This window comes from Pipistrellus kuhlii, unplaced genomic scaffold (assembly GCF_014108245.1).
Source record: "Pipistrellus kuhlii isolate mPipKuh1 unplaced genomic scaffold, mPipKuh1.p scaffold_m20_p_23, whole genome shotgun sequence".
NCBI classification, from domain to species: domain Eukaryota; kingdom Metazoa; phylum Chordata; class Mammalia; order Chiroptera; family Vespertilionidae; genus Pipistrellus; species Pipistrellus kuhlii.
In genome coordinates this window covers 1,234,530-1,479,354 of record NW_023425522.1, presented here as the reverse complement: position 1 = coordinate 1,479,354, position 244,825 = coordinate 1,234,530, and the positions used below count along the sequence as shown (strand labels likewise).

The window sequence follows — 244,825 nt, the reverse complement described above, 5'->3', positions numbered from 1 at the left end:
GCCTGCAACTGAGATAAGTGCCCTTGACTGGAATCGAACCTGGACCCTCAGTCCACAGGCCGACTTTCTGTCCACTGAGGCAAATGGACTAGGTAGGACAAAGCCAAACTTTTGAGAAGAATTTGGGCTGCATCCCTATTTCAAATCATGCACTGATTCCAAAACAGCTGTCCGCCCTGTGCCTCCATTAATAAAGGAATGTGACAGACTCCCGGCCGTGTGGCACTCTTCCCATTCTGAGTGCTCTCTATCACTCTTGATATCGACGCAGCTCTGAATAAATATTTGTTGAAGTCATTCTTAAATGTTAGTTTTATCATCCAGGCCCTCCCAGATATATTTCATGCATAATAGTGAGCCTCTTTCTATTTGTATGCTAAAGGCGCCGCTGCCTTTGATACCAAAGGCAGAATCAGAGGACTTGTCACCACACTGGGACATGCTCTGTCCCTGGTCACTCCTGGCTGCATCACACGTTTCTGTCCGCATCAGCTGGTCACCTTGGGCAAAAAGTCCAAATCGAGGCTGAGATGGCGTCCACTCTCTAGGTGTGTGGTCCCCCCAAGGCCAACGGCATAAAATTGAGACTCAGAAGGCCCCTCCACTCATGAAGCAATTTCACCTTTTTGAAGACCTAAGTTTTCCAACCTGTCATGTATGTTTCTTATTTATTTATTTATATCCTAGTGGCCCGGTGCAGGAATTCATGCATGCGTGTGGTCCCTCAGCCTGGTCGGGGATCAGGGCAATCCAGGTCTGGCCAGCCGGGGGAGGAACCGCAGGAGGTTGGTTGTGGAAGTGCACTGATCACCAGGGGGCAGCTCCTGCATTGAGCGTCTGCCCCATGGTGGTCAGTGCACATCATAGCAACTGATCAACTGGTCATTTGATCACTTAGGCTTTTATATAGAGAGATTTTTAAAATATATACTTTATTGATTTTTCACAGAGAGGAAGAGAGAGGGATAGAGAGTTAGAAACATCGATGAGAGAGAATCATCGATTAGCTGCCTCTTGCACACACCCTACTGGGGATGTGCCTGCAACCAAGGTACATACCCTCAACCGGAATCGAACCTGGGACCTTTCAGTCTGCAGGCCGATGCTCTATCCACTGAGCCAAACCGGTCCTGGCTATATATAGAGATTTTAATCCTCCCAGGAGGATATGTTTATTTATTTTTTTATTGATTTTGAGAGAGAGAGAGAGAGAGAGAGAGAGAGAGAGAGAGAGAGAGAGATATCTATGTGAAAGAGAAACATCAATTGCCTCCCAAGTGGGGATTGAACGATGCTCCCACCGGCCAGGGCCATGTGTGTTTCTTAGCCTGAATACTGTGCGAAGGCGATGGGGGAGGTGCGTGGCTGCCCTGTTGATCTGCCCTTCACTATCCCCTCTGTCTCCGGAGTCCGATCCCTCTCCCTACTCCCCAGAAGCAAAAAGATGGGTGGGCAGCCCGAGCAGAGAGCCTGCAGCCTGGGAATTACAGAGCAGCCTGAGGGGCAGAGACTGCAAAGAAGCTGACATGTTAGTGCCGTGTGCAAAGCCACAGATTCGAGATGATCAAGACCAGGGTGCAAGGTCGCACTTGGCAGCTCCGTGGCCTCAGACACCCCACCCCACCGTCCTGAGCGTCTTCTCTGCTGTGAACTGAACGGGGTAGTGACTCCTGCCCGGTCTACGTCACATGGCGATAGGAGGCCCTGAGGTGAGAGTGTTGTTAGCAGGAGTGCCTGAGCCGCGTGGCTGTGCGGAGCGAGCCAGGCTCCCCACCCCGGTCCGGGCAGGAGCACCCGAGCTCTGAGGCTGGCTGCCCACATGCTCTCACACAGGCTGGAGGCCAGCCCAGTGGCCACTCAGCTCCCAGGTGAACTTCTTCCATCACAGGACACACATACACTAATTCCTAAAATTCCGCAGCATACCAAAAATACGTTACATTTTTTGTTGATCTGACAAAAAAAAAAAAAATAGGTAACATTTTGATTCATTCACACCAGATGGCTATGCTGGCTATTGTCTCTTTTTTATTTGACTACCTAAGGGAATAGAGGCCAGTGCCCTGACTAAACAGTGAGGTATTTCATGTTTTAACAATTCTCGAGGCGCACAGGTTGAAAACTGCTGCCCGTAAGAGAATCCAGGGCTTTTTGGACGGGGGAGAGAAGGAGGATTTCTAATGTGTTGGGAGAAGTGCTTGAATGCCCCAGCCTTTCCATTGGATGCTCTTGCCTTGAGGAAGCCACGCCCATCACCGGGCCCCTCCTGGGGACTCTACCAGGGGCTGGAAATCCAGGTCCTGGGGACAGGAGGCCTGGGTTTGGATCCAGACGTGGCCACTTCTCAGCTGGGGCCTCAGTCTAGTCCCTGCTCTGCTGTGGCCTGGGAAACGAGACCGGGAGGACCGCTTCATGGTCCTGGGACGCAGGGCGGGAAGCACACCTCCCAGGCGGGGGGAGGAGCCCGGGAGGGCCAGCCTGGCTCTGGAAGAGGCCCAGGCCTAGGGTGACGGGATGGAGTATCCGGATCTACCAGTCTATCCAGAGATTGGGAACACACATTCAGACTGGTTCTCCCGCCGCCTTCTCCTCCCACGCCTCTAGCAGCCGTTTAGCCCCGGGGTCCTGAGCATCCGTGCTGCGGGAGACGAGACGCGGGGCCAGGCCAGGCCGAGGGGAGGCTGACACAGATACAGCCGTGAGAGGCCGAGACCTGGGGGTTCCAAAAGGGGACAGAGGCCAGGGACTCTCAGCGGAGAGAAAATGTGAAGGCTGGGCCACTCAGTCTAGAAAAAGGCAAGAAGAACATTTTCCCCAATCTCTCTCTCTCTCTCTCTCTCTCTCTCTCCTCTCTCTCTCTCCTCTCTCCTCTCTCTCTCTCTCTCTCTCTCTCTCTCTCTCTCTCTCTCTCTCTCGCCTCTGTCTCCTCTTCCTTATTTCCCCCTCCCCTCCATTCCTCTCTCATTCTCTTATTTTTCTCTTTCTTTAACCCAAAGGAAATATAAGTTGAGGACATGAAACACATATTGTCATACATTTTGTAAATGTACTTAGATCTGAGAGGCACAGAGAGGAAAGATGAGAACAAATTGCATCTCCATTGCTTTTATCTGGCTGCTGCTTCCAGCCGCCCACACGCTCCAAGGCGGGAGGTGGGAGCGAGCCAACAGAAACCTGCCCTGCTAGCCCGCGCCTGCCCACCCCCCTGCCCGGTCTCATCGCTTCCTGGTGACCACTGAGCTCGGGGGGAGGCACTGCCCTCCTTGGCTCTGCTGCTGGCACTGCTCCCCACCACCCTGCCGCAGCCCCCAATCACCGGGGCCGTGGGCGGCCTGCGCTTGCTCTCCACGGAGCTCCCTGTCCCCGGGCTGCACCTGTGGCCCAGCGCCCTCTCCACCCCCAGGCGGCCGGCTGAATGCTAAAAGGCTCGGAGGACCAGTGTTCCAGATGGGAAGTCATTTGTTCAGCAAACTCTGTCAAACCAAGTGTGCTGAGCACCTGCTGTCCCCTCCCTGTTTAGGCCCTGGGTTTGGGAAGAGGCAGCATAAGTGTGTGCTCTGGTGCGTTTTGCAGGGGGAGTCAGAGGGGAAGACAGAGGGCAGACATCATGTCCCCCACTGGGCTCCGCTCCTGAGGAAGAGCACCTTACGGGGCGGGGTGGGCCGAGGGCCTGTGCTGGGCGGAGGGAGGCGGTCAGCAGAGCTTCCGCCCCGGGAGAGGGCCGCGGCACACGGGTGGAGCTGTCAGAAGCCTCTCTGATGGCCACAAGCCGTGCTCAAGGCCTTCTCTGGCCGCTCAGCATCCTAGCACCCGCCCCCCGGGTGGTGACAGACAGGTGAGCTTATGCCACCGTGTCCGGCAGCTTCTGGACTGAGGGCTGGGACTGGCCCTTAGCCGTGTCTCCTCAGGCCTAAAAGGCCCTGGCTGAAAACTCCATCTTATATAAAAACTGCTGCTTGACATTTTAACCCTGCTATTTGGCTTCTATAAACGCTTGCTTGCTTAAATACTAAGGAAAATAAGGCTACTCCCATTTCAAAAAGGCCGTTAAACCTTCCCCACACGAAGTTATCAGTGCTGGCACCAGGTCAGGCCTTTGGCTGAGGTCTCAAGGCCCCAGCACCTAGGGACTCTTTAAGAACTTGCAAAGGGAGTACCGATTGAAGGAGAAACCAAGATGGCGGCGTAGGTGAGTGGCTGGCCTGCCGCTCCCACAACAATTTAAAAGTTGAAACTGATCTGAGGGACATCTATCATCCAAAACCACGGGAAGGAGGTACTGGGTAGTTAATAGTCAACAATTAACATGACAGTGAGAGCAGTGAGGGACTGATGGGGCTCTTGGGATGTGACCAAACTGGAGAAGTGGAGAAGTTGCAGGCTTGGAGCATCCAGGCCCGGAGCAGTCAGGCCCAGAGCAGCCAGGTCCGGAGTGTTGTGGGGTCGAACCTTGGGTTCAAAATGAAAGGAAAGAAGGAGCAATGCAGCCAATTCGGGTACCAGAGTGTTATGTCATCATCACAATGGACTCAGAGAAGCTCCTGTGTCCCTTCACCCAGAAGGACTGAGAGTTGCCCAGATGACAGCAAAGTGGGAGAAGAAAACTGAAGGCTACGCAGGGGACTGAGGTGCCAACATGGAGTGATCTGAAGAAATTAAAGACTGAAGTGGAAACTGCTTCTTTAATCATGTTCCTGCTCATGCTAGCATCTGTTAGCTTCCAGTCTTCTGCAAAGTCTTGTGCAGCAAGTCCAAGGACTCTGAGTAAATCTACACCAACAACAAAAGAGACTCATTTAGTAGCTAAAAGTATTAATATGTCCATAATTCTGATTTCTCATTTTGTTGTTTTGCATTGGCATTGTTGTTATTATTTAATAGCCAGAGTTTTGCTCTTTTTTTTTTTAATATATTTTATTGATTTTTCACAGAGAGGAAGAGAGAGGGATAGAGAGTTAGAAACATCAATGAGAGAGAATCATCGATCAGCTGCCTCTTGCACACCCTCCACCAGGGATGTGCCCACAACCAAGGTACATGCCCCTGCCCGGAATTGAACCCTGGACCTTTCAGTCCGCAGGCCTACGCTCTATCCACTGAGCCAAACTGGTCCCGGCCAGAGTTTTGTTCTTGACATTCAAGTTTTGAAAATAACATGTATGTGGTTTAGTTTTTGCATTGGCAAAATAAATAAATAAATAAATAAATAAATAAATAAATAAAATCTGAAGACCAAAATAAACTGGTGAATATAATAGAATCAGGGGCAAAGAAAGGGAATGGATTGATAATTATCAGGGGAAAGCGGTGTGGGGGTGCAGAAAGAGACTGGATTAAAGTCATATAACCTATGGATGAGGACAATGGCTGGGGGGGGGGAGGTAAGGGCAGAGGGTGTGGCAGGAACTTGGTGGAAGGGAGCTATGGGGGGGGGGGGAGAAACAATTGTAATAATCTGAGCAATAAAGATTTATTAAAAAAAAAAAAGAACTTGCAAAGGGGGCCGGAAACACCCCATATTGGGAGAGACAAAGAAGGTAAAAACATATAAATAGGAAAGTTCCTCCATGTTGCAGCCCAGAATTTGAGACATTTTCCTCTGGGCCCGCGTGTAATACATGTAACTCCATCCCTCTAAGTGTTGCTTGGTTCTTCTCCGGTTCTCTGTACCATGGCCAGAGTGTAATGTTATGTGTGGAGTGAAGAACTGAGACAAGACATCCCGGGTGGAAGCCACCCGGTCAGCCCAGGTAGGGAGCGGCCAGGCCGAGGCTGCCTCCTCTGTGCAGGGTCAGCGGGCATAGGAGGTGCCCAGGGACGACACGACACACACCTGGCACCGCCTGGCACCACCTGTGTTATCTTCTTTAGCCTTCACCCCAGCCAGTGAAGAGCCATCACGCCCCGGTCCACGGCGAGGGGGCGACGGTGTGAGACGGGGGTCTGAGCCAGCGCCGGCAGTCATGCCTGCAGCCTGGGCGGGAGCCGCTCGGAGGCGGGCTGGATAGTGGAGAGCCTGCCTAGGGGGCGCTGGGGGGCCCAGTCCCGGGGAAGGCTGCCCGAAGCCAGCGAGAACAAGGACTCAGGGCCAGGTGTCTGCTTGCGCACCACCCCCTTTCGGCCTGAGAGAGGCCATCGCTTTCGCAGCCGTCAGTGTGTCGCAGTCTCCAGCCGAGCCCCAGCTCTGGGGACAAGAACACGCCCCCAGAGGGCGCTGGCTGCAGCCGCAGGCGGTGGGCACAGTGCCCAGCAGCGTCACAGGGCCCGGAACCCCATTGCGGCCACCACAGCCTTCACCATCCCCAGCGACTTCCTTCCGCTGCTGCCTCTCCCCGCAGCCCCCCCACCACCCCCGGCTGTGGCCATCAGCACTGCCCCACAGGCTGCGCCCTGAGGGATGGGACGGCAGCAGCGGGAGCTCCACCCGCGTGCCCGTGGGCACGTCCCTCACTGCCTGTTCCCTCAGCGGCACGGGGCTACGTGCACGGCCCGCCTGCTCCGGCTCAGGCAGCCCCAGCCCTCGGCCTCCCGGCTCCGCGGTCCTGCCACGGCCCTCACACCCTCTCCCGGGAGGAGGCTCTGCTGACCGCCTCCCTCCACCCAGCACAGGCCCTCCCCTCCGCCAGCCCCGATGGTGCTCTCCCTCAGGAGCAGAGCCCTGTGGGAGAGGTGATGTCTGCCTCTGCCCTCCCCTCTGACTCCTCCTGCAAAACGCACCAGAGCACGCACTTCTGCTGCCTCTTCCCAGACCCAGGGCCCAGACAGGGCAGGGCCAAGCAGGTGCTCAGCACACTTGGTTTGACTGAGTTTGCTGAACAAATGTCTTCCTGTCTGTAACACTGGTCCTTGGTCACGCCCTGCCCCCTGTCCACACCGGCCGTCCCCTTCGCCAGGCAGCCTCCCCACACGGCTCCCCGATTCCCGTTCTGGTTCCCAGACTGTCCCCTCTTTCTCCACCTCACAGCGGCCTGGCCTCCTGGGAGCAGCAGCCCCGCTACCAGACCCCAGCCCTGCCCCTCAGCTGGTCCCTTCTGGAAAGGGTGTAGCCTTGGAGAAAGGAAAGAGGGGCACAGACACCGGGAAGGTTCGAGGGGGGGGGGGAAGTCTTGAAGGCACCACCCAGGAGACGGGCGCTGCCCTTGGCCTGTGGCAGTGGAGGATTTGGTGAGCAGCGGGGCCGGAGGTGGGGCCTGGGCGGGGGGACCTGTGGGGCCTGGGGCGGGATCCAGTTTTCCCCGAGGCCGAGGCCGGTCCAGACGCCCTGGGGCGGCCCCGGAGCCCGGTATAGGCACCCAGGCCCCTCTCCAATCACTCGTTTACGATTTTAGAGTAGTTTTGTGCACATATCGGCCAACCTACCTATGTTCTCTCTCTGCCCCCTTTCCAACTCACATGTGAGAACACACCACACATTGCTCTGCACGTGGCTTTCCTCTTCCATTTACAGCTTCTGCGTCGGAGGTCACTTCCTGTCAATCCGGATGCCTTCCTCGTCCCTTTCTCCGGCCGGGGCGCCTTATGCCCTCCTTCAGGGAGTGGGACTTCCCATGCCAACCCCAGAGCACCCGTGGGAGAGCCCAAGGCTCTGGCTCCTGACGCCGCTGAGGCTTGGAGGCGGGGCTCACTGCCCACCGTGCTGAACCCAGGAGGCCATTGGAGGACGAGGAGACGGGAGCCCAGGGGGCCATGGCACAGCAGCCGCCAGCGCAATTCCCAAGGCAGGTGCCGTGCTATCCAGCCTCCTGAAGGGGGCGCCAAGGCGCCCGGGCTGGCAGCCCAGAGTGGTACAGTTGGAATTTTAACCCACAGCTGCCACTCTGGTGCCAGCACCCAGGCAGCTGGGCACCATCCCTGCCCCGAGGCGGACACCCTCTCCCCGAGGCGGACACCCTCTCCCCGAGGCGGACACCCTCTCCCCGAGGCGGACACCCTCTCCCCCAGGCGGACAGCCCCGCCCCGAGGCGGACAGCCCCGCCCCGAGGCGGACACCCTCTCCCCGAGGCGGACACCCCCGCCCCGAGGCGGACACCCTCTCCCCGAGGCGGACACCCTCTCCCCGAGGCGGACACCCCCGCCCCGAGGCGGACAGCCCCGCCCCGAGGCGGACACCCTCTCCCCGAGGCGGACACCCTCTCCCCGAGGCGGACACCCTCTCCCCGAGGCGGACACCCTCTCCCCGAGGCGGACACCCTCTCCCGAGGCGGACACGACCCTCTCCCCGAGGCGGACAGCCCCGCCCCGAGGCGGACACCCTCTCCCCGAGGCGGACACCCTCTCCCCGAGGCGGACACCCTCTCCCCGAGGCGGACACCCCCGCCCCGAGGCGGACACCCTCTCCCCGAGGCGGACACCCTCTCCCCGAGGCGGACACCCCCGCCCCGAGGCGGACACCCTCTCCCCGAGGCGGACAGCCTCTCCCCGAGGCGGACAGCCCCGCCCCGAGGCGGACACCCTCTCCCCGAGGCGGACTGCCCACATCCGGCTGCTCCGGGGCTCAGCGGCCGGGCTGACGGGATCGTCTCTGGGCCTCCAGGTCACGCTGCGTCCGGGGAGATGTCGGAGCACGTGGTGTCTGTGCTCGGAGCAGGCTGAAGTTTGGGGTCTTCTTTCCTGGCGGGGCTGGGGCATTCGCCTGGCCTGAGAGACCAGACTGCTCATCCCCTCTCTGGGCCTGCTTCTTCATCAGCAAAAGGGGAGCAACAGCTGCTCATCATGGTACCGTTTAGGGATTAATGGATCTAATAAATTAATCACTTAGGAAGGGTCCTGGAATATAGCAAAATTAAAGAGAACAAAAAGCCACGACCGGTTTGGCTCAGTGGATAGAGCATCGGCTTGCGGACTGAAGGGTCCCAGGTTCGATTCCGGTTAAGGGCATGTACCTTGGTTGCGGGCACATCCTCAGTGGGGGGTGTACAGGAGGCAGCTGATTAACATTTCTAGCTCTCTCTCCCTCTCCCTTTCTCTCTATTAAAAAAATCAATAAGCCGAAGCTGGTTTGGCTCAGTGGTAGAGCGTAGGTCTGAGGACTGAAAGGTCCCAAGTTCGATTCCGGTCAAGGGCATGTACCTTGGTTGCGGGCACATCCCTGGTAGGGGGTGTGCAAGAGGCAGCTGGTCGATGTTTCTCTCTCATCGACGTTTCTAGCTCTCTTTCTCTCTGTTAAAAATCAATAAAATATATTTAAAAAATAAAATAAAATAAAAAATCAATAAAATATATTAGAAAAAGAGCCATTATTATTATTATCACTATTATTACTGACATTGTCCCTGGAATATCTTGCAGCAGGAGCAGGAGGGACAGTTTGCTGGGAGGGGGCCAGTCTTCCTGTTGGCCTTAGGCAGGGGCCTGGAATGTCTTCCCCTGAAACCCATTCTGCAGGGATAGGACTGAGGCCCCGGAGGGGCAGGCTGAGTGCAGGGCGAGGTGTAGTAACCATTCCTGGAGGCTGCTGGCTCTTTGCCGCTCCCACACCGGACCCGGCCCTCCCCAAACTCCCCGCCCCAATTGTTCCGAGACCGTTAGGGTGCCTCTGGGCAGCCTGCCTTCCCCCGCTTCCCTCCCCGGGGTCTTCAAGGGTCCCCGCAGCCCCCCTCTGGCCTGCGTCCCCCAAGCTGGTCCTGCCTCCCCCAGTGACCACCCTCTTCCCTCTCCCTTCGGGGTTCCGCCCACCCGGACCGGCCGGGCCGCGGCCCCTCCCGGGCCCTTCCCCACCCGCCCCGCCCCTCCCGGCCCCGCCCCGCCCCGCCCGCCACTGGCGTGTCCGCAGCGCCCTCTAGCGTAGACGCCAGGCAGGCTCCACCCGTCGGTCCAGTCGGAGGACGCTGGCGAGGTGACCCAGAGGCCCGGGAAGGCTTCAGCGGGGTCTGGCCCTGGGACCACAGATCTTGCCCGAATCCCTCTCCTGCCTTCCCTCTGAGCCTCACTTTCCGTTTCTGCGAAATGCGTTCCCCAGCCCTTTCCCGAGTTCCTGTTGGGTGCTGGCCTGCCCAGGGCTGGGCCTGCGTTGACCGGGCAGCGGGCGCGGAGGGACCGGCCTGGTCAATGCCAAGTGCGAGGCCAGTCCTGCTGCGGAGGTGACGCCTGCGGATGCCGCGGAGGGACAGGGAGCTGCTGCTGCGGCAGGGCCGGGCAGTGCCCACGTGGCCGTCCCGGGATGAAGGTGTGCAGCACACACCCCCTCCTCCCCATCTCCAGAGGCTTCCATGAGGGGTCTCCTCTCTGACCTCAGGGCGCCCTGGGCCCACCCTGGCCTCCTGGTCTTCACTGACTCCCTCCCTGGTGGTCTCCACCTAGAGGCTAAACACCAGCTGCGCCCTGAACTCCGGCTCAGGCTCCCACATGGCCCCATCTGAAAGCTAGCTCCCAGGCTCCCAGACCATCGCACCCCGTCCTCTCCTGCTCCGCACAGCCCTCCGGCCATCTGCTGAGGGCAGGAGACCTCCTCTTCTCACTCCCTGCATCTGGTTTGCCAGCAGATCTCATTGGCTACCTCTGAATGTTCTGGACTTGGACCCACAGCCCTCCCGCATCCTGGCCACGGGCATGCCCACCTGGCTCAGCTCTCTGCCACCTGTGTCCCAGGGTGGTCCCCACCCGAACCCCAATCCCTCCTCTGCTCAGGGCTCTGGCTTTACATCCCTCCATGGCACTTACTGTTCCCTGCAAAGCTCCACACCTGACTTATGTGTTGCCGTCTGTCCGCCCCAGGAGAAGGTCTCCTGTGAGTGCGGGAATCTGTCATCAGAGCAGGCTGTGCAGACAGCAGGTGCCCAATGAGTGCTGCTTTACAGATTTCTGAGCTGGCCACACACCGTGCCAGGCCTGGGCAAGACGGTGCCTCTCACTGAGCAATCCACTCCTCCACCAATATGCCCAAATGTCTGTGTGTTCCTGCCGCATGCCCATCCTCTCGCCAGCACCTGGGGGGACCCCACCCTCCGAGACAGAACCACCCCATGTGCTCAGAGGGGCTGCCTGGGAGCCATGGAGCCCCGAGGAACGGGACCAGGCCGTCTGCAGGGAGCAGTGCACATGGGCCGGGGACTTGCAAAGTGACAGCTGCAGGGAGGAAGGCTGCTCCCGGTGAAGGAACAGCAGTGCGAAGGCACGGACGCTGGGGCTTGCCAAGTGGTTCCAGGTGGATAGAGAAGACAGGCAAGTGACTGGGGTGTGGCTAGGCAGGGGCTTGGGGAGACATTGAAGCCTAGTGGTTAGCTCGTGGGCACTAAACCCCACCTCTGGGGTGGGAATCCTGCTTCTGCTGCTTCCCGGTAGTGAGATGTTGAATAAATAACTTTGCCACCCCATGCCTCAGTTTTCCCACCTGTAAAATGGGCTTACTGACAGAGGGTGCTGGTGAGGAAACACACCTGGAGCATGTATCCAGTGAGTGCTGCAGAAATATTAGCTGGATGGTTCCATTTGGGTCACCGGGGTAGGAATTCGGGGGGGGGGGGGGAGCTGTAACTGCAGTTGTGGTTAGCATTCACTGGCTGCAGCTGTTCAGTTGGGTGCCGATGGCCCTGAGACCAGAGTTCGGGTGCAAGGCGTTTCTTTGGGACTGACTCTCAGGGTGGGTGTGGGGGGTTGTGGATAGGGATAGGAGGAGAGCAAAGAAAGCAGGTCCCCCACTGGGGCCCAGGAGCCAGGAGTGCACCCTCAGAGCTGTCTGTGGGGCTGGGAAGGTGGCCTTTGGCCTAACCCGGACTGAGCATGCTCTTGAAGCCGGGCTCCCCATTGAACTTGAACTCCTGGCTAATGAAGAATAACTTTCAGTGTCCGCATGCCCCAGGCAATATCTGAAAGCGACTCATGGTTTATCTGAAAACCAAGCTCAACTGGGTGTCCTGTGGTTACCTGGCAACCTTTTGCGATGGGAGCCCTGAGCCGGGCACTGGCTGGGCTGGGCTGTTCCTAGCTGCCTCCCTTCCTCCGTGGTCTTTCCTGTGCTCCCTCCCAGCAGGCAGTTCACCCAGGAAGCAGCACCGAGGAGGCGGTGCTGTGGGCAGCAGGATGGCCAGGAGTCTGACCAGCGGGGTCAGACTGGACCTCAGTCAGCAACCTCGGTACTTGGGTTCTGACTAGGAGAGAATTCAGAGCCAAGACCCAAACTGTAAAAGAACACTTACTTACAAAACCACAGGGACAGCAGTAACTCATAGCAGAAATGGGCTTAGAAAACGAATTATAGAGGCGAAGGAAGGGCCCTTGGAGCTTCTAAGTGAGGAAGGTAAAGATGACAGCCTGGGAGAGGGGGAGGGGAGAGGGGGAGGGGAGACAGAGGGAAGAGAGAGGGGAGAGGAGGAGGGAAGAGGGGGAGGGGAAAGGGGGAGGGGAGAGAGAGGGGAGAGGAGGAGGGAGAGGGGGAGGGGAGAGGGGGAGGGGAGACAGAGGGGAGAGAGAGGGGAGAGGAGGAGGGAAGAGGGGGAGGGGGAGGGGGAGGGGAGAGAGAGGGGAGAGGAGGAGGGGAAAGGGGAGGGGAGAGGAGGAGGGGAGACAGAGGGGAGAGGGGAGGGGGAGGGGGAGGGGAGAGAGAGGGGAGAGGAGGAGGGAAGAGGGGAAGGGGAGGGGGAGGGAGACAGAGGGGAGAGGAGGAGGGAAGAGGGGGAGGGGGAGGGGGAGGGGAGACAGAGGGGAGAGGAGGAGGGGAGAGGGAGGGGGCTTGGGCGTGCTCCCTGGAGGGAGAGCCCACTGGGCCCTTCGTCCTAAGGGGTTTAGGGGTGGGGTTTAGGGAGGTCCAGGGGAAGATCTCAGTGAATATCCAGCCGCTTTCTGGGGTGTCCTCGCAGGGTCTAGGTCTATACTGATTGATTGGTGGCCCAAGGCAGGGTCATTAGTCAGGGCAGCTGGTCCTGAGGCAGCCACCGGTCACTGGTCTGGTTTGGCTGCTTTTCTGGGCCTGGAGCTGAGACACACCAAGGCCTGATGTTATCCTGGGAGGAGAGGCCAGGGTCCACACCATGACCAGCTGTATGTATGCCAGGGGGAAGGGCACCCACGGTGAGGTCCCTCCTACAACTGTCCTTTGCCTCCCGCCTGGTGACCCTGCACCGGGCCCTTGTCCTTGGTCTGCTCACGTGTCTTGTTACCCAACACAGGACTCAACTTCCCGTTCTTGCTCAGAATCCCAGAACGTGACGTGCGTCTGTCCCGTTGGCCTGGCGAGCCCTTCTCGCAGGGGGAGTGCCTCACCCTGGCGTGCGGAGGGGGAGGAACTGGTGGAGGGAGAGTCAGCTGCAGTGCGAAGGCCGTTCCTTCTTCGCTGTCCTGCAGCCATCGTGTGTCCGGGAGAAACTGGCAGGGGTCAGGGCAGCTGAAACTTCCCAGCTTCTCCGCTGTGAGGTGCCCCGGGGGAGTTGTAAAGTCTGCGCCGAGTCCACATCAGTGGCTTTTCAAACGTGTTTTCCTTTAATTTGCTATTTCTGAGCACGCAGAAAGAGTGCAAGGCCAGGAAAAAAGAAAAACAAACAAACAAACAACAACAGCAAAGAGTGCAAGGCCAGGGAGCACCACTCTGCCTCAGCCTCCCCAGGGTGTGTTTGGGCTTCTGCTTTAGTTAATCCGAACCTGGGGATGTTTTCCCATTGATTTTTAGAGAAAGTGGAGGGGCATGACAGAGAGAAAGTGACGTGTTGATGGTTGCCTCCCACATGGGCACAGACCAGGGCCTGCAACCCAGGTACCTGCCTTGACCTACCAGAGTCGAACCCGGGACTGTTCAGTCCTCGGGCTGACACTCTATCCACTGAGCCAAACGGGCCCCACACGCAGTTTTCATATTTGTACGTCTACGTGCCTTGGATATCTCACAAAATAATAAAACAAAATAGATGGAATAAAATAGAATAGAAAAAATAAGGGTATTATCTTGTGAAAATTCTGTTTCATTTCTCTGTCTCCTGGGTAGGAACGTAAATGTGTTTGACAGCCCTCTGCTATGGCCCTCCACAGGAGCAGACCTGCCAGCCAGGACAGCACTTACCAACACCTGTTATATATCTATCTATATATCTATATATCTATATATCTATATCTATATCTATATATCTATCTATCTATCCACACACACACACACACACACACACACACTAGTGGCCCAGTGCACAAAATTCATGCAAGAGTTGGCCTTCCTTCCCCCAGCTGTTGGCACCCAGGACCCAGGCTTCCCTTGCAGCTCTGGCTTCATCCGGGAGGTCGTCCGGTCTAATTAGCTTTTTTGATTATAGATGTTTTTATTGATTTCAGAGAGGAAGGGAGAGGGAGAGAGATAGAAACATCAGTGATGAGAGATAATCATCGATTGGCTGCCTCCTGCCCGCCCCACACTGGGGGAAAACCCTGCAGCCTGGGCTTGTTCCCTGACGGGGAATCGAACCGTGACCTCCGGCTCCATAGGTCAGTGCTCAACCACCGAGCCAGGCCGGCGGGGCAACACCGTCCTGTGTTTCTCTTAGCTTCATTGTTGTGTATAAAGTGACAGACTTTCCACTGAAGAGAAGTGATATGCCAGTTCCCTTTTAATACACTTATTGGCATTTTAAAAGACGTCCTTAAAAATGTCACCTGTCTGTAGAACAGTTTTAAGCTTTATTAAGTAGTAACAGTTCAGGGAGCTGAGGGAAGATCCAAGATGGGCAAGAGAAGAAAAAGAGGGAGGGGCTGCGGCCTGGCCTGGCCTGGCCTGGCGGGCTCCGTGGAGTCAGTCTTCCTCCCGTGAGGGCCAGTGGATGGAGACTGTAGTTCCGAGAGATGCCGCGGGGGGGCAGCGGCGGCCGCACCTGAGAGGCCGCGAGGAGCGCTGCGGGGATGTGGAGCCCCAGGGAAGAACCTCACGTCCTGCGCTGCAGCCACGTGGTCCCAACCCGCATCCTCTGAGTCCTGGGCGGCCCCTTAACCCTCCCCGGCAACAACGTGCATCTCACATCCTGGTTTATAAGCTCGTTTTCCCCAACGCCAGGGATGGGGTGTGGACCTCCCACAGGGCTGTGGGCCATGTAATGAGCCAGAGTTAATGAATTTTTATGTAGCAGGTGCGTGATGTGGAAAGCTTGTGAACAGTGAAGTGGTATGATTAAAAATAAGGGGGAAAGAGAAATGCACTTTTAAAAGGGCTACCTATAATCCTATAATCAATAACCATAGTGGGTACTGGTATAGAGCTTTGCAATCTTCCCTGCCCCCCCCCCCCCATATAAAGATGTGAATATTTGCCCACAAACTTGGGGGTGCAAGAAATTACTTCATTAAACTTTTTTTTTACTTTAAATAATGACTATATATATGTAATGCATGCTCAAAAAATCCAAGCAATTTAGAAAATACGAAGAAAATAAGCAATAAGTCATCATAAATAGGATTTTATATTTCATGAACATCATTATAGAATTTTATGTCCACAGCCTCATCTTGTCAGATGTGATTATTAAGACTGGGATCATGATCCATGCTATTTTTTGAAATTGATTTGAGAGAGAAGAGGAGAGGGAGAGAAAGAGAAACATCCATCAGCTGTGCCCACATACATCCTGATGGGGATAGAACCCACAACCCCGGCACGTGCCCTGACAGGGCATCGAACTGGTGATCCTTCGGTGCACTGGACAATGCTCAACCAACGAGACACACCGGCCAGAGCCATGCTATATTTTTTTCTGTGTATAGTTAATGACTTTCATTCTTTTTTTTTTTTTTTTAATATATTTTATTGATTTTGTACAGAGAGGAAGGGAGAGAGATAGAGAGCTAGAAACATTGATGAGAGAGAGAGAGTCATCGATCAGCTGCCTCTTGCACACCCCCTACTGGGGATGTGCCTGCAACCAAGGTACATGCCCTTGACTGGAATTGAACCCGGGTCCCTTCAGTACCCAAGCCGATGCTCTATCCATTGAGCCAAACCGGTTTCGGCGACTTTCATTCTTTCGTCTGTTTTTTCTCAGTCCTTCACTGCCCCCACTCAGGTTCACCCTTGGCTGTGCTGGTGTGGCACAGTCTGATCCCCCTAACTGCCCATCTGCTCTCCCCTCCTGGCCTGATCCCCCTAACTGCCCATCTGCTCTCCCCTCCTGGCCTGATCCCCCTAACTGCTTATCTGCTCTCCCCTCCTGGCCTGATCCCCCTAACTGCCCATCTGCTCTCCTTTCCTCTCCGCGCCTTCAGACCCCAGCACAGGAGTGCTGAGAGCTCTCTGCAGAGGACCCATTCCTGTCCTGATGTCCCCCCCTCACCGCCCCCCGGGCAGTACCGAGGGCTTGCACATGCCTTCAGGGGGAGGAGGGGGGTGCCTCCTGCAGCAGGCTCATGTCCTGTGGTGCAAGTCCCCGCCCCCATCCCCACCCACCAGCTCCTGTGCGCTCTCAGCCTGGTTGGGACTGTGACACAGTTAGTACAGTGTATTACCTCTTTCTTATATAGATGGCCTTTATTATGTTGAGGTACTCTCCTTCTATTCCTATTTTTTTGAGTGTTTTATTCATAAATGGATGTTGCATGTTATCAAATGCTTTTTCTGTATCTTTTGATAAGATCACATGAACTTTATCCTTCCTTTGGTTGATGTGGTGTATCACATTGATTGACTTGTGTGTGTTGAACCATCCTGGTGCCCCTGGAATGAACCCCACTTGATCGTGACGTATGAAATGGTGAATGTACTGTTGTATCAGATTTCCTAGTGTTTGGCTTAGGATTTTTGCATCTGTGTTCATCGGAGATATTGATCTATAGTTTTCTTTTCTTGTCTTATCTTTGCCAGGCTTTGGTGTCAGGGTTATATTAGCCTCATAGAATGTGCTAGGAAGTATTGCTTCCTCTTCAATTTTTTGATGAGTTTGAGAAGGATAGGCTTTAAACCTTCTTTGAACATTTGGTAGAATTGTTGGTAGAACATTTGGTTTCTCGCTCTCTCAAATCAACCAATACTTTTTATAAAAGTCTTTTTCTGATATCTGCCTCTCTCACAGGCAGTCTCGGTTGCCTGATTTCCCCCCTAGCATATGGGTCCTGTTTCCCGTTTATTGTGTGTGTGTTTTGTTTTCTTTAATACATTTTTATTGATTTCAGGGAAGAAGGGAGAGGGAGAGAGAGATAGAAACATCAATGATGACAGGGAATCATCGATCAGTTGCCTCTTGCACACCCCCTGCTGGGGATGGAGAACCCCAGCCCAGGCATGTGCCCTTGACCGGAATCGAACCTGGGACTCTTTAGTCTGCAGGCCGATTCTCTATCCATTGAGCCAGACCAGCTAGGGCTGTGTGTGTGTGTGTGTGTGTGTGTGTGTGTGTGTGTATGTGTGTGTGTTTGCATGTCACAAACATATACTGATTGGTGAGAAATTGGGCATTTCAGATAAAAATTGTAGCGACTAAGGGAGTGAGCTTTTATTTTTGTTTTCTTGTTATTTGTTTAGGGGTGTTTTAGGAAAGCTGCTGCCCACCGCAGGGTGCAGCGTCTGTGTGTTTCTCGGGGAGACCAGCACTAGGTGGGCGCCCAGTCCCTCGGGATGGGCTGGTTTGGGCAGGCTTCTGGCCTTCCCTGGCCACACCCACCGACGCTCCGTTTTCCTGGGAGATCTCTACCGGGTTTTCCAGCAATGCCCTGGGCATGACCTGCTCTACACACTAACCGCCCCCTCCCCGCTGCTTGGAAGGCTGTGTGGGCTCCATGTGATTTCAGTTCTGATCTCAGGGGCTCCACGTCCTTTGCTTTCCTGCCAGCGAGCCAGCCAGCAGCTCAGCCTGACGCTGGGATCTCTGGGTTGCCTGTCTCAGGAAGCTCATTCTCCTTGAGGACACCTCGAGGCTTGAACTCCTTCAGTCTCTGCTTCCAGTGAGGGCAGTTCCTTCGGCAGCGAGCAGGGGCTCTGTTTCATGACTGGTTTTTTTTTGTGTGTGTTTTTTAAAAATATACATTTTGTTGATTTTTTACAGAGAGGAAGAGAGAGGGATAAGGAGTTAGAAACATCGATAAAAGAGAAGCATCAATCAACTGCCTCTTGCACAGCCCCATTGGGGATGTGCCCGCAACCAAGGTACATGCCTTTGACTGGAATCGAACCCGGGACCTTTCAGTCCACAGGCCAACGCTCTACCCACTGAGCCAAACCGGTTTCGGCTCATGGCTAGTTTTTATTGCGGGGGTGGAAAAGCTTCCTTCTGCCTTCAGTGTTCCTTTGGCTGATCTCATAATCAAATAGACGAGGCAGCTAACCAGTAAAAATAAGCGCATTCAGCACATACATATGTTTGGGAACCCTGCAGGCATGCAGGAGAGATTCAGAGACAGACGGGGAACACGGGTATGTGAGTCCTTCTGAACCAGGGATGAGGCAATGCACCTCGGGGCTTCGGAGTCCTTGTGTGGCAGGCGGTTAGACAGACAGAGCAGAGCGAGGACGGCCAGGAACAGAAGGTCACAGGTGGAAGCCCAGCGCCTGGCAAAGGACAGTCAGCTGCAGGGAGGGACCCCGCAGGCGACCTTTCCTCCCTAGAAATGACATCTAGGTCTCAACTGTACTCAGCCCCAGGCCCAGAAAAACAGCAGAACCAGATGAGCAGCCCCGTGCTGACCTCACACCCAGCTGCCCCGGATGACGACCCCCCTGCCATGGTGCCAATCAATCCATCCATCCATCAATCAATCAACCAATCAGTGGAGACCCCTACCCTGCGAGGACACACCTGGGAAGCTGATGAATATTCGATTGTGATCGGTCCCTAAAATCTCCACCCTTAAAATCCTTAGGCCCTAGCTGAGTTGCTCAGTGGTTAGAGTCTCGCCCAGAGGACTGGAGGGTCTCAGGTTTGACACATACCTTGGTTGCCACTCAATCCCCAGCACCGGTTGGTGTGCATGTGAAAGGCAACCAATTAATGTCTCTCTCACATCGATGTTTCTCTCTCTCTCTTCCCCTCTCGTTCACTCTCTAAAAATCAATGGGGAAAATATCCTTGGGTGAGGATTAACAAAACAAACAAAAAACCCTTAGGATGGTGAACCCAGTGCACTCTCCACTCTCTCCCTCCCACCCCCTCAGCCCAGGAGCACCCATGCCTTTCCCTCCCCTCCCCCACCCCCTTCCTCACTTCTAAGCTCCAAGGGCCCTTCCTCTGCCGCTATAACTTGTTTCCTAAGCCCATTTCTTCTATTAATTACTTCTACCTCCATGATTTTATAAATAAATGTTCCTTATAGCTTGAGTCTTGCTCTGAATTCAAGAACCAAAGCTGCTGAATGCAGGTCTGGTGTGAACCACTGGTCTGACGCCTGCTGCCCTTCCTGCTGCCCCCACATTGGCAGGAAAACAAGAAGAGATGAAAATTTAAAAATGTATATTTTTAAATCTTTTAAAATATTTTTATTGATTTCAGAGAGGAAGGGAGAAGGAGAGAGAGAAAAACATCAATGATGAGAATCACTGATCACTGCCTCCTACACGCCCCCTACTGGGGATCTAGCCCACAACACAGGCATGTGCCCTTGACCAGAATTGCCCCGGGGCAACACTCTATCCACTGAGCCAAACCAGCTGGGGAATAAAATATTTTTTAAAAGCATTAAGAAAAAGTAGAGTAGATGCTGAGTAAATAGAAGCTTGCCCTGCCCTGTAGGCAGGTCTAAACAGTAATCTCTGACAGTCTCTTATTATGGGCAAGGCCCCTAATTCAAGTTCTCCTGGGTAGCTGGGGAGTTGGAGGGAGGGGCACAGAGCTTCTGGAGAGCCTGCAGCTAAAGTAGCTCAGAACAGTCTGCACACACAGGAGCACGTCTTGGTTGGCTGGTTCTGAGCCCGCACGCTCTCCCAGGCTCAGGAGTTTGCCTGAGCCTGGGTCTGAGCCGGGGGGAGGACACGGCACACTGCTTACAGGCGAAGTGGAAGAGGAAAGTGAGACAGAGCTGAACGTACTGTCAGCAGGACACAGGACACGGAAGCCGCCTCCCTGGAGATCACAGTGAGGCCTCAGCTGCATGTCAGCTTCAGGCCCGGAAGAGCAGCGAATCCAGGGGCGGCACCAGGGCCTGGCGCCTACCAGTCCGTGGAGACCCCGACCCTGAAGGGACAGCCCTGGAAAGCTGGTGAATACTCTGCTAAGACCCTCCCCTGGGACCTCCCGTAAAACCCCCACCAGCTGGAGAGAGAGAGAAGAGCCTCAGGACAAAGGACCTGGCAAGTGCTGTGCCTCTTCTCCCCCCAAGCACACTTCTCCTGAATTCTACGGCCCAGGAGGCTTGCCACCAGGGAGCAAGGGCAGTGGCCGCTCATCCTGCACTGACCCCAGCCCTGTCCACAGGACCCCCTTTTCTCTAACTTCTCAGAGAGCCCCAGCAGCTCTCCTGCTGCCTCTGCCCGGCCCTTCCTGTCTCACTGCCCAGCTTCAGTCAGCATCCGACAAAGTCACCTGGACTCACGGGTGAAATCTTCCCTGCACCACGGCAGCCACACATGGCGGCCCTGGGCAGACTCGTTCAGGGCCGGTCCCTTTCCCGCTTTTTAAAAATATGTTTTTACCGATTTCAGAGAAGTAGGGACAGGGAGAGACAGAAACATCAACGATGAGAGGAAAGCATTGATTGGCGCCTCCTGCACGCTTTCTACAGGGGATGGAGCCCGAAACCCGTGCATATGCCCTGACTGGGGATCGAACCTGGGACCTCTTGGCTCTTGGGACAACGCTCAGCCTCTGAGCCACCGAGCTGGGCCCAGGTCCCCTCTCTGGGAACATTGTCTGGCCACTGAAATGGCACCTCCTGTGGCAGCCCTGGAGCTTTGCCCCCCCCGCCCCCACCTTGTCCCTGCCTTCCCGCAGGATGCCACCTTCACCGGCTCTGGAGTCTTTTCCAGCCAGAACTCAAGTTTCCAGGCTGCTGAACCAAGGCCCGGTCTGACCCCTGGGCTAAGCTCTGTGCCAGCATGATGGTGTGACGCTTGGACTGCGTCCTCACCGGCCGTGGCCTGAAGGACTGACTGCTTCCTTCCTTCTCGCACCTTCCTGTCGTCCGGGTTTCCCTCTCTGTGGGCTGCCGCTCTCCCCGCAGGATGAGTGTGTAAGAGCCCTGAGGGCGCTCGCCATTGAAGGCTCCGGGCCGGGTAAGTCCGTCATGGACCAGAGAAGTCCGTACCTGGCGCCCACGACTGCAAGACATGCCCATGGACCCAGGAGGACGTGAACCCAGCCAGGCTCTGCCCCCGGCTCTTCTCTGCCAGGCGATAGTGCGAGGAGAGGGAGGGGCCTTGCTTTGTGGCTGGAAAGACGCTCTTTTCTTCCCTTTTCTTTCTGGGTCTGAGGTTGAATTCGGGCTGACTTTCTTTGAGTTGTTTTTTTTTTTAAATCCTCAAGGTGGAGCTAACGGTTAAGGGCTGAGAGACCTAGGCTGTAGGTAAGAGTTGGGATAATTAAGAACAGGAGAAAAGAATGGATGGATGTTTTCTAACTCTGGCTTTTCAATTGGAATTGCTTTCTGAGGGTCTGAACAAAACCTGCTGGAAAATGAGAGCCTAGACTCACTCAGCTCTCACAGTCTTGGACATTCTTAGGCAAATAAGAATCTGTGTGTCAGAGGGAATACCTCACAACATGCAAGAACCCCATAGGGAATTCCAGCGCATCTATAGTTAAGTATTTGGCTCAATTGTAACTAAATATACATTAATGGGTATGTTTCGTGCTCTGAGTCCTCACGGCTGCATTAGACAGCCTGGGAGAGAAACGCAGACTTACAAGAGGATTTGAGACGCCCCTTGGAGCTCAGCCCACAAGTAGTACCCTTCGATTTGTTCAGACTCTACAGATCCCAACATAAATCCGAAATTGGCTTGGGAAATCCTGCCTCCAAGGCTGGAAACACCCAGCCCCAAGCCCGTTCACTCTGGAAGCTATACAATTAATAGGAAGCTTTACTTGCAAGTATTTACAGAAACTGGAAGTGGTATCCACTTCAGATGGCCAAAATGTAGCTCTTTTGATGCCTAAATTAATTTTTGCATGCAAAATTAGAAAAAGCTGGCTCTAAAATTAAACTAAATGAAAGGGAAGATGGTCTTAATTGCCTTAATTGTCTTAATTAGAAGCTCCTAGCAGAAGCACAGGTAAATTACACAGTAGAAAACCAGAGAAACTAACCTCAGGCAGAGGGCAGCTGTTGATTGCATACATTCCTTGTGTTTTGGGGAGGGGGTTGGCTGTGGGGGAGGGGGCGGCACCCAGGGGAGAGGTTTGGATATGGTGGAGGGTTTTAGTAGGCAAGGGGGAGGTGATGTGCCCTTGGAGATGTGGAGGGAGGCGATCGTCTGTTTGTTTTCTTTCTTTCTTTTTAATATATTTTTATTGATTTCAGAGAGGAAGGGAGAGGGAGAGATAGAACATCAATGATGAGAGACAACCATTCATTGGCTGCCTCCTGCACACCCCCTCCTGGGGATGAGTCCACAACCCCGACATGTGCCCTTGACCTAGGGTCCTTCAGTCCGCAGGCCCACGTTCTACCCACTGAACCACACCGGCTAAGACGTCTGTGTGTTTTCTTAATTCTCAGTGGGGAGTGGGCTGCCCTTCAGGCCACTGGCCTGCTTCCTGCTTCCCCTGGGCCCTGGCTGGGCCTGCCCCCCGGGCTGGTCAGAGTTCTGAACCTGCGGGTCCTGCACTGCCTCTCGGGTCTGACTCTTCTCCCAGGTTTTCCCGGGCTGGACCCCACCCTGTCGGGTCATCCTTTGGTTTCAGCCGTGGAAGTGCAGTGAAAGGGTCCCCTCCTTTCCCCCGGGCTCTGTGCCCGCCTCGGTTGTGCGGGAAACGCTTCCTGCCGGCCTGGAGGATTAGGACCGAGGCTGAGGGCACAGCAGCCCGGGGGATGTGAGTAAACATGTATTATAGATGCTGTGGCTGCCTAGTTACATGAATGTTACTAATTTATTAGTTCCTAGGACGAATAATGTTTACTTTTTAGTTTTCTTTATATTTAGGACCAGAAGATTTAAAAATCAGCAATATTTAAACAGTGATCAGAATAATAATTATTTTAAATTCATTTAGCCCCACACTATTTTTGTTTATTCTGATTATTTGCCAGTATCTTTTATGAATTCAATTATTCCTTAAAGTTCTACCTTCAGTCTTCATCCAGTTCACAGATATGACCTGGTTAGCCCTGGCTGGTTTTGCTCAGTGGATAGAGCTTTGGACTGAGGGTCCTGGGTCCATTCTGGTCAAGGGCACATGCCCGGGCTGCAGACTCGATCCCCAGCAGAGGGCATGGAGGAAGCAGCTGGTCAATGATTCGCTCTCATCATTGATGTTTCTATCTCTCTCTTCTTCTCCCTTCCTCTCTGAAATCAATTAAAAAGTAAAAAAGAAAAAAAAAAAAAAAGTAAAAAGGGTATGACCTGCTTAGAAGCCTGCAATTTAGAGTAAGTCAGAGTCCTTTTCATGGATTTTTAAAAGATGTAATGTATCTGCGAATGAAGAGTAAAACAATGACTGACTATGAATGACATAACTTAAAGTGGCATGGTCATAGATTTGATTATAATGCAAAGATAAAAATCTTTGCTTTTTTCTATAAGTTATAACATTCTAAGACAACAATTTCTTGGTAAATAATAATTACTGTAAAATGACAGAGAATAATATAAAGTCTGTATTTATTTAAATTCAATACATAATTTCAGCATACAAAAAACAAATAATATGTAAGATTTTAAAATGTGGCACATGGCTTCTTGGAAGGGTATGCTGAGCATTGAAAGTAATTCATCGCCAAAACCGGTTTGGCTCAATGGATAAAGCTTGGGGACTGAAGGGTCCCGAGTTCGATTCCGGTCAAGGGCATGTACCTTGGTTGCGGGCATATTCCCGGTGGGGGGTGTGCAAGAGGTAGCTGATCGATGACTCTCTCTCATCGATGTTTCTGACTCTCTATCTCTCTACCTTCCTTTCTGTACAAAATCAATAAAAATATATTTAAAAAAATAAAATAGAAACATCGATGAGAGAGAAACATCAATCAGGTGCCTCCTGTACACTCCCTACTGGGGTTGTGCCTGAAACCAAGGTACATGCCCTTGACTGGAACCGAATCAGGGACCCTTGAGTTCGAAGGCCAACGCTCTATCCACTGAGCCAAACAGGGTAGGGCTTGGCTCTGAATCTTTGTAAGTTCCTTTCGGAGTAGACTGAAATTTCTAAAACATCTACTTCAATAAATTATATGTATAAAAAGAACCAAAATGGCTGTGTAGGTAATCCCATGTACTCTCTGTCTCTAACAAGCACATCAAAATTACAACTAAAATACAGACAACCAACATTCAGAACTGCCTGAAAGCTGGCTGAATGGAAGTCCCACAACGAGAGAAGCAAAGAAAAAAGCACACTGAGCCTGGTGGGAGGGGTGGAGGTGTGGAATGGGCTGGTCCGACACCTACATGTACCGTTTTTTAATTGGAAGGAAGACAGAACATCTCTTCAGAGGCCATCCATGAGGAGCAAGGGGTCCAAGACCCCAGCCCAGGGTCCCAAAGCTGTGAAGAGAAGTCCCCACAACAATTGGCTGTAGCCGAAACCAGTTTGGCTCAATGGATAGAGCATCGGCTTGGGGACTGAAGGGTCCTGGGTTCGATTTCGGTCAGGGGCATGCATGTTGGTTGTGGGCATATCCCCAGTAAAGGGTGTGCAGGAGGCAGCTGATCGATGACTCTCTCTCATTGATGTTTCTAACTCTGTATCTCTCTCCCTTCCTCTCTGTACAAAATCAATAAAATATATATTAAAAAACAAAAAAAACAAAACAAAAAAAAACCAATTGGCTGTAAAAGTCAGTGGGGATTGTGGCTGAGTGACATCGAGGCTGCTGGAAACCCAGGTGTTCCACTTAAAGGGCCAGTGCATAAACTTACTCAGACTCCCAGCACTGGGTGGCTTCGGGGGACCCAGAAACATTTGTGGAGAAACTGGATTGTCTGACATTGGGCAGGGGCAGCTTTCTCCCAGACAGGGGTGCTCACCGGGGTCATTGTTCCTGTGCTGGGACGTTCCCTGTCACAGAGCTGACTGGCAGCCATATGTGAATCTCCATCAGCCTGGAGCACACTGTTTGCTCTGCCCTGGGGATTCCCTGAGACCCTACCTCATCCAATTTGTAGCCCCACCCAAGTTGTTTGCAGCAGCTTTTCCATACGAATGTCCTGGCTTAGACTTCACACTGAGCTAAAATCTGTCAAACGAGCTGCAGATGGTGACAGGGTACTTCAAACATATCAATAAGAGGCCCAAGATCTGGCACTAGCACCAGCCTGCCTGGCTTCATAGCTGGCCTTGCCTGGGTATCTTCAAGCCCAATAGAAGTAGCAGCCATCTGCAGATCTCTCTGTAGCTCCTGCTGGGTGGCCCCAGGCAGTGGTTGACTGTACTTTTGTGGAGGCCCTAGAGCCAGTGCACCCAGTAGACAGCTTCAGACCATAGCAAATTACAACTTTACACCTCCACAAGCGACACACTAAAGAGGCAGACTCAGTGAGCACCAAAGACCCACTGAAGCAAGTCCTGCTTCATAGAGGTGTCTCCTGCACACAGCTCTTCCATTGTAATTACAGCTGGTCCTCACAGCCAATTGGCCCAGAGGTTAATTCCTCCCAGTGATGCTAACAGCAATCCAAGGCTCAACTACAAGATTGTGCACATAGTCCACACAGGGGCACAGCTAGGGTGCCCAGCTCAGGTCGCTGGGGAGGCTGAGCCACTGGGCCCTACAGAACACCTGCTACACAAGGTCACTACACAATTCCAAGAGACATAGTAGCTCTACCTCATACATAGAAACAAACACCGAGAAGCAACCAAAATGTGGAGACAAAGAAATGAAAGAAATGGAAGCAATCAAACTACTGATACAGAATTCAAAGCCATGGTTATAAGGCTACTCAGGGGTCTTCATGAGATTTTCAAGGATCTTAGTGAGCATATCAAAGACATGAAAAAGGACCAGTCAGAATTTAAGCTACACTAACTGAAATAAAGAATAATTTACAGGGATTCAACAGTAGATTGGAGGAGTGTGAAAATAAAATCAATCATTTGGAATATGAGGAAGCAATAAATAAATAAATAAACAAAATAAAAAATATGAAGATCGTATAAGGAGCCTCTGGGACAACTTTAAGCACAACAACATTTGGATTATGGGGGAGCCATAAGGAAAAGAGAAAGAGCAAGATATTGAAAACCTTTTAAAAGAAATAATGACAGAAAACTTTCCCTACCTGGTGAAAGAAATAGACTTACAAGTCCAGGAAGCACAAAGAGTACCAAACAAGAGGGACCCAGAGAGGCCCACACCAAGACACATCATACTTAAAATGCCAAGAGTTAAAGACAAAAAGAGAATCTTAGAAGTGGCAAGAGAAAAGCAGTTAGTTACCTACAAGGGAGCACCCATACAACTGCTGATTTCTCAACAGAAACTTTGCAGGCCAGAAGGGAGTGGCAAGAAATATTCAAAATGATAAATAGTAAGGACCTACAACCAAGTTTACCCAGCAAAGCTCTCGTTTAGAATTGATGGTCAGATAAAGAGCTTCACAAACAAGAAAAAGCTAAAGAAGTTCATTACCACCAAACCAGTAAAACATGAAATGAAGAGAAAGAAGAAGAAGAAGAAGAAGAAGAAGAAGAAGAAGAAGAAGAAGAAACATATGAAGAATAAAATGGCAACAAATACATATCTATCAATAATTGACTCTAAAAATAAAATTAAATGACCAAGAAATCTAATAGATAAAATAAACTGGTAGATAAAATAGAATCAGAGGCATGGAAGCATGAAATAGATTGACAAATCTCAGAGGAAAGAGATTAACCAAAGATCTTACTTACGGACACAGGCAGAAGGGTGGTAAAGGCCTGGGATGGGGTGGTACTGGGTGGAGTGGGGCAATGGGGAAAAAAGGGGAACATCTGTAATAGTCTCAACAATAAAGATTTAATATATATATACACAAATAGAGCATAACTATTATTAATTTTTATTTGACAAAGCTTCCATGTAATTTCAAGTATAATAAATAGGCCTAATTTAGTTTAAGGATGTTTCTTTTATGAGAGAGAATAAATCCTTGAGGTATTCCAGGATCCATAGGAATGACTCAAAGTCATCTCTCAGTTAAAAAAGTCTCTTAAAATTTAAATTTTGGGAAGATTATCAAATATACTTATCCAAAGATTATATCACAAACTCTTTATAAATCTAAATAAAAATATATTTTATGGTAATAACTCTACTAGTAAAAGACATTAATAAAGTTAAACCAGTTTTAATATTAAATATTTTGTCTAGACCACAGAATTCTGCTTAATTTATATAAGTATTTCATCTTTTTTTATTAGGCCAATAAAATATTATATCCTAGTAATGCCATCTGGAGGCTGAAGCACCACATATAATACACAAATACATACATATAAAGAGCATAACATCATTTGAAACATTAATTTTTGCAGAGAAAACACATTTTTAATAAAGTTAAAACTTTCACAAATTTTTATAACCTCCACAATTTTATAAAACTTCCTCCAGTTTTCAAACCTTCTTACCCATTCAGAAATAACTGTCCTTAGAACAAGTTACTTTCTTCCTTTTCCTTCAAAAATGAATCTCCATACTTAGGCCCTCTGTTATCACAAACATATAATTCCTCCCAACTTAACTTGAACTTTTAACTCGTAGAAGCCTCAATTTTCAATAATAACCAAAATAAAATAAAATAAAATTGCTAGCATCTCTTAGATTGACATTTACGAACACAATTTAAACACATTGGGAACCTCACTTTCAAGAAACACACCATCAACAAAGCACAAGACATTACGTCAGCAGACTTCCTGCAATCAAGACAAAAGTGGGTGAGCTTAGACTTACCTAGCAATCAGTGTTTCAATATTTCATGTTATTTCAAAGTATCTGTAAATTCAATAACTTTAATGAAAATTCACTCATTTATAAGGGAATAGTTGAAATAAGTTAAAGTGAGATAAAAATTGGTGTTTGCATTTCAGAGGTCCGGGACTTTGGTTTCTGAGAGCCAATCATCTCTAAGCATTCTGAGCTGAATAAGGGCGGTTTGGGGACAGGGAGAAGGACGCAGTGGGCTTTGATATTCTGGAGCCACACATCTCTGACTGTAAAGACTGCACTGTAGCCCTAGCCGGTTTGACTCAGTGAATAGAGCATTGGCCTGCGGACTGAACGATCCTCGGTCCGATTCTGGTCTAGGGCACATGCCCAGGTTGTGGGCTCGATTCCCAGAGTGGGGCAGGAGGCAGCCAACAAAAGATTCTCATCGTTGATGCTTCTAGCTCTCTCTCCCTCCTTCTTCCTCTCTGAAATCAATAAAAATACATTTTTTTAAAAGACTGCATTGTAAAACAAGGACAGTATTTCTTTTTTAATTCCTCAAGGATTTGCAAATGTTGGCAAAGGATTAACGATTCATTCACCCATTTTGGAAATGCTTTTCTGAGTACGTTTTCCTCTGAGGCTCTGTAGCCATTACAGAGAGATCTCGTTCACAGGTAGCACAGAGCGGAGGGCCGTTTCGGAGAGACATAAGGGCTTGCTGCGTGTATGGAAAAGACACACCGGCCTCAGAAGGCCTCATTCTCCGCTCACTTCCTGGGAATGGGAAACAGGGCTAGTTGCAGGGTAGCATTACACTTAATGGTGCCATTCACTGACCAAACCTCTCCACGGTCCACTTAGAAGGGGGCCAGCTTATGCTGCAAAAGATTAACCTTTTTCTTAAGTGACCCTGCATTAAATTTCTCCTGATTGCAGAGTATGTCCCCCAAAAAGGGGACTCCGAGGCCCCGCGGCCTGGTTCCCCATCCACAGAGGCGTGTGCAGCAAGCTGTTAGGCATCTCTGCCCGACTCTGGGCAGTTTGGGCCACTCAGAGAGGGTGGGTCCCTGCTAAGCCTCCTCTCAGGCTCACGTGGAAGTTAATCAGGAAGAAAAGGTGGTTAGCAAACGTTCGGTCAGCCTCATGATAGTTTCCTTCTGGGAGGTTTCATTTTAAAAATCATCATATTTTCCCCTTTTGGTTCAGTATCTGATTCATTTAGTTCTAAATACATATTACCCTTCACACACACACACACACACACACACACACACACATACGCATCACTGATTTAAGAAAAAAAATCTCTCCAGATCAGGAGAATTGGGGCTGATTTGACCAGTGAAATATATGTTGCCCTATTTGAAAAGGGACAAGCTCTGACTTTATAACAGCCATTGGTTGCTTAGATACCCTACCATTTGCACAGAAGCTTTACTCCGAGAGAGGAAAACATAGTTGGTCCAGATAAGAACAGATAAAGTAGTCCCAGTATCTGCAAGGGCCTTCCTAACTTCCCCTTTCATCCTGATTCCAGTTTCTCCTGAAGCATGAGAGAGGAGAGGGGAGACACCCTCTCACAGTCTTCGGAGCATCCCTACGCTCGTTTTCCTCTTAGTAAATCCCATTTCCGCTTTCTACGTACACTCTTTCTTAGGAGGCAAAAACAGACTCTACAGCTTCACAGCAGCCTCACTGAGTAATTCTGCTGCTTGGCTCTCAGAAACGACTAGGTGTGTTAATTGGAATAGGTCAGAATAGCCAGGATTACAGTTCTAACAGTTAAATTTCTTTGTGAACCGATCAGGATCCCGGATAAAATTGGGAACAATTGCTGGTTCCTCTCTATAGCTATTTACCCTCTGGTTGGGGGAAAGTATAAACCATTAACTCTTTTTTTATATTCTTCCAGTTTTTTTTTTATTTCAAGAAAAACAATCTTAAATATAATGATGTTACATACAATAAACATCAATTATCCAATAATAATTACCTTACATGTAATAATATTACATGCAATAAGCATTAATATTTCAAGAATAAAAGGATTTTAGGTATAATTTTAATACCCAAACTGTACCAACATAGTATGATATCACAAAAGTTATAGGAAATATTAAAAATCTGCAAATAACAGAATTACTTCTATTATATTCTAGTATATTCCCCCCCCACACACACACTGGCTCTATTTTTGTTGTTCATTATATTCCACAATTTAGTGAGATTATGTGATATTTATCTTCCTCCGACTGGGTTATTTTGATTAGCATGATTCTTTTAAAGTGTATTTTGTTGGATATGAGTATTGCTACTCCAGCTTTTTTTTCTTTTCTTTTTGCGTGGAAATTTTTTTTTCATCCCTTCACTTTCATCCTGTGTGTATCTTGTCCTGAGGTGGGTCTCCTATAGACAGCATATAATTGGGTCATATTTTTGTATCCATTCAGCTACCTATGCCTTTTGACTGGAGCATTTAATCCATTTACACTTAGGGTTGTTAATGAGAAGTACTTATTTATTAACATTTTAATTCTGTATGAATAGGTTTATCTCTCTGTTTGTTCTCAGCTATTCCTTACAGCAATCCATTTAGCATTTCTTGTAGTGCTGGCTTGGTGGTGATGAACTCCATTAGCCTTTTTTGTTGTTGGGGAAGCTCTTTATTTGAAAGTCTATTTTGAATGATAGCCTTGCTAGATATAGTAATCTTGGTCTCAGATCCTTGCTTTCCATTCCCTTCTGGCCTGAAGAGTTTCTGATGAGAAATCAGGTGTCAGCCTTATGGGAACTCCTTTGTAGGTAACAGTTTTCTTTCCTCTTGCTGCCTTTAAGATTCTTTGTCTTTAGTTTTTGGCATTTTAATTATGATGTGTCGGCATGGGTCTATTTGGGTCCTAATAGTTTGGGGTTCTCTGTGCCTTCTGAACTTGTGTGATTTTTTTCCTTTACCAGGTTAGGGAAGTTTTCTACCATTATTTCTTCTCTATGCTGTTCTCCCTTTCTGCCTCTTCTGGCACACCTGCCTTTTTAATATTGTTGTGTTTTACATTGTTCCATGGCTCCCTTAAGCTTTCCTCCTGTTTTTAATTTTTTTTTTCTTTTTGGTTCTCCAATTGAGTGATAGTTTAACTCTGTCTTCTAATTCACAGATTCCCCTAATCTGCTGTGTATTCTTTCCAATGTGTTCTTTATTTGTGTTATGTCATTCTTTATCTCAGACTGTTCTTTTTTCATAGTCACTATATCTTTTTTCATACTGTTGAACATTTTAAACATTACTCTGAACTTTGTTTCAGATACATTTCTCATTTCTACTTCATTTATTTTTTCTTCTGGAGAATTTGGTAGCCCTCTCATTTGGGAGTTGTTTCCTCATTTTGGTTGTCTGTTTGGGTTTGGGACTATGTATTAGGTAGATTCTCTATACCTTTCAATCAGTATTAAAGGCTTTTTCTGATTAATTGGATCAGGCAAAGACTCAAAGCCTCCAGAGACTGCCTCTGTCTATAGTAGGGGTGTCGAACTCAATCAGAGAAGGGGCCAAAATCTAAAATCCAGCCTAAATCGCAGGCCGAATGGTTTACTGAACAGTCATAAACTGTCATTGTGATGGAAACGCAGCAGAGTGCAGTGATGACAGCGCGGTGCGGGCCACATTGCAAGGCCTGGCGGGACGGATTTGGCCCGCGGGCCTTGTGTTTGACACATGTGGTCTATAGCCTAATACAGCGTTTTTCAACCGCTGTTCCGCGGCACACTAGTGTGCCTCGAGATGTTGCCTGGTGTGCCGTAGGTGCAGACAAGACAAGAATTTTATAATTTTTCACTATTTTGTTTACTTAATATTTCATAATAAAGTAATTATAAAATACTTTCTTTGTGTTTATTTGATTCCTATTCAAGAGAATTACTTTATATATAGTCAATATAGGCACAGAGTTAAATTTTTTAACATTTTCTAATGGTGGTGTGCCTCGTGATTTTTTTCATGAAACAAGTGTGCCTTTGCCCAAAAAAGGTTGAAAAACACTGGCCTAATAGGATTCTGACTTGAATTGCCCCCAGGCAATCATCCTCAGGTGTGACAAGAGTGTTTTTAAACAGCATGGGACAGTTGCTTCTGCCTGGAGGCTAATTGTTACTTTTAATCTCTTTTTAAAAAAAAATTATTTATTTATTTATTTATTTATTTATTTATAATATATTTTATTGATTTTTTTTGCCCTCCTCCCTCCCATATATACCCTCCCTCCCCAGAGTTTTATGTCCATTGGTTGTACTTATATGCATGTATACAAGTCCTTTGGTTGATCTATTATCACCCCCAGATCTTCCTCCCCTCTCCACTGTACTTTTAATCTCTTAAAAGGCCTCAGGACAAGATGTTTTCTAATAGGGTGTGTCAACTGTTTCCCCCAGGCAAGGCAGATGTCTGTGTGGGAAAGATGTGAGGAAATAACTCATCCCAGAAACTTGGTGTATCTGCCATCTGAGCTCTATCCCCAGAGTCCCCCATCCTGGGTTCTGCTGTCACAGCTCCATCCACTTCACCCTCCCTCTTCAGAGCAGAAGGTGGGTGTCTGTGCATTGGCCCTTTAAGAGGGTGCTTGAATTTTCAGCTGCCACTCCCTGGCAGATAGCACCCCACTGCTTTTCATAGCTAGATGTTATGTGGGAATTCTCCTCAGTTTGGTGCTCTCTGCTGGGGAGCCCAGCTTGGGGATTAGATCCCAGAGTTCTCAGTGGCACCCCCCACAGCTGAGATAATCTCTCCCCGACTTCAGCTGCCGTCTGTGGGAGCCCAGCCAGCCCCTTCACCTCCACCCCTCCTACCAGTCTGTATGCGGTCTCCACCTTCAGTCCCTGGGATCAGGGTTGTCTCCTGTGAGTTTTTGTTGATTATTCAGGAAGCCCTTCCACATTTTATTGTAGTTCCAGCTTGTTCCTGGGAGCATGTCCGTGCAGCATCCTCCTACTCTGCCGCCATTTTTCACACCATTCACTCTTAAGTATTCTTGGTTACAAAAGAATTTTGTAATTCACTAGATGGCTGTAAACTACTTGGCTATTTAACTCTCTTTTAGTTTTCCTGTTCTGCTTGACCTAGCTTACTAGCCTGTCACAGGGAGAGGCCCATTTTCTTGGTCTGGGGGAGGGGCCCTGTGCTCTTGGTCTGAGGGAGGGGCCCTGTGCTCTTGGTCTGGGGGAGGGGCTGTGCTCTTGGTCTGGGGGAGGGGCCCTGTGCTCTTGGTCTGGGGGAGGGGCTTGTGCTCTTGGTCTGGGGGAGGAGCCCTGTGCTCTTGGTCTGGGGGAGGGGCTGTGTTCTTGGTTTGGAGGAGGGGCTAGGGGCTGTGTTCTTGGTTTGGAGGAGGGGCTGTGCTCTTGGTCTGGGGGAGGGACCCTGTGCTCTTGGTCTGGGGGTGGAGCTTGTGTTCTTGGTTTGGAGGAGGGGCTGTGCTCTTGGTCTGGGGGTGGAGCTTGTGCTCTTGGTCTGGGGGAGGGGCTGTGCTCTTGGTCTGGGGGAGGGGCTGTGCTCTTGGTCTGGGAGAGGGGCTGTGCTCTTGGTTTGGGGGAGGGACCCTGTGCTCTTGGTCTGGGGGAGGGGCTGTGCTGTTGGTCTGGGGGAGGAACCCTGTGCTCTTGGTCTGGGGGAGGGGCTTGTGTTCTTGGTTTGGGGGAGGGGCCCTGTGCTCTTGGTCTGGGGGTGGAGCTTGTGCTCTTGGTCTGGGGGAGGGGCTGTGCTCTTGGTCTGGGGGAGGGGCCCTGTGCTCTTGGTTTGGGGGAGGGGCTTGTGCTCTTGGTCTGGGGGAGGGGCTTGTGCTCTTGGTCTGGGGGAGGGGCTGTGCTCTTGGTTTGGGGGAGGGGCTGTGCTCTTGGTCTGGGTGGGGGTGAAGCTTGTGTTCTTGGTTTGGAGGAGGGGCTGTGCTCTTGGTCTGGGGGAGGGGCCCTGTGCTCTTGGTTTGGGGGAGGGGCTTGTGCTCTTGGTCTGGGGGAGGGGCTTGTGCTCTTGGTCTGGGGGAGGGGCTGTGCTCTTGGTTTGGGGGAGGGGCTGTGCTCTTGGTCTGGGTGGGGGTGAAGCTTGTGTTCTTGGTTTGGAGGAGGGGCTGTGCTCTTGGTCTGGGGAAGAGGCTATATGTTCTTGGTTGCAGAAATTTGGAATTGAGTCTCTACTTCACTAAGCAAGGAGGAAGGCCAAGGGAGGGAGAAGTCTGGATTTAAATAACATAAACTTGCCTTTCTTACTGAAGTTGATAAATGTTCTTGAATGGATGCTTCTTCATTTTCTGTTCACAATGTAGATGCATTAAATATTTGCTTGAGCCCTGGCTGGAGGCATTGTCAGTTTGATTCTCAGTCTTGGTTGCAGGCTCAATTCCTCTCCCTCCCCCTCTCTAAAATCAATGAAAACATATTTTTTAAAAATATATTTGCTTGTTTTCCAATTTTCACTAGTTTTATGGGAAGTGGATCAGTGTTGCCACTCATGCTCACCACGCTGAAGGTTGATCCAGAGGAAGAGGTTTATTTTCCTGGTTTTATGTGCACAAACCTGTCATGGAGGCAGGCACAGAACAGAGGCTCAGTGCATAGCTCCTGAATGTGTGAGCAGCAGGAAACAGCTTGGTTCTTTCCATTTTTAAAAATCCTCACTTGAGGATATTTTTTTCAAGTGATATCTTTTAGAGAGAGTGGAAGGGAGGGAGGAGAGGAAGAGAGAGAGAAACATCGATGTGAGAGGAACACATGGAAAGGTTGCCTCTCCCAAGCTCCCGACCAGGGCTGAAATCAAACGTGCAACGGAGGTGTGTGCCCCTGACCAGGAATCAAACCCGAGACCCTTCAGTCTGAGGACCGATGCTCCAGCCACTGAGCCATTTACTTATTAAAATGTTCCTGACAAATACTTCCTTCTTTGCCCCAGGACGAAAACTCCAGGATGTTTCAATCAACCTCGGATGACAAGAAGTCTCCCACCAGCCTCTAAGTGTGTAAGGGTGTAGTCCCGTCTGATCATCACAGAACTTCAACCTGACACCTTCCCCCCTTTGCCTCAGTGTAGGGCCTGGACCAGGAGGTCGTGGTCAGCTTCTTCTCTGTCCTCATCTCCTAGCCTCAAGCTGCCATCTTTGACAATCACCCCCTTGAGATCAGCCCCAGAGAGGGGCCTGTTTCCTGTGGTGCGGTAACAAGTCGCCACAAGCTTTAGTGATTTTAACAACAAAATTATTCTCTGTGGTCTCGGAGGCCCGAAGTCCAAAGCATGTCGATGGGCTGCAGGTGAGGCATGGAGTGCGGCCCTCCGGAGCCTCCAGGGAGGCCACCCTGCGTTTCCCCATCTTTGAACCAGCAGTCACATCACCTTCTGTTATCAGAAAGGGGCCCTGGCCCTGAGGGGTCTGCCTAGAGCCGGCCTCAGACTGTGGGTTCTGGACTTCACGCAGGAGAGATTTCCCATCGTGAGTCCAGGGAATGTTAGAGGACGTGTATCAGAGCTGGGACTTCTAACAAGGAAGGGCGGGGAACGAGCCTGGCGGGGCTGCTTGGGCTCACTAAGAAGGCAGAGAAAAGGGCTTTAGGGCAGGGTTCAGGGGGCAGTCTGAGACCAACTGCCCTGCCATTGCTGCCCTGGTCGCAAGCCCCGTGGGGTCCCCTAGAGCTTAGGAAGTGCATGCTTGTGGGGAACAAAGTGGGGATGGGAGTGCTAGGACCTTTGTTTGGAGGGTTTTAAAAGCTGGGAGTTTAGGGGAGGTTTTAGGGGAGAATCAATACAATATTGGTCAGCTTTATACTGATGTACCAAAACGAGAATTCATCTCTTCATTTGTCCTTGGGTGTGGCTGGCAAACGGCACTCCCTGGATTTCTGCTGTCTCTGGAGTAGGGTGATGTAAGCTCTTACCCTCTGAAGAAGTGCAAGCCATTTACTCTTAAGTGCTCTTGGTTTAGGGAAAATGGAATTTACTAAATGGCTGCAAACTGCTCTCACTACTTTCACCTCCTTCTTTCTCTTAAAAAGAATTATTGATTTCAGAAAGGAAAGGAGAGAGAGAGACTGAAACATCAATGATTTGAGAGAATCATTGATCAGCTGCCTCCTGTACACCCCGAAATGTGGTTCAGGCCCACAACCCGGGCTTGTGCCCTGACCGGGAATCGAACCGCGACCTCCTGGTTCGTAGGCTGAGACTATGGCTGGCACTTGGGAGTGGGTGGCTGATTGATGTATCTGGTCCTCACGGCATTGCTTCATTTGGTTTCACAGCTTTTCTGGGCCTGGAGCTGAAACATGGCTGAGGCCTTGGTGTTGTCTCTAATTTGACTGAAACTCTGTCTTTGTGGCTTTGTTCCTAAGATTACTTAATGCTGACCAGAACCTCACTGTCCTTGGTTTTAATGATGAAGGGAATGGATGTGCAAGGAGGAGGCAGGAGAGTCAGGTGCTGAGTGAAGCCAGTTTTATTAAAAAAAAAAAAAAAAAAAAAAAAAAAAAAAAAATATATATATATATATATATATATATATATATATATATATATATATATATATATTGATTTCAGAGAGGAAGGGAGAGGGAGAGGTAGAAACATCAATGATGACAGAGAATCATTGATTGGTTGCCTCCTGGAGATCAAGGATACCAGGGATCAAGCCTGCAACCCAGGCACATTCCCTGACTGGAATTGAACCGTGACCTCCAGTTTCAGAAGTTGAGACTCAACCACTGAGCCATGCTGGCTGGTGAGGCCAGAGTGAATCAAAGGAAAGAGGAGAAAAGTTCATATTGAAGAAATGGGGTTCCTATGTGGCTACCCCCTATGGCTCTTTTGGCTGGTCTGACATTCTCATAGACGTGAACCCCAGAGACATGAGACAGCCGGAGACCCCACATGAACAAGGGAAGAGGGAACTTGGGCGCATAAGATCCTGAGCTAGGGATGAGCTAATGCACTCAGCGCTTCATTGCAGGATGGTAAGAGCAGATATTAGTAAATAGTGGTTACCCTGCCATGTAGGGGGATCAAAAGGAGATTATTCTTGATAATCTCTTATTATGGACAAAGCGCCTATTTCAAGTTCTTCTAGGCAGCTAAAGGAAGGGGCAAAGTTTCTCTTGAACCTGTTGCTAAACCTGCCTTGGGCTCAAAGTAATCTGCATATCACGGAGGCACATCTTAGGGTGAGCCGTTTTGGATCCCCATGTGAGAAATGCTTTCCTGTCCAATTTCAAATAACAGACTCAGAGACAAATATGGGAGAGAGAGAGAGAGAGAGAGAGAGAGAGAGAGAGACTTTTAATATGGTCTTGCTTGCAAGAGTGGTGTCCAACTGAACAGGCACACTCAGAGCAGCGATGACAAGTGAGAGTCTCTCCTCTGATCCCCATTGGCTGAGTACTAAGGGGTTAATAGTTTTCCTCATATGTCACCTGGGTCTGTTGTCTGCTATTGGTTATTGAAAACAATGGGCCAAGGCCTTTTCTAGTTGCCTCCACCGCCCTTTGTCTAGGTGAATCTTCCTTAAATGTGCTGCTGGTCATGGACAGTTCTTTGTTCTTACACCCTCCCCGCCTCCCTGTATTCTGTTTGCCCCGGGAAAGTTCAGCAACCGTTTCCATTAAAAATTGACTTTGCTGAGGATGGATCACAGAGGATTATTTCCTATAAATTCCCTCCTCTTCTTCTTCTTGTATTAATCGATCCTATCTCCATTAGCTGTTCTAAAGCCTGTTGGCTTTCTTAGAGGAAGGGAGAGCGAGAGTCTGCACAGGTTCCTCCACTGCCAGCGTCAGAACAGGTGGAGTGGTGAGAAGCAGGTCTCAGGGTCCCGTCCATTTCTCCTCCGGTTGGCCCATCGTCTTTGCTCTGCTCATGTCTGCCTAACTGCCACCACATCCCCTCAAGGACCTTGACTTTGAATTCTTTCAGGGAAAAGGGCCGTAGTGTCACTTCAGAAACCACGTCATGCTGCGGAGGGACGAAGGTTTTCTTTCAGAGACAGGAGATCCTTGCTCTCTGTCAGTGGGACAATGAGGCCTGGGCTCAGAAGGAGGTGGCTAGAGGTGATATTCCTGAGGTCAAATAGGGCTTCTTACCTGGTGGAGACAAACTGTGTTATAAAATTTCAAAATTAGAACAGCAAGAATTATGACAAATGGTCTGGTGGAAGAAAAAGAACATTTCAGTTCTAATAATTCCCTATCCTATATAATAAAAGGCTAATGTGCAAATAGAACGGTGGAACAACCAGAACAACTGAACAACTGGTCGCTATGATGTGCGCTGACCACTAGGGGCTGTGTGCAGAACATGGCGGTGTTGGCGATAGCGGGATGCTGGGGCAGGTGAGCGGGGTGCCAGACCATAGCGGGGCACTGGTCACTGTCGTTGAGGTGAACCTCTGGTGGTTACTGAAAATTCTTTGCTTCTGTGTGCCACGGTCCTGCACCGTGCTTGTGCTGGCCCCAATCACTGCACCATCAGTGAGTGCAAGTGAGGCCGGGGGCTGTCAGTGTGTGGGAGTAGTGGTGGGGGAGCAGGGCTGCTGGCAGACAGGGGACCTGGGATGGGGGGCCGTGGTGGGAGGAGGCATGGAGGATGGGCGGAGAACCCATCCCTGTGCCTACCGAAGCATCATGGCCCACAGTTCCTTTCAAAGTGCATGAATTTGAAATATAATTTTTCTCCCTAAAATCACCCTCATTTTTATTAAAGAGCCAAATTAAGACAAATTTATTTATTGCATTGTCTAGTTTCAATTTGGCCTGATTGTTTGCATGAAAACTATAAGAATAGTAATTGATTGTATAGGCTCTTTAAAAATCTGCTTTGCTGGAATTTCATGATTGAGCCTTAATCAGCCCCTTAGGGCAGAGAGTCCGAGCTACCTAGCTCCAATTGGGCTTGCCTGCAATGCCTGCAGACTTGGGCGAATTCCTCAAGTTTTTAAGGTTCCCAAAATGTCTTGAGGTTTCTCCTTGCCATCTCTCAGGAAAACAACTTTTGTTCCTTACCTGGAAAGACTGCCATGAGCCATGTGACCAAGCAGGCTCCAGGGTTTCTCCACGGGGCTCTTATTGGCTTCAAGTCTGCCGGTGACACTCAGATCCAGGCATAATTCTCTTAGACACGACCCGCCAGTCAGTCTTGGTTAATAAACCACCGTTGGAAACTGGTCTTATTGAACGCATGCACAGGAATGTAATGCCGATTCACTGATTAAGAATTGCCAAATTCTGGAGGCATAAGAAGGGATAAAAATATGTAATTTGCCAAACTGCTTTAAGAAAACAAAGTTTCCTTATGTCTCAAAAGCAAAAAGATTAAGAATCAGCAATGCTGTGGCCAATGGGAGGTGGCGTTGTTGGCGGCCACTGCGGTGCTGTCCCACGAGCGAGCAAAGCCACACCGCAGCCACGGCCACGGCTGCTGCAGAGCCCAAGTCCATTGGAAAATACTTAAGACATTTACATTATGCCGAAGCCGGTTTGGCTCAGTGGTAGAGCGTCGGTCTGCGGACTGAAAGGTCCCAGGTTCGATTCCGGGCAAGGGCATGTGCGTTGGTTGCAGGCACATCCCCGGTGGGGGGTGTGTAAGAGGCAGTTGGTCGATGTTTCTCTCTCATCGACATTTCTAGCTCTCTCTCTCTCTCCCTTCCTCTCTGTAAAAAATCAATAAAATACATTTAAAAAAAGATATTTACATTATGATTCATAACAGTAGCAAAATTAGAGTTATGAAATAGCAATGAAAATAATGTTATGGTTGGGGGGGTCACCACAACATGAGGAACTGTGTTAAAGGGTCGCGGCATTAGGAAGGTTGAGAACCGCTGCCTAGATTCTTTATATGAGGCAAATTCAAATTAATATTTCAATATCCTGTTATTTCATAATACCTAGATATTTAGTAACTTTTACTATTTAACCCAGCAAACTTCAAAGTTTTGTCACCAAAGAATTTGGAAAAAATGTTTAGGCATATATAACTATCACTGAAAAAGCTTTATCATATACCCTTCAATGTTGTTATATTTATTTTGCCTTAACAACTTTGATATTTTAAAGCCAATTTCTATTACCCAAGGAATTTTCTTGGCAAATTTTGTAACAGGGATAACTCACCAGTTTCCAGTGGCTTTAATGTGAAAGTATGACTTTATTTCATTTTTCTATACAAAATGGGAGTAGCCCTCACTGCTATTTCTGCAGCTGCTGGAGGGCACTTCTGCAGACCTGGTCCTCCTAGGAAAAGACTTGGGGGGGTTTAGAAGGTTTTATTTCCCATACTAGAGGCCCAGTGCATGAAATTCATGCACAGGTAGGTCCCTAGGCCTGGCCAGTGATCAGGGCCAATCAGGTTCCCCTGCCTCCCTGCTGCCTCCTTCTCTTGCTGCCTGTGTGCCACTACCATGCAGTCCCCCCTCTCTTGCCTCCCCTGCCTCCCTGTCTCCCCACCTCCTCCTTCCCTCTCTCCCTCAGTGCCCCACTGCTGCAGCACACCTCATAATGAGCTATGGAACTCCCATCCTCCTGATCAAACTCCCAAGGGACACTTTGCATGTTAGCCTTTTATATATAGAGAGATATTTTTCTTTCTGAGTAGACTAACTATGAAATTTTGCACATAAGAAGAGGTCTCAAAAACAGAAACAATCAACATAATTTGATGAAGAAGAATAGATCCACAGACAAATGGCAGGGAAGGGGGGCAGGTTAAGAGCAACCAAAGGACTTGTATGCATGCATATTAGCATAATCAATGGACACAGACACTGGAGCGGTGGGGGCTTGCCTCGGAAGGGAATGGCTGGGGTGGGGGTCCAATTGGGAAAAAAGAAGGCTTATGTAAAACTTTAGATAGAAAAAAAAAAAAAAACAACACACAAAAAAGCAGAAACAAAAACCCCTACAGTAAATAAATGACTACTTTCAAAAGGATGAACTGGGACATTAGCCTTAGAATCTTATCTCACACTAACCCAGCACAGCAAATGGCCTTTGATTCTGAGTGGCACAAAGCCCAAACAGCAGAGACAGAGGACTCTCTATCTCTATATATAAAAAGGCAGCAACCAGAATGTCATAACAATGCCCACTTGACCAGCGAACCTGCCTGATCGGGGGCGGGGCCAGCCAGCCAACCCCCTGCAGCCCCTCCCCCTAGCTGGCCCCACCCCTGATGGGCCCCCACCACCCCTCTTGGTCCACAGCCCCTCCCCCATCTGGCCCCACCCCTCATTGCACCCTGTATCCCAATAGGGAGTGGGGCCAGCTGGCCAACCTCCTGCAGCCCCTCCCCCTGCCCAGTCCCTCCCCAGATTGGCCCCCCAAAGCCAATCAGGGGTGGGGCCCACCAGCCAATTGCCCGAAGCTCCTCCTCCAGCCAGCCCAATAGAGCCAGGCCAGCTGGACCCCACCCATGCATGAATCCATGCACTGGGCCTCTAGTGTTCATAAACCTGGGAAGAGCAAACTAAGCCCCCCAAAGATAAGAAAGTAATCATAGAACATCAGTAACCAAGTTACATTACAGACACGAACTTCGCTAGCTAAGCGTTTCCAATGGCTGATGCCCTGAGAGGGAGAGCAGGAAGGGTCCCAAGATTAAGAACTCTCGGCAGCTGCTGGGAAGTTTCTGTAATCCCTGCCACGGGCTCAGCTGGGCCCCTCCAAGCGAGCTGTGCCCCATCTTTAAACACGAAACATCAGCAGAGACGCTCCTGTGTACAACACTTACAGGCGCCCACAACCCGTAGACAAAGCTTCACACCGTGTCCTTGTCTGTCCGGCCACAGAACCGCAGAACCACAGGACGCCTGCATAAAACCCACCGCACAGAGCACTGTCTCTCGGCCCAGAGGGTCAGGCTAAGGGCCTGGAGACCAGGCCAAGGACTGCCGGGTGTCTAGCCACCTGGAGCTGACCAGGCTCATCCAGTCTTTGTCTGAATCAAAGTTGGGCCAAAAGGCTGAAGGTCTACAAATTGGGTCTTTAGGCCATTATAAAACAACAATATCCAATCATTTTTTTGTTTCTCTTTGTTTCTGGTTCGGGGACTCCCCCCCAGCCTCCCCCCCCCCTCTCCCCGCCAACCCCAGAATCTTGGTGTTCTCCACAGTGAGAATATCTAAGGGAGCTTCTTGGCTCCACTTTCCTAGGTTCCCCTGGGCCTAGAATTCTTTCTTTTTAAAAATTATTATTATTTAATATATTTTATTGATTTTTTACAGAGAGGAAGGGAGAGAGATAGAAGAGTTAGAAACATTGATGAGAGAGAAACATTGATTGGCTGCCTCCTGCACACTCCCTACTAGGTATGTGCCCTCAACCAAGGAACATGCCCTTGACCGGAATCGAACCTGGGACCCTTGAATCTGCAGGCCAACGCTCTATCCACTGAGTCCAACCGGTTTGGGCAAGGCCTAGAATTCTTGTTTCCCATCCTCAGGAAGTCCCTGTGACTGTTCTACGTGCTCAAAGCCCCCTTTGTTGGAGATGTCTTGCACACCCAAGATCCGCTTTATCCACCTCTGGCCATTTCCCTTGCAGGAGAACGGAACCACAGGTTAGGACTCTGCACTCACTTTGTGTCCAGGACACATCTCAGTCACACACCCACCTCCCAGGACACCCGCTGCCGATGTGGTGCTTACCATAGTCCAGTGTCCTGCCTTGGCCCATGCGTGGGGTTGCTGCTTGCCCCGGTGCCCGTCCTCTGTCCCTTGTGTTGGATTTGCCGTCTTCTGAGAAACAGTCGGGCTCATCTATGGCCTCTGAGAAGAGACGGGGTCTCAGGCAGAGCAGGCCCCCCAAAATCAGGTGAGGTTTCCCCCTCAACTGGGGCCCTGCTCTGCACAGGCACAGAAACCCCGGCTGATTGCCCCCCAACAAAGGTTTGCTGCTCACACCCCCAAATTGTGAGAAATGCTCACCTGACCAAATTCAAATAACAGACTCAGAGACATGAAATATGGCAAAAATGAGATTTTTAATAAGGTCTTACAAGAGTGGTGTCCAGCTGACAGGCACACACGGAGCAGTGATGACAGGCTGTTCATCCATAGGAGGTGAGAGTCCGTCCTCCGGTCCCCATTGGCTGAGTACTATGGGGTTAATAGTTTTCCTCATCTGTCGCCTGGGTCTGTTGTCTGCTATTGGTTATTGAAAACAATGGGCCAAGGCCTTTTCTAGTTGCCTCCACCGCCCTTTGTCTAGGTGAATCTTCCTTAAATGTGCTGCTGGTCATGGACAGTTCTCTGTTCTTACACCCTCCCTGCCTCTCCGTATTCTGTTTGCCCCGGGAAAGTTCAGCAACCGATTCCATTAAAAGTTGACTTTGTGGCCGAAACCGGTTTGGCTCAGTGGATAGAGTGTCGGCCTGCAGACTGAAGGGTCCCCAGTTCGATTCCAGTCAGGGGCATGTGCCTTGGTTGCAGGCACATCCCCAGTGGGGGGTGTGCAGGAGGTGGCTGATTGATGTTTTTCTCTTGTTGATGTTTCTAGCTCTCTATCCCCCTCCCTTCCTCTTCGAAAGAAACCAATAAAGTATATTTTAAAACAAATATAAAAATAATAATAAAAGTAGACTTTGCTGAGGATGGATTGCAGAGGCCTATTTCCTACATACACATCAGCTAAGGGGTATTTTGTGTTCAGGGGGTTAAGCCTCCAATGTCTGGGCTGATAGTGAGCCATCATATAGGCTAGGGTCTAAGTGTTGCTGGAAAGGGACAGGGCCAGAGCACCTGCCTCATGCCAGCCTGTTGCGTGTGTGCTGTTGATTTTTTGCAGGAAAGAGTCACGTTTATTAAAGCTGGGACATGAGACAGGAAGGGCCTGGTTTAAAAGGAGCAGCAGGAGCGCTGAGGCGAGGGGGGCTGCAGGGCTGCAGAGACATTATGGGGAAGAAGTGAGCCAGGAGGAGCTGCTGTGCGCTCACTGGAGAGTCAGAGGAAAGGGGCCTTGGGACCAGCTACTGCTGCCTGTTGTTTCCCTGGTTGCAAGTCTCCCTTAGAGTGTAGCGGGAGGGGAGGGGAAAGGAGGGAGAGGGCGGGATGCCCCTTTGGGTCTTTGTCCGGAGGGTGTTAAAGGCTGTGGGTCTAGGGGAGGATCTCAATTCCAGGTGTGTCTTTGCAGGGCCGGGGTCTCCCCTGATTGGACAGCTCCAGGGCAGGGGGTCGTTAGTCTCCCAGCTGGTCCTGGCATTACCCTCCTGGGTTTGCTGCTTTCCTGGGCCTGGAGCTGAAACACCACCGAGGCCTCCATGTTGTCTCTGGGGAGGACAGGTCAGGGGTCCAGCCCACGTGATCAGCTGTGCTGGGGAGGAGGCCCCGGGGCAAGGTCCACACCAGCTTTGCCCCCCCCATCCCCCGGGGCACTGAGCTTCCTGCCCGGTGACCTGCTGTGTCTGCTGTGGATCGCTGGCCAGTTTGTTCAGCTCTGTCTCAGCCCCCCAGACCACTTGCCAGGGACTTGCCTAGCTTCCTACTGTCCTGCCTCCTCAGGACAGAGCCGGTCTGGGCAGCTGGTTCTGCTGTGCCCAGCGCTGGCTCTCGTGTGGCAGCTCTGGCAGGTCTCCCCGGGATCCCAGCTGCAGCTCCACGCTGAGGCTTGATATGCTCCCAGCTGCCAGCCCTGGTGCCCCCTCATCCTAGGCACCAGCATCCACCCTCAAGGGTCCTCACAGTCAAGTCCTGTTCGCAGGCTCCTGCTCTCTCTCAGAATCAGGCTGATTGCCCCCTAACAAAGGTTTGCTGCTCACACCCCCTCCCCCCATATTTTTTATTATTATTTTATTTTTATTATTTTTATTTTTTTTAAAATATATTTTATTGATTTTGTACAGAGAGGAAGGGAGAGAGATAGAGAGTTAGAAACATCGATGAGAGAGAGTCATAGATCAGCTGCCTCTTGCACACCCCCTACTGGGGATGTGCCCGCAACCAAGGTACATGCCCTTGACCGGAATCGAACCCGGGTCCCTTCAGTCCCCAAGCCGATGCTCTATCCATTGAGCCAAACCGGTCTCGGCTATTATTTTATTTTTAAAAATATATTTTTATTGATTTCAGAGAGGAAGGGAGAGGGAGAGAGAAATAGCAACATCAACGATGAGAGAGAATCATTGACCAGCTGCCTCCTGCACACCCCACACCGGGGATCGAGTCCACATCCAGGCCAAGGGCCCTGCCTGGGAATCAAACTGTGACCTCCTGGTTCATAGGTTGACTCTCTACCACTGAGCCACACCAGCTGGGCTCCATTGATTTTTAGAGAGATTGTAAGGGAGAGAGGGAGGGGAAGGAGAGAGAGAAACATCAATTGATTGCCTCCCACATGGGGTTGGGGATCAAACATGCAACCGAGGTATGTGCCCTGGACTGGGATTTGAACCCAAGGCCCTTCGGTGAGGCCAATGGTCTAACCACTGACCCTCATGGGCCAGGGGCCCCACACAGCTCTCCTGACTCTCTTGGCAAAAAGCAGCCCAGGCAGAGGCCATGTGGCACAGGGACTGTGGCAGAGGCCTGGGCTCAGATGGATGTGGATTTGAATTCCAGTCCTGTCACCTACCAGTCGCAGGCCCTTGGGAGAGCTACTCACCGGTTCGCGCGCGGCTCGGCCCAGAATAAGCGCTTTGACAAGCAGAGCAAACCGGCCGCCTGGCCCACAAGCCCGAGGACAGGTGCTCACCCTCAGAAAGCGAGCCTGCCCCACTCGGCCTCCAGACACCTCAGATTTGGAGTGGAGTGATCCCAACCCCTCCCCCAGCTGTACCATTCTGAGGCTGAAACCTCAGCCGACACCCAGCCGGAAAGAGCCCCGTTATCACATCCTGTCACTCTGGGTCTGGGGCCAGCGGAAGACAGGGAGGGGCTGGGAGGAGGGGTGCAGTGGCTCCAGGCCGGGCCGGGCCGGGCCTGGGCAGCTCCCCGATGCCATCCCAAGTGTTCCATGGGGCCACGGAACTCCCTCCAGCTGCCTCCTGGTCATGTGACAAGTTCCCGTTGTCCCCGGAGCACTTCCTCACTTCCAGCCTCATCCAGGGCTCCCTGCCCGCCCTGGAGCCAGACAGCTCTCCACAGAGACTGAGGATGGTCTTTCTGGAGGAGGGAGCGGGCCTGGGGTGCTTCTTGCTGTGCTTCTTACTGGAGGTGTCATTGCTTCTAGACGCTCTCTGCAGACCCAGCCAGAAGGGGGAAAATGTATATATATATGTGAGTGTGTATGGGACACTCACATATATACATGTGTCCACTCAACACACACATTATATATACAGGTATCCACTCAGTTAATATAAACATACTCATTTTATATATAAACTCATTCTGAATATTATACAGGGCATCCTCCAAAAATGTATACGCACGTTAGCAGCTGGTAGCTCAATAAACTCTGCCTTTATAATTATTCTAAGTGCCTGGTTGGTGTGCTCAGTGCAGGTCACAGTTCAATTCCGGGGCAGGGCAGGACATGTGCCTGGAGTGGCTGGTTTGACCCATCATTGATGTTTCTGTCTTTCCCTCTCCCTTCCTCTCTTTGAAATCGATTAAAAATATATATTTTAAAATAGAGGGAAGGTGAGTAACAAAGTCTGGAGAGGTGTGAAGTGGTCCCGGGGATGTGAGGTGTCTGGGGGTGTGAGGTGTGGGGGGTGTGAGGTGTGGGGGGTGTCAGGTGTGGGGTGTGTGAGGTGTGGGGGGGTGAGGTGTCCGGGGGTGTGGGGTGTCCGGGGGTGTGAGGTGTCGGGGTGTGAGGGGGTGTGAGGTGTCGGGGTGTGAGGGGGTGTGAGGTGTCAGGGTGTGAGGTGTCAGGGTGTGAGGTGTCCGGAGGTGTGGGGTGTCCGAGGGTGTGAGGTGTGGGGGTGTGAGGTGTCCGGGGGTGTGAGGTGTCGGGTGTGGGGTGTCCGGGGGTGTGAGGTGTCGGGGTGTGAGGGGTGTGAGGTCCCGGGGGTGTGGGGTGTCCGGGGGTGTGAGGGGGTTTGAGGTCCCGGGGGTGTGGGGGTGTGAGGTGTCGGGGTGTGAGGGGGTGTGAGGTGTCCGGGGGTGTGGGGTGTCCAGGGGTGTGAGGTGTCCGGGTGTGAGAGGGTGTGAGGTGTCGGGGTGTGAGGGGGTGTGAGGTGTCGGGGTGTGAGGGGGTGTGAGGTCCCGGGGGTGTGGGGTGTCCGGGGGTGTGAGGTGTCGGGGTGTGAGGGGGTGTGAGGTCCCGGGGGTGTGGGGTGTCCGGGGGTGTGAGGTGTCCGGGTGTGAGAGGGTGTGAGGTGTCGGGGTGTGAGGGGGTGTGAGGTGTCGGGGGGGTGTGGGGTGTCCGGGGGGGTGAGGTGTCGGGGTGTCCGGGGGTGTGGGGTGTCCGGGGGTGTGGGGTGTCCGGGAGTGTGGGGTGTGGGGTGTGGGGTGTGGGGTGCGGGGTGTGGGGTGTCCGGGGGTGTGGGGTGTCGGGGGGTGTGAGGTGTCGGGGGTATGGGGTGTCCGGGAGTGTGGGGTGCGGGGTGTGGGGTGCGGGGTGTGGGGTGTGGGGTGCGGGGTGCGGGGTGCGGGGTGCGGGGTGCGGGGTGCGGGGTGTGGGGTGTGGGGTGTGGGGTGCGGGGTCGGAGGGGGTGCGGTGGTGTGTGGAAGGGCCTGGACAGCCAGGAGAACAGCTTGGAGCGGATGGATCCAGCCCCTCCCCCTGGACCTTCCTGAGGCTGTGAAACCTCAGCGGACACTGACCGGACAGAGCCCCTTATCACACGGGCACTGGGAACCACGCAGGCGTGGCGCTCAGGAGACGTGGCAGGCGGATGGCAGAGCGGTGGGTGGGTGGGGCCTGATCGGGCAGGACGGCCGCGCAGCATCCTCCGCCGGGGACCTCAGTGTTGTCCTCCGTAAACGGGTGCAGGAGAGGGACCGTCCCCCGGGGCTGCCCAGAGACTCCCCCAGGTGGCTGAGGCTGTGCCTGTGCCGGGCCCCGCCTCCGGTGACATCCTCTGCTTCCTGTTTCTCCCTGTCGGGGGAGTTTCAGTCTCAGCTTCAAACGCACAAACCGGCCCTCACAGCAGAGGAAGACGGGCCTGCCTGCGAGGAAGCAGGAAGCCGCGGGAGCCGCAGCCGGGCCGGCTCAGGATGGAGTCCGTGGCCCTGTACAGCTTCCAGGCCACCGAGAGCGACGAGCTGGCCTTCAGCAAGGGCGACACGCTCAAGGTAGGGGGTCAGAGTGGCCGCGTGCCCACGTGGGGCGGGAGGCTGAGAACCGGGGTCCCAGGACAGTCCCCCCTTTGGGGGCCGGCCCAGCTTCTCCAGTCTCCGGAGCCATCTGGGGAGTGGGTGGTGGCTGTGACCTCCTGTGGGGCCTGGGGAGGTGTCTGAGGGGTTCCCAGGGAGGAGTTTGAGAAGCCGTTGGAGAGGTGGTGGTGGAGGGCGGGGAGGAGCAGGGGGAGAGGAGGAAGTCCTGGGAGAGGATGGTGCCGCGGACCTGTGGGTGAGGAGCTGTGATTTCGGGGTTGAGAACCAGCTCCCAGCAGCCCGGAGAAAGGGGTAGGCCCCACCACTGCCACTGCGTCTCGTCTGGGCCTTTGTAAGGGACGCCTGCCTGCCAGGGCGGCCGGGCAGAGGGGTCTGTGGGCTCTCTCTGGCTCAGACTGCTCAGGCGCTGGGTTCAGGAGTGGCCGTGCCAGGAGGCAGGTGCCGAGCTGCCATGCCCCTCCGGTCTCGAGTCTCTTCCCCGGCCACCCACCGCCCCGCCCCGCAGCAGTGGGCGTTTGACGAGATGTCCCGCCCTGAGCCCGGGCCCACCTTGGCCCAGCGCTTCCAGCGCGCCCTGTGGCCACCCTGTGGCCGCCAGCCCAGCCCAGCAGCGGGCCCGTGTCCGGCTCCAGCTGCCCGAGCCGAGGCACAGGGTGCGACAGGACTTGTTAGAATGAGGTCCAGTTTGAAGGTGTGTCCTTGACTCTAGGAACCGTCTGTCCCTGAGGCTGAAGGACTGGGGAGGTTGATGCTCCACACAAGGAACCACGTCCCCTGTGCCAGGGTGCGGGCTCCCAGCACACCTGCTGGAGGCGTGCGGCCCGGTGGGGACGGAGGCGGGCCTGGCTTGCCAACCTAAACCTAGGTGTGAGGACGGAGGACGGGGCTCAGGGGAGTGGCCAGCGGTGGAGAGGGTGGGGCAGGGGTTCCCAAGGCCATTGTAAAGGCTGTAACACCCCCACGCCCTGTCACCCCGATTCCTGTGCCCACCTTTCCCACCGCAGCATTAGTCATTTCCCACCGACCTTTGCTAGAGCGTCAGCCGGTTCCTGTCTGCTTCCGTCAGGGGTGCTGGCTGCTGAGCTCACGCTGGAGCCGCAGGGCACAGAACTGCGTGGCACACACAGGCTGTCGCTAAACAAGGGATGTGTCGAAGGAAGGAAGGGAGGGAGGGAGGAAGGACAGGAGGGAGGGGGCAGGGAGGGAGTGGGGAGGAAGGACTAAGTGTTAGCGGACACTGGGGTGCCTCCAGTGGGACCCCCCTCCCCCGTGGCGGAGGCCAAGGAAGAGGCCTGAAGCTCATAAAACGGGTGAGGAGTGAGCAGGGCCACTTTCTCCTTCGCTCTGTGGAGCGACTCTGTCCGGCCTGCTGAGATGTAGCTGGCACATAGGACGGTGCTGGTGGAGCTGTGCAGTGGGACCCGGTACCCGTCTGTATGTGCCACGTCCCGCCGTGAGCCGGGCGGGCAGCTCACCGCCTCCCAGCCACACGCTGCCTCCTGAGGACTTTTAAGACCGACTCCCCTCACTGCTCTCAAACGTGCAGCAGAGTTACTAGCCGTGTCTCCATGCTGCATTCCACATCCCATCACTGATGTATCTTAACCGAGTGTGTGCCTTTGACCCCTTCTCACACACACACACACACGCACACACACGCACACACACGCACACACGCACACCCGCTGCCTCTGGCACCCAGCAGTGGCTCTCTCTGAGCCCCCGAGCACCTGCTCGCTCCGGGCCCTGTCCTGCATGCGGAGGGCACAGCAGAGCCCTGCCTCTCTGGGCCTGACAGTCCGGAGGCCGCTGACCCGAGGCCCAGGGGGCTGAGGAGTCCACATGGGAGGGGGAGCACAGCAATCACGGCCGGGAGCAGCGGTGCCTGTGTGAGACCTGGAGGAGGAGCAGGAAGCGGTGTGCAGGCCGGGCTCTGGCCGGGCAGACCTGGAGGCAGGCCGGGGCAGGACCTGCTCACACGGCGGGAGGACTGAAAGGCCGGCCTGCGGCTGAAGGCAGGGAGCGAGGAGGTCCATGAGGCAGCAGGCAGGGAGGCAGGGGGCAGTAGGCAGGGAGGCAGGAGGCAGGGGGCAGGGGGCAGGAGGCAGGGGGCAGGGGGCAGGAGGCAGGGGGCAGGAGGCAGGAGGCAGGGGGCAGGGGGCAGGGGGCAGGGAGGCAGGGAGGCAGGGGGCAGGGGGCAGGGGGCAGGGGCAGGGGGCAGGGGGCAGGGGGCAGGGAGGCAGGGGGCAGGGGGCAGGGGGCAGGGGCAGGGGGCAGGGGGCAGGAGGCAGGGGGCAGGGGCAGGGGGCAGGAGGCAGGAGGCAGGGGCAGGGGCAGGGGCAGGGGGCAGGAGGCAGGAGGCAGGGGCAGGGGGCAGGGGGCAGGGGGCAGGGGCAGGGGCAGGGGGCAGGGGGCAGGGGCAGGGGCAGGGGGCAGGGGGCAGGGGCAGGGCAGGGGGCAGGGGGCAGGGGGCAGGGGGCAGGGGCAGGGGGCAGGGGGCAGGGGGCAGGGGGCAGGAGGCAGGGGGCAGGAGTGGGGCTGGACTCCTGTGAAGTGAGCTATACTCAGAAAGGCTTCCTCAGCGATGCTTTAGAATAGGGGTGTCGAACTCAATCAGAGAAGGGGCCAAAATCTAAAATCCAGCCTAAATCGCGGGCCAAATGGTTTACTGAACAGTCATAAACTGTCATTGTGATGGAAACGCAGCGGAGTGCAGTGATGACAGCGCGGTGCGGGCCACATTGCAAGGCCTGGCGGGACCGATTTGGCCCGCGGGCCTTGTGTTTGACACATGTGCTTTAGAAGGTAACAAAACCCTGAAGGATCCCGGGTCCCGTCCAGGCAAGGGTAGGTGCGGGGCGCGTGCGGGAGGCACCTGATCGGTGATTCTCTCGCATCCACGCTTCTCTTACTCTGTCTCTGAAAATCCATATTGATGCATTATTATTAACTTAATACGTTATTATTAAGATCATATTCAGAGTCTGTGCATTCATCCTTCTTTTTTAACATGTTTTCTTCAATACTATTTATCTTGACTCCTGAGATGTCTGGAGCTCCACCTCGCACTCGGGGGGTGGCTTCCTGTGACTATAAACATGTGACTGTCCCGCTTCCTCTCCTGGTGGCCCTTTCTGAGCAGCAGCAGCATCTGGGCGGGTGCTGGCCCCAGGGCCTGGCCCTTTCAGCCATCCACCCGCTTTCCGAGCGCAGTGTGGACCAGGCCCTGCACAGCCATGCCCACCGTCCCGTTCCACCTCCTCTGCCCCACTGGCTGCTCCCTCTGTCCCACTAGCTGCTCTCTCTGCCCCACTGGCTACTCCCTCTGCTCTGCTGGCTGCTCCCTCTGTCCCATTGGCTGTTCCCTCTGTCCTGGCTGGCTGCTCCCTCTGCCCTGCACACTGTCACCCATATCTCCCCACTTCCGGTGCCTGTATTCAGGGTCTCGGGAGGTGTTTCTCGGCCACCCCATCTGACCCCTGTTGCAAACCTCCCTGCCCAGCCGGGCGTCTCAGCCGGAGTCTCAGCTATGATATCCTGTTGTTCCCAGGCCACCTACTGCTACATTCTTACCTCGGTGACTTGTTTCCTTCCTTTCTAAACACTTTCCCCCCTTTTTATTGACTTTATTGGGTGGAACTGTTGAACAATACCATGCAGGTCTCAGGTCACAGCTCCGCAGCACATCATCTGCACACTGTTCTGTGCTCACCAGCCCAAGGCAAGCCCTGTCCGCCACCCTTATAGGCCCTCCACCTCCTCCACGCCTTCCTTCCTTCCTTTCTCATTACCTTTACCGCCAGGAGGTGAGCTCCCTTCCCTGCTGTGTTACTGGAGCATCACTCAGTGATGCTCAGGAAACAGCAGGTGAGCAGACAGCAGACTTCCTGTCAGGAAGGGCGAGCAGGCGGGGGGTGCACTGGTGAGAACCAGCCCAGGCAGATGGCCAGTGCCCAGGCACAGGAGGCCCGTGGCGGGGGGAGCGCCCTGCAGGGGGAGGCTCAGGGGGGGGGGGGCCGTCGCAGAGAGGAATGCCATGTCTCTGAGGGTCTAGCAGGCGTCTTCAAACTACGGCCCGCGGGCCACATGCGGCCCGCAGAGGAGTCTGATCCGGCCCGCCAGGTTTTTTGGGCAGTGAGCGCAGCCGAGGTGTTACAGTAGGAATTAGTAGTTCATATAGTCCGGCCCTCCAGCTCTCTGAGGGACCGTGATCTGGCCCCCACTTTAAAAAGTTTGAGGACCCCTGGAGGGCTTCTGAACCACATTAACAGTAAGAACTCAGCTACTGTCCACAATGAGAACGCCTCTGGGTCCTCAGAATGAAGATAACAGAAGGTAGAACAAGATAGCAATTGGATTAAATATTTTACATTCACACGTCTGCGGGACTTGGAGTCCACAAGGCACGGCCACGCTCGGTGCAGGCGCGGCCGCACCCGCTCCCCGGTGACAAACGGGCGGCGTGGCGAGGCGGGCAGACCGTGGGCGAGAGCCCCAGGCTCCAGGCACCTTCCTGGAATCTGTGCTTGAATTTCCTAATAAATTGGAAGACTTGTTTTGTTTTGTTTTCAGCAAAAGTTTTCCTGAGTCAGCCACCTGCTTCCTCTGTCCCTGGGCTGCTGCCCTGCCCCGGCTGCGGGCAGGAAGGAAGGACTCGCAGCGCCCGGGGCAGACGAGGGTGCCAGCTGGCCTGGGTCAGGCTCAGGCTGGGTCCAGGGAGTCCCTCCAGCTCCTCCAGGAAGACCGCCTGTCCGGGCGCTGCTTCAGGCAGCCCGGCCAGGGCCCCTCGGGCCGTGCCCTCCGGGGGAGCTGCTCTCTGCCCCGTATTTCCACTCAGCAATGTCCCCCCGAGGACCCAGCCACGCGGGGCCTGCTGCAGGACTAGCAGGAGAGACGCCCTCCCAGGCTTGGGACCGAGACTAACTGGGAGGGAGAGGGAGAGTAACCTGGTGAGCAGGGTCTCCCTGAAACCAGCTGAGCTGGACCCCAGGCCCGGAGTCCTGCCACTGTGTGGCCCTGCCTGCCCCTCCCATCTCGCCCCTCCTGCCTCCCCCGCTGCAGCCTGGCTCACCCCCTCGGGGGCTGTTTCCCCCATCTGTGAAGTAGCCCTGGGCTCTGTGACCTCAGAGGGTTGTATGGAAATCAGGGCGATTGCCCAGAGAAGGGAGGGCTCTGGGGGCCTGGCCAGCGGGTCCCACAGCCGCTTGACTGCTCACCCGCAGCGACTCCCACCCGACTCGGCTGTTTCGGTTCCTCTGGGCCACCTGTGGGTGCCGGGCCTCGGGCTGTGAGCCAGGAGCCAGTGACCCGAGCCGGCCAGGCATCAGCCTCACCTAGCCCAGCACTCTGCTCTCCCCGCTCCCAGGGCCTGAATGCACCGCCTCCTGCTGAGTGGTCACCCCGAATCAGACTGTGAGGGCGGTGTGAGTGCAGGCAACCTGAGGGGCCCCCAGGCGGAGCCCGGGCAGGGGCACTGGCCTCCCGGGACGCTGGCCTGCCCCGGGCTTAGTGCTGGCGGGACCTGTGGGACCCCGCGCTCCAGGCCAGCCCAGGGCCCAGGCTGCGGGGTCTGGGTGCCTGAGCCCAGCTGCAGCCCCGTCGGGGACAGGGACGCGGTGCCCCTCCTGGGGACAGGCTGGCCTGGGTGGGGGCGCAGGACGGAGGAGCCAGGCCTGACCCCCGTCCCCTGCCTGTGGAGCCCCCCGTGGAATGCCCAGGACTAACGGGGACCCCGCAGGCGCTGAGCAGGGCTTCTCTCCAGTGGCTGATGTCTCTCCTCCTGCAGATCCTGAACATGGAGGACGACCAGAACTGGTACAAGGCTGAGCTCCGGGGCGCCGAGGGCTTCATTCCCAAGAACTACATCCGGGTCAAGCCCCACCCGTGAGTGGCCATTGCCCCAGCCCTGTAGCTTAAGGCACCCCACACCCTGCCCTGTGCAACCGAATGTCCCCACCCGCCCAGCCCTGCGAGGTGAGAGTGAGGGGGCAGGGGAGGGTGGCGGGTGTGCCGTTTGGGGCATAGGAGAGAGAGCAAGGCATTGGCCAAGCAGAACCTGGATCAGCCCAGGGAGGTCCTAGTCAGGCTCCCAGCATGCGCCCCGGCCCTGAGAATGGCGGGAGCAGGTCCCACCCAGAACAGGCCTCAGTGGCCAAGACTCTGGAAAGCCCAGCTGCTCACTCAGCCAGTCGCCAGGTCCTGGCCAACCTGGACCTGCTGAGCTGCTGGGGCGGCCTGCAGGGCCAGGACAGAAAGCACAGGGGGCGGAGGCAGCACTGAGCAGCCCCAGGAGGCATCTGGGGAGAAGTGCAGTGAGTGAGGCTGTGAGGGTGGAGTTAGCTCAGTGGAAAAAGAGAAGGCTGGTCAGGAGGAAGGTGCGAGATACTGAGGGAGAGCCCTGGGGGGGGGGGGGGGGTCTGAGCAGGCGAGGGACTCAGTCAGCCGTGGAGGCCAGGGGCACGGCCAGGCAGGCGGGTCGGAGGGGAGGGCTACAGGGCCGGGTGGGGCCAGAGAGTTCCCTCTTCCTCTGTCTCTGGGTTACTTCCAAAACCGCTACAGCCTCCACTTCATGCGCTGGACCAGGCCCTCCCAGGGCTGCAGCCCCCAGCGGACTCCAGGCCTGGGTCCGGGGCTGCCATCTTCCTGGCAGTAAAGGGAGAGCCTGAGGGAGAGATGGTAAGACCCCGCACAGGGCCAGCGGGTACAGGCAGGGTCCTGGCTGTGGGCTGGGGGGTCTCCAGGTGGCAGTGGGACCAGGCAGACCCGAGCCCGAGCCCGAGACCCATAGCTGCTGAGGAGTCCTGAGTGTGTGTGTGGGGGGGGGGGTTGACAAAGGTGTGGCCGGGGCCAGGCCTGTCGGGCAGGCTGGGGTTGAGGCAAGGATGCACCAGGCTGTGGGGGCGCGGAGTGTTCCAGTCCGCAGTGACCCTGGGCTCAGCTCCGGCTCTTGTCTGGACAGAGTAGGAAAGGGGTTCACCCCACAACCCAGCCAAGGCCATGCCCAATTTTGTCCGTGGCTAACCGCAGCCCTGGCCCCAAAGCGGTGGGGAAACTCCAGCTCTGGGCCTGGCCCAGCCCATCAGGCCTCAGGGTGAGTGGAGGGCGGTGCAGAGGCGGGCAGGTTCCCCTAAAGCCCTGTGCCTCCCCCAGGTCCACTTCCCCCTGAGCACCCAGCACCGCGCACACCTGCCCCGGGTCCCAAGGAGAACTCCCAGAGGAGGAGCATGCCCTGCGGGGCCTCGAAGTTAGAGCAGAAGTTTGCCAGGGAGGACAGCAGGCAGACCTACGCAAGAGATGCTCAGGGGGAGGAGGCGCGGGGTGGGGGGAGGCGCGGGGGGGGCGAGGAGGGAGGCGCGGGGGGGGGGGGAGGCGCGAGGGGGGGAGGCGCTGCGGGGCGGGGGGAGGCGCAGGGGGGGAGGCGCAGGGGGAGGAGGCACAGGGGGATGGCTGGAGCTGGCTCATGACAGCAGCAGCTGCAGGACGCCCGCGTGCACAGCAGCACAGACAGGTGGAGAGGGCCAGTGGCTTGCTCAGGTCACTTGGCTGGCAGGAGGCACAGTGATCTGCAGCAGGCTGTGGGCCTGGGCTGTGGGCCTGGGCTGTGCTCCCAGGAAGGGCGGGGGGAGGAGGAAGCCCTTATGAGTAAGTCTGAGGTCAGGGACTTGCTGACCTCAGGGAGAGTCTGAGGTCAGGGACTTGCTGACCTCAGGGAGAGTCTGAGGTCAGGGACTTGCTGTGATCTTCTCTGGCTGAGGTCAGGGACTTACTGTGATCTTCTCTGGCTGTTTCCATGCCGGTGAGCCTTCCATGCTAGGTGCCGGGTGGAGGAGCTGGCGGGGAGAGAACAGGCTCTGGGCAGTGAGGTGGGCTTGTTCAGCCGCCCCAGGGAGGGGCCTGGGACCAGCCGGCGGTGTGGTGGCCACACCCTTTGGGGGTGACAGCTGCCCACAGGCTGACACCTCCTGTGGGGTTTGTGGTTCTTTGAAGACACCAGGCCCTCAGGACATGCCCATGCAGAGCCCAGTGGGCCTGCACCTGTGTCCTGCTGGGCTTCCCCGGCGCCCTCCATGGCCAGCTCAGCCTCTGGCGGGGGCTGCGTCCAGGACCCCGACTCCAGGGACCCAGGCTGTGCTCCCCAGGAGTGGCCTGGCCATCCACATGCAGCGACCACTTCCCCGCTGCTGCTCCCGGGATGCCCGCTGTCTGGGGCAGCACTTGGTCGGCACCTCGCTTCTGAGGTGTGGGCTGTCGTGGGGGCAGGGCCTGAGACCCGGGGGCGGCCAGGGCGTGGCTGTGGAGTGGGAAGGGGCGGGCAGGAGCCGGCGGGTGCGTTAGTGGGACCAGGGCAGCTGGAGAGTCTCAGGCTTTCAGGCGGGCAGGGCTGGGGCTGGCTGTTTGTCCACCTGCGCCTGGTCACCTGCCATCGCTGAGTGTGCCAGGCTCAGCACCGGGCGGAGCGTGCCAGCCCCAGGGAAGTCCTGGGACAGAACCCCAGTGTTTGTTGCATCTGCCATCGACCTCGGTGGCCATGGTTCCACCAGGAGACTGGCTGCTCCGGCCACCATTCCCACCCCTCCCCAACAACGAGGGGCTGAGACCTGGACTCCGAGGGGGGGAGCCAGGCCGGCAGGGGATGGGGTGGGGACAGGAATGGCCTGGAGCCCTGCAGCAGATGGGCAGCCTGAAAGAGAAGCTGGGTCCCAGCCTTTCACTCCCAGACCCTGAGGGTGGTGGGGACCTTGCAAGATTCTAAGCATTAATCAGGCACCTCCTGTATACCCAGTTCTGTTTGGGTAGCAGGAAAAGGGACTTGTACCAGGGAGAAAAGCCCAGGTGGCCAGTCTGTGCATCTGTGAAATGGGTATAGGGTGAGATCCTTCCTCATCAGATCAGAGCTGCTGTTGTTTTTGTCATTGTTTTAATTTTATTTTTTTCACTTTTAAGAATCTGTTATTCAGCCCTAGCCAGCTTGGTTCAGTGGATAGAGCATTGGCCTGCGGACTGAAGGGTCCCAGGTTTGATTCCCGGTCAGGGCACATGCCCGGGTTTTGGGCTTAATCCCAGTGTGGGGCATGCAGGAGGCAGCCGATCAATGATTCTCTCTCATCACTGATGTTACTATCCATCCCTCTCCCTTCCTCTCTGAAATCAATAAAAAGATATATATATATATATATAAAAAAAAGAGTCTACCATCTAAAATGGAAAAGCTCAGCTGGGCTGGCTGGGTTTGATCTCACCGAGGTCTGATATTTCTGTTTCCCTGATGGGATGTGTCTTCCTGGTCTGGTGGGAAAAGATTGGCCCCGGAGCCAGAAGGCTGGGGTTGGTTCCCAGCTCCTCCTGCCACAGCACGTAACCTTGGGCTCGTTGCTTCATCTCTGTGCCTCAGGTTCCTCATCTTTAAAATGGGTGCAATGGGACCGTGTGCATTTCGGGACTGCTGTGAGGATGAGCGATGCTGAGCACTGGGCACAGAGAAGGCGGCCGCCCGCCCCCACTGCCTCACCTGTCCCCTCTCTGCAGGTGGTACTCGGGCCGGATTTCCCGGCAGCTGGCGGAGGAGATTCTGATGAAGCGGAACTACCTGGGAGCCTTCCTGATCCGGGAGAGCGAGAGCTCCCCAGGGGAGTTCTCCATCTCTGTGAAGTGAGTTGTGGCCTGCGGGAGCCAGGCGGGGGGCAGGGGGGCGGGGAGGCAGCCCTGAGCTGTGCCCAGGCGCTGGTCAGGCTCGCAGACGGAGGAGGCAGGCATGGCGCCCCGGAGAGGAGCAGCCAGCAGATGCTCGGCAGCTGGCCATCGGGGGTGAGGGGAGGACACCCCTCCAGGCGTGGCCGGGGCAGTGAGGATGGGCCTCCAGTGCCAGGCTGGGGGTCTGACATCATTCTACGACCAGGAAGGGCCGAAGATTGGTCCTCAGGGAGGAAGAAGGTGCTGGTGGCTCATGTGATGGGAGCGACTAGGACAGGAGACCCCGGGCAGCAGGGCAGGCCTTCAAAATGTGCTCGGACGGGGGGACCTGACCGGAGCAGGGCCGCTGGGGCGGCCGGCATGTGTGGTTGACGTGGTGCAGGGAAGAACTCACCCGTGAGTCCAGGTGACTTTGCGGGACACTGATTGAAGCTGGGCAGTGAGACAGGAAGGGCCGGGACAGAGGCAGCAGGAGAGCCAGAGGAAGGGGGAGGGGGCAGGGGAGTTCACTAAGGAGTCGGAGAAAAGGGGCCAGGGAGACAGATCACATCGGAGGGTGAGCCGGGACAAGCTGCCGCTGCCCATTGCTCCCTGGTTGCAAGTCTTGTGGGTCCCGTGGAGCGCAGGGGCGCCCACCCGAGGGGAGGGAAGGCGGGGGCGCTCCTGGGAGGGGGAGTGCCGGCTGGGTCCCTCCTGGAGGGTTTATCGCTGGGCATTTAGGGGAGGTCCCAGGGGAGGGTCTTAGCAGAATATTCACCAGCTTTCCAGGGCTGTCCCTTCAGGGTCGGGGTCTCCACGGACTGGTAGGCGCCAGGGCAGGGTCGTTGGTCACGGCCGCTGGTCCTGGTGCCGCCCCTGGATTCGCTGCTCTTCCAGGCCTGGAGCTGACATGCAGCTGAGGCCTCACTGTGATCTCCAGGGAGGCGGCTTCCGTGTCCTGTGACCTGCTGGCAGTGCGCTCAGCTCTGTCTCACTTTCCCCTGTTGGTTCACCAAGGAATTTTCCCAGCTCCTTACCGTCCTGCCTCTCATCTGTATGGGGACATGGCAGAGAGGACGGACTCTGGAACCCGGCTGCTGGGTTCAGATTCCGGCTCTGCACTTCCCGGCTGTGTGACCTTGGACAGGCCACTCACCCTCTCTGTGCTGGTTTCCTCCCACGTACAGTGAGTTATTGCAAGGATGAACTAAGTCGGTGTATCGGGAGCCATTAGAACAGGGCCTGGCATGGAGGCAGATGTCCGGCTCTGAGACCAGGCAGCTCCTAGGGCATGGGGTTAGCCAGGCCCAAGGCCACATGGGTGATGGGGGTCCAGGCTGGAAGGAGTGGGGTGGCGGGGTCAGGCCCTGGTGGTCTCTGTCCTCCCATCTCCAGTGTCTGTGAGAGAGGGAATTTCCCTCCCTCCCCCTCTCAGTGCTTCTGGCTGGTCAAACAGTTAAAATGCATGAGATGGACTAACTGCAGAGAAATGATCAGATTCGTTCACATGTGCACAGGTGGGGGCCCCATAAGGAGAGGCGCCTGGAGTCAGACGGGGTTCAGGCTGAAGAGAAAGGAGGGCAGTGGTTTGGGACCTCACGGGCAGGAGGCGCTCACGTGGAGGTGGAGCGCCAAACTTTGGGCGGGGAGGTACCGGCCGGGCCGTGGCTCCCAGCGGCCCCGGAGGCGGTGCAGGCCTCGCCGGTCCCTCTATCGTCACGCCGCCCGCCCCCCACTCCCTGACCAGTCCCCTGCGAGACGCCATGCCTGGCGCAGGCCTCTCGGTTCTTTAGGAAAAGGGAGCATCCACGGTTCCCCCGAGTCTTCTGTTTCTTAAAAATAACCAGTGGACGTCCCCCAGGGGCCCTCTGAGGGCAGCCTCGCCCTCCCCACCCCCCGGGCCAGAGGGTCTGGATGCAGAAACTCGGGGCTGGGCCCTGCACCCCCACTCACTGCGAAGAGGAGATGGCAGTGCCCATGTGGCCGCCCAGTGGCCTCTGGACACGGCGCCAGGCGGGCCTTTGCATGGCTCCTGGAATTAGCTCCAATCCAAGTCACCAGCAAAGCAGGGTCCAGGGAAGTCACCGGGCGGCTCCCGGAGCCTGGGCAGCAGGAGGTGGGGGCTCTCCCAACCCTCCCCCCTCCCCCTTCCCCCCCTTCCCCCCCACACTCCCTCCTCCCTGACTCACCAGTCAGGCGGCCTCCCCGCAGAGCCTCCCGCACTGCCTCTTACGTCGGTGCATGCCGCGGAGCGGGTGCTGTGGAGGCTCACACCCACCTCTCAGCTCCTGGTGTGCCAGGCATGGAGGCAGGCCAGGGAGGGGTCCAACCCGGGGTGGGGGGGAGGGTTGGCACGCCTGGCCAGGGTGCTCGTGATGAATGAACAGTGAACAGGGGGTGGGGGGAATTCAATGACAAGCACATTCCAGGTGCTTGAGGAGGAGAGCGTGTGCAAAGGCCTGAAGGTGGCCGGGAGGTGTGGGCCGGAGAGCAGGTTGGACCAGGAGACAAGGCAGGGCCTGGAGCCAGCACCGATGGCCGAGAAGGCCTGGGAGCCCCGGGAGAAGTCCTGGCCCCACGGTGAGAGCACAGGACTGCTGCCCTGCTGGCCGGTTTGCGCACCCACCACTCGTGGTGTCCTCCCCCTGGCTTCGTCGCTGGGTCAGGGCTCCGGGGCCTGCTCCCACTCCCGGCCCCTCGTCTCTTACGGAGCCTCTCGGTGGTCCTTGCGGGATCGGGCGGCGATCAGAGGAGGAAACAGACTCAGAGAGCCCGTGTGGCCAGGCCGTGGGCTTCGGGCAGGAACCTGCGGCTGCAGAACCTGGCCCTGTGAGCCTGTTTCCTCACCTAAACCCGAAAGTCTGCGTAGGGTGACGCCGAGCACAGAGTAAAGGTGCTTCATACCTGCCAGTGACAGCATCATCATCACACAGCCCTCCGAGGCCGCACGGGGCCCCGAGCCCTGCCCAGGCCCGGGGCGGCTGGAGAAGGTGGTGGGGAGGTGGGCGCCCCGTGCTCGCCTGGCTCTGCTCAGCCCTGCTGGCACCAGAGTCCCACTCTCCCCTGTGCTGCCCTCATCGCTAACGGAGAGTCAGCGACAAAGGCCTTCCTGAGGTGGCGGCTGCAGGCTCGGCCAGGGCATCCCCTCCCTCGCCGGGCGGCTCCCGGGCCTCTTGCCCCCTTGTGTGCTGCCTGCCGCTTGCTCCTGCGGAGCTGTAAGCTGTCAGAGTGTGTTATGGCCTCGGGAGCCTTTCCGAGTCTGCAGAGGGCTGTGCCCGCCCCTGCAGGAGTGTGCCCACTCTGTGGCTGGGCTGTGGCTGCGCACACTCACTCCGGCCGCCTGGGCTCCTCTCGTCAGTGAGAATCGGTTCCCCAGCGAGGGGTTTGCTTCCTCTTAGGTAGAGGTGCCCGGACTCGGTGCCCAGCCTGCCCGCCCCGGGTCCCTGAGCACCACGGCGCCGCCTGGCCCGGCCCCGGGTTCAGATACGAACAAATAGAGCGAAGCTCCCGTCCTTCGGGCTCTCGTTCCGCTGGGCTAAGGGACGGTAAATGAATGGCGAGTAAATCACAAACTCCCGGGAGGTGATAAAGACCTGGGAAAATGAAGCAGGAACGGTGTGTGTGTGTGTGTGTGTGTGTGTGTGTGTGTGGTTTTATACATGCAAAGACTGGGAGGAATTGACTCCAGAAACAGTTTACAGGTAAAACAAGCCACCAACAACCAAAAGAACCCCTGAAGCTCAGAGAGGAGCAGTGACTTGCCCAGATCACAGAGCAAGGGAAGCAGAGCGAGTGCCCATCGGCCCTGTGCCTGGCAGACTTATCTCCTCTGCCACCCCTTCCCCAGACAGGGCAGGGAAGGCAGCCCCTCCCAGGTCACAGAGGGAAACTGAGGCTGCCGAAGGCCAAGCCTAATGGAGACCACCGGAGGGCAGTCAGCACCCAGCACTCTGCCAGGCTGTGCTGTGAACGGCCCAGCCCGTCTCATCCTCTGGCCCGTCTCATCCCCACCGCCACCCTTGCCGCTGCCGCCGCCGCCACCCAGCCAGAAAAACCCGCCCGGCAGGACTGGCTGCTGCTCGCGTCAGGCCTGACCTGCTCCTTGCGCTTTCCCACCGGCCCAGGTGCCGGCCCAGGAGCCGGCCCAGCCCCTCAGCCCCCGGGGTCACACACGGAGACAAACGCAGCCAGAGCTGCTCAGGGAGGGATGCGCACACCCAGTCACACAGCGGAGACAGCCGCCTGGCACCCACGGCCAGGACACAGGCACGCACGGCCTAGGCACTGCCCGCCATCCTGGACCAGCTCCGCGCTGGGCTCGGAGCCCTCGGCTGCCCTTCCACTGCTGCTCGGACGGCTCGGACGGCAGGCCGCTGTGCTCAGCCCCTCAGCCAGGGCCTGCCTGCCCCCAGAGGCCGTCCTCTGCGTGCCCACCGCTCCCTGGGCGGGGAGAGGGCACCCGGGAATGGCTTCTCAGGCGCCTGGAAGGATGGCTAGGGCCAAGGCCAGGCAGAAAAGGAGGAAACGGGTTCCTGCCGAGAGACAGCGGCGAGGCCCGGACCCCGGGCCTGGGCGGGAGAGACCGCCTGGTGCGCAGTCCGGGGGTCAGCAGAGGGGGGCACGGGCCGAGCCTCAGGGAGGTGTGTCACCGGTCAGGCTGGGCTGGCCCAGCAGCCCCCTGGCTGCAGGCAGGCCCCCTCTGGCCTGCTGTCCTCACAGGGACAGGCTCTGGGAGGGATGGGAGAAGGGACGAGACCTGCCCTTCTCTGAGCACTACGCATTGAGGGCTCTTGAATTCTCAGGTTGGAAGGTTCTAGAATTCCTGGGTCTCTTGCCCTTTTCCCATATCTCATCTCTTGTTCTCCACTCCCTGACCCTCCTATATGCTCAGAGAATGCTTGCTGTTGTTTTTAAAATTTTTTATTGATTTTTTTTTTTTAAGAGAGAGAAAGAGGAAGTGAGAGGAAGAGTCAGAGAGAGAGAGGGAGGTGGGAGGGGGGAAGAGAGAGAGAGAGAGAGAGAGAGAGAGGACATCCATTGGCTGCCTCTTGCACACCCCCTACCTTGGATTGCGCCTGTGTGTGACCTGGCATGTGCCCTGACCCGGAATCTAGCCGCAGCCTTTCTAAGCCGCACTGGCCAGGGAAGGATGCTTTGTTCTGAGTAACTTTCCAGGTAACAAGATAACCTTCAAACACCAAAATGTTCCAAGCTGTGGCCATTGGAGGTTGAGATCTTTTCAGCCCACCACCCCTCGCCTGCCCCCACCTGGAGGAGGGCCATTGTGCTGGGGCCTCCCACGGCTCCGAGGCAGGCTCTGCCTCTGCCCGGCCCTCAGGCCTGCTCCCTGCTCCTCATCCTTCGCTCAGAGGGACGGGCACCAGGAAGTCACCGGCAGTGGCTGCTTCAGGGAGGGTTGTGGCCCCGGCCGCTGCAGGTCAGAGGCAGGAGCACCGTCCACATGTCCTCTCCAGTCCCCGGACACAAACAGGGGTGCCCGCAGCCATGGCACCTGGAGCAACACTTGCTGACGGCCCACAAGTGGCCTTGTCTTGGGTTCAAGGCCATTGCTCGCATGGTCAGAGCCTCAGCGTTTTGGCCTCAGTTCTGTGGTGGGAACGGACTCGCTCTGGGGCTGGGCCTGCGCCTGGAGGCCGAGCCACAGCTGGCAGCCCGGGAGGCTTCAGCAGGCTGACAGCCATCGCCTGGCCAGCAGCTCTCACCGCCCTGCAGGGGCTGCCCGCCTCCCGCCCAGGGCCGTCTGGGTGGCTAGTCGGGGCTTCTCAGAGGCCAGAGGCAGAGTCGGAGTCTGGCTGGAGAAGAACGAGGAGGGACCAGGATGTGCAAAGCCGGGGTGTGCTTCCAGGTGGAGGGAGAGGTGCTTTGTGTTTTGGACCCTTGACACGGGCAGGTCGGGGACTCCCCCTCTGCCCTCTGCCCCCCACACCACGGAGCATTTACCTTGCACAACTCTTCATCTTCAACCTAACAAAGCAGCCACCAGGATGTGGGGGGCGAGCGGCAGGCAGGTGGGCAGCGAGCAGGTTGGCAGCGCGGGACAGACGCGTTCCCGTCCGGCCTGAGACGCTGGCGTGCGGGCACCTGGACAGACCCAGGCCGAGAGAGCTACCCGGCTGTCAGTGTGCTGGATCCAAAGTCGTTTAGCAAAACTGAAATTCAGAACCTGAGGTGTTCTTTTCTTTTTATTAGCGAGTTTCCAGACAGTATTTAGTTCTCCCCTAGTCGCAAACAAAATGATAGCACGGCTCCCTCCCAGGCCGCCCTGCCCGGGCACACACCGGGCCGTGCCCAGAAGGCCCTCAGGGCAGGGCCCGGAGCCCCGGAGCAGTGAGCTGGGTGTGGAGGCGGGAGGGCGCCCCGCTTGGCCAGGCGGAGAGGACAGCGGGCACGCCTCCTGGGGCCACAGCCCGGGCAGGACGCCGAGGAGTAGCTCTGGACATGGCGTGACGAGATCTGGGACACGATTGTCACGATGGGACCAGCATTCCTGCTGCTGCTGCTGTACACAGTGATGACCAGTTGGGCACGTACGTGACACGTAGGAGCTCAGATGTGGCCCCGCTCTGGCCAGGTGCTGGCTGCACGTGGGGCCTTGGTTTCCCCGCAGCAAAATGGGCCGTTTGCTCCTCCCCACCCGTGCGCGCCTGGCCGCCTGCAGCAGGGGGGAGTCACAGTGCCCGCTCCCACCGTCCTGCCTGACCCACCAGCATCTCCCTGGCCCCCCGGCACGTCCTGACCTGGCCTGGTCCCTCCGCTCTGGCCAGCTGGGAGAGGCTGGCGGTCTCCGCTCTGAGCGAGGAGTGTGAGAGGATGTGGTGGCTGGGCTTGGGCTGGGGGGCTGGGCGAGGGTGGGGGCGAGAAGAGGCTGCTGATTGCATCAGAGATTATAGAAGGAAAGAGGACTAGCCTAATACTGAGTCTTGGTGTTAAGATTTTGTCCTGAGGGCAATGGGGAGCCATGGAAGGCTCTTTCTTTTTATTATTAAACTAGAAGCCCGGTGCACAGATTCATGCACTGATGGGGTCCCTCAGCCTGGGCCTCGGGGATTGGGCTGAAACAATCTCTCTGACATCCCCTGAGGGGTCCTGGATAGCGGGAGGGTGGTTCTCAGGTTCTCAGCAGCTCCTGCATTGAGTGTCTTCCCCTGGTGGTCATTGTGCATCATAGTTACCGGTCCGGTGGTCGGAGGTTTGCTTAGCCTTTTATGTATATAGGCTAGGGGCATTCATGCAAGAATAGGCTTTTCTTCCCCCCTCCCCTCCCCCCGGCATTGGCTTCCCTCTGGCACCCGGGACCCGGGCTTCCCTCCAGCCACCAGCACCGGGGACCCAGGCTTCCCTCACAAAGGGAGGCCCTGCCCACCCACCACCCGCTACAGCCCACCGGTCAGTGGCCTGAGCCTCCCTCTTTGGGAGCCCCCCGATTGATTGCCTCGTCAGCCAGTGTCCTGAGCCTCCCTCTGAGGGGATTATGGGGTGATCATGGGGCGGTGGCTGGGCCCCCCAACCAATCACATCACACCCGCCTTGGCTGGCCTGGTGCCAGATGGTTGTCTGGATGATGGTTCTGCCATTCGGCCATTCGGTCGATTTGCATATTATGCTTTTATTATATAGGACTGACTGGGTGACATTGATCATCATGAACATGTAGGTTTCTGTGTCACAAAGACCTGTATACTGCACTGTGTGGCCACCACCCAAAGTCGAATCTGCTGTCCGCACAGAAGTATATTCCACACCAGGGCCTCAGGTGGGTGTGGGTGGGAAGGACAGCAGCACCCAACATGCCTAAGCTCCCCTCCCACCCACAGGCTTAGGCCTGAGTCAGAGCCGCCTGAGAATTTGCTCCTTAAGTAACTGCAAGAGCAGGGAGGGGACGCAGCGGGAGGAGAAGGGAAGGCTGAACGGGATGTTATAGAGCAGAAATGGCCCTCGCGGCCCGAGGGGTGCTCAGTGGTTAGAGCGCCGCCGGGGCACAGGTTTGATTCCAGTCAAGAGCATGTACCTGGGCTGCAGGCTCAACCTCCAGCCCACATCGGGAGGCAGCCAATCGATGGGTCTCTCTCACATCGGTGTTTCTCTGTCTCTAGCCCTCCCTCCCACTCTCTCTAAAAACCCACAGAAAACTGTCCTCAGGTGAGGATTAACAAGCAGAGAGGGGAAATGCGCTCAGAGAAACCGATGTCACGTTGCCAGGAGCCACGGCCAGCATTTTCTGTGGGGGGGAGGTCACCCAGCGACCTCTGTACACCGGAGGCAGGAGGTGTTAGGAGGAAACGGAGGGTCAGAGAGTGACTTGCCTACAGTCACAGCAAGAAGATGCCAGGTCCAGGGTCCACCCCTTATGGGCCAGGGGTGCTCCCGAGGTCTCCCATGGAGCCTGGCGGGACGCCCGGCCTGCCCTCCCTCCTGCACCGCCTGAGCCCGGGTCTCACCAGGAGAGAGGAGGGCTGGGCCCAGGGCGAGAGGGGGGTCGCAGGGCCGTGCTGGGCCGGAGCGGTCCCTGGCCATAGACCCAGCCCCGGTGACCATGTCCTCCCCTGCAGCTACGGGGACCAGGTGCAGCACTTCAAGGTGCTGCGGGAGGCCGCAGGCAAGTACTTCCTGTGGGAGGAGAAGTTCAACTCCCTCAACGAGCTGGTGGACTTCTACCGCACCACCACCATCGCCAAGAAGCGCCAGGTCTTCCTGCGGGACCAGGAGCCCCCGCTCCAGGTAGGTGGGCGGGCCGGGGCGGCACCTGCTGAGGGAGCCAGCCAGGGTGTGAGGCTCTCTTCTGGTGTTGCTGCAGGGAAACAAGGCTGCGAAGGAGAGGGGGGGGGAAGGGAGGAACAGACTGGCAATTCCCTGGGCAAACCATGGCTGGCACACAGTAGGTGCTCAATAAACGTTGAATGGCTGAAGGTACTGACACCTACTGAGCCTTCCGAGAGCCACGCACTGGACTGGGCTCTGCACTGAGCTTCCCTGTCCGCGCCGGGCGGGTGAGGCCGCTGAGGGAGCAGAGTGATGTGACTCACCAGGCCGCCGCCGGCCGGTAGCTCAGTCCTGCTTCCTGCCCAGAGGTGCCGGCCTTGGGCGGGGGTGGCAGCGTGGGTGAGGTCCTGGCCAGACACGGTGTGTGTGGGGGAGGCTGGCCACCCTGTGTCCTCGCTCGCAATCCCAGCAATTTGCCAGCCAGCCTTTCATCAGGGGCTGGAGGCCAGCTCTCATTAGGATGACACACCCGCTAATGGGGTTTTAGCCCCGGTGTGCTTTTCCTTGGGGGGAAGGGGTGGCCAGGCCTGGGCTGGAGGCAGGACCCGCGACAGCCCTGCTGAGCCCGGGCTCTGCAGAGGGAGGAGGCTAGTGGATGCTGAGGGAAGCCAGTCCTGCCTATTCCTGGGCCCCAGCTGCCTTGCCCGGCGCGATTTCAGGGCCAGTTCCTCCCTCTCCTGGGCCTCCGTGTGCCCTCTGTCCCATAGCATGTGCCCTGGGATCTGACATTCCGGGAGTCAGCAGTGCCTCGGACATGCCCCCCAACCCCCACCCCGTTTGCCCCCTGCCCCACCGGGAGGCTCCGCCTCCGCAGCCCGACCTGGGTCAGATCAGCCCGAGCCTCCTCTGGGCCTCTGTACCCCAGACCTTCAGCCCCCCTCGCTGCCCGGGCCAGCTCTGACTCTGAAGAGTGTGAGCTCCCCACTCGCACCACTTCCCTGGGCCCCGCCCCGGCATGGCCTGCCCTGTGGGGAGACTCCAGAGCTGGCTCGGTCTCTCGGGACCCGCCGCCTCCTCCTTCCTGGGCAGAGAACTGCTCATTACAGCCGGTGCCGATCCTATCGCCGTCCTGCCCGGCCTCCTCCGGGCTGGGAGGAGGTGTCCTGGTGTCAGGCTGAGAGCTCCGGTCCAGGAGCCATTCGAAGGCGGGGAAACTGAGTCCCACGAAGGGCGGGGACTTAACCAAGGTCACTCCAGAGTGTGGGGACTTAACCAAGCTCACTCTGGGGCGCAGATGGGACTGGAGGCCAGGCCCGAGAGCTGGGGCAGCTCGGAGTGACGCCTTCTCTCCCACAGCCCCGCCGAGGGCAGCAGCAGTCACGTTACCGGCCGTGTGTGACCCCGGTGGCCTCGGGGCCTGGAGTCCAGTTATCACGGCCATTGCACAGCCAGGGAACTGAGACCCCGGCCGGCAGGGACTGAACCCCCCCTCCCTGAGGCCAGGCTCGGTCCCAGCAGAGCCCAGGACAGCAGGGCTCCCTGGAGTGGGGTCTGTGTGGTGGCCGTGTGGATAGGAGGGTAGGTGCGGGCAGCAGGAGGCCCATGCGGGTGGCCATCCCAGTGACCTCAATTCTGCCTTGAAACCATTGCCCTTCCCGACTGGCAAATCCCTCCTCTCGCCCGGCCTCCGAGGCCCACTGACACCGCTCTGCTTGCAGCCGCCGCGGGCCAGCTTCGCCCAGGCCCAGTTTGACTTCTTGGCCCAGGACCCCTCCCAGCTCAGCTTCCGCCGCGGCGACATCATCGAGGTCCTGGAGCACCTGGACCCGCACTGGTGGCGAGGCCGGTTCTGCGGGCAGGTGGGCTTCTTCCCCCGGAGCTACGTCCAGCCCGTGCACCTCTGACCGAGCCCGCAGACCACCGGCCACAGGACGCTGAGTCCAGAGAGACCGTGGACGCCCCTCCGGGCCCCGGGCTGGGCCCAGCCTCGGTAGGGACGCGGCCTTGGACGGCCCAGCCCAGCCCACTGCTCCACACGAACCCAGGGGGCTGCCCAGGTGCCACAGACACACAATGTGCAGTGCCTGCCGAGCAAAGGCGCTCCCGGTTCCCGCCCGCCTCTCCGCACTGGTCACCAGCACTGTGACACCCGTCAGTGCCCCACCCCCTGGGCCCGCCCACCCCTCCCTCTAAAGGACCCCGAGGAGTTGGCTAGTGGAGAGGTGGCTTCAAGGTGAGGGACGGTGCGGGCGCTGCACCCCTGGTGGCCTGGCTCACTGGACAGACCTGGTGGAGACCAGCTTCTCCGGAGCCCGCCTGGGCCCCTGACGCCGCGGTGAAGGCAGTGGGGCGGCTGCTTCTCACAACGGTCAAGGCCTGAGGGGCGAGCCCTGGACATAGCCGCCGAGGGGCTCAGTTCAGGCCCAGGCTCTGCCCGGGCCCAGGGGCTGGGAGGACCTGCGGGCCAGGGCGAGCAGGGCCTGGGCTGGACTCGGAAGCCCAGCAGCATGGGGGGCACCCTGGGGGGCCTCAGTAGAAGATGGAATGTGCCCCCAGCAGGGGGTTACTAGGCCGCGCCTGCCCGGAGTCTGGGCACCTTTGGGAGCAGGAAGAGAGGGGAACTCGGAAGCAGCTGGGATGCCAGGCTCGGGGGGGGGGGGGGGCAGTGAACAGGGGGGCCCTGTGGCCCTGGAAGTAGATGGACCAGTGGGGGGGCTCTCCCTCCACCCAGGGGGCCTGACACCTCCAGGCCCCGAGCTCTGGCGACGGCGCTGCTCCTGCCCTGGACCCACGAACGCAAAATAAACACAGTAACACAGGGCGGAATGTCCACGGAATCCCAGTTCTTGCCAAATGACGACCATTGCTCAAGTGTCACATTCTCTTCGCTCACCCCTCCCTGACGGTTCAGGCTCCCGCCTGCGGGCCGGGCCGTCCCGGGCACGGATCCGCCACACGCCCGGGTCCTCAGCAGGGAAGGGGCGGTCAGGGCCGGCCACGTCAGGCGAAGTAGGCATAGAAGAAGATGTTGACGCACATGAGGAGGATGGCATTGAGGCCACAGACACGGGCCCAGAAAGCTTGCTTCTGGGAGCCACCTGGCACGGGTGGGAGAGAGGAGCTGCTGAGAACCTCGGGGCCACCCCAGGGCCCGGTGGCTCCGAGGCCCAGGCCCAGGGAGGGCGTGAGAGGGATGCCCAGGGTCATGGGCGTACCTGATTTGGCTCCTGGGGGCAGGTCCCTCCTGAGAGTCCACCAGGTAAGGTTCTGGATCTGCAGGGAATGGGAGGGATGGGGTGGCAGGACGGGAGGGTGTGGGGGGCTCAGAGGGGACCCAAACAGGACCAGGGCTCAGTGACAAAAGAGGGCAGCTGAGTGCCGAAGGGCCAGGGACCAGGGCTGGGTCCAGAGCGGGGAAATTCTTGCGTCAGAGAACTGGGACTGGTCAGAAGTTGGGAATGGGCAGAGCCCGGGACGGGCAGGCTTACCTGCGCCCCGGGGGGTGGGGGCGTGAGCAGGCTGCCGGCCACCACCACGGCCCCGCTGAGCGCGAAGAGGGCCACGGCGAAGTGCAGGTAGTGGATGCTGCCCAGCACGGCAGGCCGCGTGTCCGGGGCGCCGCAGGGCAGGGCCGGGTGCAGGAACTCCAGGACCAGCCTCGTGGCGCCCACCGCCAGCCCGACCATCAGGCCCCAGAAGGCGCCCTGGGGAGGCAGGGCAGCGGGGCCGCTGGGTGAAGGCCCAGAGGCGATCTGAGCCCGGGGCACCCATCCCAGGGGGACTGAGGAAGAACAGCCGGCCGGCCCCACCCACTCTCCTCGCGCCCGCCCGCTCTCCTCACACCCGCCCCCTCTCCTCACACCCACCCCGCTTCTTCACACCCGCCCGCTCTCCTCACACCGCCCGCTCTCCTCACACCCACCGGCTCTCCTCACACCCGCTCTCGCGCCCACCCGCTCTCCTCACCTGCTCTCCTCACACCCGCTCTCCTCACACCTGCCCGCTCTCCTCACGCCCGCTCTCCTCACATCTGCTTCCCTCGCACCCCCGCCTCTCCCTCACGCCGCTCTCGCTCGCACCCGCTCCTCGCACCCGCTCTCCTCGCACCCGCTTCTCATCGCCACCCGCTCTCCTCACACCCGGCTCTCCTCCACCCACCCGCTCTCCTCACCCCACCGGCTCTCCTCACAACCCGCTCTCCTCAACCCGCTCTCTCCACCCACCACCCGCTCTCCCACACCCGCCCGCTCTCCTCACACCCGCTCTCCTCACACCCGCCCGCTCTCCTCACACCCGCCTCTCCTCACACCCGCTCTCCTCGCACCCGCTCTCCTCGCACCCGCTCTCCTCGCACCCGCTCTCCTCACACCCGCTCTCCTCACACCCGCTCTCCTCACACCCCGCTCTCCTCACCACCCGCTCTCCTCACACCCGCTCTCCTCGCACCCGCTCTCCTCACACCCGCTCTCCTCACACCCGCTCTCCTCACACCCGCTCTCCTCACACCCACCCGCTCTCCTCACACCCGCTCTCCTCACACCCACCCGCTCTCCTCGCACCCGCTCTCCTCGCACCCGCTCTCCTCACACCCCGCTCTCCTCACACCACGCTCTCCTCACACCCCGCCTCTCTCCTCACACCCGCTCTCCTCACACCCGCTCGCTCCTCACACCCGCCCGCTCTCCTTCACACCCGCTCTCCTCACACCCACCCGCTCTCCTCACACCCGCTCTCCTCACACCCGCTCTCCTCACACCCACCTGCTCTCCTCACACCCGCTCTCCTCACACCCACCCGCTCTCCTCACACCCGCTCTCCTCACACCCACCCGCTCTCCTCACACCCGCTCTCCTCACACCCGCTCTCCTCACACCCGCCCGCTCTCCTCACACCCGCTCTCCTCACACCCACCCGCTCTCCTCACACCCGCTCTCCTCACACCCGCCCGCTCAACTCGTCCTCACACCGCTCCTCACACCCGCCACCTCCTCACCACCCGCTCTCCTCACACCCGCTCTCCTCACACCTGCCCGCTCTCCTCACACCCGCCCGCTCTCCTCGCACCTGCTCCCCTCACACCCACCCGCTCTCCTCACACCCGCTCCCCTCACACCCACCCGCTCTCCTCACACCCGCTCTCCTCACACCCGCTCTCCTCACACCCGCTCTCCTCGCACCCGCTCTCCTCACACTCGCTGGCTCTCCTCACACCCACCCGCTCTCCTCGCACCCACCCGCTCTCCTCACACCCGCCCGCTCTCCTCGCACCCACCTGCTCGTTGGCGCGCCCCCAGAAGACGCCCAGGACGAAGACGGCGGTCACCGGGGGCGCCAGGGAGCTGGTCACCGACTGCATGTAGATGAAGAGCTGCCCGCTGTTGGCGCCCTGCAGCACCGGGATCCAGGCCACGCTCACGCCGATCAGCACCACGATGACCAGCCTGTGCGCAGCGGCTTTGTCAGGAGCCCCTTTCCCCCTGCCCTCCCCCCTGCCGCCCACTCCGAGCCGTCCAAGCCTGCACCCGCCAGGAGCCCTGCCCCCGCCGCCCCCCCTGCCGCCCACTCCGAGCCGTCCAAGCCTGCACCGGCCGGGAGCCCTGCCCCCCCCCCCCCCCCTGCCGCCCACTCCGAGCCGTCCAAGCCTGCACCGGCCAGGAGCCCTGCCTCCACCGCACGGACCCCTTTGGGGTCCTGCCACCTCCCTCCACGCGAGGCCTCTCCACGCAGCCGCGCTTCACCTGTTCATTCCACAGCTCTTCAACAAGAGCCCCGGAGCGCGGGGCGCTGTGCGGGGACCCCCCCCCCCCCCCAGCACGGGAGCACTGTGCTGGGAAGCCCCCTCCCCGGAGCGCGGGGCGCTGTGCGGGGACACCCCCCCCCCAGCACAGGAGCACTGTGCTGGGAAGCCCCCTCCCCGGAGCGCGGGGCGCTGTGCGGGGACACCCCCCCCCCCCAGCACGGGAGCACTTTGCTGGGAAGCCCCCTCCCCGGAGCGCGGGGCGCTGTGTGGGGGACACCCTCCCCCCCCAGCACGGGAGCACTGTGCTGGGAAGCCCCCTCCCCGGAGCGCGGGGCCTGTGTGGGGGACACCCTCCCCCCCCAGCACGGGAGCACTGTGCTGGGAAGCCCCCTCCCCGGAGCGCGGGGCGCTGTGCGGGGACACCCCCCCCCCCCCAGCACGGGAGCACTGTGCTGGGAAGCCCCCTCCCCGGGGCGTGGGGACACTGTGCTAGGAGCCCAGCCCTATAATGAGGGCCCTGGTCACTGCCCTGATCAGAACTGAGCAAAAAGCAGATGAGCCGTCACCCAGTCACCTGTGCTAAGGGCTGGCTCAGGAGCCCAGAGGAGGCATCAGTCTAGGAGGGCTCCAGGAAGAGGAGCCCGGGGCCTGGAAAGCGTGCAGCTCCGCTGAAGGGACGGGGGCGGGGTGAGGTGTTCCATCGACTCCCCCTGGCCGAGCACCCTCACCCTGTGCCAGCTGAGGGCCCCTCACCCCTAATGGGGGGTGGATGAGACCTCCTGGAGCCTGCCCAGCAGGCATGACCCAGGCTCAGTGTGAGCTGGGGTGGGCCCACTTGCCTGCCTGCCTCCCTTTTCCTTCCTAGGCCTCGGGGAGGCGGGAGGGAGGAGCTGCCACCGCGGTGAAGGCTAATTACCCCTCAGCCTGGCAGGCACAGCCTTCCCTCTTTAAGTTACAGGCAGGTTCCAGGGACCCCCCCACACACACACACTCTCACACACACACACACACACACACATACACACACACTCAAACACACACACATACACACTCACACACACACACACACACACACACACACACACACACACACTCACACACACGCACACACACATACACACACACACACACTCACACACACTCACACACTCACACACACTCACACACTCACACACACTCACACACACACACACTCACATACACACTCACACACACACACTCACACACACACTCACACTCACACACACACACTCATTCACACACACACTCACACACACACACTCACACACACATACATACATACACTCATTCACACACACACTCACACACACACACTCACACACATACATACATACACACACCCACACACACACTCACACACACACACATACACACACACTCACACACACACTCACACTCTCACACACAAACACACACACACTCACACACACACACACACTCACACACACATACACACACACATGCACACACACTCACACATACACACAGACACACACACTCACACACTCACACACACACATACACACACACACTCTCACACATACATACACACTCACACACAGACACACACACTCACACACACTCACACACACACAGACACACACAGACACACGCACACGCACACACACGCACACGCACACACACTCACATACACACACTCACACACACGCACACATACGCACACACACACATACACACAGACACACACACTCGCACACACACACTCACACACACTCACACACACATAAATACACAAACACTCACACACATACACACACACTCACACACACACATACACACAGACACACACTCACACACACACTCACACACACACATACACACACTCACACACACTCACACACACATACACACACACACTCACACAGACATACACACAGACACACACTCACACACAGACACACACACTCACACACACACACTCACACACACATACACACAGACACACACAGACACACACACTCACACACAGACACACACACTCACACACACACTCACACACACACACTCACACACACACACTCACATACACATACACACACACTCACACAGACATACACACAGACACACACACACAGACACACACACTCACATACATACACACACACTCACACACACACACTCTCACACACACACACAAACACACTCACACACATACACACTCACACACACACTCACACACAGACACACACACACTCACACACACACACACGCACGCACGCACACACGCACGCACATGCAGGCTCCCGAAGCCCAGCAGCAGCCTCAGCACCTGCCCAGCTCAGCCTGGGTGTGCGATCGGCTGCCCGTGTCTTCCCGTCTGTTATTTACAAACAGTGCGGAGGCCTCCCTGCACCTGCCTGGATCTGGGCAGTCTAGGGATCCTGGGAGACCCAGAGCTTCTCCCCCCCGCCCCCCGGCCCCCGCCCGACCTGAGGGGCTCCCCTAAACCACATGCACCCAGGCGCACGGAGGGGCAGTCCTCCTGTCAGGAGTGTGTGTGGGCGGAGGGGGGGGGAGAAGCATCGAACGCCCCTTAGGCGCACAGGATGACGCTCAGACAGCTGAGCCACCCTGGCCAGGGCTGGGTTTTTCTGATTCAGCCACCACCCAGCTGCCAGGGGAATCCCAAGGCCAGAGTATTTCCTTCTGCCTGGAACACCCTTCTCCCCTCCCCGGCAGCCCCCGTCTTCCAAGGCCCAGCTCAGGGCCCTCCTCCTCCAGGAAGCCCTCTCCCCCCCCCCCCCCTGCTGACAGGATGACTGCCCCTCCGCGCGCCTGGGTGCAGTGTGGTTTAGGGGAGCCCCTCAGGTCAGGGGGGAAGGGGGGCTCTGGGTCTCCCAGGACCCCTAGACTGCCCAGATCCAGGCAGGTGCAAGGAGGCCTCAGCACTGTTTGTAAATAACAGGACGGGAAGACAGGGGCAGCCGGGGAGGGACACAGGAGTGAAGGCGGGGGAGTGGCCTGGGCTGGCAAAGGTCAGGGTCCTAGAGGAAGAGCTGTCCAGCCCCTGGCCTGTGACACCACCTCTGGCCACCACCTCTGGCCACCACCCGCTGCTGAGACCGGCCGCCATCATGGCCCTGCCGCCCGCCCCGTGGCCGCCTCCTGGGCTTCTGGGAGTGCCAGGGCGGGGGACAGCTCAGCCCGAGTGGGGGCCTTCCCTTGAATCCCACTCCTCCTGGGGTTGGGGCCGCAGCTCCAGGCCCCACAGCAGCATGAGCGGTGCTGCTGGAGGCACGAGGGGGCTGGGGGTGTGGGAGCTGAGCCTGGCCCTGGGCCCTTTCCACGCCACCAAACCGGCCGCTGGGAGCGCAGACACCAGAGAGGGCGCAACCTGCCCAACAGCCTGGGCCGGAGGCAGGGAGGCGGCGAGGGGCGGGGAGGGGGAGGGGGAGGGCAGAGCGCTGACGGAGCATCTGCAGGCAGAGGCTGGGCCTGCAGATGAGCTCATGCCTGCCAGCTGCCGCGTGCCCCAGCAGCGCCCGTCCCACGGGAGCCGGCTTTGCATCACCGGGCCCGCTGCCTGCAGCCCTGGGCCCGCCCTGCCCACGGCGCCACGGCACAGGGTGCAGGGTCAGAGGCTGGGCCCTCACCCCGCAGGCAGGAGCCGTGTGGCTCAGTGGGAGAGGGTGAAGCAGTCGGACACACACCTGGAGGCCATGTGCTCCGCACTGCTGACCTCCCCGGGAGCAGCTCTGCCCGCCGCCAGGCTGGGGTGTGACCGACGGGCGTGACAGAGCCTGCAGTCCCCTGTGGGAGGCGCTGCGGGCAGAGGGGCTCATTCTGGGTCAGTGCACCGGGGGGGGGGGGGGTTTGAGGGGGGGACTCGGGGTGAGGCCCTGAGGCAATGGGCCCGCGGGCTAGGAGAAGATGGGCAGAGGGCAGGGGCCAGGCACGGGCGGAGGACAGTGAGGCCCGAGGGTGGCCGTTCCTGCGCCCGGCTGGGCTCCCTGTGGAGCAGGGTCAGCAGCAGGCTAGGGGCTCAGGTTTGGGGATGACAGAGGACCTCTGGGCCGGCTGGGGGAGGGCACCCTCAGAGCTGTGGCCGAGGGCAGGGGTGCACCCGGGAGGAGCGGGGACTGTGAGGGCAGGAGACAGTGGGAGGCGGGATGGACAGCACTTCCCCGCCTCTTCTCTCCTTCCTGGACAAACTCCTATTCATCCCTCAAAGCCCCCTCTGGCGGGCCTCCCGGGCTGGGCCCACCTCTCCTCCCGCCTGCTGCGGCCTTCGCCGCACCTACCGCCCCACCAGCAGCAGCTCCCGCTCGCCGGCGCGCGGCCGCAGCCGCCTCCAGATGTCCATGGTGAAGAGCGTGCTGCTGCTGTTGAAGATGGAGGTCAGCGACGACATGAGTGCGGCCATCATCACGGCGATCATCAGGCCCCGCAGACCTGCGGTCAGAGACGCTGCTGGCCGCCCGCCCGGCTCCCGCGGAGCCCTCCCCCTGGGGCCCAGCCGCCGGAGGGGGGGAGCCCCAGGGAGGAGGCTGGAGGCGGACAGACTTGAGGCCTGAATGGCCAAGCCGGTCCCCTCGGCCGGCTCCTCCCGGCGGTCAGCGGCCCCCGGGTCCACAGCCTCGCAGCCGGTGATGGCCGCCGGGACTCCTGTGGCGGAGGCCGAGTGACCCGCCTGGCACAGGACACCGTGAAAGTTCAGAGAGGGGAGCCCAGATCCCATGGGCCTATTCATCCCTCAAAGAGCCGGGGGTGGGGTGGGGTGGGGGTGTGGGGGGGCGGGGAGGGAAGTCTGGGTGGCAGGGCAGGCTCAGCCTGGCCTCCTGTGTGTGGCTGCCCGGCAGACCCGGGGTCCCTTTCTGGTTAGCTGAGGAGGAGATGTGGCTCCACAGTGAACAGAGAAGCCCACTGCTGTTGGCTGAAACGAGTGAGGCCCCTGCAGGGCCAGCCTGTGTGCAGAGCCTTCTGGGATCCAGGCTGGAGAGGCTGAGGGTCACCTTGCTGCGTCTTAGTGCACGTCTGTCTCCAAGGCTTTAATGCTTTTCCTTCAAGTGCCTAAGGCGCCCCCCGCCCTCCCCCCCTCTGCACACACACCCCACCACTCCCACAGATCCCCGTCTGCCCTGTGCCCCGGCCCTCAGATAATCCGGGGCTTGGCCGTGCGGGTGCTGTGTGCTGCCGGCCCAGGTCCTGCCTCTGAGCAGAGGAGTGGCCAAGCACCGTGGTCTTTGCTGTGTGTGCATCAGTCTGGCAGGATGGGCCGGAAAGAAAGAGCTCAACCAAGTGTTTTCCCAAAAACATTTCTCACCCTCCTTTCCTCGCTCAGAGGTGGATGAGCTCAGGGCTTACTCTCCACCCATTTCTCCGACACGGAGACCGAGGCCTGGAGAGGGGTGTGGCCCAAAGGCAGAAGCCCCAGAACCGGAGAGGGCGAGGCGGGAGGGAGCCCCACGCAGCCGGGACTGGCACCAGGCAGCTGGCGAGTGACGGTTTAATCCCAGCAGCGCTGAGGGCGGGTAGGTGTCACTATCTCCCATTCACAAACCAGGACACAGAAGCTCGGAGGGGGGATGGGACACGGCCCAAATATCGCTGCCAACCGGCAGAGCCCGGATTCAATCCCGCTCCAAGCCCTAACCGCCCTGGGCTGGGCGCCCTGGAGGAGGCGGGCGGGGCAGGCCAGGCTGCCCGGCGGAGGAGGGAGGTGCAGACCAGAGGTCTGAGGCCCTGGCTGCAGAGGGTCTCCTCTCTGCTCAGGTGGAGCCCCACCTGCTGGGGCCTTGCTGCACCTTCTGCGATGGGGACCCCATCACCCAGGTCCCACTGGCAGGGCCTCTGCTGCCACGAGAAACAGGGACAATCCTAAGCCCGTCCCCTCGGTTCGCCCACTGGCCCACAGGGTCTCGGGGGAGGCAGAGGTGAAGGTTCACGGGACCTTGATGGCATGATCCCGCAGAGCGAGCGGCGGGCTTGGGGCAGGCGGACAGGTTTGTGTCTCAGCCACGCCGCAGCCCTGGCGAGCCCTCCCTAACCCCGTGCCTGGCTTCCACCTGTCTGCGGCCGGTGGCTCTGCCTCGCAGCCTTCACGGAGAGAAGCGGCTTGCAAAAGCCGGTGGCACCCAGGGGGCCTGAAGGGAACGTGGCCCCATTCCTCGAGTGACAGGACCAGCTCTGGAGGCAGAGTGTCCAGGCTCAGACCAGCTTTGCAGCTCACCTGCCACGTGACCTTGGCCAAGTCACGTAACCTCTCTGGGCCTCAGTTTCCCCATCTCTAAAATGGGGACCATAATAATGGCATGTACGCTCCCTGAGGTGAAGATGCAAGATACCCGCATGGCATGTGAGTGTTTTCTGTTCCTTTCCTCCTTGCGCGATGAGCAGAGCGTCCTGCCCGGATGCCACACACCATCACACTGGACCCAGAGGGCCCCATGGCTCCCTCAGTGCCCGCCCCCCGGGCCCACCAGAACCTCACCGACGGGCATCAGTTCCATGACCAGCTTGGGGTAGGCGATGTTGGAGCAGCCGATCTCGGCCCCGCAGGCCCGCAGGCACTCGGAGGGCAGCACACAGCCCACGTCATCTGTGGGAGAGAGGCCCAGAGTTCCACGCCGCCCCCACGGCCCTCAGACAGGCGCTCCCGAGGACCCCACTACCCAGACATCCCTGGGGCTCATCCGGACTCCGGCCTCGGCCTCTGGGCTTCGGCCCAGCCTGGCCTTCCTGCGCTCTCTCCGCTGCGGGGCCCTGGCCCTCGGGCTGACCCGGCTCTCCAGGGCCTTCCCAGGGGATGGGTGCCGCACCGGAAATAACCTCTCTGCTCTCCCGCCCACCTCCCCTCCCACGTCTCTTCCTCCCTGGTGACTGGGGATGTTTGTGTCTTGCCTCTTCCCATGGTGGGGGGTCTGGTGCTGCCGGGGACCTGGGCCTGGGCCCCCTCAGCACTGGGCACACAGCTCCCCCTCAGCACTGGGCAGGCACACAGCTCCCCCTCAGCACTGGGCAGGCACACAGCTCCCCCTCAGCACTGGGCACACAGCCCCCCCTCAGCACTGGGCACACAGCCCCCCTCAGCACTGGGCACACAGCTCCCCCTCAGCACTGGGCACACAGCCCCCCCTCAGCACTGGGCAGGCACACAGCCCCCCTCAGCACTGGGCAGGCACACAGCGCCCCCTCAGCACTGGGCACACAGCCCCCCTCAGCACTGGGCACACAGCTCCCCCTCAGCACTGGGCACACAGCTCCCCCTCAGCACTGGGCACACAGCCCCCCCTCAGCACTGGGCACACAGCTCCCCCTCAGCACTGGGCACACAGCCCCCCCTCAGCACTGGGCAGGCACACAGCCCCCCTCAGCACTGGGCAGGCACACAGCGCCCCCTCAGCATGGGCACACAGCCCCCTCAGCACTGGGCAACAACAGCTCCCCCTCAGCACTGGGCACACAGCCCCCCCTCAGCACTGGGCACACGCCCCCCCTCAGCACTGGGCACACAGCCCCCCTCAGCACTGGGCACACAGCTCCCCTCAGCACTGGGCACACAGCCCCCCTCAGCACTGGGGCAGGCACACAGCCTCCCCTCAGCACTGGGCACACAGCTCCCCTCAGCACTGGGCACACAGCCCCCCTCAGCACTGGGCACAACAGCCCCTCAGCACTGGGCCACCACAGCTCCCCCTCAGCACTGGGCACCACAGCCCCCCCTCAGCACTGGCACACAGCCCCCCTCAGCACTGGGCAGGCCACACAGCGCCCCCTCAGCACTGGGCACACAGCCCCCCTCAGCACTGGGCACACAGCGCCCCCTCAGCACTGGGCACACAGCTCCACCTCAGCACTGGGCACACAGCTCCCCCTCAGCACTGGGCAGGCACACAGCTCCCCCTCAGCACTGGGCAGGCACACAGCTCCCCCTCAGCACTGGGCACACAGCCCCCCTCAGCACTGGGCACACAGCCCCCCCTCAGCACTGGGCACACAGCTCCCCCTCAGCACTGGGCACACAGCCCCCCCTCAGCACTGGGCAGGCACACAGCCCCCCTCAGCACTGGGCAGGCACACAGCGCCCCTCAGCACTGGGCACACAGCCCCCCTCAGCACTGGGCACACAGCTCCCCCTCAGCACTGGGCACACAGCTCCCCCTCAGCACTGGGCACACAGCCCCCCCTCAGCACTGGGCAGGCACACAGCTCCCCCTCAGCACTGGGCACACAGCTCCCCCTCAGCACTGGGCACACAGCCCCCCCTCAGCACTGGGCAGGCACACGGCCCCCCTCAGCACTGGGCAGGCACACAGCGCCCCCTCAGCACTGGGCACACAGCCCCCCTCAGCACTGGGCACACAGCTCCCCCTCAGCACTGGGCACACAGCCCCCCCTCAGCACTGGGCACACAGCCCCCCTCAGCACTGGGCACACAGCCCCCCCTCAGCACTGGGCACACAGCTCCCCTCAGCACTGGGCACACAGCCCCCCCTCAGCACTGGGCAGGCACACAGCCTCCCCTCAGCACTGGGCACACAGCTCCCCCTCAGCACTGGGCACACAGCCCCCCTCAGCACTGGGCACACAGCCCCCCTCAGCACTGGGCACACAGCTCCCCCTCAGCACTGGGCACACAGCCCCCCCTCAGCACTGGGCACACAGCCCCCCTCAGCACTGGGCAGGCACACAGCGCCCCCTCAGCACTGGGCACACAGCCCCCCTCAGCACTGGGCACACAGCGCCCCCTCAGCACTGGGCACACAGCTCCACCTCAGCACTGGGCACACAGCGCCCCCTCAGCACTGGGCACACAGCCCCCCTCAGCACTGGGCACACAGCTCCCCCCTCAGCACTGGGCAGGCACACAGCCCCCCTCAGCACTGGGCACACAGCTCCCCCTCAGCATGGGCAGGCACACAGCTCCCCCTCAGCACTGGGCACACAGCCCCCCTCAGCACTGGGCACACAGCCCCCCCCCTCAGCATGGGCACACAGCCCCCCCTCAGCACTGGGCACACAGCCCCCCCTCAGCACTGGGCACACAGCCCCCCTCAGCACTGGGCACACAGCCCCCCCCTCAGCACTGGGCACACAGCTCCCCTCAGCACTGGGCACACAGCCCCCCCTCAGCACTGGGCAGGCACACAGCTCCCCCTCAGCACTGGGCAGGCACACAGCCCCTCCTCAGCACTGGGCACACAGCTCCCCCTCAGCACTGGGCAGGCACACAGCTCCCCCCTCAGCACTGGGCAGGCACACAGCCCCCCCTCAGCACTGGGCAGGCACACAGCGCCCCCTCAGCACTGGGCAGGCACACAGCTCCCCCCTCAGCACTGGGCAGGCACACAGCGCCCCCTCAGCACTGGCACACAGCCCCCTCAGCACTGGGCACACAGCTCCCCCTCAGCACTGGGCACACAGCCCCCCTCAGCACTGGGCACACAGCCCCCCCCTCAGCATGGGCACACAGCCCCCCCTCAGCACTGGGCACACAGCCCCCCCTCAGCACTGGGCACACAGCCCCCCTCAGCCCTGGGCACACAGCTCCCCCCTCAGCACTGGGCAGGCACACAGCCCCCCTCAGCACTGGGCACACAGCTCCCCCTCAGCACTGGCACACAGCTCCCCCTCAGCACTGGGCACACAGCCCCCCCTCAGCACTGGGCACACAGCCCCCCCTCAGCATGGGCACACAGCCCCCCCTCAGCACTGGGCACACAGCCCCCCTCAGCACTGGGCACACAGCCCCCCTCAGCACTGGGCACACAGCCCCCCCCTCAGCACTGGGCACACAGCTCCCCCTCAGCACTGGGCAGGCACACAGCTCCCCCTCAGCACTGGGCAGGCACACAGCTCCCCCTCAGCACTGGGCAGGCACACAGCTCCCCCCTCAGCACTGGGCAGGCACACAGCGCCCCCTCAGCACTGGGCACACAGCTCCCCCTCAGCACTGGGCACACAGCTCCCCCTCAGCACTGGGCACACAGCCCCCCCTCAGCACTGGGCACACAGCCCCCCCTCAGCACTGGGCACACAGCCCCCCCTCAGCACTGGGCACACAGCCCCCCCTCAGCACTGGGCACACAGCGCCCCCTCAGCACTGGGCACACAGCTCTCCCTCAGCACTGGGCAGGCACACAGCTCCCCCTCAGCACTGGGCACACAGCGCCCCCTTAGCACTGGGCACACAGCTCTCCCTCAGCACTGGGCACACAGCTCCCCCTCAGCACTGGGCACACAGCCCCCCTCAGCACTGGGCACACAGCTCCCCCCTCAGCACTGGGCAGGCACACAGCGCCCCCTCAGCACTGGGCACACAGCGCCCCCTCAGCACTGGGCAGGCACACAGCTCCCCTGGGGGGTGAATGGAAGCATTGGAATGTCTCAGCCTCAGCCCAGACCTGACCAAACCCCAAGTCCGGGCTCCCTATCCGGGAGCAGAACGGCCTGGGGCAGCACCTCAGCACTGCCCGGCGCTGTGGGGGGCCCTGGGGCCTGGCTCCGGCTCTGATGGGGTTCCCGGAGCAGGGGGTGGTGGGGGGGGATGGGGTCTGCTCCTCCACCGCCCACAGCAGCTGGGGTCCCTCTCTGCAGGGCTCACAGCCCAGTATGGTGACAAGTAGCACCAACCTTGTGCTCACTTGTTCCTGCAGGAAATGCTTTTTTAAAATATGTTTTATTGGCTTTTTTAGAGATAGAAGAAGGGAGAGGGTTAGAGAGATAGAAACATCAATAAGAGAGAAACCACCAGTCGGCTGACTCCTGCATGCCCCCCTAGCTCTGCCTACCCCAAGCCTCTGCTTGCTCTGCGGGGATCAGGGCACGTGCCCAGACCAGGAATCGAGCCAGTGACCTCCTGGTTCGTGAGCCGATGGCCAACCACGGAGCCACGCTGGCCAGGCAAAAACACTAAAACGCCTTTGGTCCGCTCCCTGGGGCTCCGCTCCCTGGGGCTCGCAGAGGCACGAAGTGCGGAGAGAGCAGGCGCTGACAGGAAGCTAGAGCAGAAGCCACAGGTGACCAGCGGGAGGGAGGAGCTGCAGGGCCGCGGAGGCCTCTGCGGTGGGGAGCCCTCGGTCAAGTCCCCAACAGCAGCTGTTTCCCCCAGACTCCGCCCGACCCCCGGGAGTAAGCACTGCCCCCTCCACATGCCCCTTCTGAGAAGGCCCACTGCAGGGGCAGGGCGAGCCTCAGCACCCTTCCCCCAGCCCTAACCCCCACGCCCTACAGCCCAGCCTTGTCCAGCCTCCGGAGCCCCAGATTCCAGGACACCGGCTCCCTGTCATCTGCCAGGCCCCTACCACTCCGAGTCTAATCAGATTTGTCCCTCCGCCTCCTTACCCAGTGATGGTCCTGCCTCCCTCTGCCCTCCCCTCCCCCAGCCCAGCCCCGGGCTTCTCCACCGGCTCCCCTACTCTCCACCAGCAGCTCCTCGCTGCCTCCCTCCCATCCCATTCTTTCCATCCTTCTCGTATCACTGACTTCTCAGGATGCCTCCCCACCCCAGCGCCGCCCACCCGGCTTCCTGGGGAAAGTCCTTTGCGCAGCGTCTGGCTGGGCCCAGCCCTCCCGGACCTGTTTGTTTTCACACACACCCAGCACCTCGGCTCCTGCGCGCCTGTGGCCTATGCCGTCGCCTCCGCGGTGCTCCATCCCTGCCCTTGTTTACCTCCTGCTCCACGGCCCATTGCAAACAGCCTTCTCTGGGGCTCCCCGCCTCCCTCCCTCCCTCCCTCTCCCCGGGCAGAGTAGCTTCCTCTAAGGACTCCCAGGCCCAGGGTTGAACCACAATTGTCTGTCGCATTTCTGCCTTCCCTGCCAGACTGGGCGTCCCCGAGGGTGCACGATGGGTCTGAATCACTTCCCTGTCCCCGGCTCAGGGCGGGCCGTGAGAGACTGTCTCTGAACATTTGTGAATGAGTGAGGAAGGAGGAAAGGCACAGGAGAAAGAGAGAAAGGAGTTCAGGCACTGTAGGATCCAGCTTCCCTGCCCCACCCCCCCCACCCCCACCAGCTGCGCCGATGAGAGCACTCAGGCACAGAAAGGGGCTTGCCTGGGACACAGTCAGACCAAGCACCTGCCGGGCCACCCGGCCGCCTGGGTGCAGCATTAGAGGGGAGGGCCCCTCCCGACAAGTCCTGGGCTTGGCCTGGCTGGCCCTGGTGCCTGAGGACCCGGGCCTCCTGGGCGGGACAGAAGAGTCACAGCCACATAATAGCTCAGAAAGCCTGAGTCAGGAGGTTCTGCTGCGTTTATGCAGCTGCTGCAGGTGCTGGCACGGCACCGCCTGGCCGGCTGCTCCCTTCACCCGCTGGTGTTTGTGCTGAACTTCAAGAAAGAACATCCCTCCTTTATGACAGCAGCGGAGGTGTCGCCACACAAACAAAGGCCCTGAATGTGCCAACTCAGGAGCGCACCGTCCCAGACAGTGAGGGCCCGGGCGCCTCTGGGTGCACCGGGGCACCAGCGCAGTGGACGGAGGAGCCGCCCAGGCCTCCACCGGCACAGCGTCCGCACCAGCCACGGGCCCACACAGAGGCCGGGGGTGCTCCTCTCCTCCCCCAGTCCTCCCTCCCTGCAGCCAATGCCAAGGGCAGCTCTGGGCTGAGTGGCCAGGGAACCGCACCACCTCGTCCTGCACGGCCTTGTGAGCAGCAGAGGGGACTCCCGACGCCACCGCGGCCCCCACCTCCCTGCTCACACTCCCCGCACCTCTCCGCCCCGCAGGGGGCCAGCCTGCTCCACCCCCACTCCACGGGGCTATGTCTGCTGTTCCCTCTCCCGGAACACCCTTCCCTCCTGCCTGACCCAGGAGCACATGCTCCTCTCACCTTCGTGGGTGTCTGGGCTCCTAAATCTAGGGCAGCACCCTCCATGACACCAACAACGCCGTGGCCAGTGTCTGCCCTGCTCCCTCCGGCCCGGGGCGGGGCCAGGGAAGCCGGGCCCAGCAGTGCCCACACAGCAGATGTGTAGCAGGCTCTGCTGGTGTTGGAATGACCCCTTCCCGAGCTGGCCACCGGGAATACCACCCCGAGGGCTGGGCTAGCGCCCTCCCCCAGGCCTGCCCTCCCTGAAAGCCGCCGGACGTGGCGTGCAGCTGGGAGCAGAGGCAGGGCCAGCGGGCTGGAGTCTGGCTCTCCGGTCCCTTCCTCCGCAGTCCTGGGTGAGCTTCCTCTCCGGGGCTCTCTCCTCTGCGAAGCCTTCTGGGACGTCCGTGGCCACAAACTCCACTTCAACCTAAACTTCACCCCTCACACAAGAACTAATTCAAATAGATCAAAGATTTAAATGTAAAACTATCCAACGTTCCGGAGAAAAGACAGGAAGCTCCTTGCGACCTAGGGCACGGGGAAGCATGTTGATTTGACATGAAAAGCATGGGCCCTCGGAGCACAGTGGCGAGTGAGACTCCTCACAACGCACCGCCTCTGCTCTGCGTAAGACGCCTGTGGAAAGGAGGAAAGAAAAGCTACAGAAATGACTTTAGTCAGGTTTTTGAGTACAAAATCAATGTACAAAAACCCCTGTGTGTCTACACTAACAACGAACTACCAGAAATCCAGAAAGCAATCCCATTTACAAGTATAAAAAGAGTAAAATACCAAGGAACACATTTAAGCAAGGAATGAAACATCTGTGCCCTGAAAACTTACAAGCCACTGTGGCAGAAACCCAAAGACACAGGTAAACGGGAACTAGGGGCGAGGAGAATGCGTGTTGTTAAATGTAACACAGCCTAAGGCAGTCTCAGACTCAGTGCGATCCCTATAAAAACTCCAGTGGTATTTTTCACAAAAACAGAGCAAACAATTTTTAGATGTTTGTAGCAGACCACAAATACTTCAAATAGCCAAAGTGATCTTAAGAAAGATAAGCAAAATGGAGGCATCCCATTTCCTGATTCCACACTGCATCACAGCCCTGGCCACTGTTCCAGGTGGTGAGAGCGTCAGCCAGTGCATGGGAGGGTTGCGGGTTCAATTCCCAGTCAAGGTCACATACCGGGTTGCAGGTTTGATCTCTGGCCCTGGAAGGAGTGCATGCGGGAGGCAGTCAATGTGCCTCTCTCACATCAATGTTTCTCTAACTCCTCCCCCCTCGCTTCCACTCGCTCTAAAAATTAACAGTAAAAATATTCTCAGGTGAGGATTAACAAAAACAAAAACAACCACAACAAAACAACAACTGTATTACGAAGCTATCTATAGTAATCAAAACAGTACAGTATTGGCACAAAAGCAGATACACAGATAAATGGAATAGAATAGAGAGCCCAGAAATGAATTCATACTCGTCACTTTAAAAACACAGAAACCAAGAATATACCGCACAGTAGGGAAAGGACAGTCTCTTCAATAAACGGCGTTGGGAAGCTGCATAGACACACGCAAAAGAATGAAACCAGCCGAGACTGGTTTGGCTCAGTGGATAGAGCGTCAGCCTGCAGACTGAAAGGTCCCAGGTTCAATTCCAGTCAAGGGCATGTACTATGGTTGCGGGCACATCCCCAGTAGAAGGTGTGCAGGAGGCAGCTGATCGATGTCTCTCTCTCATCAATGTTTCTCTCTATCCCTCTCCTTTTTTCTCTGTAAAAAATCAATAAAATATATTTTTTTTAAAAAAGAATGAAACCAGAGCCATATCTTACACCGTATGCGAACATCCACCAACTCAAAACAGATGAAAGATTTGAACATAAGGCCTGAGACCATAAAACTCCGACAAGAAAACATGGGGTTAAGCTCCTTTACATCAGTTTTGGCAGTAATTTTTTTTTTTTTTTTTTTGACACCAAAAGCAAAGAAAAAAAGTAAACAACAAACGCGACTACTTCTGCACAGCAAAGGAAACCATCAACAGAATGAAATGGCAACCTAGGTATTGGGGAAAAACATTTGCAAACCATATATTTGATAAAGGGCTAATATCCAAAATTACATAAAGAACTCATATAATTCAACAGCAAAACAAAACCACAAATAAACAAACAAACAAAAACAGGAACAAACACAAAAAATCTGATTTAAAAATGAGCAGAGGAACTGAGTAGACATTTTTCCAAAGGAAAATTACAAATGGCCAACAGGTGCATGAAAAAGTGCTTGATTCCCTCATCATCGGGGAAATGCAAAACAGAACCACAATCAGCTACCACCTGTGCCTCTTAGGACAGTTATCAACAGAAAGACGAGAGATAACATGCGTTGGCGAGGACATGGACAAGGGGAACCCATGTGTACTGCTGGTGAGAATGCAAATTGGTGCACCAGTATGAAAAACAGGAAGGTTCCCGAGAAGATTATAAATAGGTCTGTCATATAATCCAGCAACCCCACTTCTAGTTTATACATCTTTTAAAAAATATTTTTTTAATTGATTTCAGAGAGGAAGGGAGAGGGAGAGAGAGATAGAAACATCAATGATGAGAGAGAATCATTGATCGGCTGCCTCCTGCATGTCCCCCACTGGGGATCAAGTCCACAGCCTGGGCATATCCCCTTCACTGGAATTAAACCCAGGACCCTTTAGTCTGCAGGCTGAGGCTCTATCCACTCAGCAAAACCAGCTAGGGCTAGTTTATACATCTTTAGGAAATGAAGTCACTCCCTCTAAGAGATATCTGCATTCCCATGTTCATTATTCACAGTAGCCAAGATATGGAGACAACCTAACTGCCCATCAACAGATAAGTGGGTAAAGACTATATGTATAATATATGCATACATATAATTTACATATACGTGTATATATATAACAGAGTGTTATTCAGCCAGGAGAAAGACAGACATCCTGCCGTTTGCAACAACAAGGATGGACCTAGAAGGTGTTATGCTAAGTGAAATAAGTCAGAGGAAGATAAATACTGTATGATGTCACTATATTCAGAATTTAAAAATGCCAAATTCGTAGAAACAGCGATCAGAATGCGGTTACCAGGGTAGGGGGTCAGGGGGAAGGAAGAAGGGGAGATGGCAGCCACAGGGAATAAACTCCCAGTTATAAATGAGTGAGTTCTAGGGGTCTAATGTACACCATAGTGATTGTATTGAATAGTTAATATTAGACAGTTGACCCTTGGCCAATATGGATTTGAACATGGATTTGAAATTATAGATGGATTTTTTTCAATAAAGAATTTAAATGTCTTTGATGTTCTTAATAACATTTCTTTTCTCTAGCTTACTTATTTAAGAATAACGCATGCCTGGCCAGTGTGGCTCAATTCAGGAACCAAGAGGTCTCTGGTTTGAATCCCCTTCAGCGCATGTGCCCGGTTGTGGCTGGATCCCTAGTGTGGGGTGTGCAGGAGGCAGCCGATGGATGATGCTCCTGTCTCATTGATGTTTCTATCTCTCTATCCCTCTCCCTTCCTCTCTTTCTAAAAATCAATTAAAAAATACTTAAGGAATAACGCATATCATCCACATAACACACAACATATGTGTTAATCAATTATTTGTTATCAGTAAGGCTTCTGGTCAACAGTAGGCTATTAGTAGTTGGATTTTGGAGGAATAAAAATCTACATACAGATTTTGACCCCACGGGGGTTGGGGGGCTTCAGTGTCCCTAACCCCCACATGTTCGAGTCACCTGTGTCATGTACAGAAAGGGGGAGAGCGCAGACCACACGGGCAAAGGCCTGGGATGAGACATAGAGCGCTCTCACTCAGCAGTGGAACCAGACGGTGCAACTAGGAAATGGGTAACACACATGAACAAACACGTCACTGAAGAATACATACAGATGACAAACAGGCACGTGAACATGTGTTCCATGTCATGAGTCAGTAAGGAAATGCACGTTCACACCACAGTAAGAGACAGTTACACGTCTGTCGGAAGGGCTAAATCAAATGATGGTGGCAACATGGCACGTCGCAAGGCCGTGAGGTTGAATCACTCGCACGTTGTTGAGGGATGCAAAATACACATAAGTTACCGCGTGTGTGAATGTTCATAGTAGCCCCAAACCGGAAACCCCAATGTTCTTCAACAGATGAAATGGCTAAGTCACTGGCCCATCCACTCCATGGAGCACCGGTCAGCCACAGAAGGAGCAAGCTACCAACCACTCCCAGCAGCTGAGACAGGTCAGCAGCAGCCACGGGCCAGGGCTGGGGTGGGCTGTGGGCTGTGGGCTGTGGTGCCAGGGGCCGGGCGAGGGTGGGCTGTGGGCTGTGGGTGCCAGGGGCCGGGCGGGGGTGGCTGTGGCTGTCCAGGGCCGGGCGGGGGTGGGCTGTGGCTGCCGGGGGGCCGGGGCTGGGGTGGGCTGTGGGCTGTGGCTACCAGGGGCTGGGAGGGGGTGAGCTGTGGCTGCCTGGGGCCGGGCGGGGGTGGGCTGTGGGCTGTGGGTGCCAGGGGCCGGGCGTGGGTGGCTGTGGCTGTCCAGGGCCGGGCGAGGGTGGGCTGTGGGCTGTGGCTGCCAGGGGCTGGGAGGGGGTGAGCTGTGGCTGCCTGGGGCCGGGCGGGGGTGGCTGTGGCTGAAGAGGGAGAGCTGGTGGTGACAGAGCAGTCCTGCACCTTGATTGTGACAGCGGTTACACAGACCTGCACAGGCGCTTGCACACACGCACATACACACGAGCAGATGTCACCAACATCACCTTCCCTGCTGTGATGTTACTGTAGGTAGCTGTGCAGGGTGGCACCACTGGGGGAACAGGGAAGGGTGCATGCTAGATCTCTGGGGTTTTTTGTTTGTTATTTTATTTAAAAAAATTTTTTTTATTGATTTCAGAGAAGAAGGGAGAAAGAGAGATAGAAACATCAGTGATGAGAGAGAATCACTGATCAGCTGGGGATCAAGCCAGCATGTGTCCTGACCCGGAATCAAACTGTGACCTCCTGGTTCAACCACTGAGCCACGCGGTTTGTTTCTAACCAGCTCCCGGTGGAGCTGTCACTCTGGGCAGTGACTGCAGAGGCGGAGGGAGGCCTTTCAGCCGAGCAGCTGGAGCCCTGGGGGCCCCGGGCCTGTGCTGGGCTGAACAAAGGAGGGACAGGGGCCCAGAGTCATGTCTGGGTCCCCAGGCATCAGAACCCCCAGAGCAGCGTGTCCGCGGGCCCCGGGGGGGAGGGTGCAGGTGTGTGCTCGTGTCCCTGGAGGAGCAGAGCACCTATGACTGTGCTCAGAGAGGCAGGGACCTGGTCGCTGGGGCTACTGTGATCCCCTTCCACCCCACCCCACTCCCGGGCCAGAAGTGCAGCACTTGAGGCTTGAGGGCTTAGTGACGGGGACCACGGGGAGAAGGTAGTCATGCTCAGGGCAGGGGCCGAGGGGAGGCCTGACAGATGAGGAAGGCAGTGGGGTCTCGGAGCAGGTTCCAGCCCTCAGCCACCCAGAGCTGTGTGCTCAGGGTCCCAGCCCCGGCCAGAGCAGCCCCAGCCAGGGCAAGCGGCAGGGGAGGAGAGACAGGAGGGAAGTGGGGCCAGGTGCCTGGCTGGCTGGCTGTGGCACAAAAATGGGGCGCGGGCTGTTTGGCCGGGTTTAATGGGCTTGTTGTCCCTGCCCTGGCAGCCTGCTTTCAGATGTGGTGCCCACACCTCCCATAACCAGGTCCCAAGCCCCAGGGACGCTGAGCATTGGGGGCCTGACCCCAGCCCCCAGCAGCCCTTTCCAGCTCCTGCCTTAGGCGGGGCCTGTGCTCACGCAGGACCAGTCCTGGGCAGCACCCTCCCTGAGGGCGCAGGGCTCCTCACCTGTTTGTCCACACCAGCTCTGGGAAGGCTCCTATGGTGCCTTGGGGGTTCCCAGCCTACTACCCCAACTCTGCTTCCACAGCTGGACAGCTGGCCGCCGCCATGGACTTCCCGCCCCACCTGGGCAGCAGCACAGGGGGGGCTGGACCAGTGCTACCAGCAGGGTTACCCACACTTGCTGTGTGACCCCAGGAAGAGCACTGGCCCTCTCTGGGCCGCATGCAATGCTCCAGGGACTCTTGGACTTGATCCCTGGGCTTTTCCCAGGCAGGGAGCCGCGCCTGGGGGCGTGGAGGGGGCGGTCCGTGCTGCCGGCGTGTAAACAGCTTCCGGCCCCGCCCCCGGGCGCACGTGACCTCAGGTGGCGGGGCGGGCGAGTGGCACTTAGTCACCGGCCGCCGCCGGTGCGCACCGCTCCGCCCGCCCTCGCGGCTTCCTCGCCAGCAGCTCTGCGCGCCCGCCCGATTCTCCCGGTGAGCGCGGTCCGCCGCACCCGCACCCCGCACCCCGGACTCCGGACCCGCACACCGCACCCCGGACCCGGGACCCGCACCCCGCACCCCAGACCCGCACTCCGGACTCCGCACCCCGGGCCCGCACCCCGGACTCCGCATCCCGGACCCGCACCCGGACTCCGCATCCCGGACCCCGGACCCGCACCCCGGCCCTTCCTCCCGAGCGGACGCCGCGCGGCCGGGCCTCCTCCAGGCAGGCCGCTCTGGTTGCCCGCCCGGCTCCGGGGATTTGAAGACCGGTCCTTCCCGGAAGCCCCGGGCGTGCGGCTCCGAACCCAGCGGTGCCCGTCGGACTCCAACCTCCTGCCCCCCGGAAACTTTTGGGAAGTCCCCCCAGACGTAGCCTGGACTTCGGGCGGCTCCCGACCTGGGACCTGAGCCCCGGCCCCGGCAGATTCCGGCCCGGCCCGCCCTCCGCCCGCCGGCCCCGCGCCGCCCGCCGCGCTGCTCCCCAGCCCCCCGCTCCCCGCAGGCGCCTCTGGGCAGAGGAGGCGCCCCGAGGCCCCGCGGACCCCGCCGCCCGCGCCCAGGACCCGCCGCCCCCCGGCGGCGCCATGGCCTTCTCCCAGGTGCAGTGCCTGGACAACAGCCACGTCAACTGGCGCTCCAGCGAGTCCAAGCCCGAGTTCTTCTACAGCGAGGAGCAGCGCCTGGCGCTGGAGGCGCTGGTGGCGCGCGGCCCCGACGCCTTCTACGAGGTGCTGAGCCGGGAGAACATCCGCGACTTCCTCTCGGAGCTGGAGCTGCGCCGCATCCTGGACACCATCGAGGTGTACGACCCGGGCTCGCAGGACCCGCGGGAGGGCTGGGGGCCCGAGGACCGCGGCGGGCGGGACCCTGAGGAGGCCAGCGGGGCGGGGGGCGCCCGCACCGAGGCGGAGCCGCCGCCCTCCCTGGAGTACTGGCCCCAGAAGTCCGACCGCTCCATCCCGCAGCTGGACCTGGGCTGGCCCGACACCATCGCCTACCGCGGCGTGACGCGGGCCAGCGTGTACATGCAGCCGCCGCTGGACGGCCAGGCCCACATCAAAGAGGTGGTGCGCAAGATGATCAGCCAGGCCCAGAAGGTGAGCGGCCGGCGGAGACCGCACCCCCACGGCGACACTCCGCCGGGAGGGAGAGGCCTGGCCCAGTGTGCCCTGGCGCGAACACTCCGCCGGGAGGGGAGAGGCCTGGCCCAGTGTGCCCTGGCGCGAACACTCCACCGGGAGGGGAGAGGCATGGCCCTGGGTGCCCTGGCCGCCCTGCTCCGTGGGGCTTCGGGTCTGAGCAGAGGGACAGGCGCCGTGTGCTCTAGCAGGGTGTCACGGCCTTGGTGCGTTTTGGGGTTGTTTCTGACTTCCAGAGGCCGGGTGAGCGGGTTCCCCAGAAGAAGGTGCTGCAGTGGGGTGGGGTGGGGGGAGTGTGAGTTCTCTCATGTCCCTGGGGACTGCCCGACTCCGCCCTGAGGTGCAGCTCTCACGCACCAGGAGCTCTCTGATGTTGCTTTTTTTTGGGGGGGGGGGGGTCGCCATGGAGACGAGAAGTTGCCTGAGCCTGTCTGAGGCTGCCTGGAGGTCTGAGTTCAAATGTGCCTGTTTCCGGGGTGTGCTGGGCCGCAGAGCCGGTCGCTCCACCTCTCCGAGCTTCTTCGTGAGCCTTGAACGGCAGCACCTCCCGCCCAGGATGTGAGGCCGGACAGCGTGGTCTTCGGGGTGGGAGCGGTGAGTTCCGCTGAGGGTGGTCCCCCAGGTTGAGTTTCTCCCCTGGAAGGGACCTCATTGTCTGGACCTCCCCTGGCAGACCTCTGCCATGCTGCGCAGTGGGGAGCCACACTCAGGTGACACGCTGACAGGTATTCTGGAAGGGACAGCCAGGCCATAGCTAGACAGCCATGACCTTGAACAGATGCTCCTCCCTGCCAGTGGAGGTGCCTTTTGCACGGTCTCAAAGCCCATCCTGACGGCTGATACAGCCTGCCGTGCTGGCTGTGCGAGAAGATCCTGAGGCCAGGCCCTGGCTCGTAGAGAGCGGGGAGCGATGGGGTCGCAGGCAGGTATTCCTAGTGGAATCTCACCCCTTCGCTGTGCCAGGCCCAGAAGGGGCAGCCAATGGCCCGAGACCTGAACCTTGGCCGTGGGGGCCAGACAGGCCTGAGGAGTCTTCCTCAAAACACCGGAAGTGGGTCAGGAGTTGAGGAGCCGCAGCTTAGGCTTCCAGGAGCGGAGGTCTGTCTCCCGAGGGGCTGGCGGGCCGATGGCCTGTGCCGAGCCGGCTCTCAGCCTGTCCGGCAGCACGGGGCTTGGGGTCTCTGGTCTGTAAATGGAGGTGGCGAGGATAAAAGCCGCGTCTCTGGCTGTTGTGAGGGTAGAATTGGGTGCTGGGCATGAGGAAGAGGAGAAGGGGCTTTCATAGTTTCCAGCCCAGATGACCTGCCCCCCACCTGCTGTGGGAATAGGAGATGCTGCTGACTTGAGGTCATGAAACCCAGTTCCCTGGAGGGCCTATTGGACCTATTACCTGGCTCCACCCCCTTTATAAAATGGGGGAACTGAGGCCAAGAAAACAACCTGCTCTGTCAGGGTTCTCCCTCCTTTATCCCTCCTCCCCACGGGAGGAGGAAGGAGGCAGACACCGGATCCCAGCTTGGCCTGGGAACAGCCAGCGTCTAATCTCCCCCAGACAGAAAGACAGGCGGCCTGGCTCAGCGATGGGGCCAGATAGGGGCGCCTGGGGCTAGGCTGGGCACTCAGGGTGGCCTCCCCACGTCTCTGTGGCCAGGGCCGAGACCCAGCCACTCCATTTCATCCCAGGGGTCCTCCCATAATTTTACTTGCTCCCCATAAAAGCCCTACAAGGTGATGGGCTCACCTGTCTCAGGTGACATAACCAGGAACAAGTCCATCTCGAGTTGAAACCCTGATCTGTTGGCCCCACAGTCGTGCTCTCCTCCAGCCTCCGCCAGGCAGGCATCGCCCTGCTTTCACCCCCTGAGGACGAAGGGCTCAGGCTGAGCCAGGCAGCAGGGAGCCTCGCCAGCCCAGCAGGGGGGATCTGAGGCAGCAGAGGCCACGCCCCTTGCCCTTCAGAGGAAACGGAGAGAGAAGACCGGGCTGGTTCTCGCCCACAGCACCAAGCTGCTGTCCGGCCCACCTGCTTTCCGGTCACGTCTATCCTGGCCCCGAGGCTGGTGTGATGTGTACAAGCCATCTGTAACAACAGCAGCTGCTGCTTAGCGAGCGTCAGGCACTTCATGATCTCGGGTAGTGGACCTGCCCCGTTTTCCAGATGTAGAAACTGAGGCCTGGCTGCTTGGTCCCTCCAGGGTCACCTAGCTAGTTCTTGGGTGGAGGGCGGGGACCAGGCCCGTATTGTGCTCAGACTCGAGGACCGGTCCCCTGCCCATCCTGCCTGGCGCTGGCAGGGCAGGGCGGGCGCTCAGCGAGCCTCCCATTCCCCTGCCCCTGCTCTGGCTGCTTCCCAGCTCCCAGGGCTGGGCCGTGACACCGACGGATGCTGACAAATGCTGACCGAGCCCTACCTGGCCGTCTCTCTTCCCATGAGTCACTTCTTTTCCCCTCACCCCGAATCCGCTCACCCCGGCTACCACAGCAAGAACACCCCCTCCCAGGCCAGGAGTGGGGATCCCTGAGCTGTCGTCAGCATGACAGGCAGGCCGTGGGCAGCTGGGAGACTGTTCCTGCCAGGGCTACCTCAGGCCCCCTTTCCCAAAGACTAGAACTAACAGGCACGGTGTACGAAGCCGAGTGCTGTGCCTCCACCGCTGTGTCCCCGCTGGGCCCGGGCACAAGCCCAAGCTTCTCTCTCAGCCCCAGCCATCCCATCTGTAAAATGGGTTAGTCCTTGAAGACTGCTACGGACGCCTGCTGCCCTGGTTCCACACTCCTGGGGAGCCCGGGCCAGGCTGGGCGGGGATGTGGCCTTGGCCTCAGAGGGCCGCTGGCTGTGTCTGTGGTTCTGAGCGCTTGCTCTCTGACACCTCCCGGCCCCACTGGGCTCCAGCTTTCTGAGGTGAGAGGTCATCTGCCTGCCGCCCCCGCCCCCGCCCCCGCCCCCGCCCCGGGGAAACTGCTGTGGGGTTCAGCTGCATGCCAGGGGCCCGCGACAGCCTCAGAGAAGGGAGAGGCTGGACTGGCAGGCGGGTGGTGTGCTACTCCCTCCCTCCGCCACATGGGGCCGGAGCCCCTAGGCTGACCTCCTGGGGGAGGCCCCAGGGGGGGGTGAGTCACACACACCTGAGAAACTGAGGGGAACGAGCGGCCAGGCAGCCTACATGCGATTTCACACCAGCCAGGCAGGGCTCGGGAACAGACCCAGAGAAGTTAGGTTTCTGCCGATGCCACCCGGCAGGAAGGGGCAGGAGCCAGGTCGCGTGGTGCCTGGCCAAGCCCACGTCTTTCCTCTCCGGCCTGCCGCCACTCACTGGTTCTGACCGATGGTTACCTCCAGGAGAATGAAAGCACTTTAACGAGGCGTTTGTTAGACACCAGGTGTATGCCGGTGCTGTAATCCTCCCAGCAACTCCATAAACCAGGGATGCCGATGAGGAAACTGAGGCCTGACCTTGTACCCTGTCGGAGGTCACAGAGCTGGCACGGGCTGGGTGCAGAGCCCAGGTCACAGGCTTGGACCCTTCCCGGGAACAGTGCAGCCTCGCAGCTCCCAGCACACGGGACCGGTCTCCCTGTCCCGCAGGCTCCCACACACGCTCTCCGAGAGGGGCTGGCGAGGACAGGGTGACCGGGAGCCAGCGCCACGGCGGATCCCTGCGGACCAGAGGGCGAGCTCTCCCTGTCCCTGACCTAGGCCGCACCCCAGAGGCCCCAGGAGGCCCAGCAGCCATCCCAGGGGCCCAGCAGGTCCAGGGAGCTGCCTTTTGGCAATTCCCAGCCCAGGGCCCAGCGGCCTTGCATCTTGAGAGTTTGGGGAGAGCCAGGAGGGCTCTGCCAGGAGGGAGGGCGGCCCTCAGTGCACACCTGCTCTTGCTGCAGGCAGCCTCAGACCTGCAGGCAGCCTCAGACCTGCAGCCTGCCCTCCCTTGACCCTGGGAGGCGGCCTGTCGTCACAGTCGTGTGCAGATGAGGATCTGGAGGCTCCCAGCAGGCCGGGGCCTGCCGCAGGTCGCGCCAGCTCCTTGGCATGGCCACCTGCTCTGGGCTCCACAGAGCCCCACTCCCCCTGGTTTGACAGGCTCACCCTGACACCGAGGCTCCGCCCTGGGCCAGCGGAGGGGCTGGTCCTCTCAGAGTCCCTGGCTCACCTGCCCAGCTCAGCGCGGCCTGGCTACATGACCTTGGGCCTCCTTTCTTCGTCTCGTACAATGCGAACTGGGCACTTGTCTTGAGGCAGTAACAGTGGTGAGTGCCCACAGGATGCGAGTGCAGGGCACAGCCAGCAGGCCTGGCCTGGGAGGGCTGTGCCAACCTCCTTTGTGGGGTCCCGGTGGCCCCAGGATCAGGCACCTTCCCAGTAAACACAGAGGAGAGGCTCCACCGTCCCGCAGCCCCGGCGCCAGCCCAGCGCTGCTGTGAGCCGTGCCCCAGACACCCCTCCACCCCGACCCCACTCCTGCCCCTTCAGTGCATGGCGAGGCGGCGCCTGCTGGGAGCTGTGGGGCTTGATGGAAGAGGGTTAGAGCACTTGGGGTATCTGCATGGAGCTGGCATCCCCCCCGCCTTTCCCCTCACCCCTCTCCTGAGAGCCCCCTCTCTGGGAGAAGGGCTGGGAAGTGGCGAGCTCCCCATCCTGCCCGAATTCAAGCAGCGATTGGGGGGGACGCAGCAGAGGGCGTGGCTCGCCTGCGGCCTGGGCAAGTCTTCTAGGCCCGTCTTCTGGGGGCTCGGGATGCTCACTGGGACTCGGGAGAAGCTGAGCTTTTAAAGGCTTTTGAATTTATGATTCTGAGATTTTCCAGTTTGAAAATCCTCCGTTTATGCCAGTCATTGCCAACGGTGGTGGTCTGTTGGGCAGGGAGCCTGGAGGACTGTGGGCCCTGAGGCTGGTGGAAGCGGGAGCAGCCTGTCCTCCTGTCCCGTCCCTTGCACAGCCTGGTCACCGGTGGCCTTTCCCGGCGCTGCTGGCGCAGCCCTGAGCCTGGCGAGGAGCTGGTGTGTCTGGGGAAGGCTGGGGCCTCGGGGCAGGCCTAGTCAGGGCTCTGGGCCGGACCAGCATGGGCTTCTTGACCTCATCCTGCTTCGGCCCAGGAGGCCGAGCCTTCTGTAATCGTTCCTCGTGAGGCTCTGTCTTAACCAGCAACGGGGAAGGTGCAGAGCTGGTACACGGTGGAGGGGTGATGCCCTCTGGGCGGTGCTCAAGGTCAGGGTTTATTTTAGGACCCAGGTGGCTCTGGGAGGCGGTGGGTGGAGTCACAACTGGCATCCACACAGGACCCCGCTGAGAGCCGACAGTGACTCCCTGCCCCTCTGGTCCTGGTGGGCACCAGTGTCAGGGGCCTGGCTGGCTCAGCATTCACTGCCATCACAGACGTGCTCCCTGCCTTCGGGCACGTGGGACTGAACTCTGTGCCAGGTCTTTCGAGCCAGAGGATATACAGACTGGTTTGGAGAGCACCTCAGTGCTTGAAGAACCTTCTGGCCTCAGACAGCATCTCATTTATCCTGCAGGCACCAGGGGAGGAGAGCGGGTCACGCACCGGGTCTGCCCCAGCCCCCTGCTGGAGGCGCCTGCAGGACAGCAGCAGAGCCCGTGGGAAGCGCCTGTCTGCTGGGAGCCTCAGCTCTGTCTGCAGGTCTGAGAAGGTCCTCACTTCACCTTTGCTTTGGAAGCTATTTTTGCCGGCAGGGAATCTAGGCTAGAGTTTCCCGATTAGGACCGTGGAGGTGTTGCTCCGGTGTCCTCTGGCTTGCGTCAGTTCTGAGGAGAAACCTGCTCTCCTTGTTCCACGTTGTGTAACGGCCTTGCCCCTCTGGCTGTTTGTGAGCTTGTCTCCTTGTTGCTGACTGTACGTATGTGGCTGTGATATGCCTTGGTGTCGTTTTCTTTATGTCTCTTCTGCTTGGAATTCATGGAACTTCCTAAACTCATGAATGTGTAGTTCTCATCAATGGGGAGTTATGGCCATTATTTTTCAATGTCTTTCTGCCTCACCCCCGCCCTCTGCCTGGGCACCTCGGTGACTTTACGCCCACAGATCACTGAAGCCCTGACCCCGTTTTCCACCTCCTTCTCTGTGTATTGTTTTGGACAATTTTATGGACATGTCTTCAAGTTCACTGTCTTTTCTCTATAATGTCTAATCTGCTATTAATCCCATCCCATGTATTTCTCATCTTAAATATTGAAGCGTTTCACCTCTTGAGGTTTAGTTTTGTGTTTTCAAACTACCTTCCATGTCTGTAAGTAACTTTTTAACATATAGAATACAGTCATCAGTGTTTCCATGTCCGTAGCTGCCAGTTCTAACATCTGTATCCATTCTGGGGTAGTTTAGATAGATTCTTTTTCTCATAAAGGTCATTGTTTTCCTGTTTAATTGTGTGTCTGGTGATTTCTTGCTGGATAGCAATTTTATGATGTGGAGGGCTGAAGTTTGACTTTTTTCCTTTCAGTATCTTGGAGCTTTGTTCTGGGGCTGCAGTGAAGTTGCTTGGAAACAAATTGATGCTTTTGAGGCTGGCTGCTGAGCTGTGCAGTCCGGGGTAGGAGCTGGATCAAGCCTGGCCTCCTGCCTGATTTTGTAAATAAGGGAGCACAGACACACATTCGCTCTGTGCGTCCTCGGCTGCTTCCTGTGTACCCGCGGAGCTGAGCGGCTATGTCAAAGGTCATGTGACTTGTAGGGGCTGAAATATTTACTATCTGGCCTTGACAGAAAAAGCCTCTGGGCTCATATGCCCACTCCTTAGGCAGCTCTGGGGACTGCCCTGCGGACTGCGTGTTGGAGGGTCTGCACCCTGGCCGAGGGGATGCGAACAGTCCCTGGGCCGTGTGAACTGCAGGGGATGCTTCCCGCCTGTCCCAGGAGGGGCCGTGGTCTGGAGGAATGGTCTCAGGCTGCTCTGACAGGAGGATGCAGGAAGCGGCTGTGCGCTGGCAGCGTTCACTGCACCTCCAGATGCCGCGGGGTGGCCTTGTCCTCACCTTCTGCAGCAGCTAAGGCACCGGCCTGAGGTCACTCATCTTCCCAGAAGGACTGTCTAGAACCCATGCTGCCGCCCAGGAAGGGCACAGGGAGTGGGGAGTGCCCTGCAGGGATGGCCTTGGGTGGCACATCAACCTTCCCCATCTCATAGATGAGGAGACTAAGACCGGAGAGGGACACTGCGCACCCAGTGCCATACCAGGGCCCAGCCCGAAGCTCCAGCCATTCACAGGCGAGCTTCGGAGCTGGGCCCAGGCCGCCTGCCCCTCTCACTGTGCGGTCTCAACAGACCTCGGGCAACAGAGTAGACCTCAGTCTGCGACCTCAGGCAGCGCCCTCCAGCCTCCCCTCTGTCTTGGCGGCTTTGGCCTGGCCTCGCCAGGGCCTCGTGGGGCTGGGGCTGGGGTTACAGGAGCCGAGGCGTTCCCCTCGAGGCAGGGCCGTCAGCTTTGTGCTCAAGCCTTGGTGTGGGAGCTGGAGGGACCGAGAGCCAGGCCAACACCCGCTGGTGGATGGCAGACAGGGCTCGGGAGGGACTGGGCTTGTCCCTCGCCACCCTCATTCCTGCAACCCAAGCCCTGAGCTCCCATTCTCAGCTGACAATAGCTCCCTGAGGGCCCTGGTCCACGCCCCACGCGGCCCAGCCCGGGGCTCTGCCCTCGATGAGCTCACTGTCGCAGGCAGTCTGGGCCTCCCAGATAGAGAGCCAGGCAAGGGATGAACCCCTTTGTGCCTCAGTTTCCTCATCTGCAAGATGGGTTTGCTGCGGCCCATGCCCTGAGGCTATGAGCACTGAACAGGTAGTGGTTGCCTTGGCCCAGGCCTGGAAGTAGCTGTGCTCCCTCGGGCAGAAGGGCTGGGGGGTGGGAGGCCCTGGGTGCTAGCTGAGCCTCTTGCTCCAGCTTTCCCATGTGAGAGCCCAGGGGCTGACTGAGTGAGCGGCGGGGCCCCCCTCCTCTCCCCAGCTTCAGTGGGCGCCTGTGACCAGCCCTCCTAGAGAGTCGGTGCTCACCGGTCACGGACTATTCTTGCATTCATTCAAGGAATGGGGAAAGTATTGACATACATCACAAGTGGTTTTATCACTTCCACCCAAACAGGGGTTAGTAAAGTTAATGGTTTCAGGACATACGCATACGGATGCTGTGAGGGCCCGTGGTGGGACCAGCCCTGCAGCAGACGGCCCTGGGTCAAGCCTCTGCCCGCCAGAGGGTGATGGGGGAAGGGCCAACGCGGAGCAGCCCTGCCACAGGGCAGGCCCCCATCTGCCAGCGGGCAGGGCCTGGAACCGAGCCTGGCCAGTCCGGTGGGTGCACCTCCCAGGGTGGCTCGGGAGCCTGTCTGCCTGCCGGAGCGGCTTGGGCTGAGGGGTCCTGGGCGAGGAGGGGGTCTGTGCCACCCCAGCCATCACACCGGAGGGTGACACCCAGGGCGGTGTGAGTCCACTCGGCCTGACCTCGTGCTCAGCACCCGCTCACCAGGTCACCGGGCGTGGAATTCCCTCCCTCTCCGGACCCCTGCCTAATTCTGTCAGAGGTGCTTCCCTGTCTGGTGCCAGTGTCTGCCTCCCTGCTCTCTCCGGCTGGTCCCGGCTGGTCCCGGCCAGACGTGACAGGACCGCTCTGGACTCAGACAGCGATGTCTCGCTGAGGACAGTGGCCAGGCCTCCGGCACAGGAGCCCTGCCATGTCAGCTGACTGTGCCCGCTCCCCCCGAGGTGCCGATGGGGAAGCTGGCCCTTTGCAGGCCGCTGAACAGCTCTGGGGTCGTGTCTGAGGAGGGCAGGGGCCCGAGTCCCAGGGGAGTTTACAGCCTACAGGGCCTCTGGTTTGCCCCCCGGAGGGTGCAGACTCACGGCCAGCGGCTGCGGCGGCCACCCTGTCCCCTGTGTCCACAGCCGGCGAGGCTCCCTGGCCGGCCGGCGAGGCCCAGCCTGTGCGCCGTGACCTGCCTCTCTGGGGAAGGCTCTTCTGAGGGCTCACCCTGAGGACGGGCAGCACGGCCAGCAGGTGCCCTGAATCCTGAGCTCCCCCTGCTGCCCAGTGGGGCAGGGGCGGGGGGTGAGAGACGGAGGCCGCCTCTGCCCACCACTGAGCCCACGGCCTGGTAGCCACCAGGCTTGTCCACGCCACCCTGTCCTTTCCCTGCACCTCTCCCCTCAGGCCTTGGGCGTGTCACTGACCACATTGGACTATGGCTAGGCTGGGGACGGGGAAGGTGCACCTTGACCTCTGGGCCAGGTCCAGGAAGGTGGAGGTCCAGAGTGTGGGCAGAGGGCGTCAGAGGACAGGAGAGCCCTGTGCCGGTGTGGCCGGCGAGGGTACCTGCCGAGCCTCACCCCCCGGGCCACGGTGTGACCTCAGTGAGCCTGTGCCAGCTGCTGCCCTGCCTCCTGGCTGTTCACGCCTGGGGTTCATCTCAGCACCTGGGGTGGCAGCTGGAGGGCAGCGGCGTGACCTGCAACCCCGGATCGGACTGAAACAGGCTCGGGAGCCCTGGCAACCGCAAGGAGAGGCCTCAGGACGCAGCTCCTTTCTGACTCAGGGCCTCAGGGAGCTGACCCCTCCGCTCTGTGTGCAGCACACACCTCTACCCCCACCCCATCCCATCCCCTCCCTTCCCCCACCCCCACCCCCATCGCCACCCTACCCCCACCCCCATCCCCCCCCCCCCCCACCCCCCCCCGGTTACTGAGCTTAGGGAGGCAGCAGGCATGCTGGACTCCTCTCCTGCCTGCGGTCTCGGAGTCCAGTCTGTGCCACCGATCGGGATGGAGCCTAGAATTTGGGGCCAGCTCGTCACGGCCCAGCCCCAGTCCTGAGGAGGGGGCGGGCAGAGCTGGATGGCACCGGAGAGGTGGCAGGCAGGGAGGGTGGTTTGTCTGGCAAGGCCCCGTCCCCACTGTCGTCCTGTCTGACGCCCTCTCCCTCCCCAGGTGGTAGCCGTGGTCATGGACATGTTCACCGACGTCGACATCTTCAAGGACCTGCTGGACGCCGGCTTCAAGAGGAAGGTGGCTGTGTACATCATCCTGGACGAGAGCAACGTCAAGTACTTCCTGCACATGTGCGAGCGCGCCCACATGCACCTGGGCCACCTCAAGGTGAGCTGGCGGGCCCCGGCGGCCGGCGTGTCCTCTCCATGCGGCGTGGCGTTCAGGACCCCGAGCTCCTGCGGGGCACCCGGCCTCGGCCGCATGCCCGCCCCCACAGCCAGACACGGCAGACACGACGAGGGCCGCTGGCCAGGTGCCAGAGCCACACAAGTTTGAGGTCTTTCTTAGTGGCCCGTGCCACGCCGGTGACCGGTGTGCCTGCAGCCCCCGGTGGCGCGCGCTCGGCCCCTGGCCCCGGCAGCTCGCGCCGCCTCTGGGGAGCCCGCCCGGAAGGCTTCCTGAGTGTAAGCCAAGGCCTGTCGCTGTAACGTCCGCCCACAGCTGTTGGATCTGGCGCCGACAGGAGGCTCCGGGGCCGAGGTCGGGGGAGGCTCCGGGGTAGCTGCGGGTTAGAGTGGACGGGAGGGAGGAGAGCGTGTGGAAAGGGCTCAGAGCGGGCGCCAGGGGCAGAGGAGGGAGGGGGCGGCCTGGGTGCTCAGCGCTGCCCGCTGTGTCCGTGAGCACGTACCTCCCCTCCGGCCAGGACCGCACTGGCCCGACGGAGCACCTGGCATTTGATGATCTGCTTGGGGTGGGGGAGCCCTCCCTTCACCCTGACACCACTTGGCACCACTGTGTGCAGCACACTCCCCAGAGTACAGATCGCCCAGTTGGTCCCACTTCACAGATGAGGAAATGGAGGCGGTTGCCTGGGGGTCACTGATAGCTAGAAGGTTAGAGGGCGGGAGGGGGCGGGGGGAGCACCAGAACCCTGGCTGGAGCAGCCTCGCCAGGTCAGGAGACCCGGGCTTCAGGCCTGCTGTCTGAACAAACCCCAGGAGAAGGGGAGGCGCCACGCTGGGTGACCAGGGCGGCACCTGCGCCTGTAATTTGTCAGCTTCTGTCAAGGACGCCCCGACCCCACGGGGCCTTTCAAGTGGCTGTGGCTCCCCCAGCGTGAGGCTCCGGCTGCCGAGCCGTTTTCATGTGGCTCTTTAGTGGGGTGACCCCAAGCCCCACGCTCACTCGCCACATGCCCGCCGTGTAATTAGCACGAGGGTTGGGTCCGGGGCAGACAGCTCACACTGGAGAGTCCAGGGCGCGGGGAGGGCCCTGTGGCCGGCGGATCAGAGACCCTCAGGGCTCGCTGCCCAGCCCCTCCCCCGCCAGGCCCCCGCGCCGGACGCCCCTCCTGCGCCAGTGTGTGCTCTCCACAGCCGCCGCCCCAGCCTGCACTCCCAGGGGAGGATGAGGCGGAGCCCCTGTCTGTGCTGAGCAGGCACCAGGCCTGGGCTGGCTGCTCCAGGGCCTCGCCCACCCAGTGCCCGCACTTCCCAGCAGGGAAGCCCCACTCTGGTCTCAGAGCGGAGCGTGTGAAGTGCCTGAGCTCCCAGCGGTGGGAGGCCAGGGGCTGGGCTGAGGACAGTCCCACCTCTGCCCCATCCTTCGCTCCCTGGTGCAGTGGGGGCCTTAGGATCCGCTGCAGCCCCACAGGCTGTGGGACCTGGAGTGCATGAGCCAGAGGGGCCTCGAGGCCGTCTATACCAGACTCCCACGGGACAGATGGGCAAACTGAGGCCTGTATTCCTGCAAGATGGGCTGAACCTAAAAGCTAGTAGTGAGAACGCAGTCTGGACAGGAGGGAGCACAGACCCCTGGTGCCCACGTCCCTGACGGGGGCTGCCCTTCCAGAGCGGCCTCCTTGGGACATGGCTCCACCTCCCCGAGCCTGCAGCCCTCACGACTGTGATGACGCCTCATAGAGTTGTTTGAGGATGAAGTCAGGGCTGTAAAGTGCTCTGTGAGCCGGGGGGAGAGGGGGCTGTGCAGGACTGGCAGCCACAGGACATCGGAACCACGGGCTTCCTCCCCACCCTGCTTGGAAACGGAGCTACAGCTGGGCACAGGGGAGGCAGCTCGCACTGGGCCCTGGGCCTGCCTGCCCTCGCCACGGCCGGCGCTAGGGAAGGCGGCAGGGTCTGCAGGGCACTGTGCTCAGAGCTCAGAGCTGGTGCCCTCATGGGAAGGAATGGGGACCTTGGCCTCCGAGCCGCCCCCTCTCAGCCTGGGCGGGCGGCTCGAGGCTCCGTGGGCCCAGCCCTGGCCAAGTGTCGCCTTGTCTGGGGCCTGCCCACACGGCCCACCTCCCTGCCCGCGGGCTGGCTGGGCCCGGACCTGTCTGGGGAGCACATCCTTTGCCAGTAATCCTGGGCTTGCCCTCGGCCGCCGTCCTCGCCGGCTGTGCTTCGACCTGCCCCAGATCCCAGGCCCAGGGTGAGGAGGCACGTGGCGGGCCGTCCTGTGACCGCGGCCCTGTCGGGTGCCAGTCCAGGGGAACCGGGCCTGAGCCCCAGCCCTGCCTCCTGCCCTGAACCTGGACAGAGGACCCTCCGAACGTCAGTGTCCCCGTCTGACAAGGGGAGCACGGCCCTGGGCTTGGCGGGGCTGCTGTGAAGAGGGAGGAGGCCGTCGGCAGGACGCTCGGGCTGCTTTTGGCCGGGGACAGGCACAGCTGCTCCCAGGACACGGCGGCTCAGATCCGAGGCCAGGGGCTTCCCTCCCCCGGAGCCATCGTGGCCGGGGCCAGCCTCGCGCTGCTCCAGGCAGCGCTCCCAGCCGCCCGCCTCCTGAGCTTTGGCCCCACCAGCACGTTCTGGGAACGCTGCTCTCCGGTTTCCGGTGCAGGAGGGGGCCGTGCGCTAGCACCTCCCACCAACGAGGTTCTCGGCCTTCCCGGGCCTGGCCCCGGCGGCCCAGCGGGCGGAGAGAGTGGGAACGGCGCCCAGGAACCAATGGGCATGAGCCTTCAGGAGAACACCAGCACGCCCCTCCCAGGGCTGGCCACGTGGCCAAACCACGTTTGGGGGTGAGACTGGGAGCCAAGGGATGTCCCAGCACGAGTGGGAGCCACATGGCCTCGAGGCTCCGAGCTGGGACAGGTGGGCTGGGGGATGCTGGCCCATCTGAAGGCTGGGCGGCTGGGTGCGGTCAGACTGGAAAAACCAGTAGCCGCCTGGGCAGAGGCTGGACCGTTTCTGATGAACAGAGAAATCCCAGCCACGGGGCCGTGGGAGGCAGGTCCACTGGTGCGGCTCCCTCTCTCCCGCTCGCTTCTCAGACCCTGGCCTGGTCTGTCATGGGCTCAGGGTGTGTCATGTATTTGGTGCTTCTCAGGCGAGGAGTTTGCCTGCGTGGGACATTAGCCGTGCCCGGGACACCGTCGATGGTCACGGCCGGAGCACGCTGGCGCCTGGGGTGAAGGCATGGCGCTGCTCGATGCCCTGCCATGCACAGACAGCCCCACGACAGAGTCCCCTGCCCAGTGCCGGCCACCGAGCTGAGCAGCGGCGACGGGGAGGAGCTGGCCAGGCACTGCTCGCTCCCCATCCCCAACCGTGGTGCCCGAAGGTGCTTCACCCCACGTCAGACAGCCAGGGAGGGCATGGTGTGCCCCCCTCACACTTGCAGAGAGAAACAGACCCTTCAGGAGAGAGCGGAGGCCGGCTGGGCTGGCTCAGTGGCTGAGCGTGGCCCGCGAACCAGGAGGTCACGGTCAGGGTGCGTGTCCAGGTTTTGGGCTCTGTCCCCAGGAGAGGCAGCTGATGTTTTTGTCTCCCCATGCCTCTCCCTTCCTTTCTCTAAAAGGCAATAACATATAATTTTAAAAAGAGCAGAGTGGATGCTGGCCAGGCCCCCAGCTCATGGGACACACCCTCGTCTCTGCTCCGCGCACCTGGCCGCATCGCTGTCCGGCTAGGCCTGGTCACAGCCTCCATGGCCTCCCCACTCCTCAGGCCCAGGCGGTGCCAGCAGGCCCCTCAGAGCGTGGCGGAATCACCGCGGTCCAGCCGGAGGCTCCTCGATCCAGGGCGGGTGCCCGCTGGGCGCTGTGGCGGGTCACCCTGGCTGTCTGGGACAGCCGGCAGCCTTGGCTCCCTGGAACCCGATACTTTCTGGTCCCTCGTGAGGGTCCCCCTGCTGTCCCCGCCCCTCTGCTTGGTGAAAGGGATCGCAAGGCTGTCACCTTGCATGTGTGGGGCGCCCGCTGGCCGCTGTGTCCTCGGCAGGGGTGCCACGGCTCAGAGACAATGCGGCTTTGTGGGAGCCTCCGCTGCTCCCCAAGCCCTGACTCCTGAGACATTACCTCATTTGGGCCAGGCCCCATGGGGTGGGCCCGCCCAGGAAGCAGGCCTGGGAGCTATAGGCAGGGTGTGGAGTGGCAGCTGCCATCACTGAGCTCCAGGCTGATGGGCCTTAGATTCGAGAACTGTCCCCAGCGTGCAGGCAGGGAACCAAGGCCCAGAGAGGGCCAGGGACCTGCTTAGGGTCACACAGCAAATCCGGTGCCTCTCGCACAGCCCAGCTGCTCGGAGATGCAGTGCTGAGCCGAGCCCTCGTTCCGCACAAGGCGGGTGGGTGGGGCAGGCCCCGAGGGCATCGAGGCGGTGGCAGGCCTTCCTGGGAGGAGGGGCTGAGGCCTGGCGCACAGAGCTGGGCCCGGAGCCCACGGGAGCCCACAGGAGCCGGGAGCTGGCTGTGGTTGGGCACAGGTGACAAGCAAGGCCTGTACCGTCTCCAGGATCTTTGCTCCCGATTTCTGGTCCTGAGCGTGCCCTGTGTTGGGTACAAAGTCACCAGCACTAATTGTCTTGGGCTGCGGCCAGCTTCCGGCTAAGGCTGGCGGCCGGCGGCCTGGGGCAGAGGAGCTGGCACAGAGGAGCCCTGCACAGAGGCTTATCTGTCTTCTGGGTTGGGTCCAACAATAAGACAACTGTTCGTGCCCTGGCCAGGTGGGGTCCATGAGACCTGCCCCTCCGCCCAAGCAGGGGGGTCTGAGAGGTGTCACCCCCAGAGGCCGAGGGCGGAGCGGAGCGGAGGGCAAACTCCAGTCTCAGACCCATCCCTTCTCTGTTGCCCTTGCCCGGACGCAGGCCCACCTCCCCTGCCCACAGCCCCTCCTTGCCCTCTGCCTCCGGCTCTTCGTTCATGCCATGCGGCCTCTGCTGGGTGCCAGCTAAGTCCTCGTGTGTCACCAGCCCGTGCTCCCATCTGCAATGCCAGCCCTGCCCCTGCCCTTCTTCCTGCCCTTCTCATGCCAGCCTGCAGCCCCTCACAGCTCCTTCTGCCCTGCCCTGCGGGTCCTCGTCCGTCTGTTCCGTCTGCAGCTGGGACCTCGCGGGGTTTGGTGAGCGTGAGGACGGGTGGGCAGTCACCACGCTGAGGCCGGTGCATGGGTGAGGGCGACATGAGTCGCAGGTGTGACAGCCCGGCACCCACAGCTGGCACGGAGCCCCCCTGGAGGCACCCGCCTCGCGGCCACACAGACCTACCTGGGCGGGTGTTGGACTCACTAGGGCTTGTGTGAACCAGGAAATTCCCAGCCTGACCACAGGCGCCTGAGGACGCTCCGGGGCCCAGGCCCGTGTCTCCAACACGCCGCCCTGGCGGTGCCTGCCCAGAGGAGCCCGGGTCTCCTTCCGGCCCCAGCCTTCCCTCAGCTCCAGTTCTCAGCTGGGCTCATCCTGCCCTCCTAGGCCCACCGCTGGCTTTCACAGCGGCCCCTCAGAGAGCTGCCTCCTCGGAGGGCCCAGGAGCCTGAGACCGGCACACACCCAGGCCCGAGGCCGTGGGCGGAGCCACAGACTCCAGGGAGGGTGGGGGGGCGGGGGGGGGGCACACAGCCTCCAGAGGGAGAGGCCACAGGCCGCACAGACCCCCCGGGGAGGCACCTTTATGGCCAGAGCCCAGAGATGGGCAGGAGTGGCCCAGCCGTGGACTTGGGCAGGAGGCACTGCTCCTGACTCCTGGGGACCCCTCTCCTCTGGCTGGGTCTCCCCTCCCCTCCTGTGGTCTCCCAGGGCCTCTGGCTTGCTCCTGAGCCAGACAGGGCCGCCGTGAGGGGTGGGACTGAACCAAGCGCGGAACTGCACCCGGTACAGGCGGTGCACGTGGGCGAGCGGGCACAGCGGCGACAGAGACGGCACGTGAGAGGCCAGGGAGAGGCTGGGAAGCCACAGCTCGGCCGGAGTGCCAGAGCCAGACCCTGGAGGGCAGGTCCCACCACCCCTTGTGCAGCCCCCGCTGCCATGGGGACCTTTCTGAAGTGCCCAGTCCCTCCTCTCAACCCTGCCCCCACCGGAGCCTGGGCAGCATTCCCCACACAGGGCTGCAGGCCGAGTCCTGCCCGGGCGTGCCCTCCGACACCTCAGGCCATGCCCCACCCTCCTCTCCAACTCATCCCAGCCCTTCCCCAGGCCTCAGCCTCCCCCCACCCCCCCCCCCCCCCCCAGCTCCTTCCCCAGGCCTCAGCCTCCCCCCCCACAGCTCCTTCCCCAGGCCTCAGCCTCCCCCCCCCAGCTCCTTCCCCAGGCCTCAGCCTCCCCCCCCCCCCAGCTCCTTCCCCAGGCCTCAGCCTCCCCCCCCAGCTCCTTCCCCAGGCCTCAGCCTCCCCCCCCCAGCTCCTGCCCCAGGCCTCAGCCTCCCCCCCCAGCTCCTGCCCCAGGCCTCAGCCTTCCCGCCCCAGAGCCCCTGGAGCCCAGGCAGAGATTGCTGGGCCTCCCTCAGCATGCGCAGCGCTGTGGTCATCTAATTCTGTCTCCTGTCCCCCCTAGAATCTCAGGGTACGGAGCAGCGGGGGAACAGAGTTCTTCACGAGGTCGGCCACCAAGTTCAAGGGCGCCCTGGCCCAGAAGTTCATGTTTGTGGATGGAGACCGGGCCGTCTGTGGCTCCTACAGGTGACTTCCGGCTTTCTCGGGTTGGGGAAGAGGTGGCTCTGGGTCCCAGCTGGCTCCTGCCCTTAATCCTGCCTTAGGGCACCTGGGCTGTTCCGGTTCATTGGCCCCCAAACTGCTGAGGTGTGAACTGGGCTGGGCACGCCCCACACCACCCTGCTCTGCAGAGAGGCAGGGAGGGCTTTGTCTGAGACTCCTCCAGCCCGGAGGTGGGGTGTGGCCGGCATGGGACACCGTGGCCCCGCTCTGCCAGCCCCACCGCAGGGACAGCAGGTGGTGCTGCCACGGCCACTCAGAGTGACAGCAGGGGGGGCCCACCAGCTCTGGGCCCCGGGAGCGGCCTTTGGGGTGCTGTAACCCCCGGAGGAGCCAGCTGGGAGAGGGCGTGGTGGCAGTGGCTTGCGCGAGGACCCAGGTCAGGTCCTCCGTCCCCTCTCTTACCGATCCTACCCTGGGCCCCTTGGGTAGGATCACCACCAAGTGGGTGCCGGTGCGGGGGCTGGGCTGGGGCGGCCCCGTGTGACCACGGCCGTCCTGCATTGCAGCTTCACCTGGTCGGCCGCCCGCACGGACCGCAACGTGATCTCGGTGCTGTCGGGCCAGGTGGTGGAGACGTTCGACCGGCAGTTCCAGGAGCTGTACCTCACCTCGCACGGCGTCAGCCTCAAGGGCATCCCCATGGAGAAGGAGCCGGAGCCCGAGCCCGTCCTGCTGCCCGCCGCGGTGCCCCTGGCGCCCTCCGGCACCGTGGCCAAGAAGCTCGTCAACCCCAAGTACGCGCTGGTCAAGGCCAAGAGCGCCGAGGAGATCGCCAAGGTGGCCTCGGAGAAGCAGGAGGCGAAGAGGCCGCCGGGGCTGCGCGGCCCAGGGCTGGCCGAGCAGCCGGGGGACCCGCCGGAGCCGGCCCTGCCCGTCCACCCGGGGCTGCTCCACCTGGAGCGCGCCAACATGTTCGAGTACCTGCCCACGTGGGTGGAGCCCGACCCCGAGCCGGGCAGCGACATCCTGGGCTACATCAACATCATCGACCCCAGCATCTGGAACCCCCAGCCCAGCCAGATCAACCGCATCAGGATCCGGGACACCTCCCAGGGGGGCGCCCAGCTGTGGAGGCAGAGCCAGGACGGCAGCCCCGCTCCGGAGCCCGGCGCGCCCCGCGACGGCCCCCCGGCCAAGAACGGCCTCCCCGAGGGCGACCCCTCGCCACAGCCCCCGGTGCCCAAGCCCCGGACGGTCCCGGTGGCAGAAGTGCTGGCCCGGGATGGCGGCAGTGCCGGCTGGGCCCCTGGCAGCCCGGAAGAGGAGGCGCTGCAGAACGGAACAGACCGCGGGCTGCCCAGGCCCCCGGCCCCGGGCCCCGCCCCACCCCGGCGGCAGCTGTCTGTGGCCCAGGGGGACCCTGGCGGCGAGTGTGTGGGGATCCCCAACGGCCTGGACCAGGAGGACGAGGAGGACGACGACGACTACGTGACCCTCAGCGACCAGGACAGCCTCTCGGGCAGCTCCGGCCGCGGCCGCGGCCCCCGCCGGCCCTCGGCGGCCTCCTCCTCCGTGTCGGATGAGTATTTCGAGGTGAGGGGGCACTCCACCCCTCTCCGGAGGCGCCACTCGGAGCAAGCAGCCAACGGGCCGGCCCAGCCCCCTCGCCGACAGCTGAGTGACCCCCACATGACCCGCGGGACCTTTGGGGAGCCCCTGTGTGGTCCGTGGGCCCCGGGTCGGGAGAGAGAAGAGGCAGGCGCCCTGCGGAGGATGCAGGCCTTCCGCTCGGTGGACAAGAGCGCACAGGTGGGTGAGGGTCTGACGGGCCCGGAGCCCCCTTCCCTGGGCCCTCGGGGGCTCCCGGTGGACGGGGTGGGGAGCGGCAGGACGCAGTGACAGCTGGAGACCTGGCCCCAGTCGCCCCAAAGGCAGCCTCTGCAGCACTGGCCTGAATGAGCCGAGTTTCACCAGGTGCTGCAGGAAGCCCGTGGCAAAGAGCATTCCTTTACACGCGTGGATCCCTTTGATTGTGGCCCCGGGACCACTCCCCCCACCCCCCCACCCCTGCAGGGAGCAGCTCATAGTCATCCTCTGCCACTCCTCCTGGTAACCTCTGCCGGCCCGGCCCTACCTGGGAACAGCACGCGGCTGATCATGCCCGGCATGATGATCAGGCCCATGGGCAGCATCTTGAGGTAGCTGGCCAGGATGGAGCCCGCTTTGGCGTGGTTCAAGTCCCGGGCAGACAGCGACCGCTGCACAATGACCTGGGGGCACATGGAGGCAGTGGATCCAGGGGCGGGCTTTCTCCTGGTGCGCCCGGGGCAGGGGGTGGGGGCCGCAGGGGGTGCTGTCCCACCCAGGCCAGACCCACTGAGACAGCCAGCGCCCAGGCTGGCACCTGGTGGCTCCCCAGGGCACAGCTCATCCCGAAGGGCCAAGGAGCTCATCCAGGGACTCCGCCCCCCATTGGGTGGGCAGGGAAAGTGGCTCCTGCCCAGCCTGCCATGCAGCCATTGGCAGGGCTGGAGAGCCCTGGAGGGATGGTACTGGGGGACTCCCCCAGCTCCTGCGCCCTCAGAGCGGCTGCATGTTCACGCCCGTGCCAGGAGCCTGGCAGCAACTGCTTTGTGTCGCTGGCCGAGGTCGGGGCTCAGACCTGGGGTTTGGGGAAGCTCCGTCAGTGGCCCTGGGCAGATCCTGGCTGAGCCTCGTCTCCAGTCTGCGGTGGGGGGGGGGGGGGGGGGGGGGGCTTCGAGGTCCTCCCAATTCGGACATTACGATTCTACTTCTTTAAAAAACACTTTTCAAAAACAGCTTTATCAAGCTATGAGTCTACCTACAGTTCAGCCGCAACGTGTACATTTCAGTGCTTTCTGTGTGTTCACAGCACCGTGCACTGTAACTTGTAAATGTAAGGGTTTCCCTTTGCTGCCTGCGTGTAAGTCACTAAGCACGGAGGAGCAGGGCCGTCTGAGCCGTCAGCAGCCTCAGGCACGGGCTGGTGTGTCGGATGCCCAGCTCTCCCTCCTGCACGGCTGGAGGCACAAGCCGGGGTGCCGAGTGGCAGCACGGGTGCGGGGCAGGCTGAGGTCGTCCCGCCTCACCAGCCTCTGGTGACTCGGGGACCTTCCTGCCTCACGGTGAGCCTCGGTTTCCCTGTCTGGACAGCGAGGAGGCTCTGTGGTCCCAGCCCACTGGTGCCCTGTGATGGATGCCACGAGCCTGGCACAGCGGCCGCCTGCGGAGGAGGCTGAGCTGGGCTGCTGCCTCCTGTGCGTCTGTCTGTTTCTAATCACAGCGTGTGGCCGTGATGTGGGTGGGCGAGGAGACAGAGAACAGTCCAAAGGAGGGAAGGAGAGGTGCCTGGTCCCAGCACACAGCTGCCACTGGCATTGCCGGAGTGGTTAGCCCTCCGGTGCCTGCAGAGCCCACAGGTGCTGGCTAGTGTGGGTCACAGCAGAGCAGGCCCGGGGAGGCCAGAGGAGGAGGGAGGTAAGGCTGGGCCGGCTGCGGGCCACCGATGCCGGTGGCGTCCGCCTCAGCCTCGCCGGGGAGCCCTCCCAGACGGGCCCATCAGCCCTGACCTCGAGGCCTGCCCTTGGCCTTCATGAGAACCTGAATGAGGTCGCCCAGACGTGCCCGCAGCGCCAGGCCTGGGCCGAGGGGAGGAAATGAGAGGTGCGGGTGCAGGGCACTGGCCGGCTCAGCCGGCCCTCACCCCAGGCGTGCCCTTGGCCCCCAGGAGAGCCGGACGACCTGCGCGAAGGCAGTGCTCCCCAGGCCCACTCTCAGCGAGGTGACGGGAGAATCTGGGGAAAGGGGCCTGACCTCCCGGGGCTTCTCCACGTCCGGCCCGGGCGGGGCTGTCAGCAGACACGCACCTGCTGCCGGGACGGGGACCCCTGAGCAGCCCCCGCTGGGCAGAGTCCCTCCCTGTGGGCGCAGCCGATCCTGCCCTCTGGGCCTCAGTGGTCCAGCCTGGGAGTGGGGCTCCGGGACCTCCCCCACGGGGGGCGGTCCACATTGGCCCCCGGAGAGCGCGGATGGCACTGGGGCCTGGCGCCTCCCTCCCAGGCCGGGCCCACGTGCCCGGTGCGACCGTGCGGCCACGGGGCTGCCCGCGAGGCCCGGCTGCCTCTCACCGCCTTTCCCCGCGGGCTGCCCGGGAAGCGGCGGTGGCGGCTGGGAGGTCGCCTGCAGGCTCCGCGGGCCGGCCCTGCGCCCGGAGCCAAGCTGTGGCCGCTTACGGGAGGGGGGGGGGGGGACGGGGCGGGGCAAGGCAGCGAGGAGCCGCACTTGCCGAATCGCAGCCACAAAAGGCGGTGATTCCCATGGACGCCTGGGAGCTGGGCCCCAGTGAGGAGACCCGCTGCCAGGCCACCAGCTGGGCGTGCGGGCGTGGGCGCGCCTCCATATCACCTGTCTCTTCTCTCCCCCCAGGACCACCTCCGCGGAGCCCCTGCCTCGGAGACCAGGGATAAAGACAGCTTCCCACGGCCACCGAGGACCCCAGGACCACGGCCCTACTGCCCCGCTGCCGAGGGCGCCTCTGCCCGGAAAGGGGGCTCCCACTGCTGGCCGGCCAAGGGCAGCCCCCTGCCCCACACACTGCCAGACCCCGGGGGCCCGCGGCTGGCCGCCAACGCGCGCCCCAGCCCCTTGGGGATCCCGTACTCCAAACTGTCCCAGTCGAAGCACCTGAAGGCCAGGCCGGGCGGCGGCCAGTGGGCCTCGTCCGATTCCAGACAGAGGGTGCCGGCCCCTCGGGACCTCAAGGACCCCTAGCCGGTCGCGCCCGGCTCCACGAGGGCCCGGCCGCGGGCTCCGGGCTGCACCGCGGGCAGCGGGCAGCGGGTGGGCCGCCAGAGCCCGGAAGGCAGGAAGCCGCAGGCGACGACGGGACCCCCACCTGGTCGGTGCACCAGTACCAGGTGGCCATGATGGTCAGCCCGAAGGTCATCCCTGTCCACGGGAGGTCCGCCGTGGAGGGGTCTCGGAACATGTGCATGGCATCCGCACGTGGCAGGTGGCAGGTCGTGTTGGCCACCGTCTTGGATGGTATGGCCTGGGCGTAGGCCGCTGCCAGCTGCTCATACCCGCCGATCTGGTCGAAAGCTGGGCGGGGCGGGGCGGGGCGGAAGGTTGGGGGCTGGTGGCCTGGCTCCCAGCCCCCACTGCCCGCACCTCACAGGACTTCCTGTGGGTCCAGCCGGCCTCCCACGTCACCTCCCCAGCGCCGGGCAGAGCACAGGGCGGGCTCTGCGGAGGCGATCCACGGCTGTTTTCTATGATTTAAATCCCATTAAATGAGCACTCGGCCCTGTGGCCTCTGAGGCTGGCTGGCTGTGGGCAAGGGCTTTAAACCCAATTCAGGAAGCAAAGTGCTTTTCTTAGCGTGTGAGGCCCGTCCGGGGAGTGGAGTTAGAGTCCACCCCGGGGCTTCGAAGGGGGCAGGGCGAGTGGCTGGCAGTGACCGGCCTGAGAAAGGAGCCCGGGCCCGGGGGCGGACCAGCGTGACAGGCCGCAGGGCCAGCAGCAGGCCTCCAGCCCAGACCACATTCACCCCTCACTGCCTCTGCCTCAGGGCCAGCCCTCCGGCCCAGCCAGGCCCCTGTGTCTGCAGCCACTCCCCTCCCCACGGGCCTGGCCACCCAGGCCTCGCCTGCAGTAGGGCCTCGGGTCTCCGGCCCCTGGTCTGAGAGGAAGCAGATACACAGACGCCTGGACACAGGAGAACCCAGGCCCTGCTCCCCGCCTTTCCCACGCGGGCCGTCTGCTGCCCAGACTCTGAGCGCAGCACCCTAGCCGCCGGGAGCCCAGGCCAGGCTGGACTGAGGGCTCGGAGCAAAGGGACACACACGACGCGAGAGGCAGAAGTTGCCACGGGATCGGGCGCCTGAGTCTGGGAGAGACTAAAGGCCCAGGCTGCCCTCTGTGGGGCCCGGCCCTGCTTGTCATCCAGGAGCGAGCGGTTCCCAGGGCCCAGGGCAGGTCTGCCTGCCTGCGCTCCCGCCTCACCCAGGCTCCCGGGGCTCGGACATGGCTCTTATCGATCGGAGCAGACACCGGGCAGGTCTGTGACCTCTGTGCGTCTGCACATCCACCCTGGGGCCTCGCCCTGGAGCCCTGAGCCAGCTCCGTCAGTGCCCTCACCTTTGACCGTCAGAATGACGGCCCCCACCACCATGATGAGCGTCTGCAGGGCGTCCGTGTAGATCACGGCGGCCAGGCCTCCTGCAGGGAGAGAGAGCTGGAGGGCCGGGTCCGAGGGAGCGGACCGGGACGCGGTCCCAGGGCTCCGGGCGGCTGCTGCCCCACATCCGGGCCCTGCCCTTTGCCGGGTGGAGAGGGTGAGCGGTGGGAGCAGGGAGCTGGGCAGCACAGCCGGGCTGCAGCTGTCCAGGGCTGCGGGCGGCCGTGGCCCTGCCCCTGCTCCCGCCTGTGGGCTCGGCTGGCCTCTCCGATTCGGGCACGGACGCCCAGCCCGCGGTCAGTTCCCCTCCCTCTCTCCAGAACGCCTGGCGCTGGCGCTGACCTGCGATGGTGTACAGGGCGGTGATGGCGAGCATGAGGATGGTGGACAGGTAGAAGTTCCAGCCCAGGCAGATGTGCACGAACAGAGCTCCCGCATACAGGTCGATCTGTGTGCGAGAGGCATCCGTGTAGAGGCCCCGCTGCAGCCCGCTCCCCATGTGGCCTCGACGCCCTGTGGGAGAGGAGGGACCCCCTGCCAGGGGCTGGGTGAGGGCGGAGTCCTGGCCGAGGCACCGTGTGCAGCAGGGACACGCGTTGGGGATAAAGTCCGGTGGCCCTCGCCCACCGGGAGCAAAGCTGCTATTGAACCTGGCCCCTGCGGGGTAAGGGCAGAGCCTGACCTGTGGCTCCCAGGGGGTCCTTGATGAGGAGGCCCCAGGAGGACTTCCTGGGGGAGGCCACAAAGCTAGCGGCCTCAGGAAGCGGGTGCACGTGCCTCTGTCCAGGGGGCCGCTGGGTGTACCCGCTCCGTCACCGGGGCCTCCAGAGCGGACCAGGTGGGCAGGGAAACGGCCGGCTGGCTTAATGCCCGGGGACTGGGGCTTAAGTCAGACTGTGTCAGGCCGAGGCTGGACTCAGGGCTGGGCCCACGGCCCTCCCATCCAGGCCCGTTTGGGGCAAGAACCCCTGCTCCAGGGTTCGCCCTGGACCGCCTCCCAGAGCTTGCCCGTCGCCCTGAGCAGGGGGCGTCCAGAAAGAGAAGGGCAGGGCCTGCCGGCTTCCAGGCTGCCATTCCTGCCGGCTAAGAGCGGAGACAACCAGGAACAGCCCTTGGGCTCAGCTGCGGAGAAGGCCGAGCCGGGCTGTGGCCAGTCTGCACAGCTGGAGGGCACAGCCCCCTGAGCTACCCCAGCACCTGGTTCGGCGGGGAGCCGCCAGCACGGCCGGGAGGGAGGCCTGCAGACGCTGGCTCCCGGGCCTTCGGGACAGCCCATGTTCCTGGCCTCCCCCAGGCTCCCCCTCACCTCCTTTTGGGAGGACCCCAGCTGTGCGGAGACTGACACGTGTGTGTGTGTGTGTGTGTGTGCGCGCGTGTGTGAACGCGTGTCTGTATGTGCGCATGTGCGTGCGATGAGGCATCTCCCTCCAGCTCCCGTGAGACAGAGGAGAGGCGGAGGCACAGGGAGGGAAGGGACTTAATAAGGTCAGACCCCGGGAAGTAGAGGGTGGCAGTGCCAGGCGGCAGACCCCGAGCCCTCCTCCGGCCACCACGGAAGACCCTCCCTGAACCCCAGCTGCCCTCAGCGCCGAGTCCTGGTCTGTGCCTGACCTCCGGCCACACGTCCCTGTAAGCACAGGTGGCGCGGCCACACCACCCAGCGCCAGCACGTGGCTGCCTCAGGCCTTGGCTCAACCAGTCCCTGCATCTCATCCTCCAAAGCCGCTCCCCGGCAGACCCAGGCCAGCTGCAACCGGTAGAAGCTCAGAGTCCTAAACCCAGAGCCGCAGGGACCTGGGTCTGTGTCCTTAGCCAACTGTCCCAGCTACAGGTTGCTCCACCCTAGCCTCTGGCTCTTATCTATGAAGTGAAGGGGGGAGGGGAGGCCGCAGGAGCACTCAGCTCCCCATCCCCTCTGGACCCCGCCGGCCACTCCCCCCGGTGCCTCTCTCCTGGGCCCAGGAGAGCAGATAGAGGCGAAGCCAGAACCCTGGGAGAAGATGCAGGGGCAGCAGCAGGGACAGGAGGCCCATAGGAGGGCACAGGCTAGCCAGGTCTGCTGGGCAGAGCCCTGGCCTCACTCGGGACCCGCTGGGGGGCTGCTCCGTGATCTGACCCCAAACTCACTCCTCGCCAACTGACCTTGCCACTTCTTCCCCAAATGGGAGGCCTGGTGGCGCCCACACGGAGCCGTCTGCCCACAGGGCTTCCCCTCTCCCCTCAGAAACCAGGCAGTGCCCGGGGCTGCCTGGCACTCCCACTCTGCCTGCACACACACACTGCTTTATTCTGAGAATCTCTAAGGCTGGGCTGTCCTCCCAGGGGGGTGTCCTGCCTGGTTCCACCACAAGGAGGCGCACTGGAGGGGAGCACGCTGCCCGGAGCCCTGCAGTCTCTCCAGGCGGGCCGTACTGCAGCCTTCGCGGGGCTGGCCCTGGGGCCCTGAGCTCCCAGGTCCCTAGAGCCAGCGGACCCCATTGTGGCACCATCTCCTGAGCTTGAAAAACACCCAGAGCCCAGGGCACTGAGGGACGGGGCGAGGCCCAGCGGCCAGAGGGGCTGTCCCACCGAGCTCCCCGCTGCTGGGCCGACCTTGTGCCCCTGCACGTGTGGCAGCAGAGAAGCTCATGGCGATTTCCCCCAGATTATCCGCTCCCACACTGGCCCATCTCACCGGGGCCATCACCATCCCTCAGGCCGCAGAGACCTCCCCTGTGCCACTCCCTGCACCAGACCCACCAGCCACAGCTGCAGGACAGTCCCACCGCCAACGCCCTTGTCACCTCCCACCTCAGGCCTCCCCTCTCCACCCTCCCCTGTCACCTCAGCGTCTCCCCTATCACCTCAACTTCCCTCCTCCGCCCCATCCCGTCACCTCAGCGCCCCCTCCCCACCCCCCCTCTGCAAAAGCCCCCGGGCAGCCCTGCCATCACCACTCCCGCTGCGGCCACATCTCCAGCCCCACCAGCTTCCCTCAGCTGCTGCGAACCCACGTTCTCATCTCCCGCCCGAGCCTGGTCCCACTCCCGCTCTCTCCCCACACGGCAGCCCAGCCTTCGCTGTTCTTGCCACACGTTTGCTGTTTATTGTGACTGCATTGGTCTGTGTGCTTATCTGTCTGGAACTAAGCTCTCGAGAGCCAGAACAGAGTCACCGCCGGGCTCAGCTGGGCCTGGCGCACCGCTGTGCACTGGCCCACCGGTGTCGTTCTCACTTCAGAGGCGATGGCCCTGGAACAACTTGGGTCTGGGGTCCTGCCTCCTGTGCCCCCTGGCACTTACCTCCAGTCCCTCGGTGCCTGCGGGGGTTGATTCCAGGACCCCACAGACACCATGTCCCTGACCCTCAAGTCCCTGATGTGCGCGGAGTAAGAAGAATCCATATGGTTGGCCTCCACATCCGTGGACCCCCAATCCTGGATGCAAAACCCAGGAAACGGAGAGCCAACGGCGAAGCTACTGGAAAAGTCACGCAGCAGAGGACTGCGCAGTTCAAACCCAGCTTGTTGGAGGCTCAACTAGTTTGCATGTGGCCTGCAAAGCCACAGTATTTACTACTGGCCCTTTGACAAAACAAACAGAGATAGCTGATCCCTGGCATATATTATCTCATTCATTCCCATGGAGTGGGACTGGGGATACATCACTGAACAAAGAGAGAAATGGGGGTGACAACAGACATTCTAAGCAAACTATGCAGCATACTGCAAGATAGTACACGGGTGGGAAAGGGAGCAGGTCCAGGGGTCCGGACCTGCTGGGCAGGCCAGCCCCCAGGGGAAGGTGAGCTTCGAAAGACTTGAGACAAGTCAGCAGGTGATCCACGTGGCTATCAAGGGAAAGAAGGTTCCAGGCAGAGACCAGGGCAAGCGCCAAGGCCCTGAAGCAGGACCATGCCTGCATGTTCAGGCTGTGAGGAGGCCATGCTGGAAGGACAGGTGCAACAGGGAGAAGAGGGCGTGGTGAGGTCAGGGACGTAACCAGGGCTGCACGTGTAGGACCGTGTAGGTGCCGTTGGCCTTGACTCCAGTTGGCCTGTGTCATGCCCAGACTCCCTGCTTTCCAGAGAGCAGATAGGCCCAGAGCCACACCGTGATGGAGCTGCACCTGGGCTCCCTCAGCCCCGTCCCAGTGGTGCTCCCTGCACCCTGCGGTCCTCTCTGAACACCGAAGCGTGTTCTCTCTGCAGACCGGGTCCCCTTGGAGGGTGGCAGCAGGCAGGCCCTGTGGTCTCTCTCTGGACAGGCTGCATCTGGGATGGGTCCTGGGAGTGCAGTGTGTGGGCGTCCCTGGGGCTCAGCCCAGGGAGCCAGGGCCTCCGAGGCTGGAGCCCCGGCCCTGACGTCCACTGGGTTGCTCCCCATCTTACAGGGCGTAAACTGAGCCACTCTCCTCACAGAGTGGAGCTTGGAGCATCCCATTGTGGCTGCTCTGGCACAGCGGGCAGTGGCCGGCTGGGCCTGGAGGCAGCGGCCAGGCTCAGCACGGCCTTCGGCACGTCAGCCATGCTTTGGGCTCAGCTGTCTCCGCGGTGCACTGGGCTGCAGGACAGGGAGGTCTCCGAGGACCTCCCCTAACCGGTCCTCATTCCGGAAGTCCCACCCATGCCGCCATCTCAGGTGGTTCTGAGTGTGAGACATAAACCTCACCACAGACCCCCAGCGGGCTGCATCGGGGGATAAAGGAACCCCCCAGGCCCAGGCCTCGGCCCCTGCAGCCCAAGGGGCTCCTCCTCTTGCCTCCTGCCCTCTGGCCTGCCCTCTGGGAGGGCTCGAGGCACTGACTCCAGCCTGGCGGTGCCCACCCCCAGCATCCCATGGTACTTGGACCGCTGGCATCAGCGCCTCCAGCCTCCCCCCACTGCCGCGCTCCGGCAGGGCGGGCATGGCAGCCACAGCCGATGGCACATGGGTTTGTGGGTGCCCTCAGAGCAGGGCCAGGTCCTGTCTGTTTCTGAGCCTCCGCTCCCAGGAGAGGCGCTGGCGCAGGGGTGGGGAATTCTAAACTGGGCCTTCAGCGCAATCGGAGCAGGCCCCCAGCCTCAAAGGGAAACCCTGGGCCAGAAACTCGTGATGCTCCGAGAGCACCTCGTCTTTGGAGGGCAGAACAGTGCCTGCTTGTCAGCAGGTCCCGGAAGCCTGCACAGGAGCAGGATGCTCTGGGCCCCGAGCTGACCTGGGGGTGCACAGAGAGGCCAGGCCCAGGGGTGCAGAGGACGGCCGACCACTGTCCCCAGGCCCCAGGGAGGGGAGGGTCAGGTCCAATGCCAGGTCAGACCCCCAGGGAGAGCCATGTGGTCCAGGTGGACCCTAGACTGCACCAAGCCAGTCCCAGGCCGCCCCAGGGCCTCTGAGGAGCAGTCCCTCTCCCGGGACCTAATTTCCAGGGAGCCTGCCTGCAGCTCCTGGCTGACCAGTGGGGCCTCCTCTCCCTCCACAAAACCCAGGGCCTGTCTGGGTTTTCCCAGGCCAGAGCCGGCCTGAAGGAGGCCTGGGAGGTGAGCACCACTGAGGAGAAGCCAGGCTCTCGGAGCACATTGCTCCCACATCCTTCCCTCCCTCCCGCCCCCCCCCCCCACGAACCCCTGCACAGATCCCGAGAGGCAGGCCAGCCAGTCCACTGCCTTCGGGGGCCAAGGCTCGGGTCTCAGGTCCCAGGTCTGTCCAAGCTCCTCAGCTCTGAGCAGGCTGACCCAGGATGCAGCCAGGTCCCCGCTCCTGAGCCCCTCCAGGGGAGTGAGAGCCAGGCCTGGCATTGCCCTGAAGCCACCAGCAAGCCTGAGACCAGGCCATGCCCTCCCCGGGCCTTGGCTCCCTGCCTGCAAAATCAGGGCTTGGACAGGAAAGCCACCAGCACTGCTGACGGGCATTCCGGTGTGCTTTCTGCTCTGACCCTTCCCGCGGCACCAGGCCCAGGCCCCGGGGAGAGGCTGTGCCGGCACCCCAATGCCGGGCGGGCGCTGTTGGGGACCAGCTGGTGACAGTGCTGGCCAGTCACAGTGACAGGCAGCAGGTGGGCCTCCTGCAGCCTCGGGACCTCAGCCCAGACCAGGCGGGCTCTCAGCGCCCCCTCGTGGGCAGTCCTGCTCACCTCAGTTCAGGTCCAGGGAAGGCCAGAGGCTGACCAGGGATGTCCACCACAGCCCCTGACCCTGAGTACCCCCTGGGGCCCCACATCTAGAGCCTGCGGTGAGTCAGGGGGCACAGAACCTACATTCTCCCCCAACTCTGCTGGCTGCTGAGCCCCACTCGGGGGGGCCTGGGCCCGTTGTCACCAACTCTCTGAGTGACCTAGGCCAGCACGGTCCTTCTTTGGGCCTCAGTTTCCCCAGATGTTAAACAGGGTGAGAGGACGTTGGGCCTGCTCGGGGGGCCTCCGGCGTGGGGAGTGTCCAGGCTCTGCTGGCTGGAGGCGGAGGTGGGCGGCTCACCGATATCTTGGTGAAGACAGACAGCAGCAGGGACAGGACGGACAGGTACATGCGCATCCTCTGGCCTCCGTAGCGCTTCTGGATGTACTCCGGCATGGTGACGATCTGGGGAGGCGGGCAGGGTCACTGTGGAGCCGTGCCAGCACTCGGGCTGGGGGCTGCTCAAGGGCAGGCCGGGCCCACTGAGCCTGGGACTCCAGGCGAAGGTTCCACCTCATCTGAGGCTCAGGCAGGGCAGTGGCGGCCGGCTCCGGGGGGGGGGGGGGGGGGGGGGGCGGGGGGGCTGCTCAAGGCTGAGTGGGGAACGGATTGGAGGGGTGCTGCTGGGGAGCGGGGGACGGCTCGGAAGCTGATAGGACAAAACCGATGAGGCTGAATGGAGGTGACGGTGAGGGGCAGGGCAGGGCAGACTGAGAGACATCCAGGAAGTGGGTCCCCCAGACGTAGTGACTGCCCAGCTGGGGCTAGGAGAGTGGGCAGAGGCCAGGGCAGTGCTGCCCAGGTGTAACCCCCCGGTGTGCCACCCCGACATGCCACCAGGTGTGCTGTCCAAGTGTGTGGCTGTGTGCCCAGAAGCACTGCTGCACAGAACACATCTGGACATTGTTGGACCTAAGGTGCTGGGAGGGCCCCTCTGGCACTGAGGTATGGGCTCCTAGTCGCAGCGGGCAAGCCAGCAGAGAAGGTGCCGGGCTGACGTCCGGGGGCCTGCTTTGCTGGGGTGATAGGCATGTTAATTGCATAATAATAAACACAGCCTGGAGAGTTTGCCCATGTGAGTGAGGCCAGAGGGTCCTGCCCGTTGCCGCCACCAAAAGGTTCAAGGCCCCGGCCCAGGGGAGGCTGCGGCGAGGTCCCAGGAGCAGACTCACCTCCGAGGAGATGTAGATCGGCACAAAAACCCACGCGAGGGCCAGCAGCACATAGGTGGCCTGCGGGCGAGAGGCTGGGTGAGGCCGAGGCACAGCCCCACAGCTCTGCTCCGGAGGAGAAATGGGGACCGGGGGTCTGAGGCCTGACTTGCCAGGAGACCTCAGGCCAGCTCCTTCCCCTCCTCGCAGCTCTGTAACCAGATGACCTGAGCCAAGCCAGCAGCTGCCTTCCTGCTGGTCTGCCCAGCATCTTGGCATTTGAAGCCAGACCTCCCAGCAACACTGTGCATAGAACCAGCTGGCACCGGCAGGCCTATGTTGCTAGGAGGTGCCCCTCTGGCCACCGAGGTGCATACTCCAGAGGAGCCCTATCCAGGGCCGTGCAGGACGGTCCTGCTCCCCCACACCCAGCACCCCCACTCTGGGAGCTCACATTCCACTCAAAGCCTGCCACAGCCAGGCCCCCAGCTGCGCCTGAGCCGGCCAGTCCAATGAAGAGGCCAGAACCCTCGCTGCTGGCAAAGAGGGAGGCTCCGATCTGGTGGGGAGAGAGGAAAAGGAATCAGCTGTGAGCCACCCAGATTCCAAAGTTCCCGCCGTCACAGTTTCCAGGACCCCACTCCCATACCCCCAGCTTGGGGACCCCCCGACAGCCTCATCACCACCTGCTTAAACTGGACTGGCCAGTGACCTCAAGGATGCTGGCTGACCTGCAGGTCAGATGTGGCCCCAATAGGAGGAGGGGTGGGAGGAGTCAGGGGGCACTCACCGGCCACCATGTCATGTCCCGGCCCGCGAGGAAGTAGCCGCTCACGGTGTTCCTGCTGGCTCGACAGGAGGACTGCAAGGATAGAGCAGAAATTGGAGACCCTGTGCATTGTGGGAAGAATGTACAATGGTGCCATTGCTGTGGAAAATAGCGTGGCCATTCCTCAGAGTTAAACACACAATTAGTCTATGTCCAGCAATTCCCCTCCTAGGTGCATATCTAAGAGAACTGAAAACAGGGTTCAGACTAAACTCATACACATGGATGCTCACAGCAGCAGTATTCACATAGCCAAAAATGTCCACCATCTGATGAGTACATAACAAGCATGGTGTCTCCACACAATGGAATGAAATACTAATCATGCTACAACATGGCTGACTCTTGAAAACATTCTGTTCAGTGAAAGAAATCAGGCACAAAAGACCACGTGTGGTGTGGTTCTGTTCATACAAATGTCCAGAATAGGTAAATCCTTAAACAAAAAGTAGATAGTGGCTGCCAGGGGCCAGGGAGAGGGGGCAATAAAATGACTGCTAGTAAGTTGGGGTTTCCTTTTGGGGTGATGAAAATATTTTGGAGCTAATTAGGGGTGGTGGTTGCACAGCATTGTGGATGTACTAAAGGCCGCTCGACTGTACACTTTAAAAACGGTTAAAATACATGGAGAGTGAACTGATGGAGAAATTAATGCTTAAGATATTAACTAACATTCCAAGGACACAAGCTTCTCTCAGTTCTTGCTCCAGTTCTGACTTCTGCATTCTGACTTCTGGCTCATGGCCTCCTGCAGTTTTACTCATTTCTCACCTCACTGAGAATGAAACCACAACATGGGTGTATCAGGACAATGCTCCAACCAACTGAACCGCCTGGCCAGGACTAGACTATATCCATTAAGCACAGCAATCAACAGAGTCATACCAATTGTACTTCTGGGTGGAGCGTTAGAACAACTGTATCTGAATAACAGCTCAGGTGACATGGTCAGGGTTGAGCCTCACAGTCAGCCAGCCTGAGAGGAGATCCCACCAAAGAATGGGAAAATAACAATCAAGACCTAATTATGCCCAGCCGGCGTGGCTCAGTGGTTGAGCATCAACCTATGAACCAGGAGGTCATGGTTTGATTCCCAATCAGGGCACATGCCAGATGTGAGTTCACGCCCCAGTGGGGGGCATGCAGGAGGCAGCCAGTCAATGATTCTCTCTCATCATTGATGTTCTATCTCTCTCTCCCTCTAAAATCAATAAAAATATATGTGTTTTAAAAAGACCCAATTACAGCAGAAAAGCCCGAAGAAGTGACAAAAGGGACAATCCAGTTCAGGAGATCAAGAAGACTATACCACTGGGTCCCACAGGACATTTACTACAAAAGACCACCCATGAAGCCTGGGAGTCGTAGCAGTTCTACCTAATTCATAGAAACAAACACAAAGCAACAACTAAAATGGGGAGACAAAGAAACAACCCCCAAATGAAATGAGGGGAAAAAATGACTCTCCAGAAAAAGAGCTAAATGAAATGGAGGTAAGCAATTTATCAGACACAGAGTTCAGATTAATGGTTAAAAGGATGCTCAAGGAACTTAGTGAAAACTACAAAGAACTTAATGGGAACTACACGGAACTTAGTGGGGAGACATCAGCATTAAAACGGAGAGAAAAATCGTGATTAAGAACCAGTCAGAAATGAAAAATACCATATCTGAAATCAAGAAGACACTAGAAGGAATTTAAAGAGGCTGGAGGAAGCAAAGGATCAAATTAGTGATTTGGAAGATAAGGTAGAAAAAAACACTCAATTAGAGCAGCAAAAATAAAATAAAATAAACACTTAAAAAGTATGATGACAGCTTGAGCAGCATGACTCAGTGGTTGAGCATCGACCTCTGAATCAGAAGGTCATGGTTCAATTCCCGGTCAGTGAACATACCTAGTGTGGGGCATGTAGCAGGCAGCCAAGCAATGATTCTCTCATCATTGATATTTTAACTCTCTCTCATTTTCTGTTCCTCTCAAAAGTCAATAAGAAATATATTTTTAAAAAGAAAAAAAGTATGACAAGAATTTAAGGGAACGTTGGGGCAACATGAACTGTAACATTTGCATCATTTGCACCAGAGGAAGAAGTGATCAAGGGGTAAAGAACCTATTTGAAGAAATAATGACAGAAAACTTCCCAAACCTGGTGAAGGAAAAAGTCACACAAATTCAGGAGGCAGAGAGAGACCCAATCAAGATGTGTTTGATTCCCAGTCAGGGCACATGTCCAGGCTGCAGGCTTGATCCCCATTGTGGGGTGTGCAGGAGGCAGCTGATCGATGTTTCTCTCCCATCATTGATGTTTCTAACTCTATATCTCTCTCCCTTCCTCTCTGTACAAAATCAATAAAATATATATTTAAAAATAAATAAATAAATAAATAAATAAAATAAAACATCCTGGAGAACTTTAAGGGAGAAATTGTCAGCAATACCTTCATAGTAGAGGACTTCACTGACATCACTGGAGGTTTTTCATACAAAAGAAATCAACAAGGAAACAGCAACCTTAAATGACACACTAGATCAGGGGGATTTAATTGATTTTTATAGAACATTTCATCCCAAAGCTTCAGAATATACATTATTCTCAAGTGGAACATTCTTAAAAATAGACTACCTGTTAGGACACAAAATAAGCCTTTATGTTCAATAAGACTGAAATCATATCAAGTATATTAGAGGCCCGATGCACAAAATTCAGACAAGAGGTCCGGCCCTTGCAGCCCCAGCTGCCTTGGCCTTTGCAGCCCCGGCTGCCTCATGGCCCTGGCTGCCTCTCTGCTCCACGGCCCCGTGACACCCCCCACACACTGGTCATTCCGGAAAGTCATTCAGCCATCAGTCCAAGTAGCATATTAAGTTTTTATTACACACTGAGTGACCAGATTATTATGATCTCTGAACACGTATAATCTGGCCACTCAGTGTATTTATGTATAAGGGAAAGCTTGCAAATCTTGATGTGTCAAGGGACCAGCCTCTGGCTAGTAAGTCCTCTGCTTCTTTCTAACTACCCACAATGCAGTTCTTATACATGGAAAAACCTTATTTTAAAATCCCAACTCTATCTATGGTCAGTCTACACTGAGTGGCCAGATTATACATTCAGAGATCATAATAATCCAGCCACTCAGTGTATAGGACTAGAGGCCCGGTGCATGAAATTTGTGCATGGGGGCGTCCCTTAACCCATCCTGTACCCTTTCCAATCTGGGACCCCTCGGGGGATGTCCAGCATCCCTCTCACAATCTGGGACCACTGGATCCTAACCGCTAGCCTGCCTACCTGCTTGACTGCCCCTAAACTGCTTCTGCCTGCCCTAACTACTCCCCTGCTAGCCCTATTGATGCCTAACTGCTCCCCTGCCAGCCTTATCGCCCACAACTGCCCTCCCCCACCAACCTGATCACCCGTGACTGCCCTCCCTTGCCACGACCCGCCTCCTGCACTGGGACCCGCCTCCTGTGTGCAAGGTGGCAGAGATACCAGGACCAGCCTCCTCCATGCCACGCAGAGCTGTGGGACCCTCAGTTCTCACTGAGGGTCGGAACGGCCACTGGGCCCTACCTCTACTGTGTGCACAGCCATCTTGTGATGGCCATCTTGTGACAACATTGCATAGGCTTTTATTATATCGGATTCTAAGATCATAATAGCATGAAACTAGAAATAAACTATAATAAAAAACCTCAAAAATATTCAACATATGGAGGCTACATAGCATGTTATTAAACAATGAATGGGTTAACAATGAGATCAAGGGAGAAATAAAACTTCCTGAAAACAAATGAAAATGGACATGCCATCACCCAAAAGCAATGGGACACAGTGAAAGCAGTTCTGAGAGGGAAGTTCATAGCCCAGAAGCAATCTATACCATATGGAAATTTACCTAATAAAAGAGTAGCATGCTAATTGATGGTGCTTTCATGACACCTACCAGCCAATCAGGTATGAGTATGCATATTAACCCAACAAAGATGGCAGATTAATTTGCATATGCAGGTGCAGAGCTGTCAGGGAAGGGCGGAACGCAGGCATTCTGCACCACCCCAGCTGCTTGGGGCTTCTGAGAAGCATGAGAAGGCTTAAAGGCAGCTCTGGGCCAGAAGGCAGGCTGGGCAGAGCGAAGGTGGTGCCAGCAGCCAGAAGAATGAAAGCTCATTCTTACATGAATCTTCATTCGTGCATCAGGCCACTAGTATATGACATAAATGATAGAGATTTGCCGTTCTGAAAATACTCAATGAAATATGAGGAAATATAGACAGGCAATTCAAATGCTCTCAGCAAATAAATCAAAGAACAAAATGAGTACTTTACCAAAGAAATTGATACTTTAAAAAAAGAACTAATCAGAAATCCTGGAAATGAAGCATGCAATTAAGGAGATTAAGAGTGAACTACTAAGAGAAATAAGAGGGCAGCATAGGCAAATGCTGTACTCACTGCCTTCCACAACAACATCAAAATTACAACTAAAATACAGAACAATCATCATCCAAAACTGCTACAAAGCTGGCTGAGTGAAAGTCCTACGATTAGTGAGGTAAAGAAGAAAGCACACTGAGACTGGTAGGAGGTGCAGAGGCACAGAACAAGCTGGGCTGGCACCAGGTGTGCCACATTTTTAATTGTGAGGAAAATCACCCCTGTGCAGGGCGCCCAGAGGAGCAAGGGGTCCCAGCCCCACACAAGACCCCCAGCCCAGAGTCCAGAGCTGGGGAAAGAAGTCCCTACAGGCCATAAGAACTGTGGACTTGAAAAACCAATGTGGATTGGAGCTGAGTGACACAGCTCCTTAAAAGGCCGGCACCATGAACTGAATTTTCCTCGCTTCCTCTGACTTCCAGTGTTGGTAAGAGGCTCTGGGGGACCCAGACACATACGGGGAGAAACTGGACTGTCTGGCATCGGGGAAGGAACTCAGGGGTGGCTTTCTTCCAGACGAAGGTGCTGGCAGCGGTCATTGTTCCTGTGCTGGGACCTGACTGGCAGCCATCTCTGTTTGTTCTGTCCTGGTGATTCCCTGAGACCACGCCCCACTCAATTTACAACCCCACCCAAGCTGTGCTCAGTGGCTTTTGCATATTAATGGCCTATCCTTTCAAAGACTAAAAACCTGTTAAACAAGCTGCAGCTGGATCAGGGAGCCCCAAACCTGTCAATAAAAACCCCAAGACCTGGTACCAGCACCAGCCTGTCTGGCCTCATCTGGCACTTCCAAACTCGATACAAAGAGGAGGAATCTGCAGCTCTCTCTGTAGATCCTGCTGGATGGCCCCAGGCAGTGGCTGACTTTGCACCTCCCTGGAGACCCAAGAGCCAGTGTACCCAGTGATCAGTGTGAGACCACACCAGATTACAACTCTTCACATCCATAAGCGATAACACTCACGGGGAAGACTCAGTGAGCACCAAAACCCCATTGAAGCAAGTCCTACTCCACAAGGTGCCTCCTGCACAGCAGATCTCCCATTGTAATTACAGCTGGTCCTCATAGCCAATTGGCCTGGAGGTCAATTCCTCCCAGTGATACCAACAGCAATCAAGGCTCAACCACAAGACTGTGCACACATCCCACAAAGGGGTGTACCAAGAATGTCCATTGCAGGTGATTGGGGAGGCTGAGCCATTGGGTCCTATAGGACATCTATTACACAAGGCCACTCTATCAACTCAAGGAGGCTTAGCAGCTCTACCCAATACATAGAAACAAACAAATTTCGTGCACTGAGCATCTAGTAAACGATAAACCCTCAACTGATATACTCAATGGTGAAAAACTGAAAGCTCTTCCTTTAAGGTTAGGAACAAGAAAAAGATGTCCACTCTCACCACTCTTATTCAGCATAATGCTGGGAGTCCTAGCCAGAGCAGTCAGACAAGAAAAAGAAACAAAAGACATCCAAATAGGGAAGCAAGAAGCCAAACTAACTTTTTGTGGACAACATGATTCTGCATGTAGAAAACCCTAAAGACTCCACCAAAAAAACTATTAGAAACAATAAACACAGTGAAGTTGCAGGGTACAAAATCAACATGCAAAAATCATTGCCTTCCTGTACACAAACAACAAAACTTCTGAAAAAGAAATGAAAAAACAATTTCTTTTGCAATTACAACCAAAAGAATAAAATACTTAGGAATAAGCTTAACAAAGGATGTGAAAGACCTATATACTGAAAATTACAAAGCATTATTAAGAGAGTCTGAAAAAAACACAACAAAATGGAAAGATACCCTGTGTTTGTAGCTAAAATGGCCATATTACCCAAAGCGATATACCAATTTAATGCAATCGTCATCAAAATCCCAATGTCATTTTTTCGAGAAATCATCAGATTTGTATGGAATCACAAAAGACTCCAAATAGCCAAGGCAACCCTGAGAAAAAAGAACCAAGCTGGAGGTATCACACTACCTAATTTCAAATTATACTACAGAGCCATGATAATCAGAACAGCATGGTAGTGCCAGAGAAACAGACACACAGATCAATGGAACAGAACAGAGAGCCCAGCAATAAAACCACATGTATATGGACAGATCATTGAAGGAGCCAGAAACACACATTGGAGTAAAGATAGTCTCTTCAATAAAATGGTGCTGGGAAAACTGGAAAGACACATGCAAACGCATGAAACTGGATACAGTTTGTCCCCATGTACAACAATTAATCCAAAATGGATCAAAGACCTAAATATAAGACCCGAACCAATAAGTTACACAGAAGAAAATACAGGAACCAAACTTATGGACTTGAGTGGTAGAGAACATTTTATAGACTTGACCCCAAAGGCAAGGTAGGTAAAGGCAAAAATAAATGAATGGGACTACATCAAACTGAAAAGCTTCTGCACAACAAAAGAAACAGACAACAACAACAACAAAAAACGGGCAGCCAACTAGATGGAAGATGATATTTGCAAATAGTAGTTCCAACAAAGGTTTAATTTCCAAAATATATAAAGAACTTGTTAAGACTTAACATCAAACAAATAAACAACCCAATCAAAAAGTGGGCAGAGGACCTGAAAATACATCTCTCCCAAGAAGACAAACAGCCAATAGATTCACGAAAAGATGTTCCTCCTCACTGGCAATTAGGGAAATGCAAATCAAAACTACAGTGAGGTGCCGCCTCACACCGGACAGAGTGCCCTTATCAACAAGACAAGCAATGACAGCGTTGGAGAGGCTGTGGGGAAGGGACCCTCATTCACTGCTGGTACAACCACTATGGAAAGCAGTCCGGCGATTCCTCAAAAAGTTAAGAACAGAGCTACTGCCCTAGCTGGTTTGGCTCAGTGGATAGAGCATCAGCCTGCAGACTGAAGGGTACAAAGTTTGATTCTGGTCAAGGGCACATGCCTGGGCTGTGGGCTCGATACCCAGTAGGGGGTGTACATGAGGCAGCTGATCAATGATTCTCTCATCATTGATGTTTCTATTGTATCTCTTTTCCCATCTCCCTTCTTCTCTGAAATTAGTAAAAACATACTTTTTAAAAATCACATGATCATACAATAGATGCAGAAAAATCATTTGACAAAATCCAACATCCATTTTTGATAAAAATTTTCAGCAAAGTGGGACTAGAGGGATCAGCATGATAAAGGCCATGTATGACAAACCCACAGCCAATATCAATGACCAAAAACTAAAAGCATCCCATTAAGAGCAGGAACAAGACAGTAATGTCCTCTTTCACCACTCTTATTCAACATAGCACTGGAAATCTTAGCCACAGCAATCAGGCAAGAAGAAGAAATAAAAGACTTCCAAATTGGAAAGGAGGAAGTAAAGCAAGCTCTCATTATTGTACATAGAAAACCCTAAAGACTCCATTAAAAAAAAAAAAAAAACTACTATCAATAGATTTAATAAATGAATTTGTTAAAGTAGCAAGATACAAAATTAACATCCAGAAATCAATGGAATTTCTATACACCAATAATGAATTATCAAAAAAGAGAAACTTAAAAAAATCACATTTACCATTGTAACAAAAAACAAAACAAAACAAAACAAAACAAAAGATATCTAGGAATAAACTTTATCAAAGAGGTAAAAGACCTGTTCTCAGAAAACTACAAGACATTGAAAAAAGAGTTAGAGGAAGATATAAGCAAGTGGAAGCATATACTGTGTTCATGGGTTGGTAGAATAACATTATTCAAATGTCCATATCACCCAAAGCAATCTTTAATATATTTTATTGATTTTTTACAGAGAGGAAGAGAGAGGGATAGAGAGTTAGAAACATCAATGAGAGAGAATTATCGATCAGCTGCCTCCTGCACACCCCCTACTGGGGATGTGCCCGCAACCAAGGTACATGCCCTTGACCAGAATTGAACCTGGGACTCTTCAGTCCGCAGGCCGACGCTCTATCCACTGAGACAAACCAGTTTTGGCTAAGCTGGGCTTTCTTCTGCTCTGGATGAGGGCTTTGGTCTTGACTCCTTACGTCTAATATTTATATTTCTAATACATTTCCACGAATTATCCCCTGAGCGGCCTGCCTGCCTTTTATGGGGGCTGGCTCTGTGTGTATGGGATTTAAAAGTCTGAAGTCAGAATGCCTGGGCGAGTGACTTAATGTGACCACGTGCCTCATGTCCCCTTCTGGATTGTGGCCCTAAGAGCTCTCCCCTCGCCGTGTTCGCTCTGCGCTGGGAATAGGGTCTTTTTCAAGCCCCACTTGGTGCTCTCTGGGGGAGAGTGAAAGGATGTAAGAGGGAAAACAGCAGAGCTTTGGAGAGGAGGCACAGGAGGTGTCTCAGACACACACTAAAGGCCGGATCAGAGCAGCCGTCACCGAGCACCAGGCTTCCATGGCCCACACCCCGCACTCCAGGTGACCACGCCAACGCTTCCGGCCCTCCTCCACAGCCTCTGCTGCGGCTCATGCCCTTCCCGGCCCCAGGCCCTCGCGAGGACCCCCTCAGCCTGTGGCCACGGGGCTGCGTGCGCTGCAGCCTGGAGGCTCCGTCAGCTCCGGCCGCAGCCCTGCCTGTGCTGGCGCCTTCCCCTCTTCCAGGACTCCGCTCTGCCCATCGCCTCCACGTTTTCCTTTCCGTTCCCCTTTCCCACAACTGGCTCGGATTCCCACCCCATCTCCAGCGCCTGTCACACCCTCAGCTGTCACCGGCAGGGCCGCCCTGGCTGAGAGGCGGTGGTCCGAGTGCAGCTCCTGGGCCCTGCGAGGGGGAGGAGGAAGCCGCTCTGGCGCCGGCACCAGGTCCACCCCGTGTTCCCCACCGAGAGCCCTCTGCAGGGCGGGTTCCGAGCGGGCTCAGCATTTAGACCCAGCTGGACCGCGAGGCCGCGTCCTGCCTTCTTGAGGGAAACTGGCTCAGGACAGAGCCACCCGTGGGCGGAGGCCTTGGTGCTGTGCGGACCCCAGACCGCCCTGTGCCTGCAGCCCTCGCTGAGGCTCTCAGGGGAGGCCTGGCGTTCCTGTGTGCGAGCTCCTGAGAAACAGGTTTCTGCCGCTGTTAACAGATGCCTAATGGAGGCAGAGGGTAACTCAGCCTCTCCCCCAGGGGCATGACCTGAAGGCCCTCCAGCTCTCCTGACCTCCCACCGGGCTCTGTACCGAGATGTGCCTGCCCCCGGCCCCTCTGCTCTGGCCCCGGGCACCTCCCAGCCCGAGGGCCCTGGCTCCCCGCTCTGCTCACAGCTCTGCCAGCTGCACCCACTGGGCTGGTGTGGTCTCAGGGAGGCACAGGTCAGACTCCCACCCCCACACCGGGGGTGCCAGGACAGGTGGAGTCTGGCAGCACAGAGACAGCCTGATGCCCACCCCCTCCTCAGGGCCTGGTGCCCACCCCCTCCTCAGGGCCTGGTGCCCACCCCCTCCTCTCCTCAGGGCCTGGTGCCCACCCGCTCCTCAGGGCCTGGTGCCCACACCCTCCTCAGGGCCTGGTGCCCACCCCCTCCTCAGGGCCTGGTGCCCACCCCCTCCTAAGGGCCTGGTGCCCACCCCCTCCTCAGGGCCTGGTGCCCACCCCCTCCTCAGGGCCTGGTGCCCACCCCCTCCTCAGGGCCTCGCGCCGAGTCCCCGCTGGTGCTGGCGGGAAGCCTTCCTCCGTCCCCCCGAGGCCGGGCCGGCCGCTCCGCCTCGCTCGTCTCAGCAGGAGCCTCTGTTGTCCACGGAGCGTGCCGTGCCCTCTGAATGCCCGCCTCCCGGACACGGCCGTGGCTGCAGGACACGCACATCCCCGTGCTCCCGGCACAGCCAGGCCCGCTCACCGACCACACTGAGTTCCAGGAGACGGAGACGGTGGAGAAGCCGAGCTCCGAGGGCAGCGTCAGGCTGAGCCCACTTTCCCTGTGGCTCACCACTCAATCCCAGGAGAGTCACCTCCACCTGCTGCTGCTGTGGCTGCTCTAACCACCACCACATCACACTGACCTCCACCCACACCTTCCAGCAACACCGCTAATCCCACCACCACCACCACCATCACTACCATCACAACTATCACCACCACCACCACCACCACCACCACTACCATCACCACCACCACCACCACCACCACCACCACAGCTACCACCACCACCACCACCACCACCATCACCACCACCACCACCACCACTACCATCACAACTATCACCACCACCACCACCATCACTACCATCACAACTATCACCACCACCACCACCACCACCACCACTACCATCACCACCACCACCACTACCATCACCACCACCACCACCACCACTACCATCACCACCACCACCACCACCACCACCACCACCATCACTACCATCACAACTATCACCACCACCACCACCACCACCACCATCACTACCATCACAACTACCACCACCACCACCACCACCACCACCACCATCACTACCATCACAACTATCACCACCACCACCACCACCACCACCACCATCACCACCACCACCACCACTACCATCACCACCACCACCACCACCACTACCATCACCACCACCACCACCACCACTACCATCACCACCATCACAACTATCACCACCACCACCACCACCACTACCATCACAACTATCACCACCACCACCACCACCACTACCATCACCACCACCACCACTACCATCACCACCACCACCACCACCACCACCACTGCAGCAATGGAGGCGGCAGCAGCAGGGTGCAGCCCAGGGCCTCTCAGGTAGACCGCCTCCACTACAGGACGTGGACTGAGGACCAGGTAGGCGGGCGTCCATCTTACAGATCACCACGCCGAGGCCCAGGAAGCCAAGCAGCTTCCTAGGATGCCGAGCAGCACCCAACCCCCCCTCTCCCACCCCAGTCAGGCCGAAGCGGAAGCGAAGACCAGCCAGGGCTCCGGACACTGGCCCGGGCACCTGGGCACCTGGCACCTGGGCACCTGGCACCTGGCATGGGGGCTTGACCTCTGCTGAGCCCAGCATCGGGACAGCCTCAGAGATCCCCATCCCACGTAAACAGCAGCCTCCCCTGTCCACGGGGCCGGGCGCACTGCCATTGCCCCCCCAGGCCCGGGACCCCTGCGGCGATGGCCGTGTGGAGCCGTGGCGGACAGGGGGACAGGCAGACAGGCAGACAGGGGGACAGGGGGACAGGGGGACAGGGTGACTGGGATGGGGGACAGGGACACAGGGGGACAGGGGGACAGGGGGACAGGGGTCAGGTGGACAGGCAGACAGGGGGACAGGCAGACAGGGGGACAGGCAGACGGGGGACAGGGGGACAGGTGGACAGGGGGCCCTGCACTCCTGGGGCCTCCACCCACTGGGTTCTGTGATGGGTTCTGTCAGGTCTTTCTTAGCAAGGGCGAGAGAAGCTGGCTCATGGGTTGGGCCAGGCAGCAGGCACAGATGTCTTAAAAGCCAGAGACCCAGGGTTCTGACCCAGCGGCGGGGCATCCAGACAGGCTCTGGTGCTCAGGTCGATGTTGGCGTGGAGGTGACGGAGGCCGGCTCCCAGCCCCATCCCCCAGCCCCTCCTCTGCTCACTTCGAGGCTGAGAGCCTGCTGCCCGGAGAGAGGAAGCTGGTCCCAGTCTGCAAACCCATCCCAGGACGAGGGCAGGACCCAACGCTCTGGTCACCGGGAGATGCTGCGGGCCCAGGCCCACGCCGCAGCCTCTCACCCATACGCCCACGGCCACGTTGGCGGCAAAGTACACGGCGATGACGATGATGTCGGCCAGGCTCAGCTGCGCGCCCGGGGCCGGGGGGTCGCCCGTGGTGTTGTCGGCCGCCATCCTGGGGCAGGGCCTTCTCTGCGCCGAAGGGGCAGAGCCAGGCAGACAGCACTCCCGGCCGCGGTAAATTGATCATTAAACCGAGCTGGACAGGGCGTCCCAACCCCGTGGCCGCCCAGCCCGTGGCCAGAGGGGCACCTGCTTCAAAGTGCGGGGCGCCCTCAGGCAGAACTGAGCGGGAGGGCGGGGAGGGGCCCCTTGAATTTAGAGGAGGTTTGGGGGAAATACAGGAAATGGAGTGATCCAAACCACCAGAATGTTCCCAGAAAGGCGCTACCCATGGGTGGCTCCTGAGAGGCGCGTGAGGGGTGGGACCAGGGCACCCCGTACCCCGCACCCCGCACCCCGCCTGGCAGCCTGCCCCAGGGAGAGGCCAGGAGCCTGGGACGTGGCTCCACTTCCAGCCGCAGCTGCCTGGTCCCAGACTGGACTCCGAGGGGCCGTGGGACCTGCCCTGATGCCCCTTCCAGGCCTGAAGCAGCCCAGGCCTCAGCGTGCCTCTTCCTCAGGATGCGAAGGGCCCTGGTGCCCAGCGAGCGCCGGAGCCGGAGCCGAGGACAGGCCCAGCTCGTGCACCGGCCCTTCCTGTGCCAGCACCCTCAGGCGGCATCACCCAGCCGCCAACAGAGGCCGTGACACTGCCATGTCACTGCCCCTGAGGAGACGAGGCTGGGGCTGCGCTCCATCCTGACCCAGACCCCCCTGGCTGGTGGCAGTGACGGCTGGGCCTCCCGCCCGACACTCGTTCACTCATTAACGGCGAGCGGTCGGCGGGCACCGCGGGGACGCCTGTGGCTCTCACACCTTGGAGTCTGCCCGGGACACCAGCCCTCCAGGGCGGTCACGGGGAGTGCTGCCACGGGAACACGCCGGCCTGCCAGCCCGCTGGGCCTGTTACTCAGTAACGGGTGCGGTTAACATTAACCCTCCACGCGGGAACACCGAGTCACAGCAAACCAGGGGAGCTCAGACCGGCCTCCCAGCTCCCTCGCCTCAGTCAGCTAACCCTCAGGTGGCTTCATTTCCCACCCCATTGCCAGAGTGTCACAAAGCCAAGGCCACTTAGTTCCATCATAAGGATCCAGATCGTTTGGACTTCTCTCTTAAAAATGAAGCAACTGGAAAGGACAGTGCCCTGGGCAGCAGGTCAGTTGGTTAGAGCATTGTCCTGTGCACAGAGATCACAGGTTCGATCCCTGGTCCGGGCACATACGTAGGCTGAAGGTCCAATCCTCGGTGGGGTGCATATGGGAGGCAACTGATCAATGTATCTCTCTCGCATTGATCTCTTGATCTCTCTCTCCCCTCCTCCCCCTCCTCCCTCTCTAAAATAAAAATATTAAGATGAAAACGTATTTGGTCCTCTCTCCTCAGCCTGGCTCTCTGGGTCTCAGAAGGAAATAACCTGGGGGTGGCGAGCGCGCCATAAGGGCGGGGTACCCCAGCCTCCTGTCTGCTCTGCGGGCTTTGGAAACGTGTTAGGCCTGGATTAGGGTGCGAGAAGCTGGGAGTTGTCTGGGGCTCCTCAGTCTGGGGAGGGGCTGTGGGAAGAATAAAGGATGGGTTGTCCTGAAGACTGAGGTCCCCCTGGTTTCTAGGGAAAGAGGGGGGTCGTGCCCCCTGCAAAGGCCAGACTGACCTGGTGCCCTTGTCCAAGGGAGGAGCACCAAGACCTTCACTAAAACCGTCGGCAGACCGAGGTGGTGACTCCCGTTCTGGGGTTGGATCGGGGACCACGCCCGCCTGCCACCGCCTCTCCATGAGGCCGGGGCCTGGACCAGAGAGCACAGACGCCTCTGATGCCGAGTCTGAGGACATGGAAGTCCATGGGCAACGTGTCCGCAGGGAGCTTTCTGTAGCGAACCGGAATCTGAGAGGCAGGCCTGGAAAGAGAGAACGGGCGCTCTCTGACCGGAGTCTGCACTCACCGCAGCGCCCACACCTCTCAAAGGCCCGCCTCTCCGGCCAGTGTGCTCGGCTTCGGCCTGCCAGGGTGTTAGGTGTCCACTGAGGAGAAGGCGGTGTTCGCTGCGGACCCCCTGGCGGTGGGCCGGTCCACACCACACAGAGAATTCTGGCTGTCTGTGAGGAATTAAACCACCACAATTCAGGGCCCCCTCCCTGCCTCAGCTGGGAGTCAGAAAAAAAGAATAAGGAAATAAACCTTTTAGAGATAACACGTGGACCCCCTTCTGATCAAAAGGCATGGACAAAGACTGTGGTCAGGAGGAGCTGATGGGCAGGGCCCAGGAGAGCAAGGCAGAGGGGACACAAGAGACAAACTCCACCCTTAAGCCCAGTCACCTTCTCATCCCCACCCCATCCGGTCCACCCCCATCTGGTCCATCCCATCTGGTCCACCCCATCCAGTCCAACCCCATCCACTCCCACCCCTTCCGGTCCATCCCATTCGGTCCATCCCCATCCCATCCACCCCCTTCCGGTCCATCCCATTCGGTCCATCCCCATCCCGTCCACCCCCATCCGGCCCCACCCCAGTCGGTCCACCCCCATCCAGTCCATCCCCATCTCGTCCACCCCCATCCGGTCCCACCCCAGTCGGTCCACCCCCATCCGGTCCATCCCCATCCCGTCCACCCCCATCCGGTCCCACCCCATCTGGTCCAACCACATCCGGTCCATCCCATCCGGTCCATCCCCATCTGGTCCATCTCATCTGGTCCATCTCCATCCGGTCCATCCCCATCTGGTCCCACCCCATCCGGTCCATCCCCATCTGGTCCATCCCCATCCGGTCCATCCCCATCCGGTCCCACCCCATCTGGTCCATCCCCATCCGGTCCATCCACATCCGGTTCCACCCCATCCAGTCCATCTCATCTGGTCCCACCCCATCCAGTCCATCCCCATCTGGTCCATCTCATCTGGTCCACCCCATCCTGTACAACCCTATTGAGTCCTTCCCCATCCAGTCCACACCATCTGGCCCAACCCCATCCAGTCCCACCCCATCTGGTCCATCCACATCTGGTCCCACCCCATCCAGTCCACCCCATCCGGTCCATCCCCATCTGGTCCAAGGTGGCCATCAGCACAGGAGCCAGGGTCTGCCCGGCCGAGAAGCTGACCAAATCACACCTGTGAACTCATCTGTCCCAAGAGAAAGCGTCCATGTCCTATCAGACACCTCATTGTGGGGTTTTCTACACCAACCAGTGCTTCGTCTCTAGACCACAGGGTGTCTTGCAATTCAATTCAATTCTGACACTGTCTCCCCGAGACCCCCCAGAGTGCGGCTCTGCCCCATCAGGCTGCTTCTGCTTGAGGCGCCAGTTCAGTCCCAGGCCTCCATACTGGTAGCCCGATATCTACATATCAGGGTTCCCACAGCCCCCTCTTCAGGCTGATAATTTGCTAGGACCGCTCACAGAACACAGGGACACGCTTTACTGTTATGTTTTTAGTAAAGGTCTGTGAAGGGACAGATGAACAGTTGTTATGCCCAGATTTGGTAACCCCAAAAAATCCCAGGAAGCCGAGTCAGATGTAAAAGCAAAAGAGCCCTTTATTCGAGCTAGCCCGAGCTCAGTCCCATGTACACCAACACAGCGGCGAGGTGGAAAGAGAGTGAGCTTCAGCAGATCAAAGGGTTTTATAGGGGTCTGGGGGAGGGGTGGTGAGGTCATTGCTTTGGCTGACTCCGATTGGTTGGGTGAGGGCTAGGGTTCAGTTACACAGTGACATAGTTATCCAAAATGGAGGATACAGTACAAGATGGAGTCAGGAGTTAGCCCCGCCCTGCCTCACAGTACAAGATGGAGTCAGGAGTTAGCCCCGCCCTCTCACAGCCAGACAAAGAGGTCTGTACAGTGAGGCTCAGAGGGTCCTGAGCACAGGAGCCTCGCCCAGTGGAGCTGGGGCCCGTCCCCCCTGGCACAGGGGTGCATTCACTGACCTGGTGGCTCTCCAAACCCCATGCCCCAGGGGCGGACTAAGGAGCTCAGCGCCCAGCATGGCTGATGGAGTCCCAGGCCCCTGGGGACTGACTCAGCCACTCTCCTGGAGTTTGGGTGGGAGGTAGGCTGAGAGTTTCCTACCTTCTAATCGCCTTGGTTTCCTGGGCAACTGTCCACATCCTTAAGTTATCTAGAGGCCCCCGGAAATGTTATCGCATTATGGACGGAAGGGGCCACATGCTGACCTGACAGCTCAGGGGAGGCCTGCGTGGTGGTCTCGCAGACTCAGCCCTAAAGTCACCACAAAGGATGGCCAGGGCAGGTCACAGGCTCTTTTAAATCTGCTTTGCTGGAATCTCCAGCTTGAGCTTTACTCTTCCCCTCAGGTCAAAGAGGCCAAGCCACACTGTTGTCATCAGGCTTTGACTGTGATACCAATAGGTTTAGGTGAATTCCTCAAGTTCTTGAGGTTCCCAAAAATGCCCTACGGTTCCTCCTTTACCATCTCTCAGGAAAGTAACTTTCATTCCTTACCTGGAAAGCCTGCCATGAGCCATGTTGAGAAAGGATAGTAAGAAGCTAGAGAAATAAGGGAAACAGACAAAATAAACAAGGACCAACAATTTGAGCCATTTATCATCTTCCAAGAAATTGGCTGGGAGCTTAGTTGGTTGGAGTGTCACCCATACACCAAAGGTTGCAGGTTTGATCCTTCAGTCAGGACACATAACTAGGTTATGGGTTTGATCCATGTTCGATATGCATATGGGAGGCAATCGATGTTTCTCTTTCTCTCTCTTCCTTCATCGCTCTAAAAATCCATAGAAAAACATATCCTGTGGTAAGAATTTTTTTAAAAGATAATTGGTTCAGCCATACCCAGTTTGGCTCAGTTGATAAAGTGTTGGGCTTTGGACCAAAAGGTCTCGGATTCAATTCCTGTCAAGGGCATATGCCTTGGTTGCAGGCTCCTCCCCGGCCTGGACCCTGGTGCAGAGGCAACCAATCCAAGTGTCTCTCACATCAACGTTTCAATCTTTCCCTCTCTCTCTGAAAATCAATGAAACAATATCCTTGGGTGAGAAGAAGGAAGGAAGGAAGGAAGGAAGGGAAGGAGGGAGGGAGAGAGGGACGGAGGGAGGGAGAGAGGGAGGGAGGGAGAAAAAAGAAAAAGAAAAGAGAAGAGAGAGAGAGAGAGGAGGGAGGAGAGAGGAGGAAGAGAGAGAGAGGAGAGAGAGAGAGAGAGAGTGTTGAGAGAGGAGAGAGAAAGAGAGAGCGAGAGAGGATAGAGGAGACTAGAGCCTACGAAAGAAGAGAGCAAATAGAGCTAGAGACCAACATCACGAAAGAAAAGACAAGAACGATAGAAACAGCACTCACTCAAAGACAATCAAGAAAGAAACAACAGACCAAGAAACAAAGAACACCAAGAAACAAAACAAGAACAAAGAAACAAAAAGACAAGAAATTGATTCATTAACCTGGGTATCAAGTTTGTGGACATGGAGTTATTTATAGTACCCCTTCATTATCAATGACCCCTTGGCCCAGAGGCCAACACTACTTTTTTTTTTTTTTTTTTTTTTTTTTTAAGTTTAATAAATCTCTATTGTTTAGATTATTACAATTGTTCCTCTTTTTTACCCCCATAGCTCCCTTCCACCCAGTTCCCACCCCAGCCTCTGCCTTTACCTCCCCCACTGTCTTCATCTATAGGTGTATGATTTTTGTCCAGTCTCTTCCTGAAACCTCCACACCACTTTCCCCTGAGAATTGTCAGTCCACTCCCTTTCTATGCCCCTGGCCCTATTATATTCACCAGTTTATTCTGTTCATTAGATTTTTTTATTTATAAATATATTTTATTGATTTTGTACAGAGAGGAAGGGAGATAGAGAGCTAGAAACATCGATGAGAGAGAGTCATCGATCAGCCGCCTCCTGCACACCCCCTACTGGGGATATGCCTGCAACCAAGGTACATGCCCTTGACCAGAATCCAACCCAGGACCTTTCAGTCCCCAAGTCGACGCTCTATCCATTGAGCCAAACCGGTCTTGGCTGTTCATTAGATTTTTTATACACCTGATTTTTAGATTCACTTATTGATAGCTATGAATTTGTTGTTCATAATTTTTATCTTTATCTTTTTCTTCTTCTTCTTCTTCTTCTTCTTCTTCTTCTTCTTCTTCTTCTTCTTCTTCTTCTTCTTCTTAAAGAATACCTTTCAGCCAGGACTGGTTTAGCTCAATGGATAGAGCGTCGGCTTGGGGACTGAAGGGACCTGGGTTCGATTCCGGTCAAGGGCATGTACCTTGGTTGCGGGCACATCCCCAGTAGGGGGTGTGCAAGAGGCAACTGATCGATGACTCTCTCTCATCGATGTTTCTAACTCTCTATCTCTCTCCCTTCCTCTCTGTACAAAATCAATAAAATATATTTAAAAAAAAAAGAATACCTTTCAGCATTTTGTATACTACTCATTTGGTGGTGATAAACTCCTTTCACTTTTTCTTATTTGTGAAGCTCATTATCTGACCTTCAATTTTGAATAGTAGCTTTGCTGGGTAGAGTAATCTTGGTTGTAGGTTCTTGCTGTTCATCACTTTGAATATTTCTTGCCACTCCCTTCTGGCCTGCATAGTTTCTGTTGAGAAATCAGCTGACAGTCGTATGAATATTCCCTTGTAGGTAACTGTTTTTCTCTTGCTGCTTTCAGGATTCTCTCTTTGTCTTTTGCCCTTGGCATTTTAATTATGATGTGTCTTGGTGTGGTCCTCTTTGGATTCCTTTTTGTTTGGGGTTCTGTGCACTTCCTGGACTTGTAAGTCTATTTCTTTCACCAGGTGAAAGAAATTTTTGGTAATTATTTCTTCAAATAGGTTTTCAGTATCTTGCTCTCTCTTCTTCTGGATTTGGATGTTGGTATGCTTGAAGTTGTCCCAGAGTCTTCTTACACTATCTGCAACTTTTTGGATTCTTTTTTCTTATTGTTTTTTCCAGTTGGGTGTTTTTTGCTTCTTCGTATTTCAAATCTTTGACTTGATTCTTGAGATCCTCTAGTCTGCTGTTAGGTCTCTGTATAATATTTTTTCCTTCAGCCAGTGTATGCTTAATTTCTAGTTGGTCCTTTTTAATATCCTTGAGGGTCTCCCTAAATTTATCAGCCTTTTCTAGGAAATTTTTCTAGGAAATATCTTATAACCATGGTTTTGAATTCTATCTCCAGTTGTTTGTTTTCCTCCATTTCTTTCATTTTTGATCTGTTTGTCTCCACATTTTCGATGCTTCCCTGAGTTGGTAGGGTGGCTTTGTGTGCTAGGTGTCCTATAGGGCCCAGTGACTCAGCCTCCCCAGTTACCTGAGGTGGACACTCTTGGTGCACCCCTTTGTGGACTATGTGCACAGCCTTGTTGTAGATAAGTCTTGATTGTTATTGGTGTCACTGGGAGGAATTGACCCCTACACCAATTGGCTGTGAAGATCAGCTGTGTCTACACCAGAAGAACTTCTGTGCTGGAGACAGCTTTATGGGACAAGACTTGAAAAATTGCAAAAGCCTCTGTGCTCAGCTTGGGTGGGGCTGAGTCTCAGGGTGAAGCAAACAACCTTGGCTTCCCATCAGTCCTACCCTATAAGACCCCTGGGTCTCAGTGTCCCTCGGTAATCACTGCAAGCACCTCTGAAAGAAAGCCGCCCTCAAGTTTTGCCCGCTGCCAGACAGTCCGTATGAACTGGAGTTCAGTGCAGTTGGGAGCTTCAGTCTTCCTCCCACTTGAGAAAGCCAGCCAGCTGCGTACTCAGCAGTCAGTCCTCTCCAAGCACATTTGGACCTCTGCCTTCCGCAACTCCCCTGAGTCTCAGTGTGCTTTTCTCTTTTCATGACAGTCCAGATTCCCCCCAAATGAGTCTGGGTTCCCAGAGTCTCACCCAGAACTGGAGTTCAGCACAGTCTGGGGCTTCTGTGTCCTTCCTACTGGAGAAAGCCAGCCATGCACTCAGCCGCCAGTTCTCTCTGCGCACACATCTGCCTACCTCAGCCTTTTGCAGCTCCTCTGAGTCTCAATGTGCTTTTCTCTTTCCTTTTAGTTGTAGAATTTCCATTAAGCCAACTTTCCTGTGTTTCTGGATGATGTCCGTTTTGTCTTTTAGTTGTAGTTTTGAAATTGGTTTTTAAAAATATATATTTTATTGATTTTCCACAGAGAGAAAGGGAGAGGGATAGAGAGCTAGAAACGTCAATGAGAGAGAAACATCGACCAGCTGCCTCCTGCACACCCCCTACTGGGGATGTGCCCGCAACCAAGGTACATGCCCTTGACCGGAATCGAACCTGGGACCCTTCAGTCCACAGACCGACGCTCTATCCACTGAGCCAAACCGGTTTCAGCATAGTTTTGAAATTGTTGTGCAAGGCAGTTTAGGTGTTTATCTATGCCGCCATCTTGGTTTCTCTCCCAAAGGCATACACTCTTAACCATTTATCCACACTGGCCAGGACTAATTTCATTCATTTTTTTCATAGAACCAGTTTTTTTGTTTCATTGATTTTCTCTATCGAATTCCTGTTTACAATTTCATTGATTTCTGCTCTATTTTTTATATTTCCTTCCTTCTGCTTACTTTGGATTTAATTTGCTGTTCTTTTCCCAGTGCACACCCCCTTGACTGCACCTCTCTGATCAGGAGCAGGCATCAGCACTGTTGCCCACTATTTGGAAAACGGAGTCCTTTTTTGCCTATTCTGGCTTCCACGAGCTTGTGCAGACTTCTGTTTGCCACAGGGCCAGGCTGAGGAACGAGTATTTGCTGCTATGCTGAGTGCCAATTGGCCAGAGTGAACCACGACTCACCCCTCAAGACTTCTCTGGAAGGTCGCAAACAGACAAGACCCCAGGCGTTGCATTGGCAGATTTTGCCACTGGTTTTTGTGTAGATGGGGAGGCAGACTCCTGGTGCTTCCTCCTCCATCTTGCCCAAATCCTCTGTTTGGTTTTTAGTATTTATGTCTCTTTATTGATATTCTCTGTTTAGTAAGACATCACTCGCATGGTTTCCTTCACCTCTCTGAGCATTTCAAGATAGTTCATTGTAAATTTTTGTCTGGTAAGTCTGATTGGACTTCCTCACGAGTGGGCCCAACCTTATTTTTCATGCCTCCATATTTTTTGTTATTGAAAACTAGATGTTTTGCATATTATAATTAGGAAGCCTAAATACAAAATGTCTTTCTTCCCCAGGTTTATTGCTGCTTGGAGTTGTGTGGTGGCTACTCTGAACTATTTTTGTCAAGTCTGTAGTCTTTGTTGATTGTGGCAACTGCAGCCTCTGTTGAGTTAGCTCAGTGGTCAGTGGGCGAGTCATCACGAACTTCCTTAAAAGCCTTAACTCCCCAAATAAAAATAAAATCTGTCTACAGATGGGCTCCAAATGTGTAGTGGGACATCTTTCAGCAGTCAGCCCTCACTTCGTGCATGGGCAGAGCCTGAAGGACAGTGAAGGATGGGGTCTCGGGCTTTCTCAGAGTCAGGATGTGCTTGGAATGATTGGAAAGAGCACTGTGCTGTGGAGCAGGAAGCGTCGGTCTGAATCCTGGCTCCACGAGTCAGTGTGAGGCTTTGAATATAACCAAGAAAGTATGAGAACCGTGCTGGCACAGTCGTGGCTCACGTGGTGTTTGTGCACGCATTCATTCCAAGAGCACAGATCTCACCCACATTTGTTTGTTCAGAGTGATGACATCACAGTCAATCAAGAATAGAAACTAGCTGAAACTGGTTTGGCTCAGTGGATAGAGTGTTGGCCTGCAGACTGAAGAGTCCCAGGTTCGATTCCGGTCAAGGGCATGGACCTTGCTAGCGGGCACATCCCCAGTGGGTGTGTGTGTGTGTGTGTGTGAGTGCAGGAGGCAGCTGATCGATGTTTCTCGCTCATGGATGTTTCTAACTCTCTGTCCCTCTCCCTTCCTCTCTGTAAAAAAATCAACAAAATATATTTTTTTTAAAAAAAAGAATAGAAACTATTAGCGTTTCTGTTACAGAATTTCTAAGTTCAATTCCCTATATTTCTGGCTGATTAAGTTGGGATAGTAGTTTGGAGGGTAAATAGGACTTCTCTGACTCAGGAAAACCCTACAACAGACAAAAATCTGGTCACCCTGGCTTTCTCTGGGAGGGGACCGAGGTGGCTGAGGGGCTCAGGCGGGAGACCTTCTCTGTGCTGTTTGGCCCCAGACCCTGTGCTTCCCACCTCCTGCAGCCCACCACAGCCTTTTCTCCTGCTCCAGCCGCGTGGGTGACATAACGCTCATCACACCTCTGGGCTCTGCTCGTCATTCCTTCTTCCTCCTCTCCACCTACTGCCCTTTCTGACCCTCCCATGCACAGCCGCTTCTTCGCCACGCCCCTACACTCCCTGCTGAGCCTGCCAGGCCCGGGCCTCAACCCCCACTTCACGGGGTTCTTTCAGGGGTTCTTCACATTCCCCAGAGGCAGCTCTGGGCAGGGCCCTCGCTAGCTTTACCGTAAGTGCATCACAGAGGAAAACATCCCAGGGCATGTTTCATTCACTTCTCTATAAACTTGACCTTTCTTCAAGAAACATAACAAAAAATCATGCACATAAGCATAATCGATGGACAGACAATAGGACGGTGAAGGCCTGGGGTGGGGCTGGCTAGAAAGTCAATGAGGTAAAACGGGGCATGTGTAATACTTTCAACAATGATTAAAAAAAACGATAAATCATGCAGGTCAAACCTCATGGGACACAGCCACCTACAGATTTCCTGCTGAAAGAGCTCCACAGTAATATGGTACGAAAAGGGCAAAAGATTGGGGGGGTGGGGAGTGTTGGGGGGGAGTGCTTAACATGGCTGTGTCGGAGGATATGAGGTTTGCTGTGAAGCTGCTTCAGCCAGTTCAGAGAACTCATTTCAGAAGGCCCAACAGGTACAGGTTGACTCCTCTCATTGTGTGTGTGTGTGTGTGTGTGTGTGTGTGTGTGTGTGTGTTAGAGAGAGAGAGAGAGAGAGAGAGAGAGAGAGAGAGAGAGGCCCCTGACACCCAAAGCTCTTCTTCCAAATGTGGTAATTGGTCAGAGGATGACAGTTGTTAACCGGAGCTGCACCGGCCAAAGCTATCCCTGTGACATTTCCAAAGCTCATTTATGAAGATTGTACATCTCCATTTCTAGGAGCAGGTTCTCAAAAAGTAAGAACACGTGTTCAAAGTGGACACCTCCATTAGGAACTGGATCAGATATGAAGGGAGGTGGTGAGGACACCTCTACTGGGGAGAAAACGTGGTGGGGCCTGGTGGGGGCTGGGCACTGCGTGGTGAGCACAGAAGGGATGTGCAGACGGGAGCTGCTGGAGGGGGTCTCAGTGCTCAGCACACACGGGGCTCCAGGCAAGCTCCCAGAAGCCACTCTGCTTTTGGAAAGTGCCAAGAACCCCAGCATGGCAAACAGTAAGTGACTACACTTTGTGTTAAGTCAACTATTTTATTCCATACTAGTGACCTGGTGCACAAATTCGTGCTCATTGAAAGGAAATTAATTAGCAGGTAGCCAGTGGGGCGGAACTAGGCAAGACGGACGGACATGCCCTGGAGCCAACCTCCTGTGGTCCCTACCTGGCCGGCCGCACCTGGGGTGGCACCATGGCTTGAAGGGAATCTGTAGGGTCCCTTCGGCAGGTGGGGTCCCTCAGTCCGGCCGAAACTGGCTCTCCAGCGTTCCAAGGGGACCCGGAGTGGGAGAGGGCACTCTGAAAAGCTGTTGCCATACAGGGTATGTAATGCAAATGCAAAGTAGTGCCCCAGCAACAACATAACCCACAGCCAAACGTGGAATCGAGTGGCCCTGTGAGGAATCGGGGTCCTTCCTCTCTGGTTTCAGGGTGGGTCACCTGAGAACTGCCGCTGCCAAGTCACTGCAGCTCAGCAGCTTCTGCATTAGGGTCTGGCCCCTGGTGGTCAGTGTGCTTATAGTGACCAGTCAGACGGTAGGAGGGACACTTAGCATATTAGCCTTTTTATATACTAAAGGCCCAGTGTACAATTAAATCGTGTGTGGATAGGTCTCTAGACCTAGCTGCAATCAGGGCCATGTCTGCTGCCCAGCATGGCTCCTCCACCTCCATGGCCCCTGCCCCATGAACCTCCACGCTCACAGCCCCGGCCCCATGCGGCTCCTCAGCCTCAGCCGCCCCCATGCCGTGCCACTGCTCCACCCCAGCAGCCCTCCACACTCACAGCCCCCGCCCCACAAGGCTCCTCGGCCTGTCACACACACACACACACACCCCGCCCCAAGCGAAGGTCCACGCTCACAGCCCCCGCCCCGCGAGGCTCCTCAGCCTCAGTGGCCCCCATGCTGTGCCACTGCTCCACCCAGCAGCCCTCCTCACAGCCCCCGCCCCATGAGGCTCCTTGGCCCCGGCTGCCCATGCCCTGTGATGCTCTTCTGCCTCAGCAGCCCCGCAAAGCTCCACACTCACAGCCCCCACCCCGCCACCACCGTCCCACATTCGCCGCTCCATCTCCAGCTCCGTGATACTCCTCCGCCTCCACCACCTCATGACGCTCCACACTAACAGCCCCCGCCCCACGAGGCTCCTAAGCTTCCACGCCCCATCTTGCCCCGCCATGAGAGCCAGACCAGTCCTCCTCCTCCTGCTGAAGGCCATGGGCAGCCCAGGGCCCAAGCTTCTGCTCCCTCAGCCAGGTGTTTGGCTGTCTGTCTGGTCCTTTAGGGTGTGACAGCACCTGGCTTTTTATATATTAGGATAGATTCTACTACAGACAGGCAGAAAGCAAAGGTTCAGTGACCTGGTGCACAAACTATCTTCCCTGGTGAGAAAGTCTTCATTTTACTCCATGAATTGGATGGGACTGCCCACACAGGGCCTTGGAGGCAGAACACACTGGCACAGCTCAGGGGCTCAGCAATCCAGCCTGATGAGCTCCGAGGCCCAAGTTTCAAGTCCTAAACTCTTACGCACTGGGCACTGACAAGCATCACATCACCTGCCCTGTGACCCCTCCAGCAGCTCCTCCCGAGGGCGGCCGGCCACATTCTGTGGAGAATGGCTGTGATGTCAAAGGAGCAAGGTCCCTCTGCTGCCAGTCAATGACTGCACGCAGGAACGTGCAGGGCTCAGTGCATCCCTATGAGGCTGTCAGCCCACAAGCTGCAGCAGAGAAAACTTAGTCAATGTGGTGAACAGTTCAACATCCACATGTATATTCAGCTTTCACTTTATTTTAGTTATAAAACAATTGCCAACACATAAAGGGTAAAAAATCACACACAAACACAGTAAGTTTTTATTCCTTCTTCTGTTGCAGAAAATAAATAATGGTCACATATTCCATGTGCTGGCCTAAAAGAGCATTTCTAAAAAGGTCATTCCTGGACTTGACAGTATCAGGTTTTTTTTGGCTTTTCAATTGCAGGTATCATACAGTAAGTAGACCATTTTATTTTATTAAATTTTTTAAGCACTTGGGCTCTAACAATTTTGGAAAAAGGCTGTTTGTGAGCTTAAAAATATTCTTCCAAGTTATATAGACTAAAAACAATAAGGTCTTAACTTATTTTATTTAAGAGGAGTATACAGTTTTTCTTTTATAAAAATTGCCCAAAAAACTCACAAACACCCAAACTGACAAAAAAAGTTGGTCTATCTTCCTAGTAATGAAGAAGAAAGGAACAAAACACATGGCCCCTGGAAGTACATCAGTCTGGCCTGCTCTCCCAGCACATCCTCACGCTCCAGTTTGCCTCGGGGAGCTGTAGGAAAGGAAGCTCCTCAGTCATCTAAGCCGATGTTTCTGAAAAGGTAGGACATGGACTCCCCATTGTGAATCCGGCGGATGGCTTCGGAGAGGATCATGCTGATGTCCACAGTTTTGATCTTAGGGCACTGGAGCTTCTGGATTTCGTGTGGAACCGTATTGGTCACCACCACCTTAAAAGCAACAGAAAAAAACAAATAAGAGCAGCATAAAACCAAGGAGCTTCCTGGTGCGACCTGGAGATCTGATCTTGTCTCACATCTCTGAGGAGGACAGTGGGTCTACCATATTTCATCAATATTTCAGTCCATGTTTCTGAGCCTAAGATCTGCTAAGCTCACACCCACTAGTACAGCTACTGTCAAAAGGTGTGCACAAGGGTGAGGAGAAACTGGAGCCTCTACATAGCTGAGGAATGGGAAAAGGTTCAACTGCGTTGGAAAACCACCTGGCAGGTCTCTAAGAGTTTAAACATGGAGTCACCATATGTCCCAGCAATTCTACTCCTAGGTATAAACCCAAGAGAAATTAAAATATACGTTTATACAAAAGCTTGTACACAAATATCCTACCAGCATTATTCATAATTGTCAGAAAAGTGTAACAACACAAATTCCCATGAATGAAGAGACAAAAATGTGTTTTTTCCATACAATTCAGCAAAAAAGAATGAAGTACTGACACAAATGCTACAGCATAGATGATACTACGCTGAGTGAAAGGAGCCAGACAGAAAACATAACACTGCGTGACTGCACTCGTGTGTAAGGAAGGATGAGAGAAATCTATAGACATGAAGATTAAGTGAAGCAGCTGCCTGGGGCTGGTGGATGGTGAGGAAATGGAGGGTGGCTGCCAATGGGTTTGAGGTTTCCTTCTAGGAGGAAGGAAATGTTCTAACATTGATGGTTGTGATGTACAATTCTGTGAATGTATTAAAAACACCGAATCATATATACTGTAAGTGGGTGAATTGTATAGCATGTGAATTACATCTCAATAAAGCTGTTATTTTAAAAAGTTAAGATTTGATAAAAAGTGAAAAGAAGATAATATGGGATAGGAATCATTTTTATTACTTATATATTACCTACTTCCAAAATAAGGCTCAAGACAGTTTACACTGCCCTAGCTGGTTTGGCTCTGTGGACAGAGTGTTGGCCTGCGGACCAAGGGCCCCATGTTCAACTCTGGTTAAGGGCAAATACCCTGGCTGCAGGCTCCTACCTGGCCCAGGCCCCGGTCAGGGCGCATGCACGAGGCAACCAATCGATGTGTTTTTCTCACATCGATGTTTCTGCCTTCCCTGCCCTCTACCACTCCCCCTAAAAATCAATGGAAAAATATCCTTGGGTGAGAATTCACGCACACATGCGTGCACAACAGTTTACACTAAAGAAGCACATACAGGCTCAATGGGTGTTGCTAAGTAGATGAGCACTGACCTATGAACCAAGAGGTCACGGTTGGATTCCTGATTAGGTGAGGGGACGTGCCCAGGTTGCAGGCTCAATCTCCACTGGGGGGTGGTTGGAGGGGATGCAGGAGGCAGCCAATTAATAATTCTCAGCACTGATGTTTCTCTCTCTCTTTCTCTCTCCTTTCCTCTCTGAAATCAATAAAAATATATTTTAAAAAAATAAAAGGAGAACCAAGATGGCAGTGTAAACAGCGGTATTCACTGCCTCCCTACAACCACATCAAAATTACAACTAAAATACAGAACCACCATCATTAAGAACTGCCTGAAACCTGGCTGAATAGAAGTTCTATAACTACAGAAGGAAACCTGGCTGAATGGAAGTCGTACAACTAAAGAAGGAAGAAGAAGGCACGTGGAGACTGGTAGGAGGGGTGGAGGCGCAGACTGGGCTGGTCTGACACTCACGTATGCTGTTCTTTTAGTCAGGAAGGAGATGATCTCTGCAGAGCCTCTATGAGAAGTAAGGGTCCCAGCCTAACACCAGACCCCAGCCTAGGGTTACAACCATGGGCTGTGAAGCAGGTGGGGATTATGGCTGAGTGACAAGGACCCATGAACTTCCATGACCCCACTTCTTCCAAGCTCCAATGTCGGGGGACTCAGACACATATGGAAAGGAATTGGACTGTCTGACATTGGGTCAGGAACTTGGGGCTGCTTTCTTCCAGACTGGGGTGCTTGCAGGGGTCATTGTTCTGGTGCTGGGACCCCCTCCCCCCTCCCCTCACCCCCTCCCCCACCACAGGGCTGATTGGCAACCATATCTCCATCAGCCTGGAGTATACTGTTTGCTCTGCCTGGTGATTCCCTGAGACCCTGCACCATCCAATTTGCAGTTCCACCCAAGCTGTTTGCAGCAGCTTTTCCACATGAATGGCCTGTCCTGGCTCAGGCTACTGACTGCTAAAAATCTCCCAAACAAGGAGACAGTGTGCCCCAAACCTATCAATAAAAGTCCCAAGACCTGGTACTACCACCAGCCTGCCTTGCTTCACACCTGGGCCTTGCCTGGGCACCTCAAAGTCCAATAAAAATAGAAAACAGCAGCCAAGTGGCCCCAGGCAGGCTGACGGCACCTCCCAGGAGGCCCTAGAGCCACCGCACCTGGTGGACAGCTCCGGACCATAGCAGGTTACAACCCTACCCACCCACAAGCGACACACTCCAGGGGCAGACTCAGTGAGCACCAAAGCCCCACAGAAGCAAGTCCTGCTCCATGGGAGTGTCTCCTGCACAGGAGCTCTCCCACTGTATTCACAGCTGGTCCTCACAGCCAATTGGTCTGGAGGTCAATTCCTCCCAGTGATTCCAACAGCAATCAAGGCTCAACTACATAAGACTGTGCACACAGCCCACACAGGGGCACACCTAGAGTGCCCAGCTCAGGTGACTGGGGAGGCTGGGACACTAGGCCCTATAGGACATCTACAACACAAGGCCACTCTACAATTCCAGGAGATAAAGTAAAGCAGCTCCAGTTAATACACAGAAACAAATACAGGGAAGAAGCCAAAATGCGGAGACAAAGAAACATGTCACAAATGAAAGAAATGGAAGCAAGCAAACTACTACTGAATACAGAGTTCAAAACCATAGTTATAAGGTTATTCAAGGAAGTTCATGAGACTTTCGAGGATCTTGATGAGAATGTCAAAGACATGAAAAGGACCAGTCAGAAATTAAACATATACTAACTGAAATAAAGAATCATTTACAGGAATTCAACAGTAGAGGATTCTGAGAATCAAATCAATGATTTGAACTATGAGGAAGCAAAACACACCCAACCAGAAGAGCAAAAAGAGCCCAAAAATATGAAGACAAGTGTAAGGAGACTCTGGGGCAACGTCAAGTGTACCAATGTTAACGTATGAGGGTCCAGAAGGGGAAAACAGAGCAAGACATCGAAAACCCGTTTGAGAGGAAACTCCTCCCACCTGGAGAAACATTTACATGTCCAGGAAGTGGAGAGTCCCAAACAGGAACCCAAAGAGGCCCACACTAAGACACATCATAATTAAAATGCAGCCCTAACCGGTTTGGCTCAGTGGATAGAGTGTGGATCTGTGGACTGAAGGGTCCCGGGTTCAATTCTGGTCAGGGAAAAGTACCTTGGTTTTGGGCACATCCCCAGTAGGAGTTGTGCAGGAGGCAGCTGGCCAATGTTTCTCTCTCATCGATGTTTCTAACTCTCTATCTCTCTCCTTTCCTCTCTGTAAAAAATCAATAAAATATATTTTTAAAAATCAATATTAAAATATCCTTGGGTGAGGATTAACTAACTAAATAAATAAAAGATTAAGAAATCAAAATAAATGAACAAGAAATCGAGTGAACAAAATAAACTGGTAAATAAAAGCGAATCAGAGGCATGGAAACATGGAACAGACTGACGGATCTCAGAGGGAAGAGATTAACCAAAGACCTGACCAGACAGCGGGATGGTGAAGGCCTGGGGTGGAACAGGGACCAGGTGGAGAGGGGCAATAGGGGAAAGGAGGACATCTGTAATACTCTCAACAATAAAGATTTTTTTAAATAAATTTTTTTTTAAAAAAGAAGCATATACAGAAGGAGATGCTGTAACAGAGCTGGAGAGTTAGACATGCATTGCCAGCTCTGGGGACATGAAATCCTAACCTTAAGTAATTGACTAATCACTTGGCACTTGATTTTCCTGTTAACTAAACAAAAACGGAAGCATAAAAGGTTATATAAGTCTCAAAGGGGGACTGCGGTGACCTTGTGGGCTGTTTTTCTCACTAAGTTAACCACCCTGAGTGGAAAATGAATTTTCCAGATTTATTCTAGCCATTTTTTAAAAAACAGATTTACTGAGATGTAATTCACATGCCATACAATCACCTGTTGTTTTTAAGGTGGACAATAATTTTATTTTGTGCATGCAAGTCAGGTCCTGCCAACTTTCCCCATCAGTTTCCTCTCAAACCTGGAAATCATGATGCTGCTTTCGGGGACAGCCCAGTCACAGCCATACAGCACGCCACTCAGTGGTTTGGGAATCAGAGCTGTGCAGACTCTCTCAGAAAGCAGCCCTGTGACCTGAGCTGCACTGCTAGTTACCCCTTCCTGACCCTGGCAATCAGAATGTACTGTGTGTATAGGTGCCTATTCTAGGCATTTAACTACTTCCAATTTTAAAGAAGAAATAGAAACACTTCAAAGCATGACTTATCAACCCCAAGCACTACCTACTGGCTCCTACTCAGAAAGAAGGGGAATTAGCTTCCTTCCACTTCTCTCACCTCCCACTAACTTGTCGATCCTGCCATTACTGTTCTAAACTGTATAACTACTGTGCAGCTCTGTTTTGTGTCTAAGTTTAAATGAAAACCCTTTGCTTCTTAACCTGGTTAGCCACTGGTCCCTTGCCCCAGCGTGGTTATGCACACCACAGCCTGTCAGGATGCACACCACAGCCTGTCAGGATGCACCCCACAGCCTGTCAGGATGACAGGGGCGGCATCCACTGGGTGCTCCCACTGTGCGACGCCCGGGGCCTCCGCTGGTGGCTACACTTCCCTCAGAACCACACTCTGCTCTAGGAAACTGGGCTCCAGCAGCCCCTCAGCACCTTGCTCTGCTTTGCCATTTCTAACCTGTGAGAGCCAGTCCCGGTGCCATGCGGACAGCCAGGCGGGGAGGGGGGGGGGGGGGCCCGACAGGAATGCTGCCCGGGTCCAGAGTCTTCTCAGGGTACTCAGCATGTGAATTCTGTACTGTTAGACTTGACTCTTTGATGCCTCTAATGTCATTCTCAGTTCTTCATCTACTAAATAAGGAGGTGGATTGGTGAGAGACATGCAAGTCTGGCCTTTGGTCAGCACTTGAACCCCTCAAAGACAATAAACAGAGGGACAGGCTCAGAAGATCTCATTGAAGAGTAAAGATGTGAGACTTGGTCCTAGGAGGTTCGGCTCAGTGGACAGAGCGTCGGCCTGTGGACTAAAGGGTTCCTCAATTGCAGATTCGATCCCTGGCTCTGGTCAGGGCCTGTGCAGGAGGCAACCAATCGATGTATCTCTCTCGCGTGTGTGTTTCCCTCTCTCTGTTGCTCCCTTCCCTTCTACTCTCTCTATAAATCAATGGAAAAATATCCCTGGGGAGGATTAACAAAAACAAAAGTTTTGAGACTTGGCAAAGTAAAAGTTTAAGATTCAATAGCTAGGAATCTACGGGACAGCACTTTTACTATTTGAGTGTATGTGATTTATACGCTCAGTCCCGTGTCCTGGCTGGCCTCGGGAACAGAGAGGGGCATGAAGCAGGGCCAGGCACCTGGGCACCTTCCTGCAGCCACAGGGAGCGAGGGCTGCAAAGACCCCCGTTGGCCTCCTCTCCCAACTTCCTATCGCAGGCAGCTGCACAGGCAGGGAGGCGGCTTTGGCATCAGGCAAACTGAGGTCTGAACCCAATGGTTCTGCCTAGAAGCCCCGGGCCTCAGCCACTGGACGTTTCTGATGCACAGTCCCCACCTCTTCAGGGCCTGCGAACAGCCCCTCTTCACCGCTCTCTGTAACCACAGCTCAGAAGGAGCCAGATGGCAGGCAGGGCGCCCACACACGCTGGTGTTACCTCGTCAATGGCAGATTCCTCAATTAGCCGGGGGGCATCGGAAGATAACAAGCCATGCGTTGCCATCACGAAGATCTTATATGCCCCTCTCTCCTTCAGGGTCTCTGCTGCAGCGAGAAAGCTGTCCACATCATCGATAATGTCATCCTGCCAAATGACACATTGAGCAAATGCACATGAGCACGCTGGCACAGTGGGCTGAGACAGCCCGGGAAAGAAAGGGTCTAACTTTCCAGTAACCAGTTTGCTGTTCTGTTTAACGTGTGCGCACACTGCCAGCTCCCAGCGCACTCCCTCCGGCCTCCACAGCCTCCCTGAGGCCCGTCCCTCACAGCGGCCTGTCTGTGCCACCCCATGCTCCCTGCCCTGTCTCCCCAGCCCAGACTGTGCCCCACCATCGTGTGCTCCAATACGCCTGCTGAATGTTTTTGCTTTTTAAATACATAGTAAAATCGTTACAAGATACTTTGATTAGATGGTTCTTCCTCTTTTCTTGCAACTTTTCCTTATTTTCCAAATTTTCTCCACTGCGCTTACGGGAAGTACGTTTTTTTACACATTTGTATAATGGGGGGAACTACAATAATTATAATTTTTAACAAAGTACCCAGTTCAGTGGTTTCTAATACATGGACCATAGATTCCCAGTGCAAGCTAGCAATATCTAGCTGGAGGCCCTGGCCCTGGCGTCTGACACAGGGCTCCTGAGACTGGTGACTTCCTGGGGGCCAGTCTGCCTTTTTTCTACTGGGGTGACACTGGGTGGCCCCTGGGTGGGGTGGTCGCTGGAGAGAACATTCCATGATCAGAAGCCTGGGAGGATAGCCCCCCTTCCCAGCAGGGGAGGGGCTGGAAACGGAGTGAGTGCTGGCCACGCCTCACAGGGGAGCTCCGGGAATCCCAGGAGCAGCGGCTCAGAGCGCTTCCAGGTGCAGACACCAGGGGGTGACGCCCCCTCCACGGGGACCGCCTCCTGAGCTCGGCCCCCCAGCCTCAGCCTTCGCTCCTCCCGGGGCCGCTCCTTGTCCTCGTCCCGTCCTCCAATGAAGCGGTGACCATGCTCCCTGGGCCTGCGAGCTGCTCTAACAAATCAGCCCAATGCAGGAGGGGCTGGGGGAACCCCCATCTGTAGCCAAATTGTAAAGCAGTTGGGGATAACCTGTTACTTGTAAACAGCATCTGAGTGGCGGCTGTGGAATCTGGCACTATTTCCAGGTAGACAGTATCTGAGCTAAACTGTAGGGGGAAATGTCACACTCTGGTGACAGAGAGAAGTGTACGGTGTGAGCAGTAGAGACACAGGAGAGAAACAGGGAAAAAACCTGTGTCTTTCCTGTTATACCCAGGCTACCAGCCGTTTCAAGCCCATGAGGGTATCAAGCATTGTCCAGGATTGAATAAATATTCATGTGTTTTATATACAGAGTGGGGCAAAAATAGGTTGATAGTTGTGAGTATGCAAAAGAGTTTATTCTTTTATTAGTATTTATTAATAATTATATTCTTTTCCCTATGAACTTATAAACCTACTTTGCTCACCTGTGTGTATGTATATATACACACATCTCTTTTAAAATATATATAGATATTACCACGAGCAAAGAAAAAATATACATAGATTAGTTTAACAGCACTACTGGTAAAATGGCACACCACTCTGAAAACAGCTTGACAGGTTCTCGTAAAGCTAAACTAGCAATTACCAAGAAGCATAACACTGCGCTTTTGGTCCTTTATCCCAGTAAAGTCCCTGTTCACAGTGTGCAGAGCAGCTGTATCTCACAGCTGAACACGGCCCTCGCAGCTGAGGCCGGACACGCTGCGGGGCCTCCAGGCTGGAGCGCTGCTCAGCGGTAAGGATGGACTGTGAACAGGTGTACCGGTTAATAAGGATTTTTTTTAATGGATGGAGTCACACGTGTTGATATACATGCGATTTTATACGTATGCTAGTTTGTTGTATTGACAGCAATCTTCTAAACTTCATATGTCAAATTTGCTGAGATGTTAACATAGATATTTTTATACTTAAAAATATCTAATTTTGTGTCAAAAAAGCGCATTTGTGGGAAGTTGTTTATTTTAAAGAAAAGTGCTGCTGAAAGTTATCATATACTTCAGGAAGCTTATGGTGAACATGCTCCATCTCAAGATACTTGTGAATGCTGGTTTAAAGGCTTTAAAAGTGATGATTTTGATGTGAAAGACAAAGAATGTCCAGGTTAAGGGAAAAGTTTGAAGACCAACAATTACAAGCATTATTGGATGAAGATGTGTGTCAAACTCAAAAACAACTTGCAGAAAGATTAAACGTTACTCAGCGAGCAATTTCCGATTGTTTACAAGCAATGGGAAAGATTTTTTTTTTTTTGGGGGGGGGATTTTAAAGGAAGAAAAATGGGTGCCATTTTAACTGAGCAAAAGACAAATGGAAAACCGAGAAGTCATCAGTAAAATGTTGCTTTAACAGCACAAAAGAGTCTTTTTTGCATCGAATTGTGACTGGCAATGAAAAGTGGATTTTCAGAATCCCAAATGCACAGAATCATGGGTTGATCAACATCGACTGCAAGGCCAAATCGCTTCGGAAAGAAGTCAATGCTCCGTGTTTGGCGGGATCAGGAAGGTGTGGTGTATTATGAGCTTCTAAAACCAAGTGAAACCGTTAATACTGATCATTACTGACAACAATTAATCAATTTGAACCATGCTTTGATCGTAAAACAACCAGAATATTCCAGAAGACACGGCAAAGTAATTTTGCTTCATGATGTCGCACCATCACCCATTTCAAAACCAGTTAAAGGCACGTTAAAAGATCTTGCCTGGGAAGTATTACCCCACCCGCCATAGTCACCAGACCTTGCTCCTTCAGATGATCACTTGCTCTGATTTATGGCACATGCACTTTCTGAGCAGCACTTCAAAACATACAAAGTGGAAAACTGGGTGTCTGAATCGTTTGTCTCAAAACAAGAAAAGTTCTATTGTAACGGTATCCACAAATTACCTGGAAAATGGGGGAAATGTGTAGCGAGTGATGGACATTACTTTGAATAAAGCACTTTTGATGTTTCTCTTGACATTATCTTGTTTTCTTTGATTACAAAATCCACATTACTAGCCGGTACACCTGGTGATATACAACCTGGGTGGATCTCCAGGTTGTATATTCCATTTATGAGACTTTCCTAAAATCATGATTACAGAGACAGAGGATAGACTAGTGACTACAAAAATTAGGGGATGTCCTAGCCAGTTTGGCTCAGGGGATAGAGCGCCGGCCTGTGGACCAAAGGATCCCAGGTTCGATTCCAGTCAAGGGCATGTACCTCAGTGCCAGGCCAGAACCCCAAGTTCTGGTCTAGCACATGCAAGAGGCAACCGATTGATGTTTCTCACTGTCTTTCCCTCTCTCTAAATGATTGTGAAAAATATCCTCAAGTGAGGATTAACCAAGAAAATAAAAAAGAGGTGAGATGAGGAGGAGGTGGGTGTGGCTATAAAGGGGCATCAAGAGAGAGCTATGTGGTGGACTAGTTCCAAATCTTGACTGCAGTGGTGGTCACACACAGCTACATGTGCGGTAAGACTGCATACATCCATACACACAAACACTAGTGCTATTTAAATCAGCTCAAAGGAGATGGCAATATGAATTTCTAGACTATGTTATATACTACAGTTGAGCGAGAATGAGGAAACTGGGTAAAGAGTATGCAAGACCTATATACTTTTTTCTACTTCCTATGAATCTATAATTACTTCAAAATAAAAAGTTTTAAAAAAAATTTTTAATGCAGTTGCAGTACGAAGGGGAAAACAGTGCTACAGATTGTCACTACACCTTGTTATTACATCTTGCTACTATAGATTCTATAAATTACCAGACAGCCATTACCCTATAGGGGACGTCAGAGATCTTCTAACAAATGACCAGTGCTGGGAGAATGTGGGGCCTACTATGAGGGCTTTGGGAACCAGGTGGCACCACCTAGCAGGCTGGGAATGTGTCTACTTCCAAACTGCACATCTCGCTCGGAGGCACCTAGAAAGCCTGTGTGCATGCACCAGAAAACAAGGTGAAGATGTGCAAAGCACTATTATCTGGAAATAGAAAATCTGTATGTCCAAAGCCCAGAAAACAGGTAAGTAAGTTGTGTAATAATCATACGATGGGACACAATACAGTGAAAAAGAATCATGTACCACCCAAAGAACTCTCAAAGCAGTGAGAACAAAATGCCACAAAGTATAAACTTCATTATGTAAATGGCAAAACAAACAACGTAGTGCTGTTTCATTTACTGCGGACAGGGACAGGTGCTCTCACGGCAGGACGTGAGATTATGTAAGGCCGGATTCAGGGCAGGGATCAGCTCTGATGGGAAGAGAGGAGAGAGGCAGGGAAGGCCCCAGGCGCTGAAGGGAACTCACCAGTATTCTTGCTCCAAACTGAGCAGTGAGTACCCATATGTTAATTTTATTATTTAAACTATAATACAGTATTAAATGTTCTGTGCAATGGTTTTGTGCAGTGTGAGATTATAATCCATTTTATATCCTATTTTGATCACAAAACAATTTTTCATGTTATGATAAACAGCTATTTAGTTAACAAAGTAATTAGCAATTTCTTAATAAACTAATGGTAACAATTTTTATTTTTGGACCAACATAAACATTTAGTGCAAGGTACCAACTCAAATCAGACTTACCTGGACTTACCCCACACAATTCACAAATAAGTTAACAAAATAACAGTGGCAAATAAAATAATTAATAATAAAAGAGGTTTACATACCACAATGATGGCGATCCTTCCTCCCACATCACCAACAACTGTGATTGGGGGCTTTTCTTTAGGGATCAGCACTGGTCAGAATAAAGCACATGCACAAAGGTTTCTATATTAAAAAGCCAAAGCCTTTAAAAAGCCAATGTCTCATGATAAAAAGCCCCAGGAAACTAGAAATAGAGGGAACTTCCTATGATAAAGAGTATACATGAAGACCTCAGCTAACATCAGATAGTCAGTCAAAGACTAGAACTTTCCCCTAAGATCAGGAATAGGACAAGGATGCCCACTGTCCCCGTTGTTAATTAACACCGGACTGGCTGTGACAGATGGGGCAATTTCACAAGAAAAGAAAAAAAATCATCCAGATGGATAGGGAGATGTAAAGTTATATCTATATCTATTATCTACTAGCAGATGACATGCTCCTACAAATCTATATAATAAAGTTATCTCTAAATCTATATCTATTAGCAGATGACATGATCCTACAAATCTATGTAATAAAAGCCTGACTGACTGTTACAGCAGAATGCCCAGAATGACCAGTTGCTATGAGGTGGTTAGTGCAGGAGCTGCCCCCTGGTGGTCAGTGTGCTCCCACAATGGGAGTGCCATTCAGCCAGAAGCAGGGCTCATGCTGACAAGCACAACTGAACTGCCAGAGGGCTGAAGGTCCACACCCACACCCACACCCCACACCCTGCCCCCCACCAGTGCACAAATTTCATGCACCAGGCCTCTAGTAGAAAATAACAAAGATTCTATAAAAAAAACTACTAAAGCTAATACACAAATTCACTAAAGTTGTAAGATACAAGATCAATACACAAAATTTAATTGTTTATACACACTAGTAACTAACAATCTGAAATGGAAATTAAAAAACCAACTCCATTTAAAAAGTAACATTGAATAAAATTCCAAGAAATGAATTTAACCAAGGAGGTGAGTCTCGTACACTGAAAACTATAAAACAGGATGAAAAGAAAGTAAAGAAAACAAATGAAAAGCTTCCCATGTTCACAGGTCAGAGCATTCATGTTAAGATGGTAATGCTTCCCAAGGGATCCGGAGAGCGAGTGCAGCCCTTGCGAGCCCCGGCTGCTGCTTCTGCAGAAATAACCTGAAAGTAAAACTCATCTGGAAATACAAGACCCCAAACAGCCAAAATCTTTTAAAAATGTAAGAATAAAGGTAGAAGGCTCACACTTCCCTATTTTAATCCTATTATAAAACTTCATTATTTTATTTTTTCAATTACAGTTGACATTAAGCTTTATTAATTAAAACAATGTGGGTAATGGCATAAAGATAGACATATAGATCAATGCAACAGAACTGAGTCTAGAAATAAACCCAACACCCATGGCCAATGAGTTTCCCCCAGTTTTATGAGATAAAATTGACATCTAACACTGTGTGAGTTTAAGGTGTACAACCTCATGCTTTTATACACATATATACTACAAAATGATTCCCACAAGATTAGTCAATACATCCATCACCTCTCATGATTTCAATTTGTGTGTGTGTGTGTGTGTGTGTGTGTGTGTGTGTATGTGTTGTGAACACTTTAAATCTACTCTCTTAGCAACCTTTAAGTATATAATACAACACTGTTAACAACTATAGTCACCATGAAGTCCATTAGATCCCCAGAACTTACACATTTTCTATCTGGAATTTTGTACCCTCTGATCAACAATTCCCCATTCCCTCCATTCCCCAGCCCTGGCCACTACCATTTGTATCATTTGTTTCTATGAGTTTGTTGTGTGTGTGTGTGTGTTTTTTAAGATTCCACATATAAGTGAGATCATAAATTATTTGTCTTTCTCTAACTTATTTCACTTAGGATAATACACTCAATGTCCTTTCATGTGGTCACAAATGGCAGGATTTCCTTCTTTATTATGGCTTAATAATATACACATTTTCTTTATCCATTCATCCATCAATAGACACTTAGAAGTGATTTTTCACAAGGAAGCCAGGAACATTCAGTGAGGAAAGAAAAGTCTTTTCAACAAATGGTGCTTGAAAAATTGAATTCTACAAGCAAAAGAATGAAGTTGGACCCCTATCTCATACCATATATAAAAATCATCTCAAAAACCTAAAAATATGAGCTAAAACTATAAAACCTGGGAATAAATCATCATGACCCTGAATTTGGCAATGGATTCTTAGATATGACACCAAAAGATAAGCAACAAATCCTATCTAATAAAAAGAGTAATATGCAAATTGACCATCACTCCAATACACAATATGGCTGCCCCCATATGGACACAAGATGGCCAACAGGGGAGAGCAGTTGTGGGTACCCAATCAGGCCAACAGAGAAGGGCAGTTGGGAGGGACCAGGCCTGCAAAGGGAGGGCAGTTGGTGGCAATCAGGCCTGCAGGGGAGGGCATTTAGGGGTGAGCAGGCCTGCAAGAGAGGGCAGTTGGGGCAGACCAGGCCAGCAAGGGAGGACAGTTAAGAATGACCAAGCCAGCAGGGGAGGGCAGTTGGGAAGGGGGGGACCAGACCTGCAAGGGAGGGCAATTAGGGGTGACTGGGCCAGCAGGGGAGGGCAGTTAGGGGTAACCAGGCCTGAAGGGGAGGGCAGTCAGGGGTGACCAGACTAGCAAGGGAGGGCAATTGGGTGACCAGGCTGGCAGGGAAGGGCAGTTAGGAGTGACCAGGCTAGCAAGGGAGGGCAATTGGGTGACCAGGCTGGCAGGGAAGGGCAGTTAGGGGCAATTGGGTTGGCAGGGGAGCAGTTAGGCATTGATCAGGCTGGCAGGGGAGTGGTTAGAGGGTGATCAGGCTGGCAGGCAGAAACAGTTAGGGGCAATCAGGCAAGCAAGTGAGAGGCTGGGAGTCAGCAGTCCTGGATTGTGAGAGGGAAGTCTGACTGCCCAGTTAGGCCCAATCCCACCCCACGGGGCGGGGGGGGGGGGGGGGGGAATCCCTCGAATGGTCTCAGATTGAAGATGGTGCAGGCTGGGCTGAAGGACACACACACACACACACACACACGCGCGCGCAAATTTTGTGCACAGGGCCTCTAATATAAAAATAAGTAAACTGAACTTCATCAAAATTAAAGCCTTTTGTGCATCAAAGGACACTATTGAGAAAGTAAAGACAACCTACAAAATGAGAGGAGAAAATTCACGTATCATGTCTGATAAGAGTCTATTGTCCAGAATATGTTAAGAACTCTTCCTATAGAATAAAGAGCTAATATGCTAATTAGACCGAACAGCAGAATGACTATTTGGACAACCTTCCGGACAAAGCTGGGGCTGCAAGGGCCAGAGACTCTAGTACAGGCGTCCTCAAACTTTTTAAAGTGGGGGCCAGATCACGGTCCCTCAGAGAGCTGGAGGGCCGGACTATATGAACTACTAATTCCTACTATAACACCTCGGCTGCGCTCACTGCCCAAAAAACCTGGCGGGCCGGATCAGACTCCTCTGCGGGCCGCATGTGGCCCGCGGGCCGTAGTTTGAAGACCCCTGCTAGTAAAACAATAAAAAGGCAAACAATTCAATTTAAAAATGGGCAAAAGATTTGAATAAACATTTATCCAAAAACTAAGCAAATGGACAACACACACATGGAAAAAATGTTCAACACCAACTAGCCATTAGGGAAACGCAAACCAAAACTACAATGAAGTACCACTACACTCTGCGTAACTGAGAGTAACCTTCAGGAAGAGCTCTGTTTACAATGAAGCTCTATGGTTCCAATTTCCCCTTCCTTTAACTTCCTTTTCCCTTCTATAAATGCCCTCCATGTCAACATGCAGGCCAGAGTACACTGGCTTCCCATATCTGCATGCACTAGGTTGCAAGCCTTTCTTTTTCCTGAATAAATCCTTTTTGATGAGTTGATATTTTTCAGTTAACAATGACTATAATAACAAAATCAGAAAATAAGTATTAATAAAGATATGGAGAAATTGGAATGTTTGCACATTGCTGGTATGTATGGAATGGGATGTAAAATGGGATAGTTGCTATAAAAATTCTGTTAAGTGACTTTTACTTTAATTTTTACAAAAAGGTCAATATCACTGAAGAAAAGAGTAGAAAGGACTGCTTTAGATCAGCGCTTCCCAGTCTCAGCACCACTGACACTCTGGGACAGAAGGCTGGCCTCTGCTCACTGGGTGCAAATAGTGACTCTCCTCAATGTGACAATGAAACAATGTCTCCAGACATTTCCAACTGTTTTCTAGGGTCAAAATCCATACCACCCCTCCCCCCTGCTCTAAATTAAAAGGTTAAAGACAAGTGACAATGAAATGCAATATGTGAACCTAGGTTGGTATGGGGAGAGAGGGTACAGAAATGGAAAGCTAAACAAAGCAAGATAAATTCCAAAACAGAAGAATTTTTTTTACATTTTCAACACTCCTTTTCCCAGGCACTTGATCCCAATACTGGTGAAAGAGTATAATCTACACTAATAAAAGAGAAAAATGCTAATTGACTGTACCTTCACTATGCCCACGGCCAATCAGTGATTATGCAAATTAACCCAATAAGATGGACTGTTAATTTGCATATGCAGACGGAGCAGTGTGAAGCCTGCTATGAGGGGAAGGCGGGCTGAGGAGGGAGCTACTGGAGTGGTGGTGCTCCAGACAGAAGTGAGGACTTGCTGGCTCTGGGTGGCTCAGGAGTGGGGACCTCCTGGCTCCCAGGCAGCTGGGGAGCTGGACTTGCCGGCTCTGGGCAGCCCAGGAGCAGGGATGTGCAGGCTCCCAGGCGGCTAGGAGTGAAGCCAGGGGCCTATTCTTGCACAAATATCGTGCAACGGGCCTCTAGTGGTATATAACCCATTAGGAATTGATTTATCAATCTCACTTTTAGAAACTTGAAATGAAACTAGAGGCCCAGTGCACGGATTCATGCATAGCTAGGGTCCCTCAGCCTGGCCTGCACCCTCTCATAATCTAGGTCCTGGCAATCTGACATCCCCTGAGGGATGTTTCTCTCCGTCTCTCTCCCCACCTCCCTTTCACTCTCTAAAAAAATCAATGGAAAAAATATTCCCGGGTGAGGATGAATAACAACAACAAAATAATAACAACAAAACAAAAATTGAGTTAGCCTTAAAAGGAAAGGAGAAAGCAAAAAAGGGGCAGCACACTTACTAGGGATCTCCAGACTGGGGTGGATGGCAGCCACACTCCTGACCATGGGTGGGGAATGCCGTCCATCCACCAAGTCGGACTCAGCGTCCTGAGCTTCTCCGTGAATCACTGCAATGCCCAGTCGAAGGCGCTCAGCGAAAGACTGTGCCCTGAGGGAGAGCATGAGACAATTAAAAAAACACACAGCACCTTGTCTTCTGTCAACATCAACAGAAGAAACATTAATAGAACATAAATAAAATGTAGTTTCCCAAAGAATTAGTGAAAAACAAGAGAATAAAATAATATCGGAGACTTAGATTCCAGGACAAGATGCGTCCGTCTGGCAATGGGCACCAATGAGTACAGAGCGGGCCCTGGTCTGCATTCAGCCATTGAGTGAGCAGGCATAAGGTGCGTCACTTCCTCCAAGCCTGTTTCTTCCCCTGTAACTACTAACCCTCTATGGTGAGAACAAACCACAGAAACAGTGCATTAAAAATTCAAAGTACTGCCCAGCTGGCGTGATTCTCAGCATCGACCTATGAGCCAGGTGGTCACGATTCGATTCCTGATCAGGGTATATACCTGAGTTGTGGGCTCAATCCCCAATCGGAGGCATGCAGGAGGCAGCTGATCAATGATTCTCTCTCATCACTGATGTTTCTATCTCCCTCCCTCTTCTTTCCTCTCTGAAATCAATAAAAAAATATATATTTTAAAACCTCAAAATATTAATCATCAATTTTTAAGTTTTATTAAGGTGTAATCAATATACAATTGACTGTACATATTTAAACTATATCTACCTAATAAAAGAGTAACATGCTAATTGACCATACCTTCACAACACCTACCAGCCAATCAGGAGCATGCAAATTAACCCAACTAAGATGGCAGGTTAATTTGCATGCGCAGGTGCAGAGCAGCCAGGGACAGGGCACTTGCATTGTTGCCATGGCGACGATGCAGGCGTTCTGCACCACCCCCAGCCACTTCAGGCCTCTGGGCAGTGTGGGAAGGCAGAAAGGCTGCTCTGGGCCAGAGCGAAAAGGCGGGTTAGCCAGAATGAAGGCGGTGCCGGCAGTCAGGGAAAGGAAGGCACGAATCTGGCACAAATCTTTGTGCATCGGGCTTCTAGTAATTTCATAAACTCTGATGCATGTAGATACTCGTAGACAATAAAAGTATTTTATCATGACAAATGTTTCCTTATGCCCTTGTTTAATTTCTTTTTCAAGAACCAAGCAACCAGTGCCAGAAGCCAATTCTAGCATGTCAGGAGGGCTGAATCACCTGGAAATGGCTGAGGGCATTTCCCCAAACCTGAAAAGGATGCACAAATGTCTGCCTGCTGCCAGACAGCTGAGGGCATTTCCATCTACATGTTATTGCCTCCTCCTGGCCAAACACCTGAACAGCTGAAGGCAATTTCTCCCAAACCTGACAATGGATTCTGTATACTAAACTCTGGCCTTTGATAATGTACATCTACCTTGCTTTAGGTAGAAATACCTTTTTATTGTTAATAAAAAGCAAGGGGTCCTGAGACAAGAAAGAACTTGGTTTCTTTAGCCAAGCTCCTCTGGCTCCCCAAATGCCTTCAAAATTATGTTTCATCTCTGGATTCTTGATTAATTTACATACAGCCCTTCCCCAGACTCATGAACCCCTTCTAGATGCTGGATTAAGACCCCCATCCCCCTCCAGCATTAAACCAGTGATCTGCTTCCTGTCACCACAGATTTCATACGTGAAATCAGAGCAATATCCTCTTGTGTCTCACTTCACCCACTCAGCATAATGCTTTGGAGATCCATTCACGCTACACATATGTTAGCAGGCCATCCCTTTACATTGCCGAGTAACAGTTCATTGCATGTTACAAAACTGCTGTGAGCATTCATGTATAAATCTTTGTATGGACTCATACTTTCTTTCTTTTCTCTTGGGTAAATACCCAAGAGTAGAATGGCTGGATTATATGGTAGGCATATATTTAACTCTTTAAAAAACAACCTGGCCAGTGTTGCTGAGTGCACAGCACTGGCAAATACACTGAAGGGTCTCGGGTCAAGGACCTTATCCACAGTAGGCAACCAGTCAATGTGTGTCTCTCACATTGATCTCTCTTTCTCCCCCCACCCTCCTCCTATTTTTTTCTGAAAAGCAATGGCAAAATGCCCTCAGGTATTATCAAAAACAAAAGAGAACTAAAGTGGTTATTCCATCTTTCATTCCCATGAGGGCTCCCATTCCTCCCCAATCTCGCCAGCACTTGGTGTGGTCAGTCATTGTAATATTATCCCTTCTAATGGTCAGTAGTAGTATTTTATTGTGGTTTCAATTTGGATTTCACTCAAGACAAATGGTGTTGACCATTTTTTCATGTGTGTATTTGCCATCCAAGTATATTCTTTGATCAAGGATCTATTTATCTTTTGCCAGTTTCTTAATATGTCCTGAATATAAGACCTTTATCGGATATATGCTTTACAAATATTTTCTTCCAATCTGGGCCTTCTCCTGTCATTTTCCAAATGTCTTCTGAAGAATAACTCTTAGTTTTGACACCACCAAATTTAACAATTTTTTCTTATGAATTATACTACTGCTATCATATTTATGAAATCTTTGCCTAAACCAAGATCACAAAGATTTTCTTCTATATTTCCCTCTAGAACTTTTACAGTTTTAGATATTACATTTAAGATTATGATCCACTTTTAATTTCTGTAAGTTATATGAGAGATCATTCAAGATTCATTTTATTTTACACATGAAGATCCAATTATCTCAACACCATTTGTTCAAGACTCTTCTTTCTCCACTGACTTGCCTTTGTACAATGGCTGAAAATAAGTATTATAAATATACTAGAGGCCAAGTGCATAAAAACTCATGCACTGGAGGGGGGTCCCTCAGCCCTGTCTGCCCCCTCTCACAGTCCGAGAGCCCTCAGGGGAGGGAGGGGACCTGGCGATCAGGGAAAACAACATCCCATCACACCTCTGCTGCTGCCACTGCTGGCAGCGTAAGCTTCAGCCGGCCCTGGTTACTGAGCCTCGGCTGGCCCTGGGCAACTGGGCAGCCACCATCCAAAGCTTGCCTAAGCCTTGGGCTGGCCCTGGGTGGCTTGGGGGCTGAGGGGATTCCGGAGGCAGGCGCCCTGGACTGGATGCCACCATCTTTGAGGCAGGGCAGTTAATTAGCATATTCCCTCCTAACTGTGGCTGTAGATGCCACCATCTTTGTGACAGCATGAGGGTCAATTTGCATATTTATCCTTTATTAGATAGGGTATGGGTCTATTTTTGGACTCTTGATTTTGTTCCACTGGTCTACTTTTCTGTTTTTATCCCAATAGCACATACTCGTGATTGCTTTAGCTTTATAAGACGTCTTAAATTCAGATAGCGTTAGATCTTCAATTTTGTTCTTTTTCAGATGTTTTGCGTATTTTAGGTTCTTTACATTTCCATATGAATTTTAGAATCAGCCTGTCAATTGCTACAAAAAAGTCTGCTGAAATTTTGATTGGGGGGAGGAGTCTCAAATTTGAGGAGAAATGATATCTTAACAATACTGAGTCTTTTACCCATGAACACAGCATCTTCCTCCACTCATTTAGGTCTTTAATTTTTCACAGTAATGTTTTATATTTTTCAGTGTACAAGTTTTAAACATCTAAGATTTACCAGTTCCACTTAATTTGATGCAATTTCCAACTGTTCATTGCTAATATATAGAAATTCAATTGATTTTTGTTTATTGACCTTATAATTTGCAAACTTGTTAAACTAATTAATGCTAATTGCACTTTTGTAGTAGATTTCATCATATTTTTCTACATAAAGAATCATGCTATCTGCAAATTAGGACTGTTTTACTTCTTTTCATACTGGATCTCTCTCTCTTTTTAAGTTGCAGCACTATCCAGAATCTCCAGCACAGTGCCAAATAGAAGTAGGGAGAAGACATCGCATCTCATTCCTGATCTCAGGGGAAAGCTTTCAGTCTCTCACCATTAAGTGTGATGTAGGTTTGTTTTTTTGTTTTGTTTTTTAAATATATTTTTATTGATTTCAGAGAGAAGGGAGAGGGAGAGCGACAGAAACATCAGCGATGAGAGAGAAATCATTGACCAGCTGCCTGCTGCACACCCCCTAGTGGGAATTGAGCCTGCAACCCAGGCACATGCCCTTGACTGGAATAGAACCTAGGACCCTTCATTTTGCAGGGTGATGCTCTATTCACTGAGCCAAACTGGCTAGGGCTCCATTGATTTTTAGAGAGGGAGAGAGAGAGGGAGAGAAACATCAATACAAAAGAGACACATCAACTGGTTGCTTCTTGCATATGTGGCCCCTGTCAGGGCCAGGAATTAAAACCTACAATCCACATACATGCCCTTTCCCCGAAATTGAACCCGCCACACTTTGATTTGAGGGTGGGTGTTCTAACCACTGAGCATACCCACCAGGGCAACCTATGGGTTTTCATAGATGGCCTTTATCAGATGAGGAAGTCCCTTTCTATTCTTAGTTTGCATAAAGATTTTGAATTAGAAATAGAAATTGAATTTTGTCAAATGCTTTTTGCATTTGAGATAATCATGTAGTTATATAAGATATAGCATTTGCGTGCCTTCATTTTTTAATTTTTTTAAATATATTTTATTGATTTTTTACAGAGAGGAAGAGAGAGGGATAGAGAGTCAGAAACATCGATGAGAGAATCATCGATCAGCTGCCTCTTGTACACCCCCAACTGGGGATGTGCCCGCAACCAAGGTACATGCCCTTGACCGGAATCAAACCTGGGACCTTTCAGTCTGCAGGCCGACGCTCTATCCACTGAGCCAAACCGGATTCGGCCATTTGCGTACCTTTAAATTCATCCTTTTTTAAAAAATCAAGTAATTTTTAAAGAAATTCTCGGAGAGAAAAAGCAGTCAGACAAATACAAGGCAGAATCTTCACTAGCTCTTGTCCATCCTAATCTCATGGAGACTGGCTGGTACCACAGAGACTAGTTCTTCCTTCCTGTTCAATAACATCACAGTCATTGCCAAAAGAATCAGCCTCAGTCACCCTCTGAGGAAGTCTTCTCCATGCAGGTCTGCCAGGCCCTAGGGCGATGCTGTTTAGGCACTGCCGACCTCTACTTAAGGCTGTGCTGTCAGGCTCCTGAACAACAGGTTTAAACTGCGGATCCACTTACACATGCATTTTTTTTCAATAAACACTATTTTTTCTTCCTTATGCTGTTCTTAATAACATTTTCTCTAGCTTATTTTATTTCAATACAGTATATAATACATATAACATACAAAATATGTTAACCAATTGTTTATATTATTGGTAAGTTTCCTGATCAATAGCAGGCTATTAGTAGCTAAATTTTTCAAGAATCTTAAGTTATATGCAGATTTTCAACTGTGCATCTTCTCATTCCCTCAGAAGGTCAGCGTTCCTAAACTCCGTACAGCTCAAGGACCAATTGTGCTGTCGTAATAAATAAAATCATTCTGTGCACACTGATGTTAGTTCTTGGATACTTTACATAATTTAGTCATGAACTTGAATCCCACCTGATTCCAAAAGAACCAGGATGATCCCTTTGGGTCACAGTGTCTAACACACTAAAAGTCACAGAGAAATTCCAAAGCAACTAAACCTTGCCACTGGTGGTACAATGATGCAGGTTAGTTTTCATCATGAGTTAGAACATAACATAAGATCTCAGATTTTTTTTTATTTCTATTCCTCAGTTATTCTAAGGAAACAATTCCAAACAATTCATTAAAGCAAATTTTATTTTTAAAAAATATATATTTTTATTGATTTCAGAGAAGGGAGTGGGATAGAGAGGTAGAAACATCAATGACAAAAGAGAATCATTGATGAGCTGCTTCCTGCATACCCCACAGTGGGGAATGAGCCCGTAACCCAGGCATGTGCCCTGCCAGGAATTGAACCATGCCCTCCTGGTTTATAGGTCTATGCTCAACCACTGAGCCAGGCTGACCGGGCAAGTTTTGTTTCTTATTAAAGCAGCATTATACTCTCAGATGACCCCTCTTATTCAAAAGAACTGCTCATTGTCAAAGAACACTAAAACTCAAGTTATTATTGAATAAAACTTCAGAATTCTAAGGGCACTAACATAGTGGTATTTTAATTTGTAAAATCCTGCCATATGCTCCTTGAAGTTTACTACAATTCTGTAAGAGAAGGCAAGCAGAGCAGGTATTTTTCAGTGTACAAGTTTTCAGTGTAGGTTTGTTGGCTTGTTTGTTTGATATATTTTTACTGATTTCAGAGAGAAGGGAGAAGGAGAGCGACAGAAATGCCAGTGATGAGAATCATTGACCAGCTGCCTGCTGCACATCCCTTACTGGAAATTGAGCCTGCAACCCAGGCAGGTGTTACCCTCATTTTGTTGATGAGGAAACGGAGGCTTGGAGAAACTGCATGACTGTGGTTCTCACGGTTCTCACAAGGACTGGCTAAGCCCCATGTGGAAGCCCACGTCCAGTGACTCCTAATTTAATTTTGCTCCTGCTGCTCTAGCGTCCTCTAAGGTTAGGTGCTAAATGAAAAACTTAGGAGGAAGAAGCTAGACCCAGTCGAATAAAAAATGGCACCTCACTAAGCCGGAAAGCACCATCTCAAAGTCTACCTCTGGATGAATGTGCAAATCAGGACTTTAGAATGAAAGGAAATCACTACTACATAGCTACATGGGTAGACACAGCCAGCCACGAAGTTGACTTTACTATGTAAAATGGAAATGACCACAGAAGTCTCACCAATGCCTTCAACGAGGAGAGCAAACTCCTAAGTCCCATATGTACTAAGGGAAGACCCAGTAAATGGGCAAATCAATTTCATCAACATTTGTCCAAGACTCAAATCCTGTCATCACTGGTGTGGAAAACACTCCAAGAAGTCATCAGTTGTGCCACCACCTTCCAGTACACAACACAGTTGAATCACCTTGAATACATTTCTTCATCTCCTTAGGTGTGTCTCCTCATCTGATGAATGCTGACCGCCTAGTAGAGAAGATCAAATGAGATCATGTAGATGTCTTAGCCATTCCAGCTACCACAACAGAACACAGGCTGGGCGGCTTAAACAACAGACATTTATTTCGCAGTTCTAGAGGCTAAAAGTCGAGATCAAGGCATCCGCAGATTGGAGTCCTCCTGGCTGGCAGATGGCCATCTTCTCATTTCCCCAGAAGGCAGAGAACAGAGAGCCAAGCAAGCTCTCTCCCTCTCTTCTCATAAGGGCACTAATCCCATCCAGAGGTCGCCATCCTTGTGACCTAATTATTTCCCAAAGCCTCACCTCCTAAATACCAGCACACTGGATAAGAAGAAGATTTCAACATTTGAACTTTGTGGGGATGGGAACATTCAGTCCACAATAAAAATAAAACATGTATACTAAATAAAAGCCTAGGTGGTCCTCGCGCCCTCGTGCGATGCCCTTACATCGTCAAAAGATGGCTGGCAGGGAAGGGCAGTTGGGGGCTATCAAGCTGGCAGGGGAGCAGTCAGGCGGCAATCAGGCTGGCAGGGGAACAGTTAGGGGGTGAACAGGCTGGCAGGCATAAGCAGTTAGGGGCAATCAGGCAGGCAGGCAGGTGAGCAGTTAGGAGGTAGCAACCCCGAATTGTGAGAGGGATGTCCAACTGCCAGTTTAGGAATTAGACCTAAACTGGCAGTCAGATATCCCTCAAGGGGTCCCAGATTGGAGAGGGTACAGGCCAGGCTGAGGGACACCCCGCCCCGTGCATAAATTTCGTGCACCAGGCCTCTAGTATAACATAAACTCCCTGAGGGCATCTTTTGTGGTTTGATTTGGATTTCTAATGATTAATGATGTTGAGCATGCAGTGCTGGCACAGAGACAATAGAACTGAGGGTCCAAAAATAAATACCATAAACATCTAGGCCAACATCAGACTTAGTGCAACAGGTTCTCAAGAAACATCAGAATGGATAAGTGACAAATATCTGTCATTCTAATAAATGCCAAATAAGCTTAGCAAAAGGCTACTACAATGAAAAAAACTATGCCACTCATCCATTAATTTCATTAACACATGTTAGATGCAAATGAGAATTATAAAAATTACCAAAAGCCTACCCAGATAGGTGATTCAAAGTTCATCACATTATTCTGGTATTCAGTAGGGAAAATTTTTCAAAATATATTGCTGCCATTTCTGCTTCCACTAAGATGGAGCAGTTCTCCCACAAAGTATAGCTAAAACCCTGGATATCTGTTTATATAAAACCCTAAGTGACTAGATGACTGGCCGGTAGCTATGATACACACTGAGCACCCGGGGGCAGATGCTCAATGCAGGAGCTGCCCCCTGGTGGTCAGTGCGCTCCCACAGTGAGAGTGCCTCTCAGCTGACCAAGGAGCCCAGATGCCTGGCTCACGTGCAGCTGAGGCAGCACAAGCCTCTCCCGTTGATAGCCCCCTGGCGCACCCTCCTCAAACCCCCCCCCCCCCCAATGCAGTGGCCGCAGAGGTCCACTGACCCCACAGGCCAGGCCAAGGGGACCCCACCAGTGCACAAATCGATGCACCGGGCCTCTAGTCCTATATAATAAAAGGATAATAAGCAAATTGACCGATCGGCAGAATGACCAGTCATGATGATGCGCACTGACCACCAGGGGATAGACACTCAACACAGGAGCTGCCCCCTGCAGGACAGTGTGCTCCCACAGGGGGAGCGCCACTCAGCCAGAAGCTGGGCTCATGGCTGGCAAGTGCATGGCACTCCATGGCAGTGCTCAGTATGTCCAAACTGCTGACAGGCCTAAACCATCAGTCAGACATCCCCCACGGGCTCCTGGACTGCGAGAGGGTGCAAGCCAAGCTGAGGGACCACCCCCCGAGTGCATGAATTTCATGCACTGGGCCTCTAGTGCATATATATATATGAAACAAACAAAAGTCTCTAATGGTGGAGAGTAGAATACTGATTGGCTAGGGACCTCAAGACTGGAGAAATGACATGACGGTGAGTCCTCTGAGATTTCTTTTTGCATTATCTAGATTTGCAGCTGGAGAAGCAGGCAACCCCAAAATGCCAATGGGTACAGAGCCCCAAAAGAGTCTGCTTTCTCTATCCAAAGGACCAAGAAAGGAGCAGCCACCCAGGTCGGAAAACTTTAAGGCACTAACTGCCCTACTCCAGACAAACATGACAGAAAACACAGCAGTTGCATCCCTTCCCACATGAGTAAAAACCAAGAGCCTACACTTCCTCCCTCGCCAAGCTATAATGATGCACCCCAAAGCCCCGAAGGGTGGTTTAGAGGCCACGAAGGAGCTGGGACGTTCATCCCTTCTCAGCAGTAATAAGCCCGCCCCTGCCACTGTCAGTGGAGAGTGAAATCTGGGCTTCCACCCCAACTCAGCAGGAAAGAGTGTCTTTCCCCAGCCCCACGAGGTACTGTCAGAGGAGGCCTGGTGGAGTCAGGACTTTCCCCTCTTGAGTTGACGGAGAATCCATAAAAGATCCATACTCCCACTTCCGCTCACTCGGATTGTTTTGATCTAATTGTTACTACAAAAGTACAGTTACTAAAAAGTACAGGGTGGTACTGGCATAGATAACAGAATAGAACTGTGGGTCCAGAAATAAATGACATAAACATCTACGGCCAACTGATTTCCAACATGGGTGCCAAAGTCATTGAGGGGGAAAGAAGAGTCTTTTCAACAAATAGTGCTGGATGACTAAACTGGATAACCATATGGAAAAGAAAGAAGCTGGATGTTTACCTCATTCCATATACAAAATCGCTCTCCAAAATAAATATAAGAGCTAAAACTAAACTATTAAGAGAAAACATAGGGGCAAAACTTAATGACCTTGGATTTAACATTGCCTCTTTAGACATGATACTGAAGCACAAGCAATAACAAAAGAAGCTAAATTAGACTTCATAAAAATTAAAAACTTTTATACTGCAAAGGACATATCAAGAATGGGAAAAGACAACCTACAGAATGGATTAAAATAATTGCAAACCATATAATCTGATAGGGTCTAGTATTTATTTGTTTGTTTGTTTGTATTTATTGATAGAATATATAAAGAAGTTCTACAATTCAACCACAAAAAGACAAACAACTCCATTAAAAAATAAGCCAAGGATGCTGTCTCAAAGCCCTCCCCTGAGACTTAGGGGATGCATACAGGGAGAGAGAGGAGGAAGAAGCAGAGCAGCTGTTTATCTTTTTGAGATCAAAACAATATCTTATTCCTCCAGACACCAGCCACAACATAATGACCTTGGCCAACTGGCTTTCCCAGCTGCCGACATAGACAGCCTTCCCCCCAATCAGTGGGTGATATTTAGAGCCCTGTCCATCAAGAGAATTGGGAGTTGGGATATTTTCTCACCCCAACAGTGAATGAACTGAGCCCAGCTTTGGAACGTCAGCTTTCTGTTCAGGAGCTGGGCTAAACAGGAGCAGCACTGGACTTGAATATGAGAGTTCTCTGATCTGCCCATGGCAGCTTTCCAACAGAGAGGGCTATTTTAGGATCTTGCTGGGCCTCTAGTATTGTAACTTTTAAAAAATATGTATATTTTTTAATTGATTTCAGTAAGGAAGGGAGAGGGAGAGACAGACAGAAACATCAGTGATGAGAGAAAATCATTGATCGGCTGCTTCCTGACCCCACCTCCTGGAGATCAAGCCTGCAGACCGGGCTTGTGCTCTAACCAGAAATTGAACTGTGACTCCTGGTTCAGAGGTTGACACTCAACCACTGAACCATACCAGCCGGGTATGTATTTGTAGACATTTTAATTAAACATTGATTAATTTTAAAATAAGCAAAGCATTTGAGTAGACATTTGTCCAAAGATATACTAATGGCCACAAGCACATGAAAAAATGCTAAGCATCATTAATAATTAAGAAATCCAAATCAAAACCACATGAGAGTTCAATTAGTGTGGTTAAGTGGTTTAGAGCTTCAGCCTATGCAGCAAACGGTCACAGGTTTGATTCCCAGTCAAGAGCATGTACACAGGATGCAAGTTCAATCCTCGGCTCCAGTTGAGTCACATTCAGGATGCAGTCAATCAATGTGTCTCTCTCTTTCTACCTTTCTCTCTCTCCCTCCCTCCCTCCTTCCCTCCCTCCCTCCCTCCCTCCCACTATCTCTAAAAATCAATGGAAAAAATATCCCCAGGTGAGGATTACCGTAACCAAAAACATAAAAACAAACAAAAACCATAATAAGCCCTAGCCGGTTTGATTCGGTGATTAGAGAATCACCCTTGGACTGAAGGGCTGGTACCTGGGTTGCAGCTCAATCCTGGGCCTGATCAGGGCATGTGAGAGGCAACCAATCTCTCATATCAGTATTTCTCTCACTCTGTCTCACCCTCTCCCTTCCATTCTCTCTAAAATCAATGACTTTAACAAAAAAAACAACAAAACAAAAAAAATCACAATGAGATGCCATTTCATACCCACTTAGGATGGCTATAAAAAAAAACAAAAAACAAAAAAAACAGAAAATAAGTGTTGGTAATAATGTGGAGAAATTAGAACCCTTGTACATTGCTGGTGAGAATGGAAAAATGGAAAAAAGTTCGGTGGTCCCTCAAAAATGTAAACAGAATTACCATGGCCTACCAATTTCAAACCTAGACATACCAGTACATCCACAAGAAATGAACATGTGTCAATGCAGAAACTTACAAACAACTGTTCACAGCTCCTCAAAACAGCCCAAAGGGGAAACAACCCCATTGCCCATCAATGATGAACAGATCAAGTGCAGCCCATCCATCTAACAGAGTATTATCAGCCATAAAAAGACATGAAAAACCAACACACAGATATCTGGTCCTCGAAAACCAAACACTATGCTAAGTGAAAGAAACCAAACACAAAAGGCTATATAATGTGTGCTTCCATTTCTATGAAATATCCAGAATAAGCAAATCCAGAGACAGAGCAGATTAAGGCTGCCAGGGCTGGGGGGAGGGTGGAGAGTGATTACATGATGAGGACAGGGTGTTGTTGCATAACCTTGTGAATGCACTGGATGCCTGTGAACTACATACTTAGAAATGGTTAATTGTATGTTATGTGACTTTTACATTAATTTTTTGAGTCTGTACATCACAGAAAAATAAATTATTAAATTTTAATTAATTCAGCCTTTGCACAAATGTTTGAAAAAGTTGTGTGGGATGTTTCTATTCCAAAATGAGGCCGCTCACTAAGGCTTTCTCCAGTGGACAATGCGAGGTCTGTGACGCGACTTCCTGGAGGAAGCGTGAGTGCGGGCACGGCCCTGCCGCACGGGGGAGCTCTAAGAACACGGCACGTCATGCCTGTCACATGCAACCTGGCTAGCAGTCTAACGGCATTCTTCAGCTGAGGTGGGGACCACTCTCTGTGACCTCCTGTCTGCCTCAGCATGTGTAAGCTCTCCTCTTCCACACTAACAGCCGCAGGGCCAGCAGGGAGGGCCTGTTTCCCTCGATCCCACAGGACTCAACAATGACCCAGTGAGCAAAGGCATTCAATTGTGGAAAATAAGCTTAGAACAGACTTTTTTAGAGAAAAGATTTTATTCCTTCCTGCAACTGATTTTGTTCTTTCCCAGGAAATATTGGTACATGAGACCCTCTTAGCCCAAATATAACCCTACGTACTGCATTCCTGACTCATCAGCTACTCGGGGCTACACGTGACTCACAGAACTGCCCCATTTGGATGCCTCTGGGTGTTTTCGTTTTGTAAAACGTCACCTTTTAACACATACCAATAGTGACCACTGGGCTGGATACAATTCTGCTAATAAATTACTGAGTTCGAGGCAGCCAACAACTACAGAGCATATTTGCTAGTATTATGAATGCCAGATTGGAAGATCACAACCAGCAGCTGCCGCTCTGGGAGTGAGGGAAGTGCTAGGCTGGGATTCCCCAGACCTGGGCAACTTTGGTAAAAAACAAAAAACAAAAAAAAAAACGACTGGTGGTCACAGACTGGGGTTTAAAAAGAAAGACCAATCGTCAACACTTAATAAATGAAGTCTGCAAAAAATCTGTCAAACTACCAGTCCACGAAATAAAAGTAAGGGCACCAATGAGGTGCTGAGGTGGAAACAGAACACCGGGGATCTGACGGAGGACTGACCGCTGGATGTGGATGGAGGAGTGCTCAGTCGTGAGCTCCCACCTACCTCTTGGCTGAGGCTGGAGACTTGGCTACAATCACTGCATTCCTGTAATCCGGGATCTGTGACAGAGAGGCCAGGGGTTACTGCCATGACTCCATAAGGCTATGCACACCAACACTCAACAATCAATGAAAAGGAACAGTGCAGCCCTAGCCGGTGTTCTCAGTGGTTAGAGCATGGGCTTGAGCATGGAAGGGTCTTGGGTTCGATTCCCAGTCAAGGGCATGGACCTGGGTTGGGGCACATACCAGAGGCAACCAGTCCATGTGTCTCTCCCTCCCTTCCTTCTACTCTCTCTGAAAAAGCAATGGGGGGAAAAAAAAAATTCTCAGGTGAGGATTAACAAACAAAAAAGGAGCAGTGCATCGGACTCAAAAATGTCATTTGGTCACTTGAAAATTTTCCAAGAAGATAAAAGTTAAAAGCATTTTTCTCCTTTGGAAAATGAAGAAATGCCTACCTAGCAAAAAATATTATTTTTCGTGTGTGTGTGTGTGTTTTCTCAGGAAAATATTATTATTAAGAATAAGCCTCACAGACCTCTTTGAAGAAAAAACTCCAGCAAATACTAATAATATGGTATAAAGACATTGTTATAGTCGGTCTCAGGAAGTTGTCACTTCATATCGCCAGGATAATATTCACCCCATCTGAATCCAAGGTACTGTAATCGTTAAGTTCCAAATCAGTGCACCCACACAAATGCCTCTTCACCATATCTCAGTCATTCAGTGAAAAACCAACTTGTTAAAGACAATCAGCCCAGGGCTGTTCTGTGAGGACACTAGAGGCCCGATGCACAAAATTCCCGCAAGTGTAGGCCTTCCTTCCCCTGCTGCCAGCACCGGCTTGGCTTCCCTCTGGCACCCGGGACCGGGCTTTCCTCGCAGCCCCCACAGCATCCGGAAAGTTGTCTGGAAGGACGTGGGTCTAATTAGCATATTATGCTTTTATTATTATAGATTATTATAGATTAAGAACCCTTATGAAAATAACTAAAATATCACTGTGCTCTAGAGTCAATAAAGTTGAACACTTGAAGTGATCTGTGCCAGTGATAATATATTAAAGATATACCTACTGTCAACTTCTGAGAGTTTAGAAGGCAGAATAGTTTTTAAGCTGAGCAGTAGTTTACTTTCCACAACCCAGGCATTTGCCCTGATGGGGACTCAAACCATGATGTCCTGGTTCAGAGGCTGATGCTCAACCACTAAGCCATAGCAACTGGGCTCTTTTTATTTATTTATTTTTATTAGGAAGGGAGGGAGTGGGGGGAGAGGAGAGAAAGAGACATCGGATCGACTGCCTCCCCATGCCGCCCACTGGGGATCAAGCCCACACCCTGGACATGTATTCTAAATGGGAATTGAACCAGCAACCTTTTGGTGCACAGGATGACACTCAGCCAACTGAGTCATACCAACCAGGGCACAGTATTTATTTCTGACTTCATCTTGGCACTATTTTATGTTCTTAAAATTTAATCACTTTATTAAGTTATATAACTTTATTTCAATAAATCACCATTGCTTTTTCTCACAATTATGCCAGTTCAATAAATTTTAATATAAGCACTTAAAATAATCACTAGCACCTTGTACATTTCTTAGCACATGGGAAGCACTAAGTAACAAATACTTAATAAACAAATAACTGATTAATCTGAAGGCTCTACTATAGATATATCCAGCATAACCACATGGATCATATGTTCTTCAGGAACATATGTCAGTGAGGAAGGCAGCAAAAAAGTAATTTATATTTAGGCACGTTTCTTATTTTTGCTAGAAATCTTTCTTAACTAGTTTATGTACTTCCTTGCCTTATTAAACATAAGCAAGTCCAGTTATGAGAGGAAATAACCAAGAAATCAGTGAAAAAAGGACTCATCAGTAAAAGTAGGTCTATTTTCTTCTCAAAAGTTAAAGCAAAAAAGCATATTCATAAAGAGAAAATAAGCTGTTATGAAAAAGAACCAAAGAGAAATCCAGAGGCGGAAGTGATTATGGTCCAAAAAACAACCCAGTCACTGGCTAGCTACAGACACAACTGAATAACAAACCTGGGAGATCAGGCCAGGAATTTTCCTACAAGGAGGGATATAAGAACACAAAACTTAAAGAAAAAAGTTAAACAATATAGAGACTACACATAACAGATCCCAGAGAATAAAAAAAAAAGGGGGAGGGGGTAAAAATATTCAAATTATAAGGGAAAAGATTCCCAAAGAATGAAAGGGATCCACTGAGTATCTAGAAAAATCAGTGGACACACCTGCTGAAATTCCAAAATCATGGCAAGAAAATAAAACACTATTTTATAAGTACATTTTTATCAATTTCAGAGAGGAAGGGAGAGGGAGAGAGAGACAGAAACATCAATGATCAGAGAGAATCACTGATGGGCTACCTCCTGCACGGCCCCTACTAGGGACTGAGCCCACAACCTGGGCATGTGCCCTCACCAGAAATTGAACAATGGTCTCCTTGGCTTATAGGGACTCAAGCACTAAGCCCCACCGGCCAGGAGAAAACACCATTTTAGATGGGGGAAATTCTGTCCCTCCCCCACCCCTGGAAAAGCCTCCCCCCTGATAAGATGCTCAATCACACTAGCTACCAAGGAGTAAAAAATCCAAGTAAGGTAGTGTTGTTTTGTCTATTAACTTAGCACAATGAAGGCCCAGGGAAACAGGTACTATCATAACACTGCTACTGGGAGTATAAATTAATACAGCTTCTTCAGATAATTGCAATTTTTACAATATCTATTAAAATTTCAGAAAATTGTAATTTTTGCAATATCTATTTAAAAAAAAAAATTTAATGTAGATTAGTGGCCCAGTGCACAAATTCATACACATTGAAAGAAAATTAAGAAGAAATATTTTAATATCACTATTTGCCCTTTCTCTATAATAGAAGTGTCAACCAAATTCACAATCAACAACAGATGGAAACACACATGCTTGCAACTGGCACCAGCAAGAGCTTTATATGTATCGAGCATGCACAAGTCAACTTAGCCTTTTACAGAGATAGAGCAAACTAGCTTAATTAGACCTGGTTTCTGATGTAGCTAAACTTTTTCCAGCCCAGTGAAGCACCCCAACTTCTCTTCCAGGTAACTGTCAACAACACAGCAGTAAATATCAACACGAAGCAGATTATTATTGTAGATCACGAAGGGAGAACAAAGGGTAAAATATTTAACTGCAGTAGTATTTGACTATATTCTGCGCAGTGAGAAAACCTGAAATCATTTTTAAGGTCCACCATTTCTTACTTCTTTTAGTCGAGTCAAGTTTCTAAGCTTTCTAAGTATCTTTTTTTCCAGCTAATGAAAATAGGATTCCACCAAGTCTCCTATCTACCTTCTCCAGAACTTCTGTGAGGATCAAATAAGATGAGACACAGGAAAATGCTTCACAGACATTTGGTTACATGTGAACTGTTTCCACCTGGCTATAAAGCAAGTCATGTTTCTGGGCTAAAGAAACTGCAAGGAGGCTAGTCGCTAGGGAGAGGAAGCCAGGCGATGCTATATGACGTCATTACCTAACCAAAGGGAAGAACACTTAGCATATTAGCCTTTTATATAGATAGACTGTGATAACAGCGGCACAGTAAGTCCTTTTCAGTAGTCAAAATGGGTGCACTGTGTCCTGGCCGGGTTAGCTCACTTGCTTGGACGTAGCTCACTTGCTTGGGCATCCTCCTATGCACTGAAAAGTTGCTGGTTTGATTCCTGTCACAGGCCCGGGGCACATGCCCGGTTGCAGGCTTCATCAGTTTTACTCTCACATCAATATTTCTCTCTCTCTGTAAAATCAATAAACTATTCTTAAAAAAATTTTTTTAAAAAGATAAACTGTGACGCAACAATATGGCTGAATCTTAATAAAGTAACATCAAGTGAAAAATTCCCAAGAGATTACAGGGTTTGATTCTTTTTGATAAAATTTAAAAATGTATTTTTTGTGTTTTAAATAATAAATACTGTATATATCTTTATACATGGATGAGATAAAACTATATAAATCACAGCTAGTCCAATCCTAGGAACCTGAAGTCCAAAAAAAAGAAAAAGCAATCTTAAGAAGTTAGCAAAAGAAATATGTTAAAGATTAAGAATTTTAAAACACAATGAGTTACATTTCTCAAGTAAATAGTACTTCCTTTATGGACAACCCAAAGACATGGAAATGTCTTTCAACTTTAAAAAGAATTTTAAAATAAAATAGTTTGAGCTAGCTTACCTCTTCTTGAATATATTGTAATAAGAAGGGAGAAGCTCTTAAATTATCAACAGGAATATTGAAGAAGCCCTGAATTTCCTTTTGGTGTAAATCCATAGTAATAAGATGAGTCAGACCTTTGAAAATAAAGCAGACACAAGCACATAACTAGTTTATGTGAACTGTACTGTATGAAATTAGTACTATATAAAATAAGTTGCACTGTATGAAATAAGTACAATATAAAATAGGATACTATAAGTGATAAATTATGATTAAAAATTGCTCTCATAAAAAAATTCAGCATTTTTATATCAGGTATTTTAGTATGAGATTGGGAGATAAGAGAATAAATAAAAACTGGCCGGTCCCTGGTTTCTGGCACACAGCTCCTAACCCCCTGTGAGTTGCTAAGTGAAAAGAACTAGGAGCCTCAGTTGTTCTAGTGAGGTGACTGTGGGTGGGCCCCTGGATGGCTCCTGGCTGGGGCCCTGGTCACTGGAAAGACCAGCCAGGATCAGAAGTGTGGCATTTTCAGCCACTTCTCCAGAGAGGGGAGAGGAGTTAGAAGTGGAGTTAATGATTATACTATGGGCAAGCTCCATGCAATCCCAATAGCACAGGCAGTGGAAACTTTGCAATGGTGAACAGGTGGAGGTGCTGGGAAGAGTGGCGAACCCACTTAGCACTGAAGCTCCATGCCCTTTAGTCCCACACACCCTGCCCTACACACCTTTGCCATCTGTATGGCCATCTGCATCCTTAATTATGACTTTTTATAACAAACTGGTAAACAGTAAGTAAACTGCTTTCTTAAATTCTCTGAGCTGCTCTAACAAATTAATGGAATCTGAGAAGAAGATGGGGGAACCTCAGATTTATAGTCAATTGGTGTGAAGCACAGATAACACCTAAACTAGCAACTGGCATCTGAAAGGGATGGCCAGTTTTGTGAGACTGAGCCCTTAATCAGTGGGATCAGACAGGATCTCCAGGTAGATATTGTCAGAATTTAGTTAAATTGTGGGGCTCCCAGCTGATGTCATGGAGAATCACTAGGTTTAGGGGAAAATTAGTTAGTGACCAGAAGTGTCGGAAGTGTGAGCAGTAAAGGAGACACGCAGGAGGTAGAGAGCTAGAGAACTGGGCTTTTCTCAGCTTAAGAGGGAAAGACCAGGTGGTTTGTCTTACACAGAGACGCCTGATTTTCACAGGAATTTAAAGTCTTAAAATAGCAAAGATAATAGTAACAAAGAAATGTCTCTGATAAAATTCTACTAGAGCAAATTATATCTCCTTGAAGTTTCTTTAACAGGCATGGCCAAGCTATATTAAGACAAATATTGTCTTAAGATATTAAGGCAAATATGTACAGGCCTGTAACTGAAAAAATTAAGAACCGTCACCATTGGCTCATTAAGAATATTTTGGCCCAGTTCTTGAGTAGGGGCAACTGGGGATTGAGAAAATGAAAGGAAGAGACAGATAGAGATAGAAGGAAAAAGCTGGGCCAGGTGGGACAGCTGTCCTCTGATGGACAGTGACCCAGAGCCAATACAGCACGTTTATTTTACACAGCAAAATACCAGGGAGTTTTACTAAAGCCCAAGACAAAGGAGATGATGTGCATTTTTGTTGCTTCTTTGTAATCGTGACTTCTGGGTGGGCCCAGATAATCGCGTTTGCTTGAGCTGAGTTGACAACATACAAAAGTATAAGAAAAATTCAATTGGAAAAATTTTACAAACCAAAACTTTCCTAAAGAGCAAGAAAGTAAGCCTAATGCCCCCAGGAGGAAGGTCAGAGGCCTAATGCCCCCAGGAGGAAGGTCAGAGCCTAATGCCCCCCAGGAGGAAGGTCAGAGCCTAATGCCCCCCCCAGGAGGAAGGTCAGAGGCCTAATGCCCCCCCAGGAGGAAGGTCAGAGGCCTAATGCCCCCAGGAGGAAGGTCAGAGCCTAATGCCCCCAGGAGGAAGGTCAGAGCCTAATGCCCCCCCAGGAGGAAGGTCAGAGGCCTAATGCCCCCCCAGGAGGAAGGTCAGAGGCCTAATGCCCCCAGGAGGAAGGTCAGAGCCTAATGCCCCCCAGGAGGAAGGTCAGAGGCCTAAAGATTCCCCAGAGGAAGGTCAGAAGGACAGGGACTTCCTGGAAGACCTGATGAGCAGCCTGACCCCTTCAGCTTGCTACCTGTCAGTTTTCAATGAGGTAAGCTCATGAGACTGCAGGCGTTTGGGTTTCATCAAACTTGGTTTTATTTTTGTCTTCTTCGGAATGCCACAGTAGAAAATTTATTCTGTGGTGTCTGGGTTAAAATGATATGAGGACTTTTTATTCTTTCTTCTCTGTGCAAATGTTCTGAGATATGCGCATATACATACATGCACACACATATACACAATAACAACTCCGATGATTACTTAGAAACAAGGGGAGACCCTTAGGATGTTACCTGAAAATGCACAACACAAAGTAATACACATAGTTTACAAAATATACCAACTTGTCCTGGGGAAGGGAAGAGGCTAAAATGAAAGTAGTTGCTGTGTTAAAGAGTTGGTTCAGATGCCTTCCCCCCCCCTTTAAAAATGATCATAACTTGCCATTTCAATATACTCTTAAAATATGTCTATATATATAAAAGCCTAAGCGACCATTTCGACCAGAACAACTGATCGACCAGTCCCTTTGATGCACACTGGCCACCATGGGGCAGATGCTCCATGCAGGAGCTGCCCCCTGGTGGTCAGTGCGCTCCCACAGCCAAACTCCCCCACCCCTCCCCGCAGCTGGCCAATCCCCTGCAGGCCCTACCCCACCCCCCATCGGGACTGGATGAGATGCCTGATCAGGAGGAATGTCAGAAGCCTAATGGTTCCCCAGGAGGAAGATCAGAAGGACAGGGACTTCCTGGAAGACCTGGTGAGCAGCCCGATCCCTTCAGCTTGCTACCTGTCTTCTAGTGTGTGTATTATTTTTTTTTCCCCAGAGAGGAAGGGAGAGGGAGAGAAACATCAATGATGAGAGAGAATCATCAATTGGCTGTCTCCTGCACCCCCACTATTGGGAATCGAGCCAGCAACCTGGGCATGTGCCCTGACTGGGAAATGAGCCTTCACCTTCAGATTCTTGGCCAACACTCAACCACTGAGCCACTGCAGCAGGGCTCAGTATAATTTTTAAACAAAGAATTTAGGAAAAATAACTTGTTCTCATTACCTGTGTGTTTTGGGGACCAAAGAATTCTCTGTACTGTTTTCTCATAAACTGTTTAACTTTAAAAGCTGTACCAGCCTTGGCCAGTGTGGCTAAGTGGCCGTGCATTGTCCCATGCACTAAAAGGTTGCTGGTTCGATCCTCTGTGAGGGCATAGCTTGGGTTGCAGGCTGAGTTCCCGGTAGGGGGCAGTGATCAATGTTTCACTCTCACATCGATATGTGTGTGTGTGTGTTTTCTCTCTCTCTCCTTCCTTCTCTTTCTAACAAAATAAATAAATCAATAAATCATTTTGAAAATTTTTAAAAATAAATGAAATTAAAACTATCATTTTTTAAACTCTGTTTAGCACTCCAATATAGTCTTTAAAATGCTTTACAATTTCTAAGGTAAAAATAAAACTCTCAGGATCCCAATTAATTATCAAATATCTGCCATTCTTACCAGCTTTACACATCATTGAAGCCAGCAATTTAGAAACAATGGAGCCTCTTTTTCTCATCTTGCACTGTTTGCTGTAAGGGAAGTAGGGAATCACACCAATGATGCTTTTGGCACAAGAGGTCTTACACGCATAAACCATGATCAGGAGCTCCATGATGGTGGTGTTCACATCCCTGTAACCCAAAAGACAGAAATCCCAGCAGGGAACGTAAGACAGTGGATAATATCTCCATGTTCCAACAAAGTATTAGCAAGGGAGAGAGAAATAAACCAATAAATTCCTCTCTCCTCCATCAGCTCCCCCACCCCCACCCCACCCCCTCTCAGCCAATGATCCTTTCACTAAGGAAAGAGCTGCCAGGGGCTCACACCACCATGTGCATTTATACCCGAGAAGTCCACCTGCCTTCAGCCATCAGGAAGAGATGAATTCTCCACACCACAGTTACTCTAAAACCAGCTCTCCAAATTACACTATCCCCACTCTCTCTTTTCAATACCAGGAATTCTCTCTTTTGCTTCCATCATCAATTTGTTACTACACTCACAAGCTACCATCAGCCTATCCTGTAAACACTATTATTTCTTCCATTAAAAACAAGAACTCAGGACCACTTTCCCCACTACCGCATTCCTCTGCTCCCCTCTGCATTAGATCTGAAGAGTTGTCAACCTGTCAACACTCACTACTCTCCTTCTCTCCTGAACATACTCTAATCTAGGGGTGTCGAACTCAATCAGAGAAGGGGCCAAAATCTAAAATCCAGCCTAAATCGCGGGCCGAATGGTTTACTGAACAGTCATAAACTGTCATTGTGATGGAAACGCAGCGGAGTGCAGTGATGACAGCGCGGTGCGGGCCACACTGCAAGGCCTGGCGGGACGGATTTGGCCCGCGGGCCTTGTGTTTGACACATGTGCTCTAATCCATCATCAATGACCTCCACATGGCAAAATGACCAAGTCAATGCTCAGTCCTTCTCTCACCTGACCCATCCGTGGCATCACACACAGCTGCTCACCCCTCCCCTGCTATCTGCACTCACTTGGCTACTAGGACTGTCTGTTCTCTTCCTACACTACTTGGTTTCTTTTGCTGAACTTCTGACCCTTAACTTCCGACCCTAATACTCATTCATTTGTCTTCCTTCTATCTCTTATCTCTTGGGCTTTTCATCCAACTTCACAGCTTTATAAATACTGAAGACTCTCGAATGTATACTACTAGACCCAGTCCAAGCTTCTCAGCTACAGTCTAACAAATTCAACTGCTACTTGACCATTCCACTTGAATGTCTGTTAAGACAACTCAAAACTTAACATACCCCAAACTAAACTGCTCTTTGCCCCCAAAGCCTGGTTCATCATAAAATCCTTTGCTTACTCAACTGATGGCAATATTATTCCTCTAGTTTACACAGGACAAAAACCTCAGTGGCATCCTTAATGCGCCCCTATCCAGAAAGCACCCCAGCACTCCACTGCTGCACTGGGCCTTGCCCCTCTCCCTCCTCAGCAGGGACTTCTTGACAGCCCGCTACCACAGTCTCCTCCCCGCCTCACACACACAGTCCCTCTGCAGGCCATTCTCCAGAATCCACCTAGAGATTACAATGAGTCAGATCATGCACCGCTCTGCTCAAGATCCAGAAGGCTTCCATTTTGCCCATGTCCCTATAATGGCTCCCATGGCCCCTTCATGCTGTCTCCTCACGCCCACTTCTCTGCTGTCCACACCTACTCCACGCCCCTCTCAGTCTGGCACACTCCACAACCTGTCAATGCTGATTCCCACTGGGGGCCTTCACCTTCTATGTGCACCCAGTTCTCCTCCCCAGCTAGCCACCTAATGTACTTCCTCATCTTCTTCCAGTTGTTGCCAAATGTCAATTTTTTAAAATATATTTTTATAGATTTCAGAGAGGACGGGGAAGGAAGAGACAGAAATATCAATGATGACTCGTCGCTGCCTCCTCCACACCCACATTGGGGATCAAGCCCACAACCTATGCATGTGCCCGGACTGGGAATCAAAGCATGACCTCCTAGTTCAGTGGTCGGCAAACTGCAGGTGTTCTAACACCACTTCTTCAAAATAGACTTGCCCAGGCCGAAAACTGACTTCTGCGCATGGGCCACGAAGTTTCAATCCCAATGTTCGTGCACGCCTGCACGTGGTATTTTGTGGAAGAGCCACATTCAAGGGGTTTGCCGACCACTGTCCTAGTTCATAGGGCAATGCTCAACCACTGAACCACACTGGCTGGGCAAATGTCAATCTTTAATAAGGCCTACTCCTCAAGCCCTTTCCATACCCTCTCACCACCAAGACTCCCAATTCTGTGCCATGCTATTTTGGTGTTTTTTCCCATAGCACTCAAAGCCTCCTGACAAAATAATCTACTTACTTATTATGTAACTTGCAAGTCTTAGAATATACAGGTGAGACAAAAGTAGGTTTACAGTTGTGAGTACATGAAACAGACTTTATCTACTAATTACTGTATGATTTTCCCGACGAACTGTAAACCTACTTTTGCCTCACCCTGTATGCTCCATGAGAACGAGAATCTTTATCTGTTTTAGTCTTTAATGCATCTCACCTGTAACAGTGACCAGCATCTTCAATAAAGATTTGTTAATGAGTAATGAGTAGAAACATATCCTCTGCTAATATCTAACAACAAGCCTGACATCTCAGTTAAAGTGGACTTTTACAAGAGTGTTCTGCGTGAAAGGGAAAGGGTAGAGAAACCAAGAGTGAGTGGAAAGGTACAACGAGGTTCCCAAACTATGCTCCCAGGAGCATCGTTTTTCTGTGAGCTGGTACAAAGCTTTCCATGACTAAACTTAATGAACCTGTTTGAAAGGTTAACACCCAAAATTTTCTTAACTTAAAAATGTTCTAGTTTACTAAAAAATAAATAAATAAATAATGTTCTAGTTTGTACTAAAATAAAGGATAAGTTGAATCTGACAATACCAAATCTCAATGTTAACTCTCTCACAGGATTTTATCAAGACCCTGATGTCCAGCTCTTTGCAACGTGTGCAAGAGTAAGAAGAGCTGAATTAACACTAGCCGACAGCACAGTTCGGAACAATGCAAAATGAGACAGAAAATGAAGGAGATGGTTTTGGCTAGAGGGCCAAGAAACTGATAAAAGGCAGGAAGAGAATGTCAAAAATAAGTAAAAGAAAATGAAGAGAACCTGAATTTGAGATTATAAGAGTCACCCTTCTGAAGTTCTGAATTCTATTTTTTTCCATTATATATATTTTTATTTTTTAATTTAATAAATCTTTATTGTTCAGATTATTACAATAGTTTTTCCTTTTCCCCCCATAGCTCCCCTCCACCCAATTCCCACCCCACCCTCTGCCCTTACCTCCCCCGCACTGTTCTCATCCATAGGTGTACGATTTTTGTCCAGTCTCTTCCTGCATCCCTCACTTTCCCCAAGAGAACTGTCAGTCCACTCCCTTTCTATACCCCTGATTCTATTATATTCATCTGTTTATTCTGTTCCTCAGATTTTTAATTCACTTGATTTTTGGCTTCACTTGTTGATACGTATTTGTTGTTCATAATTTTTATCTTTATCTTTTTCTTCTTCTTCCTCTTCTTAAAGAATACCTTTCAGCATTTCATATAATACTGGTTTGGTGGTGGTGAACTCCTTTAGCTTTTACTTATCTGTGAAGCTCTTTATCTGACCTTCAACTCTGAATGATATCTTTGCTGAGTAGAATAATCTTGGTTGTACATTCTTGCTGTTCATCACTTTGAATATTTCTTGCCACTCCCTTCTGGACTGCATAGTTTCTATTAAGAAATCAGCTGACAATCGGATGGGTGCTCCCTTATAGGTAATTAACTGTTTTTCTCTTGCTGCTTTTAATATGCTCTCTTTGTCTTTTGCTCTTGGCATTTTAATTATGATGTGTCTTGGCATGGTCCTCTTTGGATTCCTTTTGTTTGGGATTCTGTGTGATTCCTGGACTTATAAGTCTATTTCTTTCACCAGGTGGGGCAAGTTTTTGGTAATTATTTCTTCAAATAGGTTTTCAGTATCTTGCTCTCTCTCTTCTTCTGGCACCCCCATAATTCGGATGTTGGTACGCTTGAAGTTGTCCCAGAGGCTCCTTACACTATCTTCACATTTTTGGATTCTTTTTGCTTTTTGCTTTTCCAGTGGCTTTTTTTGCTTCTTCGTATTTCCTATCTTTGACTTGATTTTTGGGATCCTTTAGTCTGCTGTTAGGTCTCTGTATATTATTTTTTATTTCAGTCAGTGTATGCTTAATTTCTAGTTGGTCCTTTTTCATATCCTCGAGGTTCTAAGTTTCTCAGAGGTTTCTAGAAGATTCTTGAGTAATCTTGTAACTGGGGTTTTGAACTCTATATCCAGTAGTTTGCTTTCCTCCATTTCTGACATTTGTGACCTGTTTTTTTGTCTCCGCATTTTTGGCTGCTTCCCTGTGTTGATAGAGTGGCTTTGTGTGCTAGGTGTTCTATGGGGCCCACTGGCTCAGCCTCCCCTGTTACCTGAGGTGGACACTCTTAGTGCACCCCTTTGTAGGCTGTGTGCACAGTCATTTTAAAATACATTTTAATAAAAAAATATATATATTTTTTTTTTATTGATTTACTATAGAGAGGAAGGGAGAGGGATAGAGAGCTAGAAACATTGTTGAGAGAGAAACATAGATCAGCTGCCTCCTGCACATGCCCACCGGCAATGTGCCTACCACCAAGGTACATGTCCTTGACCAGAATCGAACCAGGGAACTCTCAGTCCGCAGGCCGACACTCCATCCTCTGAGCCAAACCGGTTAGGGCTATGAGCACAGTCTTGTTGTAGTAAAGCCTTGATTGTTGTTGGCATCACTGGAAGGAATTGACCTCCAGGCAAATTGGTTGTGAGGATCAGTGTGTCTATGATAGGAGAACTTCTGTGCTGGAGACACCCTTATGGGACAGGACTTACTTCAGTGGGGCTTTGGTGCTCACTGGGTCTGCCCCCTAAGTGTGTCCCCTATGGATCTGAGGAGTTGTAATTTGGATGACCCCACTCTTACTTCTGTGTACAATGGCTATTCGATATCCAAGGAGGTACAAATTTAGCTCTACCTAAGGCCACCCAGCAGGAGCTACAGAGAGATCTACAGATTTCTCTTCTTTGTTTGGAATTTGAAGGTGCCCAGATGAGGCCCAGCTATGAAGCAATACAAGCTGCTGTGGGGCCCTGGGCCTTCTTTTGGATGTTCTGGGTCTCACCAACCCAGCTGCAGTTTGTTAAGTAATTTTAGATCGCAAAGGGTCATGCCATTCATATGCAAAAGCCTCTGTGTACAGCTGGGATGGGGTTATAAATTGGTGGAGCAAGGTCTCAGGAATCAACTGGGCAGAGCAAACAGCAATGGCCTAAGAGGCCCCCAGGTCTCAATGTCCTGAGGTAACCTCTGAGAAAAAGCTGCCCTTTTGTTCTGGCCCAATGTCAGAAAGTTGTTTCCCCATGTATCAGTTTGGGTCCCCAGAGTCTCACCCAGAACTGGAGTTCAGAGTAGTCAGGAGCTTATCTCCCTCCTGATTGAAAAAGACAACCGCGTCCTCAGTTGCCAGCCTTTTCCTCGAGCACGTGTCTCCGTACCTCTGCACTTTACTTCTGCAGCTCCTCTGAGTCTCACTGTGCTTTTCTCTTCCCTTCTTCTTGTAGAATTCCCAGTCAGCCAGCCTTCCTGTGGTTCTAGATGATGTTGTTTTGTCTTTTAGTTGTAGTTTTGAAGTGGTTGTGTGAGGCAGCAAGTTCAGATGTTTACCTATGCTGCCATCTTGGTTTCTCCCATTTGGATATTTATAATATCATTTGCTTAATATAAATGTATGCTGCTATGAACAAAGCTCCTAAATTTATTGAATTTTGAGTCCCACCTGCAGTTGCCTTGGCAGGGCCAAACCAAATGATTTTATGGCCTTACATGGCCTGACGGCTGGACATCCCCACCCCTGCTCTACTCCAATGCAGCAGCCCCACCGCCCCCATCCTCAGTGTCTCTTTCTGTGGCTTGTTATCCTCGGTCAACCATGGTAGGAAAATACTAAATGGAAAATTCCAGGAATAAACAATTGATGAGTTTTAAATGGTGTGCCATTTTGCGTAGCTGTCTTGCTCCATCCCACCTGAGACGTTAATTATCCCATATGCTACATATGACATCTACCCAATAGTCACTCAGTAAGCTATCTTGGTTATCAAATCAGTTACCAGAGACAGACAAAGATATAGATGTATCACATTACCATAACTTTTATTATAGTATAATTATAATTGCTCTGTTTTATTATTATTGTAATATCTTACTGTACCTAATTTATAAACTAAACTCTATCAAAGATATGTATGTATTGCATAGAAAAAACAGAGTATATACTAGTATAGGACTCAGTTTTAGGCATCCACTGGGGGTTTTGGAATGTACCCCATGGATAACTGTGGGACTACTGTACTTGGTTATACATAAGAGCAGCAGTTAAGTCAGAAAAATAGCAGAGTAAAATACTAATTTTAAAATTATCTTAATTTTACTTGTCTAGCTGACTCTTATTATGAACATTCACACCCAAACAGAAACCCAGAAAGCAACAATGCTTCTGTTGGGTTAGTACTTACTTTGAAACAGTTTGAATGATAAAAACATCTTTTCCCCTCACAGACTCTTGAATTTGTACTCTTGTTTCTGGAAAGAAAAGGAAAAAAAAGAGGGGAGGGGTGAAGAAGGTATATAATTTATGTTTTTGAAAATACACAAAAAATGTCAATATTGTCCAATGTTACAAAATATGGAAACTGAAACTGTTATAAGAGATTAGTTTTAAATGCTACAAAACCATAATAAGCATTAGCTACACTTTTTAAACATTAGCTACACTTTTTAAACATAATTTCTGACTTGAAACCAGTAAACCTACCCCCTCACTTCTTGTATATAAGTAGAAAGTGCTGTATCACTCTGAGCACAATATCTTTATAGGAAACTAGAGGCCCAGTGCACGAAATTCATACACTGGGGGGAAAGGAGGAGAAGGATCCTCAGCCCAGCCTGTGCCCTCTCGCAGTCGAGGAACCCTTGGGGAATGTCCTACTGATGGCTTAGGAGCAAGCCTAAGCAGTCAGTTGGACATCCTTAAGGCTGCCATGAGGTGGGAGAGGCTCCCGCTACCACCTCTGCACTCGCCAGCCATGAGCCCAGTTTCTGGCTGAGCAGTGCTCCCCCTATGGGAGTGCACTGACCACCAGGGGGCAGCTCCTACATTGAGTGTCTATCACCTGGTGGTCAATGCGTGTCATAGTGACTGGTTGTTCTGCTGTTAGGTCGATCTGCATATTAGCCTTTTATTACATAGGATTAAACACTCATTCACTTAGCCACAACAAGGAAGAACTTATTAGGAACAAAATGTTATAATAATAATAACAATAAATAAGGTCCAATACTCTACTTTCAAAAAATTTGTGATCAGCCAGAAGGAAACAATTAGACAAACCCAGAACGGGAAAAACAGCCTCTTCAAAAAGTCATTGTCATGGGAAGAAAAAAGAAAAGGTACGGAATTTATGTAGACTAGAAGAAACTAAAGAGGTATTAAAAACACAATGCTCGAATCATGAATCCTAGTTTGAAAAACAAAACAAAACAGAGCTATAAAAGCTCTTTAGGTCAAGTAGGGAACCTTGAAAATAGACTAGACTTTAGATGACTAGAGATATAAAGTCCTTGCTCTTCTGAGATGCATGCCCAAGTTCAGAGGTTAAGGGTCTTGATGTCTGCAACCTATTCTGCACATATTCACATAGCAAACCGAGAACTGTGAACCTAGGTGGTAGAAATCTATTCTTTCAACATTTTTATAGATTTGAACATTTTCATTTAAAATGTTGGGGGGAAACAGAATACATTTAAAAAGGGAACGTGGTACCATAGGGGAAAAAATGATCTTTAGAGTCAGAGAAACCTGGAACCAAATATTGCCCCTGATACTTGTGAGCCCTCCTACCCAACATCATCCCTGAACTCAGTTCTTCAAAACTGAGCAATAGGAATGAGTCCATAAATGCTATTCCCGCCTTCCTTCCTAATAGACACTAAGTATTCTCTCTCCCCTCTTTCGTGAACCTGGAGGGTGGCCAACCTCCTCCTGAGTCTTCCACCACTAGCTCTCCCTGGAGCCCCCCCTTTCAAACTAGACAAAGGACATTCTTCCCTTTAGCAGTATTACCTTCTCCAATTTTTCCCTACATATTTTCAATTGCACTTTTTACCTACTGAAGCCACATGAGGCAACTTGGGAGAGCAGAAAGAGGAGGCAGTAATGGAGAAATAAATGGGGAAGAGAAAATGTGTGCCTTTTCATCAAAGTCTGTTTTAAGTTCCATAATATGTAAGTACTTGACAAAGTACTACAGTGGAAAAGGAGAGAGAACTAATATTTACTGAGTACCTGCTATACACAAAGAGCTACTAGGCACACAATTATCCCATTTAGTCCTAAAACACTACCAATCACTTGCAATCTAGAAAGGTTATATAACTTGCCAAGGATAAGCTACCTGAATCTCAAGTCCACGCAACTGCCCGTAGCCCTTGCTAGAATATAGAAAACAGATGCTTTTTACAACTTGAGATGTGTATGCAATGGCATAAATCAATTAGGAAAAAGCATTTCTTTTTGTTGTTGTTATTACTCCTCACCCAAGGATATTTTCCCACTGATTTTTAGAACAAGTGGAAGGAGAGGGAGGGGGCGTGGGGCAGAGAGACAAACATCAATATGAGAGACAAATTGATTGGTTGCCTCCTGCACGCATCCTCACCAGGGTGGGGACTGAACCTGCAACACAGGTACATGCCCTTGACCAGGGAATTGAATCCTTGACAAATTGGTCTGCCGGCCCATGCTCTAAACACTGAGCCACAATGGCCAGGGCAGCAAAAAAATTTAACAAGATTTCATGACAGCCAAACCGGTTTGGCTCAGTGGATAGAGCGTCGGTCTGCGGACTGAATGGTCCCAGGTTCGATTCCGGTCAAGGGCATGTACTTTGGTTGTGGGCACTTCCTCAGTAGGGGTTGTGCAGGAGGCAGCTGGTCGATGTTTCTCTCTCATCGACATTTCTAGCTCTCTATACCTCTCCCTTCCTCTCTGTGGAAAATCAATAAATTAAAAAAAAAAAAAAAAAAGATTCATGACAGCTTACATGGAGGTAAAGAATTAACAACCAGCCGAAACCAGTTTGGCTCAATGGATAGAGCGTTGGCCCGTGGACTAAAACCTGCCAGGTCAAGGGCATGTACCTTGGTTGAGGGCATATCTCCAGTAGGAGGTGTGCAAAGGCAACTGATTGATGTTTCTCTCACATCGATGTTTCTAACACTCTATCCCTCTCCCTTCCTCCCTGTAAAAAAATCATAAAATATTTTTTAAAAAGAAAAGAATAACAACCAATTAGTATGTGGCCACACAGGATTTACTCATCCTGCCTAATGTGACATAAATTCAACCAACAAATGAAACACAGTATCCATTCACTTGGCCAGTCAGTTCGCACATGCAGTTCTCATGGAGTGAGGTCTAAGAAGTGGCCTTCGGGCCCTCAGACGTGACTTGCTCCAGGGTTCTCCATCTAGTTGGTGTTCGTAGGAGCTAAAACACCACTCTCGCCCACCTTGCCTACATGACTTCCTGCTCATGGAACTAACTGACACTCAGTCTACTTGTTACACTAGTGGAGGATGAAGGACGAGGCAGTATGTCATTTTCTGTAAAAAGATCAATGTTACACATGTCAAAGATAGCTCACCTCGGTTAGGTTCCTGGTAAACCTGCACTTTGCCCATTTCCACCCCCAGCCGCCTAGAGAAGAGAAAGGGAGGAAAAGCTGAACAGGTAATAGAATAGACTCAACATCTTTACTATCTAAAGATGATTCATAAATTAATAAAAATAGAGGTATTCTCCTCATAAAATTTGAAGTTAGTATTAAACTATAAGGTCACGCTATTACCTAACTCCTCACCCTCCTCCCCAGGTCGACGTCGTCCTCCCCTGCCTGCCTCACTGACCATTTCCTCGTGCTCTCTACACTCCCCAAACTCCTGGGATACACCAACTCCTGCTGCTCACCCGGGGCTCTGAACTGCTGCTCCTCTGCCTGCTGGGCTCTGCCCCAGACCTTCACCCAGTGTCTCACTCAGGTTCTCAATTCACACATCATCCCCTCTGTTTAAAAGGCACCTGAGCACCCAAGCAAAAGCAGAACAGCCTGTCCCATCACTCCTTTCACTGAAGTTGGTTTTTGTGTTTCGTTTTTTCATAGCATTTATCACCACCTAAAATTACTGTATTTGTTTTGCTGACTTGCTTCTTGTCTGGGCCCCTACAAATATAAGAATTTTGACTGGCTGTACATTGTTAATCCCCATTATCTAAATCAATACCTAAAATAACTAAAATTATGTTGAACTACAATCTATAAACTGTTTCTGTACAGTATCCACTTCACTGTTCTTTACACTCAAATATTCTATACATAATAAGCCCTAATTATCCCCGGCGCCTACAAGACACTCATCAATGTCTGGTGAATGATAGTTTAAAAAATGCCCTAATATATACAGGTGATATGCAAGATTACCTGCTTTCAAGTTTAACAATCAATGCTAATCTGATTATCAAGTGAAAATATCACATAATACAAATTTTAATATGATTATAACTCACTCAGCAATTTTCTTTGAAAGCTCCATACATGATGAATTAGAATTTGCTGAAAACAGCACCAGGCCTCCTTTGGTTATGTTCATCTTGGTTTCTAATTCAGCTGGCGCCACACAAAACATCAAAACCTTCTTGGTTTTCCAATTCTTAGAGCCTAGAAGAATATAAAATATATCAAGAACTGCCATATGATATTAAACACACCTGAATGGATTTTCTTAATAGCAAAATGACTTCAGCTGAAGAAAATTAGTTTTCATTATAATGGAGTCTTTTATGTTAAATACTTATGGACAAACAAAAAGTCTATTTAGACTTTAGGGTTCTAGATTTATGGAAATATGTTATCACATGAATTAGTTTTCATGACCACTGGGAATAAAGGATAAACTTACAAGAAAGGCGGAGCGGAAGAGCTCAGTGTTTTACTGTTTGCTGCTTAAAGTCAATTATGGACAACCTCCTTTTATTCTCTGACAACAAAATTCCTCCTGGATTAACACATAGAAAAATGGCAGAGCCATTAGCAAGGACATGGACTGATTGATCCTTAAACAATAAATAAGTGACCCATCTATGCCCAGCTTTTCCACAATGGGAAATATTGCAATGAATTCACCCAAAGCCTACAGATTACAAGAAGAAACACATGCACAACAGACCAAAGGCCTACAGAGACCGAGGTGGGCCATCAGTGTCTGCCATGGAAAACAGGTTTGGGCTCTCGGGTTCTTGCTTATAAGGTGACCAAGAAAAGAAGGAACAATGGTTATGCCCAAAAAGGCCATAGCCACGTGCAGCCTACTCATTGCACCAACTGCACCTGATGCATGCCCAAGGGCAAGGCCAATAAGAAGTTTGTCATTCAACCAGGCAGGCATGGCTCGAACTGTGAACCAGGTAGTCACAATCTGATTCCTGGTAGGGCAAATTGAGTTCCAAGAAGGGAGTGTTGGCCAATTAAAGATTCTCTCTCATCACTGATGTTTCTCTCTTCCTCTCCCTTCCTCTATAAAAGCAATCCTATATAATAAAGAGGCAATATGCAAATTGACCATCACTCCAACACACAAGATGGCCACCCTCATGTGGTCAAAGATGGCCGCCCCATGTAGACACAAGATAGCTGCCACAGGATGGCCGGCAGGGGAGGGCAGTTAGGAGGGACAAGGCCTGCAGGGAAGAGCAGTTAGGGGATGACCAGGCCAGCAGAGGAGGGCAGTTGGGGGCAACTAGGCCTGCAGGGAAGGACAGTTAGGTGTGACCAGGCCAGCAGGAGAGCAGTTAGGCATCAATCAGGGTGGCAGGGGAGTGGTTAGAGGGTGATCAGGCTGGCAGGCATAAGCAGTTAGGGGCAATCAGGCAGGCAGGCAGGTGAGCAGTTGGGAGCCAGCAGTCCTGGATTGTGAGAGGCCCAGTGGGATTGGACCTAAACGGGCAGTCAGACATCTCTCAAGGGGTCCGATTAGAGAGGGTGCAGCTGGGCTGAGGGACACATACCGGCCCCCCTCCTGCACGCATTTAGTGCACCAGGCCTCTAGTAAAAATATATTCTTTAACAAAAAAGGGAAGAAAATAGCTATGAAGCAAGATCAGCAAACCACAGGCCAAATCAGGTCCCTCCAAAAATTATTTCTGTAAAAATACTGTAACAGAATACAGCAACACTTGTTTACAAATTGTCTATGGATACAATGGTAGCATTGAATATAGGCCAAAATATTTATTATCTGGCCCTCTACAGAAAAAGTTTGCTTACCCTTGCTTTATGGCATAGTGTAGGGCAGAGTGGCTGTTATAAAGAAATATTCAATGACCAACAGTCAAGAGTTGGAAGAGAGCTTGGGTATGTTCTAACCCCACCTCTCAACCAATGTATGTCTGGTCTGCGATTAGAAACAGGGTACAGGTCTGGAAAAGGAAACAAAAAACAAAACTCATTCTCCCGTAAGTGTAAATACAGGCTTTGGGGTCAAATGTACGTTTGCATCTACTTCCCCTTAACTCACTGAGCTTTGCAAAAGTCACTTAGCCTTTCTTAGCCTCGGTGCCTTCATCCATACAACTGTGAATACGGACCTTTCTGGATAACTGTAAAACTAAGTCCTGTGCAGCACTTACACAGTGCCTGCACATATGATATGCCTGGTAAATGGGAGCTACCTATGAATCAACTTACAGCATTTTGGTTACCTACAAAACAAGTACAGTAATAGGCATGAGGTGACCATCTTTTTACATCCCCCCAACCCACAAATAGGAAGCTTCTTAATTAAAGCATAACTGCATTTTAAAGAGGACTTGGAACACTTAGAACAAACGTATCTGAGGGGTAGGAAGAGATCTTAGAGGTAGCTCAGGCCAATTACACACACAGATGCCAAAGAATCACACACAGGTGCCTAAGAGCCCCTAGAACCGATGTCCACATCCTGAGCAGCCCATCCGTTCCCAATTCTTCCTTACCACCACCAAGATTCCCCTCTCTGCAGCCTCCCCGACTGGTGCTAGTCCTTGAAAATTTACAGGAAGCATCAAGTTTCTTTGCCACAGGACAGTCCACAACATATCTCAGGATGGCTCTCTTTTCTGGGAATTCTCTTCTCCAAAGTATTTCCTTACCTGAGCCTTGCCTTATCTGTTATGGTTTAAATGCCCTTCTTCACTCTGACTGTGTCTCTGAGGTTGCAGTCTTCAGATACGAAGTTTCCATTATCAAAACCTAACCTAATCCACCCTCAAAATGGCATAAGCAGGGAGTCCAACTGGAAATGGTGACCAATAGTCATTTCCAGTGACTATTCACTTCATCTGTTCAAACATAAGGGCTGAAGTTAGAAATTCAAGTACTGCTCTGTACCAAGCTACAAAAAAAGGGAGTTTTTAAATTTTCCTTAGAAATATAATAATCACCAGGATGAGGCTAGCAAAAGGCTCATTAAATTGGCAAATGGGCTTTAGTATGAAATGGAGAGTAAAGAAAACACTCCCAGACTCCCCGTTAAGATGGGAACATAGGAAAACTCTGAGCTTGCCTCCTCCCACAATCACATCAGAATTACAACTGGATTATAGAACCATCGCTGAGCCCACCTGGAGATGAACTAAACAGAATGCCTGTAACTAAGGATATACAGAAGCCACACTGAGCAGGTGGGGGCGGAGGGGGGTGGTAGGAGAGAATGGGCAGGTCCCAAACCCACACTGTGTCCATTAAGAATTCAGAGGACTGCCCAGATGGTGTGGCTCACAGGTTAAGAGCCGACCTATGAACCAAGAGGTTATGGTTGGATTCCAGTCAGGGCACATGCCAGGGTTCCCGGCTTGGTCCCCAGGAGAGGTCACACAGGAGATAGCCAATCAATGCCTCTCATCATTGATGTTTCTGTCTCTCCCTCTCTCTTTCTCTCTGAAATCAATAAAAAATATATTTAAAAACAAATAATAATTCAGAGGGCTATGTTGGCTGTGAAGGTGCTCCCCTTCAGACCAAGGGCCCCAGACCCACACTGGGCTCCCCAAACTGGGCATCAGTGCAGGGCAGAGGCGTTTCCATAACTTCTGGCTGTGAAAACTAGTGGGGACTGCATCTGAGAAAGACTAAGGGCTGCTAGAGACCAAGGCACATTTTTTGTTATTGTTAATCCTCACTTGTATATATTTTTCCATTGATTTTTAGAGAGCGTTGAAGAGATGGGGAGAGACAAAGAGAAAAACATTTATGTGAGAAAGACACACTGATTTTTTTGCCTCCTGTAAGCGCCCTGACCAGGGCCACACTGAGGATAGACCCTGCAACTGAGTTATGTGCCCTTGATCAGAATCAAACCCGTAATCTTTCAGTCTACGGGCTGACACTCTAACCATTGAGCCATACAGGCTAGGGCAAAGTACTTTTCTTAAAGGGAGTGCACCCGGACTCATGCACAAACCCACTCTATGCTTCAGTGCAAGGGCCGCAGCTTGAAGAGTTCCAGGGACATGGGGAGCGACTAAATTGACCAACTTCAAGGCAGGGGCTGGAGGGGCAGCTCTCAGCTGGGATGGAAGTGCTGGCAGGCGCCAGTGTTCCTTTCTGGAATTCTCCCACAACAGAGCCAGCAGGTGCAGGCTGTCAACGAACCACCTTCCCCACCCATGGTGATTCCCTGAAACCCTGCTGACCCTAATCACCAGCCCAGCCCAAGCTCTTCCACAGCCCCTCCACACAAGTGGCCTGCCTCAGCTCTGCTGCGGACTTTCCCCAAATCCTTGAAAGTTCCACAAACCCCAAATAAGCAGCAACCAAACTTGGCGTGCCTCCCAGCACTTGCTTAAGCAGCCCCAAGGCCAGCAATGTTCATATCTGAACAAAAAGACTTCAAAATGAAGGCCATCAAAAGAGACAACAAAGGTCACTGCATAATACCAAAGGGATCGATCCACCAAGAGGATATAACCCTGGTAAACATACACCCAATAGAGGAGAACCTAAATATATATACACATATAAACTTCTATATATACACATATAAAATCCTCAACAAAATATTAGCAAATAGCATCCAGCAATATTAAAAAGATCAGATACCATGATCAAGTGTTACTTATTCCATGGATACAAGGCTTGTACAATATTCGCAAATCAATAAATGTGATACATCACATAAACAAATTGAAGGACAAAAATCACATGATCATATCAATAGACACAGAAAAAGCATTCGACAAGATCCAACACACATTTTTTATAAAAACTCTCAGCAAAGTGGGATAGAGGGAGCATATGTCAACATGATAAAGACCATATATGACAAACCTATAGCCAATATCATACTCAATGGGCAAAAACTAAAACCATTTTCCCTAAGAACAGGAACAAGACAGGGATGCCCACTTTCACCGCTCCTGTTCAGCACACCATGGAAGTGCTAGCCATAACCATCAGACAAGAGGAGGAAATAAAAGGCATCCAAATTGGAAAAGAAGTAAAACTGTCATTACTTGCAGATGACATGATACTGTACATAGAAAACTCTAAAGACTTTATCAGAAAACCACTAGACTTAATGAATGGAGAGCGCGACAATATAGTCATAGTAGGGAACTCTTAACACCCCTCTGACTTCACTGGGTAGATCTTCCAGACAAAAAATTAACAAGGACACTGAGACTCTAAAGGACACACTGGATCAGATGGATTTAAGTGACATTTATAGAACATGTCACTCCAATGCAGCAGAATATACATTCTTCTCAAGGGCAAATGGATTATTCACAAAGATAGACCACATATTAGGACACAAAGTAAGTCTCCACAAGTTCAAGATTGAAATCATATCAAGCATCTTTTTATATCACAGTGAAATGAAATTAGAAATCAACTACAGTAAAAACACCCAAAAACATTCAAACACATGGAGGCCAAATAGCATGTTGTTAAACAACTAGAGGCCCGGGTGCACGAAATTCATGCACTTGGCGGGAGGGGTCCCTCAGCCCGACCTGCACCTCTCGCAGTGGCCCGCTCCTTAGCACTGCCATGGAGGTGAGAATCTCTCACCAGCACCGCTGCACTCGCCTGTGGGAGTGCTCTGACTACTGAGGCAGCTCCTGCGTTGGGCATCTGCCCCTGGTGGTCAGTGCACATCACAGTGAGCGGCTGTTTCACCATTTGGTCTATTTGCATATTAGACTTTTATTATATAGGTGGATGAATAGATTACCAACGAGATTAAGAAAGAAATAAAAAACTTCCAGGAAATAAATGAAAATAAACACACAACCACCCCAAATCTCTGGGACACATAAAAGCAATCCTGAGAGGTAAGTTCATAACACTACAGGCATACCTCAGAAAACAAGAAAAATCAATAATACACTATTTAACCAGACAACTTCAAGAACTTGAAAGAGAAAAACAAGAAAAGCTAAGACTATGTAGAAGAAAAGAAATAATAAAGATTAGAACAGAAATAAATAATATAGAAACTAAAAAAAACAAAACATTAAAAAAAAATCAATGCAACCAAGACCTGGTTCTTTGAAAGGATAACCAAAATTGATAAACCAGTTGCCAGACTCATCAAGAAACAAAGAGAGAGGACCTAAATAAATAAAATCTGAAAAGAAAGTGGAGAAGTAACCAACCACTGACACCACAAAAATACAAAGGATTGTTAAGAAAATACTATGGCCCTGACCAGTTTGGATCAGTGAATAGAGTGTCAGCCTGCGGACTGAAAGGTCCCAGGTTTGATTCCCAAAACTAAAACCATTTTCCCTAAGAACAGGAACAAGACAGGGATGCCCACTTTCACCGCTCCTGTTCAGCACACCATGGAAGTGCTATCCATATCTGGGTTGCGGACACATCCCCCAAGGGAGGTGTGCAAGAGACAGCTGATCGATATTTCTCTCTCATCGATGTTTCTCTCTATCCCTCTCCCTTCCTCTCTGTAAAAAAAATCAATAAAATACATATTTTTTTAAAAAAAAGAAAATACTATCGATATGAACTACGTGCAACAAGCTGGACAATGTGGATGAATAGACAAATTCCTAGAAAAAATATAATCTCCCAAAACTGAATCAGGAGGAATCAGAAAACAGGAATATGCCAACAACAACCAATGAAGTAGAAGCAGTAATCAAAAAACTCCCACCAAACAAATGCCCAGGTCTGGACAGCTTCACAGGGGTTTTATACCAAACATTCAAAGAAGAGCTAACACCTATATTCCTCAAACTATTTCAGAAAATCCAAAAGGAAGGAACACTTCCAAACTCATTTTCTGAGGCTAGTATTATCCTAATTCCAAAACCAAATAAAGACACCTGATGAACACAGGTGCTAAAATCCTCAACAAAATATTAGCAAATAGCATCCAGCAATATTAAAAAGATCAGATACCATGATCAAGTGTTACTTATTCCATGGATACAAGGCTTGTACAATATTCGCAAATCAATAAATGTGATACATCACATAAACAAATTGAAGGACAAAAATCACATGATCATATCAATAGACACAGAAAAAGCATTCGACAAGATCCAACACACATTTTTTATAAAAACTCTCAGCAAAGTGGGATAGAGGGAGCATATGTCAACATGATAAAGACCATATATGACAAACCTATAGCCAATATCATACTCAATGGGCAAAAACTAAAACCATTTTCCCTAAGAACAGGAACAAGACAGGGATGCCCACTTTCACCACTCCTGTTCAGCACACCATGGAAGTGCTAGCCATAACCATCAGACAAGAGGAGGAAATAAAAGGCATCCAAATTGGAAAAGAAGTAAAACTGTCATTACTTGCAGATGACATGATACTGTACATAGAAAACTCTAAAGACTTTATCAGAAAACCACTAGACTTAATGAATTCAGCAATGGAACAGTATACAGAATTAACATCCAGATATGTATGGTTTTTTATACTCTAATAATGAACTCACAGAAAGAGAAACTAAAAAAGAAAAATCCCATTTACCATTGCACCAAAAAAAAAGTAAGATACCAAAGAATAAACTTAACTAAGGAGGCAAAAGACCTGTACTAGAAAACAATAGGACATTGAAAAAGATAGAAAGTAGACATAAACAAGTGGAAGACTATACCATGTGTTCATGGATTGATAGAATCAACATAATTAAAATATCCATACTATCCAAAGCAATCTATAGATTCAATGCAATCCCAATTAAGATACCAAGGGCATATTTCACAGACCTAAAACAAACTCTCTAAAAATTCATATGGAATTAAAAACAAAAACAAAAACAAAAAAAAACATGCCCCAAGCCCTAGCCAGTTTGGCTTAATGAATACAGCATTGGCCTGCAGACTGAAGGGTCCCAGGTTCAATTCCAATCCAGAGCACATGCCCAGGTTGTAGGCTCAATCCCCAGTAGGGAATGTGCAGGAGACACATTGATTCTCTCTCATCATTGATGCTTCAATCTCTCTCTCTCCCTTTCTCTCTCTGAAGTCAATAAAAATATATTTAAAAACAAACAAACAGAGTCCAAATAGACACAGCAATCCTGAGAAAGAAGAACAATGTTGGAGGGATCACAATACCAGATATCAAACTATATTACAAAGCCACTGTTCTCAAAACTCTGTTACTAGCGCAAGAACAGACATATAAGCCAATGGAACAGAACAGAGAACCCAGAAATTGACCTAACCCATTATGCTCAATTAATATTTGACAAAGGAGGCAAGAGCATACAATGAAGTTAAGGCAGTCTCTTCAATAAATGGTACTGGAAAAATTGGACAGATACATGCAAAAAAATGAAACTAGACCACCAACTTACACCATACGCAGAAATAAACTCAAAATGGAGAAAGGGCCGAAACCCATTCAGCTCAGTGGATAGAACGTCAGCCTGAAGACTGAAAGGTCCCGGGTTCAATTCCGGTCAAGGGCATGTACCTTGGTTGCAGGCACATGGCAGCTGATTGATGTTTCTAACTCTCTTATCCCTCTCCCTTCCTCTCTGTAAAGAATCAATAAAATATATATTTTTAAAAAATGGAGAAAGGACTTAAAGATAGGAAACCATAAAAATCTTAGGAGAATGCATAGGCAGCAAAATATCAGACATATATCATAGCAATTGTCTTTATCAATATAGCTCCTAGGACAATGGAAACTAAGGAGAAAATAAACAAATGAGACTACATACATCAAAATAAAAAGCTTCTGCACAGCAAAAGAAACCATCAACAAAACAACAAGAAAGCCCACTGTATGGGAGAACATATTTGCCAATGTTATCTCCAATAAGAGTTTAATCTCAACATGTATAGAGAACTTATACAACTTAACAAAAGGAAGATAAACAATCCTAACAGAAAATGGGCAAAGGTGCCGAAACCAGTTTGGCTCAGTGGTGGAGCGTTGGTCTGCGGACTGAAAGGTCCCAGGTTCGATTCTGGTCAAGGGCATGTACATTGGTTGCGGGCACATCCCCGGTAGGGGGTGTGAAGAGGCAGCTGGTCGATGTTTCTCTCTCATCGATGTTTCTAGCTCTCTATCCCTCTATCCTCCTCTCAGTAAAAAATCAATAATATATATATATTTTTTTTTAAATGGGCAAAGGACCTAAATACACAATTTTCAAAAGAGATCATATGAAAGGCCAAGAGACATATGAAAACATACTCAAAGTCACTAATTATCTGAGAGATGCAAATCAAAACGACAATGTGGTACCATCTCACACCTGTCAGAATGGCTCTCATCAACAATCCAACAAACAAATGCTGGCGAGGATGTGAGGAAAAGGAACTGCTGGTGGGAATGCAGACTGGTGCAGTCGCTGTGGAAAACTGTATGGAATTTTCTCAAAAAATTAAAAATGGAACTCCAATTTGACACAGTAATCCCACTTCTAGGAATATATCCCAAAAAAGGATATATGCACCCCTATATTCACAGCAGCACAATTCACCATAGCTAAGATTTGGAAACAGTCTAAGTGCCCATCAGCAGATGAGTGTATTAAAAAACTGGTACATCTACACAATGAAATACTACAAAAAAAAGAAGAAACTCTTACCATTTGCAACAGCATGCATGGATCTAGAGAGCATTATGCTAAGCGAAATAAGCCAGTTGGAGAAAGATAAATACCACATGAGCTCACTCATTTGTGGAATATAATGAACAACATAAACTGATGAACAAAAATAGATCCAGAGACACAGAAGCATCAAACAGACCATCCAACCCCAGAAGGAAGGGAGGGGGTTTGGGTGAGAGATCAACCAAAGGACTTGTATGCATGTGTATGAGCATAAGCAATGGGCACAGAGAGAAGGGGGTGAGGGCATGTGCTCAAGGGTGGGAGTGGCCAGGGAAAGGACACTGGGGTGGAGAGGAGGAGGGAGAAGACTTATGTAAAACTTTAAACAATAAAAAACTTAAAAAGAATAAATCAATAAACAACAAGTGTTGGCAAGAACGTTGAGAATAGGGAACCTTTGTGCACCACTGGTGGGATTGTAAATTGGTACAGACTAGAGAAAACAGTATGGAGGTTCCTCCAAAAATTAAAAATTAAAGGGAAAGACAAACACTGGATGACTTCACTTATATGTGGAATCTAAAAAACAAAATAAACAAAAACAAACTCATTGATGTAGAGAACAAACTGTGGGTTGCCAGAGAGGAAGAGGTTTGGGGAAGGGGTGTGAAAAAGGTGAAAGGGATTAGGGTGTACAAATTGCCGATTACTAAAACAGTTACAGGGAGCCCTAGTTGGTTTGGCTCAGTGGATAGAGTGTCAGCCTGTGGACTGAAGGGTCCCAGGTTTGATTTTGGTCAAGGGCACATGCCTGGGTTGAGGGTTCAATCCTCACTGGGGAGCGAGCAGGAGGCAGCTAATCAATGATTCTCTCATCATTGATATTTGTATCTCTCTCCCTCTGCCTCTGTGAAATCAATAAAAATATGTTAAAGTATAGCATAAGGAAAATAGTCAATGATACTGGAATAACTATGTATGGTGCCAAGTGGGAACCAGACTTACTATGGTGATCACTTTGGAAAGTACATAAAATGTTTAATCACTATGATATACACCTTATAGTAAGACAAGATTTTATGTCAACAGTTATTGAAAAATAATTTTTAAAAAAAGAATCACATACACACACACAAAAAAGAACACTCCCATGTTTCTCCCCAATAAACTAGAGTTGCTTTTACATTTTCCTAAATTTACTTTAGAATGTGAGATTTATAACACATATGAAAACACACCATTTTCAGGGAATCTCAGCATCTTTCAAAAAGCAAATCATATTTCTCTTTGAATGAGATCTGACAATCTGTTAAGTCGCATGAATAAAATCACACTGAAAAACTACCGTATTTTTCGGACCATAAGACGCACCAGTTTTTAGAGAAGGGAAATGAAGAAAAAAAGATTCTGAAACAAATAGTGTCCTAAAATATTTTATGTGCATTAAAACCCAACATCACAGTCATAAACACATGTAATCAACCCTGTAAAGTAAACAGCAGCATTTAGAACCATTTTAGAGCCGGGCAAGCACACAGAGACCACACAGAGCCGGGCAAGTAAAAAAACTTTTTTTTTAAAGTATATGTGTAGGCTATATTTGGACCATAAGACGCAGGGACTTTTTCCCCCCACTTCTGGGGGGAAAAAAGCGTGTCTTATGGTCCGAAAAATACGGTACTTGCTTCAGACATAATTTCAAAACCACTCACCCACATTTCAGTAGAGGTTCAACAAATGATTCTATATAATAAAAACCTAATATGCAAATTGTCCCTTTTTTCCGACCACTCACTATGACGTGCGCTGATCACCAGAGGGCAGTACAGAACACGGCAAGCATTGGTGACATGGCACTGGCAGCAGATGGCAGTGGAAGCACTGCCAGCACTGATGGGCCCTGGGAGCGGGACTGTTGAGGGATGGTGGGGCAGGTGAGTAGGTGACACTGGGCCAAGGTGGGTGCAAGCAGGGCCCATTGCCCCGCTGACCACTCCGCAGACAGCAGCAGCAGGGGCAAGGGGTGGGGGAAGGCTGACATCAGGCTCCCAGACACTGAGGGAGGTGGGCAGGGACCTGATGACTCAGGCAAAGTGGGGGCGCTGGGGCTTGGGGCTCAGGTGCTGCCCAAGGCACAGAGTTGAGCTGGGGCTTGCCCTTCCACATCAGACACTCTCACTTCAATCACCAGCCAGGCCTAGGGACTGCATCCGTGCACAAATTTCATGCACCGGGCCTCTAGTTGTTAAATAACAAATATCTGCTGAATAAAGCCTGACATCAAAATTGCAATGATTAACAAATGGAAATAAAAGTAGTTTTCAAATTAAAAGGCATCATAAAATATAGAGAATTATTTTTATTAGTGACATAATCTCAAATAAAATTTTCCTTTTTTTAATCAGCATTAAAGAAAATTGGGCCAAAACCGGTTTGGCTCAGTGGTAGAGCGTCGGTCTGCAGACTGAAAGGTCCCAGGTTTGATTCCAGTCAAGGGCATGTACATTGGTTGTGGGCACATCCCCAGTAGGGGGTATGCAGGAGGCAGCTAGTCGATGTTTCTCTCTCATAGACATTTCTAGCTCTCTCTCTCTCCCTTCCTCTCTGTAAAAAAATCAATAAAATATATTTCTTTTAAAAAAAGAAAGAAAATTAGAACTGCAAAACCTAAGTTGAATAATCTTCCCTGTATTTGATCCCACGCACTTCTCTCTTCTCTGCAGCAGAACCGTTTTCTTATGACTAACATCATTTCCTGAATTCTTACAACTCAATTAAACAGACGCCAGAAGCAGACCCATTTTAAACATGGGGGAAGTGAAGCTGGGAGAGGAACAAACTTACTGGAGGCTGAATGGCCTCTAAGCAGCAGACATTATCCCCTGCTTCAGTCTGACTGACAGTTGTACATGTAACAGCAGCTGTACAGCCTACTCCCCCCCCGAACGGTGCATTACAGTTAGTGGAATCAAACAAACATCCAGACTTTTGAAAAATGTCTATTGTAAATATTCCTTGTTTGGAAAACAATTTATCTCAAGTGCCTAAGAAAACATATAATTTTAATTCAGTTTTTCCCCTTTTGGGAATGGATGCCAAGGACAGAAAGAAAAAGCTGTATGCTCTAAATGATCACTGCAAGACTTTTTGAGAAGGAACACTGGACATACGGAAAGATTCCATTACAGGGTAATTGAGTAAAACTAAACGTACAATCAATATTTTGTTGTTGTTTTGATCCTTACGGGAAGATGAATTTTTTTCCACTGATTTTCAGAAAAAGTGGAAGGGAGGAGAGGCAGAGAGAAATAGATTGGTTGCCACGCTGCAAGTGCCCAACAGGGATGGGGATGGAGGTTGCAGAATCGACCCCGGGATCAAGCTATAACCACTGAGAAAACTAGCTAGGGCCAATTTTTTTTTTAATATCTAGGAATGAGCCCCGTGGTGTGGCTCAGAGGTTGAGTGTGGACCCATGAACCAGGAGTCAAAGGCCAGATTCCAGTTGGAGCACACGCCCTGGGAGGCAGGCTGGATCCACAGCAGGGCGTGTGCAGGAGGCAGCCAATGATGGTCCTCTCATCAGGGATTTTCTCTCTCTCCTCCTCCTTCCTCCCCTCCCCTCTCCAAAAAAATATCAGGTGAGGATTACCCAATAAACAAACAAATGTCCAGGACTATGCAAAAGAAATGTTAAGAGAGTAAGAGCAGAATTGCATCTCCTCTGATCAAAACTGCGTAACAATGTATAATCCAGGGCAGAAGAAGACAATAGTATAATTTAGGGGGGTTCATAATGTGGGTGCATCATTTTTATGTGTATTTAAAGTTTTTAAACATTACAAATCACACTTCCTCACACTCCAAATGCCCATTCCGCATCTCATTCCTTACAAAAGCCAGCAAACTGCGCAGACGTTAGGCAGCCCTCCTCGGGGATGTACCGGACTGGGAGGGCGGTCCTAACGGGGATACGGTACCCGCCGCCCGGCGGGCCGCGCGCATGGAGGCGGGGTGTGAAGAGACCTCCGCGGAGGTGGCCGGTCCAGGCAACGCCAGCGCTCAGTCCGGCGGGACTGGTGAACGCTGGGGCTCAGCCTGGTTTTCCGAGCTGCCGAGCCGCAAGTCCCATACTGGGGCTCAACTCCCACCGGCGCCCGGAGAGGAGCCCCCGACCGCGACGCATCCGGGCCCGCGGGCCAGAGACGAGGAGGCCGGGCTCTCCCGGGGCGCCCGCCCGAGCGTCCGCCCCTGCACTGCGCCCCGCAGCCCGCGCCGCCTACCTGGCCCCGACCCCAGCCCCGGCCTAGCCGCAGCCTCGGCTGCCGAGGGAAGAAAGGACCGTCTCCAAGCGACGTCTCTATGAGCAAAATGGCGACTGCACGCGCAGGGACAGCGTCCGCGCCGACGGCGAGGCCTGTGGGCGGGGCCGCGGGCGCAGGGGGCGGGGCCAGGGCGCAGTGGGCGGGGCCGGAGTGGAGTCTGCGGGGGCACCTGGCTGAGGTCTGTGGGCGGGGCCCGGGCTCAGGGGGCGGGGCCCGGGCGCAGGGGGCGAGGCTTGGGCACAGGGGGCTGAGGCCTGTGGGCGGGGTCGCTGGCGCAGGGGGGGAGGTCGTCAGGCGAAGGGGGCGTGGCCCGGCACAGGGGGCGGGCCCGGAGCGGAGTCTGCGGGGGCACCTGGCTGAGGCTGGTGGGCGGGGCATACCGAGAGAGACCAGGCTCCAAGAGTGAGGCCAGTATGGCGGGCGAGCTGGGGAGATGGGGGCTGCGGCTTCCGGCCCTCACAGGCTGCAGGTCCTGAGCAGGTGTAAGCCAGAAAGGGTTTCAAGGAATCTGAGTGTGCACCGAGTCTGATGTTTGGGAAGACAAATGTCAGGGTCAAGTCTTTACTGGCCTTGAGCAAAGTCACTTCACACCTCCGTGAGTCTCCCTTTCTTCATCTGAAAAATGGAGGTGATGGTACCACTCATCATAGGGTTGTGAGGATTGAGTATATCAGCTCCTGGCATACAGTAAACGCTGTTAGTGTTGTTTGCCTTGTTGCCCGTCTTTTGTTATAAAGGAATTGTGTTTTGGTATCCATTGACCGAATTCTTTATCATTAAATCTGTTTATCCTTTATTATATTTATAACACAATAATAGCAAATACATATGTAGCATGATGTGTCAGGCCAGGTCCTCTTAAGTACTTACCATCTATTCACCATAATAAGAATGTGAGGTAGGTATTATCTCCATTTTAATAGTTAAGATACCAATGTTAAAAAACCTGCCCAGTGACCAAGTGGACAAGAATTTCAATCCAGGTTGCTTACACCAACTTCTGCACTAAGCTAACCCCTATACCGCACAGCATTTCCATTTCTGTTTTGAATTTTTCATCAGAGGCATAAAAAAATTCATCTGTGGTTTCCCAGCTAGCTGGAAGCAGCCAGTCCTCATACTCAAACTTATTTTACAGTGGGGATATACAAGCATCTCACTTTCTGAATTATAAAATTAAGTGATACATCATGAAATGGAATCCTTTGAGACATTTCTTTTGCCAGACAACTTTGTAAGAACACAGCTTTGCCATGAGCAAGGCCCACAAGCTGATCAATTCGCTTGACAAAACTGAATCCTCTCTCAGTGGACATTTATTAGTTAACTTCATTTCTGTGCACTCTAATCTAACCCATACCCAGGAAGCCTCGCTGCTTTTACAGCCTTGGCTCCATCCTTCCCGCCACATGTTAGCATATAACTGACTCTGGCTAACCAGAGGAGCTCATCCCTCTTAACTTGCTGATTTGCTCTAAGGATAGTCCCCTGAGCCATTGAAGCATGAGCTGCATAGGTTTGCTCTCCTGTATCTGCTGTCAGGAATACCTGGAGGAGGACCCTGCAGAGATGCTGAGAAGGGACAAGAGAGCCAGGGATACAAATGAGCCCTGTTAAGTTTAAGCTGAATCTGAAATCAGTAGGCCTCTAGAATTTTCAATTATGGGAGCCCACCATCCTCTGAAGCCAGTCTGGATTGAGTTTCTATCATTTGCAAAGAGGCCTGCATATTGTCTCCCTTCTTACTTCTCATTATTCTTTCTCACTAGCTTTTTCCTCAATCCCTGAATGCCAGAGTTCTTGTCCAGAATTAAGAAGGATTCAGCAATCTGGAGAAAGGCTGTACATATATTCAATAAGGAGTCCAAAGACAAAAGATATTTTTCAGAGGCATTTGGGGTCAGAGGAACTTCAGTTAAGGAGATAAGATTCTCCTTGTCTCAGGACCCCTTGCTTTTTATTAACACAATTTGTCCTAAGACAAGGTGGAGATAATGCACTTCAAAGAGTAGGGTTTCAGAGGGTAGCTTTTACAGAAGCATTGTCATATTGGGGAATAGCCTACAGCTGTTTAGGTGTTTGGCATTAGGAGGCAATATGTGTAGATTAAGATGTCAGTCAGCAAATGATTATCCTGTTCAGGTTTGGGGAGATGCTTTATAGCCATTCCAACAGATAATTACATATGTGGCTCAGCCCTTGTTGAACCCCCAAGCTTCATCAACCTTTTGATGAAACTCTTGTAATTATGACGTGCTGGAACTGGCTCCTGGCGCCTGAATTACAGGGCCTGTGCACATGCTGTTCCTGCCTCCAGGAATGCGCTTCCTACTGTAGTCCTCTGGCCCATTAACTCCTATTTAAACTACATATCAGCTGAATTGTAATTTTCAAGCCTTCCCTAACTCATTTTCCCCCTCAAAAACAAACAAACAAAAAAACACCTATTTTGTATATTTTTCCTCCATGAAGTTTATTATGATTGCTAATTATTACTAATTATGTGTTTATTAGGATGATCATTTTATAAATACCTCCATAGACTGTAAGCCCCTGCAAGCAGGCCCTTTGTTTATTCTGCTGATCACTATTTCCCATTACCCAAGACAATACATGGCACAAGTATAATCTATATATATATATATATATATATATATATATATATATATATATATATATAAAAGGATAATGTGCTAAGTGTCCTTCCAACCATCCAAATGGTCACTATTATGCACACTAACCACCAGGGGGCATATGCTCAACATAGGAGCTGCCGTGTTGTGCAATGGCCATTTACAAAGAAACAGCAGCATGGACCTGGCTCCCACAAAGCGACATTCAGCTTCCCCCAAGTGGGACACGGGCCTTGCCACTACCCCAGAGTGACAGCCCACCAAATCGCAGCCAACTCTGCTGAGACCCCATGGCAGAAAATGCCCACAGCCAAGCCCAGACCAGAAACAGTCGCTGTGAACACTGTGTAATGACATCACGTAGCAACGCCCAACTTCTTCTCCCTAGTGATTAGCCTCCTTTGAGTTTCTTCAGCCCACCTGCTTTATAGCCAGGTGCAAACATTTTACACTTTAACCAAATGACTGTAAAGTGTTTTCTCATGCTTCATCTCATTTGGTCCTCAAAGAACTCCTGGAGTAGGTAGATAGGAGACTCTGTAGAATCCTATTTTCTTTTCATTGGCTGGAAAACAGAGATTTAGAAAGTTTAGAAACTTGACCCAACTAAAAAGAAGTAAGAAATGGTGGACCTTGAAAATGACTTTAGGTTTTCTCACTGCAAAGAATATAGTCAAACACTGCTGCAGTTTGTTCTCCCTGTGTGATCTATAATTATCATCTGCTTTGTGTTGATATTTACCACTGTGTTGCTCATAATTACCTGGAAGAAAAATTGGGGTGCTTCACTGGGCTGGAAAACGTTTAGCTAAATCAGAAAGCAGGTCTAATTAAGCAAGTTTATCTATACACTAGAGGCCCAGTGCACAAAATTCCCTAAGCCTGACCTGCACCCACTCACAATCCGTGACCCCTCAAGTAGGGTCCCTACGCCTGGCTGGTGATCAGGGCCTATGTGGCTTTCCTCTCCCAGCTGCAAACAGCTGGCATTGCCCTTGCTGCTGCCACTGCTTGCCTCCTTGCAGCGCTGCCCCCCACTCCCTTGCTACCAGTCACCTCCCTCTGTAGGTGACAGGTGTGGGGTGTGATCGCTTGGCTGGCTTGGGCTTCCCTCTGCAGGGCGATTACTGGCTAGCCCCACACACCCACCACAGCATAGTTGGCCAGTGGCCTGGGACTCTCACTGTGGGGGGATTGATCACGGAGCCTGGTGATTGATCCCCCAGCAGAGGAAGGCCCCCCTCACCTGGCCAGGACTCTACTCTTGATTGCCATACATAGGGTGGCCTGGGCCTCCCTCTTCGAGGCAATTGGGGAGCCCTCCCTCCCCCCCAATTGATTCTCCTGCCAGCCGGTGGCCTGGGCCTCCCTCTGCGGGGCGATTGTGGAGTGATGGGGGGGCCTCCCGACCAATTGCATCGCACCTGCCTTGGTTGGCCTGGCGGCAGTGCGTGTCATAACATGGTCGTACAAATGGTCATTCTGCTGTTTGGTAATTTGGTCTATTTGCATATTACACTTTTATTATTAAAGATATACTGTAAAGTTCTCGCTGGGGCCAATAATACATGTGTGTTTCCATCTGTCATTGTCAATCATGAATTTGGTTGACACTTCTATAGAGAAAGGGCAAATAGTGATATTAAAATCTTTCTTCTAATTAATTTCCTTTCAATTTATACAGATTTGTGCACTGGGCCTCAAGTAATCAATAAATGTCTGTAAAATGGGTGACCTCAGAATTACCCACCTTTGTGAAAAGAAGGTGGGCAGTAGCACAGAATGATTCATTTTATGTTGCTGTTTTGTTTTGTTTTGTTTTGTTTTTGAAGGTTTGTAGCAACATTGCATAGTCAGGTCTATCGGTGCCATTTTCCCAACACCTTTTGCTCATTTTGGGGTCTCTTTACCATATTATGGCAATTTTTGCAAATTCAAGAGTTTTCATCATTATTGTATTTGGTATAGTAATCTGTGATCAGTGACCTTTGATATTACTATCATAATTGTTTTGGGACACCATGCACCATGCCCCTATAAGACAGCAAACTAGGCCGGGCCCGGAGCAACCGGTCCCAGAGCAGCCGGGTCGGGTGTGGCCAGGCCTGTAGCAGTAACAGCCAAGTCCAGAGCAACTAGGTCGGGAGTGGCAGTGACCAGACCCGGAGCAGCAACTGCCAGGCTGGGAGCGGCTAGGCCCGGAGCAGCCGGGTCTGGTGTGGCCAGGCCCGGAGCAGTGGCTGCCAGGCTGGGAGCGGCCAGGCTTGGAGCAGCGGCTGCCAGGCTGGGAGCGGCCAGGCCTGGAGCAGCCGGGTCCAGTGCGGCCAGGCCCGGAGCAGCGGCTGCCAGGCTGGGTGCAGCCAGGCCCGAAGCAGCGGCTGCCAGGCTGGGAGCGGCCAGGCCCGGAGCAGCCGGGTCTTGTGCAGCCAGGCCCGGAGCATCGGCTGTCAGGCTGGGAGCAGCCAGGCCCGGAGCGGCCGGGCCCGGAGCAATTGGGCCCAGAGCAGCCGAGTCGGGTGTGGCCAGGCCTGTAGCAGCAACAGCCAAGTCCAGAGCAACTGGGTCGGGAGCGGCAGTGACCAGACACGGAGCAGCTGGTTGTGGAACGAACCAGAGCAACAGAGGCCAGGCCCGGAGCAGCCTGGCCCGAAACAGCTCGCTCCTCACCTGCCCCTGCCCCACGGCTGCCTCTCAGACATGGCTGGAAACTTTTGTGGGAACTTGAGGGTCTGCTGAATCAAGTGATGAAGGCTTATATCTGGATGTGTTGAGTTAGTATAGTGCTGGGGTATTGATCTGTGAGTGCCTTGGGTGGGGCCTGGATGAGGCTGGTTGTCCTATTTGGATATGTCTTTTGTGTGAAGTGTATCATTCGGCATGTGGAGGTATTATTGATTTGAGAAAATGCTTAGTAACAGATTTGCTATCTGAAAAGGGATTTACTATCGGGGAAAGGGAGGGAGGAAGAGACTGAACATAAACTGTGCACCAATGGATGAGGATGAGGGGGCAGAGGGTGGGGTGGGAACCTGGTGGAGGGGGGAAGAAACGAGGAACCTTTGTAATAATATGAACAATAAAGATTGATTTAAAAAAAAAAAAAGACAGCAAACTTAAACAATAAATGTGTGTATTCTGACTGCTCCACAGATCAGTATTTTTCTATCTCTCTTCCTCTCCTTGTGCCTCTCTACTCCCTGAGACACAACAATATTGAAATTAGGCCAATTATTAGTCCTACAATGGTGTCTAAGTATTCAAGTGAAAATAGAATCACACACCTCTAATTTTAAATCAAAAGCTAAAAATAATTGAGTGAAGAAGGCACATTGAAAGCCAAGATAGGATGAAAACTAGGTTTCAAGTGTCAAACATCTAACCAAGCTGTAAATGCAAAGGAAAAGTTCTTGAAGAAAATTAAAAGCACTACTCTAGTGGACACGTCAATGGTAAGAAAACAAAACAGCCTGTGGCTGCCATGAGAAAGTTTTGGTGGTCTAGATAGAAGAGAATACTAGCCACAACATTCCCATAAGCCAAAGTTGAATCCAGAGCAAGGTTTGTACTTACTTCAATTCTATGAAAGCTGAGAGGTGAAGAAGCTGCGGAAGAAAGTTGGAAGCTTTCTAAGTTGGTTCATGAGGCTTAAAGAAAGAAGGTATCTCTGTAACATAGAAGTGCAAAGGTGGAATTATGAAATGAGCTAATCCCACACCCACATGTGGTGGTTGAAAATCAGGAGGAATAACTTGCTTTTGGAGGTTTCCCTGAGGAACAAGGGGCCCTGTGCCAAAACCAGAGTTCCAGTGCTGGGAAAAGAAGTCCCCACAATTTATGGCTGTAAAAACCAGTGGAGATTGTGGCTGAGTGATATAGAGACTACAGGAGTCCCAGGAAGTTCCTCTTAAATGGCCCTCACATGGACTTATTTTGACTCACTCTCTGTGCGTCAGTGCTGGGGCAATAATTTGAAAGGAACATGGGACATTCAGGGAATAAATAATTTGTCTGCAATCAGGGCAAAAGCTGGAAGTCAGCTTTCTCCCAGACAGAAGTTCAGGCAGAGGCCAGTGTTCCTTTGCTGAGCCCTCCCTGCCATAGAGCTGACAGACTATGCCATATCTTAATCTCTATCAACTTGGCTCACACTTTTCTCCCAACCTGGTGATTCCCTGAGACTCCACCCCTCCCTACTTGTAGGCTCATCCAAGCCATTTCCAGTGGCTTTTCCATAGAACTGGCCTCTCTTGCCTCATGCTTTGGACTTTGCTAAAATCTCTCAAACAAGCAGCAGCTGGCATAAGTGTGCCCCATACCTTTCATTAAATGTCCCTAGGCCTGGCACTAGTGGAAGCCTGCCCTGGTTCACAGCTTGGCCTTTCCTGGGCACCTCTAAGCTCAACTTAAGTAGCATATATCTTCAAATTGTTTTGCAGTTCATGCCCTCAGAGGGCACTGGCAGAGGCTGACTTTGCACCTCCCAGGAAGCTCCAGAGACAGTGGACCCAATTATCAAATTCAACCATGCCATATTATAACCCTACCACCTCCACAAGAGACACATTCAAAGGTCAGACTCCGTGAGCACTAAAGCCTCACTTGAAGCAAATTCTGCTCCATAGGGTCCGTTGCTGCACAGGACCGTAGTTATAGCTGATCTTCACAACCAATTGGCCTGGGAGTCAATCCCTCTCAGTGATGCCAACATAAATCAAGGTTCAACTACAGCACTATAGTGCAAATAGATCACACAGGGGCATACCTGGAGTGCCCAGCTCAAGTGGGAAGGCTGAATCACTGGGCCCTACTACACAAGGCCACTCTACCAAGTCCTGGAGACATAGCAATTCTACCTAATACATGGAAACAAAACAGGGAAGTAGCCAAGATGCAGAGACAAAAAAACTTGTCACAAAGGAAAGAACAGCAGAAATCACCAGAAAACAAAAAAGGAAGCAAGAATACTACCATATATAGATTTCAAAACAATGGCTATAAGGATGCTCAAGGAACTTAATGAGACCTTTGAGGAACTTAGTGAGAATTTCAAGGAACATAGTGAGAACATCAACAACATAAAAAAGGACCAGTCAGGCATACACACACTGAAATAAAGAATAATTTACAGAGGATCAACAGTAGAAAACAGTGAGAATCAAATCAAGAATTTGGGAAATAAGGAAGCAAAAACCACCCAATCAGAAGGGCAAAAAGTTTCTAACTCTCTATTCCTCTCTCTTCCTCTCTGTAAAAAAATCAATAAAATTAGAAATTTAAAAAAAAAGCCGAAACTGGTTTGGCTCAGTGGATAGAGCGTCAGCCTGTGGACTGAAAGGTCCCGGGTCCTATTCCAGTCAAGGACATGTACCTTGATTGTGGGCGCATCCCCGGTAGGGTGTGTGCAAGAGGCAGTTGATTGATGATTCTCTCTCATTGATGTTTCTAACTCTCTATCCCTCTCTCTTCTTCTCTGTAAAAAATCAATAAAAAATATATTTTTAAAAAAAATTTTAAAAAAAGAACAATGATTCCTGTGAGCACCCCTGTCTGGGAGATAGCTGCCCCTGAGTTCTTGTTCTGATGCCAGGCAATCCAGTTCCTCCCCATATGACTCTGGATTCCCTCCCTTGCTGCTGCTCCCACACTGGAGCCCTGAGGGATGGAGTCTCAGTAAGTCTGTGTGCCAGCCCTTTAAGAGAAACTGCCTTGGTCTCCAGCAGCCTTGGTGTCACTCAGCCACAGTCCCTACTGGTTTTTTCACCCTGAAGTTAGGGGACTTCTCTTCCCAGCTCTGGAACCCTGGTTTGAGGGGCTGGTGTGGGGCTGAGACTCATTCCTCACAGGAGGCCTCCACAGCCGAAATATCACTCCCAATTAACAAAACTCCACATGGGGGTCTCTCTCCAGCCCATTCCACGCCTCCGCCCTCCTACCAGTCTCAATGTGCTTTCTTCTTTATTCCTCTAGTTGTAGGGCTTCCATTCAGCCAGATTTCAGGTGGTTCTGTATTTTGGTTGTAATTTTGATGTGGCTGTGGGAGGTGGTAAGTACCAGTGTTTACCTATGCCACCATCTTGGTTCTCTCATTGATGTTTCTATCTCTATCCCTCTCCCTTCCTCTCTGAAATCAATAATATATATATATGTTTTTAATATATTTTATTGATTTTTTACAGAGAGGAAGGGAGAGAGATAGAGAGTTAGAAACATCAATGAGAGAGAATCATCGATCAGCTTCCTCTTGCACAACCCCTACTGGGGATGTTCCCGCAACCAAGGTACATGCCCTTGTCAGGAATCGAACCTCTGGACCTCAGGGGGGGGGAAAAATATATATATTAATATATATATTAATCCAACTTAGGTTGATGTCTCATCATGTCCCTTTTTTTTGGGGGGGGGGGGGGTATAGACCATGGGAATAGGCATGGTGGACATCTAGTCCAGGCAACGCATAAGTAACTACATCCATGGCCACCACCTGATTGCAACTGTATAAGACCTCAAGTGAGAACCACATAGCTGAGCCTAATCAAACCACAGAAAATGGAAAGATAATAATAAATTTTTGTTTTAAGACACTAAGTATGGAGATTTCTTGTTACATAGTTATGTATAATAAGCAAGACAGGAGAGAATCAGGAATTGAGGCCTGTGATTAGTTCCACTCAATGCAGTGGTTAGTCCATTGCTAATCTTGGTAATCCCTTCCCCATTTGCAGGTTTACAGAGTCTGCATGTTATGGAAGTGCTGAGCTTGCCTGCACCATTGACCATATGCAAGAGCCAACCTGCTGCACATAGAATATGAAATCATGATGCCCAAACTTACTAGATTCCCCTTAACATTTTTTAAAGGAAGGATAAGAGTCATTGCTAATGTTTTATAGAAGTTTTTTAGCAGGTAGAACCAAAATCACAGACTTTTCCTTCAAATGATTGTTAAAATGAAAATGCAGGGGCTTGCCAAGACTGGTTTGGCTCAATGGATAGAGCGTCGCCTTGGGGACTGAGGGGTCCCAGGTTCGATTCGGGTCAAGGGCATGTACCTTGGTTGCAGGCATATCCCCAGTGGGGGGTGTGCAAGAGGCAGCTGATGGATGACTCTCATCGATGTTTCTAACTCTCTATCTCTCTCCCTTCCTCTCTGTACAAAATCAATAAAATATATTTAAAAAGAAAAGAAAAGAAAAAAAGAAACTGCAGAGGCTTGACAGTCAGTCACAAAGACCAGGGTCTGGATTCTGTCTCCTCATTGCAGAAATGACCAGGCACAGATCCTTTCACCTAAAAAAAACGGGCACTAAGATTAACTGCCTTGTAGGGTTTAGGATGGGAAATAAGCTCTCTGTGGAGTCCACAAGTGAGAGAGCACCAGAGGAAGCTGGGTGTTTGTTTGTTTGTTGTCTCATTTTGTTATTCCTTACCCAGGGATATTTTTTCATTGATATTTTAAAATATATATTTTTACTGATTTTATAGAGGAAGGGAGAGGGATAGAGAGATAGAAAGATCAATCATGAAAGAGAATCATTGACCAGCTGCCTCTGCACACCCCCTATTGGGAATTGAGACAGCAAACTAGGCCTGCGCTCTTGACTAAAATCAAACCTGGGATCATTCAGTCTGCAGGCTGACACTCTGTCCACTGAGCCAACCCAGCTAGGGCTCATTGATTTTTAGAGAGAGTAAAAGGGAGAGGGAGAGAAAGAGAGAGAGAAACATTGATATGAAAGAGACACATTGATTGGTTGGCTACCTCACATGTCCCAACCAGGGCCGACGGTCCAGCCTGCAACTGGAGGCACATGCCCTTGACAGGGAATCAAACCAGAGACCCTTCAGTCCATGGGCCAACTCTCTATCCACTGAGGCAAACTGGCTAGGGTCAGAGGAAGCTGTTTTGTAGCTGCTCTTCGCTCTCTTGCGTCTTGCCATCAAGGACAAATAAACAAGGCTTTGGTTTTCCCCAAGTGGGGGAGGATGGCAGCTGGTCTGGCCGTGGGAGGCTACAGAGGCCAGAGGCCTGATCGCTAGTCAAAGGGACCTTGGAAGGTTTATCACCGAGTCCTTTCCTTCATCCTCTGGATTTTATCCTTTTCCTACTTCCCTCAAAATGAAAAGAGCTTCATTGTCTTTTGTGATTGTTAATATTTATATGTGGTAAAAAAATTAAATAAAAATTTAAAAGATAGTTGGCATTATCTCACGATGGAGAGATAACCACTCTTGAAATTTTTTAACCTCTCTCTCTCTTTTTATTTTTTAATCTTCACCCAAGGATATACACTGAGTGGCCAAACTATTATGATCTCTGAACAAATAATAATCTGGCCACTCAGTGTATATCTACACTAATAAAAGAGAAAGATGCTAATTAACCATACTTCTGCTATGCCCACAGCCAATCAGGAGTGATATGCAAATTAACCCAACAAAAATGGTGGGTAAATTTGCATATGCAGGCGGGACAGGCCTCGGGGTCCAGGCCTCAATGGGGGACCCTGGCAGGTGGAGGTGGCCAGGATCACGTTTGCCCCTGAGCCACCTGAGGACACTGCTGCGCCCGGTGTCCGCCCCTGGAACAGCCTCTCCTGTCCACCAGGCCTCTCACTGCTGTGCAGCGGAGAGTGAGGACGGCCAGGGGCAGCGTTGGCCTGAGCTCACTGAGGCAGGCGTGGCAGAGCCAGAGTCTCCTGTCATCACCCACATGGAATGACTTCTCTCTAGAGGACGTGGCCTTTCCACTCACAGATCCACTCTGTCAACAGATCCACTCTGTCAACAGATCCACTGTGTCACAGATCCACTGTGTCACAGATCCATTCCATCACAGATCCACTCCATTCACAAATCCACTCCATCATAGATCCACTCCGTCATAGATCCACTCCATCACAGATCCACTCCATCACAGATCCACTCCGTCACAGATCCACTCCGTCACAGATCCACTCCATCACAGATCCACTCCGTCTCAGATCCACTCCATTCACAGATCCACTCCATTCACAGATCCACTCCGTCACAGATCCACTCCGTCACAGATCCACTCCATTCACAGATCCACTCCATCAGAGATCCACTCCATCACAGATCCATTCCATTCACAGATCCACTCCATTCACAGATCCACTCCGTCACAGATCCACTTCGTCACAGATCCAGTCCGTCACAGATCCAGTCCGTCACAGATCAACTCCCTCACAGATCCACTCCCTCACAGATCCACTGCGTCACAGATCCACTGCGTTCACAGATCCACTCCGTCACAGATCCACTCCATTCACAGATCCACTCCATTCACAGATCCACTCCATCAGAGATCCACTCCGTCACAGATCTACTCCGTCACAGATCCACTCCATCACAGATCCACTCCGTCACAGATCCACTCCGTCACAGATCCACTCTGTCACAGATCCACTCCATCACAGATCCACTCCGTCACAGATCCACTCCGTCACAGATCCACTCCATCACAGATCCACTCCGTCTCAGATCCACTCCATTCACAGATCCACTCCATTCACAGATCCACTCCCTCACAGATCCACTCCAGCAGAGATCCACTCCGTCACAGATCCACTCCGTCACAGATCCACTGTGTTCACAGATTCGCTCCATCATAGATCCACTCCGTCACAGATCCACTCCGTCACAGATCCACTGGGTTCACAGATCCACTCCATCACAGATCCACTCCGTCACAGATCCACTGTGTTCACAGATTCGCTCCATCATAGATCCACTCCATCAGAGATCCACTCCGTCACAGATCCACTCCCTCACAAATCCACTCCCTCACAGATCCACTGTGTTCACAGATTCGCTCCATCATAGATCCACTCCGTCACAGATCCACTCTGTCACAGATCCACTCAATTCACAGATCCACTGCGTCACAGATCCACTGTGTTCACAGATTCGCTCCATCATAGATCCACTCCAGCAGAGATCCACTCCGTCACAGATCCACTCCGTCACAGATCCACTCCGTCACAGATCCACTGCGTTCACAGATCCACTCCGTCACAGATCCACTCCGTCACAGATCCAGTCCGTCACAGATCCACTCCGTCACAGATCCACTCTGCAAGCCAGTGGGACATTTGCCGCCACAGGGGTGGTGCGGGGCGAGCCGATTGGTCACAGGATGTGAGTGTTTGTAGGAGGAAGTAAGTTAGACGGGATTCCTGTGGGACCCAGGAGGTACTGTGAGGCCGACCCAAGAGGCAGGGCCTTCCTGGTACAACTTGTGACTGAAGGGCTGTCGTTCTGCTGAAGAATGGGAAGCAGATGCTTACGTCATAGCCTACTGACCGGCAGGGACCCAGAGCCAGCTGGCTTACAAACAAGTCACCGTACACAGAGGAAGGGGAGGCCCAGGGGAGAGGCAGACATTACAGATGGAGGTGGCAGTGTGATGAGCGAGGGAACTTACAGACCACGCTTGTCTTGGTAGTAGATGGCTGTGCCTGCCCACCAGCATCCTAACAGTTTACACAGAGGCCCTCCGCGGTGCCCATAACTGTTCCAGGACTCAGCCCGAGGGAAGGAGGTGGCGCTGAGACAGTACACGTGACAGCCTCCGGTTCAGGCCTCTGTATAAGCGTCACAGATCCTGGTGGGCAGGCGACAGGTCTCCCCTCTGCAGCCACAGATGAATGGTCCTCGCTTAGGGGCAGTGCCACCCACCGATCGGAGCGGCCTGCCTTTTTCTCCGGCCTCGGTCCTCGGCCCCAGTGTACAGGGGCCAGTTTGTGAGCTGCAGCTGGCGAGCCAGACCAGAGCCTGGAGGGGGGGCCTCGGGCAGAGCCTTCTAGGGCATCCTGGCTGTCGTCAGGCTCTCTGCAGGGGTGTGGCATGGGGCGAGGTGTATAGACGCTGCGGGTATGCGGGTGCCCCAAACCACAGACCGCCTCAGTGTCTGTTTGAGGAGCGCAGAGCGCGTGGCAGCGGAGGCGGGGCCCAGCGCACCTGGGAGGGACTGCAGTTTGCACTGACACCTCCGCCAGGAGGGATTGCTTCGCGCTCTGGGTGAGGGGAGCTGCCAGGTCTCCACGGGGATCGCTGTCCAGCTGCCAGCACGCCTGCTGAAGCTGGAGTGGACCACGCGCCATTGAACGAGGGGAGACGTGGGGGCTTGGGCTGGCATGCTCTGCCCCAGGCCATCCCCTCATGCCAGACGGCGCTGCCTCCAGCCAGCATGGGTGGCAGGCACAGCCAGGCCAAGTCCTCAATTTGCCATCCGTCCTTCCCTCAGGCCAGATGGGCATGCCTGTGTCACTGGCTGACTGCTCCCTGCCACACGGGAGCACCCAGAGTAACCCTTACTAGGTTCACCTGGCAGGCCTCAGTCACAGCCAGCGACGCCCTCAGGGAACACCATCCGAATGTGTCCAACGAAAGCTGTCCTCCAACGTAGGACGGGCTTGGGTGCCGCTGCCTCACGAGGAGGCACTGTGCCTTCATCTAAATAGAAAGTTGTGCGTTCAGACCTGGTGAGTCTCCTAACAGATCATCTTTGTTAATCACATGAGGACGCAAGTAAAGACCCCGAGTGGCCCACCCCCAGGACATTGGTATAGATAGGACTTAATAAATCCGTGGTTCAAATCATGGGGCTCTTGGTGAAAAAATTATTATTTCTTTTGGGAATCCTTGTCTTAATCTGTGTGAGACCCCTGGGACCACTGGGTGGGGGTGGGGGGGTAGATTGTGAGACCCCTGGGACCACTGGGGGGGGGTAGATTGTGAGAGCCCTGGGACCACTGGGGGGGGGTGGGGGGTAGATTGTGAGAGCCCTGGGACCACTGGGGGGGGGGGGTGGGGGGTAGATTGTGAGAGCCCTGGGACCACTGGGGGGGGGTAGATTGTGAGAGCCCTGGGACCACTGGGGGGGGGTAGATTGTGAGAGCCCTGGGACCACTGGGTGGGGGTGGGGGGTAGATTGTGAGAGCCCGCCACAGGGGTGGAATGCTGCAGGAGGTCACTGAGAGGACGTTGACCCTCGGAATGGACCCTGGTAATTGGAGACATCCCACCCCCTCCCTGGCCTTGGGATACACATTCCACCCACCACCCAACATGGGGGCCGCTCAGAGAACGTGCCTCCAGAGAGCAAGGTGCTGAGGAGTCGGGGCTGGGTAGGTGCTGACCCAGTTAGGCCTCTGCGTGAACTGTTAGGATGCTGTGGGCAAGCGCAGCCACCTATTCCCAAGACAAGCATGATCTGTAAGTTCCCTCGCTCATCACACTGCCACCTCCATCTGTAACGTCTGCTCTCCCCTGGGCCTCCCCTTGCCTCTGTGTGCGGGGACTTTTTGTAAACAGCAGCTGGCTCTGGGTCCCTGCCAGTCAGCAGGCTATGATGTAAGCATCTACTTCCATCCTTCAGCAGAACGACAGGCCTTGAGTCACAAGTTGTGCCAGGAGGGCCCTGCCTCTCGGGTCGGCCTCCTGGGTCCCGCAGGAATCCCGTCTAAATTCAGACCAAGCATCACATTCTTGAACTGGAGGAGGGAGTCACAGCTCAGCTAGGAGCGCTCCCCTCTCCTCGGGATATCTGCAGCTGCTTTCGAAGTGGTTTAACGGTTTAACGAGAAAGTGAATGAGGCAAAGCTAACAGTGGCTGGATCCAGAAATGAGGCGGAACGTGTGTCAGTGTTCTCAGCGCTTCTGTGACGGAATGTTAATTACAGGCAATCAGGGTGGTCTGGAGGGCAGGCATTCACCTCTTGCTTTTATTTCTTGTGTGGTTTGCGGTCAGTTAATTCTGCCTGTTCAAAGTCCCCTGCTGTCATCTCATAGTACAGATCCCTCTTGTTTCATGCAGGCCCACCTCCGCCCTCCTGCCCATAGACCCATCTCTCCTCCATCCAAACGCTAATTCTTCTAGAAGCACGTGCTATCCGACTCTGTTTAGCTTCTTTGGTTAAAGGACACAGAAATAAACCAACACAAATTGCCATACACAAAAGAGAGAGAAAGAGAGAGAGAGAGAGAGAGAGAGAGAGAGAGAGCGCGAGCAGGGAGGGGGGAGGGAAAGGAAAACTTTTCCCGTATAACTATATAGTGCTAGATTCTATTTCAGATAAGTTCTGACCCAGAAATCAAAGGATGAGAACAGGTCTCTCTCTCTCTCTCTCTCTCTCTCTCTCTCTCTCTCTCTCCCTCCCTCCCTCCCTCCCTCCCTCCCTCCCTCCCTTCCTCCCTCCCTCCTGGCTAGTCTTCCTCAGTGTTGCTTCCTTTTGCACGGGAGACTAGACAGAGGTCAGCAGCTTCTGGAACTGTCTCCTTCTAAATGGACAATCAGCAGCCTTTGCCCTAGCATCTCAGCAAAAGCCCCAAGGCTTACTCTGATTGGCCAGGCTTAGTCACCTGCCCACCCCTGAACCAATCACTCAAGCCAGGGAATGTCAGCATTGATTAGCCTGCACTGAGTCATATGCTCCACAGGGTGGAGATGGCAAGGGCAGAGACCCAAGCACAGGAGCAGGAACTGGGGTTAGCTGGACTCTGGAGGGTGGGCTCAGGGTTTCTGGGGGAGAGGGGAGCACATCCCTCTTGCAATCTGGGACTACTGGCTTCTAATTGCTCACCTGCCTGCCTGCCTGATCGCCCCTAACTGCCTCTGCCTGACTGCCTGATCACCCTTAACTGCCCTCCCCTGCCAGCCTGATTGCCCCAACTGCCTCTGCCTTGGCCCCCACCATCATAGCTTTGTCTGGAAAAAAGTCGTACGTCCAAAAGATGGCTGATTGACCCGGTCTAATTAGCATATTACCCTTTTTGTAGTATAAATAGATTATATAGGATAGGATTGCTTAAATTGGGGTGGGGTGGGAAAGCACCCTCTCTTTTTGGGCATGAGAAGATGCTCTCAGCTGTCCTGGATCCCTCTGATGGCTTGCAGTGATGCCGACAATGTTTTTCTGTTTTGCCACCAGGTTTAGGGGGTTGCAGCTTAACAAACATTTGCAAAACATATTGGGCCTGTGCTCAGGGGCAGAACATTGAGAATCAAAGCAAATGAGAGCTTGGGTCCCCACCCAAGCTCTGAAGATCAAAGAGGCAAATCCTCTCTCAGGTTCGAGAATCTCAAATGTCCTTACGTAAGTAAGGGCCTTGAGAGGTGTCTGGGATGGACCCTAAGTCGTGCCGGGGCGTCACAGGGACTCCAGAATACAACTGTAATTTAATGTTGACCCGTCCGGCGAGTGCACATGAGCACCCGTCCCCCAGCACTCTGGGTCCTCGCGGTGGTTCTAGGCAGTCAGGGAGAGGAACGGAGGCACGGAAAAGGAGGAGACTACCAGCAGTTTCACCGCCTCTGGGAGCTCCCTGCACGAGCGGCACATAAAATCCTTCCCTTCCCTGCCTCTGGAGCTCGGCCAGGAGAAGAACGGATTTAAGTCACCAGTCAGTTGTCAGCCTGCTGCCCCCTCTGCCCCCTAGGCTTATGGGAGCTCTATTCACACCTGTGTCCCTTGTAGGAAGTGCAGGTGGGGAGAGTGTGCGTCTGTGGGGTGGGCAAAGGGGAGAATCTATTGGGAACCCCTCAGGTTTCAGAAATACCCACTGAAAATCCCAGAGAAAGCTCTTCCCTCAGTTTGCCTTTGCAAACATTGTTGGCAAAGGGCCCTGAGCAAAGGCTATTGATAAAAGACCGACTGCTGTTAGGTACACAGAGCCTTCAGTGGGACACTCTAGTTAAAAACACTGAGGCCAAATTCTAAAACTGCTTGCCAGGCTGACTAGGGCTCTTTACGGACTAGGGGAATCATCCGTGCCAGTTGTGGAGTGGGTGAGATAGAGAGACCTCCTCATGCAGGTACGCCAGGCTCTGAACCCGAACTCTGAGACAAAAAAAGGAAAGTTAAGTATCTTGAAAAAGCTGTCAGGCACAACAGGGAATATTGGCTTTGTCCTGCTGAGCCTTATTGAAACTTAGGGGATATCAGCAAACTACCTGCTCAGACACAGAGAAAAATCACCGACCCCAATCAGGCACCTGCTGCACACAGTTTTGCAGGACCCGCCAGACAAGGGCAGTAGACAGCACACCAAGGACAGATGTATTGGATTGCAAATTTTTTTGAGGGAATGAAAGTAGTACAAGAATTTGGAGGAGTCCCATCTTTACAGCAGATGGTGGGTCTAGAACTATTACAATTCCTATTCCAGCAGGGCCTTTGGCAGGAAGGAAAGTCAGTAATTGGTGGCATTGCACCTAGATAGAATAGGAGCACACCCAGAAGGCATGAGGCCTCCCCCTGCAGCCAGGGAAGGAGGAGTCAGGCAGAGGAGGTTTTAAACCAATTGAGAATAGAGACACAGGGAGCTACACAGTGAGCACCAGTTAAGCCTGGATAACCAGAGGGATGTCTGACTGCCGGGGATCGGGCCTAAACTGGCAGTTGGACATTCCTTATGGCAAGCGTCTTCAAACTACGGCCCGCGGGCCACATGCGGCCCGCAGAGGAGTCTGATCCGGCCCGCCAGGTTTTTTGGGCAGTGAGCGCAGCCGAGGTGTTACAGTAGGAATTAGTAGTTCATATAGTCCGGCCCTCCAGCTCTCTGAGGGACCGTGATCTGGCCCCCACTTTAAAAAGTTTGAGGACCCCTGCAAGGGGTCCCAGTTTGGAGAGGGTACAGGCTGGACTGAGGGGACACCCCCCTCCTGCGTCCCTCCTCGGTCCAGTCGTGCACCAATGGGGTCTCTTGGCGCCTGCATCCTCTCTCAATCTGGGACTTCTCGGGGGATGTCGGAGAGCCGGTTTCAGCCTGATCCCACAGGCCAGGCTGAGGGACTTTGCTGGTATATGAATTTGTGCACTGGACCTCTAGTGTATATATATAAAAGCCTTAGTGAATGCTACAACCAGATAACCAGATAGCCAGCTGATAGCTATGATGTATGTACACTGACCACAAAGGGCGGACACTCAAATCAGGAGCTGCCCCCTGGTGGTCAACGTGCTCCCACAGCCAACATCTTGGGTCCCTCCCCTCAGCTGGCCTGCCCCAATTGCTGGCCAGGCCAAGGGACCCCACCCGTGCACAAATTCATGCATCAGGCCTCTAGTATATAGATAACATCATCAAAATAAATGAAGCAAAAATTGATAGAATTGATGGGAAATTTTAGATTTAATTTTTAGAAAAAGAAAAGTAACTGAGATTTTAAGTATAAAAGAAATTTGACAGAATTGAAGGGAAAAGTAGACAAGACTACAAAAATAGTTGAAGATGTCAATATCCCACACTCAATAATGTATATATCTGCCAATCAGGCAGAAGGTAAGTAAGGAAGTAGAGGATTTGAATGACACAGAAGGCCAACAAGATCTAGCAAGTACAATCAGAACTCTATGCAACCACAGCAGAATAAGCTTTTTTCTCAAATGCACGTGGACATTTTCCAGAATGGACCACAGATTAAGTCTGTAGATTTTAAAACATAGGTATCAGACCAATCCTTGCATCTCAGTGGTTGAGCTTCGGCCTATGCATGGTTTGATCCCAGTCAGGGCACATGCCGAAGTTGTGGGCTCCATGCCCAGTAGGGGGCGTGCAGAGGCAGCTGGTCAATGATTCTCTCTCATCATTGATGTTTTCGTCTCTCTTTTCCTTCCTCTCTGAAATCAATCAATAGACATATGTGTGTAAAACTTAAAAGATCCTTATATCCAGATTGTGAAGGCTTTCTTTTCCTTTTCTTCCTTTCTTTCTTTTCTTTCTTTCTTTCTTTTTTTTTTTTTTTTTTTTTTTTTTTTTTTTTTTTTTTTTGGTTAACCCTCACTGAGGATATTTTTTCCATTGCTTTTTAGAGAGAGTAGAAGGGAGGGAGGGCATGGGAGACAGAGAGATAGAGAGAGCCACCTCTACTGGTTGCCTCCTGCACATGCCCCAGCTGGGGGCGGGGAGCGAACCTGAAACTGAGGTATAAGTGCCCTTGAATGGGAATGGAACCTGAGACCCTTCGTCGGTGCCGGCTGGCACTCTAACCACTGAGCCACCCGCCAAGCAGAAGGCTTTCTCCTGTGCTTTTTCCTAGGAATTGCTATAGTTTTAAACTTTACATGTGAGTCTCTAAACTACTTAAATGTTTATGTACAGTGTAAGATAAGGGTGAAAATTTATTTTTTCCCATGTGTATATCCAATTTCAGCCCCATTTCTTGAGAAAAATATATTTTCCTCATTGAATTACATTGGCTCATGTATCGGAAATCAATTGGCCATATTTGTGTGGTTCTATTTCTTCCCATTTATATATCTACCTTTACCCCAATTCCACACTGACTTGATTTCTATTCTCCGTCTACATTCTAAATCTTGAAATCAGGCAATGTAAGTCTTCAAACTTTATTATTTTTCAAAATTGATTTGGCTTTTGCATTTCTGTATAAATTTTTAAAATCAGGTGGTAATTTCTATAAAAGTAAGAAAAGCCTGCTGAGATTTTGTTTGCATCAAATCTGCACATCAATTTGAGAACTGCTGTCATCACAATATTGAAGCTTCTGATGGTATTATTTTACAGAGAGAGGAAAGGGGGGGGGGGAGAAACATCGATATGCTGGTCACTTATGTATGTATTCATTGGCTGATAACTGCCTGGGGATCGAACCTGAGGCCTTGGCATATTGGACAACGAACACAACCAACTGAGCTACCTGGCCAGGAGTTTTCATTGTACATTTAATAAACAAACATTTTGTTGAATCTACCCCTAAATATTTCATGGCTTTTGACACCGTTTTAATGGTGGTGATTTTATGTAGGTAGTAAGAGTGTCATATTTGCCTTTCCCTTATCTTATGGGAAGGGCATCCGGTCTTCTACTATTAAGTGTTACATTACTGGTAGGATTCTAACAGATGCACTTTATCAGGCTGAAGGAGTGTCTTTTTAATCCTAATTTGCAGAAAAGAATTTATCATAAATGGGTGTTAAATGTTTTTTAATATGTGTTGTTTGTTGTTGTTGTTAATTCTCAACCAAGGATATTTTTTTCATTGATTTTTGGAGAGAGAGAGGGAGGGGTAGAGACAGAGAGAAACATCTATGTGAGAGAGATTAGTTGACTCCCACACTTGCCCAAACCAGGGATGGAGCTTGAAACCCAGGTACATACCCTTGACCCTTTAGTCTGTGGGTTGGCACTCTAACCACTGAGCCAAACAGCTAGGGCTAAATATGTTTTTATTGATTTCAGAGAGAGAAAGGGAGAAGGAGAAAGACTTAGAAACATCAGTGATGCCGAAACCGGTTTGGCTCAGTGGATAGAGTGTCGGCCTGCAGACTGAAAGGTCCCTGGTTCGATTCCGGTTAAGAGCATGTACCTTGGTTGCGGGCACATCCCCAGTAGGGGTGGTGCAAGAGGCAGCTGATTGATGATTCCCTCTCATTGATGTTTCTAACTCTCTATCCCTCTCTCTTCCTCTCTGTAAAAAAATCAATAAAATGTATGAAAAGAAAAGAAAAGAAAAGAGAAGAGAAGAAAAGAAAAGAAAAGAAAAGAAAAGAAAAGAGAAGAAACATCAGTAATGAGGGAGAATCATGGACCAGCTGCCTCCTGCCCGCCCCCACACTGAGGATTGAGTCCACAACCCTGCATGAGCCTCCTGGTTCATGGGTTGAGGCTCAACCACTGAGCAACACCAGCTGGCAGGTGTTAATTCTTTTACTTTGTATTTTGAAACTAGGGGCCCTGTGCACAAATTTGTGCACTTTGAAAAGAACTGTAGGCTGCAAGGCTGTGTATAGGGACGGGTCTTGGCCTATCCTCTGCGCCCCCGTCCAGCCCCTCCCCCTGCTACCCCTGCTTCCATCTGCTGGTAGCCCCGCTCCCACTGCCCCAGCTCTCATGCGCTGACAGCACCAGTTGGGCTCACACCTGCAGATAGCGAGGAGGGATTGGGGCTGGCTCCAGCAGCACAGGTCAGGGGGCCATTGCCAGCAGTGGATGCAAAAGGTGGCTGCCAGCCCCGATTGCCCCTCAGGAGCAGGAGAGATGGAGAAGCCCTGAGAGGTGATCAGAGCCAGCAGCCACTGCTTGCACCCTCTGACAGTGCCGAGTAATTGGGGCTGGTGCTGGGCGCTGGCACCAGGTACAAGAGCCAGGTGGGCCCGTGGAGTGTGGGAACAAAGAATTTTCCACCAGAGGCTCACCTCAATGACAGAGACCAGGGCTCTGTCTTGGTCTGGAGCCCCCACTCACCTGCTCCACCATCTGGCCTGCTGCCGACACCTGCCATGTTCACGTGTGCCCCCTGGTGGTCAACGCACATCATAGCGACCAGTTGTTCAGTTGTTCCGTCGTTTGGTCTATTTGCATATTAAGGTTTTATGTATATAGATAATTTTAGCTCCATATAGCCAGGGCCAGACAGCTGGGTTGGTTAGAGCATCCTGCCAATATGCCAGGGTTGCAGGGTGATCCCTGGTCAGGGTACAGACAAGAACCCAGAACAAACCTGGTTCATTCCCGGGCGCCAGAGGAGCCGGGGGGTGGGGGCCCAGGAGGGAGGCAGAGGGCAGCCTGGGCTGGACCCCAGGGCCTGGTGGGTCAGGCTGGGAATGCTGACCTCGAGCCTCAGCACAGCCAGAGCGCTGCCGCTGTGAGCCCAAGCGCCATGGCAGGATCGGTCACTGAGAGGAGGAAACTGAGGAACAGAGAAGCCAAGGAGCAAGGACAGAGCTGGGAAGTGATGCACGAAAGGTTGGATTTAGGCCATTTGATCCCACAGCTGTGCTCAGTCCCTCACCGGCTCAGCCTCCATATTTGTTGTCAGCCAGGCCTCACAGCCTCCCACAGCCTGACAGCAAGCCCAGCCTCCTCCCCGACCACTCACCGTTCCCCCACCTCTGCTCGGCCTCTGTGGGGCTACCTAGGCCTTGGGATAAATTGCTGACGGGTACTGGTCTTAGCAGGGTGATCACACTGTAAGTTATAAATGTCTAATCACTATGCTGGTTGCCCAGGACCAAACCAGAGAGGGTCAGATCTGCATTGCCACCATTTGTCCATCATCCAGATATCATTGCTGACATGTACACATAGGAACTATCTGACATTGAAACTGGGTCTCAGGCGAAACCAGTTTGGCTCAGTGGATAGAGCGTCAGCCTGCGGACTGAAAGGTCCCGGGTTTGATTCCAGTCAAGGGCATGTACCTTGGTTGCGGGCACATTCCCAGTAGGGGGTATGTAAGAGGCAGCTGATTGATGATTCTCTCTCATATATGTTTCTAACTGTCTGTCCCTCTCCCTTCCTCTCTGTAAAAATTCAATAAAATATATTAAAAAAAAAAAAAAAAGAAAGAAAAAAAGAAAGAAACTGGGTCTCAGAACTGTTGGACATTGAAATTGGGACTCTAACTTTTTTGTTATTATATGTTTATTTCTAATCTGCAGTTGCAAGATTTTTTAAAGAAAATAAATGGGGGAAAAATAGTTTTAGAGATAAAGAAACATTGAACAGACTGTCAAACTATAGTGGGAAGGCAATGGAGGTTGCGGGGGGTGGGGGGGTTGTAAGAGATAAACCAAAGGACTTGTATGCATGCATATAAACATAACCAATGGATACAAGACACGGGGGTGGAGTGGAGGGAAGGGCAGGTGAAGGCACATTGGGGGGAGGGGGGGAGGGGAAGCCAGGGGGAGGTCAAAGGGGGAAAAAGGAGACATACATACTGCTATTTGTAATGCTTCAAACAATAAAATAAAATTTTAAAAAAAGTAAAAAAGAAAAAAGAATTAACCAAAGAATTAACCAATTAACTTCATATATAAAAGTCTAAGCAACCATTCAACCATTTGACTGGTAGCTATGATGCACACTGACCTCCAGGGGGCAGACGCTCTGACCTATAGGTTAGCTTGCTGCTGGGGTCCAGCTGATCAGGACTGGGCAAGAAAGGCTGGACACGCCTGGAGCCCTCCCGCAGTCCCTCTCCAGCCCTGATCATGCACCTGTGGGGTCCATCGGTTTGGCCTGTGCCCTCTCGCAATCCAGGACCCCTCAGGGGATGTCGAAGAGCCGGTTTCAACCCTATCCCCGCAAGCCAGGCTCAGGGTCCCCACTGGTGCATGAATCTATGCACTGGGCCTCTAGTGTATAAATAAGTGGGACAGCGAATAGATGTTTCTCTCTCCTTTCCTCTCTCTCTAAAATGAATAATATATATTTTTTAATTTTAATTCTACATAAATGTTGTTAAAATATTACAGAATTATTTTGGGTTGATGAATATGTTTTGAAACTTGTTGAGTTTGCAGAACATTGTGAAGCAGAATTTTAGAACTGGAACCCAGATTCTTTGTCCACTCGAGTTGAAGAATGAATCCACAGATGGAAGGTAGAATAGCAAGGTGGAGATTTGTTAAAGAACAGCACAGACTCCCACAGAACGGATTCCCATGTGGGAGGGAGAAGAGTTCCATGGAATTCCTTTAACCTGCAGCTTACAAAGGCTACAGGTCCTTGTGCCTTGATATCCCCTCTGATTGGTCATTATTTCCTTGGATTGGTTACTATAGTAACTCCTGAGGTCAAAGGTCGAACCTCAAGTGGGACATGTGAGTTTCCCCCTCCCCCTTCCTCACTGTTTTCCAATTCCCTTTGGGGTTTCTTATTCTCCTTCTGGATGAGGGGCTCCTTCCCTTTACTTTGTAAACACAGATCTCTGCTGTTTTCAGCTTCCCCATTCTATGGAGATATATTAATATCTTCTACTGCTCTGTAGCCCATGCTTCCTCCATGGTTCCCTTAATTTCCAAAATTTCCTAAAACCCGTCTTTTTCACCCCCAAAAATTTCTGTTTCAATAGCACATGTAGTAAATACCACTGAGGCATATGCTTTAAAATGGCTTAAGTAGTCCATTTTATATTATGTGTATATTAACCACAATAAAAAAATTAGTACACAATTCCCATTTATCATTCCATTAATAACATCTTACATAACCATAATGTAAATATTAAAACTAAGCAGTTAATATCTATCTATATATATAGATATTGTGTGTGTGTGTGTGTGTGTGTGTAATATGCAAATTGACCAGATGGTGGAACAACTGGTCAGCTCAAAGCAGGAGCTGCCCTCAGCCTGCAGGTCCTGACTGCCTGATGGGGAACCAGAAACCAGGAACCCCGAGTGGGTGGCAGTGGTCCACCAGGGCCCTGATGGTCCAGCCAGTCGCCCCACCCACAGAGGCAATGAGTGGACAGGAATGGCCAACCTCTTGGTCCCTCCCCAGGCCAGCAGGCTCTGATCGCCTGATGGGAAACTGGGAACCGGGGGTGGGTGGCAGCAGGCGTGGGCGGGGCTGGGTTCCGCTTGTCACACTGGTCACCCCACACAGAGGGCAGCTGTGTCAGGGGGGTGGGGCCAGCTGCTGGCAGCTGGGAAAGATTGGCCCTGACTGCAGGCCAGGTCTAGGGACCCTACCCATACACGATTTTCATGTGCCGGGCCGCTAATGGGCACACATTTGCGTTTCACCAGCTGTTCCCCTCAGTGCACTGTTTGTCTGCTTCAGTTTCCAGTCCATTTGGTTGTCACATCTCTTAGTTTTCTTCAGTCCGTGGCAGGCTCTCACTTCTTCCCTTGCCTATTGAAATTTTGAAGAGTTCTGGTCATCTATTTTTAGAATGTTCCTCAGTTTGCATTTGTCTGATGTTTTCTCAAGATTTGATTAAGACTGTGCACTCAGAAAGAATACCAATGGCAAGATGTGTTTCTCTGTGTCTCAGCTGAAGTCAATATGTTTTATTATTAACTAGAGGCCCGATGCACGAAGATTCATGCAAGAATGGGCCTTCCTTCCCCTGGCTGCCAGCACCGCCTTCGCTCTGGCCGAGCCGCCTTTCCACCGTCCCACGCTGCCCAGAGGCCCCGAGCAGCTGGGGTGTTCCGCACCACCCCAGCCACTCAGCGCCTGCATATGCAAATTGACCCACAATCTTTGTTGGATTAATTTGCGTACTAACTCATGATTGGTTGGTGGGTGTCGCGAAGGTGCGGTCCATTTGCATCTTTCTCTTTTATTAGTGTAGATGAGATTAACTTGATCACATGGGTAAGGTAATGTCTGCCAGATCCCTCCACTGTAAAGTTCCTATTTTTCCCTTTGTATTAAGAATAATACGTATTTTGAGATTATACAAATATCATGTTTCTCTTTAAATTTTCACCCTTTTATGTTAGATGTTGCCTGCAGCAAAATTCTGTAACAGTGATTTTCTATTTCCTTTATTCCTTCTATATTTATTCATTGGAATTCTTCTGCAAGAAAGAGTTGTCTCTTCTCCATTCATTTATCTATTAAATCATTTAGTTATATTAATAATAGTATGGACTAATGAATACTTATTTTATTCTTTGGCTTACAATACTATCATTACTTGTTACCCAAATTGTTCTAAGTTTGGTCATTGGGACTGTTTTCAGTGTGGTTCTCGTCCTTCTGACATGCCCATCCTTTGAAGAAGAGCACTCCCTTGTGGGGGGCCCTGCAGGACTCTCCGGGACCATTTTACTATGGACTCAACCACTTCTCCAAAGCCCAAGAATCTGAGACCTGGGCACCATGTGTGTTCATTGCTACTAGTGCCTCATTCTTCTCAGTGGACAGAGCTAAGAACTATTTCTATGTATATCCCCCAATGAGCGCGTGCACATGCACACACACACACACACACACACACACTTCTATGTGTCTCCCTGTGTGTTTTATTTCTGAAGCATCACAACATTCATTCTAGCCTTCCACCTTTCCTTAGTTGTAACTTCCCTCTCATGGTGAGAAAGCTGGCCCTCTTTAGCGCCAATAAATTCGTTCAGCCTTAGAATGCATACAAAGCAGCTTCAGAATTGTTGACCCCGTAACCCACTGAGAAATAAACTTACCACTGGGGTACACTGTGTGCCTGCAGTTCTTTTTGCTTTAGGGTTATTTATACAGTCAAAACACTGTTCTCCGAACGTAACTAGGTCAGCTCCTTTCTTCCCGTTGCCCGCAGTGTGGTTATGGGTTCCTTTGTACTTCAGTTACACTGTTACTGTTTGTCACCGTCTGCATGCTATTCGGGGTTGCGCCTGAATCGGATTAATTTTTTTAAAATTTGCATTCACAAACTATCTTTGTGGTGGAAAGTTCTGTGGATTTTTGTTGTTGTTAATCTACACCCAAGTCTTGATTTTTTAAAATGTTTTTATTGAGTTCAGAGAGGAAGGGACAGGGAGAGAGATATAGAAACAGCAATGATGAGAGAGAATCACTGGTCAGCCGTCCCCTGCATGCCCCACACTGGGGATCAAGTCCACAACCCGGGCATGTACCCTAACGGGAATCAAACCGTGACCTCCTCGTTCATTTGTCGAAGCTCAACCACTGAGCCACCCCAGCGGCGCTAAAATATATTTTTAAAAATGTAAAGTCTCTGGAGATGGTCCTCACAAACTGAAGCGGCGTGCCTGTAGGCATCAAAGCCCAACACAACCTGAGTAGGAGTCTACGGCAAAGAAAGGAACGGTTTATTAAGGAAATGGTGCCAAGCCGGGATGCCCGCCAGGGGTCGGTTACATAAGGAAAGTCATTAGTCACTGTGACTGAGCGGGTTGGAGTCCTGGGCTCTGCTGTTTGGTTGGGGCCAGGAGAGGGAGTTGTTGAATATCGTCCCGGGTGCTGACGGTAGCCAGGGGTCATTGTGTCTAGTTCACGGCGTGTGGTCAGGGGAGTCACTGGCTTTCACGGGCCTGGGGCTGAAACACAATGAGATCAAGAGGCTGCCCTTAGGCCCAGCGGGCGTGGCGGCTGAGCACTGTCCAGTGCACAGAAAGGTTGCTGGTCTGATTCCCAGTCAGGGGACGTACCTGGTTGTGGTCGATCCCCAGTTGGGGCGCCTATGGAAGGCAACCAACCCATGTTGCTCTCTCACATTGATGTTCCTCTCTCTGAGCATGTCCTCGGGTGAGGATTAAAACAAACAAACAAAAATGTTTAGTTGACGAAACTTTTCCCCTTGATCAGCAGACCTGAGGCTTTATTATTATTATTATTATTTAATCCTTATTGCTCAGATTATTACAGTTGTTCTTTCCCCCCCATAGCTCCCCTCCATCCGGTTCCTACCCAACCCTCTGCCCTTACCCCCATTCCACTATTCTCATCAATAGGTGTACAATTTTTGTCTAGTTTATTTCTGCACCCCACACACCCTTTTCCCCCTGAGATTTGTCAGTCCACTCCCTTTCTATGCCCCTGATTTTATTACAATATATTCACCAGATTATTCTGTTCATCAATTTTTTTATTCACTTGATTTTTAGATTCACTTGTTGATAGATATGCATTTGTTGTCACTTTGTTGTTCATAATTTTTATCTTTACCTTTTTCTTCCTCTTCCTCTTCTTAGAGAATACTCTTCAGCATTTCATATAATACTGGTTTGGTGGTGATGAATTCCTTTAGCTTTTTCTTATCTGTAAAGGTCTGTATCTGACCTTCAATTCTGAATGATAACTTTGCTGGGTAGATTAATCTTGGTTGTAGATTCTTGCTATACATCACTTTGAATATTTCTTGCCTCCCATCTGGCCTGCATAGCTTCTATTGAGAAATCATATGACATTCATATGGGTACTCCCTTGTAGGTAACTAACTGTTTTTCTCTTGCTGCTTTTAATATTCTCTCTGTCTTTTGCTCTTAGAATTTTAATTATGATGTGTCTTGGTGTGGTCCTCTTTGGATTCCTTTTGTTTGGTGTTATCTGCGGTTCCTGGGCTTGTATGTCTATTTTTTTCACCAGGTAGGGGAAGTTTTCTGTAATTATTTCTTCAAATAGGTTTTCAGTATCTCTCTCTCTCTCTTCTTCTGGAGCCCCCATAATTTGGATATTAGTACACTTGAAGTTGTCTCAGAAGCTCCTTACACTATCTTCATATTTTTGGATTCTTTTTTCTTTTTGCTTTTCCAGTTAGGTGCTTTTTTTCTTCTTTGTGTTTCATATCCTTGACTTGATTCTTGGGATCCTCTAGTCTTCTATTGGATCTCTGTATATTATTTTTTATTTCAGTCAGTGTATGCTTAATTTCTAGTTGGTCCTTTTTCTTATCCTTGAGGGACTCACTAAATTTCTCAGAGGTTTCTAGAAGATTCTTGAGTAACCTTATAATCATGGTTTTAAACTCTATATCCAGTAGTTTGCTTTCCTCCCCTTTTTTTTCTCCTCCACTTCTTTCATTTGTGACCTGTTTCTTTGTCTCCACATTTTGGTTGCTTACCTGGGTTGATAGAGTGGCTTTGTGTGCTAGGTATCCTATAGGGCCAGTGGCTCATCCTCGCTGATTATCTGAGGTGGACACTCTTGGTGCACCGCTGGTTTGGCAGTGATGAACTCCTTTAGCTTTTTTTTTTTTTTTTTTTTTTTTTTTTTTTTGTGAAACTCTTTATCTGGCCTTCGATTCTTAGTGATAGCTTTGTGGGGTAGAGTATTTTTGGCTGTAGGTTCTTGCTGATCATCACCTTGAATATTTCTTGTTATTCCCGTCTGGCCTGCATGATTTTTGTTGAGAAATCAGCTGACAATCATATGGGTGCTCCTTTATAGGTAACTACCTGCTTTTCTCTTGCTGCTTTTAATATTCTCTCTTTGTCTTTTGCTCTTGGAATTTTAATTATGATGTGTCTTGGTGTGGTCCTCTTTGGATTCCTTTTGTTTGGGGTTCTCTGTGCTTCCTGGACTTGTAAGTCTAATTCTTTCACCAAGTGGGAGAAGTTTTCTGTCACTATTTCTTTCAGTATGTTTTCGGTATCTTGCTCTCTCTCTTCTGCTGGGATCCCCATAATTCTGATGTTGGTTAGCTTGAAGTTGTCCCAGAGGTTTCTTACACTATTTTTAACTTTCTGGATTCTCTTGTCTTCTTGCTTCTGCAGAGGAGTGTCTTCTGGCTCTTTATGTTCCAAATCTTTGACTTGATTCTTGTGATCTTCCATTCCATTTTTAGGACTCTGTATAATATTTTTTATTTCAGACAATGTATTCTTTATTTCTTGTTGATCCCTTATTATTTCTAGTTGATCCATTTTCTTTCTTTTTTTTTTTTAATGTATTTTATTGATTTTGTACAGAGAGGAAAGGAGAGAGACAGAGAGCCAGAAACATTGATGAGAGAGAGAGTCATTGATCAGTTGTCTCTTGCACACCCCCCTCTGGGGACATGCCCGCAACCAAGGCACATGCCCCCGACCAGAATCGAACCTGGGACCCTTCAGTCCTCAAGCCAACGCTCTATCCATTGAGCCAAACAGGCTTTGGCAAGTTGATCCCTTTTCATATCCTCATAGGTCTCATTTATTTTATTAGCCTTTTCTAGGAAATTCTTGAAAAATATTATAAGTGTGGTTTTGAACTCTATATCCAGTCACTTTTTGTCCTCCATTTCTTTCATTTGTGATCTGTTTCCTTGTCTCAGCATTTTCGCAGCTTCCCTGAGTTGATAGCCTTAAAGGCTCTGTGTTTAGCTTGGATGGGGCCGAGTTTTAGGGTGGAGCCTACAGCCTTGGCTTCCCTCAGCCCCGCCCTATGAGGCTCCTGGGTCTCAGTATTCCTCAGGATCCTTCGGTACTCACTGCAAGCACCTTTGAGAGAAAGGTGCCCTCAAGTTTTGCCCGCTACCAAATAGTCTAGGCTCTCCCCCAATGAGCCTGGAACTGGGGTTCAGTTCAGTTGGAAGTGGAGTTCAGAGCAGTCTGGAGCTTTTGTCTCCTTCCTGCTAGGGCAATCAGTGACACAGTCAACTGTCCGTTCTCTGCAAGCAATGTGCGTGCCTCTGGGACTTCCTTTCGCCGCTCCCCTGGGTTTCCACCTTACAGCCCAGGCTCCCTCTGTATGAGCCTGGGTCCCCGGGGTCTGGCCTAGAACTGGGGTTCAGTGCTGTCGGATCTGGGGTTCAGCACAGTCCAGAGCTTTTATCTCCTCCCCACTAGGGAACGCCAGCCAGGCACTCAGCTGCCCCGCCTCTCTGGCTCCATCCTCTCCGCACGCACAACGTATCTCCATACCTTAGGCTTTTACAGCTCCTCTGATTTTCCTTCTGGTTTTCTCTTTCCTTCTCATTGTAGAATTTCCAGTGAGTTGACTTTCCTGTAGTTCTGGGTAATGTCCACTTTGTATTTTAGTTGTATTTTATTGAAATTGTTGTGTGAGGCTGCAGTTAGGTGTTTACCTGTGCAGCCATCTTAGATCCCCCCCCCCCTTTTTTAAAATATATTTTATTGATTTTTTACAGAGAGAAAGGGAGAAGGATAGAGAGTTAGAAACATCTATCAGCTGCCTCCTGGACACTCCTCACTGGGGATGTGCCCGCAACCAAGGTACATGCCCTTGACTGGGATCGAACTGGGGACCCTTGAGCCCACTGGCTGATACTCTATCCACTGAGCCAAACCAGTTAGAGAGGGCAGGGCGAACTTTTATTTTAATTTAATTTTTTAAAAGATGTTCTTATTGATTTTAGAGAGAAAGGAAGGGAGCGAGAGAAAGAGAGAGAGAGAGAGAGAGAGAGAGAGAGAGAGAGACAGAAACATCAATGAGGGGATGGGCTGCCTCTTGCACGCCCCCTACTGGGGACTGAGCCCCTAACCCCGGCAGGTGCTCTGACTGGGAATTGAACCAGCCATCTCGGTTACCTGGGATGACGCTCAACGCACTGAGTCACACCAACCAGGGCAGGCAGGGCAAACTTCATGACTAAACAGCTGTTCTTATCATTCTACAAGCAACCTTAGTGCCCCCAAGGAGCCTTACCTCATTCCTAGCTCAGAGTGTCATAGATGCCACCTTTCCCAGCCTATGAGCCTCCCATGCCTGTGAGCCTCCGACTCTCTCATGTATGAGCAGCTCCCATGCATTTTATGTGTGAAATCTGGTTATTTTCTCTTAATCTAGCTCACAACATTACCACACTCCCAACGCTTTCTACCACCCACCACACTTCCGACCCCTTGGGGCTAATCACCCTCAAGGGGGCCCACAATCTTAACTCTCCTGCAACCCAATCCCCATCTTGCTTCCTTCCCCCTTCATTTAATCTTCCTTATAGTCCCTCCTTAACTCTGAGCACTTGGAGGAAACCTGTCATTCTCCAGTGCATCTGAGAGCTTGCTTCCTGGCATTGCTGCCAGTTTTGGCTCAAATAAATTCTTACAGAAATTCTCCACAGGGCTGGATGTTCTTCATCAACATGCCCAAAGAAAACAGAGTGGAGGGAAACTCCTCTTATTTTAAACTGGGAGAATTAATCTTTTCATTTCTAAATGTTTATTGACTTGAGAGAGGAAGGTAGAGGGAGAGAAACATCCACGTGAAAAAGAAACATCCATTGGTTGCCTCTTGCACCCACCTCAACCAGGCATTGCACCTGCAACCTGGCTAGGTGCCCAGACCAGGAATTGAACCGGTGATGTTTTGGTGCACGGGACAATGCTGAACCAACTGAGCCACTCCAGCGAGGGCTAACCTTGTATTTTTAATTTGTATTTGTCTTTACAATTGTCAACCAATGGTTGGTGGCACCACTTCAGTGCCAACAGGAATCCCCAATTTGGGGTGCGGTGAAGAAGGAAACTTAATTCAGTGCAGAAGAGCACAATTGTGATACAGCACGGCCATGAGGCAGCCCTGGGCCAGGCCTTCTCTGGCTGTGCGGTGGCTCCACTCCTGTCCAGCAAGACATCGTCAGTATTTCAGCTCAGCCCGGGAAGTGCAGTCTCCGTCCTCTGGGGGAAGGAAAAGGGTGCCAGAAGGGAGCCAGCTTTGTGAGCAGAAGTCCCGTGATCTCTGACTGGTCTGTCCTCATAAAAATAAGGATCCAAATTCATGACATTTGATTGGTCCAATGGAGCTACTGTGATTGGAGGGTAAAGATGTTGATACAGCTGCGCAGCTCTGATTGGAAGAGGGAAGCTCAGTCCTGATGGTAGAAATGGGAGTCCAGGAACTCCCTTATCAGGCTGGCTCAGATGGCAGGAACACTGGCAGCAGGAGTTCAGTGCAGAGGCAGGCAGGTCAGAGCAGGCCTCTCCCTGAAGTGCAGTTCGCATGAGAGGCCCCTGTGAAGAAATGGCTGCTAAGCTCTGTTTCTTAAAAAAATTGAGCCCAGCCGAAACCGGTTTGGCTCAGTGGATAGAGCATCGGTCTGTGGACTGAGGGTCCCGGGTTCGATTCCAGTCAAGGGCATGTACCTTGGTTGCGGGCACATCCCCAGTAGGGAGTGTGCAGGAGGCAACTGGTTGATGTTTCTCTATCATCATTTCTAGCTCTCTATTCTTCTCCCTTCCTCTCTGTAAAAAATCAATAAAATATATTAAAAAAAAACACACAAAAAAAACAGCCCCAGCCAGCCACCAGGAGTCCTTCTGAGTAGGTATCTTCCTTATCTGTGTCCACACAATCTACTTCCTGCTTGGTGCACTAGCTCCCAAAGACCCACAGTGAGGGGGGGGGGGGTGGGTGACACAGGGAGCTAGCGAAGGAAGGGACTCACTGGGCAAAGACGCTGTTGGACAAAACCATCCTGAGTCTGTGCTATGTTGTGGGACTCTCCTGGAAGCAGGACTTCTTATGGATCCCACTTTCTCACTGTCTTTCCCAGGAATTTCCTGAGTCAGTTTTGGAATTTCCTGAGACAGGATATTCACTGTCACGTTACCCCCACATTTGTTA

General features: G+C 52.7%; 4 protein-coding genes across 18 annotated transcripts; 2 read left to right on the top strand and 2 right to left on the bottom strand.

The window, feature by feature from the left end:
- Window positions 1–41,504: 41,504 nt before the first annotated feature.
- On the top strand, window positions 41,505–68,678 carry LOC118726745 (GRB2-related adapter protein). Of its 2 annotated transcripts, XM_036451870.2 has the most exons (6): window positions 41,505–41,523; window positions 47,982–48,074; window positions 53,902–53,999; window positions 57,642–57,764; window positions 66,356–66,524; window positions 68,225–68,678. In XM_036451870.2, the coding sequence occupies exons 2-6, from the start codon at window positions 47,997–47,999 to the stop codon at window positions 68,408–68,410; spliced, it is 654 nt and encodes a 217-aa protein (XP_036307763.1). In that variant the 5' UTR covers window positions 41,505–41,523; window positions 47,982–47,996; the 3' UTR covers window positions 68,411–68,678. The 2 variants fall into 2 exon arrangements, with proteins under 2 accessions (XP_036307763.1, XP_045442432.1); XM_045586476.1 differs by lacking the exon at window positions 41,505–41,523 and having other exon boundaries at window positions 47,928–48,074.
- On the bottom strand, window positions 59,711–135,943 carry SLC5A10 (solute carrier family 5 member 10). 3 transcript variants are annotated; one of them, XM_045586474.1, is made up of 16 exons: window positions 135,809–135,943; window positions 123,629–123,700; window positions 123,293–123,397; window positions 122,860–122,919; window positions 121,988–122,092; window positions 115,901–116,006; window positions 115,519–115,599; window positions 114,275–114,480; window positions 111,494–111,629; window positions 78,719–78,826; window positions 76,530–76,680; window positions 71,779–71,947; window positions 69,995–70,210; window positions 69,722–69,779; window positions 69,506–69,604; window positions 59,711–59,722 (listed from the first exon to the last, which is right to left on the bottom strand). In XM_045586474.1, exons 1-15 carry the CDS (start codon window positions 135,920–135,922, stop codon window positions 69,507–69,509), a joined length of 1,785 nt encoding a protein of 594 aa, XP_045442430.1. In that variant the 5' UTR covers window positions 135,923–135,943; the 3' UTR covers window positions 59,711–59,722; window position 69,506. The 3 variants fall into 3 exon arrangements, with proteins under 3 accessions (XP_045442430.1, XP_045442431.1, XP_036307762.2); XM_045586475.1 differs by lacking the exons at window positions 59,711–59,722; window positions 78,719–78,826 and having other exon boundaries at window positions 69,453–69,604; XM_036451869.2 differs by lacking the exons at window positions 59,711–59,722; window positions 121,988–122,092 and having other exon boundaries at window positions 69,453–69,604.
- FAM83G (family with sequence similarity 83 member G) lies at window positions 91,938–114,221 on the top strand. 3 transcript variants are annotated; one of them, XM_036451855.2, is made up of 5 exons: window positions 91,939–92,519; window positions 102,489–102,656; window positions 109,259–109,383; window positions 109,926–111,168; window positions 113,806–114,220. In XM_036451855.2, exons 1-5 carry the CDS (start codon window positions 92,007–92,009, stop codon window positions 114,148–114,150), a joined length of 2,394 nt encoding a protein of 797 aa, XP_036307748.1. In that variant the 5' UTR covers window positions 91,939–92,006; the 3' UTR covers window positions 114,151–114,220. The 3 variants fall into 3 exon arrangements, with proteins under 3 accessions (XP_036307749.1, XP_036307748.1, XP_045442429.1); XM_045586473.1 differs by lacking the exon at window positions 113,806–114,220 and adding an exon at window positions 112,930–113,055; XM_036451856.2 differs by lacking the exon at window positions 102,489–102,656 and having other exon boundaries at window positions 91,938–92,519; window positions 113,806–114,221.
- A 13,139-nt stretch (window positions 135,944–149,082) lies between the features above and the next one.
- Window positions 149,083–219,189, bottom strand: PRPSAP2 (phosphoribosyl pyrophosphate synthetase associated protein 2). 10 transcript variants are annotated; one of them, XM_036451859.2, is made up of 13 exons: window positions 219,179–219,189; window positions 216,746–216,751; window positions 197,986–198,081; window positions 197,594–197,744; window positions 196,674–196,726; window positions 193,485–193,551; window positions 186,811–186,983; window positions 183,175–183,290; window positions 178,917–178,972; window positions 165,678–165,826; window positions 160,522–160,592; window positions 155,718–155,864; window positions 149,083–149,811 (listed from the first exon to the last, which is right to left on the bottom strand). In XM_036451859.2, the coding sequence occupies exons 4-13, from the start codon at window positions 197,710–197,712 to the stop codon at window positions 149,653–149,655; spliced, it is 1,110 nt and encodes a 369-aa protein (XP_036307752.1). In that variant the 5' UTR covers window positions 197,713–197,744; window positions 197,986–198,081; window positions 216,746–216,751; window positions 219,179–219,189; the 3' UTR covers window positions 149,083–149,652. The 10 variants fall into 10 exon arrangements, with proteins under 10 accessions (XP_036307752.1, XP_036307757.1, XP_036307751.1 ...); XM_036451864.2 differs by lacking the exons at window positions 216,746–216,751; window positions 219,179–219,189 and adding an exon at window positions 211,404–211,542 and having other exon boundaries at window positions 196,674–196,751; XM_036451858.2 differs by lacking the exons at window positions 216,746–216,751; window positions 219,179–219,189 and adding an exon at window positions 211,404–211,542.
- Window positions 219,190–244,825: the final 25,636 nt, after the last annotated feature.

Excerpts from the sequence above, each read along its gene's own strand:
- SLC5A10 (XM_045586474.1), bottom strand. The coding sequence starts at position 135,922 with ATGGCGGCCGACAACACCACGGGCGACCCCCCGGCCCCGGGCGCGCAG. Across the intron at positions 122,093-122,859 it reads CGATCTACATCTCCTCGGAG|ATCGTCACCATGCCGGAGTA; the intron begins GTGAGTCTGCTC and ends CCGCCTCCCCAG. Across the intron at positions 70,211-71,778 it reads GGGGGCGCGCCAACGAGCAG|GGCGCCTTCTGGGGCCTGAT; the intron begins GTGGGTGCGAGG and ends CTGCCTCCCCAG.
- LOC118726745 (XM_036451870.2), top strand. The coding sequence starts at position 47,997 with ATGGAGTCCGTGGCCCTGTACAGCTTCCAGGCCACCGAGAGCGACGAG. Across the intron at positions 57,765-66,355 it reads GAGTTCTCCATCTCTGTGAA|CTACGGGGACCAGGTGCAGC; the intron begins GTGAGTTGTGGC and ends CCTCCCCTGCAG. Across the intron at positions 66,525-68,224 it reads ACCAGGAGCCCCCGCTCCAG|CCGCCGCGGGCCAGCTTCGC; the intron begins GTAGGTGGGCGG and ends CTCTGCTTGCAG.
- FAM83G (XM_036451855.2), top strand. The coding sequence starts at position 92,007 with ATGGCCTTCTCCCAGGTGCAGTGCCTGGACAACAGCCACGTCAACTGG. Across the intron at positions 92,520-102,488 it reads TGATCAGCCAGGCCCAGAAG|GTGGTAGCCGTGGTCATGGA; the intron begins GTGAGCGGCCGG and ends CTCCCTCCCCAG. Across the intron at positions 102,657-109,258 it reads TGCACCTGGGCCACCTCAAG|AATCTCAGGGTACGGAGCAG; the intron begins GTGAGCTGGCGG and ends TGTCCCCCCTAG.
- PRPSAP2 (XM_036451859.2), bottom strand. The coding sequence starts at position 197,712 with ATGTTTTGTGTGGCGCCAGCTGAATTAGAAACCAAGATGAACATAACC. Across the intron at positions 193,552-196,673 it reads TTACCAGGAACCTAACCGAG|AAACAAGAGTACAAATTCAA; the intron begins GTGAGCTATCTT and ends TTTTCTTTCCAG. Across the intron at positions 149,812-155,717 it reads AGGAATCTGCCATTGACGAG|GTGGTGGTGACCAATACGGT; the intron begins GTAACACCAGCG and ends GTTGCTTTTAAG.